Source organism: Chelon labrosus, assembly GCF_963514085.1.
Source record: "Chelon labrosus genome assembly, chromosome: 15".
Classification (NCBI taxonomy): Eukaryota; Metazoa; Chordata; class Actinopteri; order Mugiliformes; family Mugilidae; genus Chelon; species Chelon labrosus.
Window position 1 is genome coordinate 927,467 of NC_140348.1, and position 241,107 is coordinate 1,168,573.

The following is a 241,107-nucleotide window of genomic DNA, read 5'->3' on the forward strand; positions in this document are numbered from 1 at the left end:
CTGACTATAGTTGAGTCTCCCCTCAGCAGGTGGCACTGATGGAGACCAGGCTAGTAAATGTTACTACTAGTGGAGGCTATAAAAGTTCATGCATCCTTTTCTTCCTGGCTCCATTACTCATTGTTATTCACTGCTATTCATTGTTACCAGGTTGTCCAGTTGATTCAAAATGGATCATATTACATATAGTATTAGCTTCTCTTTACTGGCTCCCTGCAAAATCCAGAATAGATTTTAAATTCCTCCTTACTTACAATGCCCTTAAAGGCCTAGCTCCATCTTAAGATAAGCCTCCCTAGCCCGTATGCTTTAATCAGATGTATGTATCATCTTGTTTCTCCTGCTGCTCTCTTCTCCTCCTCACCTCTCCCTTCTCCTGTCTCTCCAAGGCTGGCCTCGAACAGATAGCTCCCCCCATATGAGCTGGGTTCTGCTCAAGGGTTCTTCCTGTTGAAAGGAAGTTTCTCTTTGCCATCGTCACCTTAGTGCTTGCTTTGGGGGTTTCAATAGCAAAAGGAAAGGGGAAAAATCAAATCATTCATGGACATACCTCTCGTCTAAATCCATAATTGTCTTATTTCACGCTGCTGAACTACTGAATAGGTACAAGATATGTAACAATGCTACTTTCATATCAACTTTAACCCATGAAAAACAGTCCCCTAATTCATGTCAAAGGATCCATTCATTGGTATAGTAGTGGGGTCGACAAAGGGTGTAAGAAAACAAAACTGGGTCACAGAGCAAAAAAGCAGAATCTGGTTCTCCACCTTCTCTCCGGGTACTCCGGCTTCCTCCCACCGTCCAAAGACATGCTTGTTAGGTTAATTGGTGATTCTAAATTGGCCATAGGTGTGCATGTGAGTGTGAATGGTTGTCTGTCTCTCTGTGTTAGCCCTGTGATAGACTGGAGACCTGTCCAGGGTGTACCCTGCCTCTCGCCCGATGACAGCTGGGATAGGCTCCAGCACCCCCTGCGACCCTTCACAGGACAAACGGTTACAGAAGATGAATGAATGAATGAATGAATGAATGGTTCTCCGCCTTTACATTGCAAGTCTGGGAATTAGTGGCACAATTTCAGTTCGCAGAATCAAAAAATTCCAGCTGTATTTTTCAGTCATCAGTCTCATGTGACTCTGATGGAAAAGATACCCTCCCACTCTACTGCTGCATGATACTAATTCAACTATCACATGAAACTCTTGTGTTTGAAATAATACTAGAAAGTAGATGGATACAACCATTTTGATTGCATTTTGTGGAGTGGAGAGTAAGTACATTTTGAAATTCCAATAAGGGGCTCAATAAGAGTTCATCTAGGATAAGTTGCACAATAAGAATTGCATGAAAGACTTGCATGTATGGAATCTGGTATACAATTGACTAGAAAGTAGAATAACAATAACAATTGTGTCTGCCGTGTCCATGTACGTAAGAGGCCCAAGTTATTTGTCTCATGTGCATCTGACAGACTAATTATCTCTGTTTTGGGCTCAAAACAAGGCTGACCTGTCCTAGAAGCCAGACAAACTTTGCCTGCCTACAAAAGTTTTGCAGTGGAACTATTAATCTCAGAACTACAGGTATCTGCAAGCAACCCAGTTCAGTGAGTCCCTAGGAGGGGTATCAAGCTGTGGAACATGGTGGAATTAAACAAATTTTTGCATTCCCCAAAGTGCAGGACCAACTGACTGAAGAACTCCTTTGTCCCCCGTGCTATCAGACTGTTCAACCACTCACTTGGGGGGGAGGAGGAAAAAAGAAAGGGACAGTCAGTTCCTTCCTTTCTGAATAATGTGCAATAATAATGGGCAGTCTGTTTTTTTTCTCTTTAAGAATGTGCAATAACAAACCATGTACAATCACAATATTTATTAACCTTTTTTGGGTGTTGGGTATTTGGGGGTTATTCATTTGTTTTTATTCAATTCTTGTACATGTATGTCCAACAGTGCTGTGTGTGATGGAGATGTCAATTTCCCTGCAGGAACCTTCCAAAGGGATCAATAAAGTTGTCTATCTATCCCAGAAGAGGGGATAGAGCAAAAGGTAAATAAAAAAAATAAAAAAAAGTATTAATTTGATGACTGGTGGTACTAAAATGGCTAATGTTAACTACTAGCATGTTTGTAGGACAAACAGTAGGACAAATATATAATATTTTACAATTTCTGTTCAATTAACACAACAACACAGAACACAGGTTGTACAATACATATAAGTATAAATATGAATAACATAGAAATATGTGTGTGCAGGAGAAAACATGGCTATGAAATATACAGTTATATGTAGAGTAGTGTGCAAACTGTCATCCAGTGTAGATACGGGTTATTTACATAGTAACATGGTTACAATGTAAACTGTTGACTTGGTTTCGTTAACAAGCAGAGAGTTTCTTGGGCTGATTTAGAGCAGCCACAGTGCTGGGGAAGAAACTGTTGTTCAGTCTGGATGCGTGGGTGCGGAGGGCTGTTCAAACGGGTGGTGGCATGGATGTGTAGGGTCCTTGCAGATGGTAGTAGCTTGCTTGAGGCACCTGGGGCCTCATGTACAAAGACTTGTGTGGACTTCCTACTGAAACATGGCGCACGCTCAGATCCAGAAGCACATTTTCTTTGTACATCCCAGTCAACGTGGAATTGAGCGCACATGTTGTATCCGACCCCTCCCTGTCCACGTCCCCATTTAAACATGCAAATTATATTTAAATTGACCCTGCACCTGAGATAGGGGAATCTCAGGTGCAGGGTCAATGTTTTAATTTTGTAATCGCGCAGAGAGGGGACTCTGCACGATCAGGAAATTAAAACATAAGAATGGGTACGATGGAAAAAAGAACTTCACAGAAAGCGAATTGGAGACGCTACTCACTGGAGTGGAGGCGTGCAAAAATGCACTCCTGGCATGCTGTCCTCCAGCATAAACAATATACGCAAGAAGAGTGAGTGGGAGAGTGTGTGTGAGGCCACCTCGCCACAATGTTGGTGAATTGCATTTGCGTATCACATATGATTTGTACATTGATCGAATGAAAATGTTTCCTGTGTTGATATTTACAAATTCATCATGTGATGGCGCTTTTATATCAATGTGTGTGCAGTCAATAGCTCCGATTACATTCGGAAAACTGGCTCTCGCTGCAAATAGTGCTTTAATGTTGACCCTTTCAGATGCATTGTATGGGTATTTGATATACCTGGCTGACATGCGGATAATTCCGTCCCATGCGGCTGGCATGGCTCTGCTCAGGGTCGACCGGCACAGTCCCGATCGGTGGGACTAATTGTTTTCACATTATTATGACAGTTTCCCAGCATCACCTCTAATTGTCGGCAAAGGATCAACAGCTGTAGAAGCCAGCGTACACCAGCCATGAGGTTGGCATGAGGCATGCACGTGTTCACGGTCATTTCGCTCTTGACACATCTGAACTTTTCCGTGAACAAGAATGTACGTAACATTTTTGTGCACATGCACCCTTCGTACATGAGGCCCCAGGTGATGTAGATCTCCTCCAGAGTCAGGAGTCGAGTCCCAATAATAATTTGTGCACTGGACAAAACTCGCTGAAGTGCCTTGTCTGCTGCAGAGACTGCAGCTGTGATACCAAGTTGAGATGGCAGAACTGGTGGCTCATTGGTTTTTACAGCATTTGGAGAGAGGTTGTTCTCAGGTTCTGTATCTCTGCTCTGTAGGCTGATTTGTAGCTGTTGGTGATCAGCCCGATCACAGTCGTGTCATATGCAAATTTCACAATGGTGTCGGCGTCAAATGCGGGCACACAGTCGTGGGCAATAGTTTTTTTTGATTTTTTTGGCACTGGCACGATGATGGCAGATTTCAGCCACTTTGGGACTGTTGCCAGGGACAGATCTGTGCAATTATTTCAAGCCAGAAGCAGTGTTTTTATTTTTGCAACCTGATAGCAGCACTTCAGACAGGGGAGAGTGCACCCTCAGTTTTAGTTAACTGCAATGTTCAATATTTGATCCTTAGTCTATTCTCATACCCCGAAGTAACTTTATCCCATTCCGTAAATTCTGTATGTTATTTCTGTCTGTGACAGATACAGAAACTCCAAATATCAAAATTGATATTAATCTGTGGATTTCAGTTGACTTTGGTCTTGTGGTTGATTCTGAGATACCTATTGACTTTTTTTTGCATTTAATTTACAGTCTGATAATTGTCCATAATCCATAAGAACTGTCATGAGAGCAGGAAAGAAGGTAGCAGAACTAAATAAGTAATAATAATAGTAATAAATAAATAATAATACCAAAACATTGTCGCCAAACTGTGCAATTGTCTACACACCCCTCTCTGTAACAATACCTTTCATGCTCTCATGTTGTTTTGTCCACTGGCTTAGGGGTTCCAAAAAGACTGTGAAGAGGCTGTCTGCTCACGTTAGTAACTGTTATATCATATTCCTCACAATAAATATCAGCAGTGATTTACATGGTAGAAACCTATTTATGTAAACATGCAACATTTTTCATTATTTATTTTTGTTCCCATAATTCAGTTTCAACATTTGAACTATCACATCTTTCTCTGACTCATCTGTCTTGACTGCACTCTGTATGAATGAACACATTTGCAGCACTGTGTTTAAAGTCACCTGTATTATTTTTTGTTCGTATTTACACCTTTGTGACATTTTTGAACAAATCATGTCCGTACCAGTAATGTAATATTAAAAAAACTTAACTTATTTCACATATTTAAATTAATCATATCACATTTGAAAAAATCTGTAGCATTGTAACGAAATTCATGCGTTAATACAAATATATGTACCCCTGTTGTGTCCACATTTTAGGGGCTCGCTTGAGGGAGGTTAAGCAAACTATTGATCCCTCCTTAAAAATAAAAAAAAAAAACATAAAAAACACAGAAGATTACACCAGTAACTTTTAGAACAAATAATTTTTCACATTTTAGTTCAATATTTGAGTTTAACGTCGCCATGGTGTTTCACTGAAACATCCGTTTGCTAAAAGAAGCTTCACTTACATCTTTTGACTTCTTTGTGGGCCTCATGTAAAAACACTGCCTTTATCTCACAGGCTTTTTCCGCCCGTAGTGTCGTAGTACACTGCCAGGTGGGGAGTTAGCAGTTAACATGGAAGCTAGCGTGACAGTACTGAACTGAAGTGTCTCTCCACATTGTGCCGCTTTGCCGTTGCCACAGTAGCCCCATAAATGAGACATACACACGTTTCTTTTCCTACGGTAAAAAATTAACACTTTTTCCAAACTTTTCTTTCACTTTTCTTTCATGTTTTTCTGTTGCTGTGACCCACATCTAGCTCCTCAATGTAGCCGCGGCCGCTTCCATACATCGGTAAAAAGCATTGACTGTATATCAGCTGTATATACTATAAAGAAAGTAAAAAGAGAGATGGCGGTTTGTCTTGCGTGTGATACTGAACTTCTGACACCAGACGAGGTCAGAGTTCATATACATAAAACATAAAAGCATATGTTTATATTAAATAATACCATGTTCCACTCTACATTTATGCAAGTATTATTGATAAAAAAAAAAAGAAAAAAAAGAACAGCAACACAATTAAATACCATTTTTAGAGGAGCTTGATGGTGACAAGTGCTATTTTTTGAACATTACCCTGCAGCGACTCACGTGATCCCTATAGGGGACCTATGTTGGTGACCCCTGCATTACACCATGGAACCACATACTGAGGAACGTATTTGCCTTTTTTTTTCCCCCTGAAGGAATCCATGGTGGTTGCATTAATACAGGGGTGTCCAACTCATTTTAGTTTGAGTCTCTTTTTTTTTTTTTTTTTTTTTTAGCAATTTACTGTATAGTCTATGAAAATTAAAAAAAAATAATAATAATAATTATTGTGGTTCTTGATTTTATGTACTTATTTATTTATGCATTTATTTATACCAACCAATTAATTATTGACAAATCATTTTCACTTAAAACATTTAAATCTGGAAAAAATATATACTCAGACACACATGACTCAGTCAGAAGAAATAATAATAACAAAAGAAGTTAATGACTATTTCTATTTTAAAACTGTAAGAAACGTGTGAAAAAACAATGTAAGTTCTTATTTTATTATTTTTTTCACACAATGTTTTATTTTTATTTTTTTGTGTAGACTTGAGGAAGAAAATATCTAAATATTGATGCAATATAGTTTATTTTTTTCACCAAGGTATAGGGCCAAGATGGCGCCTGGCTCTTTGAATGATGCTAAAATTCTGTATGATTCAAGTAAAGACTGTGGTGTATAGTCGCCATGGAGATGACCCCAGTGTGGTCAACCTGGGCTAAGTTATTGTTTGAACATGGTGGAATCACCACAGTAATAATATTTATAAAATAATAAAGTTTATCAAAGCCCGTATCCAACCTGTGATCATTATCTGGTGTTTCAGTTCCTGATGGAGGAAAAAATAAGGAAGTTTAACGCATATTGGGTGGATAGAAGCATAGAGACCTCGCATATAAAGTTAACAGTCTGTCTCATGTGCGTAAACCATTATATTGTGCGTGACTGACAGGTGCGCCTTTACGCATAGTGTGGTATGCTCACTTGCCAGTTCATATTGTTTTTCAAAGGGGGAAATAATGCAGAACTGTTGCATAATAATTACTAGTGTGAACTGGCAAGTGGGTTTAAAGTCATATTAAAATCTAAATCCATTACTGGCAATGTGCCCATTAGTCAGATAGACATGACAGCTTTTATTAATTTATCATAATATCCAATGTGCTTCTTCTTATGAAGTTATATTAGACATTAATCTCTGCACAGATATAATACACTAAATCTATAATAGATATATTTTACAGTGAGCTTATCTACAACATGCTTAGTTAAAAAAAGAAAAGTGAACTTTTACAATGCAAAGAAGACCTCACATGACTATTTCCCGGGATTCAGTCATATAAATGATCTTAAATAAAGTTTGTGAAAAATGGTGATTTACAGTTAAGACTGCACAGCCATCTTGACCTTTGAACTCTTTAATTGCTCTGATTGTATCACAATTAACGTGACTAATGTCTTTATCTCCTTGTAGCTCATCTGTCAAGGCCAGGAACCGTCCTGCAAATGTTCCTCACCAACATGAGAAACTGTCCTCTGACCATCAAGAACATTGAATCCATGCGCATGTTGGTCCTCAGCCTCTACCACAGTCTGCTCACGGGCTCCAAAGACTTCCCTGTGATTGAGAGCGAAGATATTCTACACTTTCTTCACATGTCTTCACCATTCGATGAGGAGATGGAGCCAGACAACGCCGGACCATCTCCCTTCACCCGCACACCACCAGGCATGCTGGTGCCGCCTGCAGGTTCTCCCACCCGAACCATATTCACACCAGTTATTCCAGAGAGGGCCAATATGGAACAGCTGAAGGGGGACCGTAGAAACTGTGTCCGCACTTTGGAGTCCAGTGATGGGAGCACATTTACAAGGGTAATCTCCCCTGTTTACCGGCCGAAAGACACAGAGCTGACAAACCGATGGAGAGTCACTGACTACAGTGCAGAGGGCCAGCTCATCATGTCTGCCCTATGTCAGTTCATGAAAAGTTCCATCCAGCTGGCAAAGAGAAAGAGAAAGCAGTCAGAGGAAGGGAGCAGCAGCATCAGCAGCAGCAGCCCTTCTGCACCAAGTAAACATTTTAGAGTTTGATGGGACACATGTTGGAATCCTCCTAGGAGGACGTCAAGCTTCTTCTGGAACTTGGAACTGGCAGGATTTCTGCTTGACTGCCACAAATTTGATTAATTCCTTTTATATATATATATATACATGCAAGCACAGGTCAGCGTTTTTGGTGCATGCTGTTAGCAATATTTATTTCTTGGTGCTGGCCTGTGCTCCAAGACTGTCAAAGCCCCTGGATATTTCACAGAGACTCACGTGGAATATTTTGATTGACCAAAGGATATCTTTTTTGCATTTGTAAATAGTTTGTTCAACACACAGGTCAGCGTTTTTTGGTGCATCCCGCTACCTTTATTTATTTTTTGGTGCTGGCCTGTGTGTCTGGGAAGATGAGAGAGAGCTACAAGGACTCTGCAAGCGTGCAAAGAATCACGGTAAGCATTCTATTCCTGTAAATACAAGTCCATGTGATGCATGCGAGAAGTTATTCCCCCAAATTACGTAAAACATTTGGAGAGTTTTAACTGTCTGTGAAGGTTCTCAGTCATCCAGGTCATGGTATATCCAACAAAGGTTCAAAAAAGGCAACTGGACTTGCAGAGTTTTTTGAGAAGACGTTTCACCACTCATCCGAGTAGCTTCTTCAGTTCTGGTGGACTGGTGGGAAGTCTGAGGTTTAAATAGGAACTCTTCCTGAAAAAACTTGCTTGTTATTCTAACAACCAGAATCCGGTGCAGCTAATTTCCATTAACGACTGGGTACTTACCTGTTGTTGAGGTGGGACTATTTTGTCCCTGTCCTCTTTCCTATGAATGGTTCTCTAACGACTCTTGTCCGTCAGAGGCTCCAGTGTCAAGGTGGGAATGAGATTGAAACTTCTTGGGGACAGAAGTTAAAACTGTATTGTAAATAGATGGCAGATTAAATCTCAGTCCACCTCCTCTGTTTAGTGAAGGTTTTTCCAGTCTGACATAGATGGCTTCCTTTACTCCTCTTTCAAACCATCGGTCTTCTCTGGCTAAGATTTGGACGTTGTTATCTTCAAAGGAGTGTCCTTTGTCCTTTAGGTGTAGGTGGACCGCTGAATCAAGAGTTTTAACTGTTATTATTCCCTTCCTGCCTTTTGTAGAGAGAGAAAAACGCCATCCACTGCAACCTCTATCTTTAAAAATGGTAAATATTTTCTTATTTTGTGTTATTGTAAGAACTCATCTGAATAATCAAACATTTATCTTGTTGTTCTGAAGCTATTTGCCATATTTTATTTGCACTCTTGATAGTTTCCTCCTTCCTCAAGAGAGAGAAGAAGACATTAGATGAGACACGACGGGAGGAAACGTCACCACAGCTTCCCTGGTTGGTAAATCCACTTGATGGTGTTATGGTAATTCTTTTGGATATTCAATCACTTTTCTGTTATTCTGAAATCCTGAGAATAATCAGTATATTGTCTTTGGTTCACAACAAAATGAATTATATCCCCTGTTACATTCACTTGGTCTTTTAGGAAGAGGAGATGGAAGAAGAAACAATAACATGAGGAGAATGGAAGTATGAAATACTCCAAAACCTTCTCATTAAAAATGGTAAACTGTCTAAGCAGTTTTGTTTTGTACAAATTTCCTGAGGATAATCAGTTGTTTTTCTGTTGCAGAAGAAATTGAATTGTATCCCCTTATTTGCTTTTTATCTTTTAGAAAGAGGAGAAATTTAGAAACAATGACGTGTGGAGAGAAGACAAAACAAAGAAGAATAAGAAACCAACCAATCCTTGTTTGCATCCTCTTTGGATTAAAAGGTTCAAATATTTATAACATAGTTTTTGTGTAGCAAGTCACGCTGCTCACATGTGCCTTAAATTGCCCCCGGGGACAAATAAAGTTTTCTGAATTTGAAATTATTAGCTGAGTGTTTTGTTTTTTTCAGTAAATACATGTATTGAAAAGATGTATCAAAGGAATAGTGATTAGGAGGACTAATTAAACAGTTGTGTTGGTGGGAGAAGAAAATTGACCTTAGTTAAGGTCCTAATGAGATTTGAACTCTGATTGCTGGATTCTAGGGCACACGGTTGTGACATATTAGCAAAGTGGAATGCTAGGATTTCTACCAAGTTACCAGGTTAGATGCCTTTTGCCCTTGCAGTTTGTCCTGGGCAGACATTTTTAGCTAAGCAGAAAATGAAGGCGAAAAATGAGAAGAGAAGAAGAAAAAAAATCGGAAGAAAAACAATAGTGATCCTGCAACTTCGTTTGCATGGACCCCTAATAATAATAATAATAATAACAATAATAATATATCTACATGAAATGAAACAAAAAGGACAGTTCAAAAACTTACAAAAGACAGATAACAAAGGGCACATGGGGTGCTTCCAGGTGTATGTATGTATTTCCAGGTCCTTGATGTCCATTCCCAGGCACTGTTCATGGAACCATCTTTCACACGTCGCATTGGATCTATAAAATAACATGATCTGCGCTCATGTTTAATGACTGTTACGACTGAAGGAAAACACTTTTCTCCATAAAGCTCTGACATCCCAACATCGACAGAAGCTAAAAAATGTGTATAATCTGACATCAATCCTATCTGATGTCCTGTCATTTCTGTATGATGTTGCAAACTGCAATTTCCCCATTGTGGGACTATTAAAGGTTTTCTTCTTATTATTATTATGACAGTGTTTAACACCAGCAAGTAAGAAAATTAGAAAAACTTACCCAATTAGACAAAGGAAACCCAGATCCAGGAGGCTTTGTCACTGAGCACATGGCACAATTACTGGCCAAATCAAACACTAAAATACAAAACAAAACTGATCAGCAAACTCAGCACATGCTTTGCATTACTTCGACAACTACCTCCCAATAGTTTTCTAAATAACATAATATTAATAAATAATTTCTGTTAACCTGTACTTACCAACCGAAATCTATAAATATCATTTTATAACTCTATAAATTCAGTTAATATCCTGCTATGTTTATGCCCTTGCAGATCCTCCATGCCTCAGCATGTTGTAATGTCCTGCTATGCCTCGTGCCATTTTTGTTAGTTTTTACAGTATGCATTGATTCTTGTATCCTGTATGTGTTTAACTGTATGTTTTTGACCAGTATTGCTGTGAACCTATGATTCTGGCCAGTGTCACGCACTGGGAGGATTTGGGGGTTCAGTGTCTTGCTCAAAGACACTGCAGCATGTGGCACATTCCGGGGACCGAACCGCTAACACTCTGGTTCGTGGACAACCTGCTCTACCTACTGAGCCACAGCTGTCCCTTATCCACTCATTTATAAGGGTAATTGTTATTATTGGAATAAAGCAAAAATACTAACACATATGAACCTCAATGCACGGAAGACAATTGTGACAATTTTGAGCTAACCCCTAGAAGAAGATAACTTCTTCTCCACCATTACATTTTTCATCTTGCGCACCCCTGAGGGTGATAATAGATAATACGTGATACATGAGAGATTGATACAGATAAAAAGAGTGGATAAAAAAAAGATGGATAAAGCAATATGCAGAATCTTTACAAATGTTCAGTAATTTGATCAGACCTAGAAAACCCTAAGGTTATTAAATATCATTCCATGGAAATATTTTCCAGCCCTCCCAAAGAAAAACAAACCCTTGAAATAAATCAACTTTTACACAAGAATCTGTGCAAACTAAAGCAGGCTCCCTTCCACATTAAAGTGTGACATAATGGGAGTTTTTTGAGTGGTGACATCAGCTTTAGAGCCTACGCTAATGAATACCAGGAATACTGAGAGTCTTAGTCTGAAGCTGAATAGGCAGACTTGTGTTTTCTTCTATTAAATCTGCCTTCTAGTCTAATGACAGAACAGCAGCAAATGTCTCTCATGAGCTTTATCTAAGAATAGAAACTGGGAAATGTACAGTCATATTAGGATTAGCAAGTGGTGCTGACTGATTCTGTGCATATGAGTTCGATATAATATGGTAATGAATGAATGATAAATGAATCAGAGCCTGAAATGGGCCATTATTTAGGGCTGGTAAGCATGGCTGTGGGATAAATCTGAAGTATTATCTTATCTTATCTTATCTTAAAAGGAGAATTTTAGCTCATAGTTTGCCAAGCATCTACAGCAATAAGGACAGAGTAAAATTACTTTTTCCCCACCTGCATGTCGCAGCATTACAATCTCTCACTTGATAAGATTATATCATCCATGAACAGTAGGTTCTAAACAGCATTCATGTATCCCATTATCACAAAGTCCTTATCAATCTCTCATACTAGGCTTTTACCTTCAAAGCTGAGGTAGAGTCTCTGGGTGACATGATAAAATTGCCCAGGCAAAACAGAATGTAAACTCCGTTATGGGGGATCAGGGGGAAACAAAAAGTCAAGGTAATTTCCCTGCTGATTAAAGAAAGAAATCTGAGGGAAGATAGCGGGTTCCTCCCTATTCTAAGTGCGGGGCGGCAGGATGAGTGTGTGCGTGTTTGCCACCTCTGGATGAGCTGGGAAATGATCTCACTGACTGCCAGAGCGTGGCCTCCAGTTTTTTAACCAATAGCTTTTTTAAAACAGCACACACTGAACGTCCAAAACAGTGACCTCATAGACAGAGAAAGTTAGTCTAGCTTTGGATTCCAAATCCCTCAAGTAGATTCTGAAAGTGGTGAAGTCTTGGGGAAGTGAAGTTGTAGCATATCCCACCGAAATTATGGTCAAAAGCTTGGTCAAGCTGATGATTTCAGATTTGTTGAAACTCCAAAACCAACGCAAGTGCTGGTCAACATACAATCTGTTAGCTACTTTAACATCATGTCATTGTATCTTAAAACTTACTCTCATTATAATAATACACAGTCTGGCCAAAAAAAAAAAATCACACACTCTAATATTTCATTGGACTCTCTGGTTGCCTGGCAACTAGTCTGCATTTTTGTTGTCATACTAATTTTTAAATAATGCTGGCTCAGTCAGTGTACCTCATTTAAAGTTATTGTATACCTAAGGTGTCGATTCAATCGTATAGTCCGTATTTTGTTTAAGGCTGCTGAAGATAAGGTTAATTACCCACCAGAAAGCGTCTACAATTGGATTCCAAAGAAAGAGGATGAAATACAAAAAACGCCACAGTAAGTTATTCTACGTTTTCTTAGTTAGTTTAAGAGATCAGCTGGCAAAGTCAACAAAAGACGATCTCTTTTGGGTTTAACTAAAGTACTTCTAGCCTTATCATTTCTGTACTACAACCTTAGAGCAATTAGTCAAGAAATTTTTATTAGTAACTTCATGATTTATTGGCCTATTTTAAAAGTAGCCTACTGCAAGTTGGAGCTAACTAATAAGTAGAAGTTTTACTGTGACTGACTTCAGTGGCGGCTGGTGAATTTTGTATTAGGGGGGGCGCAAAGTTTGTAAATGAAACCCCTGTAGGGGGCTCTGGGGGCATCCTCTCCCAGTAGATTTTTGTGATTTTCACGTACAAACTAAGCATTCTGGTGCATTCTGACAAAATAATAAAGACAAAATAGAACATCTCCTTACAAAGACAAATGGGGCCATGGAACTAAGTTTTAACTTAATTTATTTGCCTTGTAAAATCCAGCAAGTTTAAAAGTGCTAATACATCAAACATTTTAATCGCATATAAATATTTGACCTGAGAACAGTGAGAAGTTATTTTTTCATATGGATTTTTAGTATACCATTGAATAATGACTGAAATTTCCCATTCACGGGGCCAACCAAAGCGGTTTCATCAGCTTCTTCGTTCATGTTCACTGTTGTTTGTAGTCTGAAGTAATGAACGCTAGTTGGTGCTCCAGTATAATCGGTCCGCCGAACTCATCCAGTGAGAAACGTTCCGCGGTGCAAAAATAAGTGTGATTAAAATGCGTAAAAAATGATTAACCCGTTATTTTTGTGTAATTAATCTTAATTAACAAGTTAAAGTCCCGGCCCTAGTTTTAAGTCCTTCATCCCCGTTGTAGTCCATAACATCTCTGTCCCGGGACTTTGAAACAGCACGCAGGGGAAACAAAAAAAGCCGTTTAGCATACACATTTGAGGTGAAGCTCCTTGTGTATGTCCTCCCACAATCAGTAGGCTAGCCTGCTGCGAAATGTTTAAGTCCGGACAGTCGGGTCCCAACTCCTTCACCCTTTTCTTCTCCACATAGATATATATATATACCAGAGCCCGTCCACCATATTATTATATTATATTCGTCTACCATATTAGACGTTCTCTGGTATATACAGTCAATGCAGCCGACCGACGAAAATTGCGCGAATGCTTCCTGATGGACGTGATTGATTGATGAATTGTCCAATCAAGCAGCTATCTCTTTGCTCAGTTACGTATGACTCAAGCGCGTTAGGGCGAGCCCCAAATCCTCATTGAAAATGCATTGAAGGCTCATTTTCCGAAAAAAAAACTTTTAACATGAGAGTCAATGGGAGAAGCTGGGGCAATTTTCCACGTTGATGAATTCGCCCAGAGAGGCGGGACCATTTGAAACGCGACTTGAACCTGACGATTCTGATTGGACAATGACAGATAATATGTCTAGAACACTGAAAACTACTTTTGCTGTGATAGAATTTGTAAAAAAAAAAAATCCTCTTTCTCCCAGCTGGTAGGGCGTCGCCCAAATCGCCCCTATACACCATCCGCCCCTGACTGACTTATATAATTTTAATTCACTATGAAAGTAAAAACTAAGTAATAACTTTGTGGCTTTCTGTTTTATTTTATGTGCAAACCTCTGAGAAGATGTTTAAATGGTGTGATTGTTTGGTTTTTCCTCAAGGTATGTGTCCGAGTTCAGGCCAGCTGTCGTCCTTGAGAACAAGTCAGGCAAAGATACCATGAGAACGCCAGCAAAAGAAGAGGTGTCATCTCCAGATAAATACCTCAAGAAACATTCGAAAGAGCCCAAATTGCCTGACAGTGAGTTCTTATATTAGACTGTTTTATCTGCATGTGGCTTTTTGTTTGAGTGGTAAGTTTCTTACCTTTATATTTCCGTCTTCTTTCAGAAACACAGCACTCGAAAGACGCCCGTTGCACTGTGAGGAAACCACCGGTTCCTGCAAGGACTGACAACCCACTAACGGCGACTCACACCGAGAGGGACTTTGCAAAGATGGCTGTAGCAGTGCTGAGGAACCCACAGCCTGCAAGTGTGGACTCCCACAAGGGATACAAGCAGCTCCTTGAAAACTCAGGACTTGTCCCGAAGTACCGTAAATTCCGGACTATAAGCCGCTACTTTTGTCACTTGCTTTGGACCCTGCGGTTTATACAACGGCGGATGGATTTTTACAGCTAACGGTCACCAGGGGCGCACTATCATGGAAGCGCAGGAGCGAGACGGACAGTTCGCGCCAGGTAACGAGAGCAAAACAAACCAAGTGAGTCCAAATGCAGTACGAGAGCTGCTTTTAAGTTAAAGGCGATCGATCTGGCTGACTTTTCTGGTATAGTAGGCTGGTTATTTTGATACAGTAAACGGCCGTGTTACTGCACCTTTACTGCTGTGTTGGCTGTTTTAGAAAAAGATGCTGTTATTTTGTTGAGCAGCCGGGTTACTGCACTTTTGCTGCCGTGTTACAGGCAAGCACTTTTACAAACGAATTAAATTTAGCCATTTAACGTTATTGCCTCGTCAAGCGTTGTAAGCTTTGTTTTTTGTTATAGCCTACTGCGCTACTACGGTACTATGACTGCAGGAAGTGCGCTAGGAGCGCACCGTTGTATTATTTGTGCACTGCACGAATGCTGTTTGTAATGTCAAAGATGTGAAAGTTTGATCGATTGATTTTTTGTTTGATTGATCGAAAGATTTATGTTTCTCAAATGTAAATAAATGGGACGCTTTGCGTTTCCAAACAGTCATTTCTGTCCCGACAATCCCCTCCGTGGTAGAAGAAACCCTTACGGTAATTAAACATTAAAACACCAGCGGCTTAGTTGCGGCTTATAGTCGGGTGCGGCTTATATGGAACAATCTGTAGTTTCCCCAAAATTTAGCTGGTGCGGCTTATATTCAGGTGCGCCTTATAGTCTGGAAATTACGGTACATAATGAAAAAGGTATTTCCTATAGTACTGCTCGTAATATTTTTTCTAACAGCCTCGAGTGCTAAAAAAGTCGTACGTATGAAAACACAGAATACGTTTATGTTTATATTTGGTGATAAAATTATATATTTTGGTGCCTGATTCCTTTTACGACCTGCAGGGTTATGGTGAAGTACCTGAGTACCTGCGGCAGCGCATTGAGGAAGAACAGAGGGCTCAGGAGGAGTTCAGCAACTCTGTTAAAGAACAGCAGGAGCAGGGACGAGGAATGACAAGCCATCCTGGAGGTACTCAAACACATGACTGCACAATGGCAGCTCTTTCCCTAAAAACAGCAGGGGATTGTACAGACATCTGACTGACTGGCAGAGGACAGGACATGAATTTGATGATTTCATGTATTTAACATTTTTAGGAAAAACACTTCTTTACATAGTTTCTGGTCAGTATTTCTACTAGTTTAAAAAGAGGCTTTTATAGGACTAATATAAATTTTTCTGACGCACGCTGGAGAATTAGCTCTTTAGCACTCCTCTACTGTCGACAACACCGCTGACTAATGTCTGTTTACTATACAACAGCCTTGAATCCTGACAGTTGAATTATTGATGAGCTGAGTACCAGCGCCTCCCTCTCTACATCAAAACACCATCAAAGAAAGCCCACAAGGTGCGGCTCAAAGAAGAAATGAAGCAGCTGGAGAAGGACATCGACCTTTTTGAGAGATTCAAAAACATCTACGTTCCCAATAATTAGGACATTAGGGTCTCGGAAGAGATCAGATTCGCAAATTGCTCCAAGTGCAATTTATTTACTTAGTTTAAACAAAATTTATTTAAAATAAATAAATAAATTGCACTTGGAGCATACACAGTGTGCAGACCATTTTTTCAATATATATCCTTTTTGTCTAGCACCTGAACTATTTTATTTGGATGTGCGCACCCGGATCCACTTTTAGTTTTTTATAGTACCTCAGATCACATACCCTGCACTTCAGCTTGAAATCTTCCGTAGTAATGAAAGGATTTGAATGAATCATGAAGCGGAGCATTTTGCTGATAACACCCTCTCCAATGGTTATTGTCAGCCTCCTGCAGTTCCAGGGAGAAGGGCACGGCCCAGCGCTGGACAATGTCATTGAATGGTGCAATAATTCATGCTTACAACTAAACGTCAGTAAAACTAAAGAAATACTGATTGTTTTTTGAAAAAAAATCCCAAAGCCTACTTTCACTAATGGTACAGCTGTGGAGATTGTAAGCCAGTACAAGTATTAGGAGACCATCTTGGATGACAAACTGATTTTTGAGGCTAACACGGACTATATCTGCGAAAAAGCCAACCAGATACTGTTCTTTTTAAGGAAGCTGAGGGATTTATATGTTGACAGATCACTTTTAAAAATGTTTAATTTATCCTTTTTTTGAGTCAATCCTTGCAAATCAAATTGCCCAAATTGGGACAATAAACACTTTCTAATCTAATCACATCTTGTTGTTTTCTTAAGCCATCTCAAAGGGTTGTCTTATTTGCCATCATGAAAAACAAGAAAGTCAAAATGGCCATTGCAAGCAACTCATTTTGGTTTACTTGTGTCTTTTGGAGAGCTTCAGGGTATTTGTATGGTTTACCAAAAATCCTGAGCTATGTGCTAGCACCAATACTTTTTACATTATACCTGCATCCCTTGGCAATATTATTAGGAAATTGTATTGTATTAAATACAAATATATGCATCATCTGCCCTAAGCTATATATTTATCTAAGCAGCCACATAAAAAAACAAATGAGTTCTTCCAACTTTGAGCATGCCTTGTAGCCATCTACTTCAGAACTCAGACTAAAGCCACTGAATCTGGCCCTAAACATCTCAGAGACTCATTCCTTGGTCTCCAGAGCTACTGTGAGAAACCTTGGTGTTATATTTGACCAGGAAATGTCCTTTAATTCACACATAAAGGAAGTGACTTCTTTCACCTGTGTAATATCGTCAAAATTAGTAACATCCTGTCTAAAGGGGATGCTGAAAAGTTCACTTTAATGCTAGTTTCCAGTTTCAGCTTCTCCTTACATACAGAGTACATACAGAGTAAGGGCTCCCTTGCCTAACCCTAACCCTAACCCTCAGCTTGTATATCTGGCATGGAGCGCTTTTCTACAGTGTATACTTTGTATGGTGTCTCTAGCCACGCTTTTTATCCCTATCAATCTCCCATGTATAATGCGTCACCTAGTATAATATAATCTTGTTTCGATCAGGCACAACATTATGGCCACTGACATGAGAAGTAATTAACACTTATTATCTCTTCATCACAGGATATAATAGGATATAATTTTATCGTTAGAAGCAGGAAAAATGAGCAAGCGTGAGGATTTGAGCGAAACTACAGCTCTTTTGAGGTGTTCCCAGTTTGTAGTGGTCAGTATCTATCAAAAGTGGTCCAAGACAGAACAGTGGTGAATCAGCAACAGACTCATAGGCGGCCAACGCACATGGGGAGCGACGGCTGGCCCGTGTGGTCCAATCCAACAGACGAGCTGCTGTAGCTTAAATTGCCGAAGAAGTTAATGCTGGTTCTATTAGAAAGGTGTCAAAAATTCTATGTCATATGGCAGCCATTTATCTCCTTTGTGGAAGGCACGGCAGCTATTAACATATCTATGTAACCCAAATGTATGTTGTTGTTTTTTTTTTTTTTTTTTTTTTTTCTTCAGTTTCACTTCGTTATAGTCTTCCTTTTTATTCACCTAGTCTGTGTATGTGTCAATCTGGATGTATTGAAATTTTCTTGGGTTCCAGTACAAGTGGGTGGGGGGCACGGGAAGTTTGTTTGTTTGGACAGGAACTAATCTTGTTTGTTCCATGTGTGAATTGTATTTCTTGTATTTGTTATATTTGAAAAATAAAAAAGACCTTGATCAGAAAGGTGTCAGAATACACAGTCCATCACTGTTTGTTGAGTATGTGGCTGCACAGCTACAGACTAGTCAGGGTGCCCATTCTGACCCCTGTCCATGAAGCACCAACAATGGGCATGTGAGCATCAAAACAGGACCACGGAGCTCTATATTTCTGTCACGTTAGTGGCTGCTGGAAATCATTTTTCCCTAATTGACTGTAATTACAGTTTTAAATTATTAATTTCTCCCAAAGTGGAGAGACCATGTATACAAGCCGTTATGCTGACAGGGTGTTAAAGTGCATTAATGTGATAAAAAAGGGGTATAGGAGAGAGCCTGTATGGACTGATAGAGATGCTAATCTTCGTCTACAGAAATTCAAAGACTGCATCATCACTAATTCAATACAATGTTGGGCTCTGAGGGGTCTCAGATGCAGGTGACTTACAACTCAGTCCTAGACATGAACGCTTCCAGCACAGATGAAGCAGAAGTGCTGCTGATGCTTTTGTCAATATGGCGCTCATTTAACTCCTGATGTGTTGACACACTTCAGAATATGACACATTTGACGAAGACATTTGTCTTCCCAGGACTTAAAATTACTTTATAATGTCCGTCACAATTCTTCTTATGCAACAAAAAAAAGAGTCCAAAGCAATCAATCAAATGTTTAAACATTTTACTATTCAATGTTTTAGAGTTATTTTTACATTCCAATGTGGACAAAAAGGTATAAAAATTTCATGATTGTAAAGTGAGTCCTTTGGCTTCCCTTTGTCAAGTTTTACTCTTGATTTAATAGGGTTCAATAATATGCTGCGAAAGTGTAGGGTCTCCATCTGAGTCTAAAAACGGTTTACTATTGAGGATGCCTTAGAGCCACAGTTCTTTTTTGTTTTTGTTTTTTTTGCAGATAAAGTGAGTATATCTGTACGATGGTCATGAAGATTGGTTACGCAGCCTCCCACTCAGCTCCTGCAACTTGATGATGAGTTGTTCCAGAGCAGCAGTGCCGTCCTGCAGCTCAGCGTGGATCTGACCTGTGGCCACATCTGTGTGCATTTGCTGGAAAAAGAAATGCAAGAAATGAAGTAATAATAAAAACACTGTACTTACAATTACCCAAATTAACTTAAAGATACAGTGGTGTGGTGGTTAGTCCTGATGCCTCACAGCAAGAACTGTTTTTAAAAATGTTACGTGTCATCATGTGTCATTTATATGGCTCTAGAGTCCTATACAGTAAAAGTGCAACAAAACGTTATTTTCAACAGGAAACCTCATTCTCTACTGTTTTAGTTAACAGTGTAATAGTCTTCCAGTTGCTAAAAAGTTGAGTCTAAATATTTAATTCCAAGCCTAGTTTGCAGTATTGACAGACAGCTAAAGTTAGCGGACAATAAATAATAGTGAAAATTCCTGTTATACGTTTATTAAGTTCACATAATTACTGTTTCTGTGACAGTTTTATGAAGTCAGAATAAAACTAATGTTACGAATGTGACATTGTGAAACTGAACTACAAGTAGCATATTCATTGTAATCATGACATTTGAAAGTGGAGTTAGACAGGTATTTGGCGGATTCCAAATTCCAAAATGTAACTGTCTACTATGATTAATAATGAAAAAAATCTGATAAGTCTTCTATGTTTTGCCATTGACTGCTAAGTCATTGTATTAATCTACTGCTACATTACATTAGGGCAGGAAAAAAAACTACTCACTGTATACATCACTACATGTGAGCTACAGTAAAACACTACTTCAAATATTTGGTATTGACAGTTTTAGTTGTTAGAATTTCTTAAGAATTCTCTCTTGTTCAAAGTAATCAAAAAAATAAAATCATCAAGAATGAATATCAGCGTTGAGCTCTTAATATTAGCTGTAAATATTGGAAGCAAATTCCTGACTGAATCCTTCACCTAGATTCTGTCATAAATGAGTGCCGCATGCATATAAATCTTCATGCCCACTTTTGTCTTTACGGACTGGTGAATTTTGAACTAGTTCAGACAGATGACTTGAATGGCGACCTGGTGAAGCAACCTGCTGCCTCCATCCTCACTGAGGAAAGATGCAGAGTTTTTACAGTAAAGCTATGGCGTCTGCACTTTATACTTTATATCAAGCCAACAGAAGCTGAAATCCTCTGTCTGCATTGAACATATAATTGTCTGCTGTATATTTGGGTTTGTGGAGAGTATGTGGTCAATAATGAAACATCACTTTTCAAAATCAATATGCAATTTAAACTCATAGTGATATCTATGAGTAATGTAAAGATTTGGCGTTATGGAGATAAGGAGGTCAGGTATCTGCCTGGTTACGGACTGTACCTTAGCTTTAGTGGTCAGACTCTTGAGGCTGAGGCGGGAGGAGGAGAGGATCTGAAGAGCCTCTGCTTTATTACCATTGCTCTCACTGCAACTGATCGTCACTGAAAGACAGACAGAGAGAGAGACGGTCAGAGAATGGACCGAAAAAAATGTTCATAGCGACATCATAGTGACTTTCATACATATAAAAGTTTCCCAAAACCAGGTAGTAAATGGTAAATGGCCTTGATTTTATATAGCGCTTTGCTCACACAAACACACATTCACACATAAGGAACCACATACTGGGAGCAACTGGGGGTTCAGTGTCTTGCTCAAGGACACTTCGGCATGTGGCACATTCTGGGGATCAAACCACTAACCCTATGGTTGGTGGACAACCTGCTCTACCTACTGAGCCACAGCCTTAGAACCTTGGGATATCATGAGAAATGTATGAAATCTTAGATGTGGTTGATGAATGAAGCCTTCTGTAGCCAACCAAAAATCTTTTAGCATTTTTGCTTGAAAAAGACACTTTTAATAAATCTAATAAATAAATCTACATATCTGCCGAGTATCTGTTCAAGTAACTGATAATCTAAGTAATGCTTTTATCTCTGCTAAACTAACTTACAATATACAGCAGCAATGACATGACCTTTTGGTGCTCTGGGCTTATAGCACAGATAGGTCATATTACTGCAGTGTTAGCGTGCTGCATTTGACTGTTGAACTGTCCAGCTAACTTGTCCAGTCTTCCAGTTCTGCGAGATTCCTGGGCCATCTTGCACGCAATGCTCTTTTGAGGTCTATCCACAGATTTTCAATGATGTTTAGGTCAGGAGACTGTGAAGGCCTTAGCAAAACCTTCAGCCTGCGCCTCTTGAGGAAGTCCATCGTGGATTTTGAGGTGTGTTTAGAATCATTATACATTTGTAGATGCCATCCTCTTTAACTTTAACAGATGGTGTCACGTTTGCTTCCAGAATTTGCTGAAATTGAATTGAATTCATTCTTCCCTCTACCCATGAAATGTTCCTTGTGCCACTGGCTACATTACAACCCCAAACCATGATCAATCCACCCCCATGCTTAACAGTTGGACTGATGTTCTTTTCATGAAATTCAGTGCCCTTTGTTCTCCAAAAATACCTTGCTCATTCCAGCCAAAAAGCTCTGTTAACCTCATCAGTCCACAGGACTTGTTTCCAAAATGCATCAGGCTTGTCTAAATGTTCTTTTGCAAAATTCAGATGCTGAATTTTGTGGTTCTAATGACTCTTCCATTAAGAACCACAATTGCTTTTCTAGCAATCCTATGAGCAGTACTCTCTGATATTTGTCTTGGTCTTCCAGACCTTGTTTTGACCTCCACTGTACCTGTTAACTGCCATTTCTTAATTACATTCCGAACAGAGGTAATTGGTACCTGAAAACACTTAGCTGTCTTCTTATATCCTTCTCCTGCTATGTGGACATCAATCATTTTCAGTTTCAAAGTTTTAGGCAACTGCTCAGAGGAACACATGGCTACTGATTGTTGGAACAAGGTCAGGGGAGACTGGGTATTTAAAAAGCTTTGAAATTCGGTCTTTCGTAACGATGATTGCTAATTAAGGTCTCACACCCCTTTGGCAAGCTGTGATACTTGCTGGGGGTGCCCACACTTTTGCTGCGGCCCTTTTTCCTTTTCTGTTATTCTGTAAGTGTCAAAGATGAAAATAAAACATGATATTGTTTTAAATGTAAAGGGAATTTATCATCTGTGACTTCATGTCTTTTGGAGATCATTTCATCTTCCACTTGCTTAATTGTTCACATTAACAGAAATATTGACCAAGAGTGCCCAAACTTTTGCATGCAACCGTATACTAAGTATGCAGATATCAATGTGCAGTCCCTCACTGGTGATTGGCTGAGCCTCACCACACCCCTCAAATAGTTTATGTGTTGGACTGATGTTATTTTCATAAAATTCAGTGCCCTTTGTTCTCCAAACATACCTTGCTCATTCCAGCCAAAAAGCTCTGCTAACCTATGTGAATGCTTGTGGTGCACCCACCTTCTCCCATATGCATGGCTCTTTTGATCACCTCCTTGAAAAGAGCAGGATCTTTCTCCCAGCCACCAGCTTGAACTTCGCAGCGATGGGCCTTGCACAGGAACTGCAGTGCCTGGAAAAATCCAAGCAGCATAATTGTTTTAGAGGGTGCAGAAAACTTTTGTTCTTGTTTTTTTTTTTGCCTACCCTTGTTTTATTTAGTCTTTTTACTGTGGTTTAAATATCGTCAGCTTCACAACTACAGATTCAAGCAGCATGGAGAAACATCATTGTTGATTTTACACTGATACATGAGATACATTTTTAACTCATGTGAGTTGCACCCATTGGCATTTATGGACTTTGTACGGCTGGGGCATCACCTGGCAGCACAAATAAGTGGGCTGTCAACAGGCACTCAGTTGGACTAGCTTACACAGGAAAGGGCAAAAAAAGGAAAAAAGGAAACAACGCCTTCTAACTATCAGTCGATAGTTCTTCAAAAAACAAAACAGAAAAAACACAGGGGTCAAAGTACTAGCTACTGGTTAGCAACATTTAAAACTACTCCTAAAAACACTCACTAGGTAACCCCCATGCCCAGTGACCCAAGGATGGTTAAAACACCCATAGTTGGGTTAAGACTATAGTAAGCTCAACAAGCTTACGACTGGCTACATCTGAGGTCTCCATAAGGATACCAAGAAGAAGCCCTCATTATGCCACCTTTACTTATTCACATTGAATGAAACAAAGCCAGCAGAATACCACCCAAGTGCCCTCATGCTTTCAGATGTTGATTTCAAAATGTTATCAGCATGCTGGCATTTGAGAATCAGAAATGTGATGTGCTACACAAAAGCAATGGTATCTAGCATGACAGGTCCTCCCTTTCACACTCGATCTGGCTCATTGACTACTTCCGCTACCAGCATAAAATCATAAAAATGCCCCCCATTTCTCTCCATACCTTTCAGAGAGAACGGTTAAAAGTAAAGACACAACATTTTTTGTCTTGGGCAGGCTGTGTGAAAGAGGCTGTTGTGTCAAGGTTTTTGGGTTGAGGCTTTGAAATGGTGAGAAAACATTGCCATCATCAGGTAAAACTGGAAATTACATTTCCCTCTATTGACTTCATCCACCATATATGCAAACAACTTTCATCATTAATTACAGAAAACCATCTGAAGAATAACACTAAAATAACACCTTAAAATAACAGGCGATAACAATTTTCATCACATCATTGATGTGTCCACATCATTCGTCTGAATAATACTATGGTGCTTTATTTAAGAATGATGCATGAGCTATGCATGAGAGCTTTAAAAACATGCTGAATGAATGCTAGACTCAAACCTTTTTGTTGTCCTCTAGATTGGAGCTGCAGCCATTACCGTACAGCAGGCCATACTGGCGCCATATCTCCGCATCGGTGCTGTGGCGAGAACTCACTCGACCAAGGAGCTCCCTCAGTTTGGGCTGGAGGGTTCCTGCTTGAAAACCCTCGCTGTCCGTCAAATTTTCAACAACGGCCCTGACCAGAATCTGCAAAATCTGCCAAAATGAAAGAGAGACAAGAAAGTTTTATATATAGAGAAATGGTTTTATGGAAATTGTAGACATTGGCATGAGACTACACATTATCTTGATGTGGCCATTCAGCCACAGTTACTTAACTTTGTAGTATTTGGTCTATGCTAACCTCAGTAACATACACACTATTTCCTGTAACCCAATAAAAGCTGGTTATACAGTTCTAAAGAATCAGTGTGGCATTGTTGAATATTTTTAAAAGGATTTCAGCAAAAGGGAAAACCGACAGTGAGTTAATCCGTCTCCCATGTGCACTCTTCACTTCTACCACCTATTGTCGAGATCTGAAATAAATGAGGATTTATGGTTCTCCAAACCATAATTTTGAGGTTTAGGAACTCTAAAGGATCACTGTGAATTCTTATCCTGCCTAGATCATCTTCATCTTTCCTGTAGAAATAACTTTTCCTGCATTTTCTAATCAGAGGACGGTAAAACTACAGGTGGAAAGACCAACACAAGGTTGGACCTCACCACATGGGTTGTGTGCATTTCTGTCCATTTGATGTGACAATTCCTGTGATAAGAGCAAAATAAAATCCATTCAATCATCAAGCTGTCCATCACTGAGGTGAAAAGTGCCATATTAAGGTAAAAACTGAACAGATGACTTATTCAAATTCCACTGGGGCATAGTGTGAAATTAAGTGGAAAATGAATAACAACAACAAGGATGACAAGCCAGGGCAAACGTTTGCAGTCAAACTACACTAATGGAGGAGAAGAAAAACACTTTTTTTCCCCTCGAAGAGTTGCGTGTATAATGCCTTTATGGGAATGTTTGTGTGTGTAACTAAGTGTTTTCTGTATCCTCATGTAACCCTGTGGGACACAAAGCTAAGAATGTGACTCTCCACTAAATCTATCAACCAATGAAAACACTTCTAATCCCAGCCCACTCTGTATTCCATAAGAAAGGAATTCAAGGTGGTCTCTCTCACTATCTGTCTGTACATGTCCTGCCCCTCTCTCACGCTCACTTGGCCTGAAAAACTAAATACAAATACGAAGAAAGTTAATGAACAGAATAAAGTGGAAATGTTTTGTCTAAGAATGTCACTGGGGTCTGATGATGTAGTTAAATATGCCAACTGCCACCAATAGTCATACAAAACAGCATTTCAAGGTACAAGATGGAAAGATGGATGGATGAAGTAAAAAAAATAAAAAAGAGGCAGACTACATGAAATTTGCACGGTGTATTATACAGCAATGTGACACAGGATGTGTGGGTGTTCACTAACCCTACACAGGTATTTTCACAATACTTAAGGAACATCTCATCACATCTTCTTTGTGTCACAGTAAAGTCAAAGTGAATTACAATTTCATCAATGCAGAGCGCAGTCAATTCAATCGACTGCTGTTAACAACAAAACCTGATGCTGTCTCTTTGTCACAGCTGTAACAAGCATTCTTTAAAGGACATACCAGATAGTAATATCAGTGCAGACATTAAGTACAGTTTACCTGGATGTCCTTGTAATTTTCCCTGAGGTCCATGAGACGATGGTAAGCCTTGATGGCTTCAGCAAATTCCCCGATGTCAGTGCTAACAACAATGAAGTTCTCCCAGATCTGCCAGTGTTCATAGTTACACTTCAGAGCTTCCTGCAGGGTGCGAAAGGCTTTGTTTCTGCCAAGAAACAGACAGGGCAACAAAGTAAGCAGAGAATGACCAAATCCACTGACAGTAGTTGTGGTATGAATTTAATACCATGCCATCATTTGAAACAGAATTATGAGCATCCATTATTGGAGCATCAGCAGCAAGTGTGGGTCCTGACATTTATTGCTGGTCTGTGGTTCATGTACCAGTGTTCTGTATATGAACAACATCTTCAGTTTGATCAAGCATTCAGGCGATGCACTCGAGGCATCCAATGACCTATTCACCCTACAGCTTTTTGTGTTCACACAAGCCCAAATAAACTGACGTGGTGGGGAACACTTCCAGTTTTGGAATAATCTAGTAGGTATAAAAGCACCCTAAGTATGTATCATGTTTTAAAAAGTCTGAAAAAAAATCGAATCTTTGCAAATATTATACCAGTTTATATGCACAGCCCAAAAAAGTTAAAGAAACTCTTCTTAATCAGAGTATAGTATCAGTTCAATTAAACTTCTGGGATACTGATCTGGTTACTTAAGTAGTAGAGAGGGTTATTGATCAGTTTCAGCTGCTTTAGTGTTAATGTAATTAACAACATCTCCACTAGAGGGGCAACAATGAGACAACCCCCACAACAGGAATGTTTTTTCAGGGGCAGACCACTGTCATTTTTTCCCCGATAACACCATCCGTCGTCTCATTAGGAGTATGCCCCGACGTCGTAAGGCATACATACAAACACATGGTGGTCATACAAACTACTCAGTACCACTTTGAGTTGCTGCAATGAAATTTCAACAAAATGGACTATCCTGCCCGCATCATTTTGTGGGGATGTCTTTGAACTCAGCCCTCTGTAGACTGATCGTTTTCATTTCCATCAAACAATGTGGCATGCTTTCATTCATAACACATTACCCAGTCTATATCACTATAGATATCCAGCTTGATTTTTCTCCAATTAAGATCTGATGAATTTTCGAAGTGTTATATTTTTTTGAGCAGTGTATATATGTTATATGAGTTTTCCTTTTTCCATAATTTGCAGAGTTTCTTCATCACATTTGTAAAGAATATGTGACTCACATGTTATATAGAAGGTTGCTCATGAGTTTGATTGAATGTTGAATGAACTGTTTAATTTAAAAAATAAAATAAATAAATGATTAAAATCCTTGCCAAGTATATAAAACAGTATTATCTGGTCTGAACTGCTGTTTAAAATTACCCTTCATTTAACATCCCTGTAATAACTGTTTTAATAGTTTCTTGTGATATCTATATTGATGCACATAAAAGATGGTAGTTTTCGGTCAGGGAACAAGGCCAAACTAACATTACAGTACACCCACAAGCACAAGCCAGAGTGAGATGAAAAGGATGCTTGGCTACATCACGTAAAATCACATAACTTGTCAAATACAATACTTCTACCTCATGCATACAAGGCAGCTTTCACTCTTTTGTGGGTATCCAACACCAAATATGACACTACCATCTCATCAAACACAAGTCTACTGAAACTTATTGGCATTATCCTGAGATATATTTTCAATATTAGATTCTTGAACAACAATAATAATTTTGGCTGCCAGGAGAAAGAACAGTCACTGCATCTGCAAAGAACCACACTTAATGCAGGGTTGAGGTGACTCTGTACCAATTAATGTTTGTATGAGTGTTGTGAATGTCATTGTGCACAAAATTATCTATCATCATCAACATATTTTGAAAACTAATATGAGTCTATGGTAATTTTACTGCAGATATTGTTGGATCCCAGCGCTTTGTGACAGAATGAAAAACTTATTTTAACTCAGTCCATTTCTGATGGATATCACACTCATACTCACTTCATTTGGAGGCGAATGTAAGCTGTAGAGAGGTTGTTCCATGCTTCTGCATTCTAAGAGGAGGATAGGGGTTCAGACAAAGAGCAAGAAGGAGAATAAAACAGAATGGAAGGGTTGAAGAGAATAACTGATTCTACAGATCTGGCATTCTGAGAGATCCACTGGCAAGTGACCAGCTTAAAGTACAGATGTGAACACACCCTGGATAATTTAAAGATGCATTTGAATTCCAGTTGCTCAGAACACATATGGAAGTCATCTGAGCCATTTGTGACCACATTGATGGACCTGAGGTCCTTGTACGTAAGCAGAGGTTTAGCTCATTCATTTTTGCTCAGAGTGTAAGGTGGCATGTAGTCACCACCTCAAGCGAAAACTATACATGCACTAGTCAAAAGCACTGTACAGTGCTTATTTTGACTAATTGTTAGAAGGGATCTGAGTACTGTGCATTTCATAAAAAAAAAAAAAATGGCATGTGGTTTGCTAAGAAGCCAAGTGATGATGTTGATGTATGCAAATTAGCGGAGTGGAGTGAAGTCACTGTATTTCCTTGATAGTGACTTTTCTGTTTCACAGTCTCACAGGGGGCTGTTTACAGCAGTGACATTACTGTGCATATGGATGCTTTAGGGGTTCCGGTTATCAGAGCTCTGTGCGTTGTGTGTCTGTAGGTACTTACATCTGGCTCCAGTCCCACACACCTCTGGAAAGCCCTGGCAGCTCCCTCATAGCCCTCAAGCGCAAAGTAGGTACAACCGAGAGAAAACCACACACCAAGCTGAACAAACAAACAAACAAACAAACACACAAACACACAAACACACACACACACACAAGGGCAAAACCGTAAATAGGGAAAGCCAAGGCCAAAAATAAAACTTGAAATTGTCCTCAGTCAAGAATACCGTTCAACATCTTGTACAGGAAATATATCGTTTCCAAAAATAACTGATTAATGAATAGCTACATGGGTAAATCACTGCTTGATCAACGCTAGTGCTCACACCTGCATGGCGTTGATTTTGAGTGACTGCTCAAAGCAGTTAACGCACTGCTGGAACTCCTTGTTGTGGAGGTGCAGCAGGGCTTTGGAGCGCATGGCTCTGGCGCTGCGTTGTCCTGACAACTCCCATGCTCGGTCGTAGTACTGATGATCTCTCAAGATGTCTCCCAGTAAACAATATAGAGTTGGCGTCTCCTTCTTTTCCAGCTCTCTGCGCACAATCTCCTCAGCCTGAGCAAACATTCAGCATAGAACAGAGGAGGTCAGAGTGGAGGAGGAGATGAGGGAGACAGTCATTGTAGGGGAGAAAACAGCAAAGAAAAACAAGAAGACAAGGAAATAGGAAATATAAGAAATATATTAAGGATGGATATTATGGAATAGTAGTGTTTTTGTAGAAGTAAGACTGCACAGATGAGCCAAAACATGACCATGGCCTGCTGAGGAATCTGCATAAGCTCTATTAGCCACCAAACAGAAGGTTTGTAGGCTAACCCTTCAAACAACAAGAGCCATGCAGCTAGTTAGCACCGAGTTGCTAACAAGCTACTTCAAAGGACCTGAAAGGAGCGGCCAGTTTACCTCAGCCAGCACATGGTCTGAGTGTCCCTACTTGGTTAGCCATCTTCTCTTTGTTCAAGGCCTCAAGGCCTCAGCAGCCATTTTGACACACCCACCCCCACCCCCCTGTATAAGGTACACTGTAGATAGATTTTATGTTTTTATTTTTATTATTTGTTAATAAATATCTTTTAAACATACCTGTTGTCTGTTGAATGTTGCACAAGAGTGAATTCTGCCAACCTCTGTACTGTCAAGAACTCCAAATTCCTTCAACCTTAACTAGCTGTTAATGTGGTTCTAGTTATTAGGTAATTATTAATCAGAGGTCCAAATTGACAGTTTTCGTAAATATTACGAGATGATTTAATGAATGGGCTATCTTTTCCTTTCTCAGAAGTGTTTTGAGGTGATCTAGTGTATTTAGATCCAATTATTTAATAATAAATAATTATTTTTGCCCTTAGTACACAGGCCCAACAGTCAAATACTGAATCGTATTTGACATAATACTTTACTGCTCCAACCCAGTTCAAATAGCACCGCTTATCGGGTGTTTCAGGCCAGCAGTGCTGAATATCTATGAGCAGAAGTCTCTCAATAGAGAGTACTTAACGGAGATGCAGATAAAACAGACCCTCAGAGGTCATGTGCAGTCTAGGCCTTAGTCGGTCATTTATGATTTGGTAACACGTGAAGGACCAATAGCATATTAGACAGGTTTAACAACAATGGAAACAACTTTCAATAAGAGAAAATGTATGGCCAATAAATAAATAGTTATGGAAGGAAATGTAGTGCAAAAGCACAGGTTGAAATCTAGGAATAATGTTGGACATGTTTCAATAGGGATTATGTTACGTAAAGTAATTGTCAAGTCATCAAGTCACCTGCAGACATCTGAACTCATTGTACTCCAACATGCCACTACATGCTTTGTGTCGTGTTGTTGTGAGGATGGAATAACTTTCCAAATCCCTGTGTCTTGGTTGAGCTTGTGAAGAGTACCATGCAAATCACAGCAACACTGATGGCTTCTGAGGTCTGACAGCCTTAGTTTCAGTGCAACCCTTGCTGAATTTTCTTGACGGGGCACTGTCACTGGGCCAAGAGCCTAGCACACTGAGAAACAAGAAACCTCACCATTCTTAAACTACACAACTCTGAACAAGTTGAAACGCAAACAAAATTCCTCAATTAAAAATAATACAGAAAGCTTCTATTACACGCTGTACTCTGAAGATAATTATTCATACAGAGTCAGTGTTCTGGCTAACGTGACTGATACAGTTAGTAATTATGTTTGATCTGTCTGAACCCGGGGTACAAAAAGCTGGAACTGACGGACAATAAATTTGTATTAAAAAGATAATTCTAATGGATTTCAACCTGACATATTTCCCGTTAATGTGGTATTGTGGCTTGTTGGTCACTGAAGTTGCACTATCCACCTCCATAGTTTAAACCAGGGGAAAAAGGAGGGATGACATCTCAGCACATTAATGTGTAAGGCTGATTATTTACTGTAGCTTTACTATCTTCTGATAGAAGATAGAAACCCAACAAATAAAGGCAATGATGGAATTCCCTGTGGAATATGACCACTGTCACAAGGCATTTCATTTTGAATCAGTCACATATATTGGAACTACTATGGCAAATAGTGGCACTTGCTGATGTCAGACTTAAAAATCTCCGTGTTGTAATTCCAGCTGGAACAACTCATGAAGATGAGGCATAGCCAGACCAAACGCTCAGCTCTACACACAGAAGTTAAACAGTTAAACAGAAAGCTACCCATACCATCTAAAACACAAACCACTTGCTGTGCACAGAATAATGTGCCGGTGATAAGATGAGACTGATGGTGTCTAGTACAGTTAGCAAAATAGCTATTTCACGACAGCTTCAGTCAAGAACTGAAAAGAAATATTTTTGTTGGTTTTTGGAAAGCTTCAGCTGCTTGTACTTTTTCTCCCAATGTAGGGCCTCATGGTCACATTATTAGAAAAATGGCAGGTTGAAATAAGCCTATACAGTAATGAGTCACTAGTTACTGAATTTGTTTTTATGTACATACAGCAAAAACACTTTGTTAGGAAATCTGTGAGGCGGCTCGCACACAGTTACTGGATTTCAATACGCTTTGGAAATCGCATGAAATGGTTTCAGTGGATATTTTAACAGCGATGGAGTCATGACGTAGACACTTTAAGTGTTCAGTGGTAAGTACAGGCTATGACTTGAACCAAAGCATGGTATAATTCTGTTCCCCTGCTGTTTAAGACAAACAAGCAACAAAAGCAACACGGGTAATCAAATCTGAGAGACAAAGCAGGGTGTAATTGAACAAAGGAAGGCTGACAGTCAGGTGAGAGATCAGCTTCCACTCATATGTAATGTCTGTAGTATGAGTACAGGGTCGGGGGTGAGTGGTTAGGTAAGGAAATTCCTATACGAATGGGAAAAGGTGGGTGGGGTGAGTTAACACAGAGCACACAGTAGACAGTTTCAACCATGACAATTAACTGACAGCACACGTGAACCAGCATTACCTCAGCATTACCTCTTGAATATGCTGTGATCTTTTATTAGTGTAATTACTAATGTACACACTGTGTGGTGAGAATTCTAATTCTGGTTCGCCCCTTTTAAGTGCATCTCAAAGTAAAGGAAGAAAGTACAGAATCTGAAGTAGAGTGTTTCTTGGATATCTGCAAATCTAAGAAGGCTTCATTTGGTCTAGTTTCGGAACTAAATCCCTTAAAAATGTATGGCATGTCCAAATATTTCTGCCGTGACATTTTGTGATGTGGCTGTTTAAAATAGTGTTTTCTCAAAACACAAATGAGTGTTTCTGAACACACAGTGCTTTTTAGTCTCTATGTATCTGTACCTTCCCATGCTGGCCAAGCCTCTCGTAACAAATGATTGCATCCTCCCAGAGCTCCAGCTTTTCATAAATGAGCAGAGCTGAACTGACACAGCCAAGGTCTGTCAGTAGGCTGGCCAGCTGTTTCTGTAATGGAGAGAGAGCAAGGTTGAGGCTAACGGAAATGGTAAATCATGATGACAATTCAAGAAAAAACAGTATTTATTATAATACACCATAAACAAAAATTCTGTTAAAAAAAAACATGTAAAGTTGTTGAGATTTTTAACTCAAAAGTCCACCTTCTGGTGGTGCTAGGAGAATGTTAAGGTCATAATGATACTCTGATTGCCTGAATGCACGCTTTGTGGTAAATCATTGTTTTGATTTAGTTATTTTACTGAATAAGAGAACTCTGATCTGCGGAGCAAGGAAAGTAAGATGACTGTCCATTTCAGTAGGATTTGTCCACATATGACCATGAACATTCATACAAACTTAATGGCAATCCATTTAGCAATTGCGGAGATATTTCAGTGTAGACCAAAGTGGGGGACTAACAGGTCTTGGTCTTTGTTACATTCAGGCCTTGGCTCTCCTGGGAGGACGAATGCATCACAGCACCTGCTCCAATCCTTCTCCTCAACAACCCACTTTGAAGTCCCCAGGCAGCAAAACAGACTCTTCAATTCCAGATTTATTCCCATTATCAGAAATTACATGCTGCTCGGTTAATGTCTCCTCCCAAAATGACCTTTCCCTCTCTCCAACACTCCTTCTCTATGCATGTGAGGACTCTCATTGGATTGGATTGGATTGGATACTCCCCCAACCTCCTGGACATTCTCCTGGTCTAAATCTTTTTATTACGACTGCTGATTCTACTGATTGCTGTTTATATTTTATTATCCTCCCTATCTGAGGCAGCGTTATAGTGTTTCTCTTTATAGATTTGCAGATATTTGGTTCTATAAATATGTGAGCTAATATCATTAGAACAGTTTTACTACAGACTCTGTGAGGCCTGTATATCCCATGGCCAAGTTCCACAACAAAATTCTCAATTAACATTTAGAGCTGAGGGTTTTGCAGTGCCAGGTTAGCTGGGCAGAAAGGGACTTCTTACCATACAGGGATCCCACTGAACTTGAGCACAAAGCCCCTTGTAAGTTTTGTGACTTATATTTTTGTAACATATTTTTACATAAAATCTAGTATTGATTTTTGTAGTACTAAAAAGTCCAAACACACTGAACGATGAAAAATGTTCAGTGTCCAAAGGTCAGTGCATTCAGTCAGACTGCCATACCAGAGATGTTAGCAACCTGCACTAATGTTAAAAAGGCTGAGAGAGCCACTGCCCTCCCAACCCTAGGAAGATCACACCACAGTTTGGTTCATCTTCCACCAAAGTACAGACCACTGGTCAACTCATAATCATCAGGAGGTGGACTTCTTGAGTCCAGTTGCCTTTATTATTTTTTGGATTATGCTATGACCTGGATGACAGAGAGCCTTCACAGACATACTTTAATTAATATTTCACTAGCAGTGGGGCTCAATGTATGTCCACGGCAGTTCATAATCAGATTTGGTCTAGACTGGATTATTTAGAAAACATGATTTGGATTTAGCATTTCTGTTAGTTATATGTATTAATGCAAGGAACACAACAGTTTCCTCTATTACTATTATCTTTTGTAAACCCAGTGGACCCATAGTTTCAGTAGCATGTATTTATTCTAGCATATTCTTAGCATATGAGCAGTGTTATTATGCCTCATTACTTGTGCTCCTTTATTTGTCACCCCTCTTGAAAAATGAATTCCACCACACCCAATGACCACAGGTCCACACAGTAAAAGTTAATAAAGGGCTAGTTACTGTGGACTCTCTTGATTTATTTAAATTAATCATTTAGAATGGCCTTTTGAAAAGAAAAGTGTTTACTACCTGGACATCCCATCTGGGCGGAACTTGGCAGCAGTAGAAGACTTTGAGGCGCTCGGTCACGGGACAGTTCATGTCTTCGAAGGTGTCTACTATGGTCTGGAAAAGGAAAACCAACTGTTGGAATTTCTTAGCCCACAAAAGCTCTGACATTTAACCTACCATTTATGTGCTTAAACTGCATAAAATCACAAACTATATAATCCCCGATGAGCAGCTGGAGTTCATGAACATTGGAATTCCTAATCAGAAGTCTAGCTCAGTAAAACCTCACTATATGTTCAACAAAATTGTCTTGATTTATGAGTAATTTCATCATATAGAATGTAAGGTGAAATGTAAAGAAAGCAACAGAAGGAAAGAGTAGGGCTCTTTTGCTCAATAAGCCTGGAACCTTTGTACGATAGTGCTCCAGCTACATATAGTACATCTAAGAAAATAACCCTTTTACTGCTTATAATTTTACTCTTTGCAACCCAGCATGTAGCTGGAAAAGAAAACAACAATTTATGTTTAATTTCTCTTAGAGAAAGCACAGTGACTGTCTTCCAGCCAGGTGTTTGAGTCTCATTATTAGGCTTTTGTTGGCTTTTTTAAAATCCCATAAAGATGAAGATTTTCTTATGTACCAAAGGGGTGCCCAGCAGAGAAAGTTTGGGAACCACTGCTTTAAAATAAGTCAATTCAGATAGGTAGTAAAGGGGAAATGTATCCAACAAAGGTTAAAAAAGCAACTGGATGTTTCAGCACTCATCCGAGTAGCTTCTTCAGTTCTGAAGCTCCACAAGTCCAGTTGCCTTTTTTAGCCTTTGATGGATATACCATGACCTGGATGACTGAGAACCTTCACAGAAAGGGGAAATGTGTTACTTGCATGTCTATAAAATGAGATGTAACCTACTGGTTAGTCCTTGCTCAGATTTACCACATCCCAAAGGTTTTCTTTGGAATGTGGCCACTCTGGAGTAAGAAAAAGGTTAAGAAAGACTGGATGATGGCACATTAAACAGGTAATCAGTCACAGAGTGTCACACATTTGGCCAGGAGGAATCCCAGACAACTTGGTCTGGTCTCCAAGCTACATTTAAGAACACACAGGAAGTGAAATAAGGAAATATGTCAAGACCACATGAGACAATCACCTTTTGTGAAGTTCTGTGCACACACTGAGAGAAAAACAGTTCACTTGAGTAGTTTTTCTTTCGCCTCACCTGGGTTTGCATCATGGCTCTCTCAACACAACGGGATTTTCCTTTCTCAAGTTTGGTCCGGAGGCAAAGTGCTGTGACTTGCATGGCCCAGAACTTGGGCTGGGATAGAATACACTGCAAAAAATACAGAAGTGGACAAATGGTAAGATAATGTTTTAGTCAAGTGATTCAGGAGAATATTAAAATCTGGGACAACAGCAGAAAACTGGTGATTTGGCAGAAGTCAAGACATGGACTAGGAATGGTGTGCTTTCATCCAAATAAGCTTTCTGATAGAGAAAACTCAAAAATGTCACAACATGATCTTCCACCGCCATCCCTTGAAATAATGTTGATATCTGTTCATAAATACAATAACAAATAACATAAGACTTATGATCCCTTTTCTCTTCTTCTTGCAACTGAAGTGACCAAGGATTCTGCTGTCTGCTGTGCAATGCAGTGAGAAATCAACCAGCAAGCTTCAGTAAGAACACCCAAGTATTAAAACCTATTACAGCCTAAGAGTTGTTATCTGCGAGCTGTGGTAATAATCTGCACCATAATAGCTGGCACAGCTTAGTTGTTTAGATGCCGATGAGCTGATTAAAGTAAACAAGGGATGGGATATCCAGCAGATTCACCAGCAGGTAGACATCAGGGTAGAAGATTGCAGCTCTTTATCTGAACTCAGGACGCACCTCATCTATAATCAGAACAAGTTATACAACAACGACTCTGCATTCCGTATACTGATGATGATGGAAATATGCAGTAAAAGTGATACATAGTTCGAGGAGAAATGAAAAAACCCAAATGGTGTTTGAGGATGCTTAGCAAGCCGTACTGGAGCCATTACTGCAGCTGTTAATTGCCCCAACTACAGTTATTTCATTTACCAACATCAATCACTAAGGCAATTACAACCAAATGAAAAGACATGCTAACCATTAGTCATCCTACTGTTAACACAAATGAGCAATACACAGTTTTCAAAGTTTGATGTGTTTGATGTGTTGTTTTTTTTCCATATAGCACTTTTCTACCTATTGGTACTCAAAGCGCTTTACAATCACAATGACACATCTACTCATTTGCTCACACACAAGTGTTAAGCACTGGTGTGTAACTGTGGGTTCAGTGTCTTGCTAAAGGACAGTCAAATTTCTCTAAAGGCAAATGGGAGATTTAAAAAAAAAAAAACGCCCACAACTCAATATGTGTCATTTAGTTCTCAAGTTTCAACAATACTGTTTTCATACAGTCTAAAACGTTTTAAAAGATGCTCTACAGCAGGGGTGCCCATTACGTCGATCGTGATCGACCGGTAGATCGCGAAGGTAGTGTGGGTAGATTGCGTGCCACTGAAAAAAAAATATTTTAGATATAAGTCTAAAACATTCATCCATTGCAACTCCAAAACAAACAGCAAGACAAACGTTCATCTTTATTTATTTTTACTTTATATTTGCAACATGCCCTCAGTTCAGCGGCACACATCAACAGCCACGCACAACTTCAACAACAACTCAAGACTACCGTCTTTATTAAAGAGACAGCGCTATTTTTCTAAAGGTGCAGTGCACCAGTTTTTCTTGATAAAAATAAAGACAAAAATGGATAGAGCTTTTAACACTCTAGCAACAATTAATATGACTTAGGATATATATATACACATATATACACACATACATATATACACACATACACACACACACACACACCTACACACACACACCTACACACACACACACACACACACACACACACACACACACACACAAGGGTAGATCACTTTAACTTGGTCATTGTAAAAGTAGCTCGCAAGCCAAAAAAAAGTGTGGGCACCCCTGCTCTACAGACATGCTAACATGGCAAATTGAATTTCATGATAGTCCATCCAGATAACCAGAAGATCACGAGTCATAAGGATGGATCTTCGAAGCAGTACAAATATTTTTTTTTTTTTTTACAAAACTTGAAGGAAATCCAGTGGTTTCTTGAGATATGTCTGTACTGATATATACAATATATACACTGAACAGTGATATTATACAACCTATTCATTACCTGCAGAATAAAATCAATTCTCATTGTGGGCAAGACTTCCATTGACCTCTGCTACAGAGAAGACCTTTATTTCCAAGTTCCTCTACTTTACAGATATGCTACTTTTCAGTTCAGGTTTTTTGGGAGTGTTCCTTACCCGCATCAATTATCCCAGGAGACAGGCTATCATACACTGCCTGGCCAAAAAAAAATAAATAAATCACCACCAAAAAAAAGGTCATATACTCTAATATTTCATTGGACCGCCTTTAGCTTTGATTACAGTACGCATTTGCAATGTCACAAGATTTATTTCCATCCACTGTTGCATTCATTTTTCACCAAGATCTTGTATTATTTCATAAAATAATATTACTGTTTTAATACATGCCTTTGAGTATTTACAGTATATTTGTGACTTAAATGTGCAACAAAAAAGTATTCTTATAGGTAGCACCTGCACAGATTCAAATTTATGAAACAAATTTGGATATGGAATAATGATCCTGAAGTGAGATCTGTACGCAAGTCAGATCCCTAAATCTTTGTCATCCAACTCCTACTGACTTGTGGTGAGCTGACATGCCTCAACACTGCCTCTGCTGCCTGAACCCTACGCACCCTGACAAACTCTTTTAAATTCCTCTCTATAAGGAGATGAGGAGAAAATCCACATTTATTCAGAAATTATATAAGCTGATTCATTTTCGTAATTGTAAGCACAGGTGAGACCACCTGCCAGGCATTTCTGCCCGATGCACTTCCGCCAGTGCCTTTTGCTCCGGCTGCAGGGTCGTCAGCCGGGAAGACACATTTATTTATTCAGAAATTATATAAGCTGATTCATTTTTGTAAATATCAGTAATGACAAGACGGATAGACTAAACTGAAATCACTGACTGATGATGTATGTGGGTAGAAAGCACTAGCATCTGCACTACTTCCAGATGTTCTTCCAGGAAGGCGACAGAGGTCAGGTAAAGAAGAAGACAGCCAGACATGTGACAACCATCTAACCAGCCTGCAGATACTTGGATCTACATGTAGGCTGGGAAGATGCCTGCTCACAGAGCCAGCAGCTGCCTGCAACAGCTTTTCCATCCAACGAAGGAATAAAGCATTTGCTGCCACCTGATTGTTGAAACTGTGCTTACATGAGCACAATCACTTTCAAGAAAGTACTGATCACAAAATAGGCTGAAAACCACATGCTGAACACTGTAAAACTGTCACTAATGTTTTTGTTTTATACAACATTTGCTAGACCTTGTTGCTGACAAGAACAGACCATGCCTCTGAAATTAAAATAAGGTATAGATTCAGACAAAGCAGATATTATGACTATTCACAGAAAGGGACTATGTTGATTATCTCGAAACATTGAGGAATGCCAAGTCTTAGAAGCATTTACGAAAGAAATGGGCAGTTGAAATGACCTGAACTGTTTTGACCAAAACCAAATCACGATGTGAACTATGGTATACTATACTATACTATACTATGGTATTGTGGTCCATCGGTCCATTCTTTTGTTTATTTGGATAAGCGCCTTGGATCGCTGTCATGCCAAAGTGTGAACGATCTCTTCATTTTCAGCTTTGTAGCAGGAGCTACTCACCAAAACCATCCATGATGCCCTCCACCAGCTGAAGCTGGGACTTAAGGGAAGATGCACTATATTGTCAAAAGTATTCACTGATCTGCCTTTACACGCATATGAACTAAAGTGATATCCCACTCTTAATCCATCGGGTTTAATAGGACGTCAGTCCACCCTTTGCAGCTAGAACAGCTTCAACTCAATCTTTATTTATAAAGCACTTTAAAAACAACAAGGTGTGCCAAAGTGCTGTACACAGACACTGGGAAGGCTTTCCACAAGGTTTAGGAGTGTGTTTATGGGAATTGTTGACCATTCTTCCAGAAGCTCATTTGTGAGGTCAGACACTGATGTTGGACTAGAAGGCCTGGCTCACAGTCTTTGTTCCAATTAATCTCAAAGGTGTTCTATCAGGTTGAGGTCAGGACTCTGTGCAGACCAGTCAAGTTCTTCCACACCAAACGCGCTCATCCATGTCTTTATGGACCTTACTTTGTGCACTGATGCGCAGTCATGTTGGAACAGGAAGGGGCCATCCTCAAACTGTTCCCAAACTGTTCACAAAGTTGGGAGCATGGAATTGTCCAAAACCTCTTGGTATGCTGAAGCATTCAGAGTTCCTTTCACTGGAACTATGGGGCCATGCCCAGTTCCTGAAAAACAACCGCACACCATAATCCCCCCTCCACCAAACTTCACACTTGGCACAATGCTGTCAGACAAGTACCGTTCTCCTGGCAACCGCCAAACCTAGATTCGTCCATCAGATTGCTGGATGGAGTAGCGCGATTTGTCACGCCAGAGAATACGTCTCCACTGCTCTGGAGTCCAGTGGCGGTGTGCTTTACACCACTGCATCTGACGCTTTGCATTGCACTTGGTGATGTATGGCTTGGATGCAACGTCACCAGATTTATTTCCATCCAGTGTTGCATTAATTTTTCACCACGATCTTGTATTGATGATGAGAGAGTCTGACCACTGTGTAAAGCCTTCTCCAGCACATCCCAAAGATTCTCAGTGGGGTTAAGGTCTGGACTCTGTGGTGGCCAATCCATGTGTGAAAATGATGTCTCATGCTCCCTGAACCACTCTTTCACAATTTGAGCCCGATGAATCCTGGCATTGTCATCTTGGAATATGCCCGTGCCATCAGGGAAGAAAAAATCCATTGATGGAATAACCTGGTCATTCAGTATATTCAGGTAGTCAGCTGACCTCATTCTTTGGGCACATAATGTTGCTGAACCTAGACCTGAGCAACTGCAGCAACCCCAGATCATAGCACTGCCCCCACAGGCTTGTACAGTAGACACTAGGCATGATGGGTGCATCACTTCATCTGCCTCTTCTTACCCTGATGCCCCCATCACTCTGGAACAGGGTAAATCTGGACTCATCAGACCACATGACCATCTGCCATTGCTCCAGAGTCCAGTCTTTATGCTCCCTAGCAAACTGAAGCCTTTTATCCGGTTAGCCTCAATGAGGTTTAGCAAATTTCTTTCAAAACTAAAAATGAATGCATTAAATGCTGACAAATCACTCCACACGGCATGTGAGAACAGTACCGGGAACAGTTTGTGCTCTTTGACTTAGTAAACTAACTGTATGATTATTTGTTGACGGCAGGAATTACATATACACAGATAACACAAATGAAGTATATTCATGACTGCAATCCATACACCATTAACATAATATCAGGAGCCTGAATCATTCATCAATAATTTTTAAGAATATGTTAATACATTTGGGCAAAGAGATACTCTGCTTGTTCGCAGTGTTGATATGATAATGATATCTAAAAGAAACCACTGTTCTTCTTTTTCTGTCTCGTGTTCTCAGTCTATCTGAATTGCCATAACCCTCAGGGGCACTTTACACGAAAACGATTGGAGGTGAAAAGCGCAAAACATTTTATCGGATGTCCTATATCGTTTAGATCAGGGGTGCCCAAATACTTCTCAGTGGAGGGCCAAAAATGAATCAGGGTACAGGGTCACGGGCCAAAACTAAACATTCATGTTGCAGTGCATTTAATTAAATATGACTATGATATAACTTTGCAAAATAAACAGTCATACAAAGTAATTTTGAAAATGAATGGCACTTCTGTTTATTGAAAGCAGAAAAATAATAATAAGGCTACCAGGCCTATGTCTTCAACAACATGGGACAACATGCCCCTACAAGACTGAAATATTACACTCTCTGCTGCCTTGAACAATCATTTTAAAATAGTAATATAATTGGACAACAGCTTCAGCTTTTTAGCTTTTTTTGACGATTTCCTATTGCAATCAGCCTCGAAAGCAGCTGACTGAATAATGACATGCAATATGAAATCATCATTAGCCTAATAATCAGCCTGCAAGGCACTACTCTCTGCAATTAGCCTTGAATGCTGGTGCCTTTTGTATTAACAAACAAGCTAAGCTAACGTTAGCAGTAACTTGCAATTAAAAATTTCTAACATATATAAACTAACCAGTTTATTTACAAAAATACTCTGTGTATAGTCTTGGTTACCTATAATTTGTAAAAATTATATTTGTAATTTCGTAAAATCTAGCTCTTGTTTGCATTAGTCGAAGCAATCAATTAGCTTAAATATCTAACTTACTTCAAAAAGCAGTTTGCATCTAACTTAAAGCAGTTCGCTCGGTGGCTCACTCCGCTTATCGCTTCGTGTTCAAACCATTGACTGTAGGTTCAAACGAGTCGCGCTCACTCGCTTCGAATGGATGCCGCATGAGCTCTGATTGGTTGTGCTGATTGTTGTTGAGCGTGGCGCTTGTGCAGCCTCCCAGGCTGAGCAGCCTGGAAGTCGACGGCTGACTGTGTTTATTTCTATGGACTGTATATACTAGAGGGCCTGGAGCTATGATTGAGCCCATGCTCTCCATCCCAGCATCTTCTCACTCTCTGGTCATGGGCTTCCGGCCGGATTTGAGCTGACGGGAGCTAAACAGCGCCACCCTACCCCCAATGTAACACAATGCTAAATTGTGGTCAGGAGAGGAAGTGCAACAATAAATAAACATTAAAAGAGATATTCCGACTGCTGGCAGTGGGAAAATAATAATAATTTAATTATTAAAAATATGAGCATGGGCCGCGGGCCAAAAATAATCAGTCCCCAAATTGGGCAGCCCTGGTTTAGATGGTGACGGCGTTTTTGGGGGTTGAAAACGCAAAAAAGTGAAACCACCCTCCAGAGTGGAAATCTTAAAAACGCTCCACCCTCGCGTCACCGTGTAAAGGGTGAAAAACGCAAAACTGCGTTTCTCGTCGAATAGAAATGACGTGACAAGCATGCGACAGGACCGGAAAAACAAGTAAACAACATGTCGAGCTCCGCGATGGAGGTTCAACAGGCCCTAGCCACAATAATTTGTATCCAAGAGTCATCCCAGCAATTGATAAGATTCCTGATTGAGTGTAATAGAGAACAGAGACGAAGAGTAAACAACGTGTTACAAATTCTTGACGCACCAATACAGAGGAGGCGACCTAGAGAGCTGTGGATGCGACCTGGGAGGACTTCGTTGAGCAAAAGCTCAACCTCCTCATCAGTCCAAACAAAATTGTCAGCCTTCTTCTTCGCCATGTTGTAGCCTATGTGGTTGTTTTGGTTAATGTATTTCGCGCGCTAAGCGTGGAAAAGTAGAAGAAAAGTAAATACCTCTACGCAGGCACTCTTGGGAGTGTTGCCACCTAGCCATCTGGCGCGTATACTGCATCTATGTGTATGAAATTTCACACACTTTTGCGTTTCCGTTTGAACACAGATTTGTTTCAGAAACGCTCGTCTAAATGCGGAGTTAAAAGTGAAAACGAAACGCCACTTTTGCGCTTTTGGTTCAGATAGTTTCCATGTAAAGGTAGCCTCAGAATACTTTCAGAAGACAGCGATGCTGTTGCTGCTCTGTGACATCACCAGACAAGAGAGAGAAACGTCTCCAAACAACCTCATAGCATGTTTTTGGCTTGTCTTTCAAAGGGACAGTGATGGGAAAGAACATCTGTGACAACATGCACTCAGCAGTGCTTCTGCATGTGGTATGTGGAACGATACCTGTGGCTGAGTGCTCAGATACTGGATAGGACATATTCACATTCTTGATGAAACATTGCATTGCATTAAATTTATCTCTAAGAGCTGCTGCAACAACACCACTGTTTTAAAACATTTTTTTTTATCAGAATAGGAGTCTGGTAACAATACATCTAGTATTCATTATTGGGCATGTCTAGATAGATACAGAGAAAAACAATACCTTGGGATCCAACTGGATCGTCCTACAACCAACCAGCGCCAGTTTGTTATAAACAAATTCAACTGTACTGTGCTCAGATGACATGACTATGTTGCTGTTACTCTTCTGTCCATCATTACATAAAGCCTGCCCAGACTATTTGTTTGAACCAGCAGATGTTTGCTGGGGTTGTATTTATTGTTGTGCCATTAAAGTCCCATTATAATCCAAAATGGATTTGAGTTATATTTTAGTGCTGTGACAGGTCATTTTTAGCACATTACAGGACATGTTTCCATATCAAATACAGAGCAGTGAAGGCTATGTGCATAGTCTGTCCACTTGCTATTACCATAACTAGACCCACAAGACAAAGACAGCAAGCAATGGACATGAGCGTGAGCACTAAATGTGCTGTGAATTTGAGCCTTATGTTGTATCAGTATATAAAAGGTCAGTCCCTTTACAATTACATTTTTCAAAAGTAAAAGATAAGAATGCTAGTGAAAAAAAACTTACAGATGTAAAGGCCAGCAGTTCCTCTTCTGTTAGTTTATGGACAGGGTTGTTCTTCTGGAAGTCAGTGCTGCATGACAAAAAATCATGGTCAAGATACAGTTTAACACAGAGCGAATCAAGATGAAATACAGAACACTGACTTAATGTCACTTCTTTCCAGACTAAAACATTTGAATTCCAGGACAATTAGGTATAATAAGTATGTTAACATTTTTCTCCTTTTAAAAAGCACTCTGGAGCTTTACAGACGCCAGCATGGAAGACTTCTACAAAGATATGACAAATCTGCATGATGTGTTTATGGGACAGTATGTATGGAATGAATTATTACTTCTGGACTCCTTTTGAATGTGAGTGAATCCATTTAAGCGTTTGATAAATGTATCTTGGCACATCATGTGGACCCTGGGTAGGCATTGCGATTATTACAAACAAATTATCCATAGGATAAATTACAGATCCTGATACACCAAATTAACCGCAGCAACCTTTTTTCATTGCAATTGCGTGAAAAATCAAGTACGTTTTTTCTACTTTAAAGACACTGGGAACTTGAGCCAGGATATGCTACTTTAAAAATTGAATTAATCAATTGCTGGAGTATACTAATACCCATCGGTTGTTCACATTAAAAATGTACTAACTCTGTCATGAAAGTCAGTGTTTAAATGAACCAGAATCTTCGCTGACTTCCAGAGAAATCGGTGATTATAACTGGGGAAAAGAGAGTGAGAAATACACATTGACTGATTCACAAAAAGTGCCTAAAATGACCACAAAAAGGTCTAAACACAAATGACCGCAGAGAGACACAAATGCCTACAAACTGACATAGAGCAGCTGCAAAGAGAAACATGACTTGTAGATGTTTTATTTATTTTTTAATTTTTTTGTTTGTTTCACTGTGAAGTAGGGGAAAGCTAGGAGTAGCCTAGGGCTAATACTACCATTCAGTATATTGAAAAACTGTTCACTTTGACAAAACAATCTCAATTTAATGTCTACCAGCAGAGGACTTTAGTATTTTCATGTTAATTCTTGACCCTCTTGTGGCCCAAATTAATTCCAATGGGCGGAACCACCAATCAATGGTTTCAAATAAAAATTGCTTTGGTCTGGTGTGTTAACTCTTTGGAAGAATCTACAGGTACAACATACTCATTTCTGACACTACTGGAGCAGCATGCAGGTGCACGGAGTTACTTTTAATTTAAACAGACAAACTGCTCATCAATCATCCCTTAGTAATCTCACTGACTGCTCCACTGACCTTCTCTTGACCCATCCAGCCCTAGCAGCAGCATGGGAATTAATCACTGACTCACTGTGAAACTAACGGTTTTATATTACATTGAGTGCCTTCCATCCACCAGTATAATACAAGTTCACAATTTACTGTCACCGAAGGATAAAGAAAGGAAACAAACCACAGGTCACAAAGGAAGAAATGGGGTCTGCATAACGCCTGAGAAAAAAAAAAAAAGAAGTGCTGATAAGACCTTATTTACAGAAAAATACAACCTTCTGAGTCCTGCATTCAGAATTGCTCTTACAAATACAGGTGCTGTATCCCAACACGACGGTATCCCTTCAGTTTAGTTATCCAGTCCAGTGAATTACTTATTCTCTAACATATCTTCACTGCAGTGACGTGATGTATATTAAAATTTACCTTTACAGTTTGTGATTTAGTTTGAACAACCACAACTTATAAAAAAGCAACAGGCCACCAGTGAGCCATGGTGCTCTTCTGGGGCTGAGAAGAGCACCATGGCTCTTAAACAGCACTCACTGAAATGAGTGTTGTTTACTTCTTTGAAGCCTCTTCAACCCTGCCTTTTATTCATACCTTGACAGGTAAGGCTAGTTAGTGCAATCAAGCCCATATGGCACTCAAAGACAATTGCAGTGCCACCCAGTGGGGGTGCAAAAGGACATGCCTCCTCCCTCACAAGGGTTTTACCAGGAGCGCAAATAAAGAAAATAACTAATGTGATCACGTTGTTATAATATTCTACTGCGCCGCAGATGATGTCAGTGTTTATTTAAGCACAGAGCGTGAAACTGAGATCAGATCTGGAGACACATGTTAATGCCAGGTATGAACACATGTACCTAAAGTTGATCACTTGCATTCGGCTAGACCAGGTCGGATCTTAATGCAAGCAGCGGACTTACCAGATGCCCAGGATGACAGCCTGCTCTGCAGCACTGAAGTCAGGTAGCTTGTACTGATCTGGCTCTGCTAAATTGATCTTATCCAGCACAGTGTCATCACCCAGACTGTGGTCCTGTAAGAAAACAATCACAAATGTGCTGCAGCATTAAACCATGGTCAATGAATGAAATGAACAGGCACAAAGAAACCAGAAAAACCTTAGAGCTGTGAGAGGTTTGACTATATTTCTGAAGCGTGCTGGTTGGTAATTTCTTGAAAATGGGTGGTGGTGAGTGGATGCCCCATGTTGTACGTTACTGAGCATTCACTGATAAGCTGAACAATATTTACAACTACAGCCAATTGCAGGCAATCAGCTGCCCAAAAGAGCTCCATGTACTAAATATCTGGTAACAAACCTTTGACTGTAGTTAAAATTTACAATAAAAAAGATATGACCCAAGCGAAAACAGTGGCCCCATTATATCAGATCGATCACCCATTCTAGTTCAATACACCAGCAGCTCCACCTGATCAGCTCTCTCTTCTCGGACATCAGTGTCCTAGAAGTGGGTGAATAAAAAAAAAAAATGTGGCCAAAATGTGAGGCATGCAGGAATTTAGAACTGAATGATGCATGACAGTCAGTGACTGTCAAGTACATTCCTCTGGTTTGGGAAAACTCAGTCCTAACTCTTCATTGCAACAATGTGGTTTGGCATTAACTAAGGATGAAACATGTTTTCTTTATAATAGCTCAAGAATGTAAAGTCCATTCAGACCCACAGTGACATAACTGGCTTTTTTATTTTTTTTCTTAGAAACCTTAAAGAAGCTAATAATCTCCCCATCAAATATATTTTCAAATTGGAAAACAAATAAATCTCTGCGGCCGGCACAGTGGCGAGGTGGTTAGCACTGATGCCTCACAGCAAGAAGGTCGCTGGGTCGACTGGTCCTTTCTGTGTGGAGTTTGCATGTTCTCCCTGTGTCTGTGTGGGTTCTCTCCGGGTACTCCGGCTTCCTCCCACCATCCAAAGACATGCTCATTAGGTTAACTGGTGATTCTAAATTGGCTGTAGGTGTGAATGTGAATGGTTGTCTGTCTCTCTGTGTTAGCCCTGTGATAGACTGGTGACCTGTCCAGGGTGTACCCCGCCTCTCACCCGATGACAGCTGGGATAGGCTCCAGCAGACTAAGATCAATCACTGGCTCAACCTGAATACATAATTTTTTTTAAAAAATGCTGCCATACAGAAAATAATACTATTATCATTATTACTATTAATGGTGAAATTATTATCACAATGTTTTGTGTGTATCAGGGGTTGCGTTAACCGAATATTTTCCGTCACTGACCGTTTTTTCAAAACTGTGACGGAAAAATCTGAAGGCCATCTGTCATTTTGACAGATTGCAATTCACGCCCCTGACCACTTGGTGGCGAATTACCTCATTAATTGGCTCTTGTCTCTAATCGCATTTTGTATTCCAAACATCGCCGAACTTTTGTCAGTGCATGACTATTTCCTTCTTCAGGCCTTTCTACTTCCCTTCTATCCATTTGGGATAGGAAGCCAGTGAGCTCTGGTTAATGACAGCTTTGATTGAGCCTATTTACTCCCCCTCCTCCATCCACTAATGAGGGCATTAGTGGTCTGAGCAAAGCAGAAGGAACTGGATGTGGTCCACAGTCACAAGACTAAGAGCTCCATGAACACACTCCTGGAAAGGTTTGGATGGCTTCCCAAAATTCTAAGAGATGGAACCAATTTCTCCTTCCTGAGTAGTTCAGAACTAACTAACTTCTCAGTATCACTGAAACAGATGATGATTATGATTAAATTCCTCTGTATTTACTAAGAAGGTTATTTTCTAATTTTGTTAAGATGATCTACTAAACAGATTTCAGTGAAATCTGGTGAAATGTTATTCCCTGAGCCAAGGAAGAACAGTTTGCTCAATATTCTTTAGTTCAAGGAACATTATTATTTATTCTTAAATTTTCCAAAGTAATAAGCAAAGTGTTATTTGTGACTGCCTTCTGGTGTCTTAATTGATTAGAAAAAGGTTTAGAAAAAGCTTTGAGCATTCGTTCATAACCCGAGGCAACCAACATTGTATTGGTCAATCAAAACAACCTCTGACGCTGGTGATTTTCCTTCAGCCTCAACAGAACAAAGGCGGGCAATTTTATACAGTTTGCACAGTATTAGACCTACTGAAACAAATTCCGCAATATTATTTTCTTGCTTACATATATTTTTTTTAAAACCAGGTGCCACATTTTTCCAGGTGTGTTCCATCTGGTATGAACTGCCATAGTTATAAAATTCAGAGTGCAACCAAATTTAAAAGAAGCCTGCACACAGGTCAGATCAACATGTTTTTTTGTTTTTAGAATTGTGCAGTTTTGGTACACACACTGTGTATTTGATTGTTAGATTTCTGAGATGATCAAAAATTTTATTTGAAGTTGCTAAGATTTTGACATGGTTCACATTAGGTTTAAGGTACAGTACATTTAAGGACATTTTTAATTACCACATTGAATCCATTTTTTGTCACACTGGTCATATGAAAAGGAGGGCATGCGGACTTCCAGAAAATGGAAAGGTATAGAAAAAGAAGTAAACCAAATTCCAATTCAAAATATGGTTCATCAGTTATCACAAGGAACTCAAAGTTAATATGGGTCAAATTACAGTACACACATTAGATCTGTGGTTTAAAGTACTGAAAAGACAGAATTACTGAAAAGATTCAGAGTGATGTTAAAATATTAAAATGGGTAGCTTACGATAGCAATTTCAATCAGGTAAATTATGATCAAAGATTTAAACAATGGACAGAAAAAGTAATAACTGATTGGTCTGTGTTAGAAAACAAATAGGAGCTGGTGAGTTTTGAAGATCTGTGGCGGCTGTGGCTCAGTAGGTAGAGCGGGTTGTCCACGAACCAGAGGGTTAGCGGTTCGATCCCCGGAATGTGCCACATGCCGAAGTGTCCTTGAGCAAGACACTGAACCCCCAGTTGCTCCCAGTGCGTGGCACTGGTGTGTGAATGTGTGAGTGCTTGTGTGAGCGAATGGGTAGATGTGTCTGTGACTGTAAAGCACTTTGAGTACCAATAGGTAGAAAAGCGCTATATAAAAGCAAGGCCATTTACCATTACCATCTCAGAGGAAGATATGAATAAGAAACACGAAATCTTTAGATACTTTCAACTAAAGGACTAATATAAAAAGTAGATCAAGTCGGATTCTTCCAGGGAAGTGAATGATGTAATCCGAATCATAGTTAAAGCATATCAGGAAAGTAACATAAGAATAATCTCATCGTTATATAAAGGATTGAATTCTAACAACAAACATTCGATTAAATATATTAAAGGGGAACTACCGTTTTTTACAACCTGGACCTTATTTCTGCATAAAATATGATCGTTTACTCATATTAGTTTGATGTTATTTGATGTCCTTTTGAAGATATTTAGCGCCAGTGGAGCGTGGCGTATATCCATATAGTGAGAGTAATCGGGGCACCAAAACGCAGCCTCTAAATAACACATTATCTGACGCAAAACTCTTTCATTTCACCAATATTTTGTTACGATACGCTAGTGCTATTCTCCATTGAGTCTGGAGTTACCTGTTATCTATTCGTGGAGGTGCAGCGGTTTGTTGTTCTTTGGCCAGCTGTTCCTCTCTCTGCCTCCGCATCCTCCTTTCAACAAGCTCCTCATCCGTATATTCTGGCTCAAAACGGTAAGGACGTCCATCATAAACAAAGTCGCCGTCCGCAACCTCAGAATCGGAAAATATTCAGCCATGTTGTAAAAAGCTAGCAGTAGCAAATTACAGGTAAACAAGGCGACCGTTGCGGGTGCGCACGGTGCTCAGAGATGACATCATCCAGGTCAGAGGTTAGCAGGTCAATCTACAGACCCTGGATGATGATAACAGGTAACTCCGGACTCAACGGGGAATAGCACTAGCGTATCATAGCAAAATATTGGTGAAATGAACGAGCTTCACGGCAGATAATGCGTTATTTAGAGGCTGCGTTTGGATGCCCCGATCACTCCCACTATATGGATATACGTGGCGCTAGCTAAATGTCTTCCGAACTCCAAATAGCACCGAAATTATATGGGTGAGTAAACAATCGTATTTTATGCAGAAATAAGGTCCAGGTTGTAAAAAAACAGTAGTTCCCCTTTAAGGTGAAATGGGAGGAAGAACTTCATATAAAAATTTCAGATGAGGAGTGGCACACAATGTGAAAGATACATCACTCATCCACCAATTCACGAATTACGAGAGAGTTTGCATGGAAGAATCTGATCCCTTTTTTTATTACACTGAAAATGAAAAGCAAGCAGCTGCACAGACGTCATAAATGTTGGTGGGGATGTGGATCTTTTAATGTAGACCACTCTCACATTTGTTTGGAAATGTCAAAAAATAACTGTATTTTGGGAAATGGTATGTTAGGAGCTACAACAAATATATGTTTAGGATATGGAGTGCCTGAGACCTGCTTGGTGCTTTATTTATTTAAATTTTCAGAAGAGACCGACATCACTTGTGACGGTTACTTGATCAAAATACTGCTGCTGGCACGCAAGAAAGCCATCACGAGGACTGGGGAAAGGAAACACCACAGACGAAAGATCAATGGATAACAAATGTGGATGAAAGCTTTTTAATGTAATAGTTGACACACATACAAGACTCAAAACGATGCTACTGGACTAAAATAATAATGGATGGATATACCAATCTGCAAGACTGTGAAAATATTATGTACTCCCAGATAGCTTCTGTTTAGTTTGTTTGTATTTGTTCTGTTGTTGCAATGATCTGTTAATAAAGATCAAAGTGATAAAAAAATAAAATAAATCCCCGACAACTCGAATAACTTGAGCTAGAAATCATATTGACTGTAATGCGAAAGGGGCAAAGTTGGAATGGGAAGGAAAACTCGACTTACGCAGACTAAAAGCACGGCGACCGACGAAATGGAAGAACCGCTACCTAACCGTGAAATGGAAGGAGACATCGGCCATTAAACACCCCTCGCGGGAAGTGGGGCGGAAATGGGCTCGGATCTAGAAATTATCAGCAAGAAGACACGGGATTTAAAAACAGAAACGCAGCACAGAAGCCTGCAGACGGAGCCCAGCCGAGACACATCATCGTGAACTTTCTGGAATTCAAAACTAAAGAGAGAGTTCTGAGAGAGGGATGGAGAAAGAAAATACAACTGGCAAACAAGGCCCGTCTCAGATGCCATTCACCAGGATGAGGATCCATTGGGACCTACAACAGCGCAAAGGAGGTGGAGGAGGATTTGGAGAGGTGCGGACTTGCAGAGAAGACACAGACGACCGCGGCGGCAGACGGGCTGGAGTCACGGCTCCAATTAGTAGATTAGATTAGTAGATTAGTAGATTAGAACAAAAAAAAAAACACCAGGTAGTGACGCATTCCCCTGTGAGTGGTATAAAACATTTAGGGAGGAATTAACCCTGCTACTTCTGAATTCTTTCTGACTCTGACTGAGGGCAAACTGCCCCCCTTATGGAAAGAGGCTATAATTTCATACCATTTTATACCAAAGGAAGGAAAAAATAAGAAACTCCTATAAACCCATTTCAATTCTAAATGTGGACTATAACATCTTTATTTTCTAAAAGATTTGAACACTGTATGTGCAACTTGAGCGATGAAGATCAGTCAGGTTTTATAACAGGCAGGCAGACTCAGAATAGAGCAGTTGTAACCAATGTAACCAAGGTCCGTACCAAGAGCCTACAGTGAGGATAAAAATGAATGGACACCTAACTGATAGATTTATCTTACAGCCAGGAACTTGTCAAGGATGTTGTCGTAGCCCTACCTTGTTTGCTATATTTATTGAAACACTGGCACAAATGATCAGACAAAGTGACAACCTAAAAGGAATCCATACAGAAAAGCAGGAGCATCTCATAGGGCTCTTCACACATGATGTTATTGTGGCTCTCTACCACCTGGACAGGACCTTTCCTAATCTGATGTTGACATTAGAAGACTATGGTAAACACTCAGCCTATAAGTTAAACATAGCAAAAACACAAATTCTTACACTGAATTATTCCCCAGGCTGAGAAATTAGAGAAAAATATATCATCAAACAGAATTCCAAGGTAATTAAATATATGGGTGTGGTACTGGCAAAAGATCTCACTAAAACATTTGAAATACGACGGATATCAGGCGGTGGTCAGCCTTTAACACGGACTTTGAGACACAAATTGAGGTAATAAAAATGAATGCGTTACCGAGACTGTTATACCTTTTCCGATCCATCCCACAGATGATTTTCAGAAACACAATTCAGACACTGGGACAAACATATTTAGATTTATCTGGGCTGGAAAGAAACCAAGGGGCAGGTATAGGACACTTCAACTACAACAAGAAGAGGGAGGGTTGTCCTTCTCTAATCTGAAACAATACTTTCACGCAGCTCAAGTAAAGCTCCTGGTTTGTACATGCTGCCCTCTATCCCTCTCTATGCAAAATACTTCTTGTAAAAAAGCTATAACAAAGTGCTCTTATATAATGGAGCCTCTAAGCCTTAACCAAGGGATGGGCAGAGTGAAGGAAATGTGTTCAATGGAAAAGATGACTTTCTCTGTCAGATCTAGAGGAGCAACCTTTTCCAGGAAACGGGAGAAATGGACTACTTTTATCAAAACAATAGAGGATGATACATATTAACAATTAACTGGACATTATATACAACAATATCATCAACAGAGGAGCCTCTATGTTGTTTTTGTTTGTTTGTTAACTTCTTTTCCCTTAAATTGAAAATACTAAATAAAAAGTATCAAAAAAGAAAAGGAGGACATGTAGGACGCCCTGACCATGCAGCTTTGCAAAATGCCAACAGGAAATAATGCAGATCACTAAAATGGTGTCACATGACACTGCTGATATACTGTACTGACATAGTATATATCAGTGGGTGTGTGTGTGTGTGTGTGTGTGTGTGTGTGTGAGATTGTGTGTGTGTGTGTGTGTGATTGTGTGTGTGTGATTGTGTGTGTGTGATTGTGTGTGTGTGTGTGTGTGTGTGAATGGCCACAGACTGGATGAACAGCTCCTTAAAACTGAAGCCAAAGCATGTAGAGCGCCCCCTGGTGACTGGCTGCAGTACAGATCATAAGCTCCATCTCCTCCATATTAGTGGATGGGATTTAGGCCAAACTAAAACACTAAAGTACACATTATGTATAAAAAAAAAAAAAATTCAAGGTTCATTCTGTTCAAATTCTGTCATTTTAGGAAGGTAATATAATGCCGATGTATACTCAAGTGTCTTTTGTTATTTTATTAATTATTTGACGCTATAGTAGGATGTGACATCATGATGACTACAAGTTGCCATCACAACTGCTCCGTGAAGCAGTCCCATAGGACTGTGAGAGAGTGAGGGAAAAAATAAATTAATAAATAAATAAGTGCTGTGTGCAATCCAACATTTCTTTGCAAGTGGTGGAGGTAGAGCAGAGTGCAGTATTAATTAATTATTAAATTAATAAATAATTACCAATTAATTAATTAATTAGTTACTTAATAATTAATGATTTAATTAACACAGGATTGGCCTACATAGTAAAGTCTCTAAATTTTCTCATTCTCATCAGCTAATTGTGCACAATGCACACTTTTAATAAAATAATAGTGTCCCATAAACTAGGACCTTGGTGTAACCCAGATAAATCAGTGGCTTACTAATTAATCATTCAAAACATAAACATCGAAATTCCTTTAAATTTCCTTAAAAGTAAAGAGCGTGTTTCTGGACCAAGTGAATCTTTTTTTTTCATCCTCAAGTGAGGAGACGAGGCCAACTACTTTCGATGTAAGAAGTAAGTGATGAACCAAGTGAAACTTTTAGAAATACCGTAAAACTTGCTGATTTTGATATACTTGCATTTTTATCAGTGTTAGCTACGATAAACTTTCATTAGCTTCAACATTTAGCTTCAACACTTAACTAGCGAAGCTGGCGATTCTTTTTCTCCTTCATCTTTTTCCGAGAGCGTACGGCCTTTCTTCTTGGCTCTTCCTCTTCCTCCATCAAGAGACCTTGTAATTGCAAGGCGCTGACATTTTGTGTGTGTGTCCAACTAAATCGGTCAGGTTTTTTTTAATTTCCCTACGTTGTTTTTGTTTTTCCTTTCATGAGGAAAAGAGAGTGGACCTGCAGATGAAAACTGATGGCGAGCCAACCCGTCTGAGACATAATACTGTCCTGCCTTCCTTGCTACTGCACCCAGCGGTGTGGTAGGCCTTTTTTGGACTTATCTGTGACAATCCATCTTCTTATGGACTCTTCATTTTTTTTGGACATTACTCAACAAAGCTTCATCTTGGGAAGTGGAGCTGTGAATGTATGTGGTCGGAACCACTTCGGTGTCCACTGTAGTATGTTTTAGGACTATACTTTTGAATTGATAGCACCGGCGAAAATGTAAAAAGTGTTGAGATTATGAGATTAGACGGATGCATCCTTATCTTAGATTCGATAGTGAGACATTTTGATCGAGGATAAACAGGCAACTGCAAATTTGTTTATTTGGTTTTGTGTTTCTTTTCTCTTTTCTGTGTTCTTGCCTGTAGGTCACAGGTGGGTGTTACTGGTTTTATAGGACCCATAGATGTAAAATCAAAGAACAGTTGACCCCAAATTGTTGACAATGTGTACAAGGCGGAAATTAATTTGGACAGGATTCGTGGAATGTGTGACTTTTAAAATAAGACAGTCACTTTTGAAAGAGAGAGATTCGGATTCTTCCTATTACAAACAGCAGAGGTTCATACCTTGGGAAGGATGTCCTGGGGTGTGGGGGTGGGACTGGTCTCATCATCCATCAGATCAGGTAGATCTTGCTGTTTTTTAACTTCAAGGATGAGCTGAGCCAGATAATTCTGCTGAAAACGCGTCCGCTTCCCAAGAGCACCTGGATTAACCATATGCAATAAACTCTTACATTCAGTTATAATCTAATCTAACCTTGTATCTCATCAACATGTGAGGACTGAATTTGTCAAAGACATCATTCCTGTTCTTAAAGGAATATAATAAAGCACATTCAGCATGCGTTAGCACATAGGTAGCCTAGCTTACCATAAAGACCGGAGGCAGGAGGAAAGGACGGCTCGGTCTAAAGCTCAGTAAACTGTACATTGTTGGATCTTACATACAATCCATGCATGATAAAAAAGATCAGCACACAATTTAGGAAGAAAGGTTTGAGGAACTACAACTGGACCACTGGACGTGGCCTATGAACAACTGATAATATGGTCTCCAAACAATCCTCACAAAGCCCAAAACTGAACTACTGAATACTGCTTTTAGCAAAAGGAGCACACAGTTTCAGGAGTCTTTAATTTAAAACTAAATTTGTTCAGCTGTTATATTGTGTTTAGTTTTAAAGCAGTTTTCAAGACGAGATGCAGTATTGTGGATTCTCACTGATTATATAAGTGCAATAATCCTCTCATATTTGCGATTTTCAACAAATCATTTTCAAAATTTTCGCCATCACTCATCTCCTGCTGAGCTGTGTAGTAACTGTACTTACCAGTCATGTTGAGAGTGAGCCCAGAGAGCTCCTGGGCCTTCTGAATGTGCTTTTTGGCTGACTGGTACTCGTAGTAGGTTAGACTAGTGTAAACACACTCCAGGTGAAACTGGATAGCAAGACTTCTATACTCCAACAACATGGACTGGGATTCCATCACTGTCAAAAAACAGAGCAATGAAAAATTCAGTGAGGATGGTGGGAAAAAAGTGCAACAATATACTAAGTCAAATTTAGTGGGAGTTCTCTATGCCATTGGTTTTCCTATCAGTAAACTTGCACACGTTTGTTTCAAGCATATTGGAAGAATTTATTTCATCAAGGTGTCTTCCCCAAGTGACCATGATAATGAGATTAGGGCTCTGTGGGAGCCATACCACTTCGGCTGTATGTTTAGTCTCCTTGTTTATGCAGCAGCATGAAATTAGGACCTATCAGAGGTCTTCTTGACCAATGGAGCATTGTTAGAATATTATATTAGAATATTTCCTGTCAATGACCACATTTTTAAACAATAATGGCATAATGTGAATCCTACAGTGCTAGCAGAAGCCAAATGTATTAGTAGGATATATCATTACATAGCTATATCGAAATGCCACAGTAGTTGAGTGTCAAACATTTCTTCAAATAGCTCCTGAACTTCAAGATGAAAAAAGAAGTATACTTATGTTTATCTGATGTGTATCTGTCAGCAGCTACTGTCACATGGCAAATATAAAAATAATAAAATATAAATGAGTAGCAGCAAGAAGAATCCATGAGTTATTATTGTGATTTATTTTTAGTTTTGTAGGAGAGTTGTTTCTTAATGTCATTATCACTAAAAAAAGAAATGAATATCATAGGTAATAATAGATTATGATAGAATGCTTACAATCCATCCATCCAAAAAAAACAAAAGTGAACAAGATTGTCTGATAGATCCTCTGAGGCAGAGAGATTAATCAAGCTCACTGCAATATAAACATGTATAAGACTTATAAGAAGATCGTGGACATTTAAGAGTAATCAAATGAACATAGAAAAAGTTCTCTCCTTAGCATCATCCATGTTGACCAACAACAGTCACTGAGTGGAGGGTGGAGGGGCTGGTGAATGACGATGAAAGTGCCATCACTCATCTCCTGCTGAGCTGTGTAGTAACTGCCCTTTCTTTCCCTCTGATTTTATTATTAATAATGCCTTGGAGCCAGGGAGATCATTGTCATCTGAGACTAGCAAGATAAAGAGAACTGAGAATTCATTACCAGAAATCATACACATTTCTCTCCATTCAACATTATAAAAGCAATGCCAGGGCTGATGCAGATAGACAAAGAAATGTACTTGCAATGCACTGTCGCCATCTCTTGCACATCTAACAATGTTAAGGTTTACAGATTCTTTCTTAAACTGCTCTTTTACACTACAGTTTCCATTTGGTTAACCGTGCAGGCCCACTATTTTACATATGATGCTTTAATCCATGGGTTGTATCACAAGCGTATTATTTGGGATCAGATCATGTGGTGTTTTATAGACACAGTAAGGAAAGTATCATATCAGTGTAGTCTGTTTACCATTTTGTGAGTCTATAGTGAGGGTTGAGTGTGAACTGTGGCCATTTCTCTAAAGTAAGTGGATTGAATTAACAGCCCTAGTTTCCACAGAAGTAAAATACTGAAAAAAATACATTTTCAGTAAGACAGAGAGAAGAAGGGGAGTCAGAAAGTACTGAGATAACGAAAAAAAAAAAAAAAAAAAAACACACTACGTTCTGACAACAACACAGATAATCAAAAATGTCCAGCTGTTAGAAAACAGTGCGACTAAAGAGAGGAAATTAAGTCAGCAACACTTTCTCTAGAGAGCACTAAACAAAGACAGACATCGCAGCAGCACCTCCTCAGATCAGTGTGGCATGGGGAAAAAGCAGATCTTTATGCTCCTTGTGGCATTGTCCAAAACTCTTTACTGATGTCAGAAGCCTAACCCCCTCTCTCTGCTTACACGTATGGTACGTACACGTACGTTACACTATTGGCAATATGAGTACGACACTCGTGAGATCAAGACCGGGAGTGGATTTAAGTTAACAGGTGAGTGTTGTCAAACGTTAAGTCGATCTGTAAGTGACTGAGGAGAAATGACTGATGATTATACTTCACAGACCTTTATCCATGCTGGTTTGTGCCAAGTTGAAGAGCTGCGGAGAACGGGCCTCCAAGATTTGCTGGTGCAGGTTGATGTAGCGAAGGGTCCACCAAGGCAGCAGCTGCACATACGCATGGAAACAAAGACAACACAGATAACTGCATCTGGCTGTCTTGATGATAGCCTAATTATTAGTAAAATTTGAACTGATTTGATCTATTCAGTTCATGTTGAGACAAGGTACATTTGTGCTCATTCTTGTAACATTTATATCTTGCTTTACACTGTGCAGGCCACTGTAAGAAGACAAGCCTCATGTTTAATCAATTTAAAATATGATGAAAATATTGGTCAGGAAAAATAGAACTTGATATTGTTGGCAGATCTATCAGAGATACAGGTATATATATTGAAATTGGATCTGCTGTTAAAACAGAAGCAGTTATATTTCCATTTCACTTATTTTAATAATGTAACATGCTCCCTGTTCAGAAATTACATATGAACAAATAAGCATACGACACGCTGATGTTGAGGCCCTACAGCACAAACAAAACACCAGCAGCAGAGTGCTGCCTGTTGGAACCAAGTGCTGACCACACACTAAAAACAGCCAACTCAAATGCCTTTTGCATCTGAACATGATGGAAAGTGGCAGTGAGAAAAATCACCTTACCACTTGTTTCCTCTTCTTGTCCTCCAGCAGTGGGAGATTGAGGGGAACTATGTAAAAATGCTTACATAACTTATAGAGTCCAGGTCAGAGTTGAATTTTATTTCTTCAAAAATTAACTCGATGAACCAAATGTATAATTTAATTAAAAAAAAAAAAAACATTCAATTAAAAAAAAAACTTTTTAGTAAATTGAGCAAATAGTGATTAATTTCAGTTTCTCCTGTTCACCAATATCTGCTCGTAGACATTTCTTGCACCTGTCTGCTGTTAGTTACTTTTAAATTTTCAGGAGTCCTTTTTAGAGTGGCACACTTAATAGCTCTCCAAAGGTTTTCAGTGGTATTTAGGTGAGGACTCATTGCTAGACAGTTGAAAACAGTCCATCTTTTCATTTGAAAACTCAATTTGATATATCTGCTCATTTGTGCTGTTGGATTTTTAGGTTGAAAAACGACCTTCACCTCAAACCCCAATTTTCTGACAGTGGGTAACACATGCATTGGGAATCTTCTCATTTCATCATTCCTTTCATACCTCAGGTTTCCTCTGTCTGGCTCAACTATGAAGGGGTTTGAAAAAAAATCACTTTTGCTTTGTTGTTACTTTCTTTCAGTGGCATGCCCTCCTTTGTCCATGGAGCCATAACAGTTTCAGGGTGTGGCGTTTGGTACTGGCTGAAACCCACACTCCAGATTGATCAAGGTCAGCCTTAAGCTCTTTAGATGTCTTGCATGGTGCACTAGCCTTCACAGTCTAAATTTAATTTCTTGCAGCACAGATTTCAAGATATTTGGCATTTTCCTAGCAACCTTTGGAATTATATTGTTTGATAATAGCATTTCTGTTGCTCTAAGAAGGTTCTCTTTTTGACACTGTGAAAAGGTTTTGCATCAATGTATGGACATATTCAAAATGTTTTACAATTTTCAGGTATGAATAATTGTGACCAGGACTATAAAGAGCTGTGGCCACTATTTGTAATCTGCTTTACTGATTTTGCCTTTATTTATTTACATATAGTATCATTTTAATATCCATTACAAACAAAACAGCTGTATATAAATACTGCCACTGCAACATGTGATGTCACCCATTGGTTTGTGATGATGCTGCAGTTTATGGTTGGCAACAAATAAGGAGAAACTGTTGACTGATGAAAAACAGCATACCCTGAGATTGCTCTGTATTTTAAGCATAACAACAGTTCTTGATGCTGAGGCCAATATATTTTTAGAACTCCTTTAGGGATGCTTCACATCAGGAAGGGGTTTGTGTGAATAGCAAATAATGTATAAAAAATTGATTTAATTGTTTCCATTTTAAGAAAACATTCATACATAAATGCAGATTGAAGATTTACTTTGTAATTTCTAAACTACTCCTTTTTCTGAACTAAATTATGTTCTTCACCACCATGTCCAACAAACATGCATTAAAACTTACATAAATATATAAAAAAGACAGAAATTGCAATCCCAACAATAATAAAAAATGCAATATATAAATTCCAAAATGAAATAAGTACTTTTCTGAAGGGTTAACTCTCTTCACTCATCACTCATAACTGTAACTCTTTGAGAAATGTCATAGAAGCAGAAAGACAGAATTACCTGGAGGCTATCCATCTTAGACAAGCACTTGGTGAGAATTACCCTGGCCAGCAGGAGGAGGAATGGGTTGGCCACCAGGCTATACACAGACTCGCCATCTAGGAGGAGGCTGCAGTGGATAGCCTCAGATAGGGTCTGGGGCTGCAAGTCAAAGATAGAGATTCATTAAGCCATTACTACAGAAAAATAACTGAAGAAAATGAAGGTCTCAGATAAGGACTATTTTCAACCATGAATAATGCACTTTAATGTGCAAACCATGCAAAAAAATAAATAAAATATATATATATATATATATATATATATATATATATATATTTAATAAACAGAGCTGTCATGCCTTGGAGTTAAGAACATCTTCTATATATATATATATTCACATCCTTCAGCTCTTACTCAGTGATCTCATGGCGTTCCCAGGCAAGATGGGAAGCAATATCATAAATTCCCTCCAGCGTGTTCTGTGTTTGACCCAGGTTATCCTCTCAGGTGACTGTGCCAAGCATACAGGCACAAGAAGAAGTCCTATCTGGAGTTGTGAGGACTGGCACGTAGTGAGCAAACTCATTTTAGCTACTTGGAAGCAACACTTCACACACATACAGGTACAGCTCAAAAAATTTAAATATTGTGAAAAGGTTTTGTCAATCACTTCAGAAAATGAAACTCGTATATTATCTAGATTCATTACACACAGAGTGAAATATTTCAAGCCTTTATTTCTTGTAATTTTGATGATTATGGCTTACAGATAATGAAAGCCCCAAACTCAGTGTCTCAAAACATTTGAAAATTGGGAAAACTCATGGTGTCGCACCCTAATCAGCTAATTAAATCCTGAGCCTTTAAATGGTCTCTCAGTCTGGGTCAGTAGGCTACACAATCATGGGAAAGACTGCCGACATGACAGATGTCCAGAAGACAGTCACTGACACCCTCCATGAGGAGCGAAAGCCACAAAAGGTCATTGCTAAAGAAGCTGGTTGTTCACAGAGTGCTCTATCCAAACATATTCATAGAAAGTCAAGTGGAAGGAAAACGTTTGGTAGGAAAAGGTGCACCAGCAACAGGGATAACCCTTCGAGGATTGTCACACATCACCCGGTTCACACTGAGACCTGACATCATCTTGGTCTCTGAGGCCACAAGACAGCTAATCTTGCTGGAGCTAACAGTGCCCTGGGAGGAGAGGTTGGAGGAGGCTCGAGAGAGAAAGAGGGAGAAATATCAGGAGTTGGTGGAGCAGTGTCACTGGAATGGGTGGAGGACCAGGTGTATGCCAGTGGAAGTGGGCAGTCAGGGATTTGCCAGTCACACCCTGAGCAAGGCCTACGGTACACTGGGCGTAACAGGTGTCAACCGAAGAAGGGCCATAAGAAACAACGTGGAGGCAGCAGAGATAGAAAGCAATGGAAGAAGGTCATGTGGTCTGATGAGTCCAGATTTATCTGTTCCAGAGTGATGGGTGCATCAGGGTAAGAAGAGAGGCAGATGAAGTGGTGCACCCATCATGCCTAGTGTCTACTGTACAAGCCTGTGGGGGCAGTGCTATGATCTGGGGTTGCTGCAGTTGCTCAGGTTTAGGTTCAGCAACATTATGTGCCCAAAGAATGAGGTCAGCTGACTACCTGAATATACTGAATGACCAGGTTATTCCATCAATGGATTTTTTCTTCCCTGATGGCACGGGCATATTCCAAGATGACAATGCCAGGATTCATGGGGCTCAAATGACCATACAGTGTATATGAGAGGCTCACTTTCCTCTTCATCACAGCAGACATTTTTACTGAAGGAAAAGTCCATGATACTATTATAACATTAACAAAGTGATTTGAGTCCAGTGAAATCATAAGACCAACTACTGAGAAAAGAACTGCAGTGTTTCCCCTACCATTACATTGCCTGTATGTAAAAAAATTAAATTAAATTAAGGAAACAAATAAGACATAGATTGACAGATAGATAACGAGATACAAGATAAATGGATAAATAAACAAAAGTAAGTAGCTAGGTAGATACAGTACATAGAGAATGAATGGGGAATTATTTCAGTTTTCTTAAAATAGATGGGCCGGATGTGGCCGATGATGCATATCAAGAGGCACTGGAAATGTTCTTCCAGAAGCCGAGAAAGATCCACTGTAGCAACAGAAGGTGCACACTTTGTGGATAAAACAATTGCAAATAGTTGTAAATAGTTGTAAGTAATTTTATCTGTAATTTGTACAAACAAGAAATATACTGTAAAAGTTGTTGTAACTGTTGGAGTGAAAAATATTGTAAAAAAGTATTGAATATGATTCCTGTTTGTTAACTTTCGACCTGTTTGGCCTGCAGCCACCATATGCACGCACCATTTTCACAAAAAACTGCTGCAGAAAGCCTGATCAGGGTTGGTTGTGAGTTCATCCCAAGTTTGCCCTTGCCTATCAGTATCAAGTGATCAACCATCCCAACCAACATCATTTGTTGATGAACAAGTTTGTTTTTTGTTGTTTTAATATGTGGGAAATCTTGAAGGACAACCTTGCAGGCATTTTTGTACGTAGTACACGCAATTATTTGCATTTCTTCTTCCATTTTCTTGTATGGTTACTGCAGTACACATCTCATGTGGACGGAATGTAAGCATCTCCTGTTTACCATTTTTTTCTCATTTGTAGTGTCAAGCCTGAAAATATCAATTAGACTAAAGGACATTCAACTTTTCCTTTTCCCAAAATGACTTAAATTTGCATGACAATGGGTGTGCCATGTTTGCCTTCGCTTTCACACTGTCATGCATGTATGGACTACCAGCTTCCTAACACAGGCTCCTTGCTGTGGCAGCACATGGCACTGATGACTTCTGGGGTAATGGCTGACTGAGACACACTATTTTGCTTGCTGGGCTGCAGTGCTACAAGGAAGCTATCTCCTGACCGAAGTGTAATTAGTACCCCAGAGATGCTTCATTACTAGGCAGTTCAGCACCCAGCCTGTCTACAGCTCTCTCTAGTAATGCTCTGACTCGGCTCACCTTCTACACCACCATGAAATTAAGCTTCGACACATTTAGACCATTTAATATTAGGTAATGTTGTGCAAAGTTTGCGTGACCCATTAAGCCACAACCCCTCCCAGGGTAATGGGAAATACTCAAGACTAAAATATATTTCAATTTTTTTTTTTTTTAACAATTATGCAAAATCAAAGAAAGCAAACGAAAATATTAACATGATGAGACAGCCGTACCTCGGAGGACACCAGGCCCGGGGGGAGCAAGTCACAGGTAGGGAAGGAGACCGGAGGACCAGTCCAGTTACTCTGGGCAAATACGTGCAGGCATGAAGCCGCTAGGGCCATCATTGCCAGCTCCCTGCAGCAAGAGGGAAGACAGACACTGGATTTACTGCACAGAAAGACTGCAGAGAAAAGCCTATATTAAAAGTTATTTTTAACAAAGGCTTCTCAACATAAGAGTCTAGAAAAGAATAAGTGACTACAATCACTTTAACCTGCAAATTCAATCTGGGCAAGTAGAGGGTTTGAAAATAGACAACCATCGACATGCTTTTCTGCCTTTCAATTAGGATGTGAAAGTGAAGGAAGGTGATAAGAGGGAAGAAAAGGACTCAATCATGATGAGGGGAGAGAAGGAGGAGCAATATGTGATGCATTCAGCATTGACTAATGGACAGTTCTCCCCTGAGAGCAAGAAGGAGATGTTAAGCTGCCCTTATTAAAAATTAATAATTCATGACAAAAGCAAAAAAGTCAGTGAACAGAGAGCGGATAAACTTTCCTGAGAAGTACTGCCACTACCGATTCCCAAACAAACATCATTAGGTATATAACATATATGTCCTATAATGGACCAGTTACAGCCTGCAGAAATGTACTCCCTTTTCTCTTTCAGTTCAAGTAAAACACCTTCCACTTTAACGAAAAACACTCTTGTCCTCTAGAATGTGTGAAAGCTTTTAATAGGTTTAAAAGTGTTTAGGAGTATTTAAAAGTATTTTACTTAAACGGTGTGCCTGGCTTTCAGTATAGTGTATGAATGGTTTCATACGTGAATTTTCCAAAGTGATGGAACATGTCTGATTTTAATGACAGGTTGATTAGCTACTTTGAAAGATGTGCCAATCTTGGATTTAAGTGTGCAATATAATCAAACTAGTTAGTTTATTTTATAATAAATGTTTTAATGTATTGCACAATATCAGCCCAGTGGTATTGCTCTTTACTCTGGATTTGCTGCACCTGAAATGTATGTGATCTACTGGATCAGACGATTGCGAGGAGTCCATTTATTTGCCGTTAATACCAAAATAACCGTCTTTACATTGAAACTGGTGAACTGATGAACAGCCCATCTGTTGAATATCACTGGGGAATATCTTTTTTTTCTTGTATTGATCGATGTAGCTGTCCACAAATATGGTAAAGGTCGTATCATGAGGAAAAATCTGTGCGTTACGTTATTATGTCGAGTGGTTACTGATGCTACCCAAGTTGCTAACCAAGACCGACTGATCAGTGTAATGTAACGATACTTAGACTGTTGTTAATTTACCCACTGAAACCTGCCATCATTGTATATGTAACATCTGAGAGTGATTACTTCTAAAAGGGACCAAGACCAACTTTTGTCTATATTGTTAGCAACATACATTGCTCAGCTGAATAAGCTTCTTTTGTGTAAACATTTTGAAAATGTCAATATCCAACGCTCACATTTTGTATCAAAAGACCTTCAAGCCAGCAGCAAGAGCATGTCTGTCAGGGAATAGGGAATCCTCTAGAAAGTCCATTGAAATAGGGAAAGAACAAACACATAGCGTGAAGCATAACTGTCTCACAAGGTAACGGGTGTTGCCTTGTAAGACAGAACAACTCTGTGTTCCTTTCGGTAATGGCTTAAAACTTGGGCAGCAACACAATACAGATTTCAGAAATTATGCAGTTGATTTGACGGTGCCATTTCTGCTTTCTTGCCTGTGCATCTGGTTATCATTGGTGCCACCAGTCAGGTACAGCAGGACCCGTCTCTCCAGGTAGGCCTCAATGCTCTCCCCCTCGCCATAGTTGCCATCTCCGGAGAGCAGATCTACCACCTGTGGGCTCAGCAGTACTGCTTTAAAGTCCCCAGCCATCAAGGACTCCAACAGAGAACCCGCCTCTGGAAGGAAAAAAAAAAAATCAAGCACAGTTACCTTAAGTATGTTTGGAGGACTTAACACCAGTGTTCTACAGTGTTTACTCATTTCATTTGATTTATGCAAATATATGACAGCAATGTAATCTAAACGTTTTTTTTTTTTTTTTTTTAAACGAATGTGATCGGACTACAAAAAAAATTTTAGAAGGATGTTGTTCCCATAATATTAATCTTCTGAGTAAGAATAAAATTGGATTATTTGTGTTGTTTGGGATAGGCCCCAGCCAGCCCATGACCCTCTAGAGCACAAGCAGTTACAGAAAATGAATGAATGAATAGATTCTGCGTCTGTATCCGGGCAAAATTTGCTTTACTTGACATACTGGAGACTGAGAAACATCCAGGGAAGTGTTCTGTTTTGTTTTTCGTTTATTTGTTAGTGGATAGAGAAAATTTACAAGTAACTATTGGTAAGTCTGACAGGCAACTCAAGTTACTTTGCTTTGACATAAATTACAACCTCTTTCAAACTGGGAAGTTTCTGGGCACTTCTTCCACACAGATTTGAGTTATTTTTTTTAAATCACAGTAAATGTTGCTAAAACTGTTGGAATAAATCAACAGCATCTCACTGTGTAAGACTGACATGCATTACTGTAATCTACACTTAAAGTACAGCAGAGTTTATACAGGCATTACCTCACCTGGTAGCTGCTCACATCATACAGTTGTGTTAATGTATTTATCCAATTCTCCTGCAGTCTCCCTACACTGGTAGTGCCACACTCTAGCTTGACAATCCACCCCCTTCGTTTCTCTGACATTGTTTCCTAGTCATTTTTAATCTAACTCAATATTCTCAAGTTAATGAGCATATCGAATCATTCCCCATAGATAAGGCGCAGTGTGTGAGCGTTTGACTGGCTAAGACTCCCACACCATCATGTACTGATGTGTGAGGAGGACTGCCAGCTGAAGAGGTTGATACTGAGATGATGAAAAACGTTGATTTATTGAAAGACAGAGGGCGGCTACAGGGCCACTACTTCCCAACCAGAAATAATTGTCTCGCCTGAGTGTGCCATTCAACCTCTTCCCATCTTTCATTAGCTTTTTATTTGAGCAGGGAGACTGGCTTGACTCATTAGCATTGATTGCTTTGTGTTCCCCCGGTGGACAGAACAAAAGGGAGGGAGAGGAGGGAAGTAGATAGTGTTCTGAGCAGCATAACAACGCCTGGCTATGCTGAGATACGTCAAAACGCCTCGATCATGGTCCTTAGAGTAAACAAGAAACAGGGCTAAGCACATAAAAAACATGTGTCATACTGTCATACTGAGAACTGAAGAAGCTACTCGGATGAGTGGTGAAACGTCTTCTCAAAAAACTCTACAAGTCCAGTTGCCTTTTTGAACCTTGATGGATATGTGTCATACCCATATCAGCTGCAAATCTCCTTAATTATTTCTTGTTATAAAATTTTTAATACAAATCCTAAGAAAGGCATGATTTTGCAACAACAACAACTCTGTCCTAAAACAAACTACTAAAGGTTGTATGACTTAACATCTTCAAGTGATCACATTGGTGGACACACTCAATGCCTGTGTTCATAGCACCAATCCTGTGAATTGTACAAATAGGAATGAGGCGCTTTCCAACTGAGAGATTAATGACAGAGGTTTAAGGTTTTGTATTCAGTAGCTCACACAGGAATTATTAGAAATATTTCCAATAGTTAACAATAGAGATAGTTGCCTACATTGACATGTTGTTCTTTGTCCATTTACTACACCTGGAAAATCACATGCTGCCTAACCACTCACTACATCATTACCATCATCACCATACCTTATTTCACAGTGCAGTGCATCCTCAGCCCTTGACAGACTCACTGCGAAGGAGGGCTTACATCAATACAAGAATCAAGATTCCTGGCCCACATGCATCACGACCTCTAGGTGAGCCACCCAATCCATAACCGAACCCTCGGCTTTAATAAGCACTTGCGGTGCAGGTGGAGTTTTAAAGGGGGCGTGAAGATTTTCATCTTGCGGCTGATCTAATGAAACCCAGGGGCTGCCATAATAGCACAGTGCAGAGGGAGAGAGAGGATAGGAAAAGGCTTTGGCTTTATGATGGGGAAAATGAAAGCCTGAGGTATGGCCACGTGTTTAATGACATTTCAACTACTCTTCAGGTCTACCGATGAAATGGCAGCAATTATGGAAAACAAGGCAGAGGCCCTCAAATTAGTCCATAATTCATAAACGTTCAGGCAATGAGCTGAGGCGAATAACGCAATGGTGAATCTAATTTGCGAAAGTATATATAGAGCTAAGCAACGATATCCGTCCAAGCGATCCCGCCACTAAAAACTGCACATAGTCACCAGCTTATGGTCTGTCTTTCAACTAGATGAGGTTGCTCACGCAACCTTGATGAGCTTTATTTGATCTGAATCAATACAACAACACTGATTCATGTAGCTCTTTCCGCCAAGAAAAGCATACAAGGCAAACTTCAACTCAGCGATGTCCTTTAAGTTACTACTCAAATAAAGGTAGATTCTCATTCCATAAGAACAAGCAGTCACGTCATACTCATAGTCATCACCCTGAGATTCTTGTTTCCACATGTTGATAAGAATAGTTTAATTCATTAATTCTGTACAATCAATGCAGTGAAGGAGTTATTTAAGAGACTGACACTTCCTCTAACCCTTCACAGGACAAGCGGTTACAGAAGATGAATGAATAAATGAATGAATGAAATTGCATTTCAGGAAATAACCGAACAGAAAATGGAGGATCTACGCACTGGCATTTATTATTGTTCTGTGGTTCGCTTTCATAGCATTAGTCACCATGGAACACCTCCTGGGTGAACTCATCAGAAGCTCAAATCACATTACGCCAGCTCAAATAGGCTGGCACCTGTGGCATCTATGCCAAATTCCCTCATGTTTTGTCTATTTAGGTTTTTTATTCTTATGTGAGAGAGAGAAAGAGAGAGAGAAACATTTTTTCGATTTTTCTGTATGTCGTGAACGTATCGATAAATTGCCAATAAAGAAATCTTGAATCTTGAATCTTGAGACCTATGTCATCCTACTATATAGGGGGAGGGTCTCGCACCCTCCCGGCATAGATACCACAGGTGCCAGGTTATTAGTACTGCAGGGATGTGGTCTGAGCTCCTGGTGAGGTCATGTAGGAGGCGCTCCCATAGTGACACACGCACTCATGCTAATCAGAGGACCACGGTTATAGACATAATCTTAAATTCATGTAGCAGTGTTCTGTATGTGAACAGCATGTTGAGTTTGACCAAGCATCTAGGCTATTTGTAGGAAACAACATTTCTGTATATATGTATGATGAGAAGGTGCACTGCTGCTGCCAGACACCTCAGTCAGGTGTGCACTCTCCGAACAAACAGGTAAACTGCTTGGTTATATAATTAGAAGGGCAGTCGTATCAATTCATGGGTAACTTGTGCACACCTTGGAACAACTCTTGTGCTATTTTGAAGAAAATGTGGGCAATGTGCCGAGTTTTGTCCAGTTCAAGGAAATCCTACAAAACACATCATCACGGTATGACACAAAGGTGTCACTCTCTGAGCTGTGCAGGGATGCCCATTCTACTACTGACAACATGTCACATATAAATAAAATGAAGTTCAGCCCAAAGTAGTTATTAATTTAGCTCTTAACTGGACACCCATGGTAAAAAGACATGTCTTCCACATCCCTCCATGTTTCTATGACTTTAATATGCTTAGAAAACTTGGGTTTTAAGTTTGAGTAGCTACTCTTTCCATGGATGTGTCGTCTAAACCTAATGCCATATTTCAGAAATGTATTGTCTGTTAATGTGGCCAGAAAATAACCCCCTGTGGGATAAATAAAGGATTATTTTATCTTATCTAGTGGAGAAAACCCTAGGAGTAGGAGTTAAACACCCACAAAGCTTCCACCTAATTCTTGTCAGATACTGAGGGGTAGATATGTAAAACTAATTGATGATACGAGTTATATCGAGCTGCTCAGTCATAACCAACGTGCCTGTTAACACAGCAGAAACATGTGGCCTTAAAACAAACTGAAGCTCTAACCACTACTGTCTGCTGTCTGCACTTCAAAGCAGTGGCTTGACAGCCCATTGCTGGCCAGATAGAAAGTAGAAAGTGACACAGAAAATCTCCTCTAGTCACTTATCAACACAAAGTAATGCATACACGTTCATTCAGCAAGCAAGTTAGCAAAAGCTTACTGTGAATTTTACCGTAGACTCCTTGTACTACGCGAATCAAAGCTAATGTTTTCTAATTACAAAAGTTGGCACAATTCAACTTAATTTATGTATAAGATGTATGCCGAATAGCAAAGGCATGAGTCAAATTTAAAACCAATATTCTGTATTATTTCCTTTAGATATTTAGTGCAACCCACAATAGCGTCTTCTTATACTTGGCCAAAAAATCAATGGAGTCTGGCATGACGTCCACACACGAGAGAACGGCCCCTATCAGTTTAGGAATCCACGCGTATTGCTTTAAACTGTTTCTGTAGCGTCCACGTCTTTCCTCGGCATGCCAGCCCTGCCGTTAACGCTGCCAGTGGATGCAGCAGCAGCAGCTCCCATAAAAAAAAGCATATTCGTTGCAAGCGAGCCCAACTTCCCACCGTGGCCACGTCTAAAGCCGTGTACTGACCAAACCTCTTAATGACAGTGACGGGGTGAAATAACAGCAGGAAAAGATCGGCTCTCGTCACCTGAAATACTGAAGATACTCTGCTTCCATTCCGTCGCCTCGCTGGGTGTCAAGAAGCCTCGAAGTACGGGGATCTCTACGTCTAGCGGCATGACTGACCACCTCTGGTTTCTGCTCAGATGAAGTGAGAACTCCTGCCTTCTGTGAGGACGGTCCCAGGTCCAAGCCGGCGATTATACGCTGTGCTAGAAAGACAAACCTGATATCTTAATCACCGATAAAAATGTTTATTTCCACCCATGTGGTACAAGCTGCATCAGTGAGCAGCCATGACAGGTTCGCGTTGCATTGTGGGAAGACTAATCAAGGCGTGCATCACATGTTGTCAGTGATCGCAGCCCAGAGATGTGGATGCGGAATAGTATGGTCAGTTGTTCATATATTGGATGAAAATGGTAATATTCTTGAATTGGAGGAATTTAATTCTAAATATAATATTAACTGCTCAATTGTAGATTACAACAAAGTAACACAGAACATTCCAAAGGCCCTTATTCAAACAATACAGAATAATTTTTTGAATATCGCATCACCAAGATTACACAAAATTAAAATTGATTATGTGGACCTGGTAGATACAAAATGTAATAATAGATTCCTTAAGCAAACTCTTGTTAATATTTTGTGCCCGGGTAGAACAAGAAGCACTCCCTTCTTTCTTGGTTATAACAAATCTGAAATATTTTCAATTAGAACAAAATTCTTAAAATATCCAATTCCCCCTAAACTTAAGGAAGTACATTTTAAAACAATAAATAATATATATCCCTCTAACGAATTTGTAAAGAAAAGATTCAATTTTGAGGTAGACAATTGCCATTTCTGTAATTTTAATGCTGAAACAACAGAACACCTGTTTTATGAATGTCAATTGGTTCAGAATTTATGGAAATCTCTTCACGACCTGTTGTCCTCCAGATCTATAAACATAGATTTCTTTTCATATCTAAACATCCAGATGGGTGTAATCCTCAAAAATAAAAAGGATGAATATTTGGTTAATAATCTAATTATAGCAACAAAATATTATATACATAAATGTCGATTTGCTAAGTCCTCCCCCACATGGTTTGCACTTAAAAATGAACTCTTGCTGCTCCAAAGCTGTCTTATAAAGGTAGAGAATGCCCAGGCTAAAAAACTGCATAAACTGATATTAATACTTCAGTTGAGCTGAGTCCCTGTTATTTGGTTTGTTTTATGTTATTTATTTTGTTTTAGTTTATTTCTGTTGTTTTTTTTGTTTTTTGTTTTTTTGTGTGCTGTCTTTCTAGTTTGTTCTCCCTTGCCATGTGAATGGTATGTCTTTTCACCTTTATAGTTGGTCTGCTGGAGGTGTGACTCTGAGGTATAGTACTACAAGATTTATATTGTACAATTTGAGGATGTCATTCTTTATTTTTTCAGACGTATTGTAATAATAAGAAAAGACTAAATAAAAGGTTAAAAAAAAAAAAAAAAAAAAAAAAAAAAAAAAATGTGGATGCGGAATAGTTCTCTATGAAAACTGACAACATTGTAAACTGAACCGTGTTCAGCAACTTCATACGGAAATAGCCTTACTGTCCTGAATAAGCTCCTGTCCGTGTCAAAAAAAAAAAAAAAAAAAAAAACGGCATTGAAAATACACAAATTTTCTATTACAAATTGACAATAGTTTATTTTTATTATTATTATTATTAAATTACTGAGGTCATATAATTCATATTTTAATAATCATTTCAGTAATAATAACAATAGAACATTTAGGCATAAATGCATCTTCGCCACCAAGCTGAAATAATGTGCTTAAGTCAAGAGAGCTGTTTGAAATCATTATTCTTAAAGTATCTAGAATCCTCAGAGACTCCAACCAGATGAAAAATATATAGCCTATATATATTTTTTTTTTTTTTTTCGTATTGACACAGAAACCAATAAGAAAATCAGTCAATAACATATTCTTGCAAAAGAAGATACTGTCATGACTTTAACTTTTTAACATTTTCTATTCCTTCAGGGTATTGAGTTTTGGATTGCCTCCGTTATCAGCCCCACTACATCCATCAGTCTTCAACGTACTGGACCAGGCATGGCGTCAACCACTGATGTTCTCAGAAGTATTGTCAACAGAGGCTTTTAGCATCCTCCTCAATCTTTTGCTTCCCTTTTCAACTGGTGACGGATGCATGTTGATGTGTTGTCAGTGTCTGAGATGAGTTCCCCCTTTAAAGCTTTGGGATCAAAGTCATTGTCAATGGTGCAAGAACCAGAGGCAGTACAAAGACAAACAATACAGTACAGACTGTACGAAACAGTTGGGAGAGAATGCACTTATAAAGAGACATTATGCAAAAGACAGAGGGCAGCGTCAACTACTAAGCATACTAACAGAGTATGAGTTAGGGCGATTGTAAATGTTTGACCTATTAGCAGCAGTGTGTGCAAAGGGCTGAGTATAGGTTATGATATTATTGTGGCTGTGAGTAAGTCTGTGTATGGTGTATGTTCAGTCCAGTTTCAGCAAGTTCTAGAGTCTGATGGCTTGAGGAAAGAAACTGTGACACAGTCTGGTTGTGTGGGCCTGAATGCTCTGATACCTTTTCCCAGATGGAAGGAGGGAGAAGAGTGTGTGTGAAGAGTTTGTGGGGTCATCCACGATGCTTATGGCTTTGCGGATTGTGGCGTAAATGTTTGTGATAGCGGGCAGAGAGACTCTGATGATCTTTCCAGCTGTCTTCACTCTCTGCTGCAGGGTCTTGCAATCTGAGATGGTCCCAAACCAGACAGTAATGCAACCGCTCAGGATACTCTCTATGGTCTCTGTGTAGAATGTGGTCAGGATAGGGGGTGGAAGATTTGCTCTTCTCACCTTCCTCAGAAAGTAGAGACACTGGGCTTTGTTGGTGATGGATCAGGTGTTGAGTGACCAGGTGAGGTTCATTTGAGGTTCATTTGAAAGACGTTATCTATAAAAAGTTGCCGGAACATTGTTCCTCGTTTTTTTTTTCCAGAGATGATATCTCGTCTAATTCCAGGTAGTTCATCACCTGATTTGTTAGGTTAGATTGTATTGTTGCCAGTTTAGTAGAACCAGTCTTCATGCCAGCAGGCTGACAAATGATACCATATTCTGTTCCAGACTGTTTTGTGTTAGTCTCTTACTCCCAGAATTACCATGACAGGATCTAAATCCATAAGTTTTATGCAAAATGTTTGTTATCCGAGGAAATATTTCTCCAATAATCTAATATCCTCTGACAGCTTGTGAACATATGACCCAGTGATGCTGGTACAAGCCCCAGTGTTCAAGTGAAGGATCTACAGTATATCTGGAAATATTTTATATGAACTAAAAAAGACCATGTCTAGCACAGACTGAAGAGCCATGAATCTGTTCTAAGGCTGTTACCACTGACCCTAGATCATCTTGCCAAGCAGATTTCAAGTGTTCCATATATTAGCAGGTTATCTGGTACAGTTTATTTTGGGGTTTTTCTAACCTTTCTATATTTAAGCATGGTGAAGTTTGGTCATGTAGCTAGTAGCACATCATCTACATGTTCCAGCAATTCAATAAACCTGCAAAGGAAAAAATGAAATTAATATTTTTTTGACCAGCAAACGATAAGGACAAGGCCATATATGTTTGTATCGTTTCTCCAAATGTCTGCGAAAGGTTTTGGTTTCTCTGACTCCTAGATATTTTAACGGACTTGAAACTTTAAAGACCAAAGTTCCAAATGATTGATCAGCAAGTGCATTAAGGTACTAACATTAATTTTATATCCTGATATGTGTCCAAATAATTCATCATGGGAATGAGATTTTATGGTCCTGCTGGAGACCTGCTAGTCATGCTAGGTTCTTAAATAAATTACCAGAGGCTTGATCACTAATGCAAAGAGCAATGGGGATAACCTCGTCAAAGGCCTTCTCTGCTTGATATATTTTAGTACGGGTATTGGAGTTTGATGAATATATACACTGCCTGGCCAAAAAAAAAGTGTCACACATTGATTACAGCACACATTCGCTGTGGCTTTGTTTTGATAAGCTTCTGCAAAGTCATAAGATTTATTTCCATTCAGTGTTGATTATAAATTAATTTTTCACCAAGCTCTTGTATTGATGATGGGAGAGTCTGACCACTGTGCAAAGCCTTCTCCAGTACATCCCAAAGATTCTCAGTGGGGTTAAGGTCTGGACTCTGTGCTGGCCAATCCATGTGTGAAAATGATGTCTCATGCTCCCTGAACCACTCTTTCACAATTTGAGCCCCATGAATCCTGGTATTGTCATCTTGGAATATGCCCGTGCCATCAGGTAAAAAAAAACATCCATTGATGGAATAACCTGGTCATTCAGTATATTCAGGTAGTCAGCTGACCTCATTCTTTGGACACATAATGTTGCTGAACCTAGACCTGAGCAACTGCAGCAACCCCAGATCATAGCACTGCCCACACAGGCTTGTACAGTAGACACTAGACATGATGGGTGCATCACTTCATCTGCCTCTCTTCTTACCCTGATGCCCCCATCACTCTGGAACAGGGTAAATCTGGACTCATCAGACCACATGACCCTACTCCATTGCTCCAGAGTCCAATCTTTATGCTCCCCAGCAAATTGAAGCCTTTTTTCCTTTTAAATGTTGTGATAGTCGATTACGATCAGGATTTTTTTCCGACTACATTTCTTCCTCAAAGATGATGGTTCCCCACTATCCTTCCAGTTTTTAATAATGTGTTGGACAGTTCTTAACCCAATTTTAGTAGTTTCTTCAATCTCCTTAGATGTTTTCTCTGCTTGATGCATGCCAATGATTTGATCCTTCTCAAACAGACTAACATCTTTTCCTTGACCACAGGATGTGTCTTTAGACATGGTTGTTTCAGAAATGAGAAGCTACTCATTGCATCAGTTGGGGTTAAATAACTTGTTGCCAGCTGAAAGATAATCACCCATGCAGTAATTATCCAGTAGGAGGCTCCTACCTATTTCCTTAGTTAAATCGAGGTGGCGATTTTTTTTTGGCCAGGCAGTGTATTATAGTCATAGGTTGCTCTAAATAGCTTATATTTTCTTAATAAATGGAAGGGATGTTCTGGTTATCAAAAAGATCCACACACTTGGCCTCTCTGGTCGATTCATTTGTAAATAACTTCACATTAATAATTCTTGATTCATTTTTGATTGATTTGTTGTTCTATAGCCAGAACCTGCGTGAATTTCAGTTATTTGTCTCTCTGTGCCTCCGACACTCTTATTTGATGAGCCAGGTTGCGGCTTGTGTTTCTGCTTTGTTGATAAACAGATGATTCATCCAATCACATGTCAATGCGCCCCTTCGAATGGTTGTGTAACAAAGTATCAGATTAATTTATGCGTCATGTGAGTCCAAAGGCACTCGGCAGCAGAAAACCATCCAATGAATACACCCAAAAAAATGAATGACAGCTAATCTGTCTGACCCAGCGTTCGGTGTTGTTGCCTCTTTACGCGTTTCCCATCAGGCGAGAGGTGTCCAGTTAAACGCAGAAAGAAACATTCGCACAAGCAGTCCATACTTTCAAGCTCCATTTAATGTCCTAGCAAAAGGAATATGTGACTGTTCCGAGGAGTGAGTAAAATAGAAAGTGCATTTTTTTTTTTGTTCACTGGAGTTCAACATAATAAAAAAAGATCAAAGCAGTTTCTTTTATGTCAGACGGAGCAGAATTCTTAATTTTGTAGAAAGAGCAAAGAAATCAGTAAAGGTACTCTGTTGGAGTATTTGGTGGTATGGTGTAGATCAAAGGCACATCACAGCTTTGTATCTCACTGGGGATTGTTGCACACGCACAGAAAACACACATACACATGCACAAGCCTTCTAAGTACATCATTTCCCATGTGGCTCTGACACACAGTCTTGCGATCTACAGTCATGTTGATGGAAAGCAGTCATGGAGAGGTTCTGAGAGGCAACAACGTTTATCGAGAGCATGGTGCGGTTTAATTTGGAGCCTGTAAAACGGATAACATAGCATTTAAGAATGTCCATCTCAACCTTTATTCAAGTGGATATGATCCTAAAGAAATCAGATGAAGCAACGGATGATCAGAGGAGTTTTTTATCTCAGATTCTGTTACCTGTGTGTTTTCTTTTTTAAATAGTTTCCTTAAAGAATGACCAATATATCCTTGGTTACAACTACTCTCGCTCTAACAGTCAAAAAGAAAAAAAAAACACATTCAGTAAACATTCTTCTCTAAAGGTAGTTTCCCTTATATAATCTGTAATTTTTCCTCTGCCATTATGTATACATAAACAAGTTTAATAACATACCAATCAGTGGTTATTTCACAATTGGAAAAAAGCACAAAATGTTTACACTCTTTTACAGGTAAATAAAAGTTTTTGTTGACTCTTTTCAATAAGGGCATAGCATAGTTCAGAGTTCATCTCGTCACCTTGTCGTCCCCTCATTCTGCCATTGGATCTTTACATACAAATATTGACAAAGTGATGGCTTGTGCTCTGAAGCCATCCAGTCTTTGAAAGAGTAATAATCAGGGAGAAGGGGAGGGGCTGAAGATGCTGGAAGAGGAAGTTAAGGGGAGAGACAGGGGGTTGGGGCCTCATAGCTGGCCGTCGCTGCAGTGGGCGTCCTGACTGCCGCCGGGCTTCTCTGCGTCCTGACTGGGCAGCTCTTTGAGGATGAGGGCAGCGCTCTTCTCTGAGAACTCGTCGCTGTCAGGCTCCAGTCCGTCTGGGCAGGGCAGCTTCAGGAGCTCCTCTCTGAGCTGAGCCGTGTGTCTCTGTGAGGGGGACAAAACACACACATTTGACCTGGCCTTATAAATGCGTAAGTTACTCCTTGGTATAAACACAAGGAGGTGAGTTCTGTAAAAAAAAATTCTCCCCAGTACAATGGTTGTAAAAGGAGAAATTAGCTAGAGAGACTAAAACCATTTTATACCAAGCTGTAAACACGTTTATTTCTGCTGTAACTTTAGACATTTTAACACGGAAGTGATCATCATTTGAACAGCTGCAGTTTTTGGCAGTTAAATGTTACATGTTACAATTTGGACCGGTTTATAAATAAAACATGTTAAAAAGGGCAGTCATCTTATTTTGAATTAAAAACATAGGTGTAACTATTTGTGTTACAATATCCTGTGTCTTAAAAGGAAGCTAGGGTGGCCTGTTGATGGCCTGATGTCGCACTGTTTATTACCAGGACATGACGGTGCAGTGGCCGCGTGGCTTTATGCAGACTAACCTACTGGCATCGTCTTTCTCTACGAAGCCTCATTTCTTAAACAGCTTTGAAAGAGGAGACGTGGGTTCCTTCAGCAGCGTAACTGAAGTTGAGATAAGATTATATAAGCAAAATAGTCCAGCAAGTAATAAGGAATGGGGGCTGATAGAATCAATTTCCAAATCCACCTGCTAAGTGTTCACATGTTAAAATCTAATTACAGAGGAGATCAGACACATTTTGCAGGACGGTGCACATACTTCATCCATACGTACATACTTGTTAAGAAAAGTGGAAGGTTGCCTTAAGAATCCAGCTCACCACACAGCTAGTCATTGGAATTATGACTTAAGGGCCCATTAGTAGGCACCAAAATTTATGAAAATAACCAGTTTCCCATCAGACATGTGAAGCCCTCACATACACCTCAATGTGCCGTGATTGTTTACAAGGGTGGCCCTGGTATCAGCATGTGCAGTCATTAAACAGGTGACCGGGTTCAGGTGTTCACACACCAAAGACGCATTAAGGATGTTGGAGGTGTGTGAGCCACTTGTGGTCAAGCACAGTACGCGCTGACTGATATTACCGTCCTCAACAGCGCCCAGGGTCTTTGTTTACAGGTGTGCTTAAGGTGAGCTACAGACCACACTGCTCATTATGCTTTACAGCAGCCGAGTTTTGTATCATTATGCTACACAGTGCACACAACCCATCCAAACAACAAACAGCCCTGTCCCTGGCTTTGAAACAGCTGTATCAATAGTGATTCATTGGAGACAACAGCTGTTTAATGTTATACTGTACTCCAACTGTTTGTCTGCATACACATAGCCAAATCAGTTATTTTCACTTAACCTATTCTTGTTTCTTGTTGTGTTATAGAGAGGAGTGAATGGAGGTAAAACTATGCTTACGTAGAGGATGGTCAGTGGAGTGTGTTGAGCGTTCACACTGCTACGGTCTGAGCAAACTGATTTCATTGTGTTGTAAATGTGTCTTGAGTGTTTACAATTCTGTTCTTGTTCTCTTGTAATCAGATCTCCCAAGATGCATTTTAATTCCTGGAATGGAAACGACTGCAGAGACTGAAATGCTGCTTGTTCAGGCCAAATGTCAACCAACAGCCACTTCCAAGTATAACGAAACATCATGTGACAAAATCACCACGCACATAATTTATATACGCCAGCTGCGCTCTATTTACATGTAAAATGATTACTCTGCGATAAAGGTAGATACTAGAGCTTTTTTTATTTTTGTCTCACGCAGAGCCAAGCCCAGATCTCAGAGCCAAGGCAATGCACATAATTAAGTCCCAAATCATCAGCTCTTATGGGAATGTGAGCCCAGCAATTCTAAACTGTACTGGATTGAGCCAGTTTGAACTCTTTGTTTTATATATTTGGTATTATGTTTTTTCACACCAGTACTAATGTGTTTCAGCACAGTACCATCATACTGATTAGATTAAATCTAAAAAAAAACACATTTAAATCAGCAGTAGCTCTTAAAAAGACATTACCTTTAGAGCAGCAGCATGGTGAGACATGGTGCGCCCGACCCTCTTGTCGCTGCTGTACTGCTGGATGTCAGCGATCCACTCCTCACACTGAGACATAATCTCTGTTCTCTTCAGGTAGAAATGTTTGTGGATCACCTGCAAACAAACAAACACCACAGAGTTCAGAATAAATCCTGACAAGATAAAAAGAGGCTCCCATAAGTAACTGTGACAAATATTAGTTTTTTTGGAGTGACACAAAGCTTGACAAACCATTTATCAAATACACCGGCCAGGCATAACATTATGACCACCTTCCTAATGTTATGTAGGTGTCCCTTGTGCCTCCGAAACAGCTGTTGTCAGTTTGGGATCTAGTGAATTTGGAGGCCAGGTCAACACCTTGTTTTGTGTGTGTGTCTGTGTCAGGCTGCATCCTGCTGGAGATGGCTGCTGCCATCAAGGAGTGTCATTGCTATGGGGTGGGGGTGCCTGGTCTGATCTAGGTGAATGTCTAAGTAACATCCACATGAATGACAGGTCCAACAGTTTCCCAACAGAACATTGTATTGTCACAAGATAGTCAATGCTATCTAATGCTCCCGTCAGTGGTTGATGTGGCTGATCGGTGCATATGTCAAGAATATACTGTTGCAGGAGTGAATAATACTGAATACAAAATACAATGCTTTCACTTTAGCGAATCTTGTCTGCTTCCCTGCAGCTTCAAGACAAGAAACTGGAGCTTTAATGCAGATAGAATTGGAACTCCTGGTCAGTTTTGTCACGTACATCTTGTCTGCGATTAGTACAACTCAGTCAGGAAGAGCAACATGCAAGCAGCCAAGCACATGTCAGACTCTTAATGCATGTCTTGTGCTACTCTGAATCAAAGGTCTAAGGACATAGGGTCTTATGTACTGTAACAGATAAAAGCATAGAACACAAAGTAAAACAATGTTATATAGTAAAAATAATGTTCAGCTTCATGTTAGTATGGCTATAAACAAAACCACACCAATCAACATCATAACAACAGTGAAGTAATTTACAGTTTAATATAAATAAACTCCATTCTCTAGCTTCTTTCTTCATATCTTAATAACTGAGTGGCTGTTTATTCTCAACGGTGCTTCAATTACTCCGACATTGTTGGTGTGACACTGCTTGATGGATGACGTCAAACATCTATACCAGATCCCCCTCCTCCTTCAGCTGAATTCCTTGCAACAATTGCCAGGGCTGGCCCATCAGTATGCAGCGCGCACTGTAGTGGATGTGTCTGTAGGTGCTTTTGTGCTGGTGGAGAGAGGGGATTAATTCTTATGGTGGCTACTGATTTGCTGTTTACCAGGAACACAAAGGGTTTGGGGACCGACTTAATATCTCTCTTCCTTTTACATCTTCTCTGTTCGCACCATTGTCAGTCCATCTTCTCTTGCAACTCAGTCCTCCTAATCTACACAGACACTCCCTTGGCTGATTCAGTGAGGTGGAACGATGGCTCCCATCTGAGAAGGATTGTTTCAAGGTCATATACATGAGGTAAACATGCTGCTGCTGCTGCTGCTGCTGCTACAAAGAATAGGCATCAAGACACAAAGCCCATTTACAAGCCATGATGAGAAACATAATGGCAGAAGCACATTCCTGACATTATGTGTAGACATGATCAGATATTGTGGGACCTTTCCCGAGGGCTTCATCTGGCTTGGGCCCACAGCCATTTGACTTTTGATATTTGGACTTGGCCATCAATCAAAGCATGAGAGAAAACTCTGATCGTGGGATTATGGTGTCTTGGCAAATGACCTTTCAGGAAATACACGTCTTTAGACAAGCACATGCAAAGATGTATGGAGCAATGTACACAAGAGGACATCCAGTTCATGTGTGCAGTCAGAAACTAGTTCCTCTAATGGGAAGCCAACAAGTCAGTGACCTTTAAGGCAATGCTGTTCACTCATTATTCCACAGGGCAATCACAGAGGAAGAAGTGCAGAGGAATGGATGTGTTAAAACGCTTGAGACACAAAGAGTCGAGGGCGAGACTGAATCCTACAGTCTTTGTTTTCTGTATTCCATCTGTAGTGTGCCAAGGATTCTGGTACCTGCCCCACTAGCCCTGACCCACTAGCAGAGTGGAGGATAACATTTTCCAACTCTGACAACCACAACACAAGCTCCCACAACGGAAAGGTACAACACGAGTTAAGTAAAACATACCACTATATCAAACACTGTTTATTCTCAGCCGACTATCATCTACTTCTGTAAGTAAGTTGTATCTGGTGATTCATGTTGAGGTAAAATCTAAATAAATAAGTCAATCTAGCTAATCCAAGAAATGCCGATTAAAAAACTGAAAAACACTAAGGCTTAAATGACATTACTTTTGACTGTGCTTGGTCATTGATCAAAAGATGCCTGGTATGGTTAAAATCCTGTTAACATTCCTGTTCTGGTAACTACAGTATATGCTAATTACTGTATGTGCACCTGTTTAGCCTGATGTGAAAAGAAAGATGTATGTTGTTATTGACACAAGTTATCTGAATGTCTTTTCAAGCCAAACAGAAAGCGGAGGTATTACTGGAAGTCATATACAAATGCATGTCTACATTTATAGCACTTTACCAAAGTAAACAGCTAGAGTACAAGCAGAAATGCACAGGCACATACATATTTGGAGCCACTTCATTTGGTATTTCTACATAAGTCAATGTCTAAATCGTAGATGGAATAGTACTTTTCTCAGGCTCCAGGAAATGGAATTTACTTTAACTGAGGATAGATGATGGTGCCAAGCTGCCAGCACACAGGATCCTACAAGATCCCACAGCTATAGATACACACACGTCTTTAAGAAAAGATACCAAAGATACGGATGTCTCTCTAAAATCAATATATAATCCAACCAAACAATCCAATTCCCTGACTGGACAGCTTCCTAACACTCAATGTCGCATGTGACAGTGTTATTATGAGACAGTACAAACAGGAGTGCAGTGAATGAGAAGGATTTAGTGTGTGATTCAAAGTGTTTTGGCACACATTACCACTCCACATAAACTTGATAAACATGCGCCTGGCAGCAACTGGGCAGCTGTACAAACAAATGGTTTTGTCCAGAACACAGACATTCATGCTACGATCCTCAGCATAATGGGATAATTAACTGAAAAAGTAATGTATAAATGAGCTTGGCAGGACGCACTGGATTGAATGTTCACCACTGTGGTGGATGAGTGTAGGATCCATTCTATGGTAAAGAAAATGCCTTCAAACATCCAGCTATTAGAACACTCTCCAAAACATAGGCTTCATCCAAGTCCACCATAAAGACAAGACTTCACAAGAGCAAATATACTATTTATAAGCCTCAAGATTTTCTTTGGGCTAACCAAAGACCCCACTGACTTACAATGCTTACTTCAAATAAACAGATCTGATTTCAGCTAACTGCTTTTAATGAGGGTAGATTTTGGGACTAATAGAAACAGTTTTTTAGGAACAGTTTTCCTCTGCATATTAGGCAGGCACAGACACTTAATACATGGATTTTTATTCTTTGGCATTTAATTTAGTTTGAGAGCTGTTCTATTTATTGTGAATTTTTACTGTGTTTTAATCTAGTACTTTAGCATTTGTTTTACCTCTTACTCCTCATTGTCTTTGTTTTGACTGTGTATTTATACATGCTCTGACTATTCTGTACAGAACTCTGGTGTAATAATTGACGTTAACACTGACATACAGTTCCATGACAAATGCATTAGAGAATGTTCAGTCAAACTGTTCATTGTTGACCAGTTTCCAAGGTCAACAATAAACTTCAACAAAGTGGAGCAAATGTAAAGTGTGTTCAGGGAGATGCTCGTAAAAAGGCTAAGGACTAATTGAAATCTAATGAGTTCAATGCCATGGAACATGTACTGTACATAACAAACAGGTTTCACCAAGGAGCAAGGGTCCAGTACCATTTCAATACAACCCAAACCTCTACACTAATTGATCCTTTATCCTCATTTAGAGAGGAGGTATCGGTAATGTTACCTGCTGAGATGATGAGAATGACAGTCAGTATTGTTTAAGATGAAACATGACTGGCCACAGGATAGGCCATAAACATCTTTACGAATCATCTTCTGCGGAAAAATGACCTTCTCACTAAAGAGTGAGCTCTTTTTTCTCTGAATGTACCAAAGTGTTGATGTGTCCACTTATGTTCCCAATGGATTTGTTTTATTTTTGCAGTTTAATAGTAGTTTTACTTATAATGAAAACTTCGTTGTGATTGCACGTTGGGGATGACAGCCACAGGTTACCAATATCAATAGCACACTTGGAATTAACTCCAGACCCTTTAGATGCTTAACTGTTGACAAAATAACACAGACATAGCCAATATATGTCCATAAAAAAGGTTGGTCAAATCCAATGTTAGCAGAAAATGGAATTCTAGTGTTGCACTACAGGTGTTGAGTTTATGGTCATCACAGCTTTAGAATACTTTTTTTTCGTGATAAGGAAGCAGCAGTGCTCACAATGAGGTCAAGATAATGGATAAATGGAAGAAGCTGGTGACAGTTCAGAACAGTAGAGCTGTAGCCTGCTGTTCATGCAGAAAAATCTGATAGGTACAAGAAGAAATATGCAAACTTGTTAAGTGCAGGGCATCTTCTAGGTCAAGAAGGGCAAGCAACTCTGCTGATTTTGCTTGGCCAGCTGATTTTCAATCATTCTGGAAGACAGTGTATTGCTCAAGGACACTTCAGCATGTGGTCCATGCTAGCCCTCTGGTTCGTGGACAACCTTCTCTACCTACTAAGCCACCAGCTCTACCTATTAAGGAGCCCCTTAGTAGTGGGTTTGCAAACAAAAGAAACACTACAAGACCGAGTACAGTCACCCTGAAGATGTGATATGTATCTGTGGCTCCACTGTGAAGAAAATGGGTCACTGTGACGATGCCTTTTGCTCTCACTCATATAACTGCCACATTTCTGTGTCAGGATTCAAGGTGCTAAACACGGTCTCTCGTGACAGGATGTGCTTAGGCAAGTGAGAGGCTTGACATAATCTGTCTCCAGATACATCAACTGAGCTGGAGCAGTGATCACTGGATTGTGATTGTTGGATCTTCAGCGGAAGACAGCAGAAGTAGGTCAAAATGCTGTATATTTAACATGCCATGCATACTGTTTCCAGGAAATGCCTATTGTCTGACTGTAGGCCTGAGCAGCTTGATGAGCTACCAGTAGACAGCGAGATGCAATTATCACTTCAAAAAAACATCCATAACCATGGGTGGAAATGAGAGCAGTATGTGAGAAAAAAAAAAAGACAAAAAAAAACATGCCACAAAGCTAGCCACTTACTACCTTGTTAATAAATTCTAAATCACAGCAGTCATCTGAAAATGTTCAACCGGTTTGATGCTGATCTCATGACTGTATTTGCAAGTGGAAAAAACAATCACCCAATCAGAACAAGTAAATGGGATCAAGAAGTGGAGTGTTAAAAGTGATAAAAACATTGACCAGAGACAACACAGGGAAATCAATATGGTTGTTTGAGTTGCTGCAGTTCAACTCAAATGATCTCATCTTCTGTTGTGAAAATTATTAGCTGCTCCAAGCAATCTATTAGCTATTTTGTCCATGAGAATGACTCCAGCAGCACAGCTATATCACTCCCTACTGATTAGTTATGGCAAAACAAAAAATTGACAACACACTCTTAACGAGGAAAAATCAGATGGCATGATCAAGATGTCAGATTGAGTTAATCATTTAAAATGCAATGTAGAATAATGTCTGACCATCACCCTCACCCATTTTCAAACTTCAATAATATACCCTTTTCTGTGGAATATACAGTAGTTACATCATGACTACTATGAAAGTACCATAGTACCATAATAAAAGCTAGAGAATGGGCCACTTGCCTAATTCTGTAACATAAGGATCATATTCATTTATCTGCAAATGTTATGCCTAGATTCAAGTCAAAACTGAATGTTATCAAGTTACCTAAAGGGCTTCAGCAAATATAAACTGCTAAATGTGAACTGTATTTCACCAAAGACCACACTAGAGCTGTTTTTGCTCTTTTTTATTTAGCTTTGATTTTATCTGCACTTCTAATAAATCAAATAATATAATATATATCAAACTATTAAGTTGAGTTAAAGAAGAGCTTATAAGATTTTTTAAGACTTTGACTTAAGACTTGAAAGAAAGAAACACTCTTGTGGTTATCATCAAGAAAGTGAGGACTACTAAAAGAGTTAAAACAATTGTTTTACTCTTTGTGTTTGTCTCAGCTGAGGACTTAAAAGTGCTAAAAGCCAGTGGTGAGAAAAGCACATGGGAGCACCCAGCTCACCAAGCAGAATGGAATTTATGTGTGGGTATGTGTGAGATTGCTCAGCCAAGTGGCAATGCCAATGATCATATGTACTCGCAATATCTTTTGATACAGTGGTCCATTTCATTGTGACACTTATTTTTTCTTTTGTCAGACAGACTTCTAATATTTCACCTTCAAACGCTACAGTCCATGTACAAGTAGCGTGGGCTATGGATACAAGGGGAGAGTGATGTATAAATTGAATCAGAATGTATATCCTGAACAAATCTAAACAACAGCAATCTGTCTGTTTAATCCTTGTCAATTTGGCTCGCTGCTTTATTCCTTGACGAATTGGAAAGATCGAGTACAATGAATGTTTTATTTAGTAGGTTTTTTTTTTTAATTTCATTTCAAGGTGACTTTAATGCTAGGTGGTTAAACGGTGCAGAGAAATGCATTGGCATTATATCCACTACGATGGCTTCCCAAACTTGATCAAATTGTAGGTCTTTCCACAGTGAATGTAGATTCAGATTATTTAGATAACCAAAACTAGGCATAAAGGTAATATTTTAACCAAATAAAAATAAAAATTAGAGAAACTAAAATAATATTTTATGTTCAATAAACAAAGTGAAATGAAATTTGTTCAAACGTTGTAGGAAACAAAAAAGAAAACAAAATGTTAATTTACAATATGACTACTATTGTTTGTTTGGAGATTTACATCACTCAGTGTCTAAATTTGGAATTACTATCTCCTTCAACAGTGTATGTACTGTGTGTGTGTGTGTGTGTGTTTCTCTCTCTCTCTTTCTCTCTCTATATGACTCACTCAACAGAAGCAATAATATACTTCGGTAACATAGCTACTGAATAGTGGTAAATTTCTGTTTATTTAACTCTTTTTTTACTGCATTTACTCTCTGCTATTTTTTTCTAATATTCAAATATTTCCATATACCTTATTAGGCATTAAAACTAATTAGCACTTGATAATTAACAGTTTCTCATTCACGACAGTAAATCCTACCTCTTTGAAGCATGGTGACGGGTTCCGCATTTGCTCCAGCATTGCCCACTTGACGGTGGCCTGACGGATGTTGCCATCATACTCCCGAGAGCTCTGAGTGCCACTTGGAGTCCCGCGGGAGCGTTCATAACCTGGCTCATTGAAGTAAGGCTCAGCCACCAGGATGAGGGACTGCACCGACACTAGCACCTACAGCAGAATGATGAATGGAAGGAGACACAGACAGAAATTAAATGAAGTGATTGAAAATATGAACTATGAACTCCTAAATTATATCATGATTACCAGAAGGGCTGCGATGAAAACTGCATTGTAATACAATTTATGTTTCCAAAAAGCTAGACATAATCCTGATCTACAGGTAAAGTAGCCTGACACACCCTGTGTGTTGGAGTGTCCTTAGCATCTAAAACCTCTAAAATGATCTTGGCAATGGTGGACACTGGTGGGAGAGAGTGTGACAAAAGCAAGGAATATTTTGACCCCATACAGATACATACTTTAATATGTCTTTAGTAACAGCTTGATTAATGCCTTGGCCTGTCTCAAGGAGACTGAGGACGTCCTCCTGGACCACACCATTGGCTCCCAGCCACTACATTACCAACAATGATGATTTTTGTCTTGGAGGCATGCCTGCTGGCCCCAGCTACACTGGAACTAGATCAACTTGAAAATGCTCCATCAAGTGGATACCATGACTTTCATCTGATGTCATATGCTCGTCTTAAAATGGGTATATCTCCCCGGTTGATGGCAGCTTGATTCCAGCCTACTCCCATGTCTCCTATTCACTAACCACCTCATGTTCCATTATTGATTTGCAGCAGGCTAACTGGAATGAAAATCAATGAAGACATCTCTGTGCACTCTCCAACACTACGTATGAGGGAATTACTGTATATAAAAAAAAAAGAAAAAGGAGTGATCCATTTGAAAGGGCTCTATTTCGCTTAATGTTGGATTAATATGAAAAATTAATATTGTGAGTGTGCATGGCAAACAAATAAAGATATGGGTGTGTGTCTACATGCCATGTTGACGAACTACACAATTCTGGATACCTAGCCATCCCTTTATGCTTAAGTGCACACAGTCTACACAAAAACACAACCAAAAACGATTGGTGAGTAAACATATTCCTTTACCAAGAAATATAATTTAAAATGAAATCACAAATGCAATGACATTAGACCTCTGCCCGAGAATCTTGAGGTACATGCAGGCCTGTATGGTGCTAAAAGGTCAGGGCACATCCATCAAGAGCTGTATAAGTAATCAGTAAGATCTTAAAATCGATTCTAAAACATACTGGGAGCGAGTGGAGACCTGCTAAAACTGGAGTGATGTGATACCTTTTCCTGGTTCTGGTTAAAAGACTGGTAGCTACGTTTTGAACTGTCTGGAATCATAAAATTGATTTAGAGTTCAAACGGGCTGTTACAATAATCCAGACGTGATAAAATAACACCATGTAAAATAGTCTCTTTGTCTTTACAAGACTCAGATGGTAAAAACGAGTTTGGACTATCTTATTCATACGGGACTCAAAACTTGAGTTAGTATCAAATCAAACACCTAAGGTTTTTTGCAACAGTACTGATGTTTTTGCAGACGGAACCAGCCATGGGTAGAACTTGCTTTGGCAGCTGTTTTGCCTGAGTTTAACTGCAGGTAGTTGTTGCTCATCCAGTCTTTGATGTCATGGAGACAATTATACTCAGGGTTTCCATGTCTGAGGTGTTAAAAGGCACCACTATCCTTCCAGTTTTTAATAATGTGTTGGACAGTTCTTAACCCAATTTTAGTAGTTTCTGCAATCTCCTTAGATGTTTTCTCTGCTTGATGCATGCCAATGATTTGACCCTTCTCAAACAGACTAACCTATTTTCCACGACCACAGGATGTGTCTTTAGACATGGTTGTTTAAGAAATGAGAAGCTACTCATTGCATCAGTTGGGGTTAAATAACTTATTGTCTGCTGAAAGATAATCACTCATGCAGTAATTATCCAACAGGAGGCCCATACCTATTTGCTTAGTTAAATCTGGGCGGAGACTTTTTTTTGGCCAGGCAGTGTATTAACTCATTTCACCAAGCCCCATAGTACATAGCTCCTGGGGTGTAATGACAGGGCTGTGATAAACTATTGCCTGTAACACAAAGACTCAAACAGATCCATTCAGACGGATGACTCGATCGATCTCTATCTCACCTGTAAAAAGCTTGAGGTCTGTGGGTTCCATTTCTCCTCTGGTCTCCCGTGCCATGTGTTAAGGATGCTTAAACATACCTGATAAAGAAAAGAGACATGGTAATCACACAAACACAGAAGACACATTTATGAAATCAGTCTGAACAAAATGGAATATATCACAGAAAGACATGCTTGAGGCTTACACTGGGTTATATCCAGTCTGAAAACATTCAGGGCAAATATCTTATGGCAGTTTATGATCAAGTGCTAGCTCCAAAATCAGCTTGCCTAAATCCATATCAAAGTGTACTTTGCAGTAACATTTAGTTTAATCTTCCCCCCTCTAGCAGCTTAAAGATTAGAAAAAAACGTTTCCACACTGTCTGACTGCATTATACAGTGTACCAGTCTTGTGGCGCCAGTTACAATATTTTAGAAAAATAGATTACAGACTAAGCTAATTATGTCAAATGGGTCATTATAGTGAGTCAAGTTTTTGGTTTGGATGTCTAAAACTTTGCACCTGTAGAATCACTGTACTGGTGCAATTAGAATTTGTTGCATGTCTCCCCTCAGCAATAAGTTTCTTAAAATCCCTCTGCCTTCTTTTTCCGTTATTTAACCACCAAACCTTCCCATGTCAAAGTCTAAATAGCTGCTTGCTTCTGCTTTCTTATAGCAGCTGTCTGTTTCCATTACGGAAACACATGTGGACTGTCAGAGAAAGCCTAATGAAGAGCAGCTGGAGGTTCAACACACCCCCAGCTTCTAAATGGAAGAGAAATGCCTTCTAAATGTCAAGTTAAAAAAAGAGAAGGAAAAAAAACGGTGATATGACAGACCTGGAAAGGTATTCAGATATACTGCGTTAATTTTTCACTTCCTAGCCTATATGAGGTGTTTTTCTCAAAGCTGCACTGCAAACCAATTCTCCCAAGCCAAGGATGTTTTTGTCAATTTTCAATCCCTTATAATCACTACGTCTTAGTCAGGTATGTCATAATGTTTTATAGTTTTTTTTAAAACATGTTAAGCTATTTAGAAGCGTGTTCTTTAAGAATTGTCCTCGATAATTTTTATGATAGATTTGACCTCAAGCTTTTTACATGATAAGTATCCAAATATGACATTCCTAGTCTATTTCAGGGAGTAATAAACCATAATGATTTGACATTCTGAGTCTTAGTCATGTCAATCAAAAGGCACCTTATGTCCTGCAATGATCTCCACAACAAACGCAGTGGAAAATCTATGCTCACGTTACTCTACCCATCATCAAGAATGCAAATATTCCGAGGTTGCAGTGATGCAAGTATGTCTTCTGGATTTGTTTTCACACGTATTTGTATCTGCCATCAGAACCTGACAGCTTACAGTGTTATAGTGTGCTATAGTGAGGGATAGAAATCATTCCAATACATTTCCGTGTTGGCACTTGTAGACTTCAGTACAGAGACAGAGTCATTGTGATTTCTGTATTTTGTACATGTGCATTCTCATGGTAAAACTAATAGAGATATAAATGATAAATCCTATATTACATTACATTAACTTCATCAGCAAAAGATTTTTTAACTTACTTTGCCATCATTGTAGAGGTTAGGGTTAAAGCGGACACTGTGTCCGCCTGTGGTTTCCAGATTGACCAGCGGAGGTGAGTTAGGATAGTCTTGGGGAAAATACACATCAAACTCGAAGCAGCCATTGGCATATGGGGTGTCGGCTGGGCCTGTGATAAGAACCTGTAAACACAAAGAATACATTTTTTTTACCACTAGCCGCCTGAGAAAGGTTAATTATTAATCACAATGAAAGATGGTTAATTAAAGGACAGTGCACTGATAACAGTGACTTTGAATTAAACAAAGGGCAAATGGCAAAATATGAATGAGTAATGTTGCAGATTCCCTTTCAGACTTTCTATAGGCCTCAACAAAAAAGGGTACTTTAAGCAAACAGATAGGGAAAAGTTCAAATAGTTCAAAAGTACTTATGTAATTTGTAGCAAAATTCATATAGTTAGTTAACTAGCCTGTATTTATAAAAGTAGATTTTAAATCACCAGTCTCCTTTCTCATTTCCACTTACAGTACAGACTGTATCGTGCCTCTATAATAAAAGTATCCTTAGACTTAATTCATCCACAAGGGAAATTGCTTGGTCACAGTAGCTTAGTTGCACATAAAAACACTCCACAAGTTAAAAAAAAGAAAAGAAAGATAAAATAAAATTTAAGTCTAGTAAAATCAAATAGTATAAGCAGAAAAATTATAAGATTGGCATATGAATAAATGTACAAGAAATAGAAATGTAAATAAATACATATTATATACATAGGAAGGATTAATAAGGTGCAATAATGTGCATTAACGTGAATAAGTTGGAGTTATCTGTTACAGAAAGGTAAGTTATTGTACAGGATTAGGACTGACTAGGGTATGAAAGTAGTCCTGTAAATTGAGTAGGGTATCAAAGTAGTAAAAAGCCGTAACAATGCCAACCCCTCCCTCAGCTGAGTTTCCATATATTATTTTATTTTATTTGTTTATGCATAATGGGTGCAACAACACCAAATGTATGTACGAACATATTTGGCAATGAAGTCTTTTCTGAATCTGATGCCAAAGCTTACTTGTGCCACCAGATGTTATTTTTAATGTGCACGGTTGTGTGCAAAGGCCAGCAAAAACCTGCCTTAAAAGGGCTGCACTTCACAGGTTCTCACTTCAGTTTGTGATTTATCATGTCCAGGGACGTCTGAGACTTGTGAACATCTTAACTCACGTGACTTATAACTTTCACCTTGGACTTACAATCAAAAGAAGCTGCTTTCAAGAAATCTACATTAACATTAAACACCAGGACAAAGAGTGAATATGTTTTTGGTTTTTTTCAGAGAAATGCAAACATGACCCAAATCAACACTTTAGTCTCGAGTAACATTGTATCTTTTTTTAACACTGAGATGACTCAGCAACTACACTTGCAACATTACTGGAGGGCACTGAGTGCCACTCATGCATTAAGTTTATTTTGACATGGCCATTCAGGTCCATCACTTTATTGCACTTCCCACCAAAGTCGAGTAAATCTGATCTGGCAGGATTTTCAGACTAAAAGCAACTTTGCCACCAGGGCAGTGATGAATAAATGAACTGGGCTTTTTGGCTACTAATGCAAGGATGCAGGGCTAAGGTACAAGGATGTATTGACCCCTCACAGATCATGAAGTTTCCACCTCACCAGCCACTGTCCCATTCTGCTGAACCTACTCATTAGGCCATGCTATTCTTGGGGGAAGTTCATTTTGGTACATTCATAAGATGTTTGCATAACAAAACAGAGCTTGAATGTGACACAACTACAGCGGAGGACAAAGATCACTACTTAAAAACTACGATTTGTGTTTACAACCATTGTGAAAGGTACTGTGGATGTTGTCTTTTGGGGACATATACATATAAAATGTTCCTTATTTAAAGTCATTTACACTGACATTCATATGCAGTAGTGTATTCATGTGTATCTATTTTTATTCTGACTTGTTTGAAGGCTGCTGTCTTTGTTTTGCCAAAACCAAGGTAAACAAATAAAGATTTTGACATTTAGTAAAGGAAACTGTCATTAATTAACTTGTGGGGTGACAGCCATTTCTAAATGTCACCGAAGGAATGAGTAAGAGCTGTCGGTGACAAGTTGTATGGTAGAAACCTAAGACAGAGAAAGCCAGCAAACAGTGCTGATTAAATATGACGTAGTTCACAAACCAGTGGACTCAGCTGATGACAGATCAGCACTATAACACTCAAAACATCATAACAATTTTTGTAACACTGCCATAATTTAAAAAGACCTAACATAGATAATGAACAGTTTAAGTGAGGCATTACCTTCATGATGTCCAGTCTCTCCTCATCACAGCGGACAAAGACACTGGAAGAGGATGATAAGGGCAGAGAGGTGGACAGGGTGACAGCCTCCTGGGCAAGGCGGCGAGATCTCGCTGCACTGTTGGTATCACTGGCATTCTTCACCTGAGACATGTAGTGATAGTTGACCTTGAACATCAGCTTCCCATCTTCGTCCTCTGAGACCATTTCAAAGGTGTCTGGACAGACAGGAGACAAGAGTGCGGACGTTCAGTATCACTGTCCTGTTGTAAGCAGGACCATTGCCACATTCAACTGTATAATGGAATCTATCCATTAATTCCTGTAAGCACTTAAAATGCCAGCTTAAATATGTTCATTTAATATACCAGCCATGTTTCAACAGATGATGTGATTGCAAAGTAATAACAAGAAATAGCAAAGTAAAGTACTGACTAAGCAGTTACTGTATGCTGCTTTACTGAAATGGCTTAGTTATTTTGAATGTTAATTGAATTGCAGCAGTAGAAGTCAATCAAGTTTCAGTGTATTTGTCACCACAATTGAAACATTACTTCCTCTTAATGTAAGACCACGTCCCAATGTACAGCATGCCTTTCTTTCTGCACACATGAAGGAACATGATGCGTGTTTGCGCTAAATTAGAAATATACTTACTGCTAAGTAGCGCCGGCAAGTTAGCCAGTTAGTCAAGATAGCTCTTCACAAAAACATAGTATATTTCTGTAATAATTTTTTAAGGCTAGTTTGTCTTTGCTTTTAGCTAAAATGAACTGTTTACAGCCAAGACACTTTGCAGTTATTTCAGAGATCGAGCTGCTGACAAAATCAATTGCAACACAGCAAAACCATTGTAATTAATCAGGATATGGCTGAATGGAAAGGGATCGAAGAGACAAAAAATATGAACACTATGGCAAGTAGCCTGATTAACTCTGAGTTATGAAAGTAGAGAGCATATTCCAAAGGAGGGAAGGAGACAGAAGAGAGTGTTTGTCTGTCTACATAGGAGGAGAAGAATGTCTTTTGAGAAGAGGTGGATGTACAAGTCACTTTTGCTGGCATGTGTGCACACAATCGGCATTCACAGACCATTAGCAGGCCACATGTGTTATACGAAAATAAACTCACCAAACTGTAGTTTCTTCATGGCAGCTACATATTTTTCTTCTAGTGAGCGGAGTATGGAGAGGGGCTTGGGCCGGCTTGTGACCTTCCTTGAAGACTCCACTAGTTTTCGCTCTGGTGAGGTAGCAGGGATTGGGTTGAGGAGCACAAATCACAAAGGTCAGAGTAAAAAAAAGAACAGGTTTTTAGAGTAATAGTATGGGGCAGAAGGTAACAAAACCTGGAAGGCCTGGAAGAAACAGCTACAGTCATCCTAACAAGACATGTGAAGGATCCTTTCATTGTTGTGTTCATAACTCATATACCAGCGAAATTAGCTTCTCAACAATCTTGCTGTGTGGTTTATGTTGAAAATTATTCACCGCATGAACTTTCACACATTTACCATAAAAGTATATTTAAAGAGGTACGTAAAGAAGTGTAGACCTCAGTGTTCTAAAAGCATACTTCCCCTCCTCGATCAGTACTGTCTTGCTCTTACGGATTACTTTTCTCAGATATTTCCTAGAGCTTGTAGACTCATTTAATGATCATGCATTTGTCAAGGCTCTAATGTAGCAAGCACTACACCGTATAACACGGCACAATGTGTGATTCCAAAGGCCTTTCTCGTACGGATTTCAGTACATGAATTGATATGGCATAGATCTTTATCCATAACTGATACCACACATGCTCACTTAGATAGCATCTAATTGCCAGCTCCCCACCCACCCAAGTGATCATTCAGATGTCCATTCAAGTGGGACAAGCAGGACAAAACAGGCGGATGGGGAATAATTAATATTGTGTACTGTGTAGCAAAAAGGTAACGGAGGAGGTGTGTCAAATAGTTCGGAGCAACTTCAGAAAATTAGTAGAAGATGTAAAAAAATACCTAAGGGTGAGTGTGATTTGTAGCAACAGACAATTTGGTCCAGTCCCAATTTAAATAAAAAAAAAACAAGCCAGTGTTGTCCTTAATTGAAATTTAATAGTCAGGCTGTGGTTAATCACAGCTGAGGGAATTCAGACTTTTTGGCAAACTTAGAAACCCACTTTCCTGTCCCTGCACCAAGAGGGCAGAGCACAGACACCAGATGATGATGAGAAATAAAAATGGAGAGGAAAAGATTGGAGAGTTGGGACCTGCTAAAATAATTCAGATCAAGTTGAGCGAGAAGAAATGAAAATGACTGGGTGCCAACCAAAAAAGTTTGTAAGTCAGGCAAAAAGTGGAGATGTAAAATACAAGTACCTCTTGTTTTTTTTGTTTTTTTTCCTTTTACTAATTTCTGGTTAACAACTGATCCCTAACAAAAAGAAGCGAGTTTGTGTTGAGCATGACCTAACTGCACCAAAAGCGATTACCCAAGAACCTTCAGCTGTGATTTAAATCAAACACTACAAGAATATGTGAGCATATCTGCTGCAACACATTTGGGCAATACATTTTTTTGTGTTGCTGTGTTTTGAGTATACATACCTTGGTTGGCCTGCCGTAGGCTGGTTGTAGCAGCGTATACTATCTCAGCAGTCCGCTGGATGTCAGGCACCAGCAGAGTCAAACCCTCGGGCTCTGGGTCTGAGCTTTCCGTCTTCACCACACCTTTACTTTTATCCTTCTTTGACCTGAAACACACACAGTCATATTTAAATAAGCTTATTTTGGATGTAGGTTTCATGCTGTAAACAGTTTAATTTTTTGTGTGGCCTGAGATATTTGATTTGGTATCCACAAAATAAGTCCACCATAATGTCTTGAATAAACTTTAATTAAAAATGATCAAATAGACAAAAATGGCTGCTTTTAGTTTGCCCTTAAAACTAACAACTGAATCAAAACAATAGACACAGACATGAATATTGTAAACTCAAGCTATTTTAATGTCTGGAAAAATGCATTTAATTGCATTTCAATTCAATACAGTAGAAAAAGAATGAAAATATCCCTGGCCAAAAAAAGTGCCATTTTAAGTACTTTAAGGACTTTTTCAGAACAGCATTGACTTTAAATGGTTAAAAAAAAAAAACAGTCTGGGTTGCCGTCACGTCATGTCTGTACTCGGACTGGGACTGCTAGCGCTAACAGCTCAGGCGCTTTCTGTGCTCACTACAACATGCTTTGCATTTAGATGGGACTGTAGGGTGGTGCTTTGGTGGCTCTTTTTTTTTTTTTTTTGCACAATTTGCCCAAAACCCCACTTTTATCAAGGCTTCCATCAGGTAGTTTTTTTGAATAAAGTTTGCCTTCGATCAGTCCGAGCAACGTGCTTTCATTTGATTCCTCCATTTTGGTAGCCGTTAGCCGAGCTCTGACGTGTGCATCAGTGTAATCTGTGTACCAGGAAATCGTGCACTGGAATGCAAACTGCGATTAAATGTGTTAATTTTGTTTTTGTTATTTTTTTGTAATTAATTAATCGTAATTAACGCATTAAAGTCCCACCCCTAATATTATTGTTAAAAGCTAAAACAATAAAAATTGTACCCGAATATATATGGACCTTACTCTATATAAGAAACCATTCAATGAAGAATGTAGCCTGACCATACAGTCTGGACCATGACAAGTTCAATATGCCACTGCTGCATTACTCTCTTATTAGGAAGTAAAAGGTTTTTCCCTGCTGTACCGTATATGAACCATGCTGGCAGCAAAATGGCTGCTGCAACATTCATGATAGGCATTTTCTAAAAATACCATAAGCTACATCATTCATAATAAAGCACTTTGACATGCATGTACACAGTGCACATCTATGTAAACCTGAATACAGCATGTTGTCAAAAAGCTTACAGAAACTGTGTGGGAGCTGAAATCAGTCATCAGAAGACTGTGTGGTCTCATCTCTTAGGATGTACTGTATGGTGACTTGTACTTGTGCGTGGTGATTTTTGCAGAGCAAAGGTGATGTTTGTTTTTCCTCTATATTGTAAATTTTTCCCATCATGTGTTCCTGAGCACCTCCCTGGCTCTGTGACTGAATCTCAATGTGCCCTCCATGTCTCTTGAAGAATATCTTAATGCCAAAGTGTGAACATGACTAGAGATGTCAAGGTTACCAGTTCAGCAGTAATGCAGAGGATACTTGACGATTTTGGGAGGTGAGGTGAGGTTGTGGCCAGTTTAAAGTATTCAATTAGATGTTACTCATCATGTACGTAGGAAAAAAACATAGTTATGTGTAACTATTCACCTTGACAGTAAATTTTAAAATCAGAGAAAATGAAACATTCCATTAAGCCACAATAAGCTACTAATATTCTCCGTCTTACCTGAGGCGATTGGTGTATGTATCCACGCATATTTTCATCTTGGCCAGTAGCATTCCAACTGAGGTCTGTCCTTCAGAGTGCTCTTCATCCTCCTCTTCCTCATCGAGCCCTGCTTCTCCAGACAATGGTAACAGCAAGGGAACCAGGGCCGTGCTGGTGGAAATGGCCCTCAGCAGCTCCAGTAGTGCCCGATACAGGGGCACATGGCGCGCCATATCCAGAACTGCAGAGAAAAGAAGGATACAGTGTTGCTGACCCAGGACAGACTGTAGGACACAATCTACAGACCATGGTCCAGCTTTAAAATTTCACAGAACTCTAACATTTCAGTCAGAGAGCAACATAAGAATATTCTGAAAAGAATACTGAAAACACAAACTGCTCTGTTAGTAGTCAATCTCCTACAGAGATTACAGATTACAGAGGAGAAATTATATCAAGTACCTGATTTAACCAGAGCAGTAAAAATTATACTCAAATTAAATAACCTTGGTGGAACCACTTGTGGCCAGAGGCTATGTTACACTTTATTACTTATTATTTAAATGCTGGTGTCCTTTGACCCCAGCCCCTTACTCTAACGTGGCAAAAAAACACATTTGGTGCAATCTTACCAGTGTACCAGTGATAATTACAAGTCATCATGAGATAGAAGAAGGTTTTGAGAAACAAGTGCTTAAAAGGAGTAGGCATGTGTCAATGCTACAACACAGTGAGAAAAAACTGGCTAATGTAAGTTATAGTATGCTGGGTTAATTTTCAGTCATTACTTGTCAGTTACATCAAGCGCCATTAGTGTAAAAGTCAATCAAGAGTCTGTTGAGACGGCACAAAAAGCATCAATAGGCTGACTGTGTAAACCATACCATTTTCTTAGAGGGGATATCTAGTGTGAGTGTGGAGATACTTGCATATGCTTGAAGTGTCAGCCTGAAAATAAATAGATCGGCTCTTGTTTGAGGTTCCCACACTGTTTTACATTTATATTGAAATTCCCAGCTCCCTACTTTCCTCCTTCAAACATCTGCACACCACTAACCTCTCTGGGATTTAATCTGCTCTTAAATCCTTAAACCATTGTCTCTGGGTGGCACTTACCATGGAATTTTAACATTTTGACATACACTTTGGTAATTACTTTGAGCAATTGTGTGTAAAGCATAATCTATAGTCTTGCGCCACGTTGATGCCGTAGGCACAGCATAGGGGCTTATGCCGTCAAAAGCATTAATCCATGTGCGCTGGTGTGTCTGTACTGTACTATAATTTCGCAACTGAAACACTAGGCGGCGACTGGCCATCTTGAGTTTGGAGCCAGAGTCTGAGCAGTACGGTCACGCAGAGCCACGATACTGATGACCCAACCACACTCCCGCCAGACTCACTTGCGACTTGTTTTTCACAACACTCTGGGTAATAACTGCCAAGCAGACAGAATAGAATCCCAGTAATGGGGCAGGACATCTACAAACACTTACCTAAACTAAATGTAGATTTTTTTACGAAATGAAGCATATGATATTGAAATACCCTAGAGTAAATTCAGTGATTAACCGAAACTAACTAGAAATGTGTTTAAGCCTTTGAAAGGTCAGAAACCAAACAGCAGAAATATTATAAATAATCCAATAATCCATAAACAATTTTCTCACAATATCCTGACAAAGACTTGACTGTGAAACTATGATAAGTTTACAAGTGCACTTCAAGTGAAAATTACTATATGTAATTTCATCAACTCTCTGTAATAAAATGCATATGGTCTAGTTTTCTCTGCCTCTACATATCCTCATATTTCCATGCAATTCTAAAAATTACATCACCAAATGGAAGCCTAAACAGTGGTGCAGAACCAACAGCAAGGACAAAGCAGCATCCCAAAGAGGCTGGACATCCATCACACCTATGACTATCTTGGTCGTGCTGACCAGCAGTCATCATAGTGCAAGAATAGTGGGCGTCCGCTCTGTGTGATTTAGGGTCTTCTGAGGGCCATACAGAGATGGGGGCTCTGCGTAGCCATGGTTGATGTTCAGGCTGATTAATAGTTAACAGAGGCCTGAGGACATGAACGAGAGCGCCTGCAATGAGTTAGCGTGGCATGTGTAAGGGCAGCTTGAAATAAGAGCACTTCTTTTGGACTCCAATGTCTCCCTGTTCACCCATGTAGTGTAGTCTCACTTAGTCCTAAATCAATCATCTTTAGATTTTGAATTTTTTCTTTTTCCAGAGTGCCACTGAGGTTGAGTTGATGATGTCCACTTTGAGACGTCTCTCACATTAGTAGGTTCAAGTTCTGGACTTCTGGGCCAATACTGAAGGATACTTTGTTATAATAAACTTGATAAAAACACATCAGTTAAAATATGCCCACGATACACATTAAGCAGCACATGTGTGAAAATATAACAGTCAGGGCAAATATACTTTGGCATTTTGTGGTTGCATTGCCTGTTACACAGACAAAATACAGTGATAGCTCATACAAGCGTCAGTCAGACATAAAATTATGACCCCAGACAAGGGAAGTAAATAAACTAACCAGCAGGATGCAGCCTGACAGTCACACACACAGCACAAGGTGTTGACCTGGCCTCCAAATTCACTAGATCCCAAACTGATCAAGTATCTGTGGGATGATCCACAGAGGTCCCTCCCCTCAACCCGTAGGACCCAAAGGCCCCCATTAACAACATTCTGTTGCCAGACACCACAGGGCACTCTCAAAAGACCCATGTCCATTCTTTGATGAGTCACAACTGTTTTGGAGGCAAAAGGGAGACCTACACAATATTAGGAAGGTGGTCATAACGTCTGATGTCTGAATGTCTAATGCCTGAGCAGTGTACATCAGCCAATTTAATAGTCCAACTCTATCCATCAAATTATTTTGCTCATCCATACAGATATAGCACAGATCAAAAAAAACAATAACACCAGTTGGTAACAAAAGAAAACATCACACCCAAGAGAAAACCAATACACGGAACATGAATACTACAGAAACAAAATCATTTCTTTGTTTATGTTACTGTGTTGGGGAAGTTTGCAATTTTGAACAAACTGGTATCAAAACTGAACTTCAATCTAAGGTCATTTCTTATTTCCTCCGGCTGGAAATTTGAACACAAATGGACATAAGAGATAAACCGGTTTTTATATTTTGTTGTTATATTTTAATAGTTTTTATATATAAATGCTCGATGCAGTTGTAGTTGGACACATAAACATAAATATCCTATCAGCTTAGGATGAGAGCAGAGTGATGGCAGTGCAGAACCACAATAACCCTGAATGGATCAAAGAATAAAGTTTGACCTATCAGGTCAGTTTGTTTTATACAGTGGGTAAAAAATGACAACTGAACTAACGTATTCAGCCTCAGCATTATGTTATGTCGAAGTATGCCTATTATCTGTATATAGTTTTTCTTTAAGCAATAAAAATGGATAATCCTCAGAATACATATGTATAACTATTATCTAATAATACTTTGTGGAGCAGGGACTTATAAGCAAAATCATGTACACAGAACTTTTTTTTGTTGTTATGTTCATCCGTACTGTGTACTATATAATAAAAAGAAACAATACATGTTAATTTACATCCTCCCAGACGTCCTTTACTTGCACATGGAAAACATCTCATCTTTGACAAATGGCTTACTAGTTCAAACTTGGAAATAGTGCCAAGAAATAATCAACCACAGTAATATCCAGCACCGCTATCAAATGCCAAACAGAAAAATTCTAATTAACCCCCAAACCCTGTTGTCAGCTCATGACTCCTGCCTTGCTTTTCATCCAATTTAGTTCCCGTTTCGTCCTGCAGTACCTTGTGTAAAGGGAATATTTCAGTAATTACAGTTGACAGACTGATGTTTGGCATTTCAGTATGGGCGTGCAATAGGTGAGGGGCATCCCTGTAGAGCACACAGAGGGGTTTAAAAAGGAACCAGTTTAGAAAATGAAAACCACTCTGTTGTTTATGCTACTGCAATTGTCTGCTACATAGTCTAAACGGGCAATTGTTGTGCAGTGTTATCCATAAGACACTGTAAATGCAGTGGGTTTGTTAGCACCTGTGGTGGACATTCTTGTGACCACTCTAGTGGTTTGTTAATGTCTTGGTAATAACACATCCTCCCTAATGCTGGTATACAAACCCACGGAGACAACAGATTTGGTCACTGGACTTCATAAACGCTTCATGCTCCATTTACCTACTTGTTCAACATTATGGTCAATAAAAACGAGCCAGACAACATTAAACAGCCTACCACTGAGTGTCTCCTTATGGGTGAATAGGGGAGTGGGAGCGTGGGCTGGTTGCTGCTACAAGCAATGAGTGTGTGTTGACTTCCTAAGGGGATGAAGGCATTGAGCATGCAGGTCACACCAAGTGGGTGGCTGATTTTGTGACTCAAGCTCAGGGCTGGACAGTGTTAGGTCTTCCTGACCCCTCTAGGGCACAGAACAGAGGATAGAGTAGCTGAAACAGTAAGACTATGACATCTCTCCGCCAACTCGAAGTCTGCCTCAGTGGACACAGTAGATAATATGCATCAAAGCAAGACAATGTGGAACAACCTGAAAAAAGCACCCTGGAGCTCTGTGCCATTTCAAAGCACAGAAGGAACTGTAGCTGCATTTTTTGCACAAAGAACGCCGTTAAAAACCAAGCTACTTACGTTACTTAGTTTTGGGTTGACATACTCTGTGTGGACACATGAATTAGGTTAGAATAAATAGGAAAAATCTCTGAAACACAAACTTTCGTTTGTAAAAGGTTACTGTGATGCAGAAAAAAAAGTATATACTCGTCTCATTTGAGTTTTTAACCATCTGTACAAAACGTTTTAAGAAACGCTTTTTATCTGTCAGCCTTGGGATTTGAGCAGAGTAAAAACGAATTATTTAATAGGTAAGCAGGTTGACATAAGAGTCACTCTGACCAGTTGCAAGGCTCATACACTACCTGGCCAAAAAAAAAGGTCCCACACTCTAATATTTCTTTGGACCGCCTTTAGCTTTGATTACAGCATGCAACCACTGTGGCATTGTTCTGATAAGCTTCTGCAATGTCACAAGATCTATTTCCATCCAGTGTTGCACTAATTTTTCACCAAGATCTTGTGTTGATGATGGGAGAGTCTGACCCCAGTGCAAAGCCTTCTCCAGCACATCCCAAAGATGGGGTTACGGTCTGGTCCATGTGTGAAAATGATGTCTCATGCTCCCTGAACCACTCTTTCACAATCTGAGCCCCATGAATCCTGACATTGTCATCTTGGAATATGGCCGTGTCATCAGGGAAGAAAAAATCCATTGATGGAATAACCTGGTCATTCAGTATATTCAGGTAGTCAGCTGACCTCATTCTTTGGGCACATAATGTTGCTGAACCTAGACCTGAGCAACTGCAGCAACCCCAGATCATAGCACTGCCCCCATAGGCTTGTACAGTAGGCACTAGGCATGATGGGTGCATCACTTCATCTGCCTCTCTTCTTACCCTGATGCCCCCATCACTCTGGAACAGGGTAAATCTGGACTCATCAGACCACATGACATTCTTCCATTACTATTGGCAGAGCACCTTTGTCTTGCTCTGTCAAGTTAATGTGACAAAGACAGCTGATGTCTTTGTCATGTTGTCTTTGCTTTAACAGTTAAGGTGTACTGAACTGTAAGAGTGTGACATTCGCTGCTATGCTGTCAGTGAGAGGGATGTCGGATGCCCAGGCTGAGATGGTAGATATTTCTGCAGTACCATGCTGATTAAATCGTTATTATTCGATAACAACAGTTGTATTTTTATCCCTGGGTTTCAGCTTCAGAATCTGTTGGTCAAGTTGCTGCGTGTGTCTGCACGTGTGTGAGTGTTGCAGCCATAGAGAATATCGAGAGGGAGACCTAAAAACCATTGACGAGTCTGTCAAATCAAGCATGAACAGATGGTTTCACATTCTCAGTAAATTCACTATTAAAGTCTGTTAGAGACATCATGAATTTGAAGAGGACAATAGCTGTTTTATAGCCATTTCAACCATATATAGCAGGTGCAGTACATAGTGAAATGAGACAACGTTCCTCCAAGACCATGAAGCTACATGAAGACAACAGACTAAGTACAATTCACACGGTTCCCCATAAAATAGCATGTGTGCAAGCTTATGAAGACAATTTTTTGCCCTGCTTACAAAAAGCTTATGATATCTGCTCGAGTGGAGGAACAGGAAGGACAAAGTGGTTTACCTTACTCATTCACCTCAGAATGGTTCTATGGAGCCAGAAGAATCTAACCTCAAGAAACCAAACTTTGTGCATACAGAGGAAGGGATGCAGATTTCACTAAGCACAGGAGCATAGCAAGGCAGCATTAGAAGATAGAAAAAAAACAGAGTGCGTAGGGGGAAAACAACATAAAAGTAGATTGCTCTGCAGTCATGTTGTCTATGTTTCAGAAGCCACTAATTAGAGATAAATATCTAACTGCATATACAGACCCCCACATCTTTTTATTGCATCCATCTTTGTTCTCCACTCTACCACATCCATCCTTCATTTCCAAGATTCTCCTTATTGTTGCCTCCTCCTACTCCACTCCTCCCCTCTCCGCAGGTCTGCCAGAATAACAGCAGCTGATAACGGGCTCAACTGAACTCAGAGGGCTGAGCAGCAGGGCTGAATTCATCTCCGTTTTGTATTTTTTATCTCTTTGCTATTGCACGTTGTTTAGGTAAAAGCTATGTGAATGTGTGTGTGTGTGTGTGTGTGTGTGTGTGTGTGTGTGTGTGTGTGTGTGTGTGTGTGTATTCCACCAGCCCCCGCAGCAGTGTGAGAGGAGGAGACAACTGTAAGGGTGAGCGATGTGGTTTGCTCTCTCTCTCTCTCCCTCTCTCCCTCTCATTCTTATGCTCCTTCTTCTTCATTGCCAAGGCCATCAGGATCCGTCCTCCCTTTCTCGCCATCGTTCTGCTTTGTTATGCAATGCACAGTCTTCCCACGATGACTAACTGGTGTTTCAGACCTATCGTAACACTGCTGTCAGTGTGCTACCAGTGGTAGGTGCAGATTCACAGTGTCATAGCGACCGTCTGGCACTCTTGCTGTCTTTTCCTCTCTACAGACGTCTGCTCCATAGGATTTTACAGCTTTTCCTGCTTTTCTGGAATATCACCTGCTGGACTCGTCTAATATGGAGACCTGCCTGATCTTATCAAGGCTGGATGTCACTGAGACATTATCAGCCCATCCTGGAGACATAATCATGCACAGTGTCGATATCGGGGCTTCACTGATGAGCAAGAGGCTTTTTTGAAAGGCACTAATTGCATTGTTTCCCAGAGGAGTAAAAAGCAGCGTAGACTTAGCGCAGATAAGCTGTGGAGGGAGGTGAAGGGGTCTCGGCAAAACAGTGACAGGGAACTCGAGAGAGAGAGAGAGAGAGGAGGCGAGTAGAATGGGAGAAATGGTGGGAAAGTGGGAGGGAGCAAATGAGGAGAGGGTTTCTCCTCACCCTACAAACAGAGGCTGCTATCCCTTTAGCAGCAGCAATGCAAACCTGCTGATTTAAAAGAAGAAGAAAAAACACTGTAAAGACTTAATCTTAATCTGAATTCAATCAAAGGGGAAGTTGGGGGGGATGGGAGGTTGCTGAACCTGGCAGGTGATGCCATAGACTGGAGGACTGGAGAAGTGATACAAGGAGGTTTTCACTGGAAGCATTCGTGGCACCACTGGCTTCTATTTGTCTCTTCGTCACTAGGTCTGTTGCTCACTGCCACTAGGACTGGCTACATAACCTGCCTCTCCTCCTCCCTCCCCGGTTCTCCACACATAGAATGCTCTCCAAGCCGTGGTTTTCCTGTGCAGATGCAAAAAGCATGATGGATGATGTTGTCCAACACCTTAGGGTAAGCCACTTTCTCTTTATACCCCACTATTATTTGACTGAATTTTAGAAAAATCCTGACAGTCAAGCTGTCAGGATGTTTGAAAAGAGAGGGATGAATGTGATTCCACTCACATATGTGCCCAAGGATAGAATGGTCTTGTTTACCTTTACGCTCTCTCCAAGAGATGACGTTGTCCCCAGCTCCTTATCCTTAGCTTCTAAGACTCCTCCATGGGGGATGTTGGAATTATGCTCAGAACAACTACTTAGAATGACTAGGAGGTGGGTAGTTAATTATTAACAGCATATAAAAAAGAAGAGAGCTGACATAGGGGACTCTTAAGGGTAGCATTATATATGCATTATTGAGTGTTACTATTGGCAATTTAATATTTCCAATGGATAATCCAAGGATGAGGCTGAGGAAGTTCTGGGATCAAGATCAGAGTTGTCAAGGAGTTCAGCATCAAGCTGTGGCAGCTAATAAACACTGGTGTTCACATACTAATCTCCACTTCATTCTGCGCTGCCATTGTTTTGTTCAATTCACAACTCATGCTGTTCTGGTAGTGTGATTACACTGGTTTGGCTGTCTTTAGCCACAGCTGTTCTAGATGGATTTTGTGAAACAACTGTCAGATTAGAAAAAGAATAACAAAAGAGCACAACTAATCTATGAGAGAAGTGCACACATTCCTAATGTGATCTGCTGTTGCTTTGTAAGTTTATCTGACATTGTCTTTGTAATTTCCTTTTATTCCAGATAAGTGTCCCCTTGACAGGTTAGGTGAACATCAGGATCATGGGCACCACAATTATCACCCTTGATGACGTGCAGGCACTGGAGGTTAAGGAGGAGCAAGAGGAGTCCGTCTTGGCCTTGCTAGGCATCATTGGCACATTCCTCAACCTCTTTGTGATAGTTTTTGTTTATATCTACACCACAGTGTGAAGTGTCAAAAGGTAGAATAAAAGATTTCAAAAAAAAAACAAAACCAAAACAACATCAGATAAGACTTTCGTGAGAAGGGCAGGTTAATTAGAAAGCAACATATGCTGGGGAAAGGACTCTGACATGAATATCTTCCCCAGAGAGAGGAGGAAGAAACTGGACATAGTGGCTAAGAAAGAAGACACAGAAGCCATATTAACAAATCATAGCCATGAGCCAGGGAGATAACACAGGCTGGAAGACATGGCAGAAACAGAACGATGCTGGAACCAGGGTGAGCAGAGCCGGACGATCTCCAGCAAAGCTCCAGCCAAGACTTGCTCCCCCTGTGGCCTGATTGCAAGTATAAACTTTCTGTGATTTTCTCGGACTACTGGCCTAATTGTACAGATGAAGTCAGTGGCAAACACTTTGGCAGTGGCATACTTTTTAAATGTATGTTTTTTTTTTTTAACTTAATTTTAAAGTTGACGGGACTGTAATTGCTACCTGCTTTTAAGCAACATGATTAAAAACAGAACCTGTATAAACAATGCTAGGAAGCTGCTTTGGAGTCCTCCAATCAGTTTTCAGGGCCATAATAGCTTCAGGGACCCTGTAAAACATCCTTCCCCAGGCATATGCTATACTGCCATCTCCAAAAACACTTGCAATTTCACAAATGCCATTGTTTCTCAAACAAACATCAACACATTCCATTTTAAGAAAATACATTCTATAACATGGCATCAAGTTGAGGATGGATTTCTAGAAATGCTACTTGAAAATGTGAAAATGATATTTTTATAAGCAACATATGTCACAACTGCAAGAAATTAGCAAGAATGCTGTAATTAAACCATGAAGCTTATTTACTTGGAAGATGAAACTGAACCTATCCTCTGCTTTCTTTTTCTGAAGCTCTGTCTACCTTCTGAAATATGTGAGACTGAGGGTGGGATTCTCTTCATTTGTTTGTTCAGCTTTATTTCATGTATTAAAAAGCCTTTTCTAAATATATGAACAACGTCTAGAAACCTTGTTAACAATAAACATCACAGCATATCAATAAGGACAGCCTCTTGCTTTATCTGTGGAAAATCCCAATGAGTGTGTGTGAAAGGACACTTGGGGGAAAGTGAGACAAACACTTATTAAATATGAGTGGCATAAGCACACAGAGTCCAACAATATAGAAAATACCATCAGTTAAACACTGTCATATCTGGAGTACTGAAACATCAAGAACCACATTCAAACAGGCCAGTCATGTTCTGATTATCCTCCAACAGTATGCTCATGCCCACTCAACATGAACCATGGATCAAAACAACCATTTCCTGACTGGCATTGCTTGCTGCCATATACAAAAAATGTTATCAAGAGGATTAAGCAAGGAGCAAGAAATTTAGTCATCTGTCAAGTTAAAAGTATGCAGACTTTAATAAACACAAGCTCAGTCGGTTGAATGAACCACTCACTGATTATATCCTTCTTTTGTCTTACTGCGCATTAAACAGAACAGAGCAACAACATGAAACAAGCAGGAGGTCTTTCAGTTCTCACAGCTGTTCATAAAAGGCAGTCCGTCGACATTTATTGACAGTTTAGACTTCCTGGGCAACTTGCTCTCAAACAGAACATCCAACTTCCATTTCACTGGACACACCGTGCTTTCAACTAGTATGGGCTTCGTAAATGCGCAAGTTTGCAAAGAAAAACTGTAGCCAAAAAAAGCTATGCTTCTCACAGAGCATGTAGCAATACCTAATCAAACAATGAGCTACACATGTATAAAATCAAACAAACACACACATATATTTGTGTTTATTAGAGGCATTTCTCAGATAGTGAAGAGCAATTACAACCCTCACGGTGCTTTCTATTAGCTGCTATTCAATTATGAGACAAGGGGTGCATTAGCATACACCAGCACGCACAGAGATAATCCTGCAAACTGAAACACCACGCAGCATTAGGTAGAGGCGGCACATGCTCTGTTGTAGATGTAACTGCCTCTGGGCTGATAAGCAACAGCACACATTGCAAATGGGAAGGCAGAAACACTGAACCTAAAATGCTTATGTCTCTTATCTGATTAAATCTATTCTACCTCAACACAAAAAGGGGTCTGATCAAATAAAGTCCAAGAACTGTTGTGTTTGGTTCCCTGCGTGAAGGCTTTTGGTTTGGAATTTACCCCCAGGTTCATTACAGCAGTAGCAGATCAGTGGTAAAAGCAGAGAAAAAAAGCAGTCTGATCAGTGCATAATATTCAATCTTGATTTTAGGCAAGAACACCAGTATTACTTGCAAGCACAATGAGCTTTTGTTCAGTGTTTTTGCAGAATCAATTATAGCTCGGTAGCAATTGCTTTGAGGCCCTATACTGATCAGGGAACCAGTATTTGAGGACCTATGAACTAAAGTAATGCTATTTGCAGTTTGTACCTTGCTCAATCTGTGGTCAAAGAGTGAAAGGCATTGCCAACTGCACAACAAGTGAAGAGAGCCATTTCAAGCATGACTGCAACCAGATTACAAAAGGTCAGTCCAGCCCTAATAACAAGTAAGTCCCTTGAGGAACTGAGACAGGATATAAGCAATAGATGGACTTGATATCAACGGTGCTGCAGACCACTGTTAACTGATGGCTTTGCTGGAAGCTCATTACTCGCCCAGAGGTCAGGGTGAAAAGGCAGACTGTAGGAACAAGCGATTACCTTAGTGTCTCCACAGTACAGCACTGCACCACACCAATTAAACCAACATAACATTTAACATACACTTTCCAAAGTACAAGACCAACTTTAAGGTGCTATAATTACTATGAGTTATTCTGAAGTCACAAATTCAAAAAAGGGCCCAAGATGGGGAATGGGACATACAAAGCCTTGCTCTCCACAGGCCATTTATTTACTTCTTCTGTCTTCTATCATTTCCATATTCCATGCCAAAAAAGAAGTGTGTAGTAGTAGTGTAGTAATGAGACTTTTTTACTGGTAGAAAACCTGTTAATGTTTCAAAGGTCTGATCATAGGAAGATTGACTTATAGTAACCTGCTCAGTTAAAACATTGCCGACCAATGCAATACAACAGGTAAATATAGTTATGGCTTAGTGAAAAAGCTAAGAGCTGTGGTTATTTGTGTAACCAGCAAAATTAAAATGAGGATAAATTCAGTGAGAATCGAATCAAAATCGATCTCTAGTTTCATTCTTCAATTTGGATGCTGATAGGAAGAGCATAGAAAAGTTAAATAAATGAAGGCATGGTAAAGCTGGCACCCTGAGTAAGACAGAAAGCTGCAAAGGAGAGGAAATGCAACCAAAATCTATACCAGAATCTTTAGAACCCATTTTGTTCAACTAGATGTTGCAGAACAATGCAGGAGAGATGCTTGCAATAATAAAAAAAAAAACAGCGCAAATCCAACATTGTTTGAAACGTGAACAAATATTCCCGATTTGTTATGAGACCATGCAAATTAGACTCTGGCGGGCTGCCATAGTATTAACACTGTATGGGAAACACTGCACAGGTTACATCGTGTTTTGAGCAAGTAGCCTATGCTGACACCTACAATGTGCATTTGGGGAGCAAAGAGACTATTTATACTCTAATTATGTGGCATAGAATGAGCTGCTTCTTCCTGTTCTGCTCCTATAATACTTAGACAGTTGGAAAAAAAACAATCTCTACTTAAGGTGAACTAACTTTTCTCATTTCATGAGGTTTCTGCTATTATCACAAGGTTCTTATCAGTAGACTAAACTGGTACAGTTAATATGGAAAATGGTAGATTTTCTAACTTTCCGACACAACACTCATCCATTTTGACGGCATAAGGTCTGGTGATTTTCAGGTAAGGTCAACAGCTAAAAACCAGCCAGTAAGTGGAACTCCAGATGAATGAAAAATCTCCAAACAATTTGTTGCTACACTATAAGATGGGAAGCTTGCAATAACAGCATATACTGGCTGCCTTCATGGCTTTTTCTGAGATTCTGATCTCTGTAATCTCGATGTGAAGAATTTTACAAACAGACGTAACAAACTTGTTTTCGAGGAGTCTCGAATCAGAGATTTTCAAAACAGATTTTCAGTTGTGTCTCCTATTTGATGTGGACAACCCAAATTTTTTATTCCTGTTATGTCGTACTCTGGTAGAAAACTGTACTGAAGCCACTACAGAACCACTGTAGTGACAAGAAAAAAAATGTCTATAAACATTTATTTTTAAAGATTTGAGGCTTACCTGAATCATTGCGTAGGTAGGAGGACATTGCAGGGATCAGGCAAGATTGGCTCAGCAGCTCCTGCAGCACTGCTGGCAGTGCCGAGCTGTTGTGGCCTCTGTTGTCTGCAGAAGAGGCATCAACACTATGGCAGCTGCTGGTGCCTGCTGGGTTGATGTAGCTAGCCAAGACCTAGTGAACAAAAAATGGTGGTATTGGCATCCCCTTTAGGATTTCTATGCTGTGTTTTGTCTGTAAAACAACAGGTGAGGACAGAACAACTCCCAATCCCAACTCAGTGTAATTTTCCAAATATTAACATCACATTGTTTTGGAAAGTAGTGAATCTTCTCTATTGAGATGGTTGTGCAAAACTTTTGTCCTGCTGTGGTAGGTCATTATAAAGCTTACATCTTGAAAATTATATATATATATATATATATATATATATATATATATATATATATATATATATATGTCACAAAGACTTTCACCATGAAATTCCAATCAGCATAAGGCAAAAAGAATTCTCAAATTGCATGACGTGCAAATTTCCCAATATTTGGGATAAAGCATTGCTTGGCCACCAGACTGCATGTCTTGTAGACATGCAGTCTGGTGGCCAAAAAGCAACAAACAGCAAAACAGCAGACGAGAGGGGAAAAAAAACTACAAACCTACAGATTTTTTATTTTTTTTTTGTAATATAACACAATGGCCCCACTTTCTGATGCCATCACATAAAATAAATTAGTGGTAGCTTACCTGGAGTAAACAGGTGACATGCTCCTCCTCTAGCCGTTGTTTGGTCAGGGCCTGTTCTACGTCCCAGCCTGATGCTGTGGATCCAGTACCAAAACCAGTTCCTTTAGCCCAGTACAGTTGCTGCTCCTCACTTGTCCCCCCACCATGACAACTGGAAATCTGGGGCTGCATACACAAACACAGGATGAATAACTTCAGTAAATACAATTACAGTTATCATATAATTTTAAAATTAACCTGACAAAAAAAAGACACACCAGCAACTAGCAGAGTAAGCCAGACTGATGAGCGCACAAGTATAAATGGCTTGATTACGCGTAGATTACAACGTCAATGTCCCGCAGAGCTATAAACTCTGTTTAAGAGTCAAGTCTCTATTCACAATAAGCCCAATCACTCGCTTCAAATCCTGAAGGTATCAATAAAACAAAGGAAAAGTCGCTGGCACTCACCCTTTTCTCTCTTTCCAAAATGCTATTTGCCTCTCATCATTCACTAGGAACAATTAAGCAACTTGTGGGCAGCTCATTTTGCAAGGGGTGATGCAGGGAAGGTACGAAAGAAGCCTTGAGTAAAGGCCAGCAAGGCAGAGAGTCATTATTTTTTTTCCTTTGGTTTCTCTAACAGTGTTAACACTCATTCGGGCAGAGTGATAGCACTGCTTATGGCGTGATGCCAGAACAGACTCTGTTAACTGTGAGGCTGGTAAAAGGTTCAAGACGCAATCTATCAGAGTAAGTAAAATTCACAAATCCACTCTGAAGATTTTACGGTTTGGTTACAGAAGTAAATTAAAACAAGCACAGACAGGGGGACAACATATAATTATTTGATCAATTCAAAATGTTGAGTAGGTACAAAAGTCTCTAAATATGTAAGAAGTACAAGGCATTTATATATCTGTTACAAGCAGAATGTGTCACAATCAGAATACCTCAGAGACACTGGTGCTGGCGTTGGGGTTGCGAGGGGCATGGTGACTGAGAGCTGAGAGACAAGCCAGGATGAGATGGATAGCACCGATCTCCAGAGCCATTCGGCGCAGTAGCACGCCGTCATCGGTGGTCAGAGGAGTGCTGCTGAACAAGGCTCGCAGGACATGGAACGGCAGCGTGGGCAATACGTTAGCTGATGGGGACTGCAGAATGTGACCTAAGAGGATGTTGAAGCAGAAATTGAAATCAGGAAACCAATAACCATTTTGCACAGGTTTTAATTTGTTTGCACTTATTATGTTTGTCAATTTAAAATCGGGATTACATACAATTCTAATGTACGTGTGATGAAAATGTTGCAATAATGTGATTTATATTACGCAATAACAAGAAAAGAGTCTCCTCAAAATGGAACTGAAGGCTGTTTTATTATAACTGATGATCTGCGACTGACGGTTTCCTAGCGTTCAGGGGAATGCAGATTAAATTTCATAGATAGCTGATAAAATACTATCATTCTACGACGTCCCTTAATTAAACAGGTTCACAAGTAACATTTTAATGACAAGAACTATACATGATCTCAGAAAAACAGTTCAGACTATAAGGGCGAAAGTATGGCTGGTAGCTGAGTTGAGACAAAACAGTAAGACACGACAAACACAAGAATAGGGGGTGTAGAACTGTGTGGGTCTGTGCATATACATCTCAAAAATTGAGGATTCAGTGCTTTTTAAAAGACCTCATTGAATGTCAGTGTTGACAACTGTGAAATGCTTCTAGACTTACTGCCCTCTCCATCGTCTGTGACACCCAGCACCAGGCGTAGCAGACACTGGGCATGCTTCCTCTCCTTCAGCAGCACCTCAGCGTACCCCGGCAGGCGCAGGAACAGGCCAAAGGCTGCCAGCGAGTGGGCAGGAATGGGTGACATGGTCTGCACTGAGGACGATGATGATGAGGACGACTGGGAATGCTGCTTGTTGATGGGTGGCGGCTCAGCAGCGATGGACTCTGGTGCCTCATACACCAGCTCTCCGGACTGTTCGATGGTCACCCACTCAAATTGGTCACTGTCCTTGGGTTTCTCCTGTGTGGCTGAGGGAACCACGGGGGCGCTGACCTGTGAATGACCATCCATGAGTGGAGAGTTCTAGCAAAGGTGAAAGACGCAAAGTACAAGACAATGCTGACTGGTGAATTTAAAAAAGCAGGAACTCTGCACTGCCCTGCACTGTCATGATGTGGCAAATGTGACACTGAAGGCTGCTGGAGTCTCTGGTGACAGTGAATGTAACAAACAGGACTATTTTCAGAACAAAGTAAAATCTCCTTGTTTCATCAAGCAGAGAGGCATTTGAAAACACCCTTCACAACTACAGAACCTGCGTGCATTCATTACGAGTTAAAAAAGAAATTTATATACAAATGCTATAATTTAACTGAGAGTGATTTTAATTGATGAGAAAAATGTCTATAGGCCAAACTATGTTTATGTATGAGACACTGATTCCTACTTGTTTTGGTGTATGTGTGCTTTACTGTTCAACATGTAGCAGAGTCTGTATTGTACTGTATTTTTAAAATATTGTAACATTTTTAAGAATGTGATGTAGTTCACATAATTTACATTTAGTTTCTAGGGCTGTACATTCATGGTACCTGCATAGGGTGTGAGTCTCACCTGCTGAATGACATCAGGGTATAGCATTGGTAGTCTCTCTGCGATGAGGGCCAGGCCGCCCATGCCGGCAAAAACCTGCAGAGGTGACTGGATGGGGTTGGTTTCCAGCAAGGATTCATCAGTGGTAGCGTCCAGGCATTCTTCGCTGGCCGTCATTGGTTCATCCTCAGGACAGCTGTTGAGCATGTCACAGTGGTCCACTGCAAGGAGAGCATAGAGAGGACCTGTTGTATGTTCATGCACTGTCTGGAATCTGGGACACTTGTAAATATTATAAGCAAGTTTGTTTATAACCTCAAGTTGACTATGAGGAGAATGCCATCAATGAAATTAGTTTGTCTTCAACGGTATGTAGGTTCAGCATGTATACAGCACATATAATAGGGCCCTGGGGTTTTGATTTCTTTAATTAATAGATTATGCTTTAACTTTTAATAAGTAGATCAACATGTTGCCTTTTAGGAGCTTTTTTTATTTTAAGTTTTGACTCTGACTTTTGAAACATAATAAGAATTCATGATTCAGGGCATACACTCACTTGCCAGTTCATTGGGCACACAGTTCTGCACTAAATATCGGCTTCATGAAGGTTATGTGTTCAGCATTTGTCTGTTTACATTTTGGAGGATGTGCATTGTATTGCGTCATATCGACACGTTTCATTTATTTTGTCAACCCCATTGCAGTCAGTGGGATAGGCTAAATAAGACTGTTAAATTAGAAAAAAAAAAAACATTTTCTCTAGCGTGACTGATGAACTGTTAAGGGAAGGTATATGGACCAAACCAGGACTTAACTCCAGTCACTGTTTAAAATAGTTTTGGATTTAGGAAAATGTTATTCTATACATGGACATATCTACACCTGATATAAAGTTGTACTTCCAAGGCTGTATTCAAATATGAAGCATTTCAGCGTCTTTAGCACTGGCACTTCTTAAAACCTTTATGTTTGCAGTTGAGGGTGCCCTGCCCTCAGATAAGTGTGCTCAAACATGAGAAAAAATGATACAGCATACAGCACACTTCTTTACACTTCTCATATATGGTACTAAATACACCAGTCATCTGAGCAGATGGAAACAAAAGTGAAAGGCAAAAATCAGGGCAAAAATCAAACACACAACCTCATCCAGCATGATCCACCTCTGTTTTGCTGAGACAGCAGGTCCACGCCAAAGTATAATAAAGCTCAGGTCGATTGATAAGTCGTCATCCAAAAAGCCACTCATCTCTCACAGAGGAGAAAAATCAAGGATGATTTATTGCTCTCAGCATCTCTCCCTTTTCTACTCCATACAATGTCTTTGTAATGAGTCAACAGGATTGATAATAAAAGGGTTTATAGATTAACGTGTCTGAACTTCCAAAACAGGATTAGAGAATGCTCGTACAGTGAGTAAGAGAGGCTCATTTAGCAGCTGGCCTGCGGAATCATTTCTTCTTCTACCATATGATTTAGGTTTTTCAACTACAAGGAATAACAACCTTTATGGGTATCTGTGGATTTGGTATGCATCTCACACAGCAGGGTGTTTGAAATGGCCATGACTTCAAGTCTTGATCCTCCGAGAGTACAGATAGGAATAAATCAGACATTGGCAAGAAAAGAGGCAAAGGGCTTGATGCGTTAATTAACAAAACACGGTGTCACCATGGTTACATTACCCTGGTCTAATTTGGAAAATGTCTCCGCAATGTCATCCAAGGGACTTCTATCACCTGCCCCTGGAGAAAATTCTCCCCATTTTCATTCAGTTGAGCTAGACTTGTTGTACACTACAGTGCCTTTATTCTTCCTGCCCTTGGAAGACCAGACCACAACTTATCTCACCTTCAACTCACATACAGACCACTGGTGACGCATCAGCCTGCCATCATTAAGACTATGATGAGGTAGTTTTGAGGAGATGTATGCAATTTTGCAAGGTTGTTTTCCATGTACCAGCTGGGATGTTCTCCTAAGGTGAAGTATGAGGACACAGATGGACTGACAGACCAGGTACATTAATATTCTACGTGAATACCTTGGTCCCAGTTGCAACTATCAGCTGTTTTTCCAACAGCAAGCCCTGGGTCACCAAAGACATCAAAGCACACATGGGTGACAAGAAGAGGGTGTTGAAGTAAAATGACAAGGAGGACAAATGTGTAAGTGTTCAGCCATCTGCAGCTGAACTTCAGGAGATTCAGGACTACTCCGCCTCTGTCCATTAGGGAAGAGGTGGTGGTGGTGCTAAAGGTATACAGACATCTGGGAGTTCACCCGGACAGGAAACTAGAATCAGCTGTTGTTAACGGCACCACGCTATGGATGCTTTTAAAGACTGTGAAGGCTAGTGCCATTTCCTTTGCTCTGGTCTATGGGGGCAAAAGCCTGAAAGTGGACAAAACCAAAGATTCAACAAACTTATTGAGGGGGCTGATTTTGACCCGGGGGTGTAGCTAGCCAACCATACAGTAACAGACAGGAGGACATTGTTAAGACTCCTCATCACAGATGTTTCCCATAATCTATAAAGTATTCAGGTTAGCTATAGGTGGCCGTTCAGCCAGAGACTAATAATGGCTGTGTGTGTCATTCAACGCCACAGTCAGTCCTTCACTTCTGTTCAGCATGCATTATTCTTTCTTCTTATGACAGAGCAACTGCTACAAAACAATTTCCCCCTCGAGATTAATAGTTATTTTTGTTCAGATTGGTATGTGTGCACATAGATGCATGTAAATGCAATCTATATTTCCACCTGATGGAAGCCTAAGCTGCGATTTTAAGGGAAATCTCTCACCATCTCTATCAGGGGTCAATGCTGTGTCCCTTCATTTAAGGGCTTATGGGGAAGGAGAGCTGAATCTGAAAGCTTTTGGGGCCGTTGCTCAGGAAATAATAGGGTAGACAGACAGCAGTCAGAGGCAAAGCAACTGGAATTCAGCAAGCAGCAAGTTCACTTAAAAAAAAAAACTGTACCAGGGAGAGACTCCAGTGGGCAACTAATCTGGGTTATTTGTTAAGTCTTTCTGTACTGCTGGGTATCTAATCTCCATGGCTGTAATGGGGCTGCATGAATTCAGCACCAACAGAGAAGAAGGATATTAGTTAAATAAAGATAATGGCTGATCCCATCAACTGGTTAGTATGTGGGCAGTTGGCACATTTAGTAATGAGAGAGTTTATTTGAGTTCACTCAAGGCGAAGAATTGCTCATTTTGTGAATGCCAAGGCTGAAAAATAACTAGGTTGCAGAGCTTCTTCCTGGAACCCATAAAGGGTGAAGCTGAAGTATATGACAGAGCCTAAATTTCATCTTATATAAGCACTGCAGTAGATGTGAACATGTGCCTACTTGCTCTGCTCCTATGAATATAATTAAGTTTAGCTGTTCTGTGACTGCCAGAGCCTTTTGTAAAAAAATATGTAATGTATGTAATTTTCCAAAAAGAAATAAGGAGGGTTAAAAGGCTCCCTTCCACTAGGAAATTATGGAAAGACCATTACTAAATATCATTGGAAATGTTGCCATATCCAAATAAATTTAATTTAATTTTACTTTTATAGAAACCATAGCCAGATCCCCCAGCCACAACTACTGATAATACAAGCTGTGTGCACTACCACTGGTATCTGTGGTTCTGTTTCCCTGTCCTTCGTGATCCACTAAAACATAAATTAAAACAATACAAACTACCTGACTACTATTTTGTAAGTATCCCTGATACCGTCAAAACTGTTCTGGCTTAATGTGGAAATATATCAACTTGGACTCTATCAAGGATCGGGACAAAAGGACAGACTACCTTCATATTACATCTACAGCATACACAATGGCACTGTAAAGACAGCGAAAGACAGGAGTGAGTAGGGTGTTGTAAATGAACAAAAGGTATCTGGGTATAACTGCCGATTCTGCAGATGCTAAAAATTCATCTGACCTAGTACTGACCCATGAGTCGCCAAAATTGAATAGCTAAATATGACGAGTCCTAGAGTTCTATGGACGAACTGTTGTCCCTCAGTAACAGTGTCCGTTTCATTATGCTACTCACTGGATAAGATACTCCAAGAAAATGGTCATAGATGTAAATATGAGCAAAAAACAATGCTCAACACAGCTTCACTGGTGTAAATTAACCTGTATCAGGTCAGACATGAATACTACCTTACATCTAATCGAATATGCATGAATACTGCATGGAAGCAGCACCCAAGGATCAAAAAGCTTTAAATCTCTTAGGGCTGCTAAGGTAAGCAGGAGGCCAACTGCAACTGAACAGTTTATTCTCAAAAACACTCCATAAGCTTTTAAACTTCAAAGCCTTTCTTGTTGTGAACGAGACCCTAATCAAAATGCCAAAAATCCAAACAACATTAGAAAGCAATTGCATTTCAAGTCTTAAACTCACTTTCTATTCACACGATTTCAGTTATAAAAGTGATCAAATTCATAGTAGTTAGTTAATTTCCTTTACCCCTATTAGAAGGTTTTACTTTATTGAAGTAGGGACAGAGATAACAGATGATGGATTGGAAGACCGTAACCAAATTCCAACAAATGATGGGTTGTTGCTCAGAATGACTTATTTTACTGTTGCAGAATATATTTTATCATGGCTCTAGATTGTGTGACACCAAGTTATAGGCATTAGTTAAGTGCAGAATGACGTCATGACAGTCACTGGAATAACAAGGACATGTGTCACCAAGTTGACAAGTTCCTGGCCAGTGCAAACAACCTCCATGCTTAGTCCGTGTAATTAAAAAAAAAAAACCTAAATCATTCTTTGTCAAGTCAGTTGCAATGTAAGTGTATGTAAAGCTTTTCAAATGGATATCAATGGATGTTTATACATATCAATGGAGGAATCCTAAATGACACTCCTGCACAACTTAATAGTTTAGCCCCCTTCAAAAGCATATGCGCTAAAGTGCACAGGGAAGCCTCATAAAATTATGTAGATGCATGTCGACTTTAATGAAAGCAATTTTGTTAGTAGGCACATTACAAATTTTAACCACTCCACAATAATTAGAAACTTTGTTCACTGAAACATCACTTTAACTTAAGGCAACGAGTCCTGAGGAATTCAAGAGCTGCATATTTTAGTACCTTTCTCGGTGCGTAGCCTCTTGAAGGAGTCTGTCTTTGAAAGGCCAGGGTCAGAGATAACCTTGGATCCCAGTTTGACTGTCAGGTTGATGGACTGGTAGCCCTGTGGCAGCTTGCGGTCATACAGGAGCGTTAGTAGCTGGGCCAGGGTCATCTCAGGTGGGAGGGGCTGACCTAGAGACGGAGGGCAGGACAAACACAAAAAAAATCACTTCAGTAATAAGTACATTTTCGCTGCTTTGTGCTCGACTCCAATACCTCTGTGTGTGGCTTTGTATGCCAGTCATATTTACACACCTGGAAGCAGTTTGTGGTAGAGGTGGAAGACAGGCACACTGATGGTTTTGGCTGAGGGGTCCACACCAGACGAAGCAGTCAACTTGTCACTCATGACACGGCCCCTCCTTGATGGAGGTCGGGGAGGAGTGGAAAGAGCCCGCTTGGATTGAGACTTTAAGCCTGACAGCAGATACGGACATGACAGATTATACAAATGCGCGTTACACGTCCATAGTCCTCTACAGGCAACTTACAATACATTATTTAGAATGTCTTTTGCATTATGTTACTTGATGACCTCGATGAAGACCATGAGCTGAAACAGTTGTTTCATATACTACAAGCTGAAGCCACAGTTTCTTTTCATCCTTCATGCACCTTGATAACAGGTGAAGTCGTGCCAGAAATACAACTTTTTCTAAAACATATCATTTAGGCATTTTCACTTTATCCAAATCATTTTATAATTTTAGTACCTGAGGCCACAACAACACTGTAGTTGTCCTGGAAGCCATTGTCTGCTTTCATCTTCTCCTTCTCCTCGTGATTCTTCTTCTCCTTGTCCTCTTTCTGCTCATTGATCAGCTTGGCTGTAATGCTGGGTGTGTCTACATAAAGGAAAAGAAGAGCATGGAATCCAATGAGTGATATTGTCAACAAAAAAACAGGAAGATGATATGACTCACAGATGCAAAGACAACCATTTGTCATATCTCTCATCTCTCTCTCTCTATATATATATATATATATATATATCTATATATCTATATATATATATATATCTAGATATATATATAGATATATAGATAGATAGATAGATATAGATATACACACTAAACTACTACTATATATAAACTAAAACTATTTTAACAAGCAAAGACATGCTTCACTTTGAAACTATAGCTATTAATCAAAGCAATACTAGCAATACTAGCAATAAAAAGAAAGGTCAGGGAGTAGTAAAGGTGAGGGTTATGGAATGGTTTGGTCGAAACACTAATAAAACAGAGCTCCTTGATAGACTTGGACATCCTTTCTGCACAACTACATGTCCAAGCCCATTATGCAGCACGGTTTGTGCAGGATACTGAACTACATACTTGGCAGTGGGGTGGATAATATTGATGAGCCTGAAGGAGAGGCTTCAAAAACAGTGAAAAACAAGTTCTGGACGTCTGTTATGGAATACTGAAGCTAAACTGGACTGAGAAGGACATGGGTCAAGGCTGTCCCGTAATGGGGTGTTTTGGAGCTGCAGAAAAAGGAATACAGTATCATGGGCCAAGTCAGCCAAAGCTTGGTTGAGGAAATGCTCCTGGAATCTCCTTGAGTGGCCCCTGGATTCCTTGGATTTGTATCCAATGAAAGTCTTGAGTGGGATTTCAAGAAAGCATTGGCTACACAGAAACCAATTTGTGGGCTACAAACCTTTTGCACTTTTTTAAATGTCAAAAGAGAGCTATGGAAAGCTTATGAGAAAGTACTAACTTGTGACTTTAAAGGACACAATGCAAAAGGATTATTATTGATTTTGGATGATGAATGATCTTGCTCACATTTCTTTTCAGAGAAATTATTTACTTTTTTGACAGCATACAAAGAATGTCTTGAAGAAGAGGATGAGGGGGGCTGAATGACTGACAGCAACTGTAGTATCAAAGCTACAGTGTGCATATTCAAACTGTTAATTGACACAAAAAGTGCTGAGTCTGGGTACTTCCAACTGATTATATGACTCAACAACTCAGATAACACCAAGTCAACCAAGTTTGACGGCCGTAGCATCTGAGAACTCGCAGAGTGGCCGCTAGCATTTCCACTTTTCCGCATTTAGATTCAGATTCAGAAAACTTTATTTGTCCCCAGGGAGCAATTTAAGGCACAAGTGAGAAGCATGACATGGAAATACGGGACAACAAAAAATAGAACAATAAAAAGTATATACAAAAAACAAAACTATGCCATAAATGTTTTAACTTTCCAAACTGTCCATGGAGGATGACTGTAAGAGTAAGCGAATAAAGCGCAAATGTAAACCACGCCCAATTCCAATTTCTGACTGATCACAGAATAGTTGTCAGACACCACACGAGAAAAAAGTTCTGACCGGATGATGTGTTGAACAATGGGCTGTCATTTTGTTCTCACAGCACTAGGACCAAGAACAAGTTTCTCACTTCTCGCAGAGTATGTAACAGCCTTAATGTGGCCAATTTGAGTGAATGGAAGTATTTTTATTAGTACCATCTGAGCAGCAAGTGTTGAGTCACTGATTGTAGCTTTGTGGTATAAAAAAGAAAGAAAAGGTGCCATTGCTCGTAAGTGAAAACAGAGAACTTAAGAACTGTACTGTAACTGTACTTATTGAATTAATGCTGTGGAAAGGAATGTTAAATAAAAGCTTCCATTTCTCATCCACACAACACTGCATCACACACAGTTCAAGCTTAGCATTGTTACATGCAACATGAAGAAATGTTCTATGTTGAAGCTTACCAGACACCCGGTCCAGGACTTCAGCCAGTGTGGTAGAGATCGGCAGATGGAGGGTACGGTACTTGTGGCCTGCCCCATACATGGGATGCTGGATCATATGGCTGGTAGCATTGATGCGTCCTTTGTATAACTGTGAAGAAAAAGACAATAAGTTTTCCGTTTGCATGTCATTATAAAAGTGTAACAACTAACTAAGCTACAGACCCTTTAAGTAACTAAAAACCTCTATCGGCCATGTTATTTCTAAGCAGATATAAACCAGCCAATTCTCTGTACCTTTCTTGACTGTGGCTCCCTTTATTGTACAATTCTCAGTCAACATGATTATTAAATGTGTGTAAGATTAAACAGATGCATATACACTGATCAACCACAATATTAAAACAACTGAACCTGACTTGATAAATTACATTGACCACCTTCCAATCCAGTGTTCTGCTGGAAAACTTTTGGACTTGGCATTCATGTGGATGTTACTTAGACATGTACCACCCACCTAGACCAGACCAGGCACCCCCACCCCATAGCAATGACGGCAGCAGCCATCCCCAGCAGGATGCAGCCTGACACATGCACACACACAAAAACGCTTTAGGAACAACTCAGACTAACAACCACACTAACAACATTCTGTTGCCAGACACCACAGGACACCCTCAGAAGGCCCATGTCCATTCTCTGATGAGTCACAACTGTTTTGGAGGTACCAAGGAGACCTTAGTCATTACTTTATACCAGATCAGTGTACTGCTTTGTAGTCTGCATAAAACTGGAAGGACCAAGTGGACACCATGCCTGCGAATGATGTCTCCTAAAGGAAGCATGTACAAGGAAAATAAAACTGACCCCTGAGTAACATCATATTTAATATTACACACAGATGATTTACAGTAACAGAAAACCTTCTGTCTAATAAACATGAGGAGAACCAGTCAAGGGCTGTCCCAGATATTCCTGCCCAGTACCTCAGCCTGTTTAAAAGAATACCATGATCTATCGTATCAAAGGCAGTGCTCAGGTCTAGGAGTACCAGGACTGAGCTCATATCATTGTCAGCTGTCATTTGGGGACTTTAAGTTAGGCAAATTTCAAACTTCAAACGAATTTCAAACAATATTTTGTCAGATTCAAGCACAGAGAGAAGCTTCTTGGACACATTTTTTTCTATTTATTTATTTTTTTTAAATAAGAGGCAGCTTGGAAATGGGTCTGTAGTTTTGAAGTTGTGAGGGATCCACTGTTTTTTTAGCAATGGGTTTATATTAAAATGTTGGAGGTATCACATCTAAAGGGTTGGAAGTCACTCTCATATGTTATACCCTTTCTAAAAGTTCAATAATTGTAATGGGGTAAAACCGATTAAAAGTGTGAGACTGGGGATGTGTGATCTCTGGGTATGTAGAGTTTGGAACGCTAAAACTTCATATGGCATTCACTTTATCAGTAAAATAAGATAAAAACATTTCACAATCACTTTCAGATGGGGTACTTGGAGGGGTAGGGTTTACCAGCAGATCAACTGTTTTAAATAAAATCTGTGGGTTGTGATGGTGGACCGAGATTAAATTGGAGAAATAAACTGATCTCATCAAACAGGCAGTGTCTCTTGTTCATTCTCTACAAAACCTTCTTAGATGTTTGCAAAGTCTGGGAGCCACCACTTATATTTTCTTATTTGCACAGGTTAGTACAAAATTTCACAGTAGCCATTTCAATAAGATTGCCGTGAAACTTTTCCACCCATAGTCCTCTGCAGGAGGGAAAGGGCTGTAATACAGAGAACGATGAGACATCTATAGTGCTGAAATGACTTGCTTTGGATAATTAAAACCAATTTCTCAATGCCCTACCCTCAGACACATTTGCACAAAAGCTCACTCCTAAAATAGCTTTTCTAACAAGCAATCATTGAGCTGTGTAAAATATAGAGCATTACAATGTCAGTTAGGACACACAATACAAGAATGAATCAGTGCAAAGTGATCCATGTGACAGAAGGGTAGCTTCTGCTACATATTACTGAGCTGCCCCCTTGTGGTCACATCATTAATGCTTTGTTTGTAGCACAGCAGTTCATTCTGCTTTTGGCAGAGTGACAGGGACTGTAAATATCATCATGTCAGTCACGTATGTTATGTCTCCTTCATTTGTTTCATTTCAGTAAAAGAAGCAATACCACAAAGTAAAATACATAATTACACAGGAATGTTTTGCTGAAGCATCCTTTTGTGTCCACCAATGACACTCTGCCTTTCCCAACCCATCTGCCACATAGGTTGAGAGGACCCCAACCAGAAGCTCTGCAGGCAGAGGGGGACACTGGCACTATCTGGATGCAAAACAGCTTTAAGCCAAGGACAGCATCGTCATGACAATGGGCTTCTATATCTGGCTGACACAAGTGAGCATGAAAGAAGAAGCCTTGTTTCCACGTCAACCCTCATCTATCCTCAATAATCCAGTTCAGTATCCTCATGCACCTTATTATTCTAATATTTATTACTGTTTACTGTTTGTTTTTATACTTTTTTTACCGTTTTGTTTTTTAGACACTTTGTTTTAAATTGAGTACTTGTGCCATAAACGCTGCTATCTTCTAAAATTTCGTTGCTACCTTTTGCAACGAAATTTTCGTTCATGTGTGCACCTGCTATGTATGTATGTATCTATCTATCTCGTATAGGTAGATAGATAACGGAATAAACACACAAACGCATATTATTCAACAACAGAAAAGGTTACGCACCGGACAGGGAGATTGTAGGAAGACTGTGACCTTCTCGTCCTCCAGCATCAGCTGCAGGAATAGCCTTCGAATGAAGCCCGAGATGTTTCCGGAGATCGGCACGTTGCCTCGCTGAGGAGCAGACTGGAAGAGTTCACACAGAACCTGCAGCCAGAAAAACACAATCAGAAAATTAACACAGAGATGGAAACTGATGAATGTCTAAATAGAAAAAAAAAAAATCACTAACAGCAAAAATGTTTGCCCTTCCCTAAGAAACTATCTTGCACATCGTCAAATAAATACAGTGCCAATTCTCTCAGTCTATTGCTTAAATCTACACTAATTTATATATATTTTCTAGTGTTTTTAAAAAAAAAAAAAGTGACGGCTTTTGACCTTATCCCAAAATAATGTAAAAACAGACCTGTGCCATGAGCCGCTGATTGTTAGGGTGACAGGAGATACACTGAAGAAAGAAGGCTACTGTGGCATTCTCCAGAGCTGTCCTCTGCTGGGTGGTGAGCCCTCCCGCCTGCCCAGAAGACGCCAGAGAGAAACGTGACCCTGAAGGTTGAGACTGGGATGAAGGGGGACCTGCCGCAGATCCGGAGCTCAGAGGCTGACAACCAGCGTTGGCACCGGCACTAGCACTGGCACTAGAGTGGCACAGCAGAAAGAGCAGCGCCGTCCACAGCGGGTTGACCTCTGGTCCTCCTAGCCAGTCTTTCATGGCGTGGCTGTTTCCTACTTCTGTGAGGAAATGCAGGACTGGAGCAGCCAGCTCTGCAGCCAGAGGCAGCCGACTCTGAGAGGACGAAGACGGTGAGTGGTAGTTGTGATGGTGGTGTCGTCTCTCAGCCTGAGCAGCAGGTAGAGGAAGATCGGCACTGGCAAGTAGGCCGACACAGAACTGAGCCAGGCTGCGTACCAGCAGTGAGGGCAACCCTGAGTCCAGCAGCTGCTCTATCGCTCCCGGAGACTGGGAAGCAGCTCCTAGAGTGGTTAACTGGGACTCTGATAGATTAATGGGGGGTCTCGCATGCTTTGAGTCATCTGTAAGTCCTGCAGCGTTGGTCTTTGCATCATGCTGCTTTTTGCCATCATCAGTCATAGCGAGGCGGCAGTGCTCTGTTTGAGAGTGACTGGCGCTGGGCACTGAGACAATCCCCATCCAGGACATGAGCAGGGAGAAGTAGCTGGGGTGGATGTGACACATGGAACACAGCAGGCTGTCCACAGCCTTCTTGAGCACAATGTTGCATGGCAACGACATGGACCAGTTGTATAGCAGCCTGAAAGGAAGATACCAGAAATTGAAACAAGAAATCAGATACTAATAAAAAATCTCACAAACTGTTCAACTTATATTATCGTTTGCACAGATTTTTTTTAAATAAATTCAAAGTGTAAAGTGTAACATCTTAACAAGTAGACCCCATTGTATACACCGATCAAGCACAACATTATGACCACATTCCTAATAGAAACAGTTGTGACTCATCAGAGAATGGACATCTTCTGAGGGTGTCCTGTGGTGTCTTGCAACAGGATGTTGTTAGTGGGGGCCTTTGGGTCCTATGGGTTGAGGGGAGGGGCCTCTGTGGATCATCCCAGATACTTGATCAGTCTGGGATCTAGTGAATTTGGAGGCCAGGTCAACACCTTGTGCTGTTCTTCATGTTTTCTGAGTTGTTCCTAAATTGTTTTAATGTGTGTGCCTGTGACAGGCTGCATCCTGCTGGGGATGGCTGCTGCCATCAAGGAGTGTCATTGCTATGGGGTGGGGGTGTCTGGTCTGGTCTTGGTGTGTCGTACAAGTCTAAGTAACATCCACATGAATGCCAAGTCCAAAAGTTTCCCAGCAGAACATTGAATTGTGACAAGATGGTCAATGTTATTTTCTTCACCTGTCAGTGGTTTTAATGTTGTGGTTGATCAGATCTTACACAAATTTAATCATCATGTTGACTGAGAATTGTACAATAGGAAATGTATAAGCATAGGCCTCACTGAGACCTCTTATAGAGAACTAGCTGGCTTATATCTGCTTAGAAATAACATGGCAGATAGAGGTCAATATTATTTACTTCCCCTGTCAGTGGTTTAAATGCTGTGGTTGATTGGTGTATGTGTGTATAATATTATATAAGACTGGGACTGACTCAAAGAGCTCTCTGTTGAGCAGCGCGGGGAGGTCGTAGTCAACTGGCAACTCATAGCTGTGCCACAGAATGGCTGCTACACAGTGCAGGTGGGAAGGTGACGGCATGAGGAGGCCATATTCCCTTGACGAAGCAGAAGAAGAGCCAGCACTGGCACCAGGGTATCCCATTGGACCACTCATCTTATGGGCAGCCACTCGGGAGGAATCGTGGACCCACTGGAGAAGAGCCTGGATCCTAGAGGGTTAAAATGCAGAGCTTTGATAAATAACTCCTCACAACGTTTGGAAAGCTGTGTAAGCTTCCTGCAGCCAAATTTATATGCAACAACACGACTAGATGACAGTAAAAGATGCCAATAAGAGAGTAAGGACAATTTTTATTACCAGCTTATGAGTCTGTCTGGAATATCACCTTGAGAAAAGACTGTTTCTAACCATCTGTTATGCCAAAAAGACAGCTTAGGTCAAGGTAAAAACTGGATGCTATAAGTACCTGTCTTTGGTACCAGAGTCCTGTGTGGTGCCCAGCTGGTACAAAATGTCAATGGTGGAGTCTGAGGAGAGGCCATTAAGTCGTCCAAACAGCAGAGGACTGTTCAAATCTTTAAAGATGGAAACATAGTTTTAAAAAAATGACAGATACTCAGCAGGATGGATTACCATTACATAAACCTAATTTGGAACAGTAGGCATCACCAGATCAAAGTGAGATGTGAAACCTCTTCTAAAAATTGACATTTTACCCCACAGGTTACAAGAATAACAGCTAATAAAAATATTAGTACTCTTTTTTCAATGTGCCACAGCTGGGAGCCTACCAAAAATGTTGGCGAGTTGAAGCGAGGTACAGGAACCTCCAAGATAAGGTCCTGTCCACTAGGAACTTAACGCTTGTAAGACATACTGAGGTTTGATTACACTGAGTGGCTAAATTTAATTTATTAAGAAATTAATTTTTTTCTGACTGTGCCAAACATTTTTATCCATGTTGGATCCATGTTTTATCCATGGAGAGAAAATAAGACAGACTGCAGCCATGCCAAACCTATAACAACACTTACTACCTAGTGGGGCAAACAAGCACCTGAAATATAACATTGTCCAAGTCTTTCAAGCTCTACCAATTTAATTTAAGAAATCCTTGAGGCAGTAAAGGGAGTAGTAGTTTTTTTATGCTTTTTAAAAGGACTTTTGGATGTCCTGTCTATGATTAAATCTCTGTAGTGGTCCATCAGTATATGACTCACTGGCAGGGTCAGTGCCAGAGGCGGCACAGTTTCTCAGCAGAATATCAATGAGTTTGAGGCCGATGCGAGTGGACTGCAAGCCGATTTTAACTAGCACCGCCTCGATGTTGGGAGAGTGCATGCCACAGTAAGGTGACATGAGCAATGCAGCGCAGGTCTGTAGCAGGTTGGCGGTGGGTGCTGCAGCACTGGCCATCATGGCCTCCAGGTCACTGACATGGGTCAGGCAATGGTGGAGAAGACGAAGCCACCCAATGCTGTATAGAAACGAATAAAATGTAAAAAAACAACACGTACATCTAACACAAACAGACATACTGTGAACCCAGGATTAGTTATCATTACCTGGTTTTAGAGACCTGGTCCTCAGAAGGCAGAAAGGGGTTGTTGACAGTTGCAGAGGAGGTGTTACCAAAGGCCGTCAGTCCTAGGAGTTTGATCTGAGACAGACCAAGAGTGCTGGCATCACGAGGCCGGTGGAGCCTCAGACAAACAGCTGAAGCAACTTCTGCCTTTACCAGCTGGATCTTTATGTAGGTCAGGCCACTGGTGATGACTGGTGTGGAAAGCGGCAACATGTTGACCCCATCAGCACTGATCTCCACCGAGACCGAGGATGGACAGGCTGGTTGGAATGAGGACACAGGAGACACAGTGAAACACAGAATAATAACTCTGTTTTTAAGACATAGACATACACTTGTAACTTCGATACAGTAATTAAACTAGGGGCTACGTACTAGCCAGTGAAGCTAGGTGGGGCTGGATGTGTAGCTCCTTCAGCAGCACAGCAGCTGGAAGGTGGATGGTGAGGTCACACCAGGCCTCCTCTGGCAGAAAGATGTAGGACCAGGCTGCTGAGCGGGCCCGGCGGTGGGGTGGCGTGGCTTGGAGAAGGACCTCTGCTGGCTGCGCAGTAGGGCTACTGGATGTAATGGTGCCTGAGAATAAAAACCAACATACTGGTGTTATAAAAGACTTAGGTAAGGTTGCAAATTCTATACAGTAAAAATAATGTCCCACTGGAACAGATGGAATCAAAAGAACTGAAAGCACCTAAAGGGGCAAAGTTGTGGAGTCCCTCGGCATTGTCTGGCTCTGATGTCATCACTCTGGCTTTGAGGTTGCCGTCTGCTGCCTTTCCAGGACCTGAATCTAAGAACTTCATGATGGTAGACACCATGCTGCGTGCCGTGTTCACTATGGCTCTAGTGCTGGTCACCATGTTGTTACAGATCAATTGTACACCACCTAAAAGAAAGATAAAAATGTAAGGCTTCCAGATGAATTCAAGACCAATATTCAATTAGTCAGGGTATACGAGCTTAATTCCTCTTGTAGCACTAGAGTTGATGTGATAGTCAAAGAAAAAGTCCTACAAATTAAGTGAAGCAGTGCAGCAATGTTCAAACAATGGCTGGAAAGAGCAAGGCCACAAGCCAGAAAACACGGATGCAAACTAATTTTTATACCTGAAATACTGGATGGCTATGCAAGCTCTACATGCAACATAGGTTCATTAGACCTTAAGAATACACACAATATGTATTTGTGAGACTCAAATGTGTTTGTTAAAGCTGTGACGAGTTAAGTACCAAAAGAAAGCACAATAAAATGTTGTGCATACACCCACCCATGTCATGGAAGGCCTTGAGTGCCTCACTGGTGTCCAGCACTCTGAGGATGAACCACAGGAGAGGTTCTGACAGCTGACAGGTGGAAAGAGACCCCTAAAAGGCAATATACAAAAAAAAATATTGTTTAAAAAAAAATTTTGGCACTGCTATGTATTTGTATTTTAATATTGCATGGTCAAAGCTAAAATGCCAGCAGGCTGATGCTCACCTGTCTGCCCATGTAACCACAGGCCATGTATGTGAGGATGGGTTGTAACATGACCTGGACTGAGGTGGCCCTCTTGCTGAGGGTGGTGAGGATGGTGAACAGGCCATCACCCACTGAGATGGCATCCAGACCCCCGTGAAAGTTTTCATGTTTGGTCAGGTGGAGACCACTGGCCCCTGGACAAGAGTGAAGACCATCACCAGTAGCACTATAGATTTAGCTTCCTGACTTGTAAAATGTTTTCCTTTGTTAATCACAGCAAAATGCCATTATTACATGTAGATGAAAAATGTAACAACTGTTGTTGAGTTCAGTGCCCTTAAGAGTACTGATGCTGTAGCCTCACCTGGTCCGATATGACCAGTAACTTGTGATAACGACTAATATCAAGCAAATGTTACTGTACAACCTATATTTCTATGCTGCCTTCATGACTGGTCTCTTCTTGTGATATTGCCACTACATTTTAACTACTAGATTACTACATACAATTACTATTTTTTTTTTTTTTTTTTTTTTTATTTACTTCATGACTACTCATGAATGTTGTTGGCCCACTGTACATTACTACATTACATTATGTAGAGAATGGGGCTTTCATATTCATCAAAGCAACAGCTTCATTAGCACTTGGGGACAGATGTAAACCTAAACACTGGAGATGTCTGTGTCTACTTAATGGATATAAGTGCAATATTCACTCAATTTTAGCTCTCTTTGGTCACCAATAACCAGAGAACAATATTCTGCCTCTCTAGCTGCTAAATGCTAAATGTTCACCTTTGTTTCTCTGCTGGTTGTGTCTATGTGACCTTTTTTTCCACGAGGCTGACAAGAATGGTGCAAGTGACCACCAGAGCCACAAGGCTACAAGTCATTAAACAAAGGCACAGAGGAGCTGATAGATTTTAAAATGCTTGGGAGTGCACACAAGAATGGCAAAATAAGCTGATAATTCTGTTTGGACTTGTCTTACCTATAATCATGGCCATGGCGCTACTGTTGCACTGGCCAAGTGCTGACAAGATCTGGCTCATTATCTGCTGATTGGCCAGCACGAGGTCTGCTACACCTGCAGGAGGACCCTGACTGGACGTGGATCCACCAGCCATGCTTTCTTTGCTGCCACAGACCTTCTCCTCGTCTGACACACTGCTATCAGATGCTGCGCTCCCAGCTGGCGGCAGCCGTCCACTGAACTCTCTGTCCCCAGACAGAGGAAGTTGCACCAGCACGTTGACGAGTTTAAGGAGGTCGAACATCAGTTGATCACGTGTGGTCTCTCCACAGACAGCCTTGGCATCGCCTGGTCGAATAATGTTGGCAAACAGACCCCCAAAACAAGCTCGGGCGCCCACTGAGCTGTCTGAGCCACTACGGGAAACCACCTTTTCTGAGCAGGTGATGTAATGGTGAACCAAGAACGTAATGGACTCGATGACAGAGGAGATAGTGGCCACTGATACCACCTCAAAGTTTTGCTCTAGAGTAAACTCCAGCAGCTTCACCTGGGCATCCAGTGGACCCTGGCCTGATTGGAACGGACCCCTGAAGGGATCAGGATGAACCAGTTAGTTGCCAAAATCAATCATATTATCCACTGATTATTCTTAATGTGTACACAAATTCATTTCCAGAGAAGTGAAAGCATACCTCTCAGTAGAGAGGATGTGCATCAGTTTGAGCAGGAACTCGCTAAACATCTGGGGACTTGTGGAGGACAAGTGAACCTGCAGGCGGCTCAAAAACTCATGCATGGCCTGGGTTGCAGTGGGTCCCACCTGAGAGCTGTGCTGGCTTGTTCCATTGGTGCTACTACCTGACAGGAAGCGCACCAGGACATGAACCAGAGTGGGATCGGTCACCATCTGCTGAGCTGTGCTTTCCGGAGAGCTCATCCCGTTGCCAGAGGCTGGAAGTTCAAATACAGGTGTCACTTAAATAATACGTTCTAGGAATAACATAACATCACATTGCAACTAGGGCTGTCAACAGATTTGAATATTGAACTGAAAAATGCTGCAAGATTTCCACAGTGAACGCAAAGCAATCACACTTTTTAAAATCTGTTTTAATGTACCTGGAGATAATATTTTTCCTGTTTTTATTACTCTCAGCACATCAGAAAGCTCCCTGTTGCTTCACAACTCAGTTCACATTGACAATAAATGCTTGTTAAGAGAAGCATCTGGTAAACTGAACTTCCCATTCAACACACTGGTTTTTATCCATTTCTACTAATTTGTTTCTTCTTCCTTGTTGTGGTTCTTCTTTTGGGATTTTAGGCAGTTTTGACGCTACATAGCGTTTTAGTGCCCTCTGAAGGGTAAAAATATTTACTATGACTGCGTTTGAGATTGTGCTTTCCACAGCTTGACTGCTGCTTTGATCACCTACCAAAGTACATATTGGATCGAGGTAATAATCCCAGAATGTGTGCATGCTAATCACGCGTAAACTAAATATGTGGTGCTAAAAAAAGCTCTTATCTATAATAGACATTTTAGCACTATCTTTAAGACATCCATGTTTTAGATGAGGCGTGAGGTGACATTTACATTTTAGCTCACGTTTTCTGATACAGTCCAATGCCTTGTCCAATGGACTAAACACTGTCGAAAAGCAACTTTTTTTCCTCTTCCTTCTGATCTCTCTTCACACACATAAGATAAATTTCAAGGCAACTGAAAGTCGGCTGTGGCTCAGTAGGTAGAGAGGCTGTTCACGAACCAGAGGGTTAGCGGTTGTCCTTGAGCAAGACACTGAACCCCCAGTTGCTCCCAGTGCGTGGCACTGGTGTGTGAATGTGTGTGTGCTTGTTTGAGCGAATAGGTAGATGTGTCTGTGACTGTAAAGCGCTTTGAGTACCAATAGGTAGAAAAACGCTATATAAAAGCAAGGCCATTTACCATTTACCAAAGTGTGACTGACTTTTAAGGCTATTACACAAGCATTGACAGAACACAAAAGGAAAGCAGTAAAAAATGAAGTCCTACCACAGGCTGGCATATTAGTCATCAGTGTGAGAGAGTGCAGCACCAGACACCATGTTCTCAGGGAAGTGTTGGGGTACCACGCCAGCACCGTCAGGAAACTGCTGATGGATGCTGAGCACAGACAATGGAAAAAAAATACATATAAAGCAACTTAAAACAGTAACATTAACATTGCAGAGGAAGATGGGTGGAGTCCTGACCTTGGTTAAGAGGGATGGTGGGCACTCGGCTGGCATTGAACAGAAAGATGTCTGATCCGCTGTCTTCACTGCCACCAGAGCATGTGTTGAGACTGAGCGTTAACCACAGCTGTAGCAAGGACTCAAGCTGAGAGGAAAGAAAACATTGTTCAGTTCATTTTGTTTTCTACTTAATCAATTTCAGGAGTTACCCAACGTACACTAAATTTTCCCATTGATGATCCCAATATATTCACAGCCACAGAATTTCGTGATAGTTAAATCTTGGTTTAAACCTAGTGAAACATGTCTCTGGCCTGTGATATAACCTTGATAACACCTTCCTTAACTATGCATGTGACTTTTGGACATTTTTGAGGGGTCCTATTACACAAAAACACAAAACTTCTAGTGCATACCTTCACCTTTTTACCATTTAAACTAATGTCACTTTCATTACTCAGTATCCTCTAAATATCCTCTCGTTGTCTTCAAGGCCTTAGTCTAGCAGCTAGCCTCTCAGATCAGCTGATCGAGGCCTTCAATTGGTTCTAAACTGAACTACTTTTGAAATTGTAGCTCCTAAACTTTGCAACTGCCTTTCACATTTCATCAGATCTGCTGGACCTGAGGTTTGTTTTAAACAGCTGTGGAAAACTCATTTCTAGTACGCCTTTTTCTAAACTTTGTTTGCCTTTAATCTTGTTAATTTGGTGGGGTGTTTTAATTTGTATACACGTAAAATGTTTGCACGTAAACCTATATTGGAATTACAGCATGTGCTTACCTGTACGTGGTGGACTTGGAGCATGGAGAAGAGCTTGTTGAAACAGGCACTCAAAATGGGGATGGATGATGGCTGGATCATCAGGCCATTGCCTGGAGGAGAGCCGCCACCATGGAGAGCCCTCAGTAGAGAGTCATCAGTCCCATTGGAGGCCTGGCTCACTGGAAGCCAGAAAGAAAACAATCTTATAGCCGTGATATATACAGTGCCTGCAGAATCAAATATGGCCTTGAAATGAACTTTTAATCCAAGAGGTGCACTTACTTTTGCAACTCAGAAATGTAATATTCACAAATTTTCCTGAATAAACAAATACCAAAGTATAAAATGTCTGGTTTATTTGTTTGATTGGGTTCCCTTTGTCTACTTTTAGGATTTGTGTGAAACTCGCTAATGTATTAAGTAATTTTTATGCAGAAATGTTCTGAGAGGTGGCACATAGTGTTTTGTCAGTGGGTTGCAGACAATTTGGGTTTTCTTACAGGAAATCAAGTGTTCTGCTTTCTTTGGTGCTGTGTGGTTACCTGTGGATGAACTTGAAGTGAGGGCTTGTAAAATGGAGTCGGCCTGTAGAGTTGCCATCATTTTAAGCATCAGCTCAGCCTGCTGCTCCAGGCCCACTTCTAGTCTGGCATCCAGTGCTGTGAAACAAAAGTGCAAAAGTCAGATGGAAAAAATGACTAAACATCAGAAATGAAAACAAATGAAGGCAAAATGTAACACCTGCTTACCCTGTGAGACAGAGACCGAAAGACCCTGTGACCCAGGCTTTTCAGCAGCAACTGGAGGTTTAGAGACTGGGATACCAACTCCTCCAATATATGGGTTGTACCCATATGTGCCATAGTCAGCGCCCCAGTAGTCATACCAGGTGCTGCTTATAGGCTGAGAATAGACATGAGAAACATGGGGGCAAAAAACACACATTCTATTGTCAATTCATTAATTTCTCCATTTGCTTTCATTTTCAAAGTAAAACAGAACCTCCACATTGTTTACATGACTTCAATATTAGCCAGAAAAATTACTGTACTTACTCCTTAAAGTTTACAATATGTAACTTGTAACTTACAGTTGTTGTAAGTTGTTCACCTTTACAATTTGATCTACCTGATTTAGCATCAGTGGTCTGTGACACCACACTGGGTACAAGCACGGCCAACTAAATGTAAAGGTCTAACATAAAATACTGAAGAACAAGAAAAAATTAAATCTGAAAAACTGAAAAAATTCTAACAATTACAGCAAGTCAGTTTAAAAAAATGGTCAGATTTCAGGGGAATAATATTTTCCTGGAATATTAAAATCTTTGCAAAGATATTCTTTCACAAAAAAAAGTAAAATTGTATTCTCTTAATTATGGCTTGTCGAGTAAAATATTAAAAAAACATATTACTTCAGTTGTGAAACTATAGCTTATTTCTTGTAGGTGCAGCGCTATTTAAAATATAATTTTTGTTATAAAAATATGGTTTAATTATTGTAAGGTCCTACCTAGAGACAAGTTACCATGATGAGTAAGTTGCTTTCAAACAAGTTATTTAAGAAATAAGTATAGCAGAACTATTACATCCACACACACCCCAATACAATACAGAGAGTGAGAGAAAAACAGGAAAATATATTAAACATACCTTAAACACTTTGGCAGCGAGTGGATCTTTTTCCAAATCAATATCTAAAGGATCAATATCAACATCCATCAGGTCTTGTAGCAAGTCAAAGTCTATGTCTTTATCTTTTTCCAAAGATGACAGAGGTGGAGCACCTTTGGATAATGAAAACAGCTTTAATATTGCCAAGCAAGCCCACTAGAAAAACATACAAGCAAGAAAATATCTTTCCTTAGCACGTTACTAGGCAATTTTAACGCCGATCCAGCCAAAACTGTAGCTCCTGTATATTGGAGGGAGAATCCAGACACAAGACACAGTAATGATGGAATTGAGTTTTTCTGTATGGGAACACGGTTGTGCCCCAAGTGAAAATAATTTGCTAAACCACAACTTAGGTTTCTCCAATAAAAAGTGTATAAACTAAAATCAGGCAAAAAGCCCTAAGAGTTTCTGGAAGTATATGTCTGGACTCCCACTCCAAAAGGCAGCACTGTTAACAACAACAATAATAAATATAATTCCTACTGTGGAGAAAAAAACATGCAGCTATTAAAAAAGGAGACATATGACCATACATGTACGTTATATTGTCATAACAAAAAGTGTGAGTTCACATCATCTGTGTGGTGATGTGGAAAGTGTGAAGGATCGATGGGGCTACCCACGCACTTTGGAATACTGAGGAGCTCCCAGCAGTACCTGCGATGATATCAGGCACCAGGGCCTCGTCAATGCTCTCTACCAGGGGGATGGGAGCAGGCTGGGGCAAGGAGTCGTCCGAATCTGCCCCTGCTGAGGACGACGATGCCCCAGCGTCTTCACCCACCACCACCTCATCCATGCTGTCCAGAGAACCCGGAGACAGAAGTTCACCTGAGAAGATAACAAGTTGAAGCTTAAGTACAATAAAAACACACCAATTTAAGGAACATAGTTCCAAAATTGTCCTTGGTTGCTAAAGACACTATAAATGTAAAATAAAATGTGGTTCAAAATATTAAATTATTGTTATTGTGTCTTGATATTACTATCTTTTAAGCAATTTGTACTTTATATTTTGACAATTTTTGAAACAAACACTTTGTTTCTTTTACATCTTGCCTTATTGCCTTTATGGAACACTGAAGTGAATTGTTGTTTAAAGGCACTTTAAAAATGAACTTTCCTTGGCAGATAAACTGGAATAACATTTGGTTTGCTGGTATTTGGTAATAAACTAAAACTACAACATAACACAACTACCATAATAAATAATTGGCTCCAGTAAAATTCCATTAGTAAAGTTAATATACAAAAAAAAGTAATGTTTTTGTTTGTTTTGTTTTGTTTTGTTGAGTTAGTCCAGTTGGAGGAGAATATGTTGTTCTAAAGGCAGACTGGCACTCATACCATAAACTGTATCATACTAAATAATTCTGGACCTGATTAAAGAATTGCCATTTTCAAGCCTCAGGCACAGTGCCATGTCAACACAATCAAATCCAAAATAATGTGACATTAAACTACAAGAAAACTTAACAACCTGCTAGGATGTCCTGAAGCATACACGTGAGAGAATACTGTGCCCAGGCACCGCCCCAGGAGATGTCCCCTCTGTTGAAGTCTGTCCCTACAAGCAAGAGTAGCAGTCGCTCCAGCTGCTGCTCAGACACCACCTCACACAGGTGGATAGTGGGTCTTGTGGCATTGGCTATCCTAGCTAGGACCTGAAAGGATTAAAAAAAAAAAAAAAAAAAAAAGTATTTATGTAGAGCAGATACAGATTCTTTAATTTGGGAACATAAGTGCATATTCCCATTGTTTAATACCTTGCACACAAAGAGCAGCAGGTCAGCATGGCAGGTGAAGTCCATGGAAAGGAGGAAGAGGGCCAGCTTCTGCACCACAGAGATGCAGCGTTCATGGGAAAGTGTGAAGGGCAGAGGTTCGACTTCTGGTGTTTCTTTGGCTGTTGTGGACTCAGTGTCCAGTGTGGAGCGGGGCCATTCAGCCGTCCGCCGCAGACGGATCAGATCTTTAAAGTGCTAGAAGAGGGATGCTGAATTAAAGTTCTGCTCCTGACACAGTACCTTTAAAAAATTACATATTTTACCTAGGGTTTGAAACACATTGTTTTCAAAGTAAAAATATTTCATTCATTCCTTGCAATGGCTAAGATGTAACTCATAAATTTGTGCCTCGTTTAATATCCAAAGATCTACAAACATGCAAATTAGTCCCCCTTTATTATCTCCCTCTGCTACTTGTTTGTAGCTCAAGCATTCCTTTTCACCTCTGACTCAAAACCCAACTCAAACACTGTAAAGATTACTCTAAGTTACACAGAGCCGACTGTAAAATTAGAATAAATCAACCAAGCTATGTTGTAAAGCTGAAAATCCAATCGTGACAAAAAACATGAGTCTCAGAAGAAAGGCATCTAGTTAATAAATAAGCTCCAACCTGGTAAGTTGATGGGACAGGCTCTTTAAGTATGTTATGTACATGGTAGCAGGGTGTGGTTTTGCTCAGGTGCAGCAGGAGACGTGGGAAGATTGCTTCACGCAGCAGTACCAGGGTAGACTGATTAGCACAGCTGTTTTGTATGTTAGCTTCTCTCTTTCTTTCTGATGTGCTATGGACTATGTGAAGTCTAGACCCAATTATTGCATCTTACTTTTCTTTAGGAGGAAACCTTCAACATGGGCCACTATTTTAGCACAACTGTGGAAAGTCTGACACAAACACCCAAACTTCACAGTCTGATCTTAATGATTGTGTTTCCTTCACCGTGAGGTCTGTACAGTGTGTGATGAGCTGCTCACCTTGGATGTGGCTTGTTTGAGCTTGGCCTGTTCCACTAGTAGTTTGTAGGAGGAGCCTTTGTTGGTCTGGATCTTCTCCTTTTCGATCTGCTCGACCAAAGCTTTCTGTTTGGCTTTTAATAGATTTAACTGCTACAATAAAAAGGGTACAATAAATATAAGCACTGCAAAACCATTTGCTCCAGACAAGTTTCATTTTTCTTGGGTTTCTAATGGAGATATGACAAGGAAATATCAAGGAGTACATTTTCATAACACAAAGCTGTATTTGGTTTTGGAAAGAGACACATTTACCTGTTTGTGATGAACTAGCTGCTTGCGTATCTTACGGGAGTACAGGCGATCCAGGCTGCTGCTGCCTTTAGCTGATCTGCTGGAGTTCTGAGCCTGAAGGTTATTATTGATGAAGCTCCACTGAATACCTGAAGGATAAGAACACACAGTTTGTTACTTTAGGAATCAAAGAAGTGTTAACTCCCTGTATATATTGCTGGAGAAATAGGTTTTCAACAAGCCTCCTAAGAAAAAACAATTATTTTAGAGATGTATCCGATATTAAAAAAAATGATTTAATAAAATCAGATTTGTTTTTGGTACTGTGCAGGTCATATACCTGTTGACGGTCTGTCCCGCTCTTTCCCTCCCAGGTGTTTCTTCCCTCCTGAAGCCTCCTCTTCAATACTGGCTACATAGTCCAGCAGTCTGGAAACCAACATCACCACCCAGCTGACCATGGGAATATCTAAAACACCTAGAAAACACACAACCAATCTTATGTCTCAAATAGACACTTATAAGTGAACTACAAGTCATAGTCAAGTATATCACTTTGGACAAACACGTCAGGTAAATGCATAAATTGATATTTCATTAATTTAACATTAGATCTCCTTCATTGTCCAAGTCTCTCTTTGATGTGCAGTTGTACACATATGGCTGCTTTACCTTCAGTCCTGCGCTGAGCAGCAGCTTGCGGCTGCTGCAATGGAGAGAGCAGGCTATCCAGGAGGTTGAGGAGGCCCTCCAACACACCACTGTTACCCAGGGATCTTTGGCCAATGCAGGACAGGAGCATGAATACCCTGGGATAAAGAGAAATAGAATTACCATCTGCAGCACATCTAGAACATGTCTATTATTTCGCATGAATCTCCTGTGGCCCTATTACTGGGCATGATCACATGTGGTAACTGCATGGCATCTGGTACCTGTCCTGGGGGAAGATGAGGAGTTGTTCAGAGTTGTAGAGCTCCTGCAGTACATTGGATAGGAACTGGCCCCACCAGCGCTCGCCTCCGCAGAGCTGCACCAACAGCAGGCCAGCATGAAGACGGATCTTTGGTGTTCCACTAATACAAAGGTGTTTGAAGAGCTCCTCACAGGCTTGGGCGTGGAAGGTACTCTGGAGCACCGAGGGCACAGAATGGCCTAGAAATATACAAACCAGTGAGTGAAGTCTGTATCAACAATTTTAAGCAATAAACCCCAAAATCTGAAAAAGTGTTATCTCTAAAAAAGAACCCTTAATGGACCAGCTGTTTTTAGCTCCCTGCTCACCGTTGCTGGAATGCAGCAGACTGAGCAGTGTGTCCAGCAGGTAGCGGATGATGGTTCTCAGCTGCTCTGTGGAGGAGTTGTGAACAAGGTCCTGGGCTTCCGGAGCACTGGCTGCAGGGAGCGATTTGCGGCTAGCTCCAAGTGATACACGCAGCCGCTGGACGGCGTGGTGAGCCAGGTTTAGTTGGAGCTGTAGCTGGATGCAGTCCTGGTAAGCTGAGAAAACACGCTGGTCCTCCTCTACTACCTTGTCTGGCTTTCGCAAGAAATACTGGGCATTGTTGGCACTATTGAGAGGGGGCAGGTCAATGTTCTGCAGAAGGGTCTCCAGCCGATGGCAAGCAAGATTGTATCTGGTGAACAAGAACAGGCCAAGGTAATTAAGTGGAGAAGAATCCCACCAGAACAGATTCATAAGCACAAAGCTAATCTTTACTGCCAAAATGACTTTGCCCAACCAGTTTGATTTTGTGTTCATGGGCAAAAAATACTTTGTCCACAGCAAAAGCAGTAGGAATTAATTTTTTTGCAGTTTCATCAAGGAAACACGGAGTAACATTAGTAGATGTTCTGAAGTTGTGTGCTCTAATCTACTCCACAAAGAAGTATCTGATTACTTTGCAGCTAGAAGCTCCACCAGCTAGTCTCAGACTCGGTTTATACAGTGGGATCAGAGAAACAAGCATGAGGAGTGTGCTGCACTGACCCAAAACAGTTAAGTTGTAGAATGGAAGGCAAAAGTCTTTAAGGACATCCAAAACTGGAATTGGAATATGACTGTGCTAAAGTTGCTACACTTCCTGTCTCACCTGCACTGAATGTCCTCTTGCAGTGCCACCATCATGGTCAAGTGTTGATCCACATCTGGCTGACTGGCAGCCTCACTCTCTCCGCGCAGAGGATCATGCATCAGCTTAAGTTCACTCTCCCATGGCAGGATGTAAGTGTGGCCATAGTAGAAGCCCAGTGGGATCTTTGCTCGAGCATTGGTGCTGCCATAGCGCCCAATCACGGTAATCTGCAGGAAATAGGGTGAACACGGGAAGAAAGCAGCCTCAAATAAACAATTGAAGTAGACTGTATGAGCACCAATCTTCAGACATGAGGTCAGCCATCATGCATCTCTCCCAAGCACAATAAAGAGAAACAGACCTTCATGAACCTGCAGACAGGTGGTGGTAGAAGGTCGTGCAGAATGAGGGAGTGGGTGCTGATGTCGGTGGCCACTACCAGCCTGCGGCCGTCCACCTCCTCACCCAGAGTCCAAATGTCAATGGACAGAGAGGCCAGGTCGCCACAGGTTGGGATCAGAGCATCAGTCAGCAGAACTGGACGGCCAAAGTCCAGCGTGACAAAGCGACGAGCTCCTTGGAGTAAAGACAGAGGAAAGCTTATTTTGTTTGTTAATAAATAACTAATGCTAACAAATGTACGAATGTGTTGTGAAATGTAAGTTCCAGTACTTCTCTTCACTCCAGTTTCAGTATATACAGTTCTATGCAAATATGCATTCTCAAGAAACACTGAGGCGGTAAATGTGGAACACTGCAAAATGACATACCAGAGTGCATCCGTTCTATGATAATAGACTGGTGTGGAGGAGGCTGCAGGAAGTGAGATGCCTGGGAAATAGCCAAAGCCAGACCACTGCCCATAGGGCTCTATGGAAAGAACAAACAATTATTGAAGTCACATCTTAATATTTCACTTAGTTTAGTAGCTAACACAAAAATTTCATAAACAGTAATCACTGGCTTTAAAGTAGGGATGCTCTCAAATTTATATCACAGCACATTTTATGTTAGTTCAGGTGAAGGCATTATATGTCAGTTTTACAGAATGAAAGGTGGTACTCCAACCAAAATGTCTTAAAATTAGGGGTGGGACTCGATTAAAAAAAATTGTCTAATTAATTAGAGGCTTTGTAATCAATTAATTTCGATGAATCACATTTTATTCGCATAACAATATTTGAACCAAAAAGAAACATTTTTTAAATTTAAATGGATTTTAGCTCTTTTAATTGAAATGCATTTAAGTGCATTTCAATTCAAAACAGTAGAAAAAGAAAGAAAATATCCCTGGCCAAAACTAAACAGACTTAAAGTTCAAGTGCCATTTTAAGTACATTAAGTACTTTTTCAGAACAGTATTGACTTTAAATGGCAAAAAAACCCCAAAAAACAGATTGTGTTTGGGCTGCCGACACGTCTTGTCCGGACCGGGACTGCTAGCGCTAACAGCTCCAGCAGTTTCTGTGCTCACTACAACATTTGTACAAAACCCGCTTTTATCAAGGCTTCTATGCTGTAGTTTTTTAAAATAAAATTTGCCGTGTGCATCAGTGTAACTGGTGTACCAGGAAATCGTGCACTGACAAAAGTTCCGCGTTGTTTGGAATGCAAACTGCGATTAACCCCTACTTAAAACACAATTCAAACTCTTTTCCCTCTATTGGCAATGTAAAAAGTGCCACTTCAAGGTTGTATGCCTCAGTCACCCTGTCATGTCTCTACAGACACACAATATACAGTATGTATGGAAGGATAGCCATTAACTCAGGGTTAGGCGGAAACTAGCCAAACAAGAACGTGATGTTACTAACCGGTTTGCTTTTTTGTGTGTTCTTGTGTGCAGCCAGGTTGACAGGCCCGGCATCCATCATGGAGCCAGGAAACAGGTGAGCCAGCTCGGCACTAAAGGCCGCAGACACTGCCTCGTTGGGTGGTGTAAGAGGAGGGGTCATGAAGAGGGGTGTGGTTTTGGGTGTCGGTGGGATGACATCAGAAGGGTGAATGAAGAAGCCCGGAGCAGAGGAGGGGTTTGAAGGCACAGAGTTGTGGATGGGCCCCACACCAGAGGTTGTTGCAGCTGCAGAGGTGGTCTGATGCAGCTTGGCCTCGAGCTTGGCCTTCTGTTCCAACCACAAAATAAAAAATACAAGAATGCAGTTAAAGCATGTTAAAAACACCTGAACAAAAATTTGACGCCTGGACATACAAGACATTGCTATACTTCTAACACTTTCCAGTACAGGAACTTAAAAACTGTATCTGCATCTACACTGCCTGGCCAAAAAAACGCTGCCACCTGGATTTAGATAAGCAAATAGGTACGAGTCTCCTATTAAATAATCAGCTGGCAACAAGTTATTTATCCCCGACTGATGCAATGAGTAGTTTCTCATTTCTTAAACAAGCATGTCAAAAGACACGTGGAAAAGATGTTTGAGAAGGGTCAAATCATTGGCATGCATCAAGCAGAGAAAACATCTAAGGAGATTGTAGAAACTACTAAATTTGTGAAAGAGTGGTTCGGGGAGCATCAGACATCATTTTCACACATGGATTTTTATTTTATTTTTTTTAAATGGCCAGGCGGTGTATATTCTAGTACTTTATTAACTTAAGTCACTTTTATGAGCTTTTATTTGTTTTTGTCCTCAAATTAAATCCAGGGGACTGGCTAGGACCAGAGTCAAACCATTTACAGTTTTTAAAGTTTCATCCGCTTCACAGTGATCTTTTTTTTCTCTCCAAACAATCTTGTTTGAATTATTTTACTCTTTTCCCTGCACTGTTTTTATTTGGATCATAATGTTTGTCAGGGGTAGAGAAAGGTTCTGTTCACTGCAGTGTTTCCCATACAATATTAACACCATGGCAGCCGGCCAAGGTCTAATTTACTCTGCCCTGGTCTCATAACGAATAGGAAATATTTTTTTTCAAACAACGTTGTGCGTCATTTTTCCTATTGCTCTTGAAAGCATCTCTCCCTCCCCTCCCCGCAAACCCTCCACACACCAGTGGCACACCTGCTCTGTAATTTAACTTAACGGAGAGGAAGGCATGGATTCACGTAACACGTCAAGCTATTTGTGTTGTTTGCTAATATAAATTTACATTACCACCACTTTTTTCAAACCCGACGTTTGTGCTCTTGATTTTTTAGACCATGGAGATTTACGATTATTTAAAGAGAGTTGGTCAAAACAGGGAGGAAAAGACTCTGTATGTAATGTTAACTAGCTTAACTTTATAAGAGCTGGCTAGCAAAGATAGATTGAACCTCAACTGTTTACTATAAATTAGATTTATTCACTGATACTGTATATAATCTTACATACATTTGTCCACGTCTCCACAGCTTTAGTTTTCCCATATATAATATGCACAGGCTGCTGCCATTTGTCGCTAAATCCAATATCCACTTTACTGTGGTAATTTAAAGACGGACTGAAAATGCATGGTCTTATTTAATGTGCCATATACTGGAAAAATTGTTTTTAATAAAACAATAAAAACCATATCTATGCCAGTGACTACACAATCAAAAGGGGCTTTACAACAGTGACTTGGTCTTTTACCTGCTGCTGCAGTTTCAGCAGCTGCTGCTGTTTCTCCTGCAGGACCTGCAGCTGCTGCTCAGCTGACACCATGGCATGAGACAGCGACTGAAGTGCCACCTGGGCCGCAGAACTCAGAGCTGTAGAAGCTTCACCAACTGTTCCTGTTGACAGGCCACCCACCGCTGGGGTGACTCCAAATGTACTAACTGGGGTTCAAGAGTACAAGTTCAGTGAATGACGAGTTCACACAGTGAAACTTGAGCCAAAGCAGAGTAAAACTAAAAGTTTACCAGTGAACATGCTGGCGTCATCTCGTTCCACCCGTGTGCCATCACTGGTTGAGATACAAGTAAAGTGCAAAGGCTCCACTTCCAAGAGTCCTGTTAATGCTGTGAAGCTGCCCTCTGCTGCTGCACAGCTGCTCACCTTTCCATTCCCTGCATGACAGCCAACATCCAAAATAAAAACACAAAAACAGAGCCAAGAAAAAAAATCTTCTCTCAGTTTAATTAAAAATCTATATTCAACATGGACAGGGTTAAAATAAAATATTTTAAAATAAAATAAAAATATGGTTACTAACACAGAGTATCATCTACTGCATGCACATATCATGAGATTGCCAAACAATGTTTGATCCAAAGATGGAGTAAAGTAAGATCTTAAGGAAGTGCGGTCCATACAAAAAAAGTATAGTGACTATAGATTGGATTGTGTAGATTTGTTGCACCCGTATCAGAAGAACTGTGTAGGAAGCTGTGTCCTTTAGGTCCTTTCACCTGATGTAGCATGACTTAAAGCAATCTACTCTAACATTTCATAGAGGTCAGCAGTTTTTTGGTCTCCGCTGCAGACACTATTGCAACCAGACAACAAGCAAGCTTAATGTCGCTCATTGATAATGAATGTTAGCTTATACAATACAATCTGCAAATGCAAGTGACAGAAACATAAAAGAGTCTGTGTGTTCAAATGGGGAGCAGTGTTGCAAGACTAGCAGATTAAGATGGACAAACATAGCAGAGTTAGTGAACAATGTACTGAATTTTGAATTACTTTAAAAACAGAAACTTCACATGGCTCTAATGTTTTGTTAATCAGTGTTATACCTGAGAGAATGTCAGAGAGGTCAATCTCATCTGACTGGACTCCGATGCTGCTGTTGAAGGCATTTTTACAGGATGAACCACTGACCTCCAGGTCAAAGAGCACCGGATCAAATGGGGAGCTGTACAGGCCATACCTGGAGAGCAGAGGACATCAGGGAGAGGGGAGAAGAGAGACTTGTCTTTAGGGTTAAACACCAAAGAAATAAGAACTCTAAAAAGAAGACAACAACCAGCAGTTTAAACTGGGGTTACTTCAACTGCATTTACATTGACTTGTTACCACCAAAAATAACTCAAGAGAACAAAATGATGTTTGCAAAGGCTATAAGCCATTCTTGAACTGAATGACTGAAGAGGTACCTGGTCTGCAGCAGTGCCTCCAGTGGAGTGAGGCGGTCCTGCAGTTGTCGAGAGATGGCGGTGAGTAGGGAGGCGCAGGCAGTGCTGCAGCCTGCTAGGTCCTCCTCCTTTACATAGTTCAGCAACACAAAGTACCAGAAGACTGAGCCTTGAAGAACACAGAATACAAAGGAGAGTTTAGAAAATGGATACTACGGAGTATGTGTGTGTTGTTTTGTGTTCTTGCTTAGTTACTCACCACCTGTTGCTGCTGAAGGCAAGTAAGGCATATTGTCTAGCAGAGCCTTGAGAAGGCTCACACCAAAACCCTGTTGACTTGGGTCTCCTTTCCCATTGCTATAGCAAGAGAAAAAAAACAGCAAGTTTATTATTGGCATGTAAACCAAATCTGCACAGACGATCAAGAAAGAACATTGATCTTTTTCGCTCCCGGACCATCATCACCTGTAAATCAAAGTTCTGCTTTTGTTTCCACTGTACCCCTCTCACTTTACTGACAAGTTCCTGAATTTGCTGAATGTCAACACTGCTCAGGAGTGTACTAAGTCCAAGTCAGGAACTCTCAGGGGTAAGGGATAAATGTTACTGCTGAATTGCAACATGCTGCTTAGTAAAACAGGGTATATGTTTTGGGAAGAACTCTAAAGAAATGTGTCTGAAATATACGTGCAATGTCATGAGTCTGAATGTCTTTCTCAAACTTCAAAAACATCACTTCCTTTCAGTCTTTTAATTTAGAACAAATCCAGCAGCAAGGTGTTTTAGGGGGAACAGTACCAAACAGAAAAGAGCAGCAGTGGAAAATAAGGTGGAACTTGGACCCAAAACCTTATGCTACATGGTTGTAAAGATCCTATAGTGGAAAAGAAATACAAGCATCTTTGCAGAAGTCAGTAATGTTTCTTACCTGATACAAAGTGCGAGAAATCGAGCACATTTGTGTGCTATGCTCCGGCCAGCCTCAAAGAAACACACTCGCACAATATCTGTTAGCCTCATTCGGGTTTTCACCAGCAAGCCTTCCTTTCCTTCTTTTAAGCTAAAAATAAGGCAGAGGGTAAATCAATTAACTTTGTAAAATGTCAAAGTTGAAGCAACGTGCATCCTAGATGCTGAAAGTGATATTGTTTATTGTCCCTCGCCCCATGTTAAGGCCTACCTGCAGGGTCCGTTGGTGAAAACACCTGCCAGCCAGCACAAGATGTCCAGGGTGAGGCTTTGTGCGTGCTCAGTGGCCGGGCTACCCTCCATCCGCCGACAAAGCGCATCCAGGAGCTTCTCGTGGAAGTCTGGAAACTGCAGCATAGCGCAGCGTTGGACCCTAAAAAGCACAGAACAGGGGAGGCAGCATAATTTAAAGCAAACATGTTCACAAAACCCATCTAAGAACAAATCAACACCATCAATCTCTGATATTATTCCTGCATGTGTGTTAAGACTTGAACACACTGTCAGCTGCACATTAGTAGTAATCTGACCTTTCTTTGGGTAGGGATGTCTTCTTGAATCTTCTGATTGTGACTGAAACTTCCTGCAGTAGATCGCAGCCTCGCAGGTTTTCTACTTTCTTTGAGGGTGCAGACGTGTCTGTTTTCACTGCAGAGACCTTCTCCTACACACAGATTAAAAAGAAGCAAACAACTGAATATTACTGTCTGTTGTTGGGTGGGCTAATCATTAAATCTTTTCGTACATTACATAAAGTCACAAAACAAACAAAAACTTTATTGCACACAGACATCGTGTGTAATGGGCCCAGTTTAAAAAAAAAAAAAAACACACAGTGCGGATTATGACTGAGGCAAAAAAGGGGAATACTTCTAGAGAATTAATTTTTTTTTCCAAAACCTTATCTCAAGCTCAATAAGACAAATGCAAAGAAGAAATTTGGCATATGGAAAGATATATGGAAAGGATACTCATTTGATTTGATTGAGTTAGACATTTCAAGTAGCTTTAAGTTTGGAATACATTCTTGGATAAGGTACTGAATTTCTTCCCCCATCAGATTAGGATGGAATGTCAATGACTAGTAATGACAGGATGAGTGAGCATATCATCTAAAAGTTCTACAAAGAATACGTTTTACCTTAGAGGCCTGAGCCCGTTGCAGCAAGGTGGACAGCGAGTGGGCTTTGGTGCCCTGGGGCTTGACACTGGGCATTCTCAACACAGGCCTGGGACTATCCTCCATGCCCTTGTCACTCACTGCTTTAATGTGAACCAGGAAGGAGCGGTACTTCCCTCCCGCCATGCCTGAAATTGAGAAAGGAAGAGGACAATTGAGAAACCCTGGCATACAGTACTTAAAGCTACATGGATGATTCTGAATATCCTCTTCCTGAGCACAAAACTCTCAACTTCATTCAGTCTAGTGTAAGTATCCATGAGTGGAAAACCATGCCCGCAAGGGAGCATTCCTTCTCTGTGTGTACAGATGGTTTCCTGCGAGCAGGAGACTATGACAACAGTGAGCTCAACCCCATGTATAATTTTTTCATAGCTATTGAAAGCTATATGGATCACACATATGCCACTGCTGCTGACACAAATAGTTACACTTATACTAAGGTCCCAACAAACATGGGGTCAGAGAAAAAGAGGCAGGTTGGAATCTGTGGGTGTTGAATGTGACCAAACAAAGGTGCAGAGACAGCCCCTGTCCTTCCCCCAACTCATGAGTGATCAGGGAGGGTCGAGTTTGCTCTGTATTAACTAGAATGCATTTGAGAAGGAACACTCCGTCTAGAGGAATGAGTCTGTCTTTCAATCAGTGTAACTGTAAAAGACTAGTTATGGCTTAGTATATCTCACTGTTGTTACCTTTGACCAGCTTTGGGCTGGTGAGGCTGAGCATACCAGCATGGCCAGAGAGGTCCAGCCCACTGGCCAGCCACACTGGACCACACAAGATGTCCTCCTTGTGGTCCTCTAGGAATGGACACAACATGGAGCCTGCAATAAAAAAAGAAACTTCTATTTCAGTCAGGGTAGACTGAAGTTATTCAGTTGAACAGTAAGCAGAAAGCTGAACACCACCTAAAAGATTAATAGAATAGAAAACCAGAAAACACAAGACAAGGCAGACAATACTTAACACAAAGTAGGAGAAAAAGTACCAATAATGCAATGTGTATACTTCACATACAGTAGCAACAAATAACAGCTGCATTCATACACATTATTTATTTAGATGATGTGACCCTTGTGAATGTTTGATTGTTTTCCATGCAGGGGTCAACGACCAGAAAAAGAGTTCTGATTAATATCGAAAGCAACAGTGATTATGTGACATTAGTTCAATTCTGTGTGAGTGGCAGTGTACAATACAATTCAGTTCCCCTTTTTACCTGATGTCTCCTCTATGTCCATGAACTGTATGTCCTCTGTGAAGTCATGGAGCTGAGGCTGGCCATTCCTCTCACTACTGGCGTGGAGGATGTTTGAAAGAGGAAAAGAAATCTGTCTATCCACTGCTGTCTCTGTTTAAGAGGTGAGAAGCAACATTTAGACACAGACAGTTTCATCGCTCACATCTATAAATCCAAATTAAAATCTCTAACTTAAAATCTATTGATTCTATAACAAAAACGTGAACAGCATCCTCACCGCTGACTTTGCCCAGCCCGGGCGCTTTGTTCTTCAATAAAGTGACCTGAATCTGAGGAATGTTGATGATGTTGGCATTCAGGACAAACTTGAAGTCCACATGGCCCACCATGCAGGCCTTGGGCAGAACCAGCTCAAACACGTGCTCATCCCAGCTAGAACTGCAGAAACAACAATTCATCAAATGCTCCCAAAATAACTTGCAAAGGAGCTTAAATATCTTGAATAGTTGAATAATTGTGGGGTCTGAATCCACCAAAAACCTATTGTATATTGTAAACAAGTACCACAATACATTATGTTTCTGTTATTCTCTATTGTCTCTATATATATCAGAAAAAAAGTTAAACAATCACAATGCACAGACATTGGAACCATTCTAGTCGCTTGTGGTTACAGTTGCTTCTAAATAATTTAAGGAATCAATAGATATATCGCGACAATTGTGTGGAACACTAAAAGGTAAATTTAAAATTCTAAAGCCTGCTAAAGTAATGCCAGCTAAATGGAATAATTCTGAATTAATATAATTTATGTGCAGTCTGTACTGGTAGCTCCCAACAACTGAATCACCATCCAAATAAGCCGAACCAATGGCTCACGGTAGTACTAGAGATATGGTTTAAGAACTGAAAAGATGAGAAGCAAACAAGAACACAGAATGAGGTGATGCAAAGTTTATGGCCGTTCGTCTCAATATAGTTTATCAGAATTTGTTGCACAGAAAAGAAAAGACAACAGAGAATGGTTCCAACTGATAGCTGCATAAAAGGGCTAGGTTAATTTCTTGAAAGGGTAGTTGTTGATAGACACTGAATGGTGAGAAAAACAGGGTTGTGCAGTGGCAGCGTGGAGGGGGTGACCCCAGGACACTGGAATTCACTGTTAAGCCTTCCTGAGGTGTTGTGGGCCTAACTTAACGAAACATCGGTGAAGGGAGATGCCCCCAATGACACACTGTATACTGCCGTTGAACAGGCCAGGTATCTGATGTCTTCATGTTGGTTAGTTGGTTGCTATATTTCTTTGTTTGTTTAGCTGCTAATTGGGCTGTACAAGCAGGCAGCATTTACTTAGTTCACTTAGACTGCAGGTTTAATTGGAGGAGGAGTGAGAAATACTTCCTTGTTTGTAAGAGTTTCTCATAATGCATTGACTGTAGGTTTGTAAGGGTTTCTCAGTTGGACAAGGCCTATAAATGTGTTTTGCCTGGAATCTTGGCACAAGGGATTTTAACATCTAATCCTGTGTATTAACGAATGCAACAACATTACTGCGTATTTTCACTTTTCACTGATTCTGCATGTCCATAACGTCTTTGCATTAGCAAGAGGCAGCTAAAAAATAGAATTACAGTTGAATAGTAGCATCAGATGTCTGTCTATTATTAATGAAGGGTGTTTCTACAGAACATTATCGCAACACATTGAAGTTGACCTTTCACCTTTTTGATATAAACTGTCATGGTTGCAACATTTATTCCCTTATATATTCGTGTGAAATCTGACAATTAGGTTATGTAGTCTTGAGTTATAGCGGGGTTGGTTGTGGCTCAGTAGGTAGAGCGGGCTGTCCACGAACCAAAATGTTAGCGGGTTTGTGACCTTTGACCCGTCATTACCGGATTCTTATCAGTCCATCATTAAGATCAATTCAAGTCGAACAAATTCCTTTTATCTGAAATGATCAATAAAGTTACAAAGAGAACACTACCTGTCACTCTGAAGCTTCCAGGTACGGGTGTGCTGGGCTGCATCTCCATGGTGCTGTTGATGAAGGTGCTGTGGGTGACGGCGCTGTTGCTGCTCTTGCTGCACCTCCACCCAGCACGGCGGCACTGTCGCTGAAAAGCGTGGTGTCAACGTCTCAAAGCGTGTCAGCTCCACAAGGGACATCAGACTCTCTGTGGTCAGCGGTTGGTCCACCAGTAGGTCCACTCCTGCACAAAAGCCAGTTGGAGTACAATTGTATGTGAGCACAATGACCACACTGTCAATATGTCAAAGTTAATGTGGACAGTTATACACCAAGCGTGCTTGTGTTTTACCTGTGATCCCAGGGCTAGAAGGGTTTGAGGAGGGCTTTGCACCCTCAAGCAGCAGTTCAGCCCCTTTAGAAAGGGGGCCATCAATAAACATGTCTCCATCATCTATATCATCACACGCACCTCCAATTTGAAGGAAATGAAGTTCTCCACCTTTAGAGGAGAACAGAAACAAAACTGACATTGACATAAAGATGTTGAGAAATGAATTATTGCACTACAGAAAGGAACATTAAACATGCCGATTTCTTTTTTCTTTCTCCTTTTTTTTTTTTTTTTTTTTTTTTAAACCGGGGTTTGGAACTGGCCTGGCAGTTTTGTGAGTATTATGGGATCATCTTTCCCCATGATCTGCTTTAGAAATGAATCTGATTAAAATCAGCACTAGCCTCTTTTATAACATTAGAGTAAATGGCAACCACGAGTGGCGAGACTGCAAAAGTTCAGAACATTATACTCTGCCGTCTTACAGTAAATTGTCTTTTCGCCAAGCCCAGCTATTCATTTCACATTAGCTACTTCCCTATCTGATTTCCATAATCAAGTACAAATGCATAAAGAAAATAATAAGAAGAAACAATAATACTATAAAGTTGGTGGGGAAATGCAAAGAAATATCAACACTCGAATTAATACAACCATAAATGTATAATATAACATACATCATTCTACAGCAAGAAAGGCTGACTACAGCACTCATCCTCATTCTCTAAAGACTGCAGTGTCTAAAAATGATTCAGGGTTAGGAAAAAAAAAATACAAGTAGGAGTAGAAACCTGTGAGCTTGGGGCTGAATTTAGAATGATGGATGAAGTTGTAATTTTTTTGAAGGGATTACTGACAATAAGAAAGTAGAATAACAGCAGTCCAGTAACTGACCACTTGCAAGTTAAACATATCATAAATGTAATTAAGTTAAAAACTGATACACACAATGATACACAAAAAACTGAAAAAACACATTACAATAATATAATAAGATGGCCTCTACAATGCCGTCTGCAGGGAAATGTGAAGTTGCACTTACCTTTGGTGCAGGCACAAAGGCGGTCGGTTCCAGAACAATAGGTAACCGAAACAAAGGGATCTGTGTCCTCTGCTGACCCCTCCTTTTTAGGTGGCTCCACCTTGGCCAGGACCTCCAATGTGGACAGATCCAGAATCATAATATACCCAGCCTGGGTGGTGACCACCAGGTGGCCCAGGCCTGCCACCTCTGACCGCTTGCTCTCTTTATGACTGGAGGTGGAGGGACTGGTGACAGTAGTGCTGCTGCTGGTTGTGGCTGCTCCGCATGCAGTCCCAGTTACAGCGTCAGCAGAACCTGCTGGGCCAGTTCCAAACGTAGACGAGCCATTTTTTGGAGCTGAAGCAAGAGTCTCCTCAGGAGTCTCTTCACTGTCATCCTCCCTGCTGTCCAGCACATCTGGAGGAAGCAATATAAGAGAGGTGATGGCATCACAAGGGTCCCAGATCTGTTGCACCTTGATAGGTTCCTCATCCAAGGTAACAATCCGAGTGGAATAGTTGAGCTTGTAGAGTGCAAGATAGCCCCCTCCACTCCCACCACTTGGGGACCTCGGATGTTGCTGCTGCTGGTCCCCTGGGGGTAGGATGAGGGGTGTCTCAGGTGGAGACCCCCCTGGATGATGGCCTTCAACCCCATTGGCCACTGGGTGTAGTGGGTCTCCTTTGCGCTGGCTGCAGAGGGCTGAGTGCAGGCGGTTGAGATTATTAAGAGCCTCCACTTGGTTTGTTGCACTCAGAGACTCGGAGCCACATGGCTGCAGACCAACCAGGAGGTGCACACCATCCCAGCAGGGTGTAATTGAGTCCACATAAAGATTCTCATCCTCAAGCTGCTTGGGCAGCCTCAGACACTGCACCAGTGCTCCAGGCCTAGGTGGAGTAGAGACGGATGCTGCAGCCAGTGTGCTCCATTTGTCCATGTGACCATCCAGCCCTACCAGATTAGTTGCTGCATCAGCAAACTGTTGAATATAAGTGATGGGAGGATCCTGAAGAAGAAGTTGCTCATGCGTGTCAAACTCCATTTCAATTATCTGTGGCACAGTGAAGCCTTCATCATGGAGCCCTTTGCTCATTAGGTTGTTCATCTGAGCAAACACCTGTCCTGAGGACTTGTCATCCACCTCTCTGATACTGTACAGTAAAAGCACTGGTATTGTCCTGCGTACAGCTGGCAGAGAAGAGGGGCTTGGAGGCTGGGAACCTGTTAGGCTAGAAAAGCCCTGTTCCTGGGTTGCTGCCTGGGGGTCACAAGTCTCTATCTCCATGGGGCCCTGCTCTTGTAAAGGCCCAGTGGGGAAAGGCTCAGAGCCATGAGTCCTAAGTGGGCCATCTGCGGTCCTTCGTGATGTAGCAGAGGCTGTGGGTAAGGGTCCAGCCATGGGGGTGCTGGATGCTGAGCGGTAGCTGAGCAGGCCTCCGGCCAGCAGGCACGGGAAGGGAATGTTGTGGTGGTCAGGGAGCTTATCTTTTGTTTTGGCCTGGCTGTGGACCTTGGTTTGGTTTAAAGAGGGGTTGGCACCCAGCTCCTCCAGGTCCTTAACTGTGTCCTCCAGCACACTGGCCACTACCTCCCACTGGAGCTTCTCTGGCTGCTGGAGAACACTCAGAGCCGTCACCCCTAGGCTCACATCCATACTTTCCCACTGAGACGGCTGACCTACAACAGAAGCAAGGAATGAGGATTTCCCTGTACACAAGTAATGTGTTCTATTTTAATGAGGTTCGTAGTATAAAGCAAAAAGAGAAAGAGATAGCAGCGGCCTCAAAAAAAAAAAAAAGGAAAAAAAATGTGTACCTGTTACAGACTCTGATCGGGAATGCTCATCACTGTCTGAATCCTCCAACTGGTCATCACTGGAAGGGAAGCGGTTAAAACATATAAAACGCATCTTATGTATCGGTTAGTGAGCCAGAGTAAGAAGTCATACGGTGGCCACTCTCTTTCTTGTCAACCAATCTTTTGTTATTACTACTGCCTGTTTAAAAATCCTTGTTCAAAGTAGGGAATTATTAGAATATCGCTCTTGCTAAATTGTTACTGTTGATTTGAGCAACTGGTCCTTAATCGCTGTTCTTCTAAAGTTAAAATGGGGGTGAATACCTGTTATCACTGGGGCAATATGCATACTGCGGGAATGTTGTTTATTAGGACCACAACAAACAATTAATTTGTTGATTATTATTTCTAATTAATGAGTAACACTAAAATATAAAATAACTTTTCCTAATACACTTTATAACACATATTATTTATATTTTACACTTATTGTTTATAATATCACGGTACCACCCATTTCACACTTCACCAAATGGTACTCTTCAACAAAAGTTCAGATTTGTTGAGTGTAATTAATTAATCATTATTAAGCATACATAGAGTATGTTTTAACTTCAGTGACTTGTGTTGATTGTAGCTGGAGATACAGCTGTAATACCTGAATTACCATTTATTTTCACATCAACCTAACATGCATTTCTATGAAAGGCAAAACACATCAGACACAGGGAGAACATGTAAACTCCACTTAAAGACTCGAGCAGGACAGCAGGTTAGAACCCAGAACGTTCATGCTGTTATGCATGCTGTGATACTACAGGTTGTTGATTGCAATTAAAAATGTCTATATGGTCAGAAACAATCTGCTTACAACTTATGAATGCAATGGAAAGAAACACAGCCATGCTAGCGATTAGCTCTTAAGTCTCTTCTAAAAAAAAACTGATAAGGGCATAATGACAGTTCCCAGGCTCTGGCCACCAACCAAATATTCAGTGGCTGTTGCAGTTACAGTCTGCAACAAGTCTTATTACTGCTCTAGAGTTTATCAGCTGTGTATACACAGTATACTTCAGGTCAATTTGTGTGTGTTACCTGTCTCCCTCTAGCTTGGGTAGGTCAGAGCAGGAGGAAGACTCCTCTAACCAGGCCAGAGTTGGTCTCCGAGACTCAGTCAGTGCCTGCTGGCCTTGCTCACCACTGCAAAGAATCAGCTGCCTCAGAATAGCTGGGTCATATGGGTTGATGTCAAACTTCAAGTGCACCTGCAAGCATACAATTACCCACTCTTTAATTTAGATTCAACATTTAGTGTCTTCATATCTGCATCTTCAAAAATCAAAACACAAGACAGATGACAGTCACATTCATGGTTCGAAGCCCTGACCTTCATCATTTTGGAGACATCCCAGATGCAGATCTTGCCCCTCTTGGTGGCAGCAGCAAGGAACTGCGGGCAGCTGCCAAAACCATAGCAGGCAATCTTATCTGAACTGTCAGGGCTGTTGGGAAACTGAGCAGGGCTGGTCGCAAGTGTCACTGACAATGGGACATTCTGTGTATGTTCGCCCTTCACAAATGGACAGTTGGGAGAATGCCGCTCATGCTCAGACCTGGGAAATAATTGTGAAATATTAGCCATTATAGGTACGTCGGGAATTAAATTCATGCTGTAGTTCTGCTGCTAAATTAGTGCATGCATGATTTATTATCTGCACTCACCAAGGTTCATCTGTAGGTTCCCAACAGACAAGACATACACTGCAGGTGAAACACATGGCTCTGTCATCTCCTGTGGAGGCAGGCTATGGAAAAACAGAGGAGGAAAGACTGGAGAAAAACATACCAGCACTGATTTCATATCATTGTACATAATGATGACTGTTGTTGATGTCTCTATCCAACGCTTAGTACTGGCTTGTAAGCATGACATCAAAACACTTCCTTGGTTAAACTCTGTTAGAGGAGGCAATGTGTGCAGATTTTTGACTACATGCAAATATTGTGACTGTAACAATAAACAGAGACACAAATTATGCCTAATGCTCCTCTAAGATGATAGCTATAAAGGCATCCTATGCTTCTTTTAGAACCTACCTGATGGTAAAACCCTGCTTGGGCCATTGGATCCGGCTGAGCCCACCTGTACCCAGCATGAGGCCATGACGTAAAGGTTTCCCTCCTGTTGGCCTCACTGTACATCAGGGACCTGCAGATTTTAAAAACATGCACAATATTTTCTATTCTGGTGTTTTTTTTAAATGATCAACATCCTTTTACATAAATCGTCACAGAACACACCCTTCAGGAAAACTGATTAGCTCACTGCTATGGCCTGTCACAGGGGCTAGGGTTTGCCACAAACAAAAGTAAATGAATAATTTGTGTGCATCCATGATGATTAAACAATATTTAAAAGTATGTTAAAGCAACTTAAAATGTCAAATACAACGCAGTTCAACAAGCCAACAGGCTGAATCCCACTAAAAACTGCATTACATACAAAAGGTTCTTCAAAGTAAACTGTGCATGGCCTGACAATGCTCAGTGATTATTTAGGATGCATTAACATAGAGTTACAAAGTGACTGTGCTTACCTATCTACAGAGCGCCCGGGGCCCACCCCAAGCTCAGGCCTGGCGCTTGACAAGAGGTAGGAGAGCCTGTCCATGATGGATGAGGCCACAGACAAGGCAGCTACGTTCTGGTTGATCTTCTTCAGCTCGCTGACGATGGCACTGGCCACTAGCTTCAGCACATGGTGGGGAAGGTGGAAGGTCACTGTCGCCCACTGAGAAAAAGGCAGAGAAGCAGCGAGGGAGGAGGATATCAGCATGGTCAAAGAACAAGTAGGATCCTACATATACGGTAAAGTAAAAATTACACAAATGCACTTCACACGACAGTTTTTTGGCCGCACACCCCCTTCTATGTCCCAACCAGGTGGACACAGCCCCACACCTTTATAAAAAATAAATAAATAAAACACACAACAATGTGATCTCATTTGGCATCATTGCCAAAAATTAAGCTAGATGCCCATATATATGTCCATAAGACAGGCATGGCCAACTACGGCCCACAGGCCATATACGGGCCCGTTGGGCTTTTTAATCCAGCCCCCGAACCTGTCTTTATTATATTAAATAATATTATTAAACCTTATTTATTTGGCATTTTCCCTGCAATGCTTGCGTTTCCCCAGTAGATGGCACACCCCATGTGCACTGGCCTTTGTTGAGTGTATTTACTCTCTTGGTCACACCTTTTCCCCTTGAACCCTTCCATAAAAATGAGTGGTCCGAAGAAAAGAAAAGTGGACAGTGAGTGCCGAGTGTTTAATAAGGAGTGGACAACAAAATATTTTTTCACTGAAGTCCGATCAACGGCTGTTTGTCTGATATGCCAAGAAACGGTCGCAATATTCAAAGAGTACAATATCAGCCATCACTTTGCTACGAAGCATTCTAACTACGCTAGCAAGCTGTCAACGCAAGAAAGGGCGGCTACTGCTGAGAGGTTGACGGCTAATTTACAGACTCAGCAATTAATGACTTTGGCACTCACATAAGTCATTAATTGCTGAGTCTATATATATATATATATATATATATATATATAGCCAAAATTGGTGCACTGCACCTTTAGAAAAATAGCCATCTCTTTAAGAAAGACTGTAGTCTTGAGTTGTTGTTGAAGTTGTGCGTGGCTGTGGATGTGTGCCGCTGAACTGAGGGCATGTTGCAAATATAAAGTAAAAATAAATAAAGATGAACGTTTGTCTTGTGTTTGTTTTGAAGGTGCAACAGACTTTTAGACTAACATCTAAAAATGGCATGCAATCTACCCACACTACCTTTGCGATCGACGTAATGGGCACCCCTGCTCTAGGGGGTGGGAGACAGTGCAGACATTAAGTTATCTTACTAATGTCTCAAATGAACAAACCCGACGTTGTGTGAAGTCGCTGCTCCACAGGGAGTGGATTTGTCTGAGGACTTGGCATTCACATCTGGGCCGAGCTGGGTGGAAGCAGATAGCTTTGCAATTTAGTTGTTTTCCACAACGATAATGGGCATTCTGATTCTGATTCTGACAAGCCATACAGAGAGAAGACCCCCGATCGTGGGAGCTTCCCTGTTGGATAGTGAAGGGATCGAGTCCCACGGTGTCCACCACATGCCGCCCATAGAGCCACTGACAACCGAAGATCGGTGGCATAACGGGCCATGTTCTCAATCTCTATAAATTGGCCAAACAAGCTACAGGGAGAGCTCTGGGCCTCATGGTTATTCAGGAGAGTGCACACTGGCTCGGGCTCAAAAAGAGTTTCTTGACACACCTGTCATTTCACAGAGACTCATTGGAGGAGCTGTCACCTTCATGCAGAAGAGATGTGAGAAGAAAAAACAGACGATGAGGCGCTGAAACTCTGCCTGCCGAGGAGGCTCAGCCTGTCGCTCCTGTGGTGCTACTCCAGTCATATGCGGCAGCTACCCAGGTTTCTAGAGGCCTCAAGAACCCATGGACTAGGAAGCAATCTCTCTGGGTCAGGCCTCAAACCGCCTCATCTCACTACAGTGATGAAGAAGAAACAGCTGGCCTGATAGCTTCTCCTCTGGGGGACAGCAAGCTCTGTCTGCCCCTTAACGGGCCACTTCACTCCCACCTGGCACCATTCCAGAGCATGTTCAGAGGGGCAAGTTCCACACAAAGTGCAGACCTCAAGTTGGCATTCATGTGCCAGTGTCCACCAGAGAGAAAAGCCTACAACGTTCTCAGTGTTCCATAAGAACTTCTCTCACGCTAGGGCTGTGCAATTAATCGAATTTTGATCACGATTTCGATTCTTGGTTCAAACGATCTCCAAATTAATAAAATCGAGTTGGAACGATTCTTTTGCCATTTTCCGTTGTCTGTGAGGTTTTTCTGAAAGAGACGCGCATGCGCAATTCAGTCGCTCCCCCAGAGCATTCAACGCGGCCCCACGAGCTCTGTGTGTGTGTGACCTGCAACACTCATCTTATTCAGAAAACAGCGCGAGCGAGATGGCAGAGGGAGGACGGTCCCGTTTGGTCGATAAAAAGGGTAAAATAAGTTCTCTTGTATGGCAACACTTCGGATTCGAAGAATCCGACGAAGCACAGGCCCACATAATGTGCAAAATGTGCTACAGTGTGATATCTGCACCCAGTAGCGGTTTTAGGCACGGGCGAACCAGGCAGTCGCCCGGGGCGGCATTTTTTCATGACACAAGGGGGGCGGCACGAGCACTTGGGAAAAAAAATAAATAAACAAATACATCTGCGCCGCTACATGGTTTTCTATTATCTGTCATATCTGTGTGGGGAACTGGCAAATTGTCGCCCCCTGCAGCTGCAGGCGCCCCTGCTTTCTGAGAAGGTGCCGTGCACAGAAGGTGTGCGTGAGAAAGGGAAAGGGGAGGGGGGCGCGGGGGACAGTTCACCTCTGGGTCTCTCCCAAATTGAACGGGGGGGGTTACAGTGAGTTTTTTTGCCGAAATGCCGAATAAATGCATTTTATTTTCAAACTCAAAAAGAATCGTTTGAAGAATCGTGATTTCAATCTTGACCAAAAAAATCGTGATTCTCATTTTTTCCAAAATCGAGCAGCCCTATCTCACGCCCTGAAAAACAAATCAATACTGTCTGCCATAATAAAGCCTGTGGGGTTCAAAGTTCCTGCGGGTGTGATAACATGGGCATTGCTATGGTGTGGGAGTGCCTGGTAGGGGCTGTACAGACTATTCGACTTCACTGTTGTGCCATGAGGCTTTAAGCATCATGTTAACTAGTCACTGGTTCCATGTGAATACTAACACGGACGCCTCTGAGAAGACCAGTGAGGAGCCCAGTGGGTCGTTGCAGAAAACTAGCAGCAGTTCATCGAGTGTGTGGAAATAATTAACTTAAGATGAAGCCCATAATGATTTATACCGCTTTATACCAGTGACAAAGCTGTCCATCTTGGTACGCCACTTCTTTCCTATCTCTTATCTTTTTCTCGCTCTCTTTTGTGTCACTGTGTGTGTCTCTCTCTCTCTAGTTTTGCCGCAAGTTGGTCTGCAACATGAGCTCCTCTCAGAGGCGTGGTTGGTACACAGTGCATGTCACATCTGTTACATCTGATTTCTTTTTATTTTATAATTACTTCTTTGGTGCAAATATACTGACCTATCTTTACAATTTGCTTGTAATTGTATTTGTTATGATTTTGTTTTATATCATTTTACCAGTGTGTGTGTGTGTGTGTGTCGGGTCGTGTGTGTAAGCCACTCACTCTCTCTCTCTGTTCATCTATCATGTACTCAGTTTTCATCTGAGCATGCTATGGTCAATACGGAGCCTAACCCAGACTTCATCCCAGAGGTCTTTGGGTCATACTCTCCTATTGATCTGGTTGCATTTAATCCTCCACCTTTCTCCTCCAAGGAGCACCAGCGTTTGCACTCTGTGTTCAGTTCATGCATTGCAAATTTATCAGGGCAGGACTCCGGAGTTTTAGACAAAGTGACCAGTTAGTTATTTGTGTCCAAGGAGAAGCCACATGTGGGAAGACCATTGTGAAAACAACATCTTTCCCCCTAGATAGTGGGATCTATTGCTAAGGCTTCAAATAGCAACAAACTTCAACAAACATTGGAGATCTGTCATGTGTCTCACTAAAGGCAAAGAGAATTTGTCACTACTGTGAAGCTCATATGAGCACAAGCAGTAGACCTCTCTTGAAACACAAATAAAACTAAATCCCTTTTTGAAAATTTGTCAGACTCACCTTGGCCACTTTGTGGTTGGCTGCTGTCTCGTGTGAGGTATTCTTCAGGCCTTCTTTAAGCTGAGTGATGAAGAGTTCATAGCCCTCTGTGTTGGACACATCAATCTTTTCCTGACAGGCTGACAACATCTGCTGGGCCTTAACACAAATACACACACAGACACATTTAAATATAACAGTTACAAAATCCATTTTTGTGGTATTACTGCAGTCTCAAGTTTCCAGCTTTGTTTCAGAAAGGTTTCATTAAATCATAATGGGTGGATGGGTGATAAAAATGTGTAATGTGATTAAACTCCACATGTCTGTGCCTGACAAAGTGAAAGTTCCAATGATTTGAACTCGTCCATGTGACTAGTGTTTTTCTGGCATGGGGATTTTCACTGCTGCCAAGTCAGGAAATGGGTCTTTATTCGTGACTAATGATTTAATGAGTTGTTAAGGCTTTTTATGCATGGTAATGTGACTTGAGTCACACATCCCAGTTTGCAGATAAAACAATTAACTCGGCTTTTATTTTTTTAAATAATGTCTCACTTATGTAGCAATAGATTTAGGTGTCAGTGGAGTAAAGTCTAGTTGGATTGCAAATAATTATATTTCAGAAGGAAACTATTGGTGACATAATAGATCTGTCCAGTACAATGCAGAAATGGTTTGACTAAAATATCCTGTAGTAACTGTGGCATCTTGCTAAGCAAAAACAAGGACTGTCCATGTATTAAATCTTTCTTTTCATATATTAGCAGGGAGGAGCTGTAGTCTGATGAAGGATTAGCAGCTTTAGGTCTTAATGTTTATGTACAAGAGAGTCAAATTCCCTGTATGTGCACATACTTGGTCATTAAAGCTGATTCTGATTCTGATTAAGCGTTACAAGTAAAAGACAAGCAGTAAAAAAAATGTTAAATGTAAGAGGTTGCAAACAAATGTAAATAAAACTGGATATGACAGGAAAGAAAAATCAAGAGGATAAATACATTTGTACAAATATATATATAAAACACTGAAAGCTCAAACAAAGAACATATATGTTACTGAATATTGTTGTGTCTTCTTTTTCATTGCCACGAGCAAAGTCAACAGAATAGCTGATTTATGTGTAGATAGAATAAAGTACTCAAATAAAGAGCTCCAACATCTGCATTTCACAGCAAAACATCTGCATGGACTAACCAGGAGCATGTCTCAGAATGAGTTAGAACAAACAGGGGCCCACTGGGAAACCAGCAGTAGCACAGTCAAATGAGATAAAGTTGCTTAATTTTGATCTGATCATTTTAAAAGTCTACTTAAACTGAGTAATGTCAAACATATTGCTCCAAACTGAAGGATAGTAACAGCAAAGATTGTTTTCTTTATATAATTAGAGACTGGTAGGATGATAGATACTATGTAGATAGTCATTATTCATAATAAAATTAATGCTGGCATGAATGGGTTGGGAATTTGGTTTACTTTAGGTGTAAATTTCAAAAAACAATCTAGATTTTTTTAATTTTATCTGGCCTTGGAACTGCAAACCCAACTAGGTAATGTGTCATTTAGATTTTATTATTAAGTTAGTCAAACAGTAGCTGTTCGGATAGATCTAAAATAAGATCCATGTTTTGCTTTGTTGATACATTTTACTAGGTGATTCTGTGTATGTTACTAATGTCGTCAGTCTTATTCCATACTATATAAAAAATAAAATAAAAAAAAAAAACAATATAAAGAAAGTAGGTGTTTATGAATATATGTGCCCAAACTTCTAACTGGTACTATAATTTAGATAATTTATGATGAATCATAAATGAATCATAGAATAACTTGACTCTGTGTCATCATCACGTGAATCACCCCTGGGACTCTGTATTTTCCATGACTGTTGTAACAGTAACGTGACCAGCTGATCCCCACTAGTTAAATGACATGATGATGTATCTGATGGCATGCAGCTAAAGGTGATCACAGGTTTGCTGATGTCAACCCGCACAACAAGACAGTTTGTAGGCATTTACACAGCTAGGGCAGACAGACAGCGGCCTGTGACAGCCCTATTAGTCACTCAAAGCCATTCTGCCCTCAGCTGCACAAAACATTTAGTTTTGATATCATTTAAACGGCTGAGTTGTACAAAAATCTACCCTCCACACAGCTGTCACAAATTGGAAAATTAGCCAGAGAGACCAGGCGGGGAAACATGTTAGTCTGTGCTGTAATGAAAAATACTTAGGTGAAGAATCTAAGGATTTTGTCACAGTCCCTAAACAGAAAAAATGTTCACTGCTACATTTTGGCTTCTTGCACTCTACTGCAAACATGTACTGCACAAACAGCAGTGGTGGAAACCGGATGAATTAAAACGGAACCTTTTTCTTGCATTAACAACAACTACACTTGTTAAAGTAAGTGCAATAAAACTATGTAAGGCACTTCCTGGTGTCTCTGTACAGTAAAGCTGTTTTATCTCACCTCTGTGACCGGTAGCTCCAGCTGAACCATATCCTCAGGTTTGGCCACTGGAGGTTGGAGGGCTGTGTCCAGGAGCAAGATGCCATTCAGGTCCTTCCTGCATCCCACTGCATAGTCGTCCACAAAAAGCACCTTGTCCACAGCGGGAAAGTACTGACACCTGACACGACCGCCAGGTTTAGCTGGGACGAGAACAGAACACACAGTGTGGTGAGGTTTCAAAAAGATCAAAAAGAAGTACTTCTATTGTGGAGTTTACTTTCAAGACTGTTGTACAGTTATTCACCACGTTTGGTCTGTCATCTTGTGTCAAACATTTGTCCTGACAAATAGGTCTGATTGGCCACATTTTCACAGTCTCAGCTTCTCTGGTGTTTGGGTAACTGGACAGTTGCTATTTATCAAACCCAATGTAGTCAATTTGTTGCTGAATCCTAATAAATTTTTTTCAACACATTCTGCTCTTTTCTATTACAGCAATAAAAACTTAAGTATTTCCCTGCAGTTTCTGCATATCTTTGACATACTGCCGTAACATGTTAGTGTTACAAGAGAAGTCTGTTTAGCGTCTTCAGAATAATATATGAATTGTGTTTATTAATGTGCTGTACTTTACAAAATGACACGTCAACACACAATAAGCTTCATGTTCCACTTAATTACCTAAATTACAACTTATTGAGCCAACTCTCTTTGAATTGTCTCTTGATTTGAATGAGGTTTGACTGACAGGCTGTGGGTCCAAATGAAAACGCACAGAAATCTACCAAGCATAAAATGGAGCTTAAACATCACAATTGACTCCTCTGTGCTCTTGTGGTGTTACTAAAAGCCACCATTAATATGAAACAATGAAGAGAGCATTTTTCAGCATGCAATAGTTCTGCATCTCCAAATACTGCTCTTTTGAAATGCAGCAAGATGTTACTTACAGTGACTGAACCCAGTTACTAACTAAATAATGTATAAGCAGCACTGATATGTAGCAGTTCCACTTTGTTTTTTGTGTGTCCACCCATGGGTCTCTTGTGTACATGGATCTCACATTCTGCAGGTAAAGGGGACTCATTTAAATAAAATAAAAAAACGTAATGACGTAATGACGCAATCTCTTCAGGTACTGATTTGAGGAGCCCAATCCCCAAAACATTTGACAACATTTGTTTTACAGTGCCATGCTCAAATATGAGATGTTTACTACATATTTTTGGTCATCTTTTAGTGCATTAAAATTAGTCCATCAAGGCAACTCAAAACTTCATATGATCAGCCAAAAATACTACAAAAATAACCTTGCCATCCTCATCGGTTGCTGTGGCCCAGAGAATCACACTGCCTGTCACAATGAAGTCATTTTTAACATATATACATGTCTCCATCATAGAGGGATGTGTTGTAAAATCCTTCCATCTGCAATGTTTCCTTCATTCCAGATGCTGGTTCAAAGAGTTAAAGGGGATGTATACTACAGGAGTTTTCTCTATGTGTCTGAGAGCCAAATCAGTATTTAAAAGTTCTGCAAGTTCTGTAATTCTGAAATTACATTAGCAGATAGCGCTAATATAATAAAAGTTATGTTGTTCTTTTTGCATTGCATCTCAGTTTTTCTCCACTGGGTTGTTAAACTGAATGAATACCTAATTTACTCTAATAGTTGCTCTGCTTTAAGAGCACAGTTAGAAGAACTACTCCAGAGGGGCTGAATCCATCACATCAATCTGACCGCAAACCCACTCAGAATGAGTGATTTTACACATTGACTTGGTGTAAAAGAAATGTTGTGAGAAAACTGAAGTAAACAGAAGACAACACACAGTTCTGGCTCTGGAGAGTGCCCTGGCCCTGCTTCTGTCTGTACCCGGCTGGCCTTAGGCAGATGGGTCCCTCCATATGAGCTGGGTTCTGCTCGAGGTTTCTTCCTGTTAAAAGGGAGTTTTTCCTTGCCACCGTTGCCTTCAGGCTTGCTCTGGGGGTTTCAGGCCGGGTTTTTGTAAAGCGTCTTGAGACGATTTGTATTGTTATTGACGCTATATAAATAAAATTGAATTGAATTGAATTGGTCCTTATCTTCCACTAATCAGTCAAAATCACATTATCTTCTTTATATGAGACCAATTCCAATAAGCATGTGTGTTGATATACAATTTTCGTTACATAATAAAAGTCGTAATAAAAGTCAGGATGAATGCTTTCCTTGAAATACTTCCATCCATCACCAAATTAAGATGTAAACAAAAAATAAAGGGATTTCCTACCACACACCCCAGCCAAGTGTCATTCCCCTTTCACAACTGAACAGAACATTTTGAGGTGTACGAAGCAGAGGGCAACGATTCAGACTGAAGTCACAAGAGAGCAGAGCTTGACAACTCTTACTGAAGCGTTATATGTGAAACCATGTGAAAACTCTGTGACATAATATTGTGTGATCGTGACGAGAACACATATTACTTTATTGACAGAATTCACCAGGTTAGCCCAGCAAGCAGACACTAACTCTACAGCATCAAGCGAGTTCACATTCACCATCACAGCAATGCTCCTAAATGACTGACAGTGCGCCCGGTGGACTGTAAAGTTAAGCCACGGAAAAGCAGCCAGCTAGCTTAGTGGCTACAGCTGCAATTCGAATCAGAAAACTTAACTATCTGTAGGTAAGTGATCGCACTGAGGTAATAATAATTTTACAACTTCAAGTCGTCAAGCTACGAAATGTTCTTCTAACCTCATATCGTGACTGACAACGAGAATAAGTGAAACTGACAGGGAAGGTTGCCCGGCTAACTAGCACTGTCCATTCGCTAGCTATTAGCTAGCTGTACGTTATGTCACTGTGGTAAACAGTGACAAAGATTGACATTTAAGAATTACCAGTGCATTTGACAACAAACACATTAACGGCCGAAGATAATGACTGCGCTTCTACACAGACAGAGTGCGTTAAGCAAATGCCTGTTGGAAAAAAAAATCTGACTAGGCCCAAAGATCACTGCTAGGAGGAGCTAATGTTAGCGAGCTGATGTTACAACTCCGCCTGTGTCGTGTTTAGAGTCTGTTGACAATCAGTGGTTGACTTGTCAAAACTGAAACTGTTGGTGTCAGGGTCTGACAGAGGACTCCGTACTTACTGTGCAACGCAGAAGCCTGGAGAATGGACCCCGAAGTGCCGTCAATTACTTTGATACTGCCGCGGCTGGTAACGGCCAAGATAGCGTTGAGGGCCGGGTGGTACGAAAGGCTTCGCAGGCCCTCGTCGTCGCAACGCAGGCAACCGTCTCTCAGTACAATCCAGTCTGAGGAGGTGGACGAGCCGGAGCCCGGCGAGGCCGCGGCCGCCATCTTTCCTTATTTCTCCCCTTCCCTTCCCTTCTGAGCTTTGTAAGGATCCGATGACACACGTAATAATGCTAAATCTACAAGACTAACTCAGAGCTATCACTGCTCTGCCGCTGCTGACTCCTTCTGCGGCTTTTTCTCCTCCGCCCGTTACCGCAGCAGTGGCTATTCACCATCAGCGCTGAGGAACTCCAGGCAGGCTGGGCTTTCTGTCAGTACACGATAGGTAAACGGAGCAAGCGTATCTCTCCGCTACTTCTCGCGATAACATTATGCGCAGACGAGAACGCCGAATGGACAAAATAATGGGAACATCAAAATAACAACTTTGCTATAAATATATTTTAAATACCCCTCGAGCATCACTTACTGAGGTGCAGTGTGTCCAGCAGTTTTAACTCAAACTTCTGTCTCTATAAATAATTAATTTCAGATAAAAGCCTCATAGTGAAGCTTAATATTAACCGGAAAACATGCTCCCGTTCAATATCTACTCTTTTTGAAATTGATTTCAACAAACTACTCACGAACTAATAAACTTCAGTTGTCAAAAAAACTAAAAGAAAGATTGAATCAGTCATTATATAGTCATTTAATGTAAAACTGTAATAAAAAAGAAGCTAAGCTTTGAGCAAAAGTCCTATTCACATGATAAATAAATACTAAATATGACAAAAAATACAGAAGCAATATTAAAGTTACTCTTAACAGGAATAAGCGGGTACTGAAGATGAATGAATGAATGAATATCAAAGTTTAAGAAAGTGACGAGAATAAACATATCATTTCTGTAGCATTCTTAAATAATTCCTCAGTTGTGTAGACTAATTCTGTGCTCACATGAGTTTTAATAATAGGCTCGAAGGCAGTGGAATTTAATTTATATTTTTGAAAATGTCCATCATCGGCAACTACTGTGGGCTATGTGTTTAATATTTAACTTTTTTTTTTAAGAAATAGAAATAGTGTAATGTCCTTACAATTCTTGTTTAGTCTGACTAGATTCAAAACCCAAAGATATAAGCAAAGGCAGAGAAGCCAAAATTACTAAATTCTGAGAAGATGTGTAAAGGTTTGACATTTTTGGTGGTTAAATTTCATGCAGTCAGTGTCCCATCAAATTTCCTTCCTTCCTTCTTTCCGTCCTTCCTGACAGAAAGACAGACAGACAGGCTTTATTGATCCCATACAGGAAATTGTTGCATTATATCAGCAACACAAGTATTGGACAGAGACAGCAACAAAAAATAAAGTTATTAAAATATTAAAATAAAATGACCATCTTGTAACAATACATTGTTCTGCTGGGAAACTTTTGTGTCTCCCTAAATGTTATATAGCAAGCATGTGAGGAAGTACAGCTAGCTGATCATCAAGAGGCCCGCTGTCCAGAGAGTGAGCAGCATCAAATACTTTGAGGTCCACTTCCACCCTTCCTGGACAACACACACTAACAGCATGTGTTGCCTAATTGTGGACAGTTTTCTTGTTAGGACCTTGTGGAATAACCAAGGCCCAAGACTGAAATGCACTGCCTGCATGTCTGATACAGTCTCTGCACAGGCATGCTTTTAGGAGGGGATCTCTCTTCCTGATCCAGGTTTGGTGACGTTCCTGCTCCTTTACCCAACACAGTTGAGGTACTGATAAACATACTGTAAATGTACAGTGCTTTCATGAACTTCAATGCCCTTAATGCCAACAGAAAGAACCAAAGATAAAAACAAAACAAGGAAATTAATGTAGATTCTGTATTTCACATAATGTGGGGGAAAAAAATGGAAACTGACCTACAATTGTGATCTGTGTAGCAACACATAAATAAACAGAATGTCAAACAGAGGACAAATATTTTTATAGTTACATTTTTAATATGGTAAAGATCTCTCTCCATTGTTTTCTTCATTTTTACTGAGTTTAGGATGAACATGTGAGACACAGGTAGTAATTTATAACATTATCAGAATAACCATTAAGTGTCATTCAGTGATTTTATTACAGAGCGGCTGTAAGTAGCAGAGGTATGGTTTTAATCATTGCTTCTGTTGTATCTGGATATGTCCTCAGATGCAGCCATTTATACCAGACCCAGGGGAGCAGAGTGTCTTGGGCCAGTATACAGCTACCCTGTGATCAAGACCCCAGCAGCGCTTCCCTATGGTAACATATGGCAACTGTAATGATGCACTGACTAAAACAGGTGGTGTACAAACCCAACTGCAGCACAAAGAGACACAGAATCTGTGTGAAGTTCAATCATTTAATAAGGCAGTCACAGGTTGGCAAACAGGAAAAAGCAGGTGAGTGAGAGTCAGGCAGATGGGTGCTAGAAAGTTTCTTATGGCAAAGAACAATCTGGCCAAGGACTGTATGTGGAACTGGTGAATATATGTTGGCCTGAGCACAGGTGAGTTGAGTTGACTGACAAAGTGGGAGTGGTTGGCAGGCTGAGAGAAGCAGAATGGAAAAGTATTGAGAGGGAGATAGGTTACTCAACTGTGACACAAATGTGTTAAGTGCTACTTGAAACTAGTGATGTCCAGATTCATTCATTCATTTTCTGTAACCGCTTTTCCTCTGGAGGTTCGTGAGGGGGGCTGGAGTTTGTCGCAGCCGTCATTGGGCAAGAGGCAGGGTTCACCCTGGACAGGTCTCCAGTCTATCGCAGGGCTAACACAGAGAGACAGACAACCATTCACACTCACATGCACACCTACGGCCAATTCAGAATCACCAATTAACCTAACGAGCATGTCTTTCGACAGTGGGAGGAAGCCAGAGTATAGCCGGAGAGAACATCACGAGGTAACCACCACCACCACTATGCCGCCCATGATGGCCAGATGAAGCCCTGAAACTTTATATCCAATTGTTTCAAAAAGTTTAATGGACTCTTTATGTGCACACAAACCCCCTGCTGGTCAAAACCTTAATTATCATTTCAACTATTTGTGATAGCCTCTTGGATGTCTTGCAATGCTGTCAGCATGAGAATAATCACAGCAAAGAATAGAAATAAAAACACCTTAATTTCATTTTGTGTGGTTCATTCATTCATCTAATCTGTTTTTGATTAATGTGTGATTAATGTGTGATTAATGGTAATAGCGGTCTATAAATGTCAAAAATAGATGTTTAAATAAATCCAATAGGACATGAGATGTTTATGTTAAAACTGTTGCAATAGTTTCAAAATATGGGACAGTAATTGTGCTTATAAATACTGGGGTGATAGTAACTTTATTCATTTTTATGAAGAAACTATATTTTTTCCCCACTGTGCTTGAACTCAGTCTGTCACAGTTTCTGGTGAAGTTGGACTCAAATGCAGGACCAAACCAAAACTTAAGACGCTGCAGGGATGGCAGGGTAATCCTAACACACAAACGCTAAAGACACTGGTGGAGACCACAAAAACGAAGACGAGAACTCAGGAACAGAAAAGCGGGACAAACTGGGTAACAGGGTCACAGGACAGTGGAAGCTTAGCAGACTATGCGACAGTGAACAAAGGGAATGGCGGGGCTATATATACATGTGGGCAGAAGGGTGATGAGACACAGGTAAAACAAATGAGAAAACACCAACAAGAAACACCAAGGAAGAACTTCACAAAATAAAACATGAAACACAAGAAATACTCAAAACTCAGAACCATGACACAGTCGGTTTCTCTTCCTGGAAATAATAACCTCTCTAGCTTTGGAGAAAACCCTTTCACATGGTGTTGAGGAGGTAGGGGTGCACAAGTATCCCACAGCAACTCTATTCTACTCATTATTTCCATGACAAGCACTCATTATTTATAGGCATATTGTGTGTGATACATTATTGGGGGAGATTTGATTAGATTTCTTTTTAGATTCAACTTTATTGTCATTGCATACATATGCAACAAAATGCAGTTAGGCACCTAACCAGAAGTGCAAAAAGTGCCAATTTTTACCCGATAGTAGGGAACAAGCTATGACTATTGTATTAAGTAAGTTAGTATTTTATAGTAATAGTAATTCTCTCTCTATATATATATATATTTATATATATTTATATATATATATATATATATATATATATATATATATATATATATATATATATATAGATAGATAGATAGATATTGTAATTGCACATAGTGCACTTTTTAATGATTTTAAGCTATTCTGGCATTAACGTTCTGTTACCTGTTAACGTTATAATGCCAAAAGCAAGTTCAAGATTAACACTACAAGAATGTTAGCTAACTTATGAGGTGAACGCCCTTAATTATGCAGAATTTTAAACCTTAATAAAAAATAAAGAAAACACAGAGTGAAACACATAAGCCTTAATATCCTGTAAATAAATATTTAAACCTGAATCATTTCTATAAAACTTCAACTTGACATTGTCTGAGTTCACATTGTAAAATTATGATTAAGACAGATAAATGCTTTTTGTATGTTTATGTATGTTTTTGTAGTTTTATTTTTAAAAAATTTTTTTTTGGATGGGTGGGGGGCGGGTGGGCTGGGGTGGAGTGGGGCGGGGTGACGTGGGGGGCGTGGGGGGCGTGTGGGCTGGGGTGGCGTGGGGGGTGTGTGGGCTAGGGTGGGGTGACGTGACGTGGGGGGCGTGTGGGCTGGGGTGGGGTGACGTGACGGGGTTGGGTGACGTGACGTGGGGGGTGGGTGGGCTGGGCTGGGGCGGGGGTCTGTGAAGACTGTCAGTCACCCAGATCATGGTGTATGAACAAAACCAACTGGACTGGTTTTTTGGATAAAACCCATGATCCATGAGGGATGGGGGGTGGCCGGGGCAGGGGGTGGTGGGGGCGGGGGCGGGGGGGGGGGGGGGGGGTTAAGGGTTAGAGGGGGTAGGTGCTGAGGTGTCTAGTCTGGTCTAGCGTCAGTGTGACAGCGGCAGCTCATCATCTTGCGAAATCTGCACCAGAAGCCATGATGTTTCGTCTTTCTGCCGTCTTCCTGTTCATCCTGAGATGGAGATACAACAGCTTCATCATCGCTGGTCTTTGGTTGTTTTCTCCAGAAGCTGTGTTTCTTGCCTCGTTTGTCGTCCTGAGGTGGAGAGACTGCGGCCTCATCCTCTTCAGTGCTGCTGTTTTGCTGGTTTTCACGTGTCGAGCCCCTCTTAGTTTTCTTTGTTTTCTGCTTGTTCTGAAGGGCAAGCTCTTGAAGGCGGATGTTTTCGGCGATCACAAGCTTCAGTTCTTCTTCAGCTTTGCTGGCCTTCTCCTTCAGGGCTTCTTCTTTCTCCAGCCACAGCTTCTCCATCTCTTTAAGTCTCGTCTCTGAGCTCTCCTCTCTCTCAGCCAGCTCCTCCTTGAACTTCTCCTCCAGAGCCTGGCACTTGTTGATGCTCTGGTCTAGTTCAGCTTGTTTGAGGCTGAGCTCAGATGAAATGGTCAAATGGTCACTTCTTACAGTGTCGATCAGGTTGTCTTTCTCAGTTATCTGTTCCTGCAGCTGGTTCACCTTCATCTGACATTCGGTTTCCATTTGCTGCAGGTCAGAGATGCACTGGGTGTCGTATGTTGATCTGAGCTTTGTCAGCTCATTCTCAAAGTCAGTCTTCATCTGGTCACAGGTTTTCATCAATGAATCTGTGACTGTTTCTGTCTCCGTCTTCTGAGCATGAAGAGTTTCTTGAAGAGGGGAGATTTCCTGGTCTTTCTCCAGAATAATTTCCTCTCTTCTCTTGTGCTCCTCAGCCAGCTCCTCGTTGAACTTCTCCTCCAGAGTTTGGCACTCGTTGATGCTGTGGTCCAGTTCAGCATGTTTGAGGCTGAGCTCAGATGAAATGGCTGATAGCTCGTTCTTGACGGTGTCGATCAGGTTGTCTTTCTCGGTGACCTGCTCCTGAAGCTGGTTCACCATCTCCTGACATTCGGTTTCCATTTGCTGCAGGTCAGCGCTGCGCTGGGCGTCGTATGTTGATTTGAGCTTTGTCAGCTCGTTCTCATAGGTAGCCTTCTGTTGGTCAATGGTGTTCATCCAGAACATTTTGCTTTTCTCTGTTGCCTCTAGTTCAGCACGGAGTGAGCGGATTTGTTCTTCTCTCATCATGTTCTGCTCCTCGTCTATCCTTGCGGCATTAAAAGCATTTTCCAACCTGCTGATCTTCTGGTTGGCTATATACACCTTTCTGCCTAGCTTGCCCTGTAAACAGCGATTGTTGATTTCCAGCTGCACATTTGTGCGCTCCTGTTCGGCTGCAAGACTTGACATGGTGTTCATTGCAGAGGTCATCCCCTGAATTTTCTTCTCTGCAGAATGAAGCTCTTCTCTGACTATGGGCACATCAGAGCTTTGATACAACTCTCTAGGTTGTATGTCATGCCATGACCTGGGATGCTGGGGGGTGTGAGTCTGTGCTCTTTGCGAAACCTGATGCGAGTCCATATCCGAGCTGGGGGGCACGCCTGCAGGTTGCATTCTATGCTGGTGCTGGCGATGCTGGGCGAGGGCACGCGACTGTGCTCTGCGCGATGCGTGATGTGAGTGCATATCCGAGCTGGGGGGCAATCCTGCAGGTTGCCGGGGGGCGTGAGCCTGCGCTGTACGCGATGCTTGATTTGAGTGCATATCCAAGTTGGGGGGCACTCCTGCACGTTGAAAGTTATCCTGGTGGGCTCGAGTCTGTGATCTTCTCGATGCTTGATGTGTGTTCATTTCTGATCAGGATTTATCAGTTGTAGGAAACTGTAGTTGACAGTTAGTCCTGGGGGTGGCGCTCGTTGTCAGTGGCTAACGATGCCGGATGTGTGTGAACGGTTGTTCGGAGTATCTGACGGTGTCTGACGGACGTGAGTCGGTTGACGGTAGTCTGTGTGCGTTGATCGTCGCTGATCGTAGCTAATTGTTGAGAAGCTTCTGCTCTGAGCTGACTATACATGGTTTTGAATGTGACGTCATCGTAACACATCAAAGCCAAAAAACATTTTCCTTTGATGTCAAAGAAAAAGCGTTTCCTTTGATGTCGACCAATCGTGACGTCACCCATTGGATTCTGAAATTATTATTATTATTTTTTTTTTTGCACTTCCGCATTGGCTTCAAATTTCAGACCCGGATGTTGCCGCCTGGCCCTGACATGAGAGCAAATAAAACGACCCCCCCCCCAAAAAAAAAAAAAAAATGATGGGAAAATGTGTGTTACAAGATGTACTGCAGCAAAACTAAACAAAAAGCTGCAAAGTGGAAAATGTGAGATGAACAACTATTAAAAAATAAATAAATTCACAAACGTACAATCCCCCCACTGAAAAGTGTGAAAGTATCAAATTTGTTAGTCATGCAGAGTAGCTTCTTTTGAGTGTGTCATATATATTTAGCCTATATTATTAACAGATAACTATTACTAACGCAGCATATTTTCCAACCTTGTTTTGATCTGCAAAGTATGTACATACCTCCACACGCATCTTTAGCTTCACCAAACTAGCTATTTACACTTGCAGAACTTGTTTTCTGTTTTATCACATGTAAACCTGCTGTGTGCAGCTCTGCCATTGGACAATACTGTCCAAACCCTCGTATTGTTTTTTTTTGTTTGTTTGTTTGTTTTTTTTCAGGGAGTTTGATACAGTTTTTACACTGGTCTTTTGAGTTTCTGACTGTTGATTTGGACATAATTTCTATACACTGTGTGCTGTTAAGTGTTGTTATGAAGCTGAGTCAGTAAAGAGCGTCAACAGCCAGCTAAACTTGGGGCTGTACATATGGATGGTGAACATGATGTGGTAAATATGAATACTTTATTAGATTTAGGAATGACACTATTTTTTTATTTATTTTTTTGGTCACATTTTGATATATTTTAACAAAAATGGTGTTTGGGCCACACACATGTAATGTTAAATATCTATTTTTTTTTTCATACTTTATTTTTTTATTCGTAATTTTTTACCAAAGCAAATAACTATGTGACAGTGTATGTATGGGGATCTAATATAAATTCACACAGAGAGCACTCCGGATCGAAGTAGGTCGCCTCAAAATCCCAGGCAAAACACATTTAGAGGCCCTGTCCAACTGAGAAACCCTAATAAACCTGTAGTCATGCGATATGACGCTTAACCAATCTAAATGAACTAAGTAAATGCTGCTGGCTTGTATGGCTAGTTCAGCTCAAACCTAACTCAAACCTTCTGAAATATAAGCTAACCAAATGCTGCTGGATAGCTTAACCTATAATCTAAATGAACTAAGTAAATGCTGCTGGCTTGTAGGCCCACAGAACAGCAGAGGATAATTCGAACCTTGTGAAATATATATATATATATATGTGTGTATGTGTATATATATATATTTGCTAAATGCAACAATAATGAGAGAGAGAATTTGTTAGAGATTTTTTTATTACTTCCTTCAAAGTCAGTTAACATACATTTCCTTAGTATTTGGTAGCATTGCCTTTAAACTGTATGACTTGGGTCAAACGCTTTGGGTATCCTTCCACAAGCTTCTCGCAATAGTCTGCTGGAATTGGTCCATTCCTCCTGACAGAACTTGTGTAACTGAGTCAGGGTTGTAGGCCACCTCGCTCGCACAGCCTTTTCAGATCGGCCCACAAATTTTCTATGGGATTGAGATCGGGGCTTTGTGATGGCTACTCCAAAACATTGATTTTGTTGTCCTTAAGCCACTTTGTAACTACTTTGGCAGTATGCTTAGGGTCATTGTCCATTTGGAAGACCCATTTGCGCCCAAGCTTTATCTTCCTGGCTGATGTCTTGAGATGTTGCTTCAATATTTCCACATAATGATCTTTACTCATGATGCCATCTATTTTATGAAGTGCACCAGTTCCTCCTGTGGCAAAACAGCCCCACAACATGATGCTACCACCACCATACTTCACAGTTGGGATGGTGTTCTCAGGCTTACAAGCTTCCCCCTTTTTCCTCCAAATGTAGCGATGGTCATTATGGCCAAACAGTTCCACTTTAGTTTCATCGGATCACAGGACATGTCTCCAAAAATGAAGGTCTTTGTCCCTGTGTGTATTTGCAAACTGTAATCTGGCTTTTTTATGTAGCTTTTGGAGTAATGGCTTCTTCCTCGCTGAGTGGCCTTTCAGCCTATGTTCGGTACAGGACTGGTTTCACTGTGGAGAATGACACTCTCTTACCAGCTTCAGACATCATCTTGACAAGGTCTTTAGCTTTTTTTCTGGGGTTGATTTGCACGTTTCGGACCAAAACACATTCATCTCTGGGACATAGAACCTGTCTCCTTCCTGAGCGGTATGATGGCTGGACATTCCCATGGTGTCTATACTTGCGTATAATTGTTTGAACAGATGAACGTGGCACCTTCAAGCATCTGGAAATTGTACCCAAAGATGAACCAGTCTTGTGGAGCTCCACAATTCTCTTCCTGATATCTTGGCTGATTTCTTTTGATTTTCCCATGATGTCAAACAAGGAAGCAGTGTGTTTGAGTTGTAGCCTTAAAATACATCCACAGGTGTGCCTCCAATTAACTCAAATGTTGTCTGTTAACCTATCATAAGCTTCCAAAGCCATGACATCATCATCAGGGTTTTCCTTCATTGTTTGTTGCAAGACATAGTAATCTTTGTGTATGTAAACTTCTAACTTTGAAGAAAGTAATAAAAAAGAAATTCTCTCTCTCATTATTGTGGCATTTAGCAAATAGAAATAATTTCAGTAATCCTAACTGACCTAAAACAGGAGAGGTTCAGTCTGATTTAACTTCAGACAGTGAGGAAAAATGTTTATGTGTCTTTTAACATATACTATAATAACAGTGGCAGTATATATAAATATAATCTAATTATACACACACAAACATATTTAAAATGGCAGTTTTATCTGGTTAAGTGCGCGGTCCTATGTGGCCCTCAGGTAGTGTCGATGAAAAATTGTGGTCCCCTCCATCATTTAGGTTGCCCATCCCTGACTTAGAGGGAGAGCAGGAAAGTTTAGCATTGTGACTGTGTGGCTGACCACACTGTGGCACTATAGGAAGAGGTTCTGATTACGTTAAACCTTTAAATATGAGTTGCCTGTATCTAAAAGTTCCAAAAATTTCACTTTTGTAGACTTTACAGCAGAGGTCATCAACTACATTTGTCCAAGGGCCAGAATTTTTCTAGAGAGCCACTGTGAGGGCCAGAGGCTCTCGTAAAATAAGATAAAATAAATATTGTATCCTAAGTAATATACTCCATAGGCACTCCTGGTACTCCAACTGTCCAAAGACATGCTCATTGGGTTCATTGGTGATTCTAAATTGGCTGTAGGTGTGCATGTGAATGTGAATGGTTGTCTGTCTCTCTCTCTGTGTTAGCCCTGAGATAGACTGGAGACCTGTCCAGGGTGTACCCCGCCTCTCGCCCAATGACAGCTAGGATAGACTCCAGCCCCCCCGACCTTTCACATCACAAGAGGTTACAGAAGATGAATGAATGAATGAATGAATGAATGAATGAAGTAATATATTGTTATTTGATGCATAAATTTTCCTTCCAAACAGACTCATATTATTTGTACTGCCACTAGGGGGCGATGACGATATTTTGGGCTTCATATTGGCGAGGCTTTCAATCACTCCATCACTGCAACGTTCCATTTTTCTGGCCTGTCCCCAAGAGTATGACACACTGAAGACATTTCTCATGTGCTCATCGTGTTCGGGTCAACATACACCTGTAAAGCTGCTTTCTCAAAAAGTAAGTCTACAAAAATACACGAGAGGGTTATAACAAGCGTCCCATTTTAACTGAATCCCTAAACCTTTCTGTCATGAATTAGGTTCGCATTGAAAATAAAATTCAAACATGAGAGTCTCACCTCAGCCTTAAGAAAGATCTTCTTACATAACACTAATGACGTGATAGAAGTCAGGTACTTGACGGATATTTGGAATAAGAAGTACTATAGTGAAGGTTAAGCTGCACAGAAAGTTACTTCCAATCTAACCTCCATTGTCACAGTACATTCTAAAATCATATTTTCCAGTTTTGTCAATACCTGACATTGAAGCCAAACAACAAAGTAACTCTCTGAATCTGGATAAGAGGAAAAATATGTAAACATAGCCGGTATCACAGCACAGCTGGTATCTTTAACTTTTATATGACTACTTCCGGGGATTTTGACTGACTATGTCAGTTATAAAATCAGGATTTTGGCAGTACAGAGCTTGGAGATTCATTCTATTATCAGAACAACAGAAAGATGTTTTAATGAGAACAGTTTTATTGGGAATTTGGCTATATTAAAATACAATATATTTAAACAAATAGAGTAGAAGGGAAGCAAATTCTGTGTCACATCCACACCAACCCCTTCCTCCTCAGCATCTTGCCCTCTTTTGAAGCGAAGCTTAACTTTAAATAAATAACAGAGGATTAAAAGCTTAACTGCCATCATTGCATATTTAGCCATTAGTATATACATGTCAACACCCTCAGTCAAATCTATAGACCTCTAAACGTGCCCGGTGGTCTCTGGCACTCCTTAAATTCTGTAAGTTGGAACCAACATGGATCAGACTTCCTGTCCCGTCCTGGCACATTTCATGACACAGACAGCATGAGGGAGTTTGCCTACATGACAGTCTGTGACTGACTGGCAACCATTTCTGGGTGTGCCCCTCTCTTGCTCAGTGGCAGCTGTGACAAGCACCAGCCTCCACGTGCCCCTTTCAACTACGCACTGCATTACTTGTTTGTCCTTTTTCGCACCAGTTGGCTACCTCCTCACCATGCAGATCAGGAGCACTACTCATTTTCTGGCCACAATGTTTGTGTTCACTTTTTTGTTTCTTTGTTGTAGTTTATGCCATATAGTAATCATATGGACACAGCTTAAAATGGAGAACATTGCTCCCATTAAACATCAGCATGCCGATATTAATAGTTAGCCAAGAGTCGGATTTAAAATTAACAAGCAGTAAATAATTGGGGCATGTTTGGTCTCGCTGACCCAATATTCACAAATTAGTATTCTGAATGATTTGTGGATGAATCCAGCTTTGAAATATACAATACCATTTAATAGTGTTACCAGTTGTAGACACAACAGTGATTCATCAGGAAATACTAGATAATTAAGTGATAAATGGCTGTTGTTTTGCTGAAATCATAAATCAAATTATTATATTACTGTTATAAACAACTGACAAACAGCACTCAGGGATAGGAGAACAAGGCACCACATTTAGTGGACAACTAACTGTTGTATCTATTAATTTAAAAAAAAGTAATTGACTTTCTCATAGTGCATTACAGTGCATAACAATGAGGATGATTACCATGTTGTGGTGTTGTCTCTTTGCTTGAATTCTTCCTTCATCATGAGCACATACACACAAATATTTGGCACCACATTATTCAGTGTGATTAAAATTGAAATCATTACATTAATAAGCAACCCCCATTATTTCCAGCTTCAGCTACAAGTAAATGCAGGGCTGAGGGGAATGTATTTAACTGGTGAACGAGGTGTCTGCATACCCAAGTTTAAGCTGCAAAGCATATGCATTTTATTGACCAAAGACACGAGGGACAAAACTATATACATTGATATATATATATATTCCCAACATCCCCACCATCTACAATTCAGGAGTTAAAAAAAAGGAAATAAACACCCTTTTAAAAAAGTATTGGTTTCATTGTTCCAGGGTCACTGTCCATAGAAGGTCCACAGTTCCAACTCATCTGGTCACACGCCAGTATATAGTGACAAGAAGTAGATGTACAAAAGGAAAATAGGATATATGAGAAGGGGCTTCTTCGTTTTAAATTCATCTCCAACAAGCAGCGAAGCAGCACTGTACGCAGCCCAGAACACGCCAAACAGCTGAAAGATGAGAAGTATAATTATACAAATGCAGTAGAAACAGCATACAACTTTGAATATTACAGCAAGGAGGTTACAGCTTTTATGAAAACTCAACTGTGAGACGTTTACTGTATTTAATCATGCTGTGAACTCTGCAAGACTTAAGATTTATGAACAAGCAGGCTTCCTTAGCATCATTTGAGCTAACCAGGGATTCAAATTATTTTTATTATCTATTATTCTCAATTAATTTAGCCACAGAACACAAAATCTCAGTCCAATATTGAGATTTTGTGCTGTGCTGTGTGCCGTTTTGTAATGGTTGTAGTATGCTCTGTACTAGCATTAGATAAATGTGACAGGACAGGAGTAGAACCCTACTGAACTTCTATTTTCATCAACCCAAACCTTTTTCCATTACCATTAAATAGTCAGTGGCATCTTGTTCAATAGATAATCCAATTACATTTAATGTAATAGACAGGTAAAATAGCCTATAAAAATGTACAATCAGCATGTGAAACTCTGGATGATTTAGTATTTGCCACAGTCATAGGTGAAGCTAATTCAAGAGATAAGCCAAAGCATATCTAAAATAAGACACTCACTTTGATTAGAGTAGAAACCACCTCAAACCCTCCGATCACTAAGAGCAGAGGGGCTATGACGATGAGAGGAAGGAGGGAATATCCAATCACTCCAAGAACCTGACCATAAGAAACCTGCACAGAAGCAGTACAGTAGTTGGAAAGAGTTTTTTTTTTAGTTAGAGTCAAGTCAGGGTGTATTTTGACTAACTTCAGCTAAACTTACCTCACCACCAAGAACACGAGCCAGCAGGAAAATAGTTAGAGATCCAAATATCCAGATGGTGATGATCCAAGATACAACCTGTGAAAGCCAAGCAAAATTCATTTTCAACCCAACTGAAAACTGGGAGAATTTAGACTTCTCGTGGACTACATGGTATCTACAATAAATGGTGGTCTGTACGCCACCAGTTTGGAGAAGCAGACAGGATAACTTGCATGAAAATACTGGTTTTGTTAATGCAGTGTGGTATTTTAGAAGAACTCTATATAACAGCCTCAGTTCAAAGCAGTCTGACAACTGGGTAAAGAGGAGATGGTATTCTAAACAAGGCATCACTGTGGGGGCTGCGGTTTATCTTAGCATTCCCTCAGCATTGGTTTAAAAAAAAACACACACACACACACATACAAAAAAACACTACATTAATTGATTACGACTTAAAGGTGACATTGGATGTCCATTTCCACAAGTTGATATGTTTCTTTCATGACTTGATGAAAAAATATCCCAGTGATTGTGTTAAACAGGCCCCTATTCACCAGGTCAAAACCAGCCCTTTCCACAGGGAGCTATTTTGTGACCTGACCTCTTGTAACCCTGCACCACTCCCCCGTTAGCTACATATGCCCACACAGGACCCTGGCGGACATGGGTAGTGTTGCCTCGGCAACCGTTCAGCTTATAGGTAGAATATAGCAGCGCAGTGCTCTGAAACTACATCGGTCCATACGGTTGGACATGCTTGCGGCTAGGTAAAATACTCTCAGACGCTAATATTCGTAGTGTGACCGCTAATCTCTCCTGGGTAGAGATCGGCATACTGTGTATGGGCGCATGCTGAATGAATAGCGTTGTCTGACACGGTCATCAAAGCAACTGGCTGAAAATAATAAGAAGAATACCTCTTGTCGTCCATCTCCCACATCTCCCACTTTGTTCTTGTTCTTGCTCATCCAGTGAACTAGATAAAATTTCTCGCTTCTTGCGAGTATGTAACAAGCTTTATTCTTGCATCAATTGTCTATAACAGCAAATTCATACAGCACACAGATAAGGTCAGGAAAACTTATGTGGACTGTTAATCTCACAATGTCTTAGAATAGAATAGAATGCCTTCTTAGTGTGACTTGACTATTGGCCCCAGTTGGTAAAACAGTCCAAGGAAAAGTGGTGCACATCCGCAAGTTATTTCTTGTGAGAGTAAACAGCCGAGCACAGAGCTGCTTACATGCCAGGGCCGCTTCACTGTTGATGTGTATCCAAAGCTTGCTGAAACGAAATGTGGTTTCGCTTTGCTAGCGTTGTCACTACCTGTGTACACGGAAGAAGGAAGCTGTCTGAAGCTGTGTGAACCATGGACTGACAGGGCATAGTGATCTAGTTACGTCACAAATGAGTCAAATTTGAAATGGCTCACTGAAGTACACGTTCTCACTCTCTGACCGCTCATAACAAACTAATTGCATAGATTTTTATCAGCTTTTCTGAGTTGTCAGATATGCCACACGCCCTGCTAAATGTAGAAAAAGCTCAAAAAGTGAGATTTTCATCCTATATCCCTTTTACGGTACCAGACAGCTACATAAATCCAAAAGAAACCTACTCAAGTTTTGGGCTTTTAGTGAATTTGCATCAGTCCCAATAGAGCTCTGGATTCATTATGAAACTAAAAAGAAAAGCAATGACAATATCACCACTTATAGTTGTCTGTCGCAAAAACCAATCCTTCCTGAAAATTTGTGTTTAAGGAAACACCAGGCATTTGGGCAGCCAAAAATCAGCCAACATGGTACACAACACTGGTGCTCTGGAAATTGTGCTTGGATTCATGAATGCTATTGACCCACTGGTGTCCATTGCGTCCTACTCACCCTGAATTGTCCGTAAATGGAGATCATGGAGAAGAGCAGCACCATGGCCAGAGGGCCCCAGAAGTCTGGATTGTCTCTGACTACCTGACGGTTGTAACCCAGCGATGGCATTGGCATCAGCACACACCGAATCTTGTAATAGATGTCCTTCAGATCAATGTCCAGCTCCTCGCTGCTCACACAGAAAGGACAACACTATTAGAAAATAAGCTTTTCATCAAGGTTGGGTACAGAAGATGTTTGATTAAAAAATTAAGGTAAAAATTAAATATGAGCTTGGGGGACCTGGCTTATAATGAATAATTATGAAATGATGAAGTCTACTCATGCATTTGTGTTCTACTACTGTATAGCATGTTAATAGCTGTGTGTCCCTCTCTCCGTCTCCATTCCCTTCCCTTTCACCTCCCCTCCTCCTCCATCCTCTTGTGGGTGTCTCTGGCCTGGAGCTGTGTGGTTCTGACCTGTGGATCCCCATACTACTACTATGTGGTCCTGGTCTCATCAACCTTCTCCAGCCTGCCTATGGTGCCTCCTATGTTCAATAATTACAGCAGATAACTCACCTGTGATAGACTATTGCTGTCACTAACAGCTCTATTTATATTCATTCTCCAACTGTCATGTAACATCATCAGCTATATCTTGTTTTTGTATCACTATTAGATTCTATGTGTACACTTCAGTCAGATGTATGTATCTATGAGAGATGGATGTTTATCTTGTTCATCCTGCTACTCTCTTCTCTCTCTTTCTGTCTCTACCAGGCCAGCCTCAAGCAGAAGGGTCCTTCCTGTTAAAAGGGAGTTTTTCCTTGCCACTGTCGCATTTGTGCTTGCTCTGGGTAGGTTTTGTAAAGTGTCTTAAGACCATCTGTACTGTTATTGACACTATATAGATAAAATTGAAGTTGAAATTTGAATTGAATGACTGGAATTCATGTTTCCACATATTCTAATTGTGCAAGGTTGTGGATGAAGGTTTGCAAAACTGGACCCGTGCAAGACTCCAACAATGTCTCATGGACCAATTCCGTCAGTATCGGTTTTAAGATTATTTATGTGGTAGAAAAGAAGAAATTATTCAAACTGCTAACTACTCACATTTCATAATTATTTCCTTTGCTAGTAATTCATGAAGCTGTTATAACTGTGTTATTAAAGAGACTTGCAAAACACCTTGTCCATTATCACAGTTGGCTGCACAGTAGTTACACCGTACAAACACAAACAGAAAATTACAGATTCTAATGATTATGTTTATTTAACAATCAGAAAAAATCTACTAAAATAAGGTCAAGCTATCACTTTCTTCTTCTACTTATTTTTATTTTTAATCAAAAAAGTCTAAACTGATATAAATGAAGTAGTTTTTTTTTAATGGTATGTGGCATTATTATTGCAAATGCTTGTTGACCGTTGCACCTGAATGCTCTACACTGGGCCTGGCGAGCACAGTAACGGACCGAGTTGTCTGGCATCCGAGAAAGAAATGAAAGGGACTCACAGAAGAGGTTTGCTCTCTTCGTTATCCTCCTCCTCGACCTCCAGCAGCCAGCCATAGCCTCGCTGCCTCAGGAAGGTGGTAGCGTACGGGTCTTTACCGCTGTCACTGCCCATGTTTAGTTTGATGTCTGGGGAACTGATGGTGCCGCTGAGCTCTGTGGAGGACATGTTTGTTTACAGAGTGCAGCGTTTGTTCATAGCTTGGTGTGACAAGGACATGTGACAAGGATATGTGACAAAGCACTGCACGCCCAAAACACTAATATACTGCCATTACTTACATCCCAGTTCTTACTCTTGGTTTAGAAACGAAAATATGGGAAATTACTGTAGCTTAGTCCTTCCCCTCCAATCAGTTTGTACAGTATTGTATTTTTTTAGCACGATTTTAGTCGTTGTGTTGGCCTATTGTTTATTCTCGTTTCTAACTTACTAAATATGATGGTAGTGTGTTTTATGATGTAGCTTATGATACACGTAAAGTTCTCTAGTCTAGACGATCAATAGAGCAGACTACATATAGTCCCTGGATGTGATCTGCATGCTAAAATGAATGTTATACTGCGCTATTACACTGTATTCCCGTGAATCATTACTAACAATGTGAATAAAAGCGGAATTATTTGTCAAGAGATCAAATGATTACGTAACAAAGATAAATGACAAACAAAACCTCGAGTGTTCCTTAGGTGTTCGTTAGCTGCGTCCTAAGTTAATTAGCATAGCTCAAACATTCAGTAATGTACTGCAGATATTTACAATTACACAGCGTCGGCCCATGAGTAAGTATTAGCTTTAACGTGAATGCATTTGCACTTGGGCTGAAGCGCTACTTTATGACAAACGAGAAAAACGTAAACAGGTCTGTGGCTAGCCCTGGCCTGCTGGCTGTGCTGCTCTGCTAGCGCTAGCCTACCTTCAGCCTCTGTCGAAGAGACGAACGTGAAATCTCCGTTGGTCGGAGAGAACTGCATGTTTGGTGTACTGTTTCTGCCACACGCCTCTAAGCTCCTAAGAAATTACATTTAAAAAAAGGAGACAGTCCGGGACACGCAGACGAGGTTGTCACTAATCCCCGCTCATGACTGAAGTTAAAACCATTGCATTTTGTTTTCGTTCCGTGTGTCACTACTGCGTTGGAGACAAGCAGGAAGTGCAGAGGCAGTTGCGACGGGGTAGCTGGGAAATGGGACACGTCTTATGATGCATTCAAGTCGTGCCGTAAAGCTGGTAAATGGGAATACTTCTTTTTGGCTGAGGCAGACTAGACGCTAACATGGGCGTTCTGCTGCCCTCTGCTGTTTTAAATTAGTTTTCAACGTGACGATTTTTCGCATTGCTTTATGTAACTTAATACTTCATAAAAATTACACAAAGTAAAATGCAGCTTCTGTCAAAAATCAGCAAATATCTGGCATCACAGTGGCCATCCAGTTAAAATAAAGGCTTGCTGTTTTTGGAATTTACTAGCATGAACCTGTTATTTTCCACATTTACAGTAATAGCAGATAAATGATTAGCAGTTAATTTGCACTTTTTTTTTTTTTTTTTACAAGAGATATATCTGAGGTATAATTACAAGATTCTTCTTTCTAAACACTGTAACTTCACAAATTATTCTAAGGCAGTCTTGCTGTAAAGATACCACATTTTAGTACTGAACTCGTAGGGAGTTTAAGGTTTTAAGACAAACAATACAGCCTCAAAGTGGCCACGTGTCTCTTTATAAACAAAATTATTGTATATTTATACTTTTTCTATTTCTGCTATGGCTTGAATCAGGACCAGAGAAACTAATTTCGTTCCATCCCATGTACCAACATGTGTTGAAATGACAATAAAGAATCCTTGAATCCTTGAAAATGCAAGCTTTTAAAATGAGATAGAGCCTGAAGATTTAGGGCAAAACTAAAATATCAGCCATTTAAGAAATAAGAAAAAATATCTTCCAATATTAAACTTTTCAACATTAGAAAAGAAGGAACATCATGCATCATTGATTTAAACTTAAAATCAGCAACTTTAAAATCAGCAACTGTGTACATCTGTATCTGTATCTGTAGGCTAGTCCACATTGTTAGAGAATAATTTCTCTTCCCTACTGCTGGGGTCAGTTATCTGCCCTATTTTCTCTTTGAGGAACATACCAAGGCCATGGTCCCTCTTTGGCGTCTTCAGTCTCACTCTCTGGCTGTCTACAGGCACAGCTGTGGAGTTGGATGATAATGCCCTCCGTCACTGTCTGACAATTTGTATTTCCTAGTTGGTGTGAATCCTTATCTTCATGTTTATGTACAATAGCCAATTGGATGTTAACACATCTCCCCTTTGCTGCTCGGCCCACCTTTCTAGTATAAGAATCTGAGCTTTACTGTTTGACCCTTAGAATTGAGGTGGACTCATGCACTTATGTTGTGATGACGAAGCTTCTGTTCTCCTCGTATACGGGCCTAAATAAACTCCTTCAGGCAATAAGACATACAGGACTCTGGTGCTTCTTCTCCTTCATCGGCATCACCACAAATTCCTCCCTAACAATTGGCGTCACGAACAGGATCTCAATAGAACAACGACTCGGTAAGTGCAAATGTATAATGTCTTGTTATATATTGTGCCTTGCCCTGTCTGCGTTTGACGAGATCACGAAATAAAAATGTAAAATGGGAGATAAACTTTTGATAAAGAACTCGTATTAATAGTGATACTTCATTATTAATTCTGTATAAGAGAAACGTTTTAACTTAAAGTGAATTATCAGTTTTGCAAAGTGCCTATGGTTGTGAGGAAGAGCTTATCACCGTTCTGGGTGCGGTGTAAGTCCGTGCCCATCACAGAAGGGCCCACCTGAGACCTCTGGTCATAGGAAAGGGATTTTTGGGGTAGATAGTAGAGATCTGCTTCACCAGAGATCAAGATCGGGGACCACCCGTCTGTGTCCGTCGGGAACAAAGTTAAATGTGTATACACTCAGACTAAACGTCTACCTTCACGCGTACAACACTGAAAATTTATGTAAGACCAGAAGACCTGTATGCTGCTGAAGTTGTTTTTGTATGTTTATTGAGTGTCCTGTTTGTTTGAATTTATACAATGGGTGCTCATCAGTCCAAAACAGGGGGTGAAACAAATTCACACACAAAATTGACACACACATCAAATAAACAAGACGACACACCACACTCTAAACGACCTGATGCAGAGATACACGGTGCAGGAGATTTGCAGCCACAATATCTACAGAGCATGTTCTCCTCGAGAACACCAGCTGGCGTAGTTGGTCGTCCAAAAGGTTGGAAATATGTGTATCCATTCACCACTCTTATGCAGGATTGGACACACGGAGAATGGCCTATGGTTGGGTCATTTGAAACAGATAAACTGAGAGTGGATAAAGCAAACATGGACCCCGCCGTGGGTAATGCTGTGTGGAGTTATCCATATATGAAAGAATGTGTACAGGTGTGGATGAGTGTGGCAAACCAGAGAAATAGAACAGATGTGTGTAAGGAAGAGAAAATTTCAGATGAACTGAGAGTTGCAATTGAGGAAGTAGCTGATCGTGTGAATGCATCTCTGATGCCTGGACTAGAAGTGAGTTTACAAACAAGAGCGGCTGAAATGACACGAATAAAACAAAAACATGTTGATGATGTGAAAGCGTGTGCGAAAGACGAAAGCAATGTTCTATGGATGGGTGAAAAGACAGTCTAAACAACCAGTTTCTCCTCAAGATTTTCAGAAAATGTTGAGTGAATGTGGAATGACTGAACTGGAACGTTCTGTTGTTAATTGCCCGAAACTGGGGGTCTCCACAGAGCTCCCACAACGTGTCGTAAAGAACGATGATGATTTGATTTTGCATGCTGCTGCAATGATTCAACTAAAAAGAGACAGAGAACAGGCATTAGCAGACAGGTCAGCTGAGGCACACACTAGAGCAGGCACTCACAGCAGTGAAGATACACACAGACAAGATAAGAAGAAAAACAAAACACAGGCTGCACACAGCTTCGCAGATAGCACAGACATTGAAACAGAGCAACCAGACACACACCTCGTTGACTCCAAACAGTCAATGGAACACAAACTTGTGACAAAGTGTAAATGCAAAATGAAACATACATCACATGATAGTACAACTGACTCAGAAGATGAAACATATGACACAGACGAAGACTTTGAGCTGACTGACTCCAAAATGACTGAGAAAGAAGCCAGACCAAGGGGGGTGGAATTTAACACAGACACAGACATGTCTAGGCGTACAAGATCACAGCTGAAAGCAACAGATAAAAAAGGGAAAGATTTAGCACGAGGATGTGGACGTGCCTCTAGAGTACATTTAAGCGCCCCTAAAATAATGCTAGGTGATACCCCTATCTGTAAACCATGGACCCCAAGTGAAATTTTGGATATGATCCACAAAGCCCCCAATCCAATCACACAACCTGGACCTTACCTGGCATGGTTAAAACGAGTATGCTGCACATACGATTGTTTGATACCTGATGTTGAGCAGCTGTTGTCATATTCATATGGTGAAAATTGGCAAATGTGTTCTGATGAGTTTTTGTTCCCTAGTGCTGCTACTGGTGGTAGGTGGCCTGAAGGCAGGCCGCTGATAGATTGGCTAGAAGAAACTGCAAAAATTGCCATTAATAAATGTGCGCGTCAGAAAATTGATTTCTCAGCCGTAGTCCACTGTATTCAGGGAGAGGAAGAAACAGTGTCAGACTTTATTCAGAGATTCACAAAATCATGGGATTTGAATTCTTCCATACCACGGGAAGAGATGCAACAATTCTGTATCTCCACTTTCTTGGACAACATGATACCACAGTTTGCTGATTCTTTTAAGATAGCACATCCAGCATGGTCCACATTTGACTGGAAAACACTCATTGCTAGTCTGATTGGAATGCAGAGGAATGGTGTGTTTGTTATGACGAAAACTCAGTGGAATGAACAGAGGGGACAGAGGAAGAAGAAAGGTAATTGCCGTAAATGTGGCAGAGCAGGTCATTGGGCCTACGAATGTAGAAATAAATACCATAGATGGCAAAATCAAAATCAAGGTCAATTTCAATATCACAATCGGATGGGTCAAAACTACCGCCCACAGACAAATCTGCCAGCACTTCCTCCCCCTCCCCCTCCTAACTTTCCTCCCGCTGACGGTGCATACGGTGCATACAGTGCCCCTTATCAACGTACATGGGGGTGCCAAGGAGGAACAGGATCTGAACGACCTTATGTGTTGCAAGCGGCTACTATTCAAATTTCATCTAATCCACAAGATGACCCTTTCTTGCCTGTCGAGGTTAACAGTAGTACTGTTGAAATTCTGACTGATAGTGGTGCGACCATTTCAACTGTGAAATCCGATGAACATGTATGTACTGCAACAAATAACTTTGTCACTACTGTCGCTGTTTCAGGTGTCCTGCAGAAAGAGCCACTGTCCAAATGCACAAATATTACGGTGACGGTAATAATGTAGCACACTCCTTTCTCATTTCGGAGACGAGCCCCATAAATCTCATGGGAAGAGACTTGCTTTGTAAGTTGCACGCATCCATCCACTGTACACCTGATGGTTTGTTTCTAAGTATTCCTGATGAAAAAGCTCCACACGTTTTTCAATTCCTTGAAAACTGCAAGTGACTGCTTGTATTGTTGGGATTTGCCAAATTTCAATTTGCTTCCTATGTTCACAGTGTCCAGTATCCAGAATATTGCTAAAACCTCCCCTCCGTGTGCTGCGTTAATGTCCGACATGAGGCCTCTGTTGCAGTGTCACTGTACAGCAGCCTTCGATCCTTCGGAACAGTATAAACAGGTAGCTGCCGCGGTAATAAATCAACAACAGGGTTTGGTGAGTGAGCATTGTTTGTTTGTTGGTCCACAAGGATGTGCAATTCCAATTCAACTTTATGATCATCAAAGTGCATTGTTTGATGTCAAACTCTCTTCTCCCCATGTCACGGTTGCAGTATCCTCTGGCTGTGAGCCAAAACATCTCAGAGCCATGGTGGCGCGGTGTCAGGCCTTGAGGCGAGCTGTATCTTCTCCGCCTGCCCAAACAATCACGTATCTGGGGAACGAACTGTACATGATAACACTGACTGAACATATTGACATGACACATAGTGTTTTTGCTTTACACCAGCCACCACGTCCACTATTTTATGATCCTTCTTCAGGACTTGCTGAAGTTCCCTCCATTTTGTGGGCTAAGCACAAAAATCATGTTGGCCTTGTAGTCTCAGCTCCACCACATCAGGTTACACTCAAACCAAATGCATCGTTGCCACGTATTAGACAGTACAAGTTACCACCACAGGCCATCACAGGTATTGAACATGTTATTCAGTCTCTTTTGGACTAGGATGTGTTAACTCCCACCATCAGTCCATGTAACACACCTATGTTGCCCATCCCAAAACATAACCGCCCTGGTGAGTGGCGTTTTGTGCAGGACCTTCAAGCCATTAATAACATAGTGATTCCTCCTGCTGCTGTAGTTCCTGACACAGTTTCCATTTTGACGTCATTGCCATGTAATTCCACGCACTACACAGTCATTGATTTGTGCTCAGTTTTCTTCTCGATTCCCTTGCATCCAGATAGCCAGTATCTGTTTGCTTTCACGTTCAAAGACAGGCAGTATGCATGGAAGCGGTTACCTTAGGGTTTTGTTTCGAGCCCCACAGTGTATGCGGCGGCGGTGAAAAGAGATCTAGATGACCTCACTCTGCCAGGAGGCTCTACACTTTTGCAGTATGCTGATGATCTTCTCGTTGCCTCACCATCTGAGGAGGCATGTCACTGACTCCATTTTGCTTTTGAAAAGACTTGCTGAGTGTGGACACCGAGCCTCTTTGGCTAAATTGCAGTTTTGTAAACCTGAAGTCACATATTTGGGTCACATTTTGAGAAATGGAGAAAGACTTTTGTCACCTGAGCGTGTTAAGCTGTTGAGAAATATGTCTCCTCCCACCACAAAGAAAAAGATGCTTTTTTTCCTAGGCATGACGAACTACTGCAGGCACTGGATTTTTGAGTATGCGTCTCTGGACTCTGTTTTGAGAGCTGCTACACTACACACTGCACCCTCATCTGTTCAGTGGACTGACGAAATGCTACACGCCTTTGAAAGCCTGAAACAGGCCCTCATCACTGCTCCAGCTTTGGGTTTGCCCGACTATCAGCAACCTTTCCACCTCCACGTGAACAAAAATGATGGCTACGCCACAGCCACCCTCGTGCAAAGGCATGGTTCCCACTATCGCCCCGTTGCATATTACTCGTGTCGCTTGGACACTGTTGTCCGTGGTATGCCTGCCTGCCTTAGACCAGTGGCTGCTGTTGCAGCAATGATTGACAAATCGGCCCGCATTGTACTGGCTCATGACTGCGTCGTCTTTGCACCACATGCTGTTGTATCTATTTTGACCACGTCTGCAACACAACACTTGTCAGCTGCACGTCGTTCTGGCTATGAAGCTATCATTCTTGCAAGCACAAACATCACTCTGCGACGCTCACCACCCTTAAATCCCGCTACATTTCTTCCAGCGATTGACGATGTTTTTGATCATGACTGTAATGCTGCGACAAATGAATGTACCTCCCCCAGATTAGATTTGCTACAGACACCGATTCCAAATTCTGACCTTGTTCTCTACACTGACGGCTCGGCTAGTCGGCCATCTGATAATGTTCATTTAGCCGGCTACGCTGTCGTTACTGATTTTCACGTTCTGGAAGCTAACGCGTTACCACAGAAGACGTCCGCACAAGCTGCTGAATTGTTCGCGCTCACGAGAGCTTGTGTACTTGCAACCAGGAAAGTGGCCACGGCTTACACAGATTCTAGATATGCTTTTGGTGTCGCTCATGACTTTGGCCAAATTTGGAAAATGCGCGGGTTTGTAACGTCTTCTGGTAAACCATTGCAACATCACACATTGATAAATGACCTTTTGGATGCGATTTTGCTTCCCTCTAAACTCGCGATTGTAAAATGCGCTGCACACACTAACGGTGATGATCCTGTCTCACGAGGAAATGCGAGGGCTGATGCATCAGCTAAACAAGCCACACTTTCCTCTTCCTCTTTGGTTCATCAATGTGTTTCCACCCAACCTTGTGACCCCATCACACTACCTTTCGTTAATGACGTTGTGGCACTGCAAGGCCAGACCGATGAAAGAGAACGTAGTCTTTGGTTAGCTAAAGGTTGTTCTATTGATAAGGAGTCGAGCTTGTGGCTCCAGCCTGATGGTCGACCGGTTTGCCCTCGTGCTCTCTTACATGTGCTTGCGCGTGTTGCACACGGCCCAGCACATGTAGGGAGAGGGGTGATGAATGATGTCATTCGCTCACAGTGGTTCGCTCCAGGTATCACGCATCTCAAGCACTTGTAGATGGTTGTATGATATGCCAACAGAACAGAAAAATGAACAGCGCTGTGAGACATGACCATTTAGAACCTCCATCAGGCCCTTTTGTAAATATGCAAATAGACTTTGTATATATGCCAAACTGTCAGGGTTACAGACATTTGCTTGTGATCACTGACTGTTTTTCTAAATGGGTAGAATGCTATCCAACGCGAAAAGAAGATGTGAGAACTGTTGTGGAATGTTTGCTGAAAGAACTGATTCCAAGATTCGGAGTGCCACGAGCATTTGACAGTGACAGAGGTCCAGCATTTGTCTCAAAAATCACACAGGCTCTCTCAAAAGCTCTTGGGTTCACTTGGCAGAAAGAATGAACTCGACCATTAAAGACAGACTGACAAAAACAATGATGGCGACAGGTTTGAAATGGCCTGACGCACTGCCATTGGTGTTGTACTCCATCAGGAGTGCACCAAATGCAACAACAGGACTAAGTCCACATGAAGTATTGATGGGCAGACCCATGTCCACAGGTGTAAGTCCTCCCTTAACACCAAACAAAACCACTCTGATTTGGACAGATGAGTACATGTTTGACTATGTGAACAAACTAACTGAAATCTTACAAAAATATCACTTACAGGTGGCAGATAGACTCCCGAGACCTTCGGATGAGCCCATTCACCCTTTCAAAGAGGGGGATTTTGTACTAATAAAATCTTTGGAAAAGGTGTCTTTGTCTCCTAGGTGGAAGGGTCCATATCAGGTGTTGCTGTGGACAAGAACAGCTCTGAAAGTCGAGGGCAAACCAGAATGGGTGCATGCGACAAGGTGCAGATTTGCCCTGAAGGCCGAGGTCGAGGGGGCGGCTCACTCTGGCTCTTCTCTTTGTTTTCCTCTGGGGATCCCTTTTGCTTTGGTTACAGATGGAGAACCATCAGAGTAAGGTGAAAGGTCATCCAAACTCCAACGACGTTGATTTCGAGCTGCCTAAGAGGGGAAGCTCTCAGCAGAGAGATCCTGCGGACATTGCAGTGATCTCATGTGGTGAGAATGAACTGATGAACCCTCCAGCACTTCACATTAACATGAGTGTGAAGAAATATGATGCATTCGACACAAATGACCATGCTGAGACGTCCACGGATCACACAGAAAGAAAGACTGTTGCTCATCCTCGATCCAGATGATCTCCAGCTTCTGTTGTTTTTGAATGCCCAATTGATAGATGTGTTTTTGGTGATTGCTACATTGCTAAACTTGCAGTCCATGTCACAGGGAAAACCTTTTGGTACTTGCAGAATAAGAAAGTTATCAAAATGAGTTTACTTATTTGATACACTACATATACTATATTCTCATTTAATTACACTTAAGTTCAAATCACATAGTAATTATAAAGTAAAAGAGTAGTTGAAATGATTTATTATTTCTTCTCATCAGAATATCCTTGCGATCGTTACAATGTGTGTTGTTATTGTTGTTTGAAGTCCTCATCACTCATTGAGGTAATAAATCATTGATGCATATGTCTGCTTGACATATGAGGAGAAGTTGAAGATGAAAGAGATGGATTCCATACCACCATGCATCGTATGTGCTAGTAACCTCTCCATGGTGGTGGCCCTCTACTGTGCACTCAGCACATGGGTTGAAGATCATTCCTCCTGTCAACTGTTACTACTATTACATTATTATGATTGCTTTGTCTTGTTTACTGTAATTCCACTTTGAAAGTTTCATATTTACCTTCATACGTTTAGTCTGATACTGATTGCCTATAATCGTCACATTGAATTGTTATGTAATCTTCATGTATTACTGTTATTGATTCATGTGTTGTACCAAGTGATTACACACCCTTATGACATCATCTGAAAGAGACTAGACTTTGGGTTTTCCTCCATGACACTGAGGTTTTTCCCGTAGGTCTGACTCCATGGTTAGAATAGTTAGCGCAGGGGTCTTTTTACCTCCTCTCGTCAAGAAAGGGGGGGTTTCTGGCTTCCTGTAAGTAGGTTCATGTGGCTGTGATTTCCAACGTGAGCCCTTCTAACACTTGGATGTTTCAGGGGTTCTTTATCCCATTGAGGGTTTGCCTCCAGCGGTCCTTGTTGACGGGAAGGTGGGATTCATGGGTCACATGTTAGATAAGCTGACATGCTATATAAGAGGGGTGTGAATATTACATCATGATATTATTTGTCTCATGTGATTCTGTGTTTAATTGTGTTTTTATTTTACAACACCATCTTTATCAATGTTGATGCATTTATTTGTTTTATTATTTACTTGTTTCACATTTGATCTCATTGGGTTCTTGTACTGCGTGATGGTCTTTGATTCTGATGGCTTGACATTAACTCACCCTTAAGGTGCTAAATTATAGTGTATTGATCTTATGATCAATAAGAGGGGATTGTTAGAGAATAATTTCTCTTCCCTATGGATAGTTTGTGTGGTTAATGTGTGATTACTTCTGGCGTCAGTTATCTGCCCTATTTTCTCTCTGAGGAACATACCAAGACCAAGGTCCCTCTTTGGCGTCTTCAATCTCACTCTCTGGGGGATACTTTGCATTACAGGCATAGCTGTAGAGTTAGATGATAATGTCCTCCATCACTGTCTGACAATTTGTATTTCTTAGCTGGTGTGAATCCTTATCTTCATGTTTATGTACAATAGCCAATTGGATGCTAACACATCTCCCGTTTGCTGCCTCGGCCTTGCTTGCTAGTATAAGAATCTGAGCTTTACTGTTTGTCCCTTAGAACTGAGGTGGACTCATGCACTTATGTTGTGATGACGAAGCTTCTGTTCTCCTCGTATACGGGCCTAAATAAACTACTTCAACATAAGACATACAGGACTCTGGTACTTCTTCTTCTTCATCGGCATCACCACAAATTCCTCCCTAACACACCAAACACACCTTAAACATCTCTTTCAGGTTTAAATAGTATAAATAGCTATACAGGTGGAATATTCACAGCAACTGGCACTGGTGCTGTGGGAGAACCCACCATGCAGAAAAACGATTTGACAATAATCTGTAAGGCCTGCAACAAATGGTACCTTCTTACCCTTTGTGAGGGCAATGAGAGGTCTGCCAGTAAAGGAGAAGCATCTCATACACGTACAGCATGGGTGAACGAGGTCTCAAAGGGATGCCTGAGAACCTACCATTGAGTAAGACTAAGAGATTTTCTTGTTCTTTATTGTGTGGTTGTTTTCTTACAGTAAGTGTGTTTACAACAAGTATGTGTACAACAAACAACAACAAATGTACATGTATTGTATATGTGCAACATCTGTTGTAATGCAATTTGTGAAGTCTGTTGATAAGTCTGTGGCTGAAAGCCCCCCTGAGCTGCCTAAACTCAGCATAGGTGAGATGAGAAAGGTTAGTAAAGATGGCCTCTTCTCAGTTTCACAATTTACATACAGCACCAGTACAATATATCTCTATCAGATGTTTCGTTTTAGGGTTCAAAAAAACTTGCCCCTACAGCTGATGGCTGAAATTCACAAGACTGATTATTAAACAGACTCCAGTAACTATAATCCGGATTATTCAACTCTAGAAATATCAAACAACTGTAGAATTCACCATCATATTATTTAATTGATATGATCAATATCAATACAATATCAAATTTCATTTTTTTTTTTTTTAATTTCTACAGTGTCATTAACTCAAGACGCTTTAGAGAACCCAGCCTGAAGCCCCCTGAGCAAGGCGACAGTGATGAGGAAAACCTCCCTTTTATCAGAAAGAAACCTTGAACAGAACCCAGAGTATGGACGGACCCATTTGCTTGAGGCCAGCCAGGTAGAGACAGAAAAAGAGAGAGAAGAGAGCAGCAGGTGGAACGGGATAAATATACATCTATCATACATCTGACTAAAGTGTACATGTAGAATCTAACTGTGATACAGAGTACAAGAAATACTGTACCAGATGCATGTTACATGAGAGATCAAAAATGAAATAAGAGCACACTCTCAGTGACAATTGCAGAGCTATGACATGTGAGTTGGCTGGTGTCACTGGCAGGATTTATAATTATGCTTATCTGGTAGGAGTGGATAACTGCAGGCCATGAAGACTGTGCCTGATATAGAAAATTACACGTTGATGAACCACTGCCTTGCAGCGCGTCCTTGTGCTGGCAGGATTCGGCACAAACACCCTGGCGTGCCGCAATTCAAAAAGAGGCGAGGGCGGGTAAACGAGCTGTGAGGCACATGGAGCAACAGCGGTGTGTAGTAGTCACGTTTTTGGACTCACCGTGATCACCATGGGCTGTAGGTGACCACAAAACTAGTGTGGAAGCTGCGACAATAACAGTTGTTGTTGTTAAGACAGATATATCAGCACAAACGACAACAACAGCAGCAGGAAAAAGTCTGACGGGCTGTTCCGGTGACGTATTGACGCGCCCCCCCCTTGTTTCCTTTGTTAATCCCGCCCTCTCGGTCCATCTGGCCAATAGCAGCTGCTCTTAGTAATACGTCTCGTTTGCCGCTAAAACTAAATTCGCTCCACTTGTGCCCGGTCGAGCTGCCTGCATATGTGGAAAATAGCTACAGTAAAAGGTAAGTTAAGTTTGACTTTTAGACATACGCTGAATTCGACGTTTTATAGACAGGTATGGCCTCTTGTCCTGGGCAGGCTACATGCACACCGTTGTTATGTGAGCGAACAAACTGTCTGTGTGTATTTTCTCACTGACCAACTACTTCATATTCGGTCACAATAACAGCAACGTATGATTTAACTACAGTCAGGATTTGTAACGAATAGCAACGTACGGTGAACTAAAAACTAACGGTAGTTTAGGCGCATATAAATAGCCCAAGTACCCCGTTCAGTGAGATGTTCCCCGTGTACTGGTGTACTGTGGTTTCCGTTTTTTTTCTTTTTTTCTTTTAGTAGCCATCCGTTTGCGTTTTAATGAATGAATGGATGACTGAATGAATGAAGACAGCACGAATCAGCTAACAAGAAAACTACTAATAGAACTGCTGAACTTTGAAGTTCTAACTATTTGTTGATGCTGACCAACTATGTCCGTTTTATGAAACGTAGCTATAACAAATTGAAATTTTAGGATTTCTTTGCTGTTTGACTTCCCCATTTGAGAGCTGTCTCTTCATTCACGGCCATGTCCATTAAACAGAAATAAAGGACTGGATCGTTATATGAGGAATACCTGTACAACTGCATGTTTGTGAGATTATTTATCCAGACATTTAGCATAATGCAGTTCTGCAGATACAAGTGGTAGAACGAGACACCGGCAGCATGAATGAAGCTGACAGATTTGCAGAAACCAATTTCAACATGGATTCTCAGTTCTGCGATTCCCACAGTATCAAAATTCCTGCATATTTTTATATTTTTTTTTTTTAAAACACATTTCTTTGTTTCATTTATTAAAACACAATTATTTGCTATTAATATGTGTGGTGCTCTTTTAGATTCATTCATTTATTTATTTTTTAAATGCATTCCTGATTAGGAATGCATTTAAGGATCAAATATTTTTGGATCAGTGTTTTTTTTTTTTTTTTTTGTCCTCAGGTTTAGAACCCCTGTGGCTACAGTCAGCAGCCGAAAATGGGAATCTCTGGACTGCTGCAGTTCATAAAAGATGCAGCAGAGCCTATCAGTGTGAAAAAGTACAAAGGCCAGACCGTGGCCGTGGACACCTACTGTTGGCTGCATAAAGGAGCTTTTTCATGTGCTGAGAAACTTGCCAAAGGAGAACCGACTGACCAGTAAGCAGTTTTGTTATTTCAAATGAATGAAAAACAAAACATTTCCAGAAGAAATGTATGTCATCGTTTACTTTGTAATGTTTTTGCTATTGCTGATACTGGAATTGTAACGTGTTGTGTCCTAGGTATGTGTGGTACTGCATGAAGTTTGTGGACATGCTGCTGACCTTCAGCGTTAAGCCGATTCTGGTGTTTGATGGACGCAATCTGCCTTCAAAACAAGAGGTGGAAAAGGCTCGGCGAGAGTGAGTGTTATTTATTTATCTCGATGGTGATTCAGTGTAATGATTCAGGACATTTTGCAAATGAGACCTAAGTATCTGTGTAGGCAGAAAAGAGATAAAGCTGTAGTAATGTCAATCAAGCTTCCCTTTATCATGCACTTAAATGAAACTGTTTGGGTCTCTAACAGTGTGCATTGTGACTTTATTGAAATATTGGAACATTTTTGTCACTACATACTTGTTAGAACACAGCCCAAAAGATGTACCCTGTCCAAATAAAACAGAAAGTCAGACCTGAAGACACTATTGTTGATTCTGGGGAAACAAAGCTGAGGCTCTGATTCAGTATACAGAAGGGTTGTCTCATGCAATTAAATGTGCGAATTATGGTGGCCTCAGACAACACTATACATTATATCAACAAGTGTTTGAAAACCATGCTTTCCTCAAACCATCCCAGACTGATAAAATATCCATAACAGTTGAACAAACATGTTTCTATTCAGGTCTGTATTAATTATCAGCTTCCCAAGATGAAGAAAGAAGTTATTCATCATAGCCTTAATGGCTTCTGTCCAGGAGACACTGCTCTTCATCTCTAATAGGCATCGAGAAATAACAAAGTTTGTTTAGTCACAACAAAACCAGGGCAGCAATGTACACACCACACAGGGAATTCCATTGTTTTGTCAGCAAAGTCAAGGAATTAAAGTGTAATTAGTGTCATACAGCGTCGTGGCGCAAGTAGTAAGAAACACTGGAGAACAGACTGGGGTTCAAATCAGGCTGTAGTCTGACTTCATATCATTTATTTATTTGTGGCACTTAGTTCAAAGAACATGGAAATGTGGAACCCAAGCTAGGACAAAACTAAGACATTGGATCAGAATGGTGCTGAAACTTTATATCGCCTGTTTGATAAAAAGAAGTGATTTTCTTTGTTCTCTGTTTTATATCACTTATTGTCACTTCAGTGTTTTCAGCAGAGAGAACAGACATCTTATCATTCACACAACAAACCCCTCTGATAATATTGTGCCAACAAAACAATGTAACAGTAACAGAAAATTGACCTACATTGTCATCTAGAGTTTCAGAGAAGTACTGATTGCCTGGGCCAAACATAATAATGTAATGTTTTTCAAGCTCTGTAACAAACACGCTCAGACAATGCCTGCTTTATTTGGAGAACTGCATTCCAAACCAGCAACAGAGCAACATTGTTTATATGTGAAGTTGTGGAAAGGAATGTTCCGGCCTGTAGACATCCTCTTCAAAAACAAATACTTAACATTACTAAACATTAAAGAGCTAACATACAAACCCTCAATAAATTTTTTTTTTTATACTTGACAAGGCACTGACCTGTACCTTTGATTGCTAACGGCCGCACCATCACAACCTCTCCAATGTTTTTTTACCCTTTGTTGTCATATTCAAATCGCAACTCGGATGTCATTCAGCCATTATCTGTTCTGTTGTTTTTATTCCATTATTAATTTGGTTTCATTCCTGAACTTTTTAGACGCAGAGAAGCCAACCTTCAAAAGGGCAGACAACTGCTGCGTGAAGGCAAACTGTCTGAGGCCAGAGACTGTTTTACCCGCTGTGTTAATATCACCCCAGCCATGGCTCATAACCTTATTAAGGTGAGGACTTCTTCTCTCCTACTAAGCTAACATAAACTAAAATCACTCAGCTGTTCCTTTTAATCAAATGTATTTCATTTGTTCACCGTGTTCTGAAGGGACATTCATTCTTTTAGAAACATGATCACTAAAACATCTGTCTTGATCCAGGCACCGTCCTATTCATTCATACTGGACCTATAACTGAGAAATTATTCCCACTCACAGACCAATTGCATGTATTGTAAATCATCTAGGTGATGCTACTCAGCCAATCAAATCTGTGCATTCCTGTTAGAATTTAGTTTAATATTCATTTTTTTTTAATGGAGCTCTATTATGTGTTATATCTTTAGAGTCTTTAGAGGAACTTTACACTACATTTATTATTATCCTTCCAGTTTAATGTGAAAAACCTGCAGTAAAAATAGTTGAATTTGAATCCCCCTGGTACAGAAATGCATATGCAGTATATGGTGCTGCCTGGTCCTCTGTCTCTTTGTGTTATTTTTATTTTGTGTTTCCATGTAGCCAAGTTTTGTGTTTGTTTTCTTGAACTAGGCTGCAAGGGCGAGAGGGGTTGATTGTGTGGTGGCTCCATATGAAGCTGATGCTCAGTTAGCTTACCTCACCAAATCTGGTTTAGCCCAGGCTGTCATTACAGAGGACTCTGACTTGCTGGCTTTTGGGTGCAAAAAGGTATGTACCACTAATCTCAGCACATGCATTTCAAGCTAAAAGCCGTCTCTACTCTTGAGTACAACAACTGATTTCTGGAGAATGGAAGGTGATGCTGTAGGCTTTTGACAGACCATTTTGTTCAGGCAGTTCTGGTGCTTACAGAAAGTAGTTAGAACAGGGAAGAACAGCACAGGATCTGGCGAGATCAGTCACATGGAACGACTCAGGGCTAAAACCACCTTTTCTGGTATTATGAGCAAAAATATATTGGTCAAAGGCTGATACAAATGTCAAGGAATTGCCATATTAACCGCTGTGGAGCATCAGTGAACTCCTTTGACGTATTCTCTAGTATTTTCTCCCTACATAGCAGGGTTAACTATATTAACATAAGCCTTTCTTTCACAATCACACAGGTGATTCTCAAAATGGACAAGCAGGGCAACGGCCTGGAGATAGATCAAAGTAACCTGGGCCGCTGTCGCTCCCTAGGGAACGTTTTCACAGAGGAAAAGTTCCGCTACATGTGCATCCTCTCTGGCTGCGATTATCTGGCCTCTCTGCACGGCATTGGCCTCGGCAAGGCCTGCAAGCTGCTGCGGCTCGCCAAAGACCCAGACATCCTCAAGGTGAGAGTGATGGGTGAAATCATGAAGTTGAATTATTTATTTAGCAAGGGAATGACTAACTGAACTTGGGATTCCAAACTCACTTTAAAGAAGTACAACCCAACATGGCAACTCAGCCTGCACACCAAACCTGCTCCTGATGAAGGCATGATCAAGTGATAAGACTAAAATACACAAAAAAGTGTACATTTATCCCACTTTCCGTACATCAGGTAAATTTGTTATTTATGGGTATGCCAATATTGTTGTAAATCTCTCACTCCACTTCCTAAATTGTTTTTAAATTATTTTTGTTGCTACATAATGTCATTTTTGCTTTCTTATGATTTCTTTTATTGTGATGTGAGCAGAAGATGAATTTCTACTTTCATTCCACAAAGAAGAAATCCATAAATACACTTGAAAATGAAAAGTTATACATATACAATGCCTTTTGAGGTTAACGTAATGCTGTATCCCATCCATTAACATGGAGGGGATTTATGACCCATACAACAACCAGTGTTTTTTTTTTCCATGCTGTCATGTTGTCTGCATCCTATGGTTATTTTATTATGAATTAATCTGCAAATAGTTTTTCTTGAAAATGTGCTTTTCTATGAAATATCAGAAAGTTGTGAATGGTGCTTACTGTAGTGTTGTAATGCTAGATGACCAACAATTTAAAACCAAAAATCTTTTCTAATCAGACACGATAAAGAAAAGTGTAAAATCCTCACATTTAAAGTCATGCTCCTTTATTTGTCACTTATGGCAACCGTCCATGTTGTCAGTACACAAAATATACATGTACTAACATGTTATGAACAGCAATACTGAATCCAGGAGTACACTTTATATAATATTTATTATGATAATATGATACAACTGAAAGGACAACTATTAAACAACAAGAAAATACAAACTACAAGTTTTGATTTTAGAAAACACCAAAATAGTGAAATCTATAATATGTTTGAAAACACACAGCTCAAATTAGTAGAATAAATACAAAAAATGAGTTTGTTATTTTATCAGATATTCAGCATACGCACACAGAAAGTTTGTTACGTGGTACTTTTTTGTACGACTCTTTGCTTTGTTTGAAAACCATGCTGTTCTCTGGTGGCACGCTGTTTATTATATGCTCTTGTCTCGGCTTCCTGCCAGGTGATCAGAAAGATGGGTCAGTACCTCAAGATGAATCTACTTGTACCTGAACAATACATTGAGGGATTTGTCAGAGCCAATAATACATTCCTCTACCAGCTGGTGTTCGATCCTGTCAAGAGGAAGGTTGTACCCCTCAACCCTTACCCAGAGCACATTGACCCGGCTACCCTCAGCTACGCTGGACTGTATCCTCATGTACTGCTGATGTTCCATTAGTTATGCTGCTATAGGCCTAGGCTGCTGGGGGACGATGCACCAAACACATGTCCTCCTTCTTTCTTCTCTCTCCTCTCTTGCATCCTCCACTTTCTTTTCTCTGGCACAGAGCTCTTGCCCTCTAATTTCCTATCTACTACTAGTCATGCAATTCTGTGCTATTACTGTATAGAATGTTTACTGCTGTGTGTTCAGGCTTGCTCTGGGGGTTTCAGGCCAGGTTTTGTAAAGCGTCTTGAGACGATTTGTATTGTTATTGACGCTATATAAATAAAATTGAATTGAACTGAATAGTGTCACATTTAGGTATATTTGATATACAAACGGGGCATTGTAAGTTCCTTTCCACTTACAAGTACTCAGTATTTCTATCCTTAATGACGTTGATCTCAGTAATCTAGGAGATGACAAAGGCTTGCAGATGGCCTTGGGAAACCTTGACATCAATACCATGGAGCGGATAGATGACTTCAGTCCAGACAAACCCATTCTACAGGTATTGGATTTCAGTCATTTAAAGGTGCCATGTTGCTCAATGTGACACCTCACATTTAGTTAAGAACAACTTTGCAAATGTCTTTTCAGGTGTGTAGACCCCGCAGTCACAGCTGGAATGACTCACCGCCCTCCGCTGGATCCAGTATCTGGAGTAGAGGGTTCATGCCAGCCTCTGCTAGCCCTCACCGACCAACAGCCTCTCCAGTGAGGCCACCCTCCACCAGGGGGAAGGAGAGAGTCGTTGCCGTGGATGGCCTCAGACTGCCCTGCAGAGAGTTGCACGTGAAGAGACCAAGAGAGGGTGAGCTGATCATAGCTAACATTGCTCAATGGTGAAACGTACATATACTATATATATCCTCAAGTTCTGTACTTAATTTTAGGAACTATTTTTTTTGGGTGTTTCAGTATTATGCCCCTTTCTGCTCCTACTCCACCCCACTACATTTATTAGATGGCTATAGTTACTAGTTACGTTACAATTTAAAATTAGGCAACAGTGGTTATTTATAAGTGAAGCTGTCCTATTCTTGACATAGAATTAAAACAACTGGGTTAAATGTCATTTTTCATAGGAAAAAAAAATAGTCCAAAACAATCACTGTGACTTAGTCACTTTGATTTCTGGATAATTGCGGTGACATTACTCGCCACTTGTTAATTCCTTAAATGGTTGACTCACTGAGAACGGTAAGTAGAGATTCTGGTTTGCCACATCTAAAGTAGACCAGAAATTTGTATCATACTATATTTAGCCCCTACTTTGCTGTCAGAGTTAGCTGGTGTAGCTAGACTCACTTCTCATTAGAATATGAGTCTGGTAACACTTGGATTTCATTTTGGGGTGTATTTCAACTGACACAGAGGAAGGAAATACATCTGCATGCAGTTAGACTTAAAACCACACCAGCCACAGGGCTCAGACGCGTTGTACGACTACGTTGCTGTTACTCTTCTGTCCATCACCACATAAAGCCCACCTAAACAATTTGATCAGCCTAGTACATCTTTGCAAGAGCGTAATTGATTCCCAACAGTGGTTCCAGACCAACTTTACCCTGCAAAATACAGAATACTTTTTTTTCTATCTGAATTCGTCTTCTTGTCCTCTTGAAGACTCTAGTATATCAGACCAGGATGTGCTGCACCAGTACTCATCCACCAGTCCAAAGCGATCCAGGTCTGACCAGCGACTAGACAAGCCCCCATTAACTAGCCAACCCCGGCAACGCAATCGCTTTGCCACCCTGCTGCAGAGGAGAAACCAGGACACTGAGGAAGATGGCCAGGCCACACGCAGCAGGTGAGTCACAGTGATCTGATGCTCATTAATATTCGAGCCCTATTACTGACTAATCTGGAGACACTGAATAGTCATGGTCAAGCAGCACACACAGTCTAACCATACTGTGTACAAAGAACAATTCAGAATTATGCCTTTAAATACATTTGAACATGTTTTTATAAATGTTTAATTTCACATTTATATGAACACAAGATTTTGTTGGATCATCACATCGTGATAAATAAATCATCACAGAGATGACTTACTTGAATAGTTATCTCATTTTGAAAGCACCCATGACTCACAGCAGCTATTAACTCCAAGATGTTAATCACTACTACTATGAAATTGGGCATACTTCTCATGAGGACTTGTATGAATTGAACTGATGTCACTTTGTATCCAACTTTAGGAGTAAAATCTATATAAGTCTTCAAAATTTCAGGAGAATGGCATACTTAAAGTCTATACCCTGTAAACAAATAAGCACTCTACATTTCTGAAAGCTTCTGTATTATCCTGAAATAGTTGCGTTTATTCCCACATGTAGATTCTTTAGCAGCTCCACTTCAGCCACCAGTCTCAGCACTAAGGAGTTTGCAAAGGAGGAATCATTTCAGACTGTGGAGACCATCACTATGGGCCCCACTCAGGACAAGTCCACTCTTAGCACCCAGATCGATGACAGCGATGGTCCGGACATCCCATCAGTGGAAACTCCCAGCCCACCTTCATCACCTAGCACTTTATCCCCAACTTCAGACAGGCAGGGTCTCAGGCTGTTCCAGTGGTCAGCCAGCTCCTTCTCAAGAGAACAAACAAGAACGCCAAATTTAAGCTCAGGCCTGGCTGCCCTGCAAAAGTTTCAGTTTAAGAGAGAGACTATTCCCTTATCACCGAACAACCACAGACCCTCCGGACACTTGTCTCAGCCTCAACTGTCCTCCCCTGACAAAACACCAGTGGACAAGGATGACATCCCAGACACCCCTCCATCCCAGGACAGTGCTTATTTCTCCCAGTCCCAGCCTTACCTCACTTCCTTCAACAAAGAGGAAACCCCCACCTACAGCTTCCCCTCCTCCTACCAAGAGGGTGCTGCTTCTGTACGTAGACACAAACTCAGAAATACATCGTCATCAGAGTTTCATGTCTCATGAGTAGGTGTGCAGAAAGCAGTTTTGGTAGCACAGCTTTGTAACTTGCGTGTGTCTTTTATGTTGTTCTTCAGGAGATGAATTCTAGCAAAGATTCAGAGCCAGAGCAGAGTCCCACACACTCAACGGACGTGGAGAGGAAATCTGGCAAGCTGAGATCAAAGGTGGGCATGCACTTGAGATTTGGTTTAATCATGGTTTTAATCATTTACAGTAGTAAATGATTTAAGTAAGTACATAGCATGGGTACAGCAAATATTTTTCATGGTTTCTTTACTATTAGACAATCAGGGAGAGCTGTGACAGAATGCCTTCTAGAGTTACAAACCTAACAAATTTTATATTGCACAGTTGTTAAAATTGTAACGTCTTAATTAAGGCAATGCATTTTGTTTATTTGCAAAGCATGTCAAGTAGTATACTGCACAAGATACACGTTTACATTCTGTCCAAACGGTGAGATTTATCAGTTAATTTAAAATATAATACAAGTCATTAGCTAAATGAGTCAGGGTCTTAATTCTTCTTAATAATTCAGTCTGTTTGTAAGCCTTATTTGTCACTAAGTGTGCAGCAGTGGCTGGATACCAAGCCAGCTGCTTGTAGTTAGCCTCAAGTTTAACAAACATGTTTGTCGCATTACATTGTTGAGGGGAGGATAAAACAGCTAAGGCTCCCCTCAGATGTGGATGCTAAGTGAACCACTAACAAACTATCAACAGCAGTTTTGCTCTGAAGGTGTTCCCTATAGAGGGACTATAATGTGGTTGATACTACAGGCCTGCTCATACTACTTGACAAACTGTACAGTGATGTGACTTCTCTCCGCCTTATTTGATAAAACCTGGCGTCAGAACATCAGTGGTGACCCATACTTTTCCTCCTTCCTGCTTGCCCTAAACACAGCTGACTAAATTGGACAATAGTGTTTTAGAGTTCTAACAGCGCAGTCATCACAGGTAAGATGTTTACTTTGGTTCAAGCTGTGTTGCCTGTTTTAGTTCGTTGTGCGTATTAGTGGCAGCTTTATCATGTTTTTGTGAGCCTATATAAGTGGATGTACTTCTGTACACTTGTGACTGTATGTGAATATTTGACTGTTGTTGGCCATTACATTTCTTTGTCTGGTGGCTTTGTTTATTTTGTGAGTTTTTTTGTATGTATATGTTTAATTATTGCTGATGCAGGTGTGTCTGCCAGCTACAGTATGTGGGGTACTATATGTCATTCTACCATCAGCTGATAATATTTTCAGTTTGTTTAACCCTCGTGCTACCTTTGGGGTCTCTGGGACCCCAAGCGAATGGACAGACAGATAGAGATCATGCAAGAGAGTAGCACAAGGGTTAAAAGTGTGTGCCACTTTAAAAGTGGTGTTATTGTTGCTCAACAGTTGCCAAATCCAGCAAAAGATATTATACCTAAGGATCTTTTTGCTGGGCTACATGATTTTCTTTACACCTTGCCGTAATGGTAAATGGTAAATGGCCTTGCTTTTATACAGCGCTTTTCTACCTATTGGTACTCAAAGCGATTTAAAGACACATCTACCCATTCGCTCACACAAGCACACACACATTCACACACCAGTGCCATGCACTAGGAGCAACTGGGGGTTCAGTGTCTTGCTCAAGGACACTTCGGCATGTGGCACATTCTGGGGATCGAACCGGACAACCCGCTCTACCTACTGAGCCACAGCCGCCCCCGTGCCACTAATATAAAGACTGGAAGCAGGGGGTTAAAGAAATCTATCTAAATATCATGTCCAAGCGGATTTGTCTATATCTCAGAACTAAAAAGACTTATCAAACATTGTTATGTCTGCTCTGTTTCTGTCAATTTCAAAATCTGCACTTGTGTGCACCCAGAAGTGTTCTTATAAGGTTTGATGAAGCTGTTCCCACACAGATGTTAGTGAGGACAAATTCGGAACATTTAAGAGCCAGTAAGTCCTTTGTTGTTTATCCAGTTAAAGCTCATGTCATTGTAAAACTGCAAAAAAGGTCAACTATGAAATATCACCAAAATCAATCAAATAATCTAAATAACATGTTCCCATATCTAGCAGTGGCAGTTTGATAGCCACAATAAAAATAAAAAGCACATAAACAGGAATAGGTGGTTTTTTTTACATCCTAAAGAGAACAATTTCAGAGCCAATGGCACAGACAAAACATACCAGTTCTTTGAATAACACATAGAAATGACAAATCTTTACGACAGATGTGCACATACCCCAAAACAATGGTAATTAAACAGTTTCTTAATGAACTTAATGAAAAGCAGTTCTGTTTAGCACAGTTAAGCATTCAGTAGAGGTCGGATTGCCTCCTTCTTCCAGTCTTTATGACCTAGCTGGGCTGACCCGGTTCTGAGTCTTTCTCTGTACAGACATCTGTACAGACATTGGTGTCAGTGTTCTCATCGCTTTCATTCAGATGTTATAATTTACTACATGTTTTCCATAACCATGAACACTGTGGTCATATCCCTCCGTTTTAATTTTGTTTCCTGTACGTGGTCTTTATCCATCCAGGTTTCAGGGCTGTCAAAGCTTAAGTCCGGCAGCCAGGGTAAGGCAGCAAAGGTGCAAACTTTGGGACCAGCTAGGGCCAGTGGACTGAGGAAGAAGTCTGGGTCTTCTGGGAAGAAATTGTCCTCCCCCAATGATGAGAACAACCCCAGTGTCCAGGCCACCATCAGCAGTCTCTGGAAGAACTTCAGTTTCACAAAGTAAAAGATAATGACTTGGGTTACTTTGCAAATGAATTGATTTATTTATTTTCATTTTTTATGTCCTGAAAATCAACATTTAATTTTGTCCATTTTAAAAATGGAAATGTTCCAAGTGAAATTTAAAACGTTAATACTAATTTTTAATTAGGCATTTTTAAGCCATTATTATAACATCTGATCCCTTTATGCTACTAGTATGTATATTTATTTTCTACAAAGTGCTCTGATATGAGCAACATGCTGTCAACAATAAAAGACACTATTGATCAAAACAGCAGCAAATTTCTGTGCCCAACCGAAGCAGATATTAGTTTCTAATAGAACTGCTGTTAAAGGTCTCATCGCTTTTGTTTTTGTTTTTAGAGATGCCCAGAAGATGACTTCCTGTAAGAAAGGAGAGCCTATGTCTCCAGTCAAAGACAACCTGCTGACGAGCTGACCTCAGGCAACATGGATGTACTCGCCAACCTGTAAAAGACGTTTCACACAGCCCAGCGTTGTGTGAAGCTTTTAATGTTTTGTCATCGACCTGTGTTTCTTGCTGTATAGTTTTAAATAAAGCGACTATCTACTGATCCAAGCATGTCCTGTGTGCAGTCTGAAGTTTCCTAACTATACACAAGCAGTGTTAAATGGAGTTGCAACACATCTTCTTCCTGCTGTCATCTGCTTCAGCACAGCAGTCAAAGCATCTCGTCGCCTAGTATGGTGGCTGTAAAACTGCACAAAGCCCAGGGAAAATGGCCTACCCGCATGCCAGCTCAGGAATGTGGCGATAACTGCTGTCTTCCTGTGTCTTTAGACAGTGTTGAGTATTGGCTCATTAACGGCTCCATAACTGTAAAGTCATGGTCAACCAGGACAGGCCAAGAGGACGTGGAAAATTGAATTCAAAGCACTTTATTTGTCCCCAAGGGGCAATTTAAAAGGGCGCATTGTAGTAGCTTATTTCAAAATTTCAAGGGACAAGAGACACAGTCAACAACATAAGCAGCACGCATACTGTACAATCAACCAACACATATTTCACAGGCACACTGCACAATCACACACTGCATACCACATATCATTCATCACGTAGTAGTTCTAAAAAGTTCTAAGTTCTTAAAGTGCTTCCTTAGTGCTTCAATTGAAGTCAGTCTGCTGACTTCATTGCTCTGTACTGGTCCCAAAAGACCTGTGGATTTTTTTCTATTCTTATCTTTTTGCCGATTGCAACTATCGTAAGCCAAGACCAATTTTATGTAAAGTAAAATCTGTATGGCTAACTTTTATGACTTAATGCAAATATTTTTGTGAGGAAAAAGTAGTTGATGTGTATGTATATGTACCAACAACAAAATTTGAATTATTCAATCTAAATTACCTCTGAATTAAATTAACCTCTCAGCCGGTTTTATTACAGTTATAACATGAACCGTCATTGTCTGTGAAGGTTCTCAGTCATCCAGGTCATGGTATGTCCAACACGGGTTCAAAAAAGGCAACTGGACTTTTTTTTTTTTTTTTGAGAAGACGTTTCACCACTCATCCGAGTCGCTTCTTCAGTTCAACCGTCATTAATCATAACCCTTCAGATGTATCTCCACTTTCTGGACAGTGCTGACCGCTGGGAACCACTTCAGAAAGCTTCCGCAGTTGTATTTTTCCTATTGTTGTACTGGAATTTATTACAGTGTATGAAGGATCTGAGTACTGTTTCCACCAGGGAGATGGCTGTACAACAGGTTGAAATTCCTCCTTAAATAAGCTTTATCAGTGGTGACTGCTTCAGTGCATGAGGTTTGTCACAGAAGATGAACGGGCACTCAGTGAATTTATTACATTATTCATTCCACTGTGTTGCTGTGGGGCAGAATACCTGAGCTCATCCGGATACCAAGCATGCTTCTGTTGCTTCTCAACAATTATTGCACAAGGGCCATGGCCTCAGTGCTCTAGCTTTGAGATTACTGCGTAGCTGGGGCAGACAACATCCTGTATTTGATGTGATTTTTTTGTGATCTACTTTTTCAATCTATCGTTTTCACATGTGTGCAATGTAACCTCTACAACGTCATCACACACACACAAAGAAACTGATGGTGCTTACTGCGCTTTGTTCACAATTGTGCAATTAAAAGAGGAATGAACTGTTTCATGGTGTGGGTATGAGGAATTAATAGGTAACTGGTTGACATTCAACTTCCAAATGGTAACATCTACAAATTCCAACTATAGATCTTCAATTAAGCTTTGCAGTTAAAAACAGACGGTGTATTACTTAAAATCTCATGTACATGCCCAAGCAGGTAGTGAAGATACATTTATCTGAGTTATTGGGGAGGTAATCTGCTTGGAAACAGGTGCAGCCATTCAGACGAGTTACACTGAGCACAGGCTCCTTCATCATGTAAAACAATACAAAATACACAATATCTGTATTTACTGCATGAGCACATCTTGCCCATCCTATGTGTGTGTGTGTGTTTTAAAACAGTAAGAACTGAAGTCAGGGCTTAATGTGTCTCTACGAAAGAGAGGAATGTAGCTGAGAATGCAGTTTCACCACGTTCCCCTTTAAACACATGCCATGAACAGAGACTGTATCAGGACTTGTGTCTCTGGCTGACACTTGTTAGTTACAACAATATCTAAGAAAAACAATCTAAAATCACATCACTCACACAACAAATAAGTGCATCATCATATGACGTGTCCTGGTCAAACTAGACTACAGACTGTATATACATGACCTGGGGCAGAACAGGAAGACATTTGTTAATCACCCAATGAGTCTAATGTTCACTTGTTTGGTGAAAGCACTCTGAAAGCACAGAACTATTGGAACCTAAGCAATTTGTTTCCGGCCACCACAGAGTACTAGAACAAAAGAGACATTTAAGACACAAGAGATGTCTAAATTTACATTTTGTACATACAATAAACTTTATTAATATATCAAGGACTGAGCTCATGGAGTTCCAAGTCAGCTTCACGGAACTTTTACACATGTAGAGCCTCACACCTACAGTTTGATCGTTATCATGCAAATCTTTTCTAAACTCTGCTTCAGTGTTCCTTTCAGATGTCCTCCTCTTACATATTCCTATCGTATTTTTCAATATGCAACATCTGCTGCTTATCATGTACTTTTTCAAATACCCAACTTTATCAGTGAATCCTATGCACTTAGCTTGTGTTGTGTTTATGGTAAATACAGACAGATCGCGTTCATGTTGCACTACATCTCCCACTGGGGTCTTACTTTCAGAAGAAGCTGTCTTGAGTTGGTCTTGGTGTATTTTTATTGCTGCTGCCAAAATGAGCCACAGGCAACTATTAGGAATAACTTACATGGTTCTGCCACTAAAATAAAATCAGATTTGGACCATATCAGCATGTAATGTGAAACCGTTCAGAAAGAATCTGAAACAAAACTGTATTAAATGTTGTTAGTTAAAAATGCCAGCTACTAGTTAGCATCTTTAAAACTAATTATATTGTTTCTTTAGTTAAGATGACAGTTTTAACTAGCCATACAGAAAGTGGAACCAGTTTACAATCAACAGAATGATTTTTAGTAATTTAATCATTTCTTATGAATGACAACATAACTTTGAGGTTTCTCATGAATGATCCCTGTTTGACTTGGGCTCTTTATCTTTACAGTAACAGAACCCTCTCCCAGAAGAAATTTTATGCAGGCAATGAATATTCTATGTTTCAGAATTAGCTGCTAATGAACCAGAAAGGAGCTATGTAACCTTTGGCACACTTCAGGTCTTGAAAGAAGGAGGCTACGTCAGTGTTTGTTTCAGTGTTAGCTTTAAGAGGCATATATGGTGCTCACTTTCCTCCACATGCTACACTTGCTTTCCTCACTATGGTCCCCGCTTAGCTGATAACACAGCTATGCAATAACCGGAATGACAATGTCTGCACTCACCTATCAACAGAGACACGTCCACAGCACCTCCCCCCACCCCAACTCTCATTCCCCTATGAAAGTTTGCAGCACAGTACTGAAAAATGAAGATTTTTGCTTTGAAGCGAGGAGAAGGCAAAACACGAAGGGAATGTTGCTCACCGGCTGGAAAACAAAATTCTCGACTACAAAGCCAACAACAGACGAGTTAAGACGACTGAAGCAAGCATAACATTTGTGCTGTTGTAATAGTAAAGGAGGTGCGTGTACGTGTGTGCTTTACAGACCCCAGCCTGCTCGACACTGTTCCACAGGTATTCATTAAAGGCACAAGTTTAGACCTGAAGTGGAGACCATGTTTTTTTCTCTCTTTCTCTCTGATTCTAGAAAAAAGCAGCCGTTGGCTAACAGACATGTACAAACAAAATCACCATCAATCCCTCACTCATGCTGTGAACACCTGTTTAGTTTCTACGACTGGGAATCTGAGCAAATCTAGCTGTGTATCGCTAATGCTCCCCCTACATTCTCACAGCATCTCTTTAATGCTGATGATGTCCGGAGTCCGGAGTAAAAACAAGTTCAGCAGCTTCACTTACTGTATTTGCAGACGTGACAGATCTCACATGTCAAGCAGCCCTTGATGAAAACCGTATTCATGTTGGCAAATCCATCTGCTAAAAAAAACAGCACAGGGGCCATCAGACAACTAAAAAGTAAAGCTGTACCATGTAATCAGCATGAATGGTAAGGATGCCTGCACCATGCACGGTCAGACGTAGCTGTAGTACTGTAATACTCCAGTACAGAAATGACACCATCCTTTCCTTCAAAATGACCCAGCAGGTTGCTTCTGCGAGCAGCAGCCTATAAATAAGTTTCATTGTGACACTTTGTTTCCTGTATTAAACCAAATTTTACATTAACCACAATTGTTCCATAACCTCAGCCATGTGTTTATTTTTGGAACCATAATGATGAATGTCCCCTACTTGACCTCAAAGCGTGGTCTTTTTCTAAACCTAGCCAAACACAGGTGATAAAAATACGAGAAATAAAACTCTTTTACTGTCAGTAAAAGCATATTAATCAACAGGACAACATGGAATGATCTCATGTTGTAGCACATTCCTGTGTTGACAACCACAAATGAAACCACTTCAATTGTCAGTCTTGTACATTTGGAAAGCGCCGTGAAGTTTTCTTATTAAGAGGATCACAGATTTAGCGCCCACGAAGGCAAACTCAAAGTCAGCTTTATTGTCAGTTCTGACATGTGCAACACATACGCAATCAGTCAGTGTGGACAGCCTACATGCTGAACAGTGACGTTAGATGCCCCCGACCTGAATTAATGTCATGTGCCTGGGGGACTGGCAGGACAGAAACTGAAGACAGAAATTGTTCAGATCCACTCCCTACTGAAAGCTTCTGTGGTCATACAAATGCAAATAAGACTGCACCCACACTACAGCAGCCTGGGGGTGGACAAGATTAAGAATGACCTTTGTAGGTTTAAAAAAAATTCTTCTGCCTGAGTGACATATCATTTGGTTTTCTTCACTGGGTGGATCCATTGACAGTATTTCACATCTCATCGAAACAGTAATCTGAATGACAAAGAAGAACTCAGATCAGATTCCTGGGCTTCCTCTTTGTAAAATGTAAAATTGTGACAAATCAGCATACATTGTTCATTTCTAACAGGCATGGCCGGAGTTGCACCACTCCCAAGTAGGATACAGAGCACTCAAGTTCAGGTCAGTTCCATGTTGTTAGTGTTAAATTATAAGCCTAACACATAAAACATGTAGAAAACCAAAGTAGTCAGAGAAATCCAAAATACATTATTATGCAAATGGTTAGAACAAAAAGTAGATTCAGCTTCAAATTTGGGCAAATTATTCCCCTGAGTCCCGACCATATCTCCCATTAATTTATGTAACAGTAATGCCCAACACTTAAAACTTAAGACCAAGGGAGATAATGCATGGTTTCAGTTCTGTCACAAAGGAGGAGGAGGTGATAATAAGACTTCCCCTGTCTGAAACAACAAAGAGAAATGGAAGTTTAGGGGATGCACTGAAGTCTGGACTAGATTAGGAAGACCAAGAAACATCTCTGACAAAACTACTATTAAAGAGATCATGTAGGGAAAAACCAACTCATTTAGATGACATGAGGATCATGGGAAATGTGGAATCCAGTATTTGAAGAACAGTAGCTCTTAGTTCAATTGCGGTTTGTGCTCATATTTAGGCCTCTGCTGCTTTTTGGATCTTTTTGTCCAACTTTGTTGTACTGATGCACTCAACATTTTGGCCATAGATGCCTATGCTGTGATTCTGAAGAAGAACATTTTTGGAGAACAATAATTAAGCAACAAAAACAAAAGTTAAAATCTGCATGCGCCGACTTTAACTGTGGTGATTAAGTGCATTACAACTAGATGTAACAGGATAATAGCTAGTTAAAAGTAGCTGTTGACATTTATGTAAGCAATATTGTTAACATTTCAAATCAAATGAAGGGAACACATTTGAAACATGGGTGGTCCTGATAAAGGATTACAGGAGCTCACCTGTGACAGTGCCTCTGATCAGGACTGGACATCAGTGTTCCTTTCAACTTTGTTGCGTGTGTTGAAAACTCCAAAATGCTAATGAGTAAACAATGACATTAGCTTCCGGTTTCTATTGCTCAACATTCGCAACATTGCTAAAAATCCTTCTCAAGCCCTCATCTACACAGTCGTCACATTGTATTAATTGATTGGATGGGCTGGGTAGTGACTCATGATGCATAGTTTTGCTTTGCATTTTTGTTAGTGACACTATCTTGAAAATAACTGAAATGCTGATCCAGTTCATCAGCGTTATGAATTACGGTCTGAAACCACATGACTATAACACCATGTCTACGATACAGCACAAAGGTAGTGCTACATTATTAGCATCAAATAAGTAGTATTTCATCCACTGCCAACAAACTGCTCAATCATGACAACTTGGCAGTCTCGCATTAATAAAACACCCTTGTCAAAAAAGATAAAGCATGTTGAAGCAACAGTCATGTCCTCTTAGTAGCCAGTGTTTACATTCAGAACACTGTGGTAAGAAAATCAGGTGAAGAATGATAATCATGACCGCTTTTATGGAGCATCAAAAGGCGAAGCCCTTCAAGTTGAAGGTGACGAAGTACAAAATGATGGGAAAACAGTGTGACAACTTTTAAGAATACATTTCAAAGAACGAGAAGGTTTTATAAAATTCGATTTATAAAAGCAAAATGTAAGTTACGTAAGGAGTGTGAGATGTTACTTTGTAAACCTGGTTAGTCCTGTTAACAAGGAGTGGTGTATTTCTCTCTGCGTCTGAGTCTCCTTGTACTCTCTAGTTAAGTTTCGGCTGCCAAAAGGCCTGGCCTGAAGTCATGGCTTGTGTGTGTGTACTTGTTTGTGTGTGTGCACGCGTATGCGCGCATGTTTTCGTGTGCAAGGAGAAAAGGGGCCTTTAGAAGAGGCGGTCCTGATGCTGCCTAACCTGTTCTCCTGGGTTGGCTGGGTGTAAGCTAGTAGGCATTTAACAGGCAGAGCCATCCCGTCTTGCATGACAGAACAGCAGTGATACACAGAGGACGAGACATCGCTCCCCGGGCGAAGCGTCTCTATCAGCAGCACATGGTAAGTCCATCAAAAACAGTATGTAGTGTGATCTCAATTTGGTTTAATTAGGTACATTGGCGGGAAAACTGGTAAAATTACTTAATTGTGTAAAAAGTAGGGGTTTACTGAGTTTAAAACTAGAAATTATACGATTCCATTTGTGTCCAAAACAGTTGGAGGTTTAACTCTTTGTTTAATCAGTTATGGTGAGATGCTATGCGGGAAAAGTTTCTAAAGTGATAATTTATGATTTGGTGTGAGACTTCAATGGCACTGATGATACATAATGGACCAACTGCAAAGTTAGTATATGTGGAAATGTGTTGCATTTTTTATTTTTATTTTTTTTTTTGACTGACTAGAACAAATGAGGATTCAAGTTAAAATAATACTACAACTACAGTTTCAGCATAGTCATTTAGTATTGCTGTCTGTTGTCACACCTCTGGACATACCCAACTCTGCTGTCATCTGACTCACACCCCACTGTTTTGTACTTTGTTGTTTGTATCAGCGTTGCCATCCTGCTTTAGACGATACACCTCGAAACCGCATTACATTTTTAAAAAGTCATTTTGACCATTTGACTGTACCATCTTCCCTGCTTCCTTTGAATTGTTGCTTATTTCTTGGGGGAGTATCGATATAGAGCCTGAAGACACTGCCCAGTGATGCCATTATTCGTATTGGAAATTAAGCATGTCTATACAATGAGACAGTGCCATCAGCTGCTCTGAAAAACAGTTACCATAATTATCACAGTCTCTGATGTGTATTTTGAACTCTCATGTCATATACTATTGGCTATGTTGGACAGATACATTAACTATAGTATTACCTGTCAACATGTTGCTTATTATTATAACGAAGCCTCAAGGATGCAAAAAAAAAATAAAAAAATGTTTGTGAGGAGATTGTTATATCACCACTTGAAGGCATTAGCTGTTTAACATCAGGCTGGATTTGTAGCATTAGTGGACATTTTGAATATTTGTGGAAGGTTTTGAGGGCGTGTTTCTCAAATCAGAAGGGTTAAATTCGAAGCCTGCTCTGTCTTTATCTAGGCACCTGTGCTGTAAATGAACAGCATTAGCATTTCCACGTTAAGATGTTGGGGTGTGGTTGAAGGGAGGGCTCATGTGTGTGTCAGTCAGAATGCATCCAAACCAACTGGTTTAGATGCAAAATCTCCTTGAACACACCTGGCAGAGGCTTGGGATTCCTAAGGTGTGAGACGATACAGTGTGTGGGTGTTGATGTTTCTCTGGTAGTCAGGGTCATTACCCCAGTAAGGGTTACACACTGCCGACTGGAACTGAGAAACTGTAATGAATATCTTCAGCCATTCTCTGTTCATACTTTTGATGACAGTGTTATCAATTTTCCAGATGAAGTATCACTTTCCTACCAGTTTTCATATTGCTGTGTATGTGGCAGCCTATAAAAAAATATGAAAGAACATTTGAAATGTTTAAAATGTCTCTTGGAGTTAGAATCCAACACATGGTCAGTTTCTTGGCAGTGTTTTTTCATCAAATTGTATCAAAACCTTTAACCAATGCTTTAATAATAGCATTAAAGCCTAGTTGCTGGCTGTATGACTGCTAACGATTTAGATGTTAAAATAATCCCGACTTAATCGCATCCAAAACTTCACTTTTAATTAAAAACAAACAAACAAACAACTGAAACTGAGCATTTAAAAAATCTGCGTTTCTTCCATGTATCTTAATTTGCACAGAGTGCACAGCATACTAATGTCACTCACAGTTGTATGACATGAATTGAGTTTGCTCTTCTGTATTGTTTTACAGATAACTTGTTGTTTGGAGCGACCTTTTTGCTATATTGGTATAAGTTCCATGATATGTGGGTGTAAATACGCCTAAGAAATAATGGTAAGTATTACAAACCAGTACATGAAACTAAGATTACAATTATATACAAGATTCTTAATCCACAATAAAAAATATGGATTATAACAAATAGCTTGGTTTGAATGTGGGAATACTGTGCAAACTGTCTCATTATGTGTGTATTGTAACAACTTTCAAAGAGTGGGGACGGCAAGACAGCAAGCCTGGCCCTAGACGACCCTGAAAAAGGAGTCGTCGTTACGGGAATCACAGATGCCACAGTTGCAGCAAAAGGTAGCCTCAAAGCTGGTAAAAGGAAATCCTATGAACACAAAAATTCATAGATATTCATGCTCTAATTTAAATAAATCCATCCGGTATGTATAAAGAAACTATGAGAGACTGTTTCTCTTTTTGCAGGGGATGAGATTGTTGCAGCCACTATAAACCTGGACAACCTCAACAAAAATGAAGTGCAAAACATTCTGAAGGTCCTGGAGCCGTATAAAGACAACATGAAGGTTCTGACAAAGAACGACCTGAGTGGCAGTGTTGGTCTTGGTTCCTTGGGATTTGGTCTCAAAGATTCTGCAGAGGTAAACATCACAGTCCAAGCTATGGCATGACAGATTAAGTAACAAATAAATATGCCACGGTTGGTCAGCCCAAATTAAGAAAAGAAACACTGTAGTGATTTCTGCCTCCACCCTACAGTGGTGAAAGGAATGGGATTGTTTTTATGGTTCTCAAAATTTCATTAATAGTGGGGAACAATTCCTATAGCACAATTTCTTAAGTAATTTTCAAAAAAATAATATTTAACCCAAGCATATCAAACATGCATAAATATATATACCACAAAATGTAAGCTAGAAAACATGTTGTTGTAATTCAGGTGTAGTGACTTTTGTGAGGAGATCTGATGTATCAAAGTCACTCTTCACTGATGTTTTAGTAGTAGGCTTGTGTTAAGGTGTTAACTTCCTTTGTTTATCACTTCCTAACCAACAGATGGTCATGGAGAAGGACATGTCGCTGGATGCATCCGCTGCGGCTCCAACTGTTTCACTTAATGGCCTGAATGGCAAGCTAAATGCTGCACAGGGTTTAGGGGGTGAACTACGGTGTCCCACTCTCAATGGAGACCTTTCCTGCCCCGGTCTAGGTGGGACCCAAACTGCAGGTCTAGACTTTGATATGCAAAAGGGAAAGGCCCAAAAATTCAAGTCCCCACAGTTTAAAATGCCAGACTTCAATCTACCTCCAGTCAGTGTTCCTGGAGAAGCAGAGCTCCCTTCTGTCAGTGGAAATGTAGAGTCACCAGAGCTTAATCTGTCAGCTCCCAAATTAGACTTTAGAGGTCCAGATTTGGACCTGAATGGGACAAAGGTGGATCTGAATGGCCCTAATGTAAATTTAGAACCCCCAAATGCTGCTGTTGAGGCACCTTCAGGCAAAATCAAGTGGCCCCATCTAAAATGGAAAGGTCACAAAGTTAAAGGACCAGATGGCAACCTAAATGCTGACTTAAATGCTGACCTCTCTTCACCTGATGTCAGACTCTCTACCCCAAAGATTGATGGGGATCTAAGTGCACCAGATGTTGACATTAATGTGCCCAAAGCTGACATTAAAGGCCCTGATGTAAGTGTTCAAACCCCAGATCTTGACATTGATGCCCCTTCTGGTAAAATCAACTGGCCTCATTTAAAGTGGAAGAAACCCAAACTTCATAGCCCAAAAGCTGATCTGGACTTAGATGCCAACTTGAACGCACCAGATGTTGATCTGTCTGTTCCAAAAGTGGAGGGTGATATAAATGCACAAGGTCTTGATATTAATTTGCCAAAGGCAGATCTTAAAGGCCCAGATCTTGATGTGCAAACACCAAATGTTGATGTGGAAGCTCCTTCTGGTAAAATCCACTGGCCTCACCAAAAATGGAAGAAGCCCAAACTTCATAGCCCAAAAGCTGATTTAGATGCAGAGCTAAACACACCCAGCTTAAACCTTTCAGTTCCAAAGACTGAGGGTGCAATTAATGTGCCCAATGCTGATGTGAATCTTCCAAAAGCTGATGTAGATGTCCATGCCCCAAATCTTGACGTCGATGCTACTTCAGGAAAAATTAAGTTTCCTCATCTGAAGTGGAAAAAAAACACAATTCAAGCCCCAAAAGCTGACCTTAATGCAGATCTGAGCACACCGGATATTGATCTTTCGGTTCCAAAAATCGATGGTGATCTGGATCTACCAAAGGCTAATGTTGATATTAAAGCACCAGGTGCTGACATTGAGTCTCCATCTGGGAAGGTCAAATGGCCCACTTTTAAAAAGCCAAAGTGGTCAATCTCAAGTCCTAAGGTTAATGGTCCGGATGCTGATTTAGAAGCTAATGTTTCAGCGCCGGACTTGAATCTCTCAGCTCCAAAGATTGATGGTGAAATAAATGCACCAGATGTCAATCTAAATTTACAAAAAGCTGATCTGAAAGGCCCTGAGTTGGATATTAACACCCCAGATATTGATGTTGAGGCTCCCAGTGGGAAGTTCAAATGGTTCACTCTCAAGAAACCCAAATTTGGCACACTGAAAGGTCCAAAGGTTGACACTGATGCTGATGTGAAGGTACCAGATGTAGACATGAATTTGAGTGCACCAGATGTTAATCTTTCAGCACCAAAGATTGATAGTGGGATTGAGGGTCCAGACCTCAAAATAAGTATGCCCAATGCTGATGTCAAAGGAGATGTGGATGTCAATGGTCTAGATCTCGATCTTGACCCACCTGATGCTAAGATGAAGTTACCAAAGTTTAAAATGCCAAAATTCAAAGGGTCAAAAGTCAAGGGTCCTGAATTGGATGCTGATTTAAAAGCCCCAGACGTTGGTGCCAGCCTTGACATCCCTAATGTCAAAGTGGATGCACCTGATGTAGACCTAAAAGCACCTGATCTCTCCTTGTCTGCACCACAAATAGATGGCAGTCTTGATGCACCAGACCTTGATTTGAATTTACCAAAAGCTGATCTCAAAGGCCCTGATGTAGACATTCAGGCTCCAGATGTTGATGCATCAGCGGGAAAAATTAAGTTTCCCAAAATAAAACTGCCAAAGTTTGGTTTATCAGGACCAAGGGTAAAAGGACCTGATCTTGATGTTGATGCTGACCTTAAAACTCCAGATCTGGATCTGTCTCTTCCTGATGTAGATGCAAAGCTGCCTAAAGCTGATCTAACAGCACCCAATGTTAATCTAAAAGCACCAGACATTGGTGCCAGCCTTGATGTCCCCAATGTCAAAGTGGATGCACCTGATGTAGACCTAAAAGCACCTGATCTCTCCTTGTCTGCACCACAAATAGATGGCAGTCTTGATGCACCAGACCTTGATTTGAATTTACCAAAAGCTGATCTCAAAGGCCCTGATGTAGACATTCAGGCTCCAGATGTTGATGCATCAGCGGGAAAAATTAAGTTTCCCAAAATAAAACTGCCAAAGTTTGGTTTATCAGGACCAAGGGTAAAAGGACCTGATCTTGATGTTGATGCTGACCTTAAAACTCCAGATCTGGATCTGTCTCTTCCTGATGTAGATGCAAAGCTGCCTAAAGCTGATCTAACAGCACCCAATGTTAATCTAAAAGCACCAGACATTGGTGCCAGCCTTGATGTCCCCAATGTCAAAGTGGATGCACCTGATGTAGACCTAAAAGCACCTGATCTCTCCTTGTCTGCACCACAAATAGATGGCAGTCTTGATGCACCAGACCTTGATTTGAATTTACCAAAAGCTGATCTCAAAGGCCCTGATGTAGACATTCAGGCTCCAGATGTTGATGCATCAGCGGGAAAAATTAAGTTTCCCAAAATAAAACTGCCAAAGTTTGGTTTATCAGGACCAAGGGTAAAAGGACCTGGTCTTGATGTTGATGCTGACCTTAAAACTCCAGATCTGGATCTGTCTCTTCCTGATGTAGATGCAAAGCTGCCTAAAGCTGATCTAACAGCACCTGATGTTAATCTAAAAGCACCAGGCCTGAGTCTTGAAGCCCCCAAACTTGAAGGAGATCTCAGCGCTCCAAAACTAGATCTGGATACTAATCTCAAAACAGATATTGACCTTTCACCCTCCAAAACTAACTTCAGTTTACCAGACTTGAATATGTCCGCCCCGCAGATCAAGGGTCCCGATGTGGACTTTAATTTACCTAAAGCTGATGTAAAGGGACCCAGTCTAGATCTACCAAATGCTGATCTTGAAGCACCTGATGTCACAGTGAAATCTCCAAATGTGGACCTCAACTTGCCCAAAGCAGACCTCAAAGGACCCGATGAACACATAAAAGCCCCAGATCTAGATATGAATCTTGGTGACTTTAAAATGCCTCACTTCAAGGTTCCAAAACTCAATCTTTCAAGTCCTGAAGTAGATATTCCCAGTGTTCATCCTTCAGTTGAAGCAGGAATAGAGGCACCCAGGGTCAACACTGACACTCCTACAGCAGATGCTAACATCTCTGTTCCTTCATTAAATTTGAGTGCACCAAAATTAGAAGCAGGTATCAAAACACCTGACGTAGATGTGAAAGATCCAAGTGTTGATGCAAATCTTGAGAAGTCGAAATTACCACACTTCAAGTTCCCAAAGTTCAGCTTTTCAGGGTCTAAAACAAAATCTCTAGAGGTTGAAGAAGGAAGTGATGTTAACTGTGGAGAAGATGTGGCAGATGCAGATGTGGATGTTCCTGTATTCAAATTCCACAGACTGCCAAAGAACAGCATTGATGGCATTGGAGGATTTGCTGATACATTTGGCTCATTGAAATCTGACACTGAGCCAAAGGATTATGTTGTCAGCAAAGGGATCCGCTTGCCAGTGCTAAATTCAACATCAAAAGCAGGAGAAAAGATTGACATTATGGAGAGATTGAAAATGGCAAAGGAAAAATTACCGTCAGCTAATGTCTCACCAACTGAAGATAAAACTGATATGGATCTGAAGCTCAGTGGCCCAAATCTTGATATCAGTGCAGAAACAGAAACAGGCGATTCCTCTTTGGTGAGTCAAGGTACTTTTAAAGTACAAAAGCCAGTGTCCGTACTGGGCCTTATAGCCCCTGAAATTTCTACATCAGATGAAAATGACAAATTGTCACTGAGTCTCTCTAATATGCTCGGCCTTAATGTCAAGGATTCAGATGCTGAATGATTCTTGCTAGGTTGACCTGATAAATAAAGTCCAGAAACACTGTAAATACATGTAACTAAACCTATTCCATACGTTTGTGACCACAAAGAGAGAGGGTTGCAGCTGATAATGCCAGCTACCGTATTGTTCTAGTGTTAAAACTCCCCCCTCACACACACACTTTAAACCTGTTTTAATAAACTATGTGTATAGTCCTGTTATTTATACAAGTCTTTCTTTTTTTAATTGCTGATTTGGAAATGTTACTTACTAAATAGCTGTATCTGTACTGCTTGTGATCACATTGTGCTAAAGTTTCTGAGAAGTGCATTACTTTACCTTAAACAATTTAAAAATGTGTGAGTGAATGTATTTGTTAATTTTTGTTTAATAAATCTAATTCTTCTAATATGCTTGTGATTCTTTACTAATTAAAATAAAAAAGAAAATAATAAAACACAGGTAGACTTTAGATCAAGAATGTTCTAATATCTTAAGAAGCTCTCATGGAAACATTTGCAAAGTGGGACTTGTTTAAAGAAAAGGAAATGTCCTTGAATAGAAACTCAGTTGAAATGAATTTATTAGCTCTGTATAATCTGAATTGCACATTTGACAATTTTACAAATTTCCAGTTCTTTATTTCCATCAAATCTTTCTCTCTCGATCAGGCATAACATTATGACCACCTTCCTAATATTGTGTAGGTCTCCCTTGTGCCTCCAAAACAGTTGTGACTCATCAGAGAATGGACATGGGGCCTCTGAGGGTGTCCTGTGGTGTCTAGCAACAGAATATTGTTAGTGGGGGCCTTTTGGTCCTAAAGGTTGAAGGGAGGGGCCTCTGTGGATCATCCCACAGATACTTGATCAGTTTGGGATCTAGTGAATTTGGAGGCCAGGTCAACACCTTGTGCTGTTCTTCATGTTTTTTGAGTGTGTCTGTGTCAGGCTGCATCCTGCTGGAGATGGCTACTGTCATCAAGGCGTGTCATTGCTATGGGGAGGAGTGCCTTCTTTTTAGGGAGGCTGCACTTCATGACAGTGGTTATTGGAATGCTAACTTTTGCATAGTTTTATAGATATTTTGTCATAAACAAGTATTAGACTAATTTTAAGTTTAGTTCAAAAGAAAACATCAGATGATCAAAGTTTCTTACAATTCATCCTGAGATCCTAAGGTGGGAAACTGGTGTGTGTGTTTGTGTGTGTGTGCTAAATTTGGCGAGGCAATTTTCACAGTAATTCAGACATTGTCAGACAACTATGAACGTGGATATTTAGAAAGTAAAAAAGTCAGGGATCACAAAATTCATTGGATTCATTCACCAAGTACAAATTTCTTTCTATTGAATAGCCATGCAGATTTCAGTCTAGAATGTCTAAACATATTCAAAGAGTCTATCTGCTGATAGGAAGTCAGAGTGCAACAAGGAAGTACCCTGACTCTGTTATTTTCCTTTTTAACTTCCCGTCTACCGACCAGCTAGTGGGAATAAGTTGCACTGTTTAGCGAGATTTGGTAAGTTTGATCATGTTAGGTCAGCCTTTTAGCACATATTGACATTTTTAATATAATGAACAGTGTGAAGCACTGACAGAGCTGGAAGAAAATTTGTGACTTTCCTCTAAAATGATTGACATACACGAATAAATACTTGTTTAAGGGAGCTGACTAGATCACATCTCTCTTGCACAGCATCAGCTGATCACATTACTGTCATGGTAACAGATCAGTGTGTTGGTATCTGTGTTTTATTATGCGTTTTTAACAATATGAAGCCACACCAGGAGTAACAAAATGTCTTCATCCAGAGCACATTTGGTTATTACACACGCAATACACAACTTTATTAGCACAAACAAGTATTCTAAATTGTATTACTGCTCAAATCTATATTACACAGCACTACATTTTGGGATGTGTTTAATTGAATTTGACTAAAAATTAGAGATATAACACACTAAAGAATTTGCTGGTTTAGTGATTGTTTGTCAAGAATGCAGATAATAATTGAACAACCTCCATCATTTCCCTGCTAATTTTACCCATAAATCTACCACACCAAACACACATTTGCACAATGGATTATCTTTTTAATCTGATATCAAGGGTGGTGAAAGGTCAAGTATTTAATATGTACCTCCTCTGAAAAAATATTCCCAGTTTGTATAACAGGCTGTGTGAACTGTTCTGTGACCTTTCCTTTTAATTGTAATAGCAACTTGAAGTCAAAAGACAAAACAGCACAAGGTCAGTCATGTTGGATGTTTTCAACAGAAATGTAGTTTCCAGTTCATTGTATTATCCTTTTCACCATTAGATTCATTTTTTTTTTTTTTTTTTTTACTAAGTTATTAAAAAATTGCTATAAAAAGATTGTACCCAAAAATGTTGTAATTGTAAAGAAGAAGAAGAAGAAGAAGAAACCCCTAGCTAGTACAACCGTGACGGAAAAAAGAAAGATGATAAATATAGAGACAATAAAACTAGTTAATGAGTCTGTTGCCAGCGTGATGGCCAGTCCTTTTCTATCCAGCTCTGCAGCAGTCGCAGCACATCAATGCGCTGATATATGCGGCAAAGTTCAGTGAGCTCAGTGACCGTCTTCTGGTTGTAGCGCAACAGGAACTCCTGTGTGGGGCTGTGTGACAAAGAGCCCTGGGTTCGGTGCTCCAACAGAGTCAGTTCATCATAGCTCATCCCCCAGCGACTCGCAAAGTTCTTCCAGTTTTTGATGGTGCAGTGGTTGGGATCCAGTTTGAGCCGCAGTGAGTCCAGAAGATCTTTGTCATCCATGAGGTCACTGATCTTGGGAGGAGGGCAGCAGCACTTTTCACAGGAGCTGTTTAGGAGCTGCAGTTCTTTGGGATAGTCTGAAAGTTGGCACAAATAATGCGTTCATAACAAATGACAAAGTATATTCTTAATTAATTATTAATTCATGTTCATTCAGCCCCTCTGTATCAGCTATGATTTAAATATCCTGACGAATATACCTAGACTTTAAAAGATAAATATACAACATTTTTTGGTTGCTGTTTCAACTAAAATGATTCCACATTTGATGCAGAATGATTCTGTCACAATAAGTTAATAAGTAATAAGTAAATGTACCTGGTGACGTGGATGTTGGACAGGTGCATTCTTCCACATCTTCAACTGGCTACAACCAAAAAAAACACATTGTTGTTAGTTACCATTCTTCCAGTGCACTAGTCATTTGATTCCAGTCATTCTCCTCTTCACACTTTATGCTAAAAGAAGTACTGCAGTTTCAACATCAGCAAGTTATATATAATGTGATTTCATAAAATAATTAGATATTATAATATCAATGTATGGAACAAGATAAGATAAGATAAGATAATACTTTATTGTCTGTTACACAAGGTTACAGAAAATTGTCTTTGACAAGGCTCCAGTCACAAGAAAAACATTCACACAGACATATACAAACAGGACATGGGGTGTTGAGGTATCAGCTGACTGTGGTGTTCATGTTGTGCTGTTCAGTATGGCTATTGCAGAGGGGATGAAGGATTTCTTGTAGATGTTTTTACGGGCCAGTGGTACATTAAAACGCCTGCCTGATGGTAGTAGCTGGAAGGAGTGATGGAGGGGGTGGGAGGGATCCTCTGTGATCAGGTTGGCTTTCCTGATCACAGAGCGGCTGTACAGCTCAGATAGGGGGAGATGGGGGGAGACAGTTATTTTGGCAGCATGATTCAATATGCGTGACAGTCTTGTTTTGTGTTTGATGGTGAGTTGGTTGTACCAGGAAGAGATATTGAAAGTGAGAACTGATTCGATGAGGGAGCGGTAAACCAAGTTTAACACCTCCTTGCTGACCTGAAAAGTTCTGAGTTTCCTGAGCAGGTGGAGACGTTGTTGTGCTGGTTCAGTTAATGCAGTGAAAAACATTCCTGTACCAGTATCACTGTGAAGCACAGACTGTATATAAATATGGACAATGCATCCCCACTTCCTTCCATTGGCCAAACTGACACTATTTTCCCAGGGATACTGTGCAGCGTGGAGTCTGTGCAGTATGACCCGAGAGTGAAGCCACGTGTAGCTGCATTTTGTCACACTCACATGTGTTTTTGTTTTATTAATACTGCGGTTTGCTCTACCTCCACCAGTTACAAATAACTGTTGGATTATACACTGTACACTGTACTCTAGTTATTTTTTTTTTTTTTTTTCCAACTCTCATTTTCCTACAGGATCCCTTCACGTAGCAGTTGGCATGGCAAATAACTAACTAAAACAAAACTCGTGGAAGAATAGTGGAGAACCATCATCTTTGAGGAAGAAATGTGATCGGAAAAAAATCCTGATTGATCGTGATTGGCGATCACTTAAACGTTTGGTGAAATCAAATCAAAGAAAAACAACAGTAGAACTCAGGGCTATGTTTAATAGTGAAAGTAAGAGCATCTTCACACGTACAACGTGAAGGGAACTCAAGGGATTGGGACTGAACAGTTGAGTAGCCTCAAGAAAACCACTAATCAGTGAGGCTAACTGGAAAAAAAGGCTTCAATTTGCTAGGGAGCATAAAGATTGGAAAGATTGGCAGAAGGTCATGTGGTCTGATGAGACCAGATTTACCCTGTTCCAGAGTGATGGGGGCATCAGGGTAAGAAGAGAGGCAGTTGAAGTGATGCACCCATCATGCCTAGTGCCTACTGTACAAGCCTGTGGGGGCAGTGCTATGATCCGGGGTTGCTGCAGTTGCTCAGGTCTAGGTTCAGCAACATTATGTGCCACCACAGAGTCCAGACCTTAACCCCATTGAGAATCTTTGCACAGTGGTCAAACTCCCATCATCAATAAAAGATCTTAGTGAAAAATGAATGCAACACTGGATGGAATAAATCTTGTGACATTGCAGAAGCTTATCGAAACAATGCCACAGCGAATGCGTGCTGTAATCAAAGATAAAGGCGGTCCAATGAAATATTAGGGTGTGTGTGTGACCCTTTTTGGCCAGACAGTGTATTAACTACCTGAAATGACAGAAACCATCCTTGAAAAAAAAAAAAAATTTTGACGTGTACTTTAGTGTTTTAGTTTGGCCCAGGTCCCAGCCACCAAAATAGAGGGGGTGGAGCTTATGGCCTATACGGCAGCCAGCCACCAGGAGAGCTATACTTGCTTTGGCTACACTTTTGAGGAGCTATTCCATTGTCCATCTTTATACAGTCTATGAAGTGAAGCATTACTTAGGTACAGTAGTTCTTTGAGCTAAATGGTAATCCCAGAATGCTAACATGTTAAGGGTCATGCTAGTGCCAAATGTCAATACTTGTGACATTCAACACAACCAATGAGCACCATGGTGTCACTAGATGAAGAGTGTCTATAGAATGTGTATACAAAATGTAGATCTCACACATCTCATATTAAACATTATTTTTGGTAATACTCCTTAGTCTTTATTTGTCTCACAATTGTCACTGGTGAATGGAGAAATATGCAGAGACAACGGCTGTTTCTTTAAATTGTTTCTAAAACGCAAACACCACTTATTAACACATAGTTATTTAACAGTCATCTGGACAAATTAGTTGTTTGTTCCATGTTGACAACGAGCTAATTTTAACCCCCATAGTAGTTTGGTTGGTGGCAGATATATACCTCCACAGAGGCAACTTATATACCCATACTGTGGATGAGATCTTTCAGTGGCGTCTGCACTAAAACATGTCTCAACAACAGCTACATTACAGTACATCAAGGCCAGAGAGAGAATCAGGGAGCTGCCCCCGGAGCAATGTGTACATTTCACCAGTGATGATTCTCCAGACTGGAATGGACAAACTCCACTTTCAGCTTATAGAATTTCCTTGTTTCCAAAGCTTATTTCCAACTACGCTGTCTTTCATAAAGTTGGATAACAAAGAGTGTCATTAGCATGTGCTTAACGTGTTAATGCCCTGTTATTAACGGCGCTCACAGCTGCGCCTTCTAGTTCCGTAAAACAAAACCACATCCTGTATGTTCACAGCTCAGATCACAAATGCTCACAAACTTCACATCTCTGCCACATCATCATCAAGATACCAATATTCTCACGATGATGATTGCTGTTTGGTTGTTGGTGGTCATGTTGTGGAGGTGTCAATAAATATTTGTAAAAAATACTGGACTGTGCAATGTTTCCAAGTTAAACCAAGTTGAATGAATGACATTGCTGCACAAGATGTTGTAGGAGTATACAATAAGAGTTTGGAAACCAGTTACAGCTAAATTTTCCCCTTTTGAAAAAGAGGTATAACACAGAATGCCCAGGTGTTTTGTTTGTGCACAAGCATCAATAGTAATAATACTGACCTGTCTTATTCTGTCTTCTGAAGAGGGGCTCAGGTATTGAGAGGGCATGGAGCTCAGGTGGAGTGTCACAGCATCTGCAGGAGACACATTATTGACATGGTTTGATAAAAACCACAGAAGGAACTCTTCATCATTTGTTCTGTATTAACAGGCAGGTCATAAGTTATAACCTATTGCTGTCACATCATTTCCGCAAAAATCCTTCCATTAGCTTAATGGGTATAATACACAATATTTCTAACTCTAAATTTTAATTTCAAAACAAACAACAAGTAAAGGAAGCAAGACAGGTAGTGAGGTTCAATGTTTGAAATGTTTTCACTGAATATATAATTCATAAATAAGCCCAGCAGGTGTCTGTGGCCTGTGGGGGAAGCCCAACTCGCCAAATGTGCTTGCTTTAAAGTATTACATCTGGTCTTCAGACAGTCATCAGGCACTGATGTGTGTGTATGCTGGCCAGCCTGACTCTGTGGGTTCATATAAAGCAAGGAACATATGATCGATACAACATATGGCATATAGCTTGCATATAAAGTTCAGCCAGATCAATGTTTCATGCTACCTGGCTTCTACTAACATAGCCTACTAACATTTGCAAGAGTGCTGACATAAAGAGTACTCATACAGTACGTTCATAAAATGAATCAGTGGTTGAAGTCATTATTTACCATGAGGATCTGTCACTTGCACTGGATAATTGGCCTCCAAGGACTGTGGGAGAGACAAGGGCAAAATAGGATAATATTGTAAGTGAACAGAGAAGACGTGAGAAACCTGAGAAAGACAAGTTTGTTTTTTTTGGAAGCTTAACGTTCTTTCTGTTCATAAGACTGCCTGTAACTGTGGAAGAAAAGTACTCTCTTGTGTGCAAAGACAGGGGACAGCCTGCATCGACTTGTTTTTCTATGAGCCCCTGGGCGCTAAAAATCTCAGCACAGAGTGTTCAGTTATGGTACATTTCTTAGCCGATTATTTTAAGCCTGCGTTCTAAGAAAGGACAATGACAAATCAGCACAAAACAAACTAGATAGAAGGCAAGTCAAGACAATAAGACAGCTAAATAAACATATGACTGGGAGGGAGAATAAAGAAAATGTTGCTCACAAATTCTGCCACAAAGCTGGTTGTGTCCGTATCCTCCACAGGTTCAGAGCTGATTCTGGCTGTTCCAAAAAAAAAGCAGAAGAGTTGATATCAATAAGCATGACGTTTTTACGTCTTCTCATTTTACCCACTTCCCACGTAATACCAAGGTAAGAACCACAAAGATGCACAGGAAAGCCACATCCTGCAACGAATGAGCATAACCTGGTATGTGAGCATGATGTTTGTTTCAACCAATAGTGTAGGCAGAAAACTGAAAAGTGAACTTTTAAAAGAGGTGAAGTGTCATTTTAAAGGACAAAAATTCCAATGATATTGCCCTAGGTCATAAACCTATTCTCATTTAAGCCATACTAATCATGCCAAATACAAAGTCGGAAGTGTGAAATTAGGTGTGCTTATCCAATACTTGAAAAGAAAGAAAGAATGAAAAACAACCCATAACCACACATTAAAGCTTATTGGAAACAATGAATGTGCTGTTTGCGATCAAAATAGAAAACTCTCAAATCAAATGCCCTCAGTACTGAGAAGGAATATTTTTTAACAACCACATTCACTGAGGAGTTGGGAGAGCAGAACAAAGGGGGCTTTTCAGCTCCAGAAAATACCTGGACGGAGCTACGTGGGCCTTCGCCAGTCTACGTCACTGTGAAGCCATTGAAACCAAAGGGCTCCAAAAAAAAAAAAAAAAAAACACCTGCTCTGGCCTTTCTTACATTACACTGTGACGATGGAACTTTCATTTGCATGGGCAGCTCGATTTAGAATTAAGTGATAAGGTGTTCCCTTCCATGCAGTTATCAAGGTGCAGAGAGACACAACTCCACGTCACAGAGTGAAATCTGCCCGACTGTCTGCTTTATATCTACTAAAACAAGCATGTCGACATGAGATAAAAAAAAATAAATAAATGCAGTGTGGATGCTGTCACACAATCATACACATTCCATTTAATTGTATTTATTTTTTCATTCCTGAACTACAAGGATTTTAGAGTAGAGTCCTATAAGATCAGATGCTGGTAGCTGCTCAGCTGAAATGAACAATTACTTTAATCAATCACTTTTCTCAACATAAGTTTAATACTGATTAGTAAACTGGTTACAGAAGCAGCTTGAGACTGAAGGGTTACAAATTTGCATCCCACTGTGCCTCAAGGAAACACCACACCCCCAAACTGCTTCCCCCCAAGTGAGCACCCACTACCCCCCGGTGCACACACTACTGTGTGAACAAATGGATGTACAATAGTACTTATTCTTATTTAAGAAAATCACCTCTGAATGATCTAACAGCAATTGTATTTTTAACAGAGCCTCATACCTATTATTCATTCATCTGTGCCATCGACCTCCATGGTTATCCAAAGATTAAAAACATTAATCATTAATCATTGTCCTGGCTGACAAACTGATGCAACTGAATGTGGATTTATTTGTGACTGAAAACAGTCCCCAGCAAATAGGGAACTTCCTCGGCTTGGTTAGCTCTTGATAAAACCCACACTGGCCAACTCTTTCTGGAAATGATTGAGAATTTCCTTCCTCTAGCAAAGTATACGTTCACAACATGCGATGTGCACACGCCCCACACCATGCCTTAGGTTATCCACCCCATTAACATCCATAAGTCTGTGAGTGTCTGTAGTTACAGGTCGGAAGGAACCTTGACAAAAATCTGTACTGGTAATAAAAAACCTGCATCTCTGCCATTGATGCAGATACATGGTTGTGTTTATATTTGCATTCAGTCTCGTGCGGTACTGACACATATTTGAGAATTCTGCCCTTTTCCTGCATTCACACTGTCCCAGTCAAGGAAATCGCATATGTCCTGAGAAGATTATAAACATCTCAGGTGATTTCTCCTGAACATGGAAATGTTTTAAAGCACCAGAAATACTCTGGTACTCTTGATACTGCATGTGTTGCTCATATGTAACCACATCAACAGAAAGTAATATTCACAGCTCAGTAGTTCAAAGAACAGATCATAACCCCTGTGCAAAAGTTATTATTTTGAAAAGGAAGAGCTTGTTTGCAAAGTGCTTTAAATACAGTAATAAATGGGTGAAGTGATTCAAGAAAGATGCTCATTACTTATAATTTTTAGATTTCCAGCTATCTGTAATTACACACAGCTACTCTGTCAAAAAAAAAAAAAATCACAGTTTGACATACAATAAAACAATGAATAATGACTTCTGGTACCTCCACACAGAGAGGAAGGTCAATAGACAATGTATACCCAGGACATCCAACCAGTCAAATTAGTTTCTCCTTACTCCCTCAGGTACTGGTCCTATATGTTTCGCCACTCATCCCCTAACCTCTACTCACCAGTCAGGTAAGTATCTCGTTGTTAACAGACACTAGTGATGCCAGTGTCTTACTACAAATACTATATTACTACAAATAGCTCTTCCAATTATTGGATGATCAGAAATCTGAAATCACCTTCACATTTCAGAAAAGTACAGTGCATTTCCTGACTGCCAGTAACTCTTACATTTCTACAAGGTTTATGACACATACATCAACGGTCATTTCTAGCGGGTTATTTCTTTTTTTTTGGAATCCAACATTTTTAAACTGCAGAGAACAGGGCCAGTGTGATTCTTTAGAGAGGATAGGTAAATCCCCATCACCACAGCCTTCCTAGTAGCCCACACTACTAGGAAATATTGACATGTTGCTTTCAGTACTTGTAAGTCTAGAAAGGAAAACTAGCATCTATTAATCATATGTCTGTCAAAAGGCCATGCTGCAACAACATACCTCTACATGATGTCATTATTGATCATTTTCTAAACTGAAAGGTTTCTGTTTGGTGTCAGAGAAAGCTATGGTACTGAAACTGTTCAGTTGAAAGCTAGACCTGATCCCAGAATCAGCTGTAATAGATATCAAGTTCAATTCTCGTACTTCTGGATGTCAGTTAAGTCTACTGTGCTGTTTATTGACCTATTCTGAGTGATTGGAAACAATTGCAAACCAAGTGTCAGTTTTGATGACCTAATAACTCTAACCAACAGACACGAGTGACAGAAAGGTCTTAGAATTGTGGAATTGTTATCTACCTAGAAAATAGAAAGTGCTGTAAATGCAGGTCATTTGTAGCTCCAATGTGCAAAACTGCCAGTACTTAACAATGCACCCCTGGGTGGTATTCCCCTTTAAATATGGTAAGTATTAGGACTTACAGTCAGTCACCCAGTTATCAAGTGTAAGTCGAACCCCAGATCAGTTGAGCATTGTTTCTCCTTCTCCAGGAATGCCGGGGCATGTAACTGCACGCTTTGGATAAAGTTCAAGAGATGAAATATAAACCACATCATAATAGATTGCTCAGGGGCCATAATTCCACACAGGTGAACCCAGCTTTTCTCCATTTTGACCACCCATGTCTGCTATGAAGAGATAAACCAGTTTCTTAGCAGCCTGTGTAGTGAGCCTTTGCTTTGTCATGAGCTTGTTTCAACACATGAATGGAGGTGAACGGCATGCCAATACCTGACCCAGGCCTCAGTGAAGTCTAGACTGAGAGGAGCTACAGTTTATACACACACCTTGTACAAACTCTGCTACATGTATAACATAGCTGCTGGTTGGTGGTGAGCCTTTAGATGGGACATTTTCAATGACATGTCACCTAATCAAAATCAGACTCACATTAAAACCTGATATGTACTTGCTAACGGCTGAATGTACTGTAGTATCTTAAAGTTTCATTGAAATGGTGCAGCGGGTAACTTGGTTATGTACTTCAAAATTTCTGAAAATATGCTTTCTTTTCAGTGCTTTCTTTTCTTGGAGATAGAAAACAAGTTTGACAAAGATCTATTTTAGATAAACAGTCAGGATGTGGTTAGCAAAGCTTAGTTTAGATGCTGTTACTATGAGCTAGTCTGACTATGTTCAAAGTTTGCTCACAGTTTCTCTAATGTGTAACCAAATTTTTTTTTTTTAATTTCTTCTTGTTTTTGTTTTGTTTTGTTTTTTTTACATGAGGAATTGCTGATTTGCCATGATTGTGCTTCTTATAGGCTTCGAGCCACAGTGGGTTACGTGTGCCTGTCCAGAGACGGAAAACCTGTGGACACTGGTCCTATCATATGTTGCATATAAAGAAATATATATCGGCAAGTCCTTCTTTTTTCTCATTTCAGCAACATGAAAAATGTCCCTCCGAAAAATCCAAGAATATACTGGATGCAGTTTTCACTTGAACAACTTTCACAGGGTGTTCTGTGCATTGAAACTGGGATGTGAAAATGTTTTAATCTAGCCCTGCTTTTAACTGAAATTAGAGAGGAACATTCATTTATTATTAGAACAGCTACTGTTTATTATTCCTCTGGTTCTACATGAGAACTCAGTGTGACTTGATTGTCAGTAGTTAACTATACAGGGAAGGACTGGACCTCTTTGACCTTTAACTGACTACCTCTGTTATGCTTCTTATTTCTTCTTATAGTTGAATTAAAAATCTATATATATAGATTTTTAATTGAACAATTTTTTTATTTTACTTTTATTTTACTATATTTTTGGATTGAGAAAAAAGGCAATATGTTCCCCATTTTCCTTTGTAACTTATGTGTCATTATTTCACTTGTTTTGGCCCTACATGTGTTGTTGCAGTCTGACAGGCTGATTGCATCACAAATTGACAAAATGAAGAGGAGGATAGACAAGGTGGTGCAGCCAGGATTTTAGAGACAGTGGGGTTAAAATTACAAATCCCAAACACAAATCATCTAACCAAGAAGGTTACTAGGTTGACAAGGCATCAAATAATTCAGCAGCTATGAAATTTGAAGCAGATTTTTCACAAATTGGTCCCTTGTGAGAACTTTCACATCCTCCCAGTCTCTTTCCTATTAACAAAACCAATCTTCATCTCAATTGACTCATCTCAGTTTACTTTCTGCCTGTCACATCTGAGAATACTTGTTAGTATTCTACTTAGCTTAAGCAAATGTCTTAAAAACTTGAACCCCTTAATTATTCCTGAGGATTAGTTCAGTAGAAGCTTAAGCTCCATCAGCAATCCAGAAGTCATTCTCAGCTATAGTGTAGGTCATTTGACCAAAATCAATAGAAGTTCTGACTAAATTCTTCATAAGAGGCATTTTAAAGGCAAAGGATTTTAGCGGGGAAGGGAAAGAGTGAAAGCATTGTCTGCATATGATATACTTCATATTACTTATAATTCCTTACCATTTTTAGAGAAAGGTTGTATCAGCAGAAAGGCTGTTGCATTAGTTTCTGTTGTACCATCTAGATGAAACTGTTGTTCCCTAATCATTTTCAAAATTAAATATTCACCAAATACATGGCTTTCCTACATCTCACCACACAAGCAAACATGATCTCAAGGCATGCGTATCTGTATGTGTATTTCCTATACATAGAAGTGTAACCAGCTTTATTTTTCCTTAATGTAGCTAGTTAACCACTTTCACACACACCATGTATTTGACAGAGGATAATGAACATGTGTTCAGTCACATTGTGGGTTGATTGCTGTTTGTCTGCAATCTTATATCATCCAAGTATACACTGTAGTTCCCTCCACCATTACTAAACTGTAATTTACAGCAGATCTCTATAAACTGAGACAGAATGTGGAGATTTTTTAAGTTAAAAGCTGCTGCAGTGCCTGAACTGGAGATGGTTTGGTTGGAACTTTACTGGATCTTACAGTGTATTTAGTGAATTTCTGTTTTTGATTTATTTCTGTTCTTTTGCTATCCAAAAACTCTTCATTACACTGACACATTCACACTGATGCCAGCTGTGGACGTATAACTGTGTTACTGGTAACAGTGACACAGTCATTTACATTGTGGTCAGTTTGTGCAAACATCATGAGCATATCCTGGTTGGTGGTAGAAAAGTATAAAAAAAAGGATGCCGTCTTCAACTCTAAGCTCCATTTTCAATCTTTACACTTGATCTTTCCGGCATTGTGTCTGGAAACGAATGAACTTGATTGATGAATGCATTTTTAGTGGAACTAATAGAGATATTTTTGGTTTAAAGATGATTTGTCCACTGACGCTTGCTAGAAGTCTTATCTGTAGGATCTGTAAGTATTTTTTTTTTTTTTTAGAAAAATTAAATTTTTTCTTTTTGTACATTGACATATACAGCTCCACAGCTGGATAGGACTGTGTCTGGGTCCAGACCCAGATCACGGCCCACCTAGTGACCCTGGTACTAAAGCATGAAGTAACATTTGTTGATCCGTCCACTGCCTGTCACACCACAATTTTCATGGACTCAGGAAGCGTTTCATTATGCCATGAAGTTGAGGTATCGGAGACTTCCCTACACAATCAAAAGGCTGTGGCTCAGTAGGTAGAGCGGGTTGTCCATGAACCAGAGGGTTAGCGGTTCAATCCCCGGAATGTGCCAGATGCCGAAGTGTCCTTGAGCAAGACACTGAACCCCCTGTTGCTTCCAGTGTGCGTCACACTGGTGTGTGAGTGCTTGTGTGAGCGAATGGATAGATGTGTCTGTGACTGTAAAGCGCTTTGAGTACCATAAGGTAGAAAAGCGCCATTTACATGTGAGGCACATGGAAGAAGAAGTACTGCCCTTTGCACCTAAAAATATGAGGAATCTGACTCAGCAATCTCATTTGTGACTGCTTTAAGTATCTTATCTTCTTGAAGGCGTATTTTGTGTAGGCGCAGGTGTAGTCCCTTTGGTAAAACCACAAACTGTACATGATGATGGAAGGACCCTCCATGATGTCACACAGAATTCCGAAAGGGCAGTTTTGAAGTTCAACGTGGTTCTCTGGTCCTCGCCATCTTGGCGTGAAGGGAGGCTCCATATGACCACACCTGTCACTCACTTTCATCTCTAGCATGTTAACTGTATCTTTTTTTATCAGAGTCCTGTGGTCGGTAGCTAGCATCACCTTATAAGCATCTGATGTGCGCTGAAGTGTTTCAATGTACCGTTTGAAATGTGGACCATAAGGAAATCCAATCCGGCATCTGGCAACCATCTAATATCTTGATTAGTGCCTTCCTCTATAGGGTCATCAGTCAAACTCTAAAAATGTATTTAAAGTTCAAGTTCAACAATTTCCAACAACTGTGGAGCTTATTGCTGAAGAAAACACACACAAATTGGTGTGGTAATTAGGAGAAGAAAGCCATCAGCAGAGGACTAGGAAACAGCGACACAGAGCAGTTACACAAAAGTGGTGAATTGGGAATGGGCTGTATTCCTAAACATCAGAGTTATATCTACTGTTAGATAATCAGTGGAAGTGTTTTGGTAAAGTCAGGAAACGCAACTAACTTTTCTACCATTTGAGAAGTTACCATTACCATCCCTCTGAGTACACTCACATTATTAGGTCCCAAACAACTAATGTCCGTCAAGCTCATACATTCACATTTTAGTCATTTAAATTAGATTAAATTATTTATTTAGTATTACTAGCATCTATATGTCAGTCGCGGTGTGCTGTAGCCAATATGTGTAACCGAGTGTGTTTATCATTGGAGTATTTATTTCAAAGCTCAGGCGCTTCTACCTTGTTGAGGTTGAAAAGGACCATATCTGCAGTAAAGTAAGTGATAGTTAGAATCATAACAGAATTTATTTAACAGTTGATCTTGAACTGCAAATAGCCCTGGGCTTTTCATTTGATGCACCATGGCGTTTCCATGCACACAAACATATGCCAAAACACACTGTCGAATGTTTCTCCTTCTATAGTGTATGCTGCCAGGTGAGTAGGACACACTGTGTCTGGTGAGTCATCGGACATGATCAGTGTTATCAGTTTATTCATAAAACAACTAAATGTCACAATGGAGTTAGATTATCACCAGCAGAAGGCGTTTTCCCCCAACCTGGCAACCCAGATATCGTTCATATAACTCTCTTTACCAGCATTAGTGTATACTCCCTTAATAAATCTACTGGTAACCAGAATCATGCATTTATGTGACCACAAAGACAGAGCACACTAATAGGTAAAAGGCACCAGACAAACCACATCCTGACCCCTTATTCTATTCTGTTCCATCCACGCAATATGGGACCACTCCAACACACAAACGCGTTGTTCTATGGTCCTGGTCATTTCCATTCAGCCTCACAGGATGCATAAAGGTCTCATTTTTAGAAACCAGACACAAATACTGTGACTGGGCAATTGCAATTAGGGTTTCGATTATTCAAGTAGGGGATTTTTAAATTCTGAAAAATGTGTTGTTTGTGGCAACAATTTAAAAGTAGACTCTAAATGTATCAAATAAGATGAAATCCGACTAAATAAAATATTTCCACTGGTGGATGTAGGTTTTGTGGATGTTTTTTAAAACTATTCAATAGCCTAAAACCATGACAAATGATAAGATAAACACCAAAGGTGGCTATTTAAGACAGCTTTGAATAAAACAGCTGACAACATGCCCTGTGAGCAAACCATCTCATCTGGACAACTTGAGATATTTCACTCACCAAATGGTTCCTTAAACACCTTCAAGCTGTTCATTTTTGAGCCTGTGACGTCTCCTACGCGAGGCAATATGTGAAGATGAGACAGAAACTCTCTCCACAAAGTGAACGACAGAAAAACACAGTTATCCTCCGCTCCGAACTCAGAGAAAGCGCCAGTGCCAGCCCAGTGGCGGCGGCTCACACAAATGAGACACCTCCGGTGTGATGAAAAGGTAGTCTAACAGAATTGCAGCTGCCTTCATGTCCCCTCGTAAATTCTAACTCTCCTTCGAAGTCCGCTGAAGGTCCACTGCAGTGCTGTCACTTCGACCCCGTTCTTGCGTGAAAATGTCCACAGTATATTTTCCAAGTTATTTCGAGCAGACAAAATGAAAGATGCACCTGAATACCAGACAAACTTCACGATATCATACAGTGTAACCAAATTTCACACAAGACAACCATTTCACACTTTACAATCTGAATACATACAGATATTTTTCTTTTTGCTAAGTCTAATCTTTCTATGCTTGAGGTTTATGTTGGGTTTTACACCTTTTACTCAGTTGGGGAGTGTTCCAAAACGGTTTTCCTTACCATAGAAATGATCTGGAGATCATCCATCTCTGTTGTCCTCCATAGATGCATTTTATGTTCTTATGACATCTGATTGCTGCTGTGTGAAAGGAGAAAAGTCTTCATCTGTACTATCATCTTGAGAATCAACAAACTATTTTTCTTTTTACTTGTGGTACTCAAGAGTGTTTTTATGTGCAAGTCAGCTACTGTGACCAAGCAGTTTCCCTTGTGGATCAATAAAGTATGTCGAAGTCTAATTACTGCAGTTTTTTAGTTTATCGAAAGGTAGTATGTAAAAGTTTTTGTCATTTTCCTCAGTCAGAAGCCTTTGTGGGTAGCTGTGTTCTTTATTACCATTAACTGGATCAAGAAGATATGTAAACACAAACTTTCTCCATAGCGAAGATTTAAAAAATAATGGTGGTGTGTAGTATTTAGAGAGGCCATTTTGGGAAAGTAAGGTCACTAGTTTGAATCCTTTCTATGGTCATGGATGAGATGCCTTGAGTAAGCACCTAAAGGCCCCTGCTAGGTGGTTGCATGTATGGCTGCCCACTGCTTAGAGTGTGCTCCATTTTGCATGTATGGATGGATGGGTTAAATGCAAAAAACCAATTTTCCCATGATAAAAGAACAACGACAACAACAACAACGAAGGAGAAAAGATGTTGTAGGCACAACAATTACCAATGCCACCAACCTGGCACATCAGAGCAAGGACGATAGATGGCTACTAGAACTGGGCGAACATGTTGTCTGACCAGTTCAGCCTGATCTTGAGTGAGAGAGCTTCTCAGCCAGCAGGAGTGGCCAGCCAGCGTGAAAAGATCTGGGAGAGTCAAAGACAAACCCTACAGTGCTCTTTGGCTTCTCCGCATTTGCGTGAGCTCAAGCAGGTACATGATGCCAACTCCACACAAATGTCAGGCTGAAAGGTCCAAGAGGTCCAGGCAGTCATGTCCTAGGCGCTTGTGGTGCTGTAGAATCAGTCTCTCAAAAGTTTTAATAACGTGCTGTTGGCTGGTCATGATGACCATGATAGTTGGGCATACTGTGGGGGTGGGACTGTCTCTATCCCGGGAAGCAAGAAGGCGAGGAAAGGAGGAGGGGACGGGTTGGTGGTGACATTCTCTTGGGTGCAAGAAATACTGTGACGATCTTGAATAGCTGGGAAATGTTGTCAGCTGGTGAGAGAAAGGGAGACGGAAGAACCACTGGGAGTCAAAACAGCAAGAGAAGCATTCACAGCCAGCATATTATTATCATCTGGATTGCAAATGGGACCTTGATTAAGTTTGTCAGATGATTCTTCATATAAACTTAAAGAGCTGGGATCCTAGGCGGATACTGTACTCTCACAAGAAGCATATGGCATAAAACAGACCATTTCCGGAGTTCCGGTTGTAACTCAGCTGAGGGACAGAATACATTAAAAGAGGGGGTGGCAACAGAAGAAGATTACACTAGGGCCATCTGCTGGGGTGTCGAGGAAATGCAATATCTAAGTAAACCCAAAGTAATTCTCATAATGCTGTTACAGGTAATCATAATCTAAATTGATGTTTTTCAGCTCTTTGACTAAACATATAAAAACAGCCAAAATAAAAGCCTTCTTCATGGTAATTAAATATCTAAGATTTGAAACATAATGGTATGGAGGAGAAATGCTTTTACCCAACATGGAGATGCAATGTAGAATATACAGTTGCCCCAGTTTGAAACGAATCACAGATAAAGGAGGACTGACTCTACACCCTGTTAGTCCTCTACTTCTCCTGTGAAGGGTGGGGGAGGGGGGCTGGAGCCTATCCCTGCTGTCATCGGGCGAGAGGTGGGGTTCACCCTGGACACGTCTCCAGTCCATCGCAGAGCTAACACAGAGAGACAGACAACCTTTCACACTCACATGCACACCTACGGCCAATTTAGAAGTAGGAGTACCCAGAAAGCGAACCCACACAGACATAGGGAGAACATGCAAACTCCACACAGAAAGGCCCCAGTCGGCCTGGATTCGAACCCGGAACCTTCTTGCTATGAGGCTAACCACCACGCCACTGTACTATTGGATGTTTATTAGAAGCATACAAATGGATGGTAATCCTGTTCTGTGTTTGCTAACACAACAACAAGAAGACTGCCTTAACCCATGCACCCAAATTTTTGTTCTAATGCTGTGAAGGGATGCTGGTGAACACAAATCAATAAACCACTGTGGGTTTGCCCATTACACATTAGTAATCTGCAGTCTAGGGAGTGATAGAGAAGTAACCTTGCTACTAAACTGCTAGACTCTAGAGCAATTTCTTTCCTCCGGCTGGGAGATTACGGATTTCATACTACTCACTCCAGCACAATTGTTTTATCTTTACTGCTATTATTTATTCGTTTAATTTTTATAACTTCAGCTATACTTTTTGTGAGCAGTATAAAGGGACTGCCAGTTACTACTACTGCAATTACCTCTTATTATTTGAGAATTTAAATTATAATGTGCCATTTTTCTTACATGTAGATTTTCACATATTCTAGTGTATTCCACTTACAGGTATTTAGTTATAGACTTTTGAATCTTCGGTACCTATACTGTATTTTTAATGATTCGTTT

The 241,107-nt window shown here is 40.4% G+C and overlaps 6 protein-coding genes and 1 long non-coding RNA gene across 14 annotated transcripts; 3 read left to right on the forward strand and 4 right to left on the reverse strand.

Moving 5' to 3' along the window:
- The first annotated feature begins 18,087 nt into the window (after positions 1-18,087).
- LOC311500087 lies at positions 18,088-19,597 on the forward strand. Its single transcript, XR_014699475.1, has 2 exons — positions 18,088-18,350; positions 18,690-19,597. It is a non-coding gene; the product is annotated as an uncharacterized lncRNA (long non-coding RNA).
- Positions 19,329-70,611, reverse strand: ttc27 (tetratricopeptide repeat domain 27). The gene is made up of 20 exons (XM_084561262.1): positions 70,256-70,611; positions 65,313-65,496; positions 63,567-63,690; positions 60,330-60,470; positions 58,062-58,164; positions 55,908-56,066; positions 55,141-55,280; positions 46,279-46,391; positions 44,101-44,167; positions 35,692-35,805; positions 34,484-34,579; positions 32,555-32,677; positions 29,101-29,328; positions 28,774-28,872; positions 28,092-28,144; positions 26,097-26,262; positions 24,390-24,587; positions 23,052-23,163; positions 21,008-21,108; positions 19,329-19,731 (listed from the first exon to the last, which is right to left on the reverse strand). The coding sequence occupies exons 1-20, from the start codon at positions 70,344-70,346 to the stop codon at positions 19,606-19,608; spliced, it is 2,538 nt and encodes an 845-aa protein (XP_084417388.1). The 5' UTR covers positions 70,347-70,611; the 3' UTR covers positions 19,329-19,605.
- A 5,192-nt stretch (positions 70,612-75,803) lies between these two features.
- birc6 (baculoviral IAP repeat containing 6) lies at positions 75,804-166,184 on the reverse strand. Of its 6 annotated transcripts, none has more exons than XM_084562405.1 (73): positions 165,769-166,184; positions 162,641-162,822; positions 160,184-160,321; positions 155,986-156,179; positions 155,486-155,597; positions 155,111-155,193; positions 154,776-155,001; positions 154,484-154,653; positions 153,407-153,465; positions 151,607-153,268; positions 150,583-150,732; positions 150,249-150,474; positions 148,536-148,696; positions 148,277-148,408; positions 147,750-147,881; positions 147,016-147,182; positions 146,405-146,538; positions 146,086-146,247; positions 145,834-145,965; positions 145,165-145,262; positions 144,927-145,074; positions 144,567-144,700; positions 143,748-143,894; positions 143,476-143,663; positions 141,715-142,023; positions 140,671-140,770; positions 140,262-140,473; positions 139,919-140,127; positions 139,110-139,462; positions 138,761-138,980; positions 138,498-138,634; positions 138,166-138,303; positions 137,847-137,974; positions 137,553-137,684; positions 136,557-136,772; positions 136,271-136,454; positions 135,418-135,621; positions 134,767-134,900; positions 133,864-134,017; positions 133,657-133,773; positions 133,133-133,293; positions 132,367-132,493; positions 132,167-132,277; positions 130,824-131,082; positions 130,147-130,718; positions 129,171-129,346; positions 128,959-129,055; positions 128,382-128,576; positions 128,066-128,266; positions 127,671-127,950; positions 127,326-127,582; positions 126,572-126,680; positions 126,077-126,313; positions 124,339-125,206; positions 123,933-124,076; positions 121,187-121,316; positions 119,167-119,298; positions 118,709-118,870; positions 118,412-118,585; positions 113,308-113,531; positions 112,413-112,746; positions 111,623-111,840; positions 110,689-110,853; positions 109,944-110,115; positions 96,855-97,077; positions 95,062-95,207; positions 93,600-93,710; positions 92,469-92,686; positions 90,159-90,320; positions 88,597-88,674; positions 86,381-86,569; positions 79,012-79,146; positions 75,804-77,040 (listed from the first exon to the last, which is right to left on the reverse strand). In XM_084562405.1, exons 1-73 carry the CDS (start codon positions 165,977-165,979, stop codon positions 76,861-76,863), a joined length of 15,042 nt encoding a protein of 5,013 aa, XP_084418531.1. In that variant the 5' UTR covers positions 165,980-166,184; the 3' UTR covers positions 75,804-76,860. The 6 variants fall into 6 exon arrangements, with proteins under 6 accessions (XP_084418531.1, XP_084418530.1, XP_084418534.1 ...); XM_084562404.1 differs by having other exon boundaries at positions 137,553-137,681; positions 140,262-140,476; XM_084562408.1 differs by having other exon boundaries at positions 113,308-113,507; positions 135,448-135,621; positions 140,262-140,476.
- Positions 166,185-175,802: 9,618 nt separating this feature from the next.
- yipf4 (Yip1 domain family, member 4) lies at positions 175,803-184,337 on the reverse strand. The gene is made up of 6 exons (XM_084562142.1): positions 183,896-184,337; positions 182,981-183,134; positions 181,475-181,646; positions 179,604-179,681; positions 179,399-179,512; positions 175,803-178,808 (listed from the first exon to the last, which is right to left on the reverse strand). The coding sequence occupies exons 1-6, from the start codon at positions 183,951-183,953 to the stop codon at positions 178,671-178,673; spliced, it is 714 nt and encodes a 237-aa protein (XP_084418268.1). The 5' UTR covers positions 183,954-184,337; the 3' UTR covers positions 175,803-178,670.
- Positions 184,338-197,007: 12,670 nt separating this feature from the next.
- exo1 (exonuclease 1) lies at positions 197,008-208,473 on the forward strand (the record flags this gene model as incomplete). 2 transcript variants are annotated; one of them, XM_084562035.1, is made up of 13 exons in its annotated part: positions 197,008-197,168; positions 197,294-197,413; positions 198,918-199,041; positions 199,582-199,719; positions 200,118-200,330; positions 201,480-201,667; positions 202,092-202,194; positions 202,284-202,497; positions 203,313-203,499; positions 204,032-204,587; positions 204,713-204,802; positions 207,178-207,374; positions 207,741-208,473. In XM_084562035.1, the coding sequence occupies 13 exons, from the start codon at positions 197,008-197,010 to the stop codon at positions 207,814-207,816; spliced, it is 2,367 nt and encodes a 788-aa protein (XP_084418161.1). In that variant the 3' UTR covers positions 207,817-208,473. The 2 variants fall into 2 exon arrangements, with proteins under 2 accessions (XP_084418161.1, XP_084418162.1); XM_084562036.1 differs by lacking the exons at positions 207,178-207,374; positions 207,741-208,473 and adding an exon at positions 205,545-205,978.
- Positions 208,474-214,559: 6,086 nt separating this feature from the next.
- On the forward strand, positions 214,560-222,397 carry LOC311500809 (uncharacterized protein). Of its 2 annotated transcripts, none has more exons than XM_084562409.1 (5): positions 214,560-214,966; positions 216,763-216,846; positions 217,005-217,113; positions 217,225-217,400; positions 217,816-222,397. In XM_084562409.1, exons 2-5 carry the CDS (start codon positions 216,844-216,846, stop codon positions 222,013-222,015), a joined length of 4,488 nt encoding a protein of 1,495 aa, XP_084418535.1. In that variant the 5' UTR covers positions 214,560-214,966; positions 216,763-216,843; the 3' UTR covers positions 222,016-222,397. The 2 variants fall into 2 exon arrangements, with proteins under 2 accessions (XP_084418535.1, XP_084418536.1); XM_084562410.1 differs by having other exon boundaries at positions 214,561-214,966; positions 217,005-217,098.
- A 1,333-nt stretch (positions 222,398-223,730) lies between these two features.
- Positions 223,731-239,150, reverse strand: edaradd (EDAR-associated death domain). The gene is made up of 6 exons (XM_084561615.1): positions 237,942-239,150; positions 229,444-229,502; positions 229,008-229,050; positions 228,337-228,410; positions 225,112-225,160; positions 223,731-224,870 (listed from the first exon to the last, which is right to left on the reverse strand). Exons 1-6 carry the CDS (start codon positions 237,973-237,975, stop codon positions 224,488-224,490), a joined length of 642 nt encoding a protein of 213 aa, XP_084417741.1. The 5' UTR covers positions 237,976-239,150; the 3' UTR covers positions 223,731-224,487.
- Positions 239,151-241,107: the final 1,957 nt, after the last annotated feature.

Coding starts and splice junctions, on each gene's coding strand:
- ttc27 (XM_084561262.1), bottom strand. CDS start 70,346: ATGCCGCTAGACGTAGAGATCCCCGTACTTCGAGGCTTCTTGACACCC. Junction 35,806..44,100: donor AACTGCTGGCCTTTACATCT/GTAAGTTTTTTT, acceptor TATTTTTTGCAG/TGTATTCTATCCCAGCCCAA. Junction 34,580..35,691: donor GAGCCATGATGCAAACCCAG/GTGAGGCGAAAG, acceptor TTCCTTTTCCAG/ACCATAGTAGACACCTTCGA.
- birc6 (XM_084562403.1), bottom strand. CDS start 165,979: ATGGCGGCCGCGGCCTCGCCGGGCTCCGGCTCGTCCACCTCCTCAGAC. Junction 147,882..148,276: donor GGACATAGAGGAGACATCAG/GTAAAAAGGGGA, acceptor TTTTTATTGCAG/GCTCCATGTTGTGTCCATTC. Junction 129,347..130,146: donor CGCCATGGCCATGATTATAG/GTAAGACAAGTC, acceptor ACTCTTGTCCAG/GGGCCAGTGGTCTCCACCTG.
- yipf4 (XM_084562142.1), bottom strand. CDS start 183,953: ATGCAGTTCTCTCCGACCAACGGAGATTTCACGTTCGTCTCTTCGACA. Junction 181,647..182,980: donor GAAGAGAGCAAACCTCTTCT/GTGAGTCCCTTT, acceptor CTGTGTGAGCAG/CGAGGAGCTGGACATTGATC. Junction 179,513..179,603: donor CTCGTGTTCTTGGTGGTGAG/GTAAGTTTAGCT, acceptor GCTTCTGTGCAG/GTTTCTTATGGTCAGGTTCT.
- LOC311500809 (XM_084562409.1), top strand. Junction 217,114..217,224: donor AAAAGGTAGCCTCAAAGCTG/GTAAAAGGAAAT, acceptor CTCTTTTTGCAG/GGGATGAGATTGTTGCAGCC. Junction 217,401..217,815: donor GTCTCAAAGATTCTGCAGAG/GTAAACATCACA, acceptor CCTAACCAACAG/ATGGTCATGGAGAAGGACAT.
- edaradd (XM_084561615.1), bottom strand. CDS start 237,975: ATGAACAGCTTGAAGGTGTTTAAGGAACCATTTG. Junction 225,161..228,336: donor CAGAAGACAGAATAAGACAG/GTCAGTATTATT, acceptor TTTTGGTTGTAG/CCAGTTGAAGATGTGGAAGA. Junction 224,871..225,111: donor TCCAACATCCACGTCACCAG/GTACATTTACTT, acceptor GCCAACTTTCAG/ACTATCCCAAAGAACTGCAG.